The sequence below is a fragment of the Cygnus olor genome, chromosome 1 (assembly GCF_009769625.2).
Source record: "Cygnus olor isolate bCygOlo1 chromosome 1, bCygOlo1.pri.v2, whole genome shotgun sequence".
Lineage (NCBI taxonomy): Eukaryota > Metazoa > Chordata > Aves > Anseriformes > Anatidae > Cygnus > Cygnus olor.
The window spans coordinates 50,431,029-50,719,386 of NC_049169.1; the positions used below are offsets into that span (position 1 = coordinate 50,431,029).

Sequence of the window (288,358 nt, forward strand, 5' to 3'; positions counted from 1 at the left end):
ACAACCATCTGAGAAAGCTCTGAATCTAACTTACAGCAAATGTTTCTGAAATGCAAGCTGAATGTTTTTCTACTGCACAAGAAAAAAACATGTAGGAACAATATGCAGAACATTTACAGAAAAAATGTGTCTCTAAGTGACACATCTCTATATAAACTATTTACTGAAAAGAATTCCAAGTTAGAAGAACAAATAGTAGTTAAGTAGTGTGAAAGACAGATATGCTATGCAATGAAAAATTCTAGGAGAAAAAGCTTAGAGGAAATTTACTCTAAACTGTTTGCTCATAAAAATAAATAAATAAAGGAAATCAACTTCTGCATAAAGCCTTTTGGATACAAACAACTGAGATCATACATTTTGAGTTCAGTGTTATCCAGCCAAAACACAAAGCCATTTAAAATAAATAAGTTATGGGTTAATGCTTATATGTTTATCCTGGACTTTGGGGGGGGGGGGGGGGGGGGGGGCGCGCAGATTTTTTCTCTTGTTATCATTGCTAAAAGTTACTGGCTTTTAAATATAAAAAATGAAGCAGATATCTTTGAACTGTAGGCTTCTGCTTTAAATATAAGTATTTGACAGCTATAGACAATAATTAATAGTTAATTCCAATATGGATTTAAATAACAGACAACATAGAGAATACAGGTAATTCAAAGAGTAAGATCCACTTGTTACTTGTTGGGAGCCTTTAATTTTTATTTATTTAGTAGTCATGGTAGCAACAGTAGTAGTAGTAAATTCTCTCATTATTATAGAAATGAGGCACTGAAGTAGGAGACAAGAATTCATAAACTGAGCTCTGCTCCAGTGGGTAAATTAATGGCCTAGAAAGCCTTATTCCTTTCTGATTTAATATGTATACATCGGTGCTCCCACCACCACAAGAGATAACCAGCTCTGTACATGACCCATTCTGCAGGACTCCCAAATCCTTCTCTGTGACTCCTTATGTTTTGAATTACCACATACTATCACTGGTGAAACACATGCAGTTAGGCTGGTTGCACTATGAATGCTAGTGTGTTACAATTATCTCTATTGTCTGATGTGCAAAGCTCAGTAAAATCTTCCTTGGCTTTCCTTAAAGAAAAAAAAATACCTAAAAAGGAAGGAAAAAGAAATTTTTCATCTTCCTAACTTTATTTTTTTTTTTACAAAGCTTATAGGATCCTTTTGATACCTCTGTGCTTTGGTAAATTTGGTTGCAATTAGACACTAAGCTCAAGAACAATTGAGACAGTATTAGTAAGATCATGCCAGCCTTATCATTTTTAGCCAAATGTTCTGAGGGCACTTTTTGGCTCCTTTAAATTTCTTTAATTTTACAAATATTAATTAAAATTATATTGGCCTAACTTGAATGTATTTGGGAAAATAGGCTGTGTGTGGAGGGGGGATTTGCAATAAGTCATTTTTCAGCTTGTAAATATTTGTACCAGGAAACCAGGAAACATTTGTACCACAGAATAAGTAACAGGCAGCACACCTTTTTACTATTTACAACTTACTACAACCTACTATTGGAATTGTTTGTAAAAAGCATATAACTGTTTTTATAATAATATTAACTTAGGGGAATGTGTTTTTTTTTTTTTTCCTCTCATTTATTTATTTATTTCCTCCCCCACACAAAATAGAAGATTTATCTGTTACAGAAAGACCTAACACAATTCCCTTTTTCTACATAATGCTGCTGAGCAAAATGGGTTTGGTAAGGTAGAGACAAATAAAAATTCAGTTTGAGAGCCAATCTCTGGCAACATTGGCACAGTGCTACAGCAGATGTTCCTAACTTTCAGACAGCTGAAAGGGCTGTTAACTGTGTCTTAGAACTGAAGTGCACAAGGACAGAACTTGGCAAGAACATGTTATTGTGATTCATAAAAATTGGGCTTCTTCAAAACACTCCTGAGGAAATGGCATTCTCTCCTTAGCCCAGGGAAGTATATTATCAAGGACTCACTTTGTTCTCTTATTCCCATATTAAAAATAATTTTAGTGGGATTTATGGTATTTTTTTTCCTGCATCATCTTTTAAATATTTAATCATAATATTATTTCATAAACCAAGAATCTCTACTTCATGTTCTGCTGTAACAGCTGTACAACTTGATATCAGTTTTGACCCTGAAACTTGCTTCAAAAATGTGATGTAACATTCACAGCTATAGATCAAGATTCAGATTTTTCCCCAAGTATCCATGCTGTCCATAGATGCAGCTCTTGATCTTGAGCTAGTAGTTTTGCCTAGCGCCTCCCTTTATCAGGAGGACATACTCTCCAGCCTGGAGCAAGCTCTAAGGTCTGATCTAGTGCCCTGCACAGCTTTAGCTGTCCCCACTGAATTCCCATTGTTGAGGAACTGCTGGTGTCCCTGTTGGGGCAGATGATGTCAGTTACTCCATTTCTATACTGCTTAGCACAATGGAGCTCTGTTCTTGGATGTCCCCAGGATAACACCCTAGTACAAACAATAGCATGTTTTCTGCTATCTGACCATCTGATTTCTCTCAGAAATACAGCAGAGCTCGATACTGATGACATTACAGACAACAAAGTCAATTTTATTTTTTTTTTACTTTTTTCCATCTTTCTCAAATTTAAATGTTATAGGGCATAGGACAAACCTTAAAAGTCATAGGACATGTCTACAAGTTATGCATCATACTATTTTTTTTAAATTATTTTTAATTTTTTTAAGATTCACCATGAAGGGAAATACAGATGATTCATTATAACTTGCACTTTTTGTTTCTTTTTTTGGCAAAGGGAGAAGCAGTCATATGAGTAACTACTGGCAAATAGCTTACCTTTCTCCCATTAAAATACCTTTCACCTACCACTTGGTATGTCAGATTACTGCATGGTAAACAAACAATTTTCACTTCACTCAGAGTGATGCTTCCTCTGTTAGTCATTTATTTCCTTCATAAAATGAATAATTAATTAATTGCTCACAATGACATGCAGAGGCTGTTACAAATTCTAATCTTTATATGAATTTTGTGTCCTCAAAACCCAGTAGAATATATTCCTTTTGTTCTTAATCTTCCTAAACCAAAATGAAAACATTTATAACATTAAATAGTCATTAACAACAGGCTTACTCTTTGACTTGCAGGTGCCAGATGTCAATCTCTTGAAATCAATGGGTTTGTATATGGGTTGCAGTCCTTAAGAGACCTGACTACAAATGTGAGCCCCAACCTGAAATTTAAAGCACATTATAAAAGGTAATTCTTCCTATGTTGGGTAAATACAACAGGAAAAATAGAAGCATTCAAGTATTTTGTTGTGGTCTTTGAATATAATGTAGATGACTATTTCTAACTTAAGAACAAATTCCTACCACATGTTCTTTCAAAAAAGGAACCACAGAATCAAAGGAAGGTTACTGCTACGAACATAAGGTATTGCTGGATATGACCGTATCAGGGAAAGAACCAAGAAACAGCCACAAAAAACAGGTTGGCAAAGAAAAATCATGAATTAGATGTAACTGTTTCCTGCGTTCACAGCAGATTTCATAGCTCTACTTTTCCCCATAAACCAAAATCTTTATGCAGTGTTCCAACATCTGCTTATTAGGATCCATAATGTCCATTGCTCTGGGAGGACTTGGCCATCTCCAATTGCAAAAGTCCCTGACTAGTAGAATTGCACTGGCAGAAATAAAGTTCAGCAGAATTCAGACAGACAGTAAATTGTATGCATGACACTTGTTCACGAGCTCATCTGAGTCCTGACACAACTCCTTTTGGTACTCTCTGAGCTCTAGGACAAATAGGTCCTATAGGCACTTCAGGCAGTATATCCCAGAGTAGTAGCCAATCTTCCAGTCTCTCTGAGGTCATGAAGAATGTTTTCTTGGAGCTGAAGAGCTGCAGAAATGCATTGCATGCTATGCAGAACTCAGACTGGTCAGGAGCTTCCTGAGCTGGACAGACTTGGTGGGAGGAACAAAGAGAGAGGTAGAGCTCTTTTAGTCCAGTAAGCATGGTATTTTTGCATTACAAGTAGAAGGTCACAGGCTTGGTGCTAACCTGACATTGTAGGAGCTCCAGATTTGTCTGGGTTTGCCTATGTCCTAAGCTGATTTTAGCTTTTTTTTTTTTTTTTTTTTTTGCTATGATAGCAATTACCTAGCTGTTAGGTTTGGCTTAGGTTAGCTTTAGTTTATAGTGAGAACAAGCAACTATTCTTTGTAGATTGGATTATCTACACTCATGAAATAAAATATGGCTTGCAAAAGTGTAAATACAAAATGGTACCAGACAACTTAAACAGAAATCAAAATGGTCAGTCAGCAATCACTGTAGGAAGACAATTATGTTAAACCATTTTGAAGGTACAAAGAGAAGAGAAAACTAAGTGAAATCAAATGAAAATAACAGAACACAAATAAAGAGAATGCTCACATACACATTAAGAAAAGGGATAAAAATAAACAGAAGTGGATCCCAAGACCAAGGAGAAAGAGTCCCATTTCCTTTTCCCCAGAAACATCAAACCCCTGCTGGTATAAAAGCAGGGACATAGACAACTTGCTGACACCCTTTCCTGCCTCCTCTGTTTGAGAAAAACTATTCAGCTACCTTAGGACCTGGAGAGTTGCTGAAAAGTGATTATAACACCAGAGAAAAGGAGTAGAGACTAGGAAAGATTTTCTTTTTAAGTAGCTGTATTAAAGAGACTTTCCCATATTACTTAGGAATGTGAATAGCAGTGTCATTATTAAATGGAAGTATTGTGTTACTATTATTAAAACCTTTTGTTGTATTTTGATTAGACTATCAAGTTAGACTAACAATAAATTAATGACTATACATATATATAAAACGTATTCCCTTTTGGCAATAATAAGTTTTGGATTATAACACTGTGCATACAGTCTGTTTCCAGGTTCAAGCATTAGTAATAGCTATACCCTTTCTGTTCACTCAGAGTTTAAAAAACCTCCACACCAGCAGAGCCCCACCGTCAGTCACCAAGAAAGAGGAACACCAAGTGGCTCTATAGCAGCCTTAGCCAACACAAGGAGAGAATAGGGAACGTGCAGCCAAGGGCAAAGAGAGGGGTGTTTGGCCACAGCTGGATTGGCTTATGCTGAGTTGTAAAATGACAGAACAAAGTGACTGTTAACATCCATATTCAAAATACGAATTATTGTTAATATTATGGTAATATCACTTGTAATATTGGATCATATTTTCATGAAGAACTTGATTTTTCTTTGTCTCTAATGAAGCAAATTATTCATTCACATTTTTTTGCATAATTCATGTAGTGCAGAGACTCTGTTCTTTTTTATCCTTTTGATCAATTTTCTGCAGCATGGCTACCAGAAATATCAACAATAGCATTCTTAGAAACCTTTGTTATTTTCCAGTACCTTATCATCGTATTCCCTCACTGAAATCTTCCTTTCTTAAAGTTTTGTACAAATGTATGCATTCAAGTCATTGTATGCAATTGTGAACATTTACATCTGCCATGCACATATTTTTTATCATTTAACAAATATTGTAGGCTTGTGATTATTATATTTAAAATTCATATCTCCTGCCATAGTTTACCTGACTCATTAGATAGACAACCCAGAAAAATACAAAAATTCATTGAAAGCCTGACTTGACCTAATATCAAACAGATCATAAAACTGTAATGATTAGTTGCCATGTGTTCTGTTGGAATCAGACCTTTTTTATGCTCACTTGAATGTAGCTTGATATGTCTGTGTCTTGAACCTGAATGCAATGTATCAATCACATCATCAGAAGGCAAATCTTGTTTCTCAAATAACAACACCAAAGTGCTAAAAAGATGAACTCCAAGTTCTGTCTCTCAGTTCCTCTCCCCTAACATCTATTAGTGGCTCCAAAGCTACTAATGTTTAGCTTCAAGCACATCTCTCCATGGCCTGCTCTAAAGCTCCACCCACCCTTCCACTTCAAGTGCTCTACCCCAGCTTTCCTCCTTATTGATCAAATTGCCAGCACAGCATCTGTGGCATTTAGTGGGATCACAGCCATTGTACCTGCCTAATGAGGATTCCACCACGCTGGCAAACTTTAGAGCTCTGATGAAATGAAACAACAAAATTCTATAAGTGAATTGATTATTCAATTCTCCAATTAGTTAGAATTCAATTATTCTAACTAATTACATACACACTTAAAAATAATTAAACCTTATGAACCAGTTCCTCACTTTTTTTATTGTTTTGGAGTCTCCAGGGGGCCTGACTTCTTCCTTTCTGGTTCTGTCACAGTTATATGGTTTGACTTATCTAAAACAGTATTTAAGCTTCACCTGGCCTTGTTAAGGAAGTAGTAACATTAGCATGTCTTTAACTGTGAGAACAAGCTCTATAGTTTCCTAGCTACTCAGACATGCTCTTGCCTCAAAAGAGAGATTAGTTATTTATCCCTTTGCATTAGAAGATAACTTTGGGAATTTGTTTTGTCTTGTTTTCGTAATAAACAAAGAAAAATGGCAGTTACAGATGTTTATATAAGACCCATATGAATATGAGAAGTAACGTCATATTCAACCTGCTTACATAAAAACAACTTTTTGTAGTTTATTTTCCTTCTTTTAAACACAGCTGGCTGTGTATTTAACTGAATCATCTCTCAGATACTATCCAGCAACATTTTTTTCTCTAGTAAACCATGGTAGCTTTCTAGGAATAATCTTATTTCCCCCTAGTGATCCCACTCACATTTAATTCATTCTCCCAAAAGGTAATCAACATAAACCTTTTTTTTTTTTTTTTTTTTTTTTCCTGGAGGTCAGCTGGTGGCCATCTTTCCACTAAACAAGGAACAATATCACCTGTGTGAACACTCCAGTGTCTGCACTGGACTTGCTTATTCACAGTTCCTAGAGTCAGAACTAAAACTTCTCTCTCTAGTTTACAGCCATTTACAATTCAGTATGAAATGCCCCCATCCATTGAAACATATTACTTATTTCAACATCGAAAACAAGGAATACCCTTCACATAAATATGTGATTAGTGTTAAGCCATGCATCTCTGTACTGGCTCTTGGTGGAGAATAGAGGTGATGACAATCATCTACTCTGTGTCAGGTTTAACTGGCTCGGATCTCCTGAACTATGATTGAAACATTTTTAACAAAACCAAAATTTCTGGAAAATGTAATAATCAAGGAGGTAAAGCAGTAAGAAGCAAGACTGTATCAGGGAAAATACATATTGAAGTAAAATTGATCTTATTCTTCTGCCAATTTATTCCATCCTAACAGAGACAGAACAGTTATAATTGCACAAAATAAAAGTTTGCTTCACTCCATTGGCTATAAGAGGGAACTGTGTTAACTATCACGGTTGCAGAAATCAGCTGTGTAGAAGTCTAACAAGGTAAGATGTATTGACTGGATATTTCACAAGAAGCTTGTCATGTAAGCACTTACATTTAAAACAAAACAGTTTTATCTCTCTATTATGCTATTGATAGCATTTTAGGGAAGAGTAAATAAGATAAAATTTAAAAAGGTAAACCAAATAAGAGTCTTATTTTATATTTAGAGAAACAGATTTTAAGATCAAATCAGAAAGATACACTCAAGCATAGGCCTCTTACCAATATGTAAATAGAGAAAACTACATGAGAATGAAACAAAACCTGTTCTGATTAGTGTTCTTCTATACTGGGTGTAGCTTTTGATGCCTGCCCTTTGCGGTTTGTAAATTGACCAGACACAATAATATATGTAAAAATAGAATATGAACTCTTTTTTTTTTTTTTTTTCATATTAGCCGGAAAAGATATTTTAGGAAAAACAAAAAGGAAACTTCCGTGAATACCTTTTTAGAAAGCATTATCTTTGTGACGGCATTTTTATAAAAGTAGAACAAATGATCCAGGAAGGATCATTTAAGGATATGATGGTACTTTGAAGAGAACAGCAAAATAAAAAGCAGCTCTGAAAAATTTAGCAGCTCTCCATAGTGAAGATGTTTAAGATAATGGGATTTGTCATGACATGCAGTCCATATGTTGATCCACCACCAGAACAGGCTCTACTTTTTAATTTGAATATCTGTCATGTTAGAAAAAAATCTCAGAAATATTACTACTTAAAGAATTATGTCAAAGACAGGACAGGAAATATTGGTGGAAAAACTGTTTCTTGGTATGCAGTGAAGATGCAGTTAGGACTAGTGAGTATATTTTGAGGTTTCAAATCAATGGATTTGACTAACTCCTAGCAAATTGTAGACTAAACCAAACGACGTTTAACAATGTGCAGTACAAACACACAGATCTATACGCTGATGAAATATATATGTATATAGATCTCTTTTAAATTGCAGGTTTATCATCAAGTGTGGCTGAGAAGGACAGCAACTGTCTGTATGGTTCAAACATGAGCCAAAGAATGACACAGCTGAGAAGTGAAAATCACAAGCATGCTAAAGGGGTTGAGATGCTCAGTTCCTGAAGCCTGCCCCCTTAGGCTGTAAAGGTGCAACAAACTGGAGGAAAATTACAACACTTATTTTTGAATGCTTTCCATCCCCTCTCTTTTTTCGAACTTTTTTTTTCTATGCAAACAGAGAAATATATTTTTCCTAGTGTAAAGTAACCATTGAGTATAAGAATTTCTTTTGATTCAGAATCCAGAACTGAATAGAATTGCTATAGTCATTTGGTATTAACTACAACAGCTCTCAGACACAAACAGCTGTTGTTGCAAATGTAGTCTGTGAATTGTCCATTTTTTTAGGCAAAGTTTAAATGCCCATGTAGTTAAATGCCAACAGCTCACATTGTTTCTGTAAACCCTGTAGTAAACACAGTTTGTCAGTCTGTTTTCTCTATTAGCTATTAGCTATATCTATTAGCTATTTTTTCTATTAGCTAAGCTAATAGACTTGAATGCACAGTTGAAAATACCCTCTAAATATGTTCTCCTTCCTTTCTATTACGTGCTCTCTGGAGTAAAGAAGCATTCAGTATGTTGGGCATAGTTGGACATGCCTAGGTTACCACTTTCTCAAGATAAAAACACCAAATATTGACAGGGGATGAAAGATTTTCAGAAAATACATAATTAAATTAAAAAAAAAAAAAAAAAAGGCAGAGTACAGGTGAAGTTCTGATGCCGAACAGAGCCAGTCACAGTACCACAGGCTTCAAAAGCCACTGTGCTCTAATTATTTATACTTGGGGAGATATGCTAAAATGCAAGATACTAAAGTGCAGACTGTAAGTGATATTCCTTTGAATATCCATGGACTTTTCCATGAGTCCAAAACATGGCCAATAGCTGTGTTTTCCTTAGTTTTTATTCTTGCTTGTTGGTCAGACATTTATGGTGATATGAAACTCTGAAATTTCTGGAGACAGCACATCTCCCTGACACTTACAGAAAGACAGTCAGGTGTAAGTAGCACAGTGGTACTCATGATTTACCTCATTTCTCGGACAATGGCTTTGCCTCTGTTAAGTAAAAAGTAGGTGGCAGAGGAATTGAACTGTGACACAGGAGAAGAACTAAATGACCTGAGACAGTGAAAGGAAGGAGCTCCTTAACCCAGCATTGCTGTTGGAACTAGGAAAGGACACCATGGCTTTCATTTTCCCTGCCTTCCACACCTCCCACGTGAACTACGACTTACTGAGTTTCTATGGCTCTGCACACACCTATCAGTTTTCAATATAACATCTTCATTTTTAGCCAGAAGCAGAAAACAGCAAGTTTAATTAAAGCAAGCTTGCATCTCATGTTTTGTATTCATCAATTTTAAAATAATCTATTGAATGTATGTATAATGTATATGCATATGTATGTATATGTATATATATTTATTTATACAGTCCCATACATTATGGATGTTGAATATATATATGGGGGGGGAGGGGGGGGAGGGGGAGGGGGAGGAGGGGAGGGGGAATACTATCTAGTTACAAATATACATGACATATGCACTTACATAAATTTTATATTTTATTTTTATCTATGTAGAGTCCCTAGTCCATTGAATTTTCCCTTTTGCACTTACATGGGAATCTTGCAAATAAAATAATCTAAACTTTCTGCAATGGATTTTCCTTGATTTATGAAAAATTACTAGAATTTCAAGCTGAAGGACTAGCTAGTCTGCAGACTTTAAAGCTAAATAAAATAAAATAAAATGAAAAACACTAGCAGGACTTATTTAGCTCTGACTTGTTTTCATCATAGCTTTCAGATGTATTATTTTAATTCCAAGACAACTCTAAGTGGGGCAGAAGGGCAGTAAAGCCCTTTCATATGCTAGAATTGATTTGTAAAAGTTCATTATTGCTAAGATTTTCTGAAGCTACTTTGAGATCTAAAACTTGACAAGAAGGTGCTTAGGTACAGTTCAGACCATCTAGGCTGACTGAAAACTGTGTTGTCATTGTAACATGTACACTTACAAACCTTAACATGAGTATTTTATCAAACACGATTTGCAAACACATCAAAGAAATTCAAATGAATTCAAAGGAAATACCAGAAATACAAATTTAAGGTAGAAGCAATGAAATATTGTTTCAGCTACCTTAAGTAATATGTCCTCTATCTTTGGAATATTTTTTTCCAGTTAACTACTTAAACACATTTGCCTCCAAGTTTTACTTACTAAATTTCAGCATCCATTGCTTCAAAGTATCTACTCGGTCATTTTCACATTTCAGATTCCCAATCTAGAAATTACCTGTATGATCTCTAACAGCAAGAGATGAGTTTATGTGGACAGAAAATACTATTACAGGCAATGAAATTAGATAGTTCTGCATTAAAAGTAGGCCAAAGTGAGTAGTCAATCTGACAGATGATCCCTGAGGACATACATTGAAAGAAAAATATTATTCAGTTAGAAATATTTTCTGGGGTGTCATATACATGAATGTTACTGTTATGGCTGACTTTTCTGAGCTAAAATAAAACTCTGTTAATGAACTTTTTTTTTTTTTCCATTATTTGCTCATGAGAATACACTAGAAAATACATATTTTCCTGCTTCTGTGTAAGTGAAGAGAGAAGAACAGCATCATACTAAAACAGGTTGCAACAAACATTTATAAAATCATTCTTCCTTGTTCTCCTTTGCAAAATTACATAACTACAGTCTTTCAGTCTTTCACCTATACAGTGTTTTTGGTTGGTTGATCATTTTTATTTTGTTTGTTTTTTTGTTTCCTACATATTAATAACAGACAAATTCAGGTGACTATGTAAGTATTTTTCTGTGGGAGCATGTCATTTCTAATGTGTAAGCTCCAGAGATGTGTCTGAGATGTTCAAGAATTTAAAATGTTTCTGGCTTATGCATGATATACATATATATAATTTAAGCCAAAGGAGAAAATAATATTGTATAAAGATCTAACACGGTATAAATGTTGGCCTCTTCCTTCAAGTAATCATGCAAAATGCAAGTAATAAGCAATATATGACCAAAAATCAACATACGACCATGAAACCAAACGTTTGCTCAGATTGTGCAGCCATTATATTCTTATGACATTTTCTTTACATTATGGATTACCTACTTAAAAAGAAACAATTGCCAGGCAAATCTTTTTCCTAATGAATAATACAACATATGCCATTAATTTTTCATAGCAGGAATTCACTTTTAGTAAAGACAATATGGAAGTACATATTTATCCACAAAAACACATTTCTGAGAAGCTCACACAGCACTTGGACCAACTGGTGTGTGAATGGGAGGGCTGGCACACTGTAAAACACCTGCAATCAAACTCCAAGATCGATTGCATGGGAAGGAGGAGCTGCCTTGCTTAGCTGCATTTGGCAAAGTTCTGCTTCATTTACCCCTTCTCTGACAATTGCAACTTTTTAAGAAAACACCAGTCTGCAACCCTGTCCCAGACATCCCATCTCCAAAGCTAAGCCGCTTGAAGATAATTTCCAATAGCATATCTTTGCTCGACAGGCTAGCATAGCACTAACAACAATGAGCACTTGATACAGAGATTTAAGTACTTCTATAATTGTTCAATTAGCCTCTGAGATACCTTATTCTGCCATTTGGACTTGAAAAACTCCCTTGGTGGGGTCATTTATTCTGACACTGTCATGTCCTAGTGCTCACATATCTTAAATTAATGTTTCTTCCCAGGAAAAAAAAAGTACAGAATAAATGTTCTTTATCCTCAACAAATGAACATATAAAACATTTCAATGATTTATTTCCATTATGTGTCCAACTGGGATGTGTAACAATTCTCCTCCATAATGTCTGGCAACTGTTGACTCCTACCATATGTGTAACCTGCATTATTCTTCTGGAAGATTAAGCAATGCTTATGTGGGGGTTTAAAAGTCTTATCTGTCCATTTATATTTTTTGAATTCCCAGTTCTTCTTGAATAACATGTCAACAGTTGGTAGCATGTTAATCTGTGCTATTGCATAGCAATTGTGATAAATATGGATCAGTGTCTGACTCCATTCTTTTTCATTACACATTTTATTACTTTTTTTTTTTTTTCCACCACCTATGTCAATGGGTAATAAGGAGTAACAGTTACATATCTAAATTCATATTGCACATTAAACTGCCTAAATCAAGCCCACATCCACGGATCATTGTCAAACAGGACACTGAATATACTGTGTTGGGAAAAAAAAAAAAAAAAAAAAGAATTCATACATGTTATCTAGTGAAGGAAAATAATTTAATATAAATGAATAATTTTTCCAGTAAATGCAAATGTATTTATACATATTTGCTTAATTTAATCACAGTTTGGGGTAACTATCATGCATGAAGTTTCCCCAATATTGCTTAGGGATTAATATAGTGCTGGGGGTGGTGGGATAGAAATAGTAACATGGTATGCAGAGTTTATACAAAACTGCAACCTCTCTCCACCAAACAATGAAGAATGCTCATTTCTGTATGGTATTCACTGGGGTGCAGGCAAGGATTATTTTCTTCTGAAATAACTTAGGAATTCATATCCAGAGGCTGTCAAGCAAATCACTGTGGAGAATTTTACATTGTTATGACCTGCCCAAGCATCTGCTTGGAAGATTCCTATGGGATATGGTCCTGCAGAGAAGACTGTTTCAGTAGAGCCAGGTAATTTCCAAGGATCACCTCCTACAAGCTCAAGAATGGTGTATCTTGATAAGCAGGAAATCAAGCAAGTGGCAGGAGACCTGCATGGAAAAGCAACAAGCTCCTGGTAAAGCCCACATATAAAAAGGAAACATACAAGAAGGGGAAATAGGGTGAGGCCTCACAGAAGGAATATAAAGACATAGTCCCACCATGCAGGGATGGTGAGAACTGCCCACCAAGATTTGAATGTGACAAGGGATATGAACAGCAACAAGAATGGGTTCTACAGGCATATAAGCAGCAAAAGGAAAAAGTGGGCCAGCTCCTGAAAGGGGTGGGAGACCCAGTGACGAGGGATTTGGAAAAGGCTTAGGTATGCAATGTGTTCTTCACCTTGGTTTGCACTTGTTAGTCCAGCCTTTAGCAAACCCAACTCCCTAAGACAAGTGAGAAAATCAGGATCAAAGCTGTACTGAAGAAGGCAGAGGAAGAACAGTTTAGGGAGCACTTAAACAAACTGCACATACATAAGTCTATGGGGCCTGATAGATTTACATGAGTCCCAATGAGGGAGCTGGTAAATTTCATTGTGAGGCCACTCTTGTTTATCTTTGGAATGTCATGGCAATTGAAAGAGGTTTGGGAACTGAAAGATTGGAAGAAATCAAATGTCACTTCAGGAAGGGAAAGAAGGAGGACTCAGGCTAGTCAGCCTCGCCTCAATCCCTGCCTAGGTGTGTGATGAAGAAAATTCCTTCTGGACAACCTTTCTAGGCACATGAAGGACAAGAAGATGATGGGGATGTATTTAGCACAGATTTATGAAGGGGAAACTATGCCTTACTTGCCTGATAGCCATCCACAATGAAATGACAGGCTTGGTGAATGAGAGGAGAGCAGTGGATGTTGTTCAACTTGACTTCAGTAAGACTTTCTATACTCCCATAATATTGTTCAATGATAAACAGAGGAAGTATGGGCTAAGCTAATTTACAGTGTGCTGGACTGAAAGCCAGCTGAACTGCTAGTCTCAAAGGTTTAGGATCAGCAGCATGAAGTCCAATTTGAGGCAAGTCACTAATAGTGTATCCCAGGGGCCAACCCTGGGATAAACTCTGTTTAGCGTCTTTACTAATGATCTGGACAATAGGACAGAGACTGCCCTCAGCAGTTTTGCAGATGGCACAAAACTGGGAGCAGTGGCTGATACACCAGAGGGTTATGCTGCCATCCAGAGGGGACTGGAAAGTCTGGAGAAATAGGCCAATGGGAACCTCATGGAGTTCAACAAAGACAAATGCCAAACCTTGCACCTTAGGAGGAATAATCATAGGCACTGATACAAGCTGAGGGCCAACTAGATGGAAAACAACTCTGCAAAGAAGGTTGTGTGAGTCCTGATGGACAAGAAGTTAAAGATGAGCTAGCAATGCGCCCTTGTAGGAAAGAATGTCAAAGGCCTCCTGGGCTGCATTAGGAAGAATGTTGCCAGCAGGTTGAAAAGGGTGATCCTTCTCCTTTTCTTACAACTGGAGTTTGGAGATCTTCAAAAGCTGCCTGAACAGGGTCCTGAGCAACCTGCTCTAGGTGTCCCTGCTTGGGAAGGGTGTTGGACCAGATGACCTCTGGAGGCTCCTTCCAACCTTGACCATCTGTGATTCTGTGATTCTCTGAAGGCCACATGTGGAACTCTGGGTCCAGTGCTGGCTTTCCAAGCGTAAGGCAGATATGGACTTACTGGAATGAGTCCAGTGTAGGGTCATGGAGGTGATTAAGGGACTGGAGTATGTGACATAAGAGGACAATCTGAGAGATCTGGACCTGTTCAGCCTGGAGATGAGAAGACTCAAGGAATCTTACCAATGCATAAAAATATCTGCTGGTGGGGGGAAGGAGAGGAAGAAGATGATGAAATCATACTTTTCTCACTGGTTCTCAATCAAAGCACACAAAGTGAAATACAGAAACGTCCACTTCAACAGAAGGAGAAATTTTTCCACTGTGAGGGCGGTCAAACACTGGCTTAGGTTGCCCAGCCAGGATGTAGCATCTCCATACTTGGAGATATTTGAACACCAGCTGGACAAAGCCAGGAACAACCTGTTCTTGCTGTTCCTGCTTTGAACTGGGTGGGTGGACTAGACGATCTCCAGGGGTCCCTTCCATTCTGTTATTCTGTGATTTCTTCAACCATTCTGTTATTCTGTGATTCAATGATTATTTGGTGCTAGGGGCTGTAAGCATGCTATCCTATTCAACATGTTCTGATAGTTTCAGTCTTTCTCTGGAGTACCTTAATTTCAGCAGTAGACTAATGTCCTATTTCATCTGATATCGTCTACATTTTTTGTTTGTCTGGGGTTAAAACATACCACTGCAAAAATTAACTTTGTACATTGCTTAATTGCACCTTTTATATGTTTTCTAAAGATTTTGTCTGCAAAGTATGCATCTTACCCTAGTGTAATGAATTCAAAAAAAGGAAACATCCATAACTGATGAAGAAAAACATCTCTCAAAGTAAGTGAAGGGGTTTCTAACACACTTTAAATAACAGAAGCAAGTGATTTATGATCAGTTTCATCCAATCTTAATTAAAGACATGAAACTTTCTTCTATGCATCAAATTATCTGTTCAAACTGATTATATACATCTTGATGTGTTTGGAGATACTGAAACAGAGTAATACGACCGATTCATATAGACACATCCTAACAAAAAATAAAAGCAAGGCAGGTGAATCAGTCTTGTTATTCTGCATTTTGTCTTAGTGAAGGTTGGCTAACATAGAAGCAAGCATCTTCAGTGCAAGTGTCTCAGTACAATAATAAATATATTGGGATGAACTATACTTTCAATTTTTGTTAATGCTCAAAGTACCTAAATCTCTACATTTGATCAGATTTCTTTAGAAAAGAACTCTATCCTTCCCTGGAAATACCTGCGGAGAACTAAATTTTGCATATCAGCCTGACTGAGAAATTGTGCTTTTGTAAGTTTTCATTTTGTCAGAGCCTTTGTCTGCATCACACGTCCACGGGAAAACACAACTCAGCAGCATTTGCAAGATGCTGGGTTAATCAATAATACTGCATAAAAATTCCCAGGTATAATCTGTCATTCCCATGGGCATTCTGTCTCTCTCTCACTTAGGACAGACACTTTGGTGGTGATCTCAGCTTTGTTACACCCTGGGTTAACATCTTCTGGCTCCTTTTTGTTCTCTATTAAACGTTTCTCTGTTCTCTGGGAGACATTTTTAAATTACTCCATTGTTCTGGACCTCTGAACCCCTCAATGAGGATATCTTCCTGACAATAACACAAACTTTGGTGCATGTCAAGTCCAGTAACAGCAGCTCTTTTCCTTTGCATTACAATACATAACTTTGAATTTGTTATTAAACAATATGAATAATTGCATGCTTCCTTAGGAGGAATGTGCATCTTTGAGCTTATTTTGTTTTAATTTGTGAATTTATCAATAGATCAACCTGCTATCTCTCTTGTATTCATTCAGTATGATTTCCATGGTTTGACAACTTTTAATTTTTTGTTTGCTTGTGTTTAGGGATTAATTCCACATCTTTTGGTACTCCCTCCCTAAATTTGTCTACAGTGCCAGGTGTCAAGAGTAACAAATTCAGAGAAAAGGAAGACTCTCAGAGAGAGACTGTATATAGACTTGGGCACAGTTCCGTGCCTACATGTCACTTCAGCTAGTGTATGCCCTTAATTCACAAATAGAGGGTTCTACCTTGGTAAAGTGTGTACTTGGTCAGATGCAAGTCATAATTTTGTCTCCTGCAAGCCTTGGTTAGTACCATCATGTTTGCCAAATCTGTCCCATTCTAACACATTGTGTTTGCCATTCTATCACATTCTTTTAGTATCCTTCTGTTAAGAACATCTTTTTCACATTTTGCTTTTATGCAGGCTGTAGTACCCCTTCAAAATTTTAGTACAGTGGTGTCTCTTCTGCCTGAGTTAACTGAAAGCTTGTGAACTCTGTGTTTCAAGATATATGACAGTCAAAAATAAGGCTGGCCTTTTCCTTTCAATTAGCCATCAGTTGGCCAGTTCATACAACTTACAGTAAAATCAGTGCCAACATTTAATTTAGGCCATAGTGTGCCATGATTCATATAAACTAATTCTCTCTTCATTTGCTCCTGAGAAGTTTCTATGCCTATTTTTGCAGTTCACATAAATGCACACATAAACACACACACATACATATATTTTATATATAACTGAATTAAGCTTCATTAGGAAAAAAGTTTCTATTCAAGAGTATTATATACATGCTAAGGATTTCTTTCTTGAATTAGCCCTTGTTTAGCCTCAAGCTCTTTAGAAATGGAATATTGTTTTAGAGGAATACATTTTCCCCTGCATAAAGTATAAAATAAGTTGGTGAGTTAACTTGAATATCCCAGACAAACTATAGCCCAGACAATTACACCTTCTGTTACACCTTCTATTTTAGCTCCATCTTTTTATGCCTGAGTGAATAATTATGAGAAGCGTGAATAAATATTTATAAAGATAATTGCAAGCACATTTTCGTATTAAAGGTTTAAAGATATAATTAAAAACTGAAAAGGACACAAGGGGACCAATGTAACATTGCAAGGGAGTTTCATTTCTAATATTTCCTAAATTTTAAGAGTATCCCTATGCAACTAATAATGATATATGAATAGAGTTGCTTATAGGTGGATAAAATACAAGCTAAAGATGATAGCTTTCAATGTAGTCAGCCATGAAAGTTCTATTTGTCCTAGCATTCAAAATGCTTTAATTCAGACTGGCTAAAACTGCACTTGTAACTGACAATAGGGACATGCTTTGTGTTTAAACAACAAAGGCAATGTTAACTTTTAGAACATAGAACAAGGTACTGACTAAACTAAAAGCATCTTTAAAGATGCCAGACACAATTCTAGGGACTTTATCAAAATTCTAGGGAGTTTATCAAAAGTATCCATTTTTAAAAAACAATTATGTATGGAACATCAAAGAAGAAAATCTTGCCAAGATTTTAATTAACATCTGCAAATAATGAAACCTGTATTTCATTTAGGTGTTTCTAATTTGCATGTTGCCATGCTATTACACTTAACAAATATATTCACATACATACACTTGCATATGTAATCTGCTTTGTGCATGAGTGCTGTAGCTGTGCCATGTCTGTATGTATTTTCAAAATATAAGTCATACTGTCCAAATGATTTGGATTAATTTCCACATGAAAGCTATGGTATGTGTGTCTCCATGTTTGTTCTTTAACCATTAGATGATCTTCAATTTCTGCAAAGACTCTATTCTCTAAAAATATTTGTTCTCTCCCATTGACAGTAATGGGACCATGCAAGCAACTTCAAGACAACTTCCTGAAAAAAAAAAAAAATACAGTTATAGTTGAAATATAAGTACTACTACTACCTACTAATATTATTATAATCAAAAATGTCTGTGCAGTTAATTTTATGATTTTTTTCTGAGTGAAACAGAGCTTTAGTTTCATCTACAGTCAGACCCAATAACGAACTTATAAACCAGTATAACAACTAACTACAGGTTAATAAAAATATTAAAACATTTGATATTTAATTAAATATCAGTTTAATTAAATTAAATTGATTACATTTCAAAATCAAAGGCCAATTATAACAGGATTTGTAAGAAGAAGTTCAAATTGAAATGCTTAATAATGGTTATTAAAAAAAATAAATATTTTGGGGGTTTAAAAAATAAGGTATTCATTAGCAAAGAAAAAGACAGGGTTTGCAATCTGCCTTTGACTCTCAGCATTGTCTAGGTGGCTTCATCCATCTATTCTTCTGTTTAACCTCTTGTAGCAACACCTAAATGAAATAAACAAAGAATTATTTAGCTTAGAAATTCTTCATTTCCTATAATCATATTGCCTTTGGTCTTCACTAATCTCTAAGTGCTTTAAAAAAAAAAATCAATCAATTTTTATTTAATCTTCTCTTGAAGAAAAGAACTGTAATATTTGTTCTTCATTTTAAAATTTAAGAAACATTCACTAGTCTAAAGGAAATGCCATGTTTTGCCAAAATAAGTAAGCACAGTAAAGACCAGTGGGTTCATGAGATAGGAATTTAGCAATTTTAACAATAATTAATTATCTGCCTTACAAAATGAAGAAATAATAAGTAAAATGCATTTTTACATTATTTTAAATGATTTCAATTTGGTACTAATTAGTCAAAACCATGGAAATAAATTTTCTTCATAACTCTTCCATCCCACCTCTTTTTATTCTGTTCTCATAATATTCAGTATTCCAGCAACTCAATGTGAAAAGATTAGTTAAAGTCTTTCTTTTCTCCTCATCTACACTTCCATTTATGATTCCTTTTCTGACATAGAATCGCAGAATCACAGAATCATCTAGGTTGGAAGAGACCTCCAAGATCACTGAGTCCAACCTCTGACCTAACACTAACAAGTCCTCCACTAAACCATATCACTAAGCTCTACATCTAAACATCTTTTAAAGACCACCAGGGATGGTGACTCAACCACATTTTGCTAGCTAAAAACAATTATGTCAGTGTAGCTCCTCTGATAAACATTGTATATTTTTATATGTCCAAGAGAATGGAGCTCTTGCAATAAATAGTTCTAGCATTTTAAACTAGATTAAGATACTGTTCAGAAAAACATATATTCTCAGCTTTAAAACAAACAAACAAAAAATTAACTTACAGCATAGGATCTTCTTTCTAGAACAAAAGACTCAGATAAAATTCCGATGAAATCTCTCCTATTTAATGTGATTAGTTCTTTCCCCAGCACATCCAGTCATCAACACTTACAAAGAAGAGCAGCAGGTAGGAAGGTGGTGAAATACACAGACAATAAAAAGAGTAATAAAATCCCAGGACACCCAAAATAAGATTTTTTGTAGATGTATTTAGTACAGTACAGTTTTTGAGAAATGTTTTTGAAACCTAGTTCTATTTCAAAACTTGAAGAAGTAAAAATTATCTTTCATTCCTTAAAAATAAGAAGAAGCCACCATGTACCATGTTAATGTAGTGCAAAGAACAGTTTCAGTTCTGTTATCAATCTGTTCATGTCTGGAAGGTTCATATGCAAGCACAATACAGTCTTTCATAGGAATTTAGAGAATCGATGTATGAGAAGCACTGAAGTCCCCAAATTTTCTTAATAAAGAATTTTATTAGTCTGAAGAACCAGTTCATAGCCAAAGTGCCAGTCACTGGACTTGCACTGCCATGCTGGCTTGTGGTTGCACTCCTGAAGGAGACGAGGTCCATGTGCACTGACAGCTCCAGAAGCCATTTAAAACCAGGCTGGGCTCAGTGTTCAGCTGCATGGTGTATCCAGGCCCCTCCTCACTTCCAGCCTCCCACGGGTGCACTTGGGACCCCTTTCCATCTGTAAGCAACTTCCCCTTTCCTTTAGACACCACAGAAGTGGAGGTCTCTGCATCCATGACAAATTACTCCAAGGTGGAGCAATAAGCTAAACTGCTGCCAGAGAGACAGAAAACTTTCTTTATGATTGACCAGTCTGTAAAGGCAATTAAGCACTACCATAGACAACCAAAGTAGGTTGTATAACCCATTCACTGAAAGATTTTACACAGAGATTGGACAAACCACTGTTAATAGTTTAGATATTACTGTACTGCTTTAGGAAAAGAACTACATTAGTTAATGTCTTGGCAGTCCTTAGAGAATATTTTCTGTGACTTTCTGTAACCCACATATTGATTGAAAACATGGCCATTTAAATATTCTTGAAAAACTTAATTTGAGGTCACATCAAAAGAAGAATTCCAACTAAATTTCCTTCCTTCCTTCCTTCCTTCCTTCCTTGCTTCCTTCCTTCCTTCCTTCCTTCCTTCCTTCCCTTCTCTCTCTCTCTCTCTCTTTCTTTCTTTCTCTCTTTCTCTCTTTCAATTACTGGAATCATTGAAACATAGACATAACTAGATATGCAAAAGGACATAATAAAAAACAAAAATCCAAAACAAAATCCATGAAAATAGATGTGGACATCTGTTTTTCAACAATTTTAATAATTAAATACATAGACATGATCAGCTGTGTTCAGAAAAAAAACAACAGGTAGTGCTGATGTAATGATGTTATAGGAATTGACATTCTTTTTGGTGGCAAACTAAAGATTTTGTTTGTAGAGTAATAGGCATTATTTAGAGACAAAAAAAAAAATGCTTTTCACAAAAGAAAACAAAATTAATTGAATCAAAAATGTCAAACTTCAGTGAGCATCATCCGAAACTTCCTTCTACAGTTCTAGTAAAAATTTTGGAATTTCAGAGAGTTTTGCTTAAAATTTCAATGAAAATTTGGAAAGCAAATTGGAATCTTAGAAACAAGGACTTGGAATTATAATTTTCTGCCTGCCTGCAAATTTCTATCTTATTTTTGGATGTCCCGAGCTCAGTATGTTCCCACTACAATTGTAAACTTCCTGAAGTTAGTAGGACTGTTTACATACTTAGTTAATGAGAGTTCCTACATACCTTTTTAAACTGTGACCTACAAGTAGTTGATATTGGAACTATTTGCAGATTCCCGTTCTTGTGTTTACTGCAGGCCTAATTAATCATTCACTAAAATACACATTCCCCAATGACCCTTCTAAGAATCAGATAAAGTCCTGAGTCCTTTAGAATATAAAGTTTAGAGATTCAAGTAGTATTTGCAATACCATTTTCCCTTGAAGTTCTTAGAAGCCAATTTATTCTGTTAACACAAATTGGTATTCATGCAATGCAATGTTGGATTCCTCATTGAAAGCTATGAGTCAAATGTGATTTCTATTCCCTTCTGTAATGATGACTTAGTATGAAGTACTGATGCATGCCCTGGTAGTAAACATCAGTCTACTTTGTGGTGAGTGAATGTACTAACCAACTGATTCACTGTGATTCAGCTAATATTTTCTCACAGGAGAAGTAGAACAATACTAGCAAGAAAGGCCAACATTTGGTCCCGTCCCGGTCCGTCCTGTCCCGTCCCGTCCCGTCCCTTCCGTCCCTTCCCTTCCTTCCCTTCCCTTCCCTTCCCTTCCCTTCCCTTCCCTTCCCTTCCCTTCCCTTCCCTTCCCTTCCCTTCCCTTCCCTTCCCTTCCCTTCCCTTCCCTTCCCTTCCCTTCCCTTCCCTCTCGTCCCCTCCCCTCCCCTCCCCTCCCCTCACAGTTCCTAATGTTTTTAATCCAGAGGGGCTGAAATTCCTGTTTGTTGTTGAAAGGTAAAAGGCCATGACAGATTAAAGACTGGCTAGAGTGAGGATGTCCACCTGTTCACCATGACAACAGAGGAAAGCAAGTCAACAAAAGAGCCTGGCTCTATATCTAGATGAGATGAGGGAAATTAGAAGTTTGCTCCTTTTTATATTTTCTAGACAGATACTATCCCTGGAACAAGAATCAAAATTAGTGTCCCAAACTAGTGTCTGAGAAATATTTAACATTATTTAGTACTTGATTAAGGATTTTTGTTTGTATGCTTTTCATCAGATGAATGAAGAACTCCAAATCCATCAACTCATTTCAATGTTTTTGTTTTGATCAGTATCTTCTGATATCAGAAAATTATATTTTCCTAATTAAGATTTTACAAAGGAAATATTTCATTTCCGTAAGAAAAAAATATTACTTTGTTTAGAATACTTGTCACAGTTAAAAGCACCACAGAACAATGCCAGGAAATATCAGGTTATTTAGATTTCTAGTAAAACTAAGTAGGCAATGGATGGCATCAAGATGGCATTTTTTTTAAAACAGACTTGACATACATAAATACAACAAAAACTAAACAGATGAAATGCATGGTTACTGCTACTGATATTAATTTCAGGGTTAAATCTTTTGTTTGATATTACAGTTAATGCACAGGTTTTGTTTGCAGAACATTCAAGGAAATGGTTCATAATAAATGCAAATAACAAGCTCTGATTCCACTGAATACTGATAACAAGTACTTTGTTAATTTAATGATCTGTGAAGGAGTTTCACCTTACCTCAAAAGCCTGCTAAATTTACTGTCGACTTGAACTGGAAATTATTAGCTTCAGTCAACAATAATCAATAGGCTTTAGAGCTGATGTAAAAAAATTAAGAGAACAGAGAAAAGAGCAGAAATACAGCTTGATGATTTTTGATGTTTGATATACTTAATTTTCTCAGTGTCCAACAACCTACATTATAAAGAACTTGAAAATTTTGAAAAGTACTACTGGAAGAAAAAAATCAAACCAAAACATTTAAGACAGAGGCGAAACCAAAGTAAGACACCAAATGCAGTATCTATAGAAATAATAACATCTGAAAACAAAGTGATGTATTTGCTTAAGTGAGATTTGGATCCACTTACAAAAAAAAAAAAAAAGTAATGAAATTATACTTAGCTATCCAAAAGCTGAAATAGGATAAGAACATCCAAATAAATGGATATTTTCCAAATTTATATAGCAAACCCTTTTGAAGAATGAAACTAACATTCTATCACTTCTGAATTTCTACTTAAAGAGAGCAGATATATGTGGCTATAGTGACATAGAAGATAAATATTTATCAAAAAAAAGAGCCTCATCTGTAAAACTTGGAAATTCACATCTGTTGGGAACTGAATCAAAACAAACCCTGTCACGCAATGAGTGATTCCTGTAAAAGCGCACTATGAGCTAGGTTTTCTCTTACAAATGTCATCTATATGCACCATGTATGGGTAGACCCTGCTCTCAGGGTCTGCTATCAGTTATCAGACTGTGGCATAGAAAGAGACATTTAGATGGTAAGTACCAGGTAATATTGTCCCTCAAAATACTACAAATTCACAGCACCTCTCCCCTTCTCACAAAAAAAAAAAAAAAAAAGAAAATAAAAAAAAAGCATAGGCCAGGCCAAAAACACACACACACACACAAAACAAACAAACAAACAAACAAACAAAACTAAAACCACCACCACCACAACAACAACAAAAAAAAACATTGCAAGATGGTCTGCCAAACAAATTCCTGAAACCAGTTTTGTTTGGGGGTTGGGACTATTGGTAGTAGGGAAGGGAATATTCACTCCTAACCTCCACAACTTTGAAGGATGCCATATGAAGAAACGCAAGATACGCACACTTCTTAGGAATAGTCAAAAAAAATCCAAATAAATTTGAACTCTCTCTCTCTCTCATACACACACACACACAGTCTTAGTTATTACTTCTATGACATTTTATATATGTTTAATTCATTGAAATATTCCAGCAAAAGATTAGTCTTTATGACTGTCAGAATAAGAATTAACCCCTTCTCCTGCAAATAAGAGAAGACCAAAGTTTGTTTCTCCATAACCTATAGCAGATCTTTTCTCAGTGTGGTAATTTAAAAGTATGTAGAGATAAAAGCAAACTTCACTTTTATTTAAAAATTAATAATTGTAAAATTTAAGCTATATACCCTGAACTGTTCTTAGTCAACCTCTGTATTACTGAGTAATACTGAGTAAAATAAGTATGTTCCAGATGCTCCATTAAACTAAAGATTGCTTTTTGATACTCTATCATGGCTTCTTTTTTCCCTTGCATTGTTTTGCTACTACTTACAGCTTGCTAATGAAGACTGATCTCAGTGCTGGGAGTGCAAGAGCTAAGATTGTGCAGTACAGTAAATTAGAAATCAGAAAACAAAAACAGACATTGTGGTCTCATCAAAGATGGAAGGTCTTCCTAGGGATTAGTAATATTCAGATAATAGCCTCCTATATTTTTCATTTTTTGACATAAAATTCCCTAGTACAGAAAATATTGGTTGCTTGTTTTCTTCAGCAGAAACATCAAACAAATGTTGATGTTAATGTTAATGTTTTAGCTATTTCTTTTGTTTCATTCGGCTATTTTCTGGGGTATTTTAACTTTGTTATGATGTAATAGTAATTAAAACTTTGTTTGAACCAAATCATAAACATATTTTAATATAAACAGTCATTTTTTGTTGTTGTTGTTAGTGCTAATCAATTATAGTACCTTAGTACCATCCTATGTTTACATATAAAACACTAATTTCTGCTAATTGTATCAGGCTTATATTAGCCAAAGACTCATATTTAAATATTTGTAAATAAACATAGAAATAACAGCAATATTCAAAGAAAGCAGAAAGGGGTAATTAAATACTAGTGAATGCAACTACCTTTCTCAGTGTTTTGAGAATATTGTGGAATATCATGGATTTACCTCAGAAGAAACTATGCTTAAGTAAAAGTACCTTTAGAATTTGGATTTATGATTATAGGCTATCTTTTAGTGAAGGTACAAGTTATTCATGTTATTTCTAACAAAGATATAAAAATACATCTGACTGAAAATCAGCATTCTGATTTGACAGCCTTTGTTTACTTTTTGAAAGTACTTTCCAGAAAATTGGAAGATTTTGACCCTGACTATCCTTGAATGTTCTTGACACCTTCACTGCTAAGAGAATTAGCAAATCTCCTAAAAAGATCACATTTACAAGGTCTTTTACAAGGTTATTCACGAGGTCAATTACCAGATCATTACAAGATTGGTGGCCACACTGCTTCCAAAAATGCAACTTTTCTATACTTATCCACCAGTATAATAAGTATAATAAGTCCAATAAGTATAATAAGTCCAATAAGTGTACTTATACTTTTCTATACATATCCACCAAAATTCCTGGCAGATTTTCCCTATCCCAGTGAGATTCCCGTGTTGACATCTCCAAAAATTAATTGAACCATCAAAAGTTCATTTGAACAAAACACAATAAATCTCTATAAATTGGCTTTTCCAACTTAAAATTATTTATTATCCATTCTACTCTCAAATCCCTCCAAATATGACTGTAAGGAGTATCATAAATAATTTTCCTACGTCCTTTGGTATAATTAACTCTCTTTCTAAATATAAATTTTCTGAAGCAGGGGAGCTTTTTTAAACAATCTATATACAGCTTTGTCTGGTACAAGAGAAATATTTATTACCATTGAGAAGGCTTATTCACTGATTTATTTCCCAACTGTTGTATGACAGCATTTGTCCAGTAAGAACAGCAGTGGCCTGGGTTCCAAATAGAATATTCTACTATTTGCCTTTAGAGGACATGTTTAACTTATGTTCTTTGTGATATACATCTACATCACTACCACCAAGAAAGACTATACACTGAACCCTGATAATGTCAGTGAAGAATGTTGGTCTAAAATTGAACTCAACAGTAAAGAGGCACCATAATTAGCAAAGGAAATAATTTTGAAAAGTTCCCAATGCCATTTTAATATGCTTCAGTAAACAGTGTAGCCCCATCCTTACAAATCAGATAAGTCCATAAAGACAGCAAAATGCATGTGCAAGTTCAGACTTGAGCATGTCTGTGGATGCAGGAAGAGACTTATGTACCTCAGCATGTCCACCTGTTCAGTATCTCAGCATATGACTGGATGGGTTACAATCATAGTAACAGTGTATGTAGGTATATGTCATAGAATCATTAAGGTTAGAAAAGACCTCCAAGATGATCTGGTCCAACCATCCCCCTACCATTAATACCACCCACTAAATCATGTTCCTAAGCACCACATCCAACCTTTCCTTAAACACTCCCAGGGACGGTGACTCCACCACCTCCCTGGGCAACCTATTCCAGTGTCTGTGTACTCTTTCCGAGCAGAAATTTCTCCTAACTTCCAACCTGAACTTCCCCTGGCATACTAGATGAATATAGATGGAATAGAAGGAGATGAGGTTGGTCAGGCCTTTCACGAACCCATACTGACTGGGCCTGATCCCCTGGTTGTCCCGCATATGCTGCATGATTGCATTCAAGATGACCTGTTCCATCACCTTTCCTGGCACAGAGGTCAGACTGACAGGCCTGTAATTCCCCAGGTCCTCCTTACCATCTTTCTTATAGATGGGCGTTACATTAGCAAGTCTTCAGTCATCCAGGATCTCTCTGGATGACCATGACTGATGATAGATGATGGAAAGAGGCCCAGCAATCACACCCACCAACTCCCTCAGCACTCTCGAGTGGATCCCATCTGGCCCCATGGACTTGCAACAGTCCAGGTGGAGCAGCAGGTCTCTGTTTCCACCTGAACTGTGGGGGTTTCTTCTGCTCCTCATCCCACCAGCTCGTGAGGCCAAGTACCCCAAAGATAAGTGGTTTGACTAGTAAAGACAGATGTAAAGGAGGCATTAAGAACCTCAGCCTTCTCCTTATCCTCAGTAGTCATGTCCCCCCCCCTCCGCATCTAGTAAAGGATGGAGATTCTCTTTGGCCCAAATTGCTTGTTCCTTCTTCCACCAGACATAGCCTCTCTTTTTCTCCTGGACACTCAGCAAAAGTTCCCTGTTCAGCCACTCTGGTCTTCATCCCCGCCAGCTCATCTTATGGCACACAGGGACAGCCTGCTCCTTTCTTTCTATGGAAGGCTGAGGAAAAAGACCTCTCTTGCAGAGTAGTTTAGACAATTGAAAACACTAAATCTGAAACAGAGTTACTGGCAATAATGCTTAGCCACCAAAAAATAAATTATTTACTAGGGTGCTGAGGCACTGGAACAGGCTGCACAGAGAAGATGTAGATGCACTGTCTTTTGAAGTGTTCAAGGCCATGCTGAATGGGGTTTGAGCAATATGATTTAGTGGAAGGTGTCCCTGCCCATGGCTAATGAGGTCAGAACACTAGATGACCTTTAAGGTCCCTTCCAACCCAAACCATTCTGTGAAATTCTGCCTCATTCAGATGGACTCCAGGCTTCAATTACTTCTCAAATGACACCGGTTTCATAAAGTTAAACTAGAAAATTTAACTGCATAGACACCTCTCACCAGCATATTGCTTCACAGCATAAACACAGCAGATCTACCTTCCCTACCAGCTTTCTATTAAAAAACAAGGTCGGCAACATTCAGTTATTCATAATTCCTTTTTTCCATAGGCAGAGATACTTAAAGACCACCTAATATTCAGGACAAGTAATTTTGCTCTTGTGGATGAAGGAAATTGTCATAAGGCAAGATGGGTTCTCAATCTACACAAATAAGGGAATATACTTTTGGTTGGCCTAAAATCTTGGGGTAAATTCTTCTAGGAGGTAGGAATTGATCTGAAGGCAGGAGTAACTTACACAATCACAAATCTGTTGTTTGCCATTAAAAATGAGGAGCAGTAATTCCATAGCAAACTTCTGGACTGAGATGCTTGCCTGAAAAGGAAAGGGTAAATGACATGAACATTTTTTGTCAGATTGTTTAAAGCAGTACTGGCAGGTACTAGGTAACTATAACTGAACACTTGTTTATGAGCAGACAATATATATATACCCTTCTCCAAACTTAACGTAAAACAAATATGGAGTATGGTGAAATAACTGAAACCAAACAAAAAACAACAAATGCAGATGTAGCCAAAATATTTAAAGGCTTAGAAGTTTCACAAGCTATAATTTGACCCATGGTTACTGACACCGGTATACAGCAGAGATTTCTTTGGCATTTCATGAAGTCCTACTTAAGTCCACTGTGAGAAGAAAAATTACATCTCCTAAAATTCATCAAAGGCAAAAGTCATATTATAATAACTTCATATTATAATAACTTCATTTATGGTATAAGTATTAAAGTCTGCAATGAAAGTGATGCACACAATGTGTATGTGGAATCCAGTTTTGCTTGGTATAAAGAGATCATTTGGGCTTCATTCAGTTCACTAGGCAGCATGTAAAGGATAAGAATGTCTACCAGTAAAGATTCCACAAGAATTGTCATTAAGCATTTCAAACTAACTTTTTAATGTATTTGACCTTAAAAGTTAGAGAATTTTTATTTTGGTCAAGTAAAAGTGCAATGAGGAAAAACAAAGACTGCATCTTCACTGGCTGCTTTTGATCATCTAAAAAAATATATTTTTTTTTATTTTAATGACATGAAATTTTACAGACCTACTATAAAATGGTCTTACCAGAAGTCCTAACCACTACAAATACAGAATAAAAATTGAATCTGAAATAAGGTCAAATAAACATAGGGATTAAAAAGACAGTCTGAAGAGTTTAACTTTTTGTATACTCTTCTGAAATATTTAGTATTAGCAGCATTAATTATTAACATGCTAACTAACAAATTATTAATAAATACATTTTCACAAGTTTGCATTAGATCTCTTTGGAAAGCATTTCTCAGATTCTCGGTCAGTTAGAAGAATTTGTTTCTGAGCTGTATCTCTGCATGTAAAGAAATTTACATATAGTAGTATCAAAGGTTTTACAGAAATTCTCCTTTTAATACATTGCTGTCGTCAAAGATCCCACCTTCTGAAATGTAGGTCTACAGAATTTGTCAAAAAGGCTTGTCGAAATTATGTTCTCTCTATTACCTTATGATCCTTAAAAGAATATGCTGTCTTCCATATATATTAAAAATACAAATATTTTTAAAATCTCATGCCAAATTTAATCTCTGAGCAGGATTTTATTTCAAAGTAAATGAATTCATTGCTGACTCTAACTTACAAGTGTTTGCATAGTCAGATTGTTATAAATCCACATAAGCTTCCCTGAGAATAAAGTGTTTTCATGTGTTTAGCTCATTATTAAAGAACAAAAAATCCAAACAAATATCGTGATTTGACAGCAGAACAGTTTATATGCATGTGAGAGTTATGAAAGATGAGACTTAATACCCAGACCTCCCCTATTTTCAAGTTCTCTTGCTCCAGATCCCACAGTTTGCTTCCTGCATCTGATTACACTTATCTTTCTGTGTGATATGCATGGTCATATGTTTATATGTTACCTGGAAATGTATTTGAAAATACATGTCATTAAAATAGTGCTTTTATTTGGATAACATTATTTCCAACTGCAATTACTCAAGAGAAAGAAAAAAGCAATCAAAGTGTAAGTAGAAACATAATTTCCATTTGGAATGTTTTCGATTTGTTTATGTAGTCAAAAATTAGATATCTGTGAGAATAGCTATGATTACAGCTTAAGAAATGTGGTTTTGGAAATGTTATTTCAATAGGGAATACAGAAAAAGAAGTGTAAACTTACATTAGCTGTACAACATTCCACTTAATCAGTCATCTCTTGCACAATATCTACTCCACTAAATATCATGACAATTTTTGCAGTTTATTACTAATTTAAGTTACATTGAAGGTTAAGAAATATTGTAACAAAAACGAGGACAGGTTATGTGGCTCTCATTGTGACAACAAGGCAGGTTATGAGTCTGTATTTTACTATTTGATTGGAAATTGCCAACTGGACACCTTCAACTCGACACTTCAGTCCAGCGTGAGGAACCTTTTCTGTAGCCCCTGCCGGGCTGAGACCAAAACCCAGACAGCGTGGCCGCAACACCCCTAGCAGACACCTTTACCCAGACAGACCTCCCAAGGGTTGAAAGAGCTGAAAGAGCTACCCAGACCCTCAGCTGCAGGGAAATCCACTAAATGGAGGTCCCTCTACAGCCTGAAGGCAGAGCTGGGTGTTGTGGGTGCAAGTGTGACCAGATAGATGATCTCTTTGAGCAAGCTGTCAGGTTGGGAGAGGAGCTCAGCAGGCTGTGATGCATCCAGCAGTCTGAGCAAGAGATGGATGCGTGGTGTTATGTGCTGGCACAGACTGAGCAACAACCTTGCCTTAAGTCCACCCAATGGGATGGTAAAGTGGCTTCCAACCCCAAACCAGCAAAAATGCTAGACTCACAAGACAAGGGAGGCTGGACCCTCATCTCTGCTCAGAGCAGAGTGAGGAATCTCCCCCCTGCCCCTGAATTGCCCTTACGCAACAGATATGATGCTCTGGAGCTCAAAAAAGAAGAGGGTGTCAATAACAACGTTAATGGTCAAGACCCAGGAAAGGGCAACTGCAAAAAGGTAGACCAGAAAACGACTTGTATAGGAACCAGTGCCACAAAAAAAAAAAAAAAGAAAAAAAAAAAAAAGGACGGAGAGTGTTGGTAATTGGACTATCATCTCTGAGAGGCACTGAGGCACCCATTTGCCTCCCAGACAATCTCTCAAGAGAGGTTTGCTGCCTGCCTGGGGCCCATATTCGTGACATCACAAAGAGGCTCTGAAACATAAAAAGAGACTTTATGTCCCTTGGAAAGATGCTGAAGGGAGCACAAGTAGTGTTATCCCCAGTCCTCCCAGTTGGAGACTGGGGCGCAGGGAGGAGGCAACATATGGATCCGGTGAATGATTGGCTGCGTAGCTGGTGCCATGTTCAGGGTTTTGGGTTCTGTGATCTCAGGCGTGCTTTTGAGAGATTGGACATGCTGACACTGGATGGGGAGCACCCAACCAAGAGGGACATATGAATGTGTGTGTGTATATATACTGTAGGTTTGTATTTTTTCTCCAACCCTTAATTCCCCTTCTTCCAGGAATTTGCCCATCATATTAAGTTTGAATTTTACTCTAGTGATATTTGGGGAGTGAAAACAACTCAACAGATTTATTAGAGTGGATTTTGCCTGTTATCTATTTGCCCTATTATCATCACCATTCAGGATTGTATTACGTTTACATCACTACAGTAATTTAAGGATTGTTGCTAAGATCTTAATAAAATATTTTCCATGACTATAGCTGTATGCATCTAACCTATTTCATACTTTTTTTTTCCCTATTATTATAGAAGAATGTGTTTTATTTTTATTTTTTAATTTTATTTTTCATAAATCTGAGAAATCTTTTCCTGGATTAATTGTGTGTGCTTGTCTTCTACATGAAGAAATAACTTATAAGCATTTATTTTTATAGACATTTTTCTCTAAAAGAAAATTATAACAAAACAGCTTTCTTTACCAGATCCATGTTACAGAACATAGAAACATAAAATCTGGAATCTTAGTGATGATGAAGAAAACATTTTTTTTCCACATGTATCCTCACCTATCTCACACTTGGGATGAATCTAATCAAGATCCTTTCCTCATATGAGAAATATCTAGGGTGTGAATTCAAACGGAGTAATTAAGTATTTAACTGTTATAGACCAGAATTCTTTGAGTTACTTAAAAAGCAAAATCCTTTCAGTAATCTGTTAGATCATTTAAAAATGTTTTTATCTTCACCAAATAAATTCATCCAGCCACCAAAAAATAAAAATAAAAAAGAACATTCCACACAGACAAGCTCATCTCTGTATATATATAGGAGAGAATTAGAAAAAAAAACAAAATTGTCATTTTCAATAAAGATGAGATAAAGCACTGTGAAAGACTATTAAAGTTCTCATATGTGAATATGATGTGAATATGTAATGTGAATATGTCCAGTGTCAGGAGAATTCCCTTGATTCCTAATGAAGATTTAAACTAAATTGCTCTTATGCTCAACAAAATATTCTCAAGAGAAGAATACAATAAACGTGCCCTTAAAATATAGCCTCTGTGCAGTCTCAGGGCAGTCTCAAATCAAGAGATTAGCTTCAAACTTGAAATTTCTGCATACAAAGCAATTCCAGAATAACAGGTTGTTAGATACACACAAAACAAAACAAAAACAGCAATCACAAAAAACCACCACCGACAACAACACACTGCATGTTGTGTTGTTGAAATCAAGAAGATAAACCTCTTTTTCTTGATTTACGCTTTGTGCAAGGATGAACCCTGCCAATGCATTCTAAAAAACATTTTAAAATGCAAGTATAATTGTGGAGCTGAGTCCTGTGCACTTGAGGAGACCCTCAGCATGAAATGACAGCAGAGCAGGGTTACTGAGGACTTGCTAGTCTCACGCGACAGACAGACATTTAAAGACCTTGCATGTCTAGCACGCACTGTTCAGAAGCAGGCAAAATCCTGTGTCTTATAGGAGGTAAAAATTTTGAAGGCAGTCCAGGCTTTCTGGGAATATGACAGGTTAAAGAACAAATTTATTTAAGGGTAGAGGTGAAGGGAGAAAATGGGAAAAGCTATAATATCATTTGTAATATCATTGCAAATTGATAAAGCTTCTAACAATTTGTTGAATAGGGAAGGAAGGCAAACTGCCCCTATCCTCTCTTTTGAAAAATGAAGTGTGAGTTGGACCACCAGCCCAGCAGGTAAAGGAACAGGACGTCTACCTGGGGCCAGTGGGAAATGAGCTCTAGAAAAGAGATGTTTTCAGCACTGAGAAAATGCTGAGGGATGAAGATTTGCACACTCTCCTGACAGGTTTGGATTAAACCTCTGCTGCTCAGAAAGAATTATGTCTTAGATCAGGCACAATCCTGCAGTGATTTATCCTGCTTTGGGATCCAAGTTTGCTAGTTCAGCCATCTTGGAGCATTGGCAGAGGAAGTCAGTGCTATCTGCACGTATCTTCTTGCCCAAGACATGCTTGTGAATGAAGTACTTAGTACTGAGTGTCAAACTGCTTCTACTGCAGTGTAAACAGGAAACAATTTAATATACAAATTTTCATAGCCAGAATTTTAATAGATATGATATAGAATTTATTTAGTATAAATACAAACGTGTTTATGTCTTGGTTATTGAAACTTTTTAGATAGATCCTCACTGAGCATGTCAAATATATGACTTCTACTTAGATAAACCTGTTAGCTGATGGGAAACAAAATGATAGTTTATGATAACTGCATTTACATTTGAATCTTTTCTGAATCACTATATTAAAATGAATAATAATTGTGTATGTTCCTTAGATCTTCATGCGCTCAGAAACAAGAAAAGAAATGGGAGAGAGACAAAACATTTGGATGAGGATCAGACCACATTTTCAAAAAATGTGTTCAATAGTTTTAAAAAGCAATCCTGGAAACTCTTTCCAGGACCTCATTTTACTTTTAAACATACTCTACATTCTTTGGTATTGTTATTGCTTAACTGCAATCTTAGAATTACTTTCACCCTTTTTCCCTCTTAGTCTCTAAAAGAAGAATCTGAAAAAAAAAAAAAATCTCTTTCTTTAAATGTAACAAATTATTTCAACAACGAGATTTTCTATATTTCCTGAATAACAGAACAAAGTATATACTTCATTTTCCATACCTTCTTGATTCACACCTACTTTCTTATTTTAAGTATTATTATAACATATAAGAAATATATTTTATTATAGATATGGTTGTAGCAAACTGCACCGTATTGGCCCACAAGCTAGAGGGCATGGAAACTAGGAAAAGAAAGGGAAAGATCTAAATATCCTTCTCTAAATTCACATTACCTACAACAGTGATTCAGTCCAAAGTTTTGCAAGGCTTTCACTATCTCCAATAAATATAAAAAGGCATTACTTGCACCTTCATAAAAACTGAATTCTACTGCAAACTTTCATTTACTTCAAGTACTCTCCCATGAACTGAAGCAGTAACTCTGCACATATGACTATAATAGTTTGTACATCTGTCATAAATATCACTGAGCTGGCTCTTTAAAAGTTCACTATTCCTTTATTTAATCTGCAGTGGGAATTTCTCAATGCAAAGAAAGTGTCAAAATAATTCAGTAAGAAAATAAATATACAACTTCAGAAAACTTATTTTCACTCTTGCATTTTCAGTAAGATTATAACCTCCAAAACCAGGCAATTTTAATATCTTAGTTTGCATTGTTCTGTGCAGAATAATTTCACAAGCAAAATATGTCAGTTTGCAATAGGCGTAATTACTTTCACAAGAGCATCTCCAATTTAAACGTATGCAAATTCCTTTTTTTTTTTTTTTTAGCTCAGGGTGCTTTAAGGAAGTATGAAATTAGAATGAACCTCCTAGGTCAGAAAATTTTATTCTTTATTATCACAGGTAGTATCTAATGCACTCACTTTCAAATTGTTCATGGCCTTAGTGTGGGGGGTTTGTTGTTGTGATTTTTTTGTTTTCTGAAAGATAGTCACAAATATATTGTTCTGAGAGTCTGCCTTTTGCCTCATTTCCAGACTGAGTTTGTTTATAGTTTTCTCTTTTTTGTTCTCGTACAAACATTGGCTTTTAGCCTAAACGGTAGTTTTCCATTTTTTTCTTCCAATCTTTAACCTCCTACTTAGTATGTTGATAACCACATTCCCTTTTGACTTGTTTAGCCTCAGATAACATGTTCTAGCTCTTATCTAGAAGATAAGAATCCTGCTTTCCCTATTCACCCAGCAGAGATCTTCCATATTTGTTTTGGTTTATATTTATCAACCTTGGACATAGGTAATGAAAAGTAAGTTAGTATTCCAGATGAGCATCACCAATATCTTGTAGTAGAAACAACTCTATTTCTACTGGAGATAGCTTCATCACATTCACCTTATTTTCTGGCTAAATTACTGAAGTCATTTATGCTGCTGTGTAGGACATTTCCAGAGTAGTTTTTTGTTTGTTTGTTTGTTTCTTTTTAAGAACAAACCTCCAGCTTTCGACAGAATTTTGATACCAGTACCAGAGCACGTCATTATCTATTATTGAATTGTATCCCATTTCTACTAATCCAGACCTAATAAGTGATTTTATACAGCATCCTATCCTGTATTGACAGCACATACAAATTTATATTGTCAACTGGTACAATCAGCATTTTCACTGTATTTCTACCAGGACCATTAATGACAAGACTGAGTAAGTTGAGTAGCAAGTTCTTATTAACCTTTTTGCTAACTACTGTGCTGCTGTATATTCCAGGGCTGCCTGTGGCTGTTTTCCCTTCGGATGGCTTTTATTGGCTCTCCAATAACTCTATTACTTCTTAACTGTACTTTAGCTAATATTTTCTCCAGAGATTAACTGCAGAAAGACAGTATCAAGTATTTTCTTCACCTGCTAAATCAACTATTAAATAGTGTCTTAATCTACAAAGATCTTTGTTATGTTTTACAAACACAATATATTTAATATACACTCCATATACTTAATTTATCCTTTTGTCTTAGTGCAACTGTACATTCAAGAAAAATCTGTCCTTTGCAAACCAGACTTCAGAAATGGGCCTACTTCATATTTCCATTTAATTGAACATATATCAGTTTGTACTTTTTTTTTTTTCTGCAAAGTTTATTTTTTCAGCCAGATCCTTTAAAGTACTTTTTTTTTTTTTTTTTTAAATTAATTAATCTCACCTTTTGCAGGTTCACAGCCTATTTAACCAACAAATTTCCAGCCATATGTATACAGATATGCAGGTATATGCAGATATACATTATTAGTATTTGATCTCTAGTCTGCATCTGTGAAGTTTAAGATCCATAATATTTATCTGTCCAAAAGCATTATAGACAAGATCTTCATCTGTATTTATATCCACAACTGGGATTAGGATGGATTTTTTTTTAAATTTATGTTGCTCCAGTCATTTTTTTTCTCCTTTTTTTCTCTGGTGATTTTGAAGTAAATAGTAACGTTTCTTATGGCATGAGTCAGAACAACAGTTCATTTAACTTCCTGGGCAGTCTCTGACTGTATCTACTGCCAAATGTTTCGGCAAAAAGTTTAGGAAGAAGTTCAGGAATATGGCAAGTACACATTTTTTCTCTAGGTATATCCTACCAGGTTTTGGGAGTAGGATCTTCCTAAAACAGAAATGGAACATATTTCTTTGTGTTTAACGGCATTTCAAAGATCTTTGCTCTCATCAATACCTCTGCTTTGCTCCAAAAAATGATTTGCTCCAGCTCTGCTGAAGCAGGTGGCCAGTACAGTCCTGGTTGTGCAAGGATGCGACAGCTGAAGAGCCTGTGACCTAGCAAGGGGTGATGTGCCTCTGAATGGCATGACTATCCACAAATAGGAATGCTGAGAAGAAGAATCGGGTACGGAAGCATGCAAGAAAAGTGCACACTTCCATAAACCAAGAAGTTTACAGAAGGCAATGTATGAAATAACAGTAAGGTGCATGTTTGTGCACACAATAATGCAAATAAAACCACAGAACAGAATGAGAGTAACCGGAGTTGGAGGCCCAACTCCCTCCTCAAAGCACGGATAACTTCAAAGTATGACCTGGCTGGTCAAATCTAACTCCTGGCAAGTTTTGAAATCTCCAAAACATGGAGATCTCACAACTCTGCTTTAGTGATTGTTCTTGAAGAACATTTTTTTTCTTACATTTAATTAGAATTTTCCTTGTTGCCGCTTGTGCCCATTACATTTGCTCTGCAGCACTGATGAGAATCTGGCTACAGCTTCAGTGCAACTACCTACAGAGAGTTGAACATTGCAATAAAAAGTCCCTGTAGTCTTGTCTTCTTTATGAAAACCAAACCCAGCTTCTTCAGCCTCTGTTCACGTCATATGTTACAGCCCCCAGCCACACTGGATACACAGCAGAATTCCTTCTAAGAGCAGCCACCCCAAAGTAGACTGTAGCATATGTAACCCACTTTCAGACTCCAAAAGTGAATGCTTAGAGAAAGAGGAAAAGTGAAAAGCAAGTTGGAAGTGGTATTTCTGTGATACATATTCAAGTTCCTAGAAATCTGTGGAGTAAACAGCTCTTGACACAGTAGTTGTAACTTTGAGTTAAAAAGTTTTAGATGATTATTTTTGCTCTTAAACCTTTCCTGTCACGTTATTATCAGTGATATTCTGAAAGTGGCCTTCACAGCAATTTCACTCTTTGATGCAATTATACATATAGGCTTTTCAGGATATAAGTAAAACAATCCTAAATTACATTAAAAAACAAAACCGAAACTGTGAGTATGGGATTTGACATTTAAAAAAAAAAAATCCTCTGATTATGCAGTTGCAGAAAAGCAACAGATTCTTATCAAGAAAACTAGAGGCAGGGAGGGATGTTAAACCATATTGTGAAAATCTTCACATTTCAAAAGAATTAAGAAGCTTTGTATGATCCTAGATGCTTTATTGCCAGTTGCCAATATATAATGGAAACAATGGTTTTATTTACTTTATAATTTAGATCATTACATACTTTTATGATGATGATGATCTCAGGTCAGAGGCTGTATCTGCTAGCGATGTTACTAAGAGCATTGCAATTTATCCTGTCACATGGAGAACATGGATTAGACTTAAGATTTATATTCTTACTTGGCTGAACTGTAGCAAAGTTGTTACTACGACTTCAAGGAAAACTAACTGTAAAGAACTAAACACAGGACGGAAATATGGAATGATGCCTCCTAATTTTATCCTTATCCATACATCAGCTATTATTGATATAATCATGACCTTCTTGCAACCTTGTTCTAGTTTAGCTTGTTGACTCTACCTCTGCTCCTCCATTTAACAAGATGGACCAAGTAAAAAGAAAACAAGTACAAAGGTAACAGCTTTCACCTCTGAAGTGGTAACAGGGTTGCAGATGAACAATAGCACGAACAGTTGCTGCCCCTGGAAGCAAAGCGGTAACTGCTACCTCCTCAAAATACTGCCAGACCTTGGCCAGTAAACAAACCAAACCACAAGATGTAACATAGCACTTAGCTGACCCTTTGCATGATTTATGTGACTGCTCCATAATAGGTAATAACCTGAAACAGTAATTTGGTCATCACTGCCTGAAGATGTTTTTCTACATTGCTGTTCCAAAAAGCAGTGATAATAGCTTTCAATAATACAGAGAAATGACCACTCCTCCTGGCAAAAATTGAAATGACCATGTTCCAGTTCTTTAGCAAAGACTTACATATGTGATTTTATAAATATATATATTTAAAACAACAACAACAAAAGCAGAACACTGAAGATGTTTATCAGTAATACATACATAAAGTCTTAAAAACCTTCAGTTAGCTCCTCTCTTTTTTTCTTTTTCCACTTTACAGCCTCTGTCCTGAAGCACTGGCAGTGTGAGAAAGTACCAGTGCCAGAGAAAAGAAAGAATATGAGAACAAAAATAGAACGATAGAATGTAAAGTATTCAAGAAATAGTCTATGTTAACCCAATTCAACCTAACATTCGGTCCCTTTACAGCATTTCATTTTGAACTGAAGAAGCAACAGCATATAGTGAAAACAACTATATGACAGGTTTTTTAAACTTTGAAGTTGAGATGGTTTCTAGTTAGGGTAGAGAATCCCTAGGTATTAGGTATCCTCTACACATACAGATTTGTATACACATATGTGTTTGTAAACTGAATGATCATCTGACAGTTTTTGTACTCATGGTTCAACAAACAAAAAAACAAAAGCTGCTGAAAAAAAAGAGGAAAAGGTCCTGCAGACAGGGCAAGAACAAAACAAAGGTAAAGAAGAAAGATGATCAAAAGGAAGTCAATGAAATCTTGTGAATTTAAACTAATGCAAATAAATGAAACATCCTTGGAAAACCTTAAAGAATCATTTAAATTTCTCAATTGAAATTAAAATCTTTGTAATTTCCTTGTTGCTTTTATCTTTGTACAATACATTACATCATATTTTAATCAGAATGAAATTACTCCAAAAACTTTTTTTAAAATGTTTTCACAAATATTTTTGTAAATTAGTTCTCTTGCAATATCTGTAGAAACAGATGAATGAATTTCCTGAGTATTAAGCTCTCAAATATCTCCTATTGCCTGTTTTATTTGCTTGTAAAGTTTTGCAGAATAATAGTTAAGTGCTTATGTACAGAACTGAAGAAAAACCAGCATTGCAGGCATGAAATTATTCAACTGTTTGAAAATTGTTCAAGAAGGTAAAAAACTTCTTGACAATTTTTTTTTTTTTTAAACCAAGACCATAGTTTTGCATAATTTCTGAGCACAGCAATTATAACATGCCTTTTATAATACTTACTGGATGTCAATTACACTTAACACTTCTTATAAATTGGCTTCCTCACTTCTACCCGCTACAGCTTTCAGGTGTGCTGAACAACATAAATCATGCTGTCTTTATCTGCTAATGAGAAGGCACATGTTTAGCACAGAATCATAGAACAGCTTGGGTTGGAAGGGACCTCCAAGATCATCATCCCCCTGCTGTGCGCATCACACATCTACATAGAAACTGCCATGCCTTGGAAACTGAGATGCATGATTTCTGGTAGCCTGTAGGTGAAACATGCAGTGTGCCCAAACAAACAAGCAAGCCTCTGTTATTCAACTGAAGGCTTAGGAAAGGTAAAAACTGATCCCCTTGTGAAAGCATCAGCTGTCATGAACTTGTTTAAGTTTTTAGTACTGGTGAGTTAGTACTACAGCATCCTGCTTTAATGATGATCATGTACAACAAAAATATAGGACTGGGCTAACAATTGCAAACCAAATAAAGGTAAGAATATGTTCAAGATGGTATTTTAAAAATAAAAAATTATTACTTCTACATTTGGTAAGACATCCTGCAATTGTTGTATTTTCCTCCTCCACCTACTCCCATTGTGTGTGGATGAATACACATAAATTAAAAATACCTTGCTACGTGTATTTAAGAAGACAATATGCTGGTAACTACACACAAGGAACAAACGTATATGCTGAACAGGTGTAGGAAATCTGAACAAGTTGCTTTATTTTAATGCTTACTTATATTCTATGCAGAATCCTTCACGCTTCACATTTTTGAAAGCTTCAGCTCACAAAAGACACAAAATTAATGACCTCATATAAAGCTTATTTTATCCCCCCCTCCCCCAAAGAATATAAAATATACCAATTTGTCTGTACTGTCAACCTACCAATTACTACAGTTCCTGCCAGCACAGCCCCTTTCACTCATTAGCATATGTAGATTTTCCCACATCGAGATGTAGTCTCACACAAAGCCCCACAGACCCACACATTTAATTTCTTTCTCTTTCTGCTCACATCTGAAAAAGACAGCTCACCCAAACAAGCATGTAACCTCCAAACTCGCTGTAAAACTTGTTAGTGCCTCTCTATGGACATTTTATCAAAGCCATAACTCTTTCCTAACTCAAGAAAGTTAGAGTTTATAACAGTCTTCCCATCCCAGAATAATTATGTAGAAGGTTCTTTTGTTGTTGTTGTTGTTGTTGTTTTGTTTTTCTCTCTCTTCTTACTTTTATTTATTTTGTTTTGACAGAGACAGGTGTATGGTTTTTTTTTTTTTTTTTTTCCCCCATCTGTTTGCAAAAGACACATATATCCTGCGTGCAAACCACTGGTTTGTAGAAGGGGACTATCAGACCACAGAAAGCAGTTTGCAAGTTTTTGAAATAATACTGGCTTTGCTACCACTCACTGAATACTATAAAAATAACGTGGTATTTATCTTTTTTTTTTTAATTTAATGTAGCATATGAATACATGTAAACTAGCAAGCTATGCTATTTTGATCACAAATAGGAATGGTTTACTTACCTTTTTGTAAGCTAAGTTGGAGGTTTGGGGGGACAGGCTCTTCTTGCTCAGCTGAAACACTACATGAAGCATGCCAAAGCTTTGTACGTAGAGGAAGTGAGGTGAAGGATGGGTGGATGGAGAGGTATCTTCCAGCCTTTCCATTTTCAGGCTTTTTTCCTAAGCAAAGCAGGATTCCTAGACTGAAAGTCAAAGAGGCACAATTTTGGTTACATTGCATAGGCTGAAGCAGGTCCTTCGAGGACAAGCAGGTTCTGCTGCAGCAGCTCCATGCATTTGGCTAGGTAGAGGTGGATGATCACAGAAACTCTGCACAAAAAAGCCCCTGCCACATACACTTGCCCAATATGGGACCCTTCCTTGTGCCTTTGTGGGATGCAAACTATGCAAGAGCCCGGGGCGGGCTGCTAACTTCCCGGAATTGTTTTGATCTCCATTGGGCCCTTACAAATGAAATTTCAGGAAGAAACAAATGCCACAGGCCTGCATGCTCAGCCTTTAGCTCTGTACCCTGGAAGCAGGCATGTGGGCAGCTTTACATTTATGTAGAAGGTACTGTTTGATATTGCAAAAGCCTCACCTGACACTGAGGCAGCAGAAGACTGAACTGTTGCATACGAAAAGCTGCTCTCAGTGTTTCTTAGTCTTGTAATACCATAGAGATGTGAAGAAGCGGAATCTGCTCGGATGCTGGGCTGGACAGCCTATATGCACAGTGCCAAAATGTTTCAGCAGCTTTTGAAATAGTTAACTTCTGCAACTGACAACACCCACTGAGAAAGCAGGTCCATGCTTTGTTCTGAAGTCCCATTAAATGGGAGGCTGTGTCAGTATCCCACAGGCCCTATTCAGTCCAGCTATTTTTGGTAAACGAAGAAAGGCAGAGTAATTGCATACTTTTGTCAGTGTTTTATGTTCATTTAGGAGCAACATGGTGACAACAGTCCTGTAGCTCCAGGAAAACAAAGAATGTGCATCTCTTGCATCCTATTGGCAAAGCGAACCTTGTCTCTTCAGAGCACGAGGATCTTGAGTCTGTCTGCTTCATACCAGAAGGCCCGTGGGGAACGAGGATCTGGATGAGAAGTTGCTACAAGCTATATAGGCATTTTTTCACAGATTGAAACCAAGACTCACCTAAGATTTCAGCGCATCATCTTCCTTTTACATGTATTGAAATTACATTGTTTCAAAATAAGGTACAATTCAGTAAGTCTCTGCAACTGAGCAGAAAACAAAATCTTCCCATTTCATTCAAAGTCTATGGCAACACACACGTACCACATTTTCTTGCTTTCTTTATATGTATGCTCCATCTACAGCAATCTTCCTGCCTTTACTCCTGTCTTGACTTTTTCTCTTCCAGTATTGCCTAACCAAGGGGCAAACAGCAGTGCACATTGAAAGGAATTTATCTCCCACTTCATTCTTTGTGACTCCAATCTGTGACACTTTGCACATGCCTGTTTGTAGGAAAATGTTCCTATTATTAATAATACCCAACTACTTCCCTGCAGAGCTGATAAAACTCAATGCATTAAAAAGAAACCAGATTTGAATGAACATAAAATTTGACTTTTTGTTGTTGTTGTTTGTTTTTATCAGCTACACTGCTTCAATTTACTGTAACATTCTTCCTATCCGTTTCAAATGGTTGACACCCTAAAACAGGCTAAATACAACTTGGCATATTGACAGTAGTCAAAATACTAATTTTTACTACAGTTTTTAGAAGAAACAAAGGGCACATATTACCTGATAAGAGACTGAAAGACCTACCACCGGCATACTCTAGTTTATGCCGGTCTGATGACTTTATTTAGTTAAAACTGATGGCACCTCTGAGTGTCAGTAAATCTAACAATTCTTGCAGGTCTCTGAAGAGCAGCTACTTGTATGATATTGTCAATATTAGAGCAGAGAGGCAGCAGCTGAACTGCTGAACCTGAGAACGTGCCTCTTCTCTCGAATTTACAGACTGAATGATAACAGTGTGGCAACTGGATTCTAGACTCTTAATAGTAAAAACAAAACAAAAACAGAATTTTGGCCTGCATAGCCAGACAGAAAGTACCTTTTCTTACTACGTACTTCCTTCCACTTCCAAATGAATGTTCCTTTGTATCACCCAGAACAATGACCAATTCATTTGTAAAACAAAGGTCAGGAGGGAAGACTTAATATGCAATTTAGTGTTTCTGTACAGCTCCACATAACTATTTTAGCTACAAGTATCCAAGTTATTCACAGATTAAGATAAAGCAGCAATTTTCAAGGTGTGGTCAATTGATTCCTGGTGCTGCAGTGAACACTTAAAAGCTGTGTATGAGGAATGGCTGCACACCAGGTACCTAGTTATGTCCACAGATTTTAGATCATGTTTTTAAAAACCCATACAGTCTTTTCCTAGTTATTACCATACAAGCAATTGTTGTGGTAACATTACAAATGATACATAATAATGAAAAGGTCCCTGCAAGGCCTTCAGACATTTAAGAACCCTCCCACTAAGATAAACATTACGTCTTACAGCTGGATTATTGCCAGAGGCAGAAAGCTGAGCAGTTACAGAAAGGACTATGGTTAAACAGGGTTGCTAAGGAATACTTCTACACTGTGAAATAAGACAAAACATGGAGAGTAAGAGTTAGATTTAATGATTAAGTTGTTAAGGAACCCATCTCTTATACTTCTTTCTCCACCCAGCTCTTCTCTTCTTTTTCATAATTAAGGGAGGCATCATACTTCAGTAATAGGTAATATATTCAAACAAAAATATATGCATTGCACAAGGCTAAAAGCAACACTGAAATTACAAAAAAAAAAAAATTTCATGTAGGAAATAAAAATTCTGCATTAGTGGAAAAGTGTAAATGGGAATATTTTAGTAGTCAAAATAAATATTTAATAAAAACCACACACCCATGACAAAGTATCGAAACAAAAGAACTTAGTCTTTGGAAGCACACTATCCACATTTCCTTGTGTTAAACATTGCTAAATTCAGTGGCTTAATTATTATCACATTGTTCTAAGCAATCATTGCTTAAATCAATGTTGTGAAAAGTCATGAGACTTAAAATAGTGTTCCAACAATAAAGTCGATTTACTATAAACAAAGAAGAATTTCCCACACAACAGAGTCAATCCACAGTCATCCATACAAAGTTGACAAGGACTACTGCATAGCATATTGGTTGCTGTACCAAAAGTGCATTTGTCAGCATTCAATGAACTGGGGAAAGAGTGAAAAAAGGTGTTTTTTGTTTTCTGTTTCTTTCCGCCATATATACTTTTAAAAACAACCAGATGTTTGATAGTTGAAGAAAAAAAAAACACGTTTTCTTTAAAAGTAAAGCATAGACTAAAGATCTTACGAGCACCATAAGATTTCTATTCAGTAAAACAGTACAAACCATTAGCACTGTAAGTAAAGAACAATTAAAAGGTTATTATATCATTCCTTATTTAGAACACAATTGAAAGTTTTAGTGCTGCTGCATCATCCTATGGTCTAACACATACATAGTACAACCAGTGGCATTTTACTGACTTTGATAAGCTCTCTAAACAAATAACACAAAGAAAAATGCTTTTCCACGTAGAGCAAACAAAGGTCTAGAAAGATTTAAACTGTTGATGTGTAAAATGGAAATGTAGAAAATGTTAACCCAAACAGATTTTTATGTGGAAAAGCAGCAGTGTCCGGCTTATCCTATCAGTTCACCACTATTTTTTTTCACGGATTCCTTGAAAGTAGCCTTCCTGAATATCCCTGACTTACAATGATTTTTGGGTACTATTTTCTCAATTAAGATTCTGCATTTAAGATTATTCTCAACCCATTACCCTTCAATCCCCATCCATACCCCACATCATATTTAAATTTGTAGTTCGCACAAAAAGCATTGTAATGACTTTCACTGCTTGCCAAATGATATGCAGTCAACATTTTTTCTATTTCCAAAAGCACTGAAACCATCTTCCAGTTGGATCACATTAAACAACTAAAAATAGTACTCCTCCCTTACTCTTTTGTGACATAATAAAGACTATTCACCATTTAATATACGTTCAATCTCTTCTAGTCTTTTCAAAGCAGCAACTCTCTTTTTCTCAATATCTTTGATTTCTTTTGAAGATTTTTTGGGAGTCTCTTTTTCCATACTGTTTTTCTCTGTTCGTTTCTTATTTTTTGATTGCCCTTTATTGTTATCAGCTGTTGTTTGGGAGGTTTTCTGCTCATTTTTTACTTCTTTCAAATTCTGAAATGATTTTTTTTTTCTTCTGCAGCAGTAGTTGCAGTCCCATCTGCCAGAAGCGATGACTGTTCTGTAATACTAAGTGATGCAATTTTACTTCTAACTATGTTCAGATGACGTTGAATATACTCCTCATGAGGTGCCAGAGCTAGAGTTTCAACCAAACATTTTTCTGCTTTTATTAAGTCTCGTTCTTCAAAGTAAACTACACAAAGATTATGTTTTCCTTGTACATTGTTGGGATCCAGTTCCAAAATTTTTTCAAAGCACTTTTTTGCTCCAACTATATCCTTCTTTTGGTTCATAAGGATATCTCCTTTCAAAATGAGACCTTTGGTATGATCAGGATAGTATTTCAGTAGGTCTTCCAGAACAGGCAAAGCCATCAATTCTTTTGATGTCTGAGAATAAAGCAACGCCAAATTGAACAAAGCACTTCGGAAGTTTGGCTGTAACCTTATGGCTTTCTTCATCCATGCCTCTGCCTCCACATCTTTTTGTCATCCATTGCCAGCATACCCAAATTGAAGTAGCCATTTGCGTCCTGTGGTTCTTCTTTCACATAATTTAACAGTCTTTGTTTAGCTTCAGGTCTAAGCCGAGCATCACCTAAATGACAGAAAATGCATTTAATTCTAGATTTATACTGAAGTATTTTTAGGTCAGGCCAGTAAAATGCTAGTTCTTATACAAATTAAAATGTAACTTCTGTGAAAGTTAAAGGGTTTAAAATATTACTTTTTATTTGTGCCATGTAGCAGAAAAAATAAATGACATTTACATCCTTTACAGGACAAAACTGACAGCTGACTTGTAGCCAAAGTCAGCATCATTATCCTATTATCTGTTAAATTATATTTAGATTCGGTACAACAGATACAAAAGGTGTCTCTACAAGTTTAACAGGGTTATTTTCATGTATGAGTGAGCAACTGGAATGCAGAGAAGTTGTCAGTTCTGACAAATCACCTCTCATAGAAGTAAACTTAGGAGACCTCATTTTGTTAAAGACATATTGAAAAGAATACTGATAGAGATTACATAGGGTGATGTCTGATTTAGCCAGGCTATACCACCTTATCATGTCAAAACAAAATCTGTAACTCATTTTGTTTTGCATCAAATTGTTTAAAAAATAAAGTATAAAAATAATCTTGTCTGATAATAGCAGGAATCCTAGCTTGTAGTCTGTGCTACTTTAAATAATATTTCAGTGAATATATTTTAATAAGGAATTCCGGGCATAGACTTACTGAAGGAAGGGGGATTAGGGAGCTGATTTTAACCTCCTTCTTCCACCTCCTGAAAGAGTGCCTGTACCTTCTTCCAGTATGGGTTACCCAAAACTAGACAACTAACACTTCTGCTCATTTGAAGCCCTTCATGCTACTTCAGACAAGAAACAAGGCGTTTCTTGTACTACCTAACTTACAACGTGGAAAGAGATGAAGAACAAGAACAATCCATTTGGATCAGCTCCAATCAACTCTATTATCTCTTGTTGGGATGGTAAATTACCCCTAAGAAAAAGGGAAACAAACCTTACTTGTCACTTCCTAATTATGTTTTGCGACAGCTTTTGTATGGCAACAGCCATATTTACCCATACAGACAGAAGCTAAACATACAAAATCAAGCTCATGAAAATCCCACTTGATTCATACTAATCAGAAATATTTCAGGGGAAACTGAAAACATTCACATTTCCCAGGACTAGATTTAAAACCCACAGAAGTCAATGATTTTTAATCGATGAGGAAAGGACGAAATCAATATACATGCAAAACGTTAGTATTATACATACTTCACTGTTTTATTATATAGATACAGTTACAATAGGTACAATTTTGAAAAAGTTTTGTGTAACACTATTTTTTATATGTATAAGATGTTCTATTGAAAAATAGTTTTAAAGGTGCTAATCAGCTAAGGTATATGTACACTTTGCATAAATTCCAAACACTACCAATAAATGACAAAGATGACTATTACAATAAACAGTTTATTTGATGATGCTACAAACTTCCACTTTTCAAAAATAAATCAGTTAAATAAAAAAAGGTGATATGCATCTTATAAATACATAATATTTATTTAAGGTAACTAACATACCAGATTCCTGCATTAGCAGGGCTGAGTTGAACAATGCCAGTTTATGTGTTGGGTTGAGTTCTAGTGCTCGGTTAAAATTCTTCAGGGCTTCTGTTGGATCTTTCAGTTCAATGTAAACAATTGCCAAGTTGTACCATAGGTCTGCATTGGTTCTGTCTAGTTCTAGAGCTCTAAGGTATGCTTCCTTAGCTTTCAGAGGCTTGTTCATTTTTAAAAGTAATTCTCCCCTGTTGAAGAATAAATTTAATCTTCAGCAATTTTTGTTCATATACGTACAAAAATAATTGACATTTTTTCTGCCTTTTTTTTAAAAGAAATTAATCTTCCTACAGAAAGCACATGTGAAATACTAGTAATACTATTTTTTTTTGTTTTAAACACAAGAAAGCACAGGAATTGATTATATACTATTCCCCAAAGCTTTCAGCTCTGAGAAGTTTACATACAGGAGATGTATAAGCAGAACAAAAGAACCCACATACAGGAGTTATCAAGGACTCCTGATATTGGCTGTGTGACACTACAGAAGAGTCTACACACCTCTGCACCTCCCTAAATCCCAGGAAGAATCACAACTAACAAAACAGTGGACAGAAGCCTCAAAACCCAGTCATTTAGCCTCCCATTTATGTGCTTCCCATTTCTTGCTTTTTCTGAACCATTTTCAACAAAAGAGTAAAGAAAAACTTCATGATTCAGAGTAATCAGAAGTTTTTTAGTTCAAAACTAAACAAGGAGATTAGAAATCCGAGTTTGTTATTCATAAAGATGTCAAATGGAAGCATCTTCCTATATAATGTTCAAATACACAGCATATGTGGAAACACACTGTTTGAAGTAGGAATGTATAAGAACAAGATTTGTCATAAATAATTTATTATTGCCCCAAATTTTCATCATCTTATTTGAAAATAAATCAATTCCAGAAGCTAATGCAATTGTATGAACTAAACAATGTTCACAGCACTGCAAATACACAAATGTACATTCAAGAATATGTATCTCTAAAATTAGAAAATACCTGCTGATGTAAGCCTGCTTGAAATCTGGCCTCATACTAATTGCTTGTCGATATAATTGATCTGCTTCTTCAAGGCGAGATTCATTTGCTCTAATTAAGTTTGCAAGATTAATATAAACATTCAGGTGGTTAGGAGCAACTCTTGCTGCATACTTTTTACCTGGAATAATCTGCCAGAAAGAATATATGTACCGAAAAAAAAAAAAGAGTAAAAATATGAAAGACAATCAGTACAGAACTACTCTTCAGCCTGCTGCATTTGTTTTAGGGTACTACTGGACAGTCTACAGCCACTTAACAATTACAAATAGCAGCTCTTCCTCCAAGAAAAAAATCATAAAAACATAACAAAATATTTTGTCTTCTTACTTCTATGAATACGTGGAACATTACCTTAAATGGGATACAAAAGTTATCAGTTAAGCTCTGTTACTACTTAACTTGGCTCTTGCAAATGGCCATTAACAACCATCCAGATCTTGTAAAACTTTCCCCATTCATACAAAGAGTATTTCTTAAAGCCTAAAATGACATTCTATCAGACAAGCCTTTTTTTTTTTAAACCCTTCAGCTCAGTGTAAGTACAATTTTACCATCCACTTACACAGCAGATGAAAAATTTACATGAAAGATGAAAATGCTATGGCATTAATACCAACGTACTGTCTACTAGAATCTTCATACTGTTTAATGGTGCAAGCTTTTTAATGTTATACTCAAGGGACTACTGATTTTTCTTGTCAGTCCCATTTTGCCCTTAACATTTGTTACCTTGCCCCAAAAATATTCCTCTTCTTTTAAACAGCTAAAGTAATACTTACTAGGTATAAATACAACTTTACAAATGGAAAAGGTAACAGAGGACAGGTTTTTAAAAGTATTTTCAAAGATTTTTTTTTTGTCGCAGCTGCAACTGCCTTCTCCCACCTCCAACACTGCATTTAAGACTTCTCCTGCGGGCTCAGAAACTAATCAACATCAATTAGCTGGACATTAAAGTAAACCCACTGTGATTAGAAACTGTAAGTGCACATTTGTAACTTGCTTATTTTGTATCCTCAATTTGAGCCATAAAAAAATCTAAAACAATATAAAAAGTAACTTAAAATATTTTTTAACAAAGAAGGTCCAAGTTAGCATTTTTTAAAGTGCTATGATTGTGTATCACCTTTCCTTTTAAGAGATAGCTTTGGGGGGAGGGAGGGGAGAGAGCTATAGCAACATGCAGCTTCAACAAAAAAATAAGAAAGTTTTATCACGAATATAAGGTCTGAAAGAGTTCCCTCCTATGGTGGTAGTTTCTACCTGTGGCATCAATGATTTAGCAATCATATTGATTCTTCGGCTTCTTTAGTTTTGTTTAAGTTTTTGTAAGTTCTTCCTACATTCATGTGGGCACCAATATCATCTTAACAAAGAAAAGAATGAAACTTCAAATACTTCATGCACTGAGTATCAAAAAATACCTATGCTTGAGAGCAGCATTAAATACAGGTACTGCATAAAGACTAGCAAAAAAAACAGTTTAAATTATTTTTCATCTGAATTATGAAGCTAATAATTTAACTGTAAACCAAAAGATAGTTATAAAGTTACTTGGGAAAAGGTCAAAATTATAGGTAAATTTTCCATGTATATGTCTTTAATCTCTTGCTATAGTAGAGGCACATAAATTGAAAATTATTTACTAGATTTCTAAAAAAAAAAGGAAAGGTTGTCCAGTACTACCTAGAAATTCTTTTGCAACAGTATGCAAAAGAGAATAAATGTGCTCTTGGATACATCCTAGATATCTTTTTCATATTCTTCCTTAGTATTAAGTAAGAAAATTAAATAATAATAATAATAATAATACTTCAAAACGAATTACAGGTTGGATGATGTTATTTTTGAATGAACTGAAATAATGGCTTTAAATGAAAAGTATATGCATCTTTCTATAGATAGAAACTTTCACTGAGGACTTTTTTGGAGAGGAGCTTATTAACTTGTAATACTAACTCATCAATATATTATCATACTGAAAAACTATATATCATTTAACTGGCCTTGTTTGCTGTTCAGTTGGTGAAAAACAGGTAATTCAGAACATTTTGTTAAGTAAGCTAAGCATCCTGACATATTAGGAGCAGGGAGAAGCCATTCAGTAGCAGCTAGTCAAAGGTTTTACCTGGTTGCACTTGGGTGGCTTGTATGAAGAATTGCAAAGCTCTTTCAAAATTCTTCTCATTTTCTAAGGCATGCCCCACATTGTTCCATAGTTTTGCATTGTTCTTATTCACCTAAAAACAACAACAAAAAGATATCAATATATAACGTATTAAGCTGCATTTGATTTTCTTGCAACTAAACCTTGAAGTTGGAAAAACACAAATATATGAAAGATCAAGCTGCTATGTGTAAAGAACAACAAAACAGTGCACACAGAACAATTACATTGAACTTCCTGCTCAACATCCATTTATTTTAGCCATTAGTACCTAAAAATTCCAGGGATTTTAAAATGTAATTATCGGAAAATGAATAGATGGTTGTTCAAACTATCATATCATGCCATATTTAAAGAAACTATTTTATGCAAACCTTTTGTAGATTTTGTATTCAAACATATTGTGTTTACCTCCAGTTAAGAGAATACATTCAACTGTTTTAACACATTAAGAAAAAATTCTCGTTTCTTGTGCATGAATTCCCATGTGTGCATCACACTGTTTTTAAAGCATTCCCAAAAACTACTAATTAGATACTGTCAACATAGAAATAAAAGTGGCAAAACAAGCATAATTTCTCTCCATTCTTATCATGCTCTAATGCAGTCAACTTTTTTTAGAACAGCAACACAATTTTCCATTATCCCTTTCAAATAAGATACAGTACCTTTAAAGCTGACATAAACAATGTGTATTCTGATTCCCAGTCCCAGTTTCTGTGCAGTGTTTTTAAGGCGTGCGTGAATAGTACCACAGCCAAACAAACCCAAGAAATTTTTCTTAGTACACTATTAAATTAAAAATAATAAAAAAAAAAAACAATAAAATAAAGATTTGTTAAAAGCACACAAACAATTCTTATTTATACTAAATAAAATATTTCCTATCCTAGGAGGCAAAAAAAATGCAGAACATATTTGTGAATGGTATATTCCAACTTGCCTGAACATTAACTGTAGCAGTCCAAAATTTAAAAGGAATCTAATGTCTAATTTCAAGTTATTCACCTGTTTTTTTTTTTTTTTTCCATCACTATGCAATCTGCTTAATAAAAACAAATGCAATCCACATAATATAATGTGAAACAAAAATGTAGGAAAACTGTACTTTTGCTTTTCAGACCTTATCTCTAATCTTAGACAATGAACATGATCATGACGTCCAACAGTGAGGTTCTTCAAAAACACTATAAAATGTAATAGCTTACAAAAATGAAACAAGAAAAACTAACATGTCATCCTATCCTTTTATTTAATTTAAATTTAAATTTAATTAAAAAAAAATAAAAATAAATTTATTTATATAATCAGGTGATTCCGCACAAGTTCTTTACTGAACGCATAACCAACCTTTCCCACACTGTAGCATACCTCTTATCAGAGAGGTCTGCTGTGGAGGCCACCCAATGCTTGTAAGTAAACACAACGCAATGGTTGTACCTTAGTAGGAGAAAGGTTCAGTGCCTCTTGAACAGCTTATATTTTATTTTAAAAGCTACAAATCAGGAGCACAAATCACACTCTATGACCAGCTTGTCAGCAACAATCTTCTAGATTTTTTGCAGTTTATTTTCTGCAGTTTGAACATCGCTTGGTTTAACTACACCAGATATAAAACAAACTTTAAAAGACTGACCATTTGGTCTCTGAATTCAGATCTATACGTGAAAAAACACACTAAAGACCTAGTAGTCTTCCTCCAATTATGAACATGACTTTGTTAAAAAGCTTTAAAAATATCATTCTGAAGCAGACATAGCTATCCACCTTTGCCAGCTATTTCTTGGTTTAGTTGTTCACACTCCTGTGTACTCCACAGGGGTTTAACAGAAAAACAGAAGCTTTTCCCCTCATATACAAAACGCTGCACACGCAAGACTGTGCTTGTTTTTGTTGGTGGTGGTTCTTGTGTTTTGCTTTAAAATAAATTAAATTTAATTTAAAATAAATTAAAAGTAAAAATTAAAGAGCAGCAGAACTGAGAGGAATTCCAACACCACAAAGCAGCTGGTGAGAACTGAGACATGCAATAATCCATACCCTCACCAGGCTAATAAAACAGCCCCTCCCTTCCCCCCTCATATTTCTAAAGCAAGGAGCCTATTCCACATTGTGAGACTTTTTAGAGCACTGACTTGCAATATTTTTGTAGTAAGCCACACTGCTGCCTGATTTTCCTCCCTATCTGTCCTCTCCTGGATCCTTGCTTTCTGTCACAACACTTCTATTTTTGCCACTTTGTAGTGGGATTTGTGATAATACTTTCTCCTCACTCCCACAGGGTATCACCGATTTCTCCTTATCCAGTGCTGTCAGCTTTGGCAGCACCAGTTAGCACAAGTTATCCTGCAAGGATAACTCACTTCTAATGACACTTCTAACCTCACTTCTAACAACAGCAGACAACATAGACTGGGATCGGCTGCCTTTCAGTTTGTCCAGATGAGCAGAAGTATGGCACTAGGGTAAAAAGGATAGAGCATCCAGCTCAGGGGGAAGCATTTACAATGTACAAGACACTAGAAAACCTAAGGTCCATGCAAAATATGCATTCAGAGCAGAAATTTCAAAGGAGAAATTCTTATCTAAATCATTCTTTGGTTAAACAAATACTGAGCAGTTCTGATGTACATTCTTAGCACTTAAACACTGAAAATTTTATCAGTAATGAAGATATTTTCACATGCTGCAGACTGATAATACATGCATTACATAAACTTTAGTCAGTAGTCACCTTTGGATGAAGTACAAATCATATCTAAACAAGAAATTTTTTTGCCTAATCCTTAAAAATGATTTAAAACAGAAAATACCATGTTATTTACACAAAAGAGATATCTAGGCAGTCCATTTTGTAGCGATGTGTAATGTAAGCTACCTTGCGTTCTAAAGTGTTTGGTGTCAAAGGTATTGAAAAATATGTTTTGCGGTTTTTGTGTTTTTAAATGAACCTCCGAATACCCTCAGAATAACAACAACAACAATGGGAGGTATAGGGGAAGAATCTCAGTATTTAGTATCATAAGGACTATTTTTCTTAAGAGGCAAAGGATCAATGCACTAAAGTATCTCCCCTCTCCAACAGATTTAAAACTTCTCCTTTACTCCTATTCAGTCAGTTTCTATAATAAAAGTCGAAATACAAAAATTTGCAATTTGTGAAACAAAGGTTCTGTAATGTTTACCCTTTTCTTACAATTTGGTTCTCTCTCCAAATATAAGCTCAACCAACTTTTAAACTGATTGCTCCGAAATAACTCCAAAAAAATATTTCTATTTGGTAAAATGGTTTGACCTAAGATGGCAAACTGCTATCAGCTAAAAAAGCATAAGGGCCACAAACTCATAAAATCTGATTAATGATGTCACAAAAATTTCAAAGAAATCAGTGATCTTCAGCAAAATATTTTAACCTAAAATACTAGGTTGTATAAATGAATTAAATATATTATCCTTTCACCTCACAAGGTGAAAGGTGAAATATTTTATCATTTAGGTGAAATATATTATCCTTTCACCTCACATCACTGACGCTTCAAAAAACTGTGGCACAGACTGAAAAGACTGAAGTTATCTGTTACAATACTATGGAATTCACTTCACACACAGCACAGCTAAAAGTAATTTCTAGTCTACCTTGTTTGTAGCATTAAGCTAAATCACAATTAATTTTTAAATAATTAAGAGTACTTAATCAGAAGACTAACTCACGATGATGACCTTCTGACTGCACCCAACATGCATATGGGTAAATTTAATTCAAAGTATTTGCTGACACAAAAGTGTTTTTTCCTAATAAACTGCTTAGTAAATGTCTATCCCCTAAACCACTAAATTCCTCTACAGGAAGAGCAGCCAGTGTACTACATTTTCAAAGCAACACTGCTGATGGTGCATGTCTGTTTATAAATTAAAAAATATCCACTGGTCTTCTAAGTTCCTTGCTGTCATTTGCTCACACTACGGGACTGCCAAACAGTTACTCTTGGTCAGTACTCTGCATTCAGTAAGAACTTGATGCAGAACAGGACCTGTAACATCATAAATTCACACTGGTTAAAGCTCTATTGGGAAATCTCGCAGTTATAAATATCCTTGCCTTTTATTGAATTAGGAGAAGTGAGTTAAACCAGTTAAACTTACTGTACCTTTTATTTGATAATTTCTTCCATCCGTGTGCTACTAAAATGCAGAATCCCATGCTAGGAACATATAACACACGTTCTGCTACTACAAATCCAACAGGAAAAAAGAGGTTTGATGCAGGAATGAAGGGTAGCACTATTAAGCAGAGTGCCTAGAAGAGAAATGCAAATTAATTAGTAAGCAAGATTAGGCAGTGACAGACTGTACTCAACACACAAATTATGAAGCAATTACAAAAGCAAAAAAACAAAGTCTGACATATATGGAAGATCTCTTTTTTTTTTTTTTCTTTTATGTATTAAGATCTGTTTTACATTGAGACCACTCTGAGCATGGCAAGTTAGACCCTACAAATGACACTTTCTTATGCAGCCTAGTGTAATTGGTTTTCTGTACTACAGAAAAGAGCAGCTGTATGACAGAATGCTAGGATCAAAGGTCATATTCAAACCAGTATTTTAATAAGAGCTCCACATACAAAAACATGGCAGACCTAAAACCTTGGAGATTGTCTTTCATAATAATTAACAATTATATGATGTAAACAAATTCATTCTACAATTGATTCTATTTTTAATTTCCATTACAAATCTGAATAACAAAAATCAGAAGCAACCACTGAATTAACATCCATGTTTAGATACTATACCACAGGCACCCCAAAATATCGAAAATGACAATGAACTTATCAATAATCAGAGCCTTAATTGGAGCTCTTAGGTTTCTGACAGACATCTTAACAAAAAGGTGCATGCCTGGGGGAAGACATTAAAAGACAGAGAAACCCATCTGCTACAAAGGAATTGGACATGACCCATAAATAAATAAACTAGTTCAATTATTAAATAATTAATTCTAAATATATGGTCTCCAAGTTACAAAACAAAAACAAAACAACCCCCCTACAAAATATAATATTTATTTGAATATAGTAAAAAGGATTTTTTTTAGAAATTTGCTATACAACAGGTTGTCATCTTCTGTCTAGGTAAGCAGAACTGTCTTTTGTATGTTAAAACAATCAACACATCCAGTATGAAAGAATCTAGGATTTCACATATAAAAATGCCACACTGATTAAAGGTTATCTCATTTTTCATGGAGCCAAGAGTATGCACTTGGGGTATGGATCATTAACATGGATCAAGTGGTCTACAGCAATTGATTAAGCTACAGGAATAATAAATAATTGAGTCTTAAGGAAATTACAAGCGTAACACGTAGAGAATATGTTGATTACTTGAGGAGAAAATTGTATTTAATTTCATGCACTTCACTCTACCATAGTACATGCTCCTTACAGAGCGCCTCCCAACCTATCTCATCAAGAAGTAAAAATTCCAACATGGAATTTAAGATAGATTTTTGTAATTCACTCTGAAATGCAGGAATCATCAGCTATCCCCAAGCCAGTCTTCTGTATCATTCTTTCACCCAGTTACAGGAAATGTTTCATAATTTTTTGGGGGAAGTGAGGGTTAGTGTCATTCTATATTTCATTGTTTCTAGTAGCTGAACACAAGCAATACTACAAAGGGAATCAAATCAGTTCCAAGTGTGCTTTACCCACAAAAAGTGCTGTTTTGCAGATCTTTTTTAAAGTTATTCACCCATGAAGTAAACTTTAAAAGTATAAGGTTTGTACATATGTTTAAATGACACCTAATAAAAAGGACTGTCCATGAATCTAAAGTTTTTGGCATGGTTTATTTAGCTCTCTGCAATTTTTCTGATGGCAAATGTTACACGAGATTTTGCTCAACTTCTTTCAGTCTCTTTGCCTCTCCTCAGTCTATTGTCCTTCAAATATAATTTCTTAAGTGACAGACTCAAAGCGCCAATGCAGATAAAAATTTGTTCTCTTCTGTTCATTTGCTCTCTTTATCACGGTCTTTCAGCAGGTGCAAAGCTCAGTTGAAAAATATCCCAGTCAAGGCAACTGAAAAACATAAAAGAGACAGAAACATTCACAGTATGCAGGAAGCAAAAAGCACATGACAGAACTCTAAAATATGACCATAAACTATAAAGAGTGAACTGCTAGATGACCATTCAAAAAGTTCAAAAGGAGACATTTCAAAGCCTGAGATACAAGTACGGGGCCTACAGAAATAAATACTGAAAAGTTCAGAAGTACTGAGGTCTTGGTAGATACATCACTTAAAAACGCAAAAACTTTCTCCAAGAAGCTTAAGGATACCTGTCTGCTCCTGACATCTGCACAGTAAAAAGCCACCAAGGTTTGTGGCTGAGTAGCATGGAGTGCTGTCTCATCATAAGTGAGGGCTGAGAAAGGATGATAAAGCACTTGTTTGGGACACTTAGCAAGTATCAACAGAGATAAAAAGCTTGTATTAAAATTTTGCCAGCCAACAAAGAAGTGTCTAACCCAAAAGATTTAATTTAGAAAACAAAAGCCATGATCACAGCCTGATTCGGAAACAGGGAAAAGCCAATGTAATTCTAAATCTGTACTATTCATTGTACTAAACATTTTCAATAATTATATTGTAAATTATTTAAAAAGGTCACTTAGCCTGATAGTCAAGTTTTCTGACTGCTCAAAGGGATAAAGTAAACACAAAATACAAGAGAATTTAATTCCTCATACATTGTTTCTAGGGCATGTCCTTCATTAACGTCAAAATAATTGATTATTTCAAGCAGCATAATGACATCAACCTGCCAAAGCATGTTCTGGATTTATAATACACAATCCCATTTTCTGTTAGTTTAATATTGTCAGTTGGTAAAATAAATTGGCTACTTTGAAGAAGTAATTAATCTGTTTTGTCCTCTCCCAATTCTGTTATTTCAAAAAGACAATTTTAGAACCTAAAGCAAAACTAAAATATGACGAAGTAGAACACAGTGCACCCACTTACCTGAGTTATACTTTGTGGAGACGATTTGTATCAAACAGATGCTGGCTGAAAATGGGTCCTTCAACTTTTCTGTCTCTCATTAATGAGTTCACCCTGTGAGATGTCTTGTGGAGAACTGTGGAATGTCCACTGTCACTTGTGGAAGTGGGAGAAGGAACCTATTTTTCTGTCTTGTCCCTCAAGAAGTACAGCACCCACATCCAAATCCACATCAGCAAATACAGAAAGACATGTTAAGACAAACTTGCGGCCTCCCTTCTCTTTTGCAATTTGGATCCATCTCCTTCGCATTTGATTTGCAAATATCAAGTCCATATCAAGTCCAAATAAAAATCTTTATTTCTGCAGCAGGTTTGAAGTTGTACTGTTTATGATATAACGAACAAAATAACTTGAGACTTTTCCCTTAGTTCAGGCTTCAGCATGAGACCTGAGGGTCTCATGGGGCTAATGCAAGAGCCAAAACATGCTAGAGATTTGTAAAGGCAGAAGCTCTTTACAATGCCCTTTAGTACTCCTTCACAGTGACGCTCATTAAGAGTTCAAAACCAGTGTGAACAGTCATGCTTTCAACAATGCTGTGCTGAAAACACAGGTGACATCTAGGTTTACTACGCATCTAGGCATACTAGGTGGCATCCATACAGACAACTAAAATTTGCACCTGCCAAGGAACTAATTTATTTTGACTAGCACAAATTCAGGCTTTTATTGGAAGAACCGAGAACCAAGTGTGGAAAAAAAAGTTTAAAAAACAGTATTTCAACAGTTATCTGGAAAACTGCCATAAACTGTATAAGTGGGTTTCACTAAACAGAGATTCAATTTCTTCATTTTAAAGATTGTACTATGATCTCTCTAATAAGAGAAACTAAGAAGCCACAGTGAAGAAACTGCTCTCTCCCTCTCTCCCATGACACAATATCCTGTCTACATCAAGACATTAATGGTTTACTGGTAGGCAGAAACGGCTTTTGGCCTACAGTGCTGTTGCAAGTTATAACAATTCATTTTCAATATTTTATATTGCATTCTCATCTAAGAAATTAGCTTTCAGGCATTTAGATACATGTGGAAAAAATCCGCATCATACAGAAGGTTATATACACAATAAAGGTATATATGAAACAAAAATACTTTCTTTCAACAGTGATTATGGTGTGTTTAAGCTACACTGTAGATCACAGGTTCAGCTGAATGAACTCAGAAGACCCTTGCTATAAAAACCATTTGGAATAATAAGAAAAAAATGCCCTTGAACAAAAACTAATGTTGAAAACAATAACGCTTTTCTCTTCTGAACTTTACAAGTTAGGAAGTAAAGGAAAGTGTTGGGAAATAAAGTTCAAGAGCAGTCTTGTGAAAAGGGTGTACTGCTCCCCGTACACATTTCCACTACTTTCAGTGCACTGGATAAAAAAATGTTTCAGCTTCTACAAAAAGGAAGATTAAACTACTTATTCACATTTAAGAACTACAGAACTATTTTTTTTTTTTAACACAATGTTTAGTTTTGAAATACATATTGTCCAATAGCATTAAACTGATTTTCTGGGTATGTCATCTTGTGCATTTATTATACAAATAAGCTAAGTTTCTTTTGTTCATATGCTGTTTCCAAATTCGGAACTAGAAGCTTCACCAGCTATAATACAGATCATTTATTTTCACGAATTTTCTAGTGAAACAATCTGCCTTGCTCCATGACAAGACCAAAAAAAAGTATTAGTCAGAGCTGTAATGTTAGGTCTCTTTGAAATGTATCCAAGTTGGTCTGCTGATTAGCAAAGAAATTCATAGCTTTAAATTGTGCATAAATATTCCCACTCATCTGAAACTTCCGTTGGCTAGAGTTACATATTTAAAAAAAAGCACCATATTTCTGAAGCAAGCTCAGATTTATACTTGCAGATTTGTTGCAGGCATAACTGCACCACTGACTTAATGAGAAACATAGTATCAGTTAATCATTCACCTTGTGAATTTTTTGCAATAGCCACAATCAAAAAGTTGGCTTTTTGGGTGAAAAACACTAGCTCCTTTCCATTTCCTCCAAAATATTCTTTCATGTGAATCCATTTCAATTTTAAGGTTGTATACTAGTGAAAAACAGGAAGTGATTTGATAGCTGACAAAACTTAGTTTTGCCTTAGAATATGGAAGAGTCTACAGACAAGTGCCTTCATTATAAAAGGGGAAAAAAGGGGGAAAACTTATATACCTAAATGCCAAAATATGTCCTTTTATATCAGAAAAAAATCAATTTACTTGCTAAATATGTAGAATAATTACTGACGTTTAAGTAGAGTTTGAAAGATGGAAATGCATTCTGATCCTCAAATTTAAGTTCTACTTAAAACCCCGGTTTGCTGTCCAAGTTCTGAAAACTTGAGAATGGCCACAATACAGCTGGCAAATAAATAACAATAGCCATACTTATTCTCATCTCATCTTTTTTTCTACATCTCATCCCTGACAGAGTAAACATACTTAACTGCAGTTTAACAGGTTTATGGCTACAACGATTTTTCTCTTTTCTTACGTATTCATTTTAGCCCAAGAGAAGATGCATGACTGGGTCACCACAGACTAGGCATGTGATCAAACATCCTGAGACAGTTACATTCTTGGGGAGAGCGGAACAAAAACGAATGTGAAACATGCATCATTCATACCATCAGTACGGTCTTGGAGGAATCCCCAGGATATCGGAGACTGAAGACAACCAAAGATCCCAGAAAGCAAAAGAATGTAAGGGTGGCAACATTTCTAACATCTAACAAAGATTCCACGAGTGGAATAGTTCCCATTGTCCAGTCACAGCATAACTCTGAGGGGTTGAGAAGAAGCCAAGCATTTACAGGGAGGAGGTAGTTGAAAGTCAGCTGCCTTGCTGGAGATGGACTTACAGCAGCTGGGTTATCAAACCTAAAGCAAAATAAAGGAGAAAAAGGAGCTTTTAAAGAAAACAAGTTATGGTCTTCATCGACTGTATGACCAGATGCAAGTAGTCTTTAGATTCATAGCTAGAACTGCCAAATACAGCCATGTACAATATCCTAATCTTCCTGCATTTGTCAGGAACCACACAATTTGGGAACCACACATTATGATGCATTTTAGCACAGGACGGAATCTCCTCCAAGATTCTTTAAGAAACTTGTTTGGGATATAATCAGCATGTTTTAACAATGACTTACACTACTCTTCCTGAAGTTGGGTTCAATGGTCCTTGTTATGTTTTTAAAAATTTGCCTGATCTTTCAGGGAAAAACATTTGATTGTTGTATTTTTATATTACTTTACATTTTAGAATGTTAAATTGCAGTTTTTCAGTTCTACCAGTACTCATACATTTATCCTCAGGCACCGTATCTGAAGTTAAGCATGCTTTCTGCATAATGCATGTCTAAAACCAAAGAAATTATTCATATGTAGACACGGAAAAACTTGTTAAAAGTTCTGAAGTACTCAGCCAAGGTTCAAACACACAGCCAATAAAAAAAATACTTCCGTAGTAAAACTTAATTTTGGATTATTAGAGCCAATTAACAACCAAAAGTTTTTTAAAAATTAGCGCATACTCAGATACCTTAGTACGTTGGATATTTGTGTCAACACGTACTCAAATATACTAGTTAACAATTCGACAAAAATTGTAGAATTGTACAGCAATTCTACAATAGGAAGAGCAATTCTACAACAGGGAAATAAGTTAGACTCTTCAGGTAACATATCTTTGGCCATTTTATTCAGACTTCGTTAAGCCACATCTTATGTATCAGTATCTGTAAATAAGAGACATTTTCCTATTACCTTGTAAACACTGGAAGTTGAGACTGGATAACCTGGACTCTGACAACAACAAGAAGCAGTGTACTGAACATTAGTACTATGAGCTTCAACAGTGTTTGGAGCATGGAAAAAGGAATACTGCCCTTCCCTCGAAGAATCTGCACAGCTGTGTCCAACAGCACTGGCAAGGTATACTGCAAAGGAAAAGGTGTTTTTAATGAGTGTATTCATTAACTGAGGTAAATATAAGGTAATGTTTTTTAATCTTGTTTTTCTGTAAATGCATGCTCCAAATAGTTTCTTAATTCAGTTTTGTAGAGGTTTCATATGCCCGTCCCTAAAGTCCACCATTCTAATAAAAATAATTCTATTTAAGTATTATTGCTAACACTATCATAGTGTAGTGCCATATTTTCAGACAGATGAAAAAACATGTACCATCTTCAAACAGAGTTCAAATAAATTTTTTTTTTAGAATTATTAGTCGCTTTGAAAACCTGTCCCATGAACAAAATATCAAGGTACAGTAGAAATACAATTTATTTCTTGATTAGCCCAGGGTTTCTATTTTATGTCTCTACTGCAGTAACCCATCTGTCCTTGCCGCATGAACATTATGATCTTGTACATTATGTACCCTAATTTCTTCCCTGTGTGTCGACTTCTTTTCTTATGTCTTTATGTCTTGTGTTAGGGATGACTTACTGCTTCACATATACCGTCTGACTAAAATACAGGGATTGATAGGGTTTTGAGAAACAGTCAAACTCAGTCCAAGTCCCAATCTGGATTTTATCTTTCCAACTCAACTGACTTACATGAACTTCTTAAAACTTTAATGAAATTGAGGATCATATTAAAAGCTACTGTAAGAGAAGTAGAGGTTTGAAGTTCTTCCTTAGAAATCTAGTTTGAAAATTACATGTTTATTGACTAGGCATACAAGGCCAATAATTACAAACATATTCCTTCAAGCACAGAAATGTGATTTTGACATTTTAGCCTTGAAGTCTGCCTCGGCATATATGTCAGCTTTTACTGTTGTAGCTTTTACAAAATATTCCCTCAAATAATTAAGGAGTGGTAAATTAGAAAGATGATCTTAGTACATGCAACTATACCTCTTTAAATTGCATATGGTTTGACTATTAAAAAGACAAAAATTATTTCACTGCAGGAAATTTTTTTCTCTAAACAAGTTAATAGGAACTTCTCAATGCTCAAGATGAATCCTATCAGATTAGAAATTAAAAGTATTCTTAGAGAAACAAGTTTCATCAAAGTATTACTTAAATATGCCTACTCCAAAACATCTGGTTATTCATAAGCAAATGATGAAATGTGATTGTAGATTGTATGGTCTCTATTTTTCCTGAAGGATTTAAAAACAACCAACACTCCCTCTTTATGCACCTCAGACTTTAGCCAAGACTGTTACATGCTTGTCTTTGCAAACCTCAACCAACTAAAACCTTTGGTTTTCATTAAGACATGTTGACTCTTCATCAAGTAGATTTGGCAGTATCTCTGCACGGTGTGTAAAAGACAACTTAGAAGCCATTTGCTTCCCTCCCCATGATCCATGTATTTTAAACATCAATTGAGTCAAAAGAACACCTCAAAACATTAATAGAACTATAGAATTAGCCTGAATTGACAAAATCAGTGTTGAAATATCATGCTTCCAAGTATTTGATAGCTCTTTAGAGAAAAGTCAAGAAGAAATCAAATTTAAATTTCAATGACATCTTACCCCTTGCGCAATAAATACTTCATACACACAGCATATCCCCACCACTGTTATTCCTTGCTCTTTACACAGTGTTGCAACAGCTACTAGAAACACAGTCACTGCAATTGGAGTCCACACTGCAAATCAAGAAGACACTATTGAAAATGTTTCCTCTTACAACACAAAAGCTTAATAAAGGAATTTTACCTAAGAGGTGAAAATTGACTCTATGTCTGAACACGATCTAGAAATGTGCCATTTGGACACACCCTATAAGCTTACTCAATGTGCCATTTGTTACTACAGGATTCTCAGTCTTACTCTACAAACATTAATTCACCAGTTAGCAGTTTTAAAACTGCCTCCTCCTCTTAGGAAAGCAAAACCCAATCTTTCCTAACTCATCAGGACACCTTTTCAAATGTATCTTTTAAAGGCAGTCAAAAGTCAAACTGCTTTTGAAAAAGAGGCCACTTCCTACATCTCTACTGAAATTCTGCAGCTTACTGAGGCATCTTGGCATGTTTCCACTTACTTGCATCAATGAGAGTTACTGCAAGAATCCCCTTGTCATTAGCAAACTTTAGGTTTAACAAAACTGAAAACCTGCTCAAGCGTTGAAGAGAACAAAAGGCAATTTATGATTGAAAAGTGCAACTATAGGGGCATCTTGGGGCTGGATTTTTTTTTGTACACACTTGTTGAATAACTAGTATATCCACATTACCATTTTAGAGCTCTGTTATCCTTGATACAGAAATTAAATTACGTATTTTTGTCAGTCATTTACCTATGGTATTATCTGGCCCTTTAGATTTAGTATATGATAAAAAGGCAGCTAGAAAAAAGATGGATGATAGAAGTTCTGCTCTGCCCACAACTCCAGTTACCTAAAAGAAAAAAAAAAACACAATATTATTCCTTTAGTGATTATTCTAGCACTAAACTAGTGCATGACCAATATACTAACAGGATATGCATAAACACAGTCTGTAAACTAGCAAAAAAGTCTAACGAGTAAGACTGCTTTCAGTTCAATCAGTGCTGAAAACAAGACTATGATATCCATAGCACCACTATTAATGAGACAACTCAGAAAAGCTGTACTGTCTTATCTCCAGTAACAGCCACAATTAGCACTTAAGACAGAATTTGGGCGGAAAAATAACTTTATTAATAATACTTCAAAGAAACTAGTTTTCATCAATAAATGCTGTAAGTGAATGTGACAAGGTCTGTCTTACATAAAGATCTTGAAGACAGTGGCATACAGAAACTATAGTGGTTATTTTTGTTCACACCTTTTACGACTGACTGAATGAAGCTGAAAGTGCTCACTTGACTGCTGCTATGGCAGGTCTGATCTGGGCAATCAAAAGTTATCAATACATCGATGGCAAGCTCTGAGCAACAGAGTTAAAGAATGACTCAGGCTTATTGCAGGTTTAGCAATTTTGAATGATAACTTGGTTGGCAATATGAACATTTCAGGTACTGCCCCCTCTTGGTAGTCACAGAGGAATGGATTTTATGAAAATTTGGAGGAATGATAAAATGCAGAAGGTTGTTTCAGAATCCCCAGTGAAACACAGACTAATTTCCATGTTTCCATTGTAGAACTTGCATGTTTTCCTCATTGTCCCCCGCTTCCTTTTAAATCTATGGTGCAACCAACAGCCGTGGATGAAAGACAGGTCACTGTGTTAATACCTACTGCAGTAGTCACTGTTCCTACCTGACCATAGCACCATTTAGGACTGCCTTTCCTCCTAATTTTCCCTCTTCTGTAATGTCTCTAATTGCATCCAGTTTTCTTTTTTTTTTTCCTTTTTTTTTTTTTTGAGTAAATTGGTTGAAAGTGGCATATTAAACCAAGGTAGACAACCATATTTAGCTAAGAAAACCTCACAGCTCACCATGTAATTGTGATGATGCTGAAGTCTGACTCTCAGCCATCCAGACTGTGCTTAAAATTTTTAGTACTAGGTACATTCTTAGACAAGCATGATTGATCAAGCACAGCATAAAGAGAAAGTAATTCAATATCCAAGGTCACAGTGTTGGAAAAAACTATTCAACTCCGATTTTGAAATCATTCTCTGGTGCTTCTGTTGGGATTAGCTTACGTTTACCAAAGGACTCACTGAAACATGCACAGATACAAATCACATTCCACAACTGATATGGCATCAGTGATTGTGTTAGTATTTTGGGTAGCATAGAGGTGTTTATTTCAAAAACATCTTAAGATTTCTCAAATGTTTCAAGTATTCCTGCTCTGTATCACAAAATTATCCAGCATTAAAGCAGATATTAAGGAGAACTTAGATCTGTTGAAAGAGATCACAAGTAAAGCAAGTGTGCTGGTACGCTTCCACAGTCCCCAGCCAACAGAAGAGAGGCAACTTCTGGATACAAATATGACTTACAAAGAAGAAAATTCTAGCATTTACAAGGTTGGTTGACATCCCACAAGCAGTCTATTTGGTCAGCATGCCTCTGGCCAGAACAGTAGCAAACTAGGATAGACTGAGTGGAACTAGAATGACTGAACTGGAATTCCAGAGACAAGGACAAATGAGACTATGATGCTGTTGTTCAACCACTTTCTTCAATTTTTTTCCCTCAGAAAATGATATATTACCTTCTCAAGAGCCCAGTTTCTCTCTGAAGTCGAGCAGAAAATTTGTCCTCTATTTATCCTGCTCTGTTAGCTTTTCCAGAAGAAATCAATTTATCACCAGACAGGTAAAAGTTTGAAATTTGTATGTATTGTATCTACTATCTCAAACTCTTTTACAAGGGAGTAATAATAAGTAGGACACTAAACTGAAGGTATTCAATTCAGATACATTTCAAATATCAAAAGAAACAAGTGGTATCATCAAATGCTATGAAAACTAGGAACTGTTCTGGAGTTCTTTTTGAAGTCTGAATAAGTTTGTTGGCACCCAAGTCCAAGCTTCTAAAATACAGCTTTTTATTACCTCGCCTCTTTATGAACATGCATAAATCAGAACTTTCAACTATAAGAAACCTTTCTTGGTTGCATGTTACATGGAATTCTCCATGCAAACACTTGAAAGGATAGTATGTCTCAAAATCAGAAGGCTTATATTGAAATATATGGGGAGAAGGAAGAAACGTATTTTTGAATATCTAAGTAAAACAGCAGGGGAATTCAGTTACAATTGCATTTAAATCTCAGAGTTTTAAGTACAGAATCAAGTTCTAGTAATTGCATAGGCTTAAAGTGCCCTCTTGTGGCTAATATCAAGGATTGCATACACTACCAAATGTTTTTGCTTCATAACTGTTCTTCATAACTTTCTAATACAATGCCTTACAGAATAAGATTTCATTTAACAATGTTTTACAGGATTTGTACAAATTCTTGATAACTATTGCACAGTACTAGAAGCAGCTGTGCTACTGTTATCTCATATGGAATCTGACAGTTTAAGCAAGATAAAGAATACTGAAATTCATAGAATCATAGAATGAAAGAAGTGATAATCACTAAGCCACGAACCAGTAATGTAAGACACTTGTAACTTGTAACTACTCCTGCAAAGATGCTATCACATTTGCTGCAAACAGATAAAGCCAAACTTTGAAACTTAAAGCACATTTTTTTTTAAAGAAACAGAAAAATGAGTGAAATTAAGAAATTAAACCCATACTTCCCCCAAGAATTTAATTTTTCTGTTTTTGAGCAGAAAAGCAAGCAAAAATTCTTAGGCATTTAACTTTTGTAATTTTAAACATGATACTACCTTCTTACAGAAAAGAAATTAGTAGCTCAGACAGCAGCCAATTACAAGCCTTATGAACTTACTACCTGTAAAGATTTGCTCAAACAGGCTTCTAAATTGCTACTGAGAGGGATTTCTATCTTCAGAGAACAAGAAACAGAGATTAGAACTCTGGGAGTGTTTCATAGTTGTGAAACACCCCTTTAGAATCAATGTAAAGCTAACTATGAGAGGCATATGTATTTCTTTTTTCTTATGTCAGATACTTTCAATTACAGGTTCAAACAAAGACACCAAGTCACTAAGTTGAATGTAGGATAGCAGTAACAATCCTAGAAAGAGTCCTACTGGGATAGATATAATGACAAAAAAGTAGGACAAAACAGACTGTGATTAGCTAGAAGAAAGTGTTTAGGAAATAAACTGAATTCATGAAAATAAATTAAGAGGTGTTGATAGTACTTATACAATGCTAGATGGAGCATCCGTGCAAGATAAAATAGTCATCATAGAAGTGAAATGTCTGTGACAGAGACTAAAGTTATCGAACAAGTAAATGAACATTTCCTTACTTTTCAGTAGCTGTATGGAACAACAAACAACTCAACATTAAAGTCAGTCACCTCCACCACTCCTTGCAAATGGCAGAGTAAACAGTACACATAAGAAAAAAAAAATCACACACATTTGGAGTTCGAATATAGAAAGAGACACACAAAATATGAAATCTAAGGTTACAAAAAAAAAAACAACTTGAACAAGTTAAACACAACAACTTTACCTACCGCTTCAGTATGTATTGGGTGCACTGCAAAGAGCAAGGATGCAACAACGCTACTCCTGTTGTCCAGAAAAAGCTTACAGACCTTGAGGAAGACTACACAAACCACCCCATGAAAGATGAGATTTAGGAAGTGGTAAGAAACTGCATTCAACTCGCTGAACAGGTAGTTTAAACGAAACGTGAGAACTGTGAGTGGCCGGTAAGATTTATGACTCCTTTCCTAAAAGGAAATAAATAAATAAATCAGTCACTACTGTATTATAAAGGTACTTTTACTCCAAAATATCATTCTAAAAATCTGTGCCTTCAAGATTTCCCTCCACTGTTCTCAGATATATACCTTCAAAATAAAAACCTGAAAATCAGTAATACTAACAAAGTCTAGTGAATTAAATGAAAACTCAATTTCAAGTTAAGTTGTTGAAACAAAGAAGTTACTTCTGACTTTTTCCAACTTACGTGTAGTATTGATATATTACTCAAGTGTTTTGATCAATTTGACATTTCATGTTTTAGATTAATATTTTCAGAAAAACTTTGTGCACTCAGATAAATGTATTATCTATACATTTGCAACATGTCTACCAGTCAATGTGTCTATGTTGCCAGTTACTCCCTTCATAAGCCTTTTTAAAACCTTAACACTTGGGGTTTCTGATGGACAAAAAGGTTGACATGAGCCAGCAGTGCGTGCTTGCAGCCCTAAAGGCCAACTGCAGCCTTGGCTGCATCAACAGAGTAGTGGCCAGCAGGGGAGCGAGGTGATTGACCCCCTCTGCTCTGCCTTGTGAGGCCCCCATTGGAGTGCTGTGTCCAGGTCTGGGGTCCCCAGCACAAGAAAAATGAGAGCTTGTTAGAGCAGATCCAGAGGAGGGCCACAAAGATGATCAGAGGACTGGAGCACCTCTCCCGTGAAGAAAGGCTGAGAGAGCTGAGGTTGTTCAGCCTGGAGAAGAGAAGGCTCTGGGGTGACCTTATTGCAGCCGTTCAATACTTAAAAGGGGCTTATAAGAAAGATGAAGAGCTACTTTTTGTTCAGGCAGATAACGGCAGGCCAAGGGGGAAATGGTTTTAAACTAAAAGAGGGGAGATTAGAGGTTAGGAGGAAATTCTTCCTTCAGAGGGTGGTGAGGCACTGGCACAGGTTGCCCAGAGAAGCTGTGAATGCCCCATCCCTGGAGGTGTTTGAGGCCAGGTTGGATGGGGCTTTGGGCAACCTGGTCTAGTGGGTGGCATCCCTGCTTATGGCAGGGGCGTTGGAACTAGATGATCTTTGAGGTCCCTTCCAATCCGAGCCGTTCTATGATTTTGTGAGTTTAGGAACCCATATACTCTGGATGAGTACTGAACTAGATGGCATCTGAAAGAATCTGGAAGCTTTTCTTATATGGTTATATGAAAATTATGTATCAAAGTCTATTTATTTGTAGAGCTAGCAACCCACAACGAACTAACTTTGTATATTACGGACATGAAAAAAATAAAGATTACAAGGTGGTATGCTTTGATAAGCAAAACACCTATGACATTTTTTTCACTTGTTCATCAATGGCACCATGTGTGACTTTATAAAAATTTTTTAGCCACATTGCTGTTGTATGACATTAATCAACAACTTTAATGCCAATGCAGCTTTTCAGATAAAAATGTAGTGACTCAACATAAACCAAAAGCTCTGAATTCACATAAAGATACTTATTCAAATAAATTAAATGGATTCAATCCCTATTCTCCAACTCTTAGATTTGTTGTTTAAGTGAATTATCTTTCCTTCTGGACTGAAATTAGAAATAAATACTATTGTATGTCAATGTCTAGCTTTTCAGGAGGAGAAGGGAAAAAAAGTAGATTTTTCCAATTTCTGTATTGGAACTAGATAACACACAGAGTCTCGAAGCATGATACATGATTTTCTTACAAGTTCTTTTACTGAACAAAAGAATACGTCTGTTCCTGATCTGACAGTATAAAATACTAACATCACCAAATTTCATCAGAAACAAACTATGCTATTAAAACCACAGTAGGGGAAAAAATGTAAAAGCTGACTGTAATTTTTTCCCCATTTCCTCAAAGTGTTCTACAGACAGTTTACCTCAGACATTGGAGTCCCCCAGAAGTCATTCTGAAACAGATTTTTTAATGGAGTAGAAGGATGTAAATCTTTGTTGTCCAAAATTGCTGAAACATCATCAAAAACAAAGCCGCAGAATAGACTGTTCCAGTAGCAGGCTGCCACCACACCAACTATTAGTGCCACTTCCTTCAGGCTTACATCAGCCATCTTCCCTAAGAGCTTTCATGGACAACAGCTGAAATAAATAGAAAGAAACTTGAGTGGTTTTATTGACTAAAAACTAAACTTGATAAATAAAATCAAATTAAGACTTTTGATATAAGTTAATGGCACTATATATCAGTAACAGAGAAAGTTTTCCTCACATCTCATTCATTCTTTAGACAATTAAGTGGTTAAAAAAAGTACTTTCATTAAAGAGTTTCACGCCATAAAAAGCCCTCAAAAAGTGGATACTGTCTCTATTGCATTTCACATTTTACTAATAAAGAACTGAAATTGAAGATGACTTGTGATGTGATTTGTAGCAGGTAGTTGTGCAGTTCAAGTGAATGCTACAAATTGGAGAACTGTGAAAATTAAGAGCTCTAGAATCCTGAGTAAATTAACATGCTGACAACTCAGAGAATGAGGTTTTAAAAAGGACAGAAATGTGTTAATTATTTTAAGTTGAAAGGTGTTTCTCACAAAACCTTTCAAAATTCATTAACAAAAACAATTTTCAAAACATTCTGAAGAACAAACAGGAAACTTGTAGAGCAAGAACAGGTAAAAAAGGACATTACTGATAATAAAAAGTTAAACTTACCATTGAAGCTCACACTTTGCTCTTTCGCATTCTTTTTAAAAGTTCACAAAAAGGTCATTTTTTCCTCAACTCTGCCCATTGCACTGATGTCAACAAATGTTCATGAGAGTCCTGTCTCAAGAAAAATAGCATGTGAGGAAAACAGCACAAATAAACCTTGTATTATTTTATCCTATCTTTCATGAACTTCCTAATCTATAGAAATTATTAAATAGCAATTTTATGACTATTTCATAAATAATACATAGGTGGCCAGGTCAAAAGTTCAAGTTACTATGTATCAGATTGCTTGGAAACAGTTTTGCCCTGGAAGAATAAGCAAAAAGGCAACTACAGTACAAAGGCATTCTTTCTGACCACTGGTTGACACAACATGGCTTAGTGCCAATTGTTTGGACTAAAGATATTGAAAGACTACAGACAGTTGAACAGTGATTTAGTTTTGAGAAAAAGGAGAGATGACTGAACAAATTATATAGCATTTCCCCCAAAACTAGAAAGGGGGGAAACATCTGTAAGGGCACAGAATAGGTAGGATTAGTCAGATAATGTGGATCAATAATATGTAAAAACACCAGCCTTGTATCTAGAAGGGTTCACACATTATAGATCTCAAATAACTAACCAGCTTTAAAGTGTTTGATTCTCCTAAGTCCTGAAATGCTTTTTTGTTTGTTTTTGTTTAACGTTATGTACTTTTTAATAACAGCATTCAAATTAAACTATAATATCCCGCAAAAAGAGGTGAGCAAAGCTATCTTTCCCAGACAGGTAATCTCAGTTGTGGTCTGCAGCCCTGGCCTGAGAGCACGACAATCACCTATCAGAATACTGGTAAAGGTAAAGGAGCAGTGGCACTGCAAGGGACAAGTGCAACAAGATGCGGGTGCAGTTATACTAACACCATGACAAGGATCACTTAAAAGAAATCAGAACCAACTCAGTCACTGTTACTCACATAATAGCAAAGGTTTTCTCTTCTACAGTACTCGGAGCTCTGGCTATTGCTGTTATTTCAACCAAGAAAGAGCCTTTTTTTACTCGTCACCACCTTTGTAATAAAGAAGATAAAAAGCTATGTTAAATATCAAAGGATGCTTTTACATCTTTATACTAGCCTGGATCAGAGTACTTTAGCCAAGATTGTCTGAACATATATTGGCAGACATAGAAGTCTTATGAAAAACAAACAAACAAAAACACAAAGCATACTACAGGAATACATGGAAAGACATCCCCTTTTAGAACTTCAACCCACCAGAGGTTTATGTACTTTTTTTTTTTACCCCCCTCCCCCAAGAACGTAGACAAGAAGAATCTGCTATTTCTTAGCCTGTGAGAAACAGTTTGAATTTCCTTGTTTGAATCAGCTTCTAAACAGTGTACTTCCTACTTTTTTAAGTTCACTAGCTCTGCTGAAAAGCAGTGATATTTGAAAAAGACCTACAAGTAGCGTGTAACGATTTTTCAACATAGAAACCTATATTTCTGAAATATCATGTTCTAAAAAGTAAGGGATGAGGTAACATTGCCATGCAGAACCAACCTGAAGATTTAAATTCCCCCTTTAAGAAAACTCATAATTAGGTGAAAAGGTTTTTGGTGAGTTGAGACATCTTCTGTAAGTTTACTGTTCGCTTGGAGCAGCAAACCCTTGAAGATACTGCTTTGAGCTTCAGAGTCTAATTCTGAGGTAATTCTTAAATGTTCCTATTTCAGAAATAGCTACTGCCAAACAGCTGGGAAGAAAACAAGATAGATTCCTAAGCGGAGACTCCTATCCAAAGGAATGAGTTTATCCAACCTCAATTGCTAACTCAACTACTTTTTGTAGGTTTGTACCTTTCCCTATGCAGAATATGTTAACACAGCTACTTTACTTACCTTTTAATCCTAGGCAATTCTGATGCTCTTACAAGCCTTTATTTTTGTTCCCAACTTCTAGCATTTCTTCAATCCAGAACTCTAATTTTACACGACTGCTAACCACGCTGTTCCCTGACAATGCTACATTTACCTGCATGCCACCTGTAGGGAAAGTACTACTGTTTTCTTTTTAATCAAAGGGAACTCTAAAGCACATAAAGATTTTAGCCACATCCAAAGTCTGGTTTAAGCGGCTATCCCACCATCAGAAAAGTCTCTTTTAGAACTCTGGAAAAACTTTAACATCAAAATTTTCTTATTTGCTGCTTGCCCTCCCCTACACCTGTACATTTCAAATGTCACTAATGCAAATACATGGCTATAAGTTTTCCTCTTCAGACAAGTATTTGAGCCACAGACATTCGCAAACAATTCTTAACAACTTACTAAATTTAATGTAAGGGCAAACACGTTCAACAAAACGCTTTGTTCTGGTTTTAGCAACAAGTCACGCAACACAGTGCTTGAACTGCTGCAAGCTTGGTAATCTCAAATGCATCCCAGCAGATCGCCCTCACTTTTGCAGTGTGCAAAAGCTCACTTGGCAACAGAAGGGCATAACAAATCCGGAAGGGCCCGCATTTTCCAGCGACCTGCTTCTGCAAGCAAGAGAAAAATGGGAAATTCAAGGTCACATACAATCTGTAGACTGCACAAAACTGCAGCGTGGATAATTGACTACTGCTCACTTGCACTCTGGCCTTCTGAGATCTTATTTTTCTCGAAAAAGCTAAAGTCAGGAAAATCACTTTTTCCATCTGGTCTGACTACAGAGTAGTTTAACGTTCTTGCTGAATTAAAGCATAAATATTGGAAAGGTGTCTTTGCTGCCCTTTATGATAGATAGCATGACAAGGAAAGGAGGACTCATCATCAAAACCAGAACCTCCTATCTGTTGCTACAACGGAGTCCACCAAACTCCATACTCAGAATGGTCAACAATGAGGGAGGCTTGTAAAAGCTAATCTGTACTTGGTACGTCAGGCAGCAGTATGTCTGCCATTAATCTCAGAGGAAAACAGCAATTGTTATCTGGCAGCCAACACTCTTCATATCAACTGATTTGTTCTCATTTTGGCATTGGAAAGCAAGAAGCCATCTAAGGAGTATACAAGACAAAGAAACTCATAGATCACAGATGTGTAAGAGGTTGCTAAAGCTTTGGCATGACTGGGCTCCTCAAACGAGTCACAGTGAGTGGATACACTCACTCCCTTTCTCACTCAACAGGCATATGGAAATTTGGTAGCAACACAAGCATGGGCTTGCAAGTGCTAGTATTTCACCATTTCGAGCGATGGATGTATTGATAGGTATCTGTAAAACATGCTACTCAACAATTTCTTATTTTTTTTTTTAAACACAGGCTTGCTGTGATGGAGAACCACATAACTGGCTGGTCCAACTCACGTAAACAGGTTGATTGTCCCTCAATATTTAAAATTTTTTTTTTTTAAACTCACCAACCTTTTACTTTCATAACTCCTAAAATTGTACCTTTGATACTTTAATCAGCCCTTGGGCTGTATGACTGCCAATTCATGATCTACAAACAACCACCAAGCCCTAATTTGACTGTATGAAATCAGGACTGACAAGTACTTCATTTCCAAGATTTCTGCCAAACGTTTTAATTTACAACAATACTTGAAACTGTCAGGAAGAATATACAGTTGAATATACAAATACTACAGTTTGCCACAAACAATAAGTGGCAAGATACGCCTTGAAAGACAGATGCTACATGACTGTGAGAGCTGATTGTGGAAAAATAGCATGCCGAAGCCGCATACAATACCTGCTTGTAAGGCTAGTTTTCTCAAGCTGTTCGACACAGAAATCTGCATTCTGCACTGCACCATTTCCATGCATGTTCATAGACAGATACAAAGTGAAAAGGATGGAAAAGAAACAGAGCTCTCCAGCAGGTTTGGTTTGTAAGGCATGCAACCTTCCTCCCCCAACACGTTGAGAATCCTTTACTGGTTCATGCAGTCTTTTTCAAGATTTACAGGCAGTAGGAATATATGAGAAAAAACAAAACACTTTTGGAGAAGTAGGAGAACAAGAAAATGTTTCTCCACAATTACAACCAAATCCATGACAATACAAACAGATGAGAGCAGCATGCCTCAAAATATAGAAGTCTGCACAAAAAAATGAACACAAATATGCACAAAAATGCTCTGCATCCTCACTTGGGAAATTTGGAAGTATGGATGTCCCCTTTTGCCCATATGAATTTAGGCGAAATTAGGTTGTATTTAGGCAGGAGTACAGTTGCAGTCCCTAAAAAAGCAACAGCTATCTACCACTATACCATTAGCTATCAGCTAATAAACATGTTATCTGCCACCTTACATCAACATTTAAGGAGACAATCAATTTATGTTCAGATAAACCTTATGACCTAATTTTAGGAACTTAAATACATTTTAAATTTCTCTTCTTCTGGGTAATGGCACTTGCTTCTTTTACTCCTCTGAAGGGTATTAATAACTATTTCTGTTTTGATAAGGTCTACTTGAAAGAAAACGCTCCAAGTAATATATATATTATATGTTTCTTCTTTAGAAAAAAAAAATAGTGGCAGTGATAGAATTATTGAAAACCATAGCATTTCTGTATGGGAAAACACCTGTACAATCCACCTACCCCTCCTCAGCATTCCCAGCAAAGCTGAGTGGAACAAACATATTCATTAAAGTTCATCTCAAACAGTTGCCACAACTGCAAAGTTTTCATCTCTTCCAATTTTTGTATGAGAGCTCCTATTATTTCTGAAAAAAATCAGCAAAATTTACATATTAATATTTGCAGCTTTTGACAGTATTTTAAAATTTAGTTCAAGCTCTCAGAAAACTAAAAAAAATCAATTTACTGTCCATAAAACAGAATTGTTAATATATTCTAAAGACTCCTGTTTATTATTCTAAGAATATTTTCATTGATGCTTCATTAAAGACTAAATATTAAAAATACACCTGACACTTTAGTCATACGAAGACGTCAGCAACTATTCTGTGGAATTGTCAATACAAGTATCAATAAGGAAATAGTCTGTAACTCCACAGAGTCATTTTACACGCATAAAGCATTGTCTGTTAATGTGAAACATAATTATTATGTAAATCTCAAGGAACTTAATTTTGTGTAGATTAATTAGGCAGCTGAAAACAGAAACAAAGCAATTTACAAAGGGATCAGGAAGTTTCTTGAAAAGCTTTGCAAACAAACTAACGATCATTTATGCACATACCTAATCATAAAACGTGGTTCTCCGCTCTCTCACTTGGAATTCTAAACACCAGCAAAGAGATACCCATACATGGAGGAGCTGCCAAAAAACAGCTGGGCATCTTATTTGCTTTGGATAAATGGACTTTGATAATAATCGACACCCCAAACTATTTAAAACATATTTAAAGTGCACACAATTGACTTAAATTATCAATAGTGTAATAAAACAAAGAACTGTTAAACCCACAATTTTTTATTTTTACAGATGAGCAACAAGTTAATCTGATACTGAAATGAGGAACATCAGCACTGATATATACAACAGACTGCCAAAGCCAGTAGCTTTGTCACTTTAAAATGGTGTTTTAATTCAGTACCTCAGGCTCCACTACTATCCCCACTGGTCTTGCCTACTTACCTACATTTTCTGTGTTTTGTTTTGTTTTGGTTTTCCTGCTAAACCTAATACTCCTTCTAACTTGTTATCAATGTTTAATAACGGAAAGATATCACTATTTCCTTTCTGTTGTCCCTTTCCAACAAAGCCTTTAAATTTATCGTCTCTTTAAAATGTCACTCCAAGGTACAACTCCAGTATGAATCAACTTAGATGCACAGCTGACATTTTAATGATTGGGCTTGGATCATATATGAGAGAAGGCAAGCTGTATTCGGGAAGACAGGAAGAAGAATGCAAAACATGCCTGGACTCCTTTTCTTCTTGCTGAGACCCAGAACAGAACAAATATAACAAGATAAGTTTTAATGCAGAAACCTTCTTCTGCAAACATGAAGCAATTTTCATTCCCCAGGAAGGGAATAGATCCCTGTCTTCTGAAGAAGCACAGTTCTGAAGAATTGACTAGATGAAAAATGGCAGCTCTGACTTGAGTAAGAACCTGTGCTGAACGCCAGAGGAAAGATTTCCCAGGGCGAAGACTGATAGGAGTTTGCTAGCAACCAAGTAGTTTAACATTCAGACATTTTAGGGTATCCTGGTACAAAAAAGGATCAAAGCTTAAACATGGCTAAGAGGAAGATACTGGCTTAGCTGGTGGTTTAGCAGCTTCAGTTTGTTTCAACAGTCAGTTGAAATACAAATACCTGAAATACACAAATACACATGTAAGGTAATATACACCTTAAAATCATTAAGAGGACTTCAGTACCACTTTTTTTTTCTTCCTACCAAGCCATATATTCAAACAAAAAACAAAATAATACCTTGTATATTTACACTGAACAACATGATTTGTTTCCTTAACAGGACACTGATGCAAAAACTGTCCCTAAAATAACGTTCAAACAGATTGACACTCTCAGTGTTCCAGAAAACACAAACAGTAGAAACTGCGTGTTCATTAACTCCAAAGAGCAGATGAACAAAAACTACATGGGTGGCATAAGCTGAAAAGACTTTGCTATGCATGTCCTTATTTAGCAAGTTTGGTCTGTATATGATGAATTCTGTTTGTTTTCTTGTTTTGAAATGACATTCCATTTGATCTCTCATAATGCAGTTTCTGAATTAGCTCTTCGAAATAGCATGGTGTTATCAAAACTGTGGCTTAACATGGATGCCTTCTCTTCTACCAGGGAGCTCTGCTATGGAGCTAAAATGTTTTCCGGCTCCAGAACTACAAACATGTATGTATTCTCACCGAACGAAGATCAACTTACATAAATGTTATATGGAGAGGGATGTCAAGGCAGAAAAAAACAAAATATTAACTCACTTGCTCTAAGCCACTCTGCATTTTAAACGTTTTGTCACTTTATGTGGGATATACATTTCCATTCTTTTCGCTCGTTTCGTTTTCAGTTTTCACACCTCCCTCAATATCTGCTTTAGTTCTGCATCAATCTTCTTTATTAGCTGCACTATGGAATTATAACTGAGATGTAGTTACACTACCAGTATATGTAATAAGTATTTTATCTTGATTCCGTAACAGAAGACCACAAAAAAAAGCTGAAACACATTAAACAGATATATTAGCCTCTACAGCTTATTAAGCTATAGAAGAGGATAAAAAAAAGATGTTTCTATTCAGAGGCATCATAACATAGAACGGTTTGGGTTGGAAGGGACCTTAAACACCATCTAGTTCCAAGGACACCTCCCACCAGACCAGGTTGCCCAAAGCCCCACCCAGCCTGGCCTTGAACACCTCCAAGGATGGGGCATCCACAGCTTCTCTGGGCAGCCTGTGCCAGTGTCTCACCATCCTCTGAGTGAAAAATTTCTTCCGAATACCTAATCTAAACCTACTCTCGTTTAGTTTAAAGCCATTACCCCTTGTCTTGTCGCTCTACTCCCTGACAAAGAGTCCTTCCCCAGCTTTACTATAGGCCCCCTTTGGGTACCAGAAGGCTTCAATGAGGTCTCCAGGGAACCTTCTCTTCTCCAGGCTGAACAACCCCAACTGCCTCAGCCTGTCTTCATAGGAGAGGTGCTCCAGCCCTCTGATCAGCCTCTTAGATCTCCTCTGGAACTGCTCTAACAGGCTGCTACAAGGTCTTCCCAGAGCCTTCTCTTCTTCAGGCTGAACAACCCCAGCTCCCTCAGCCTGTCTTCACAGGAAGATGCTCCAGCCCTCTGATCATCCTTGTGGCCCTCTTCTATGTCTTTGTCCTTGTGCTGGGGGCCCCAGAGCTGAATACAGGGCTCCAAGTGGGGTCTCACAAGAGCAGAGCAGAGCAGAGGGGGACAATCACCTCCCTCGCCCTGCTGGCCACACTGCTTTTGATGCAGCCCAGGATACAGTTGGCTTTCTGGGCTGCAAGCGCACACTGCCAGCTCATGTTGAGCTTTTAATCCATCAACACCCCCAGGTCCTTCTCCTCAGTGCTGCTCTCAATCCATTCTCTGCTCAGCTTGTGCTTGGGACTGCTCTGACCTAGCTGCAAGACTTTGCACTAGGCTTTGTTTAACTTCATGAACGTAATGAATGGATTATTTTATTTTCTAAATCACAGGGGAATCAAAATCCATTTTCTGAAAGCTCACTTTGCAGCAAGGCAGCATTATTCTCTGTGGGTCACCTGCTTCACCTATGAAGTCACTTCTGTTAGGGATTCATTGTTTTACACTCAATCATGATCAATTTTATTTTTTGCAACATTTTCCATTTTAGAAATACAATCCAGTCTCTCTTCCTTTTCCTTTTTCTTTCTTTACCAAAAGGGTTTTTAGACATTGGAATGGGCTGCTCAGGAAGTGGTTGAGTCACCGTCCCTGGAGGTCTTTAAAAGACGTTTAGATGTAGAGCTTAGCGATATGGTTTAGTGGAGGACTTATTAGTGTTAGGTCAGAGGTTGGACTAGGTGATCTCGGAGGTCTCTTCCAACACAGAGGATTCTGTGATTCCTCTCCCCTAACCATGAAGTTTACTCTTTTTACATAGAGAGATATAACTAACCAACCTCTGGGTGACATGTAAGCCTTTACCTTCAATCAAGAGTTAAGGCTTACAACATGACTAGAACAAGTTACGTAACTAGTAGGTGTGTCGAGCATCTTGCATCTTGTCAGCCGTCATTAAATAGCAATGCTGATTAAGCAACAGCAAAGAAAAAGAAAAGGATGAATAATCCAGAAGAAGGTAAAACTCAAAAGATTACCACCTTTGTCTTTTGATTAAGAAAAAGAATCATCTTCTGCTTTTAACACATCTGTTGAACGAACACATAACGTATAAAGTCACTTCACGTGGTTACTGGTTTTCCTTTTTTATTTAGGATGCATTCACGCCTAGTTAGCTATAGCAGTGGACCCCGAACCTTTTGGGCCGTCGGACCACTACCAACGCTCAGCCACCCTCGCCGACTGGCAGCGCTCACGGGACCCCGGCATTTTATGGATGCAGCGCTCCGGGGCCCGACCAGCGGCTACCTGCAGGCCGGGGACACGCAGAGAAGCGCACACACACCCGCAGGGGCCGGGAGAGGGCACGCTGCCTCTGGGGCATCCCCCGTTAGGGAACCCGAGGAAAGGAGTGGAGCGGGCCGGGGAAGCTCGGGGACCGAGGCCGCACCGGAGCCCGACCCGAAGCAGCGAGAAGCACCACCGCGGGCAGCGGCGGCTCCGCCGAGCCCTCCCCCGGGACCCCGTGAGCAGAGGGCAGCCCCGGCCAACCGCCGCCACGGCCCGCCCTACCTGACTGAGGCCGCCGCAGATCCGCCGCCACCGCCCCCAGCTGTCGCTGCCCAAGCAAAGGATGTCGGGACAGCGCTCCCCTCGGGGAGCCGGGGAGTGCCGGGAGCCGCGCGCCATGCTGGGACTCGTAGTCCGCCGCGAGGGCCCCAGGCCCGCCTGGGCGGCACCGCGTCTCGTTGCCTCTCCCCGCCCCTGCGCGTCTCCCGGTTCCAGATACCGGAGTCGCCGGGCGAGGCTGTGGGCGTCGCCTGGCAGCGGCCTCCGTTGTCGCCGCCGCCGCCCTGGCGGAGCGGTGAGGCCAAGGGGCGGCCCGAGGGGCTGCGGCCGGGGCCGTCGGGGGCTGCGCTGCTGCCGGCCGGGGGGAGGCGGGTGGAAGGCGGCCGGGGCCGGGGGACCAGTAGGGGGCCTCTGCCCCTGCCCCTGCCCCTGCTGAGGCGTCCGGGGGTGCCGGGTCGGGCAGTCTGCGAGTTCAGCAGGGTCTAAAACGGGGGCATGGCTGGGACACCCTGCAGGGACGGCGGTCTGTCTGTCCCTGCGGCATCTCGGGAGGGGGTGTGTCAGTTGGAGGGAAATGGGAGCCCTGCACAAGGTGCTTTGTGGCTGGGGTGTAGTGCTCTGTAGAGCTAGTGTATCGGAGCTAGTCTGGGTGACCTAGTTTGGAAATCCTAAGTAGCTTAATCTGGGTTAATTCCACTAAACTAACAGAAAGTTAGCGCATGTCTCACCTGTCTTTGCTGCTTCTCGGGATTCAGTCTCGCTCAAGTATCTATGACTGTGATACGCATTGTATGTATGTTATGGTAGAGGAGCAGCTGTTTGTACTGGTGCCCAATGTCCCTGTGATGATGAGGAATCTGCGTGGTGCTTGGGCTGCTTCTGCTTTGCGCGGTCTCTGGTAGGCCGTCCTGGATGTCCTACCAAGTTCTGATAGTACGTGAGCATGCCCAGCACTCCTATTTTATCAGTCCTTACTGAATTTTATAGCATCAGGCTATTTTATGTATGTTTGGTGCCTAAAGTAAGTCAAGAAAATCTTGTGATGGCTACCATCAAATGCATGTATATTTCACATTTTTTAGAGCCCTGATCTCCTTGTCTCACCACGCAGACCTTCTGTCAAATAAAAGCACACATTCTACCAAGTGGAAGGGATCAGCTAAATTTTATGAAGAATTAACTTCTCTTTTATCGTCCTTAAATACGTATATACTGTAAAACATACTTCACGCTTAGGTTGTGCCCCCCTATATCTTACTGTAGATGGTCTCACAACAATTTGGATTATTTTGTTTATATCTCTCTTCCTTTTGATACCATTTCAAGACTGATACTTTCTTAAAGACATTTTATAAGTTAAGGAAAAGGATTTTTAAACAAGAAAGGTAGGGAAAGATCAACAGTAGTAAGGTTGTGCATTTACTCTCAGAATAGATTTGATAGTCATATATATATTTTCTACATCTCATTAAATGTTAAAAACTGTATTAGTGTTAAAAAATATATTAGTTAATCCAAGTAACACTGGATGAACTGAAAAACTGAGAATGCCAAGACCAGTTATGTACCTGCATGTAATTTTCTTGTATTTTCCTTTGTCATCTACAACAAAGCAGAAAAGTAAGATTTATATATATATAATCAAAGAATGGTTTGGGTTGGAAGGAACTTTAAAGAACACCCAGTTCCAACCCCCCTGCCATGTGCAGGTACACCACCCACCAGACCAGGTTGCTCAAAGCCCCATCCAGCCTGGCCTTGAACACTTCCATGGATGGGGCACCCACAGCTTCTCAACCTGTGCCAGTGCTTCACCACATTCTGAATAAAGAATTTCCTTCTTATATCTAATCTAAACCTACCTTCTTTTAATTTAAAGCTATATCATCCTTACCAAGTCATGTTTTTTATGGAATGTGAGGTTTCTAAAACATTTAATAAACACTGAAGAAATGATAAATACAGGGAGCTGTTAAGTAATTCACATATTCAAAGAAGATGAGGAAAGGGTGATTTTTATCTTCCCTTAGGGGTAAAGCTAGATTTCAGAGTTTTACAGCTCTTCTCTCAGATTGCTCAGGAATATATTCTGCAAAAGTAATACCTGTTCAGACTTTCATTAAAGATGGAAGTTTGAGTTGTTGAATGTTTAAATGATGAACAGTGAATGAGGTAACAGATCTTGAGATACGCTTAGCATACACCTTTGTTATGGTTATTGATTCAGCTTGATTTTTTCCAGTAAAATATATATCCTTTTTGCATCATCAAGTTTATTGAATATTAATGAATTAAACATCCTAGTTGGTTTTATTATTTTTTACTTAATTTTCCTAACCATTTATACTATATAATTTAAGGGCAATATGTAAATAAATTTTCAAAAGTTTTTTTTTTTTTTTTTTTTTTTTTGAAACTTGGCAGAATCTGCTTTTTAAGGTTTGGCAATATAGGTCAGAGACAGCTCTGAAAAACATAATAATCCAAGTCTTCCAATCTCTTTTGTCTTTTTCAGGTATTGCATTGACTTCCAGGTACATGACAAGTCACCGTCACCTATAGCATCTGGCTGGTAAGCAGTAGAACAAAACTGTGCATTACTTCCAATTTATATATTTGTCAGTTTGCAGATTGTCTACTGTCCTGTCTCAATTCAAGTATTCTAATCAAAAGGAAAGGATGCTTAATACAAGAGTTTGGTATCTTAAAAATGAGTATCAAGAAATGGACGCTTGTGGCATCAAACTGAAGCAGGTGTTGGTTGTGTTTTAAATACATAGGAAATAATGACTTTGTCAATATAAGGAGATTTTTATCATGCAAGTGCAGATTCAAGAGAAATTGGAAAGAACTGAATGACATTTAGAAGTGAAAAATGAGGTTTCACATGCATCTTGATGTTCAGTGTTTGAACCACAAATTCTTTGATTTTGCATGATCTAATTTGTAACTTAAAAAATGGTTTTACTATAGTCTACTTAGACTACAGTCTACTTATTTACAACGGAGCAAAATGTGAACTGAATGTTAATCAGTACATTTATTAAAAAATCCATACGGTTATTAATATCATCTTGTGTTGTTCACTAGCTGGCCTCCTTTAAGTCATATGATAAATAACTGATGGGCAGTGCTAATGTCTCATAACTGTTATTTCTATATTTCTTTTCCAAGAAAATACTATAAAATCAATATGGCACCCATTTTAGATTGGAAGAAGCTTATGAGAGTTGATCCAGATGCTTTGCCTTGTCAAGAGGAACTAGCAGACAGATTGCTAGAGACTGTGTCCAAGGTACTCAAGGGGAAAACAGAATGTACTGGTTTTGCTATGCATTCTCCTCTGAACTGTCTCTGGTCTGTCACGTGCATAAATGCTTTATTTTGTGAATTTCATCGATATTTGTGTAAAAACACTGTTGTCTCTTTAGGTTGATGGGAAAATCTTGAAAAATGAAACTCCTGAACAGTTGATACATCTTTTTAAAATTACTCAGTCACTAATGAAGGTTTGTATTAATCCTCACTTACTACAGTTCTGTAGGTACATCTGCTTATTTTTTATTTCAATGAAAACATGATTACTTTTTTTTTTTTTTTCTCTTTATCTACATTGAGCGTACTGGTTACTCTTACAAGGATTTGTGTACTAAATGTGTGCGTGCAACAGAGTAACTGTTTGCAGCACTTAGGGTTATGGCAGGTACCAGTGGGAAATGAAGTGAACAAGTGAACGTAGTTATGTAGTTAGGGAATCTTAGTTTTACAGGTAATGCAAAGATATTTCACAAAGAAGTTAGATGTAGTAAGTAATTGATTATGATTTTAACTTTAATCAAAGTTTTTATGGTAGGTTGATGTTTTGGAGTAACTTTAAAACTGTCACTGTAGATGGAAGAAACTTGGCTATCCTGAAACTGATCCTATAAGTCTATTACATTTTGTATTTACTCATAAACATACCAAAATCAAGAAATAAAAGCTGCACACGTTGGTCTTAAGATTATTTTTATTTTTATTTTTATTACTATTCTCAGCTACATGCTTTTGAATGTTCAGACAGCTTCTTAGAATAAATTACTAAAGAAAATATTTCAATGGTCTGAAGTTCTTAATTGTAGGGAAAATGAGTGGTTTCCTTTGTTTGAAGAGAAAAATGTTATTTTGTAAATGTTTTCATACTTCTAAATGCATGGTCCATGGAATACTCTTTTAGTTTATGTTAGTAAATCTTTTTTCTTTGCTTACTATGCTTTTTTTGCCAGATGAAAGCTCAAGAGGTGGAGCTGGCACTAGAGGAAGTTGAAAAAGCTGGGGAAGAACAAGCCAAATGTGGTAAGCAAACCTTAAGCTATTCATAAATGATTTGTTAAATATAATATATTTGTTTCTTTTTAATTTAACAAAGTGAATAAAATACTGACTGATATGAAGTCAGTTGCCTCAGTGGGGCCAAATATTTAAAGGCTGTGAAGTTAGCCATTGTTGCTTTATGTACCTTGCTGGTTAATTCTCTGTGCCTATTCTATTTTAACAGAAAATCTATTTAAAACAAAAGTGATGAAGCTGGAAAATGAATTAGAGGTATGTTTTAAAATTTTGTTTATAGAATGCTGCTTTTTTTTTTTTTACACTACTGTTTTAAATAGCTAAGGAAATATAATAGCCCTAAGCTTTAGTTAATCCTTTTTACTAGCTTTTGAATATTCATCAGCCTCATTTTTAAAAAGACTTCTATCTACAATAAAATTGTCTTTATTTGAATAAATCTCTTTTTTTTAATTAATTCTTTTTTTTTTTTCAAAGAAGCTAGTGAGGCCTTCCTGTTGCTTTTCCGGAACATTAGGCTTAGTATCGGTCTTCTCTCTTCTCTCTTCTCTCTTCTCTCTTCTCTCTTCTCTCTTCTCTCTTCTCTCTTCTCTCTTCTCTCTTCTCTCTTCTCTCTTCTCATTTATTGCTATTTTGAAGAACAGTACTATATTTATTACATCGTTTTAATGCTCTTAAGATGGCACAAAGATCTGCTGGTGGTCGTGATACTCGTTTTTTGCGTGATGAGATCCGCCAACTGGAGAAACAAGTAGAACAAAAAGAGAGACAGTTAATGGAAATAGAAAAGGAATTGGAAAAAGAGAAGAAAGTGAATGAACAGGTAAGAATGGCTTGACATCTCTAAACCAGTTCTGGAACTGTGTTTGAAAGTTTCATGTTTTGAAAAGAGCCTCTGAAATTTAAAAAAAAAAAAAAAAAAAAAAAAAAAAAAAGAAATAGGACTACTGTGCATTCATTTTCTGTTTTGTTTCTGGAGTTCGTTGCTTTCATAGTTTATGTTAGCAATATACATATGTATATATATACATGCACACACACAATAAGGATTTTATCATCTTATTCTAGCTTGCTCTTCGAAATGAAGATACAGAAAATGAAAACATCAAATTAAGGAGAGAGGTTAGTAAAGAATTAATACTGATAAACAATATATATTATTAGTTTTCTACATATTTTTGGGGAGTGATATGGTATTTAATTCTGTTCTGGAATATCTCCTAGGTACTGGAGATATTGATTATGACATTTTAATCAGGTTTCACAAAATTTATCATAGATCTCTTCAAGGGAAACTTAGCTAATTGAGGTCAGGAACTGTCTATGCTTGAATTTACACAGCCCTAAGATAATTTGGCTTTGGACTTTGTCTTCTTGAGCAGTTAGTATTTTTCTTAAATACTATTCACAAAGAGATTTGATGGATAGTGGACAGGATTTGGTTTAAGCTTGCTGCTTTTGCTAAGATAAAATTTTTACAAAAATCAGTTAATATAAGAACAAATGAAAAGATAGAGTTAACATTATTTAATACTTTTTTTTTCTTAAATCAGTCTCGTAAAACATTTTTGCTGGTTGTTTTTATACCTTTATTACCTCTAATCTTGGTCTGTGGCAGAATAAAATGGACAGCAACAATTACAATTAATGTTCTGGTGGAAACTTGAGAATTCCTCAAATGTGCCCTTTTACCTACGTGCATGTATGTGTGTATGTACACACATGCACAGGTATATGGAAAATTTTACTTTGGACTTTATGTTGATTCCTATTTAGTCTTTCTAAAGCAAAGATAATCTAATATTTTTCTTGCTTTGTTCTCTTGGTCTTGTTCTCTCCTTTTTAATCTGAAGAAAAAACAAATAAAGAGAAAGGTGAGGCTTGTAAGTTTTTAAAAGCAGACAGTAGGAATTTGGATGGTGTTTGTCTTAGCTCTTTGTGTTAGCTTATTAGAAAAGCAACAACTTTGTCTTCAGCTCTTCAAAATAGATTTATTTTTGGATTGCTTTCTGTGCAGAATGAACAATTACGTCAGGATGTAATTGACTACCAGAGGCAAATAGATTCTCAAAAAGAAACAGTTCTGTCACGAAGAGGAGATTATTCTGATTACAGATCTCAGTTGTCCAAAAAGAACTTGGAGCTTGTCCAGTATTTGGATGAAATTCAGGTAAAATGGATGCTGTTGAGTATTTATTAGACTCTTCTGACAATAGTATTTTTCACAAAGCTATGCCAATTTACAGACTAAGTGACATGGGGCAAGGGAATATGTAATGCAGTTGGGTTCTGTGATTCATAAACTCTCCATCTGTGAATGTCTGAGGTATTGAAGTTACTGACACGGGTCTTTTAGAGTAATTTTTTAGTGCTTAGTCATTAGGATTTGTTGAAATCGAGGATCCAGAGGTCAAATACTCTCTTCTGTGCTAATTTATACTTTCAAGTATTACATTTAAGGTAGCTTTCAGTTACTGGTTATTCAGGTATTAAGATGCATACTTTTTAAAAGCAGTTGCTTTAATTCTGCAGAGTTTGACTGAAACTAATGAGAAGTTAGACATTCAAAACCAAGAAATGAGAAAGAATCTTGAGGAATCAGTGCAAGAAATGGAGAAGATGACAGATGAATATAATAAAATGAAACTAATTGTGCAACAATCTGATATTGTTATGGATCAGTTAAGAAAGGAGAAAGAACAGTACAAATTTCAAGTAAGAACTAACTTATATTATTGAACGTATTTTTTTTGCTTTTATATTGTATCATCATATTTTTCCTTAAATTCAAAAATGTTCAACAACTCCAGTTAAAGCACACTGCTGAAATAATTACTAAAAATAATGTGATCTTTAAGCTTGATGCAAATTTTAAAACTTGATTGCAGATCACAAAATACTTTCATAAAGAGTGTTAGACTTCACATGTTCTAGGAGCCAGAACTATACCTTGCTGCCATAATGCTTTTCTGCTAAGTTGTATGTCTGCGTTTGTTGTTGCATGTTGTTTAAGCAAAACAGTTTTGTGATACCATATTGATCCAAATTGCATCTCTAGGTTCAGGAGCTTTCAGACCAGCTGAAAGCAAAGAATGAGGAAGATGATCCACTCATGGCAGCTGTAAATGAAAAAGTTGAAGAATGGAAGGTACTTCTAATACTTTTTGGCTATTTTTTAGGAATTGCTTCAAGAATTCTGATGGTATTTTATCTTCCTTTTCAGAAAATCTTAGCTTCAAAAGATGATGAACTCATAGAGTATCAGCAAATGTTGTTTAACATGAAAGAGGAAATAAAAATGGCCCGACTTGATGTAGACAGAAATAGTATACTGGCCCTTCAGCAGGTACAGTCCGTCTGATAAATTACACACACAGAAATTACCATTCTGTAGGTAAGCTAGTGACCAAATAATTTAGTCTTTCATAGTTTGCAAAGACCAGAATCTGTGTCATTCACATTTGAGAATTACGAGGCAGGTTGATTTATTCCACAACAAGGTTAGCTTAATATTGCACAAATGAATGTTCCTTTTCTGTATGAATTGAGCTTTTGGTAGTTGGTTCTGTTACTTTCATATTTATCTTTTCTAACTGTAACTAGAATGATTGTTTTAACACCTAAGCATCCAGAATTCAATGCTGTTAAATTACAGTAAATCGGTTAGTCAAGGAAAAGTCTTACCTAGAGGTTTTAACTTGTGTGTCCTCTTGTCTTGCTTGGTGCTATACTGTTCAAGTCTGTGGTTCAGCATGTTACAGAGCTAGCCGAATTAGGTGCATTTTTTATTAATCTCAAATTAGATAATTCTTCATGATCTTGTATTTCCCCACTTTCTTGAAAAACTATAAAACATTCAAAAAATCTCACAGCCCTTTAGGAGCCCCAATATCAAACAATATGCTTTCCATAATGTATATGTATCAGGAGGATTTCCTGCCTTGTTCAGGTGGTTTTTTGAATAAATGTATCATTACGTGTAATCTTACAGAAAAAAAAAGGATTAAAAACAAACAAAAAAAAACTTATGTTCCAGTTAGCCTCTGATGATCAGAAGACAAAAGTATCTGAAAAGATCTTTGATAAGCAGTCACGCAGTGTGTTTTTAGCTGACTAGATTGCTGTAAAAGTTGCTTTTTTGGATGACAGTCATGAGCATGTCATTCTGAAGAGTTTTATGGAAATGAGCGTATTTTAAAATAAGGCATTTAAAAATTAAATCAAGCTACAGCATTGTGTTGTAACACAAAATGGACCAAGCTTGTTACGGTTCGATGTATGTTCACATTTGAAAGGGTTATAGTTAGCTCTTTACAGCTTTGCTAAGCGGTGTATCTTTAGATTTAAAATGTGGTGATATTTTTCCTCTAAGAAAGACTGAGCTTTTGTTTTTCATAACTTTGGTATAAAGTAAGGTCAGCAACTCTTGAGATTTCTATATTGTAATTATTTTCTGTAACTTTTTTCCAAGTCTATTTTTTCTTTTTTTTATTTATATTCATCACACAAAAAATACTACTGCGTTCTATGATAAAGTTCATGTATAAGCCTAGAGTCTGTGTGTACCTATGGATGTATATGCATACAAAGCAAGATTTGGTATGAATTTTTAAAAGTTGGATGACTTGTTGAAAGGCAAAATAGGTGTCATGTATGATGGATTGTTAGTCTTCCCAATCTTTAACATATATATATCTCAGTTCCTACTACCTGCTTAGGAGGAGGTAGTAAGAAATCTGTTTGGTCTAAAACTTCTTATCATGCACTGACTTAACTCTAAGAGAACTGTTCCATTTAAAATTGATCATTAAGCACTGCTTTAGTGTCAGTGTGATAGTGTTGTGTGAATGCTTTATTTTTACTCTCTTATATTTTTCCTGCTTTGCCTTTATCTATCCAACTTCTAGATAATATCTGAACTCTATGTTGTAAGTACAGTATGTTTGCTTGTTCTATAATTTTATTGTGTCTTTGTATTAACTGCTTTTCATTTCTCCATTTTGATTTTGAAGAAATGTGGTGTTCTGTATTGGTAGTTTCCCTGTCAGTAAAGAATTTCTTTAATGGAGTTTTTTGCGTGTGTGTGTGTGTGTAATGTGCAAGAGTGAGATGGTCAGTGAAGAAGAATTTCTTTTTTTTAATTTTTTTTTTAGGGTGTGCAAGAGCGAGATGCTCAGATAAGACTTCTTACTGAGCAAGTCGAACAGTATACCAAAGAAATGGAACAAAATGCATTTCTTATCGAGGAATTAAAAAATGATCTCCAAAAAGATAAAGGTAAGTTGACCATTTTATTTTAAGGTATATTAAAAAGAAAATAAAAAGCAACAAATTTGCTGTATATTCTTTATTCTTTAGAAATACAGAAAAATGTTTGCCATATTTGAGTAATACTAATCTAAAATTTTTGTTCCTTTCCATTTATCAAGCATGCAAAACGGTTTAAATTTATTTACAGTGCTCCAGTGGGTTTTAGAGGTAATATAGTGCCTAATAAAACTATACCTGTATAGTTAATTAATGTTACATATATTAAATATGTAATAATGTTACATATTACATACGTTATAGGTTAGAGTATAAGATACGTCTCAGCTCAGCTTTGTAAAGAGTTGCAGATGATTAGTAACATATAATTAAAAACAAATTCCCTTTTGTGCATACTTGAGGGTTGTTTGAATGAATGATTAAAAAAAAGCAATAACATAATCTTTTTTAATTACTTAATTGAGAGCAGATAATGAAGATCTCCTTTATAACATCATCTGAAGTGTTTCTTGCAGAGATAGCAAGAATTCCTAGTTGAATTGTTGATCAAGGTTTTTCTTTCCAGGTCTCTCAACTCTTGTTCAGCAGAATCGTTTAGGAGAAATGCAGGAAAAGTTAAACTTGCTAGAGGAGAGAACAAAGGAGGCTGAGAAGTCTGCAGAACTAGCCGAAGCAGATGCTAAAGAAAAGGACAAAGAACTTGTTGAGGCTCTGAAACGAATGAAAGACTATGAACTGGTAAACAATTTGTCAGAGTGGACAGGGTATTTCATCGTATTTTTAGCAGATCATTTTCTGCTTGCATGTTTATTGACAGTGTTCTAAATTAGAACTTAAATGTATGACTTCCGATGCTATTTCATTTTCTTTTTCTTTCATAATACCTCTAGAGGTTACTGATTGCATGTTTGTTAACCATACTTAACTTTTGCAAGTTGACAATTTTAGCATATGAGTAGGGGCTTCTGAAACACGTTGAACATTAATTGAATTATCAAGATAGGATTCTTCAAAGAATCCCGTAATAAGAGGGTTCAATAAGAGGGTTTCTGGAGAGTGTGGAAGATAGCTTCCTGACGCAGCTGGTTAGAGAGCCTACCAGGGCAGGTGCCCCGCTAGACCTTCTGTTCACAACCAGTGACGGACTGGTGGGAGATGTGGTGGTCGAGAGCTGTCTGGGGCAGAGTGACCACGAAATGGTTCAGTTCTCTATTCTTGGCGAAGTCAGGAAGGGGACCATTAAAACCGCTGTCTTGGACTTCCGGAGGGCTGACTTTGAGCTGTTCAGGACACTGGTTGGCAGAGTCCCTTGGGAGGAGGTTCTGAAGGGCAGAGGAGTCCAGGAAGGCTGGGCACTCTTCAAGAAGGAAATCTTAATGGCTCAGGAGCGGTCTGTCCCCACGTGCCCAAAGATGAGCCGGCACGGAACTAGACCCAGCCTGGCTGAGCAGAGAGTTGTGGCTCGAGCTTAGGAGAAAAAGGAGGGTTTATAATCTTTGGAAAAGAGGGCGGGCTACTCAAGAGGACTATAAGGATGTTGCGAGGCTGTGCAGGGATAAAATTAGAAAGGCCAAAGCTCATCTGGAGCTCAATCTGGCTACTGCTGTTAAAGATAACAAAAAAAGTTTCTACAAATACATCAACACAAAAAGGAGGACTGAGGAGAATCTCCATCCTTTACTGGATGCGGGGGGAAACTTAGTTACAAAAGATGAGGAAAAGGCTGAGGTACTCAATGCCTTCTTTGCCTCAGTCTTTAGCGGCAAGACCAGTTGTTCTCTGGATACCCGGTACCCTGAGCTGGTGGAAGGGGATGGGGAGCAGGATGTGGCCCTCACTATCCACGAGGAAATGGTTGGCGACGTGCTACAGCACTTGGATGTACGCAAGTCAATGGGGCCGGATGGGATCCACCCGAGGGTACTGAGCGAACTGGCGGAGGAGCTGGCCAAGCCGCTTTCCATCATTTATTGGCAGTCCTGGCTATCAGGAGAGGTCCCAGTCGACTGGCGGCTAGCAAGTGTGACGCCCATCTACAAGAAGGGCCGGAGGGTAGACCTGGGGAACTGTAGGCCTATATAGTTTGGCCTATAGAACTATAGTTTGACCTCAGTGCCAGGGAAGCTCATGGAGCAGATTACCTTGAATGTCATCACGCGGCACTTGCAGGGCAACCAGGCGATCAGGCCCAGTCAGCATGGGTTTATGAAAGGCAGGTCCTGCTTGACGAACCTGATCTCCTTCTATGACCAAGTGACGTGCCTGGTGGATGAGGGGAAGGCTGTGGATGTGATCTACCTTGACTTCAGTAAGGCTTTTGACACCGTTTCCCACAACATTCTCCTCAAGAAACTCGCTGCTCGTGGCTTGGACTGGCGTACGCTTCGTTGGGTTAAAAACTGGCTGGATGGCCAGGCCCAAAGAGTTGTGGTGAATGGAGTCAAATCCAGTTGGAGGCCGGTTACTAGTGGAGTCCCCCAGGGCTCAGTGCTGGGGCCAGTCCTCTTTAATATCTTTATCGATGACCTGGATGAGGGGATCGAGTGCACCCTCAGTAAGTTTGCAGATGACACCAAGTTAGGTGCGTGTGTCGATCTGCTCGAGGGAAGGAAGGCTCTGCAGGAGGATCTGGATAGGCTGGACCGATGGGCTGAGGTCAACTGTATGAAGTTCAACAAGGCTAAGTGCCGGGTCCTGCACCTGGGGCACAACAACCCCAAGCAGAGCTACAGGCTGGGAGATGAGTGGTTGGAAAGCTGCCTGGCTGAGAAGGACCTGGGAATACCGGTTGATAGGCAGCTGAATATGAGCCAGCAGTGTGCGCAGGTGGCCAAGAAGGCCAACAGCATCCTGGCTTGTATAAGAAGCAGCGTGGCCAGCAGGTCTAGGGAGGTGATTGTCCCCCTGTACTCGGCTCTGGTGAGGCCGCACCTCGAGTACTGTGTTCAGTTTTGGGCCCCTCGCTACAAGAAGGACATGGAGGTGCTCGAGAGAGTCCAGAGAAGGGCAACGAGGCTGGTGTGGGGTCTGGAGAACAAGTCTTACGAGGAGCGGCTGAGGGAGCTGGGGTTGTTTAGCCTGGAGAAGAGGAGGCTCAGGGGAGACCTCATCGCTCTCTATAGGTACCTTAAAGGAGGCTGTAGAGAGGTGGGGGTTGGTCTATTCTCCCATGTGCCTGGTGACAGGACGAGGGGGAATGGGCTAAAGTTGCGCCAGGGGAGGTTTAGGTTGGATATTAGGAGGAACTTCTTTACTGAAAGGGTTGTTAAGCATTAGAATGGGCTGCCCAGGGAAGTGGTGGAGTCGCCATCCCTGGAGGTCTTTAAGAGACATTTAGATGTAGTCCTTAGTGATATGGTTTAGTGGAGGTCTTGTTAGTGTTAGGACAGAGGTTGGACTAGATGATCTTGGAGGTCTCTTCCAACCTAGACGATTCTGTGATTCTGTGAATATTGAAATATGCGGAGGGTACTGTGTAGTCAGAAGATAGATTTGTAGGAACTGATTTTATTCAGCAACTCTGTTTGCAATAAGCACAGTGCTTACAGACTGGAAAACATTTTTTTTTCTTATTAAGTAAGGTTTTAATGATTTTTTTGATTTAAATATTCAGATACCTCAGAAATTGTGTGGACAGCATAAAAAAGATAACATAAAAAAGATTAGCACTCTTTTGGTGAAATCTGTATTTGTGATAAGTGGATTTCAAAGGTATTTTGGAGCTAAGCAAGACTGAAAGTCTTGGTGTCCTGCAATGCAATCATGAGAAATCACAGATAGTATGGTACGTTTCCTAGAAAATGTTGTCTGTGTGAAAAAATAGGCATTGCAATTAGGAATTACTGAATGCCATGGTCAGAAAAATGAATATGCTTTGCTTTAGCGGACATTGAGTCAGCCCCTTGAGAGCGTGAACTCCTTTGAATCCCTGTAGTCTTCAGGAAGAATTTTTTCACTTGACTATTGTCTTTCCATAACTTATCAATGGTCTCCTATGTTTGTTAGTATAAGTTTTCAATCATAGTATTTTTTTCTTGTTTTGTTTCCAAATAGTGTCATCAACTTTGTAAGGATGAAACACAGATTCATAATTTATTTTTCCATGTGATCTGTTTATAATTCCCATTTGGATTTTTACAGGGAATATATGGTTTGGAAGAGGCTGTTGCTGAAATAAAGGATTTAAAAAAGCAAATCAAAATAAGAGATCACGAGATTGAAACCTTAATTAAGGAAGTCAATAAACTTGAACTGAAAATAAATGATTTTCTTGATGAAAATGAAGAGCTTAGAGAGCGCTTAGGTATGGTGTATATGTTCATTTTTTTATTGTGTAGGAATTGAAATAACATTGTGTCATGGACATTTTTACTATACCAGGTAACTACTTGGAAATACTTATGTATAGTCTGCTAATATTTGCAAGTAGTTTCACTTAGGATAAAAAGAGTGTATGTACATGTCTAAACTTTAGCTACAGGTTGCTTTGAGTGGAAAAAGCAGGAAAATAGGTTTCATATTGCTTTTTTGTTGTTGTTGTTTTTGATTCCTCCTTGATTGTAGACTACTTACTTAGCTTCATAATACAGTATTTGGAAATCATACATAACTTATTGAAATTGTAATGCTAGATTGAAAAGCACAGAGAAGAATTCAGAAAGGCTTATTTTTGCATAAAGAAATCTAAACATAAATACAGTTAATTTTAGGCGGTATTTTATTGTGCTTTGTTTTTTTTAGTAACTAATGTAAAATGGTGCTTTCTTCTGATGTTATTATGCAGAGCATGATGTGTAGAAATATGTGTATATTTAGCCATCAACACGTTAGTTTTTTTGTTCTACTTGACTGATTGTGTTGTTACTTAAATGGGCTACCTACTAATGACCATTAACATTAGTGTTCCTCCCAAATGAGCGATTATGCATCATATACTGTGTTTCAGGTCTTGAGCCAAAGGCAATGATTGATTTAAATGAAATCAGAAACAGCAAAGTACTAAAACAGCAGCAATATAGAGCTGAAAACCATATTCTTTTGAAAGAGGTAAGTGATAAATCGTATTTTTGTGTAAGACCTACATAATAAAACTGCATTTGAATGGAGTGAAATACTTGTCTGTTAAATAATATGCAGATTGAAAGACTAGAAGAAGAAAGAATTGAATTGAAAAAACAGGTTCGTAAGTTGGCTCAGGAGAAAGGAAGAAGAGTTGCAACAAATGGTAAGGTATTCTGTGTTATAAAATATCCTGCAAGAAGATTCTGTCTTTAGTTACTAATATAGCTCTGTTATGTCTATTAATTCGCTTAAATTATAAGGCAAAATAATTATCATTGAATCTGTAGGAAGAGGTGAGTGGTTTCGTATTTCTGTAGTCTTACAGCTCAGGATTACTAGCTTGGCTAGTAATCCATCACTTGAGAATCATGCCATTGTCTTATAGTTCTTAGATACAGAATAATCTCACCATAATTTCCAGTAAATCTTTGTAATGGATTTGTTTCAGAAAACTTAAAAACTTAAATTCTGTGCCACCTAGGCAAACATAATCTGCTCCAATGGAAAGGTTTACAGCTTCTTACCCTGCAGGTAGTAGAAAACTAGAACTCATATATAGTAGCTTGAATATATTCCCTTGTTTGAAGTCCAAAAAAAAAAATATCATAATAATTTATTGTACATTTACTTGCAATTAGCATTGGATGCTGGTGATGTGCAGATAACAGATAGCTTTACTGAAGAGAAGTGGATGAATAAGAGGAAGTTTGATTTCTTGGACACCCATGATATTGCTGAAGTAAAGGCAAAGGTAGGTTCGTAAACCAAGTTCATAAGCATTTATTGTATTTCGGTTTCAAATAAATATAATATTGGTTTGTAAATACGTTTTCAAATATTTTTATAAGTTTTTATTAACTGCTTTTAAAAAATCCCAAATTAATCTTTTTTTTTTTTTTTTTTTTTGGAATACTAATGAACATTCTTTATTTCTTGTGAGTACGGGCTAGGAACTCATGTAACACGGAAAGGAGAAACACGCTTGCAGATAGAGAAGCATGAGTTAGCCTTTTGAAGTCAGAGAAAGATAGAGCTGAAAAGAGTAAGGCTGTGGGAAATCTACGTAGAAGAACTTGTGGCATACTTGGGAATTTAAATCACTTGGAAAAAAATAGAAATGCTTCTTTGCTTCATTTAGGTTCAAAACATGTGACAGAGTTGCAAGCAGTTAATGACAACTGTAATTCAGAAACTCTTACGATAAAAGAACTTTTCATATCACCAGAACTACAATTTACAGTGGCATCAGGGATAATAGATAATGCAGACATTAGAGAGGTGTCAAAAGACTCAAAATCAGACTGCACAGATTCATTTTCTGTGTATCAGAGAATGTGGCAGGCTTCAGAAGTAAATGACCAAAGTTACAGAAACAAAGTGTCTTTTCTGAATCAAGTGTCTGTAACTTCTAATTCAGATCAAAGAAGTGAGGAAAATTTTTGTGCACGTCTATCTCTTGGCCAGAGCTCTCCGATTTCTTGTGCATCTGTTCTTGGAAAGCCAGTAACTCTCAAAACACAAAGAATGACATTGAAGGATAAGCAGGATTATTTGCAAATAAAGTTTTCTGATTTAAATACCTTTCAAGAAGATGGAGAAGGAAAGACCTGTATAAAAGAATTGCTGCAGGTGAAAACTTTGGAAAGTGAATTTGAAAATGGACATTCAGAATGCTCAGGTCAAGTAGATCCTGTAGAATATCTCATACAGTAGTTGAGAAGGGAATTAGCCTTTCTTAGATCACAGGTGAGGCTCCTTTATAATGTGTGTGCTTATCTGTTGCAGTTATTAAGGAGATAAATTCAAATAATGAAGATATGTTAGTTTAATTTCATCTTTATTTAAATCTATGCAATGATTCAAATAGAATTGGCACATTCTTTAAATTAGAACAAACAAATGCCCAAGTCATTAGTTTGCAGTTGATTTGTTGACTTAGTGTCAAAAAATATAGTGATACATTTTCTTCCTGTCGGTGGAAAAAATTTGCAAAACACACATGCACATCAATATAGATGGGTATGAAGAGGGAATAGTTTTTATTCTATGATCTTATGTGCATTAGTGAAAACAAAATACTTATTTTCCTGCACACCACTTGTATTATTAATGCATACATCTTTACATCGCAAATGAATCGATGGTTGCAACAGTGTATTGAGTGACACAATTTGAGGATAATCATCTTAAAATGTTTTTAAGTACACAGACAAATATCACAGTGCTATTTTGCAAGTATTAGTTGAATAAAGTAGGGACTGATTCAGTCCTTCGACGTGAAAGAAGAGATTTCTGTTAAAAGATACAGATGTTATGTGACTAGAGCATGTCTCCTACATCTAAAGAAAACAGTTGGTGTAAAGTTAGACTTCTGGAATAAGAAAGGCCTTTCCTTCTGGGAAACTTCTAAAAAATTCCCGAGTTTGTTCTTCTATCTTTTTATCTTGGTCAACTGGCAGAGAAATGGATAATATCTATCTGTTCTCAGAAAAACTGAAAAGATTTTCAATTAAAAATTTCATTTATTAAAAAGATCCATAACGACAAAATATTTTAGGTTCTTAGTAGGGTTTTTGAAAACTTGCTAGAATTGTTACAAAAAAAGATTGATTTCAGGATGCTTGCTGTGTTTTATTTATGTGATAAATGATATTAAAAAAAATATTCTCTGGTAGCTTCCAAAATAGTTACTGTAAGATGCTGTGTTAGTTTTTGTATAGCGCAGGTCTTTGTTTTTGGTACTAGAGAGATATTTGGGGCATGAATCAAGTCAGTTCCTGCAGTCTCACGGTCCTACCTGTGTTATATACTTGTAGACTGCTGTTTCAACTGCTGCATGACCAAGAATTTGTGTTTCCCTGGACAGTATTGTATGGGATATACCTTGTGTAATTCTTCTAGTAAATCTGTCTCTGTTGCACTTGCATTTCAGTCAGGAGATTCATATATGGGCTAGGAAGTTTTCATGAAGGCGTAGTCCCAGTTTGAGAAAAAGCTGGGAATAGAACACTAGATGACAAAAATTATATTTTGAATGGATCTAGAAAACATGTTTATTATTTGTCTCGGTTTTGATGAGGAAACATAATGGTTACAATAGATGAGATCAGGAAATAGGTTTTTCCTATCTTTAACTGAAATATTTTGTAACTGAATTTCCGTTGAGCCCTGCTGAGCTATGGTCAGCATATAAGTAACTGATTGAACAATAAATCTGTGTATGTCATACATTTTTCTACTTTACATCATTTTTTCCATGCTATGGGAGTATGCTTTTCTACTTTGGTTTCTCTTAAAATACTCTTAACCAAGCTACAGCATGAATAATGCCTGCTAATTGCATTTTTAGTAGAAAAGAATAAGTGGTTTTTTGATCATTTAGAAGGTAAGTCTTGGAAATATAAACATTTATATAAAAATGGAGACAGAATCATATACTAATAACTTTTTTATTTTAAGAATGAGCAGATATACAGAGATTTGTTGATCAAGAATATACTGAATAGTTATCCAGAATTACAGCTTGAAAAATGGAGAAGCCAGGCAGTGCAGGTAGTACAAGGTGTTTTTTTTTTTTAAAAAAAAAAAAAAAAAAGGATATTTATATAAAGCTTATCTATGCTTTAAATACTTTTTTCCTGATGATTTTGTTGCTATAAATAATGATTTTGTTTCTACAAATTTCCTTGATTGTTGCCATCATAGTAACACATTAGTTTGGCTTGTATACTGCATCAGTGACTATGTCGCTACCAAATATAATTAATTAGCAATATTTTTAAGTGTTAATTTTCATTTAACATTTCTTAACCATACAGTCTTAACGAGAATTCTAATATTCCTAAATTACAATTCTTACTTTTTTTTTTCTTTTCTTTAGAATGAGTATCTTGCAAAAGAACTAAGTGAAAGAGAGAGAGATTTGGAAAAGAACAGGACTGTAATAGTCACATTTCAATCTAAATGTAAGTTGGAACATGTTTTAAAGCCGGGGAATGTTATCAGGTACCTGCAGATTGTTCGTTTATTTGTACTTTTTTTTTTGTGACTGTGACCACAAATATCCATCTGTACAGTTTCTTTTAAAAGCAGGTTGCTTTGGTATCTTTCACAATGATTGAATTTGCCATGTACATGGAATGTTTTTATACAATTATTCTGATAACCTCATGAATTGTGGAATTTTTGGTTGTGAATTGGTTTAAATTGGTAACACAAAGATTACAAAATAATATAAACAACATTTGCAAACTGGAATTTCCTTGAATTCTCTTTAATGACATTTTGTAAAAAGATGTGTTTATATTTCTGTGTGTGAATAAATACGTGTATAGTTTTGCTAATTTTAAACTTAAATTAATGGTAGTAGTACAAGAAACATAGTTTATTCATACTAAATACATTAAACTAGGATCTCTCCTAGTTTTCCTATATACTTCATTTTTACACAGAAGCATTTCAAAGATCACCATGTTTCTGGATCTGTGAAAGTTGATCAGACAGGCTACTAAAAAAGTGAAAACAGTGACAGGAAACATTGAAGAATGGAAGGTTCAGTAAAGTCAAATGTTCCCATGAAGGATTTATCTATTATTTTACTGATATTTCTCCAGCAAAATACATTGTTGGGAAGTACCTAGCAGATCTACTTTAAAATTCATAGTTAATTATGTCTGTATATAATATGAACAATGTTCTTATATATCAAATCAAGAGGTATTATGATGAAATGTCCTAGTAAAAGCTAACTCATTTTTTACTGCTTTTAGACACATTAACAATATTTATTACAGTAAAAGCATTATCAGAAGAGAATAAACAACTTGAACAAGGAATGAAAGAAATACTGCAAGCTGTCAAGGAAATGCAGAATGATCCTAGTGTGAAGGGAGGAGAAACAGCCTTAACAATCCCTAGTTTGGACCGTTTAGTCAATGTAAGCTTACTCGCTTATTTGACCTTATAGGATTTTTAGGTTATATGGATACATATTTTTTAAATTATTGGGTTATTGTATAATTAAATAGTAGCTGGTATATACTTCCTTACTTACAAGTGGGAGTACATAATGTGATTCCTCTGTAAAAAAGCAAATGAAAAATATACAACAAGAAGAGATTTCCAACAGAAATTAAAAACAAACAAACAAACAAAAAACCCTTCAGCTGGCTGGTATAAAACTGTCTTGGTCAAGTTTGTTGTCTTATACATAAAGTTTAAGTTAATGTTCATTTGCATGCCTTGTTGTTGTCTATGTTCTTTGCATATCTGTACAGGATCTGCAGGAAATGTTGAAGAAAAATTACTTATTCAAACATCTTCCTGAAAAATTAGTATTTTCACAGGCAAATGCAATTATTTATATTATGGTATATGATTTAAATTATGTATCATCAGCAAACAGATTAGTAGATTAAAAAAACTTAAAATGTCTCACTTTTTTTCTAAGTTTATGTAGCTTAAAACCAGTTCCAGTTTATTATGGAAAAACAAAGTTTTTCTCTGCTTTTTCTCTGTTTTGTTAATTTAATGTTTACTGTGTTAGGCAATTGAGTCAAAAAACACAGAGGGAATCTTTGATGCTAGTGTGCACTTGAAAGCTCAGGTTGACCAACTTACAGGACGAAATGAAGAATTAAGACAGGAACTGAAACAGAGTCAGAAGGAGGCAACAAGTTTCTCTAATCAGCTGGCAAATGCAAATGAAAAGGTATACAATTTATCTTCCATTATTTAATTTTTACTTAAAAGTTTCTGCTATGATAATTTAGAACAAAAACACACAACGCATAAGATACTGGATTTAGCTTAAGTGAGCAGTGTAATTATAAATATAAATATATATATATATATAGGATTTACCAGTTTGTCCTTTTAAAGTTCAAATCTTACTCTTCTTAATGTTACTTCATCCTGGGAGTATCATATGATGATGTACACCAAGCCTGGCTGTCTTCTGGGGAGAGCTGTACCAAAAAAAGGTTACAGATTTCTTTCTTCAGAAAGCCAGTAGTCTTGTATTTGTTATTTATTTAAATAAATAACAGATTAAGTGTTCTAAAAATGATGAATGATTCTGTAAAATCCTGTATCTTTTTTAGAATTGTATACCGGATTATTTTGAATGCTCCTTCCAAGGCAGGAATGAGGAGTGGAATTTTATTTTACAACAAGCAAAATTTAAGTTTTCCCTTTAGAACATCTTTGGTAATACAAAAAAGATTTGCCAGTAACTAATACTCTTGTAGACTCATAGAAAGGGACCTTAAAGATCATCTAGTTCCAACCCCCTGCCGTGGGCAGGGATGTCACCCACTAGATCAGGTTGCCCAGGGTCCTGTCCAGCCTGGCCTTGAACACCTTCAGGGATGGGACATCCACAGCTTCTCTGGGCAGCCTGTGCCAGTGCCACACTACCCTCTGAGTAAGGAATTTCTTCCTCCTATCTAATATAACACTACCTTTTTTAGTTTAAAATGTTTTCCCCTTGTTCTATCACTACACTGCCTGATAAAGAGCTCCCCCCACACCCATCTTTTCTGTAGGCTGCCTTTAGACATTAGAAGGCTACTACAAAGAATCTCCAGAGCATTCTCTTCTCCAGGCTGAACAATCCCAGCTCTCTCAGCCTGTGTTCATAGGAGGTGCTCCAGCCCTCTGATCATCCTTGTGGTCCTCCTCTGGACTTGCTCTAACAGGTTCATGTCTCGGAGACCCTAGAGCTGAATGCAATTCTGTAGAATACGTTCTCTATAATATTCTGGAATAGTGTTTTTTGAACTGTTAGACTAGAGGACTAGAAAGCTTTTAACAAGTTAAAGGGCAAAGATTTCTTTAGAATAAACCATCAAATGACCACTGCAATAGTTCTATCCAAACTTTATCTTTTAAAAGTTATATAAGTGCACTGTATAAACAGTTCAGAATAAAACTAACAGGTATGTGAATCTGCCCTGATTGCTGGAGTGGTTTGATCAATTTGGCTCAAGCTACTACACATTTAATTATTCACGTAATCACAGTTTTTTTAAAAGGTTACTTTCTAAGAGTGTTTGAATTCTTTAGAATACAAGTGGAACTGAATTAGATTGTTAATAGCAACTGATTTAACTTAGGAAAACTAATAGATTTTCTATCAGGTGCATTTTAATTAAATAACAAGAGTTACTTTGTTTTGTTTATTTTCTTTAGATTACACAACTGAAAAATGAAATTTGCTTATTACGTCAATCAGAAGGTGCCAATATTGTCTTCAAAACAGTGAATCTTCCAGAAGGGATGGCTCTTTCAAGTGTTAATATGATTAATTCTCTGAATGAATACTTAATACGTCTTATACAGGTAAATTGCTTACTCCTTTTTATCAAGATTATTTGTAACATAGAACTCCTTCCTCCAAAATCTACTGTCATGCCATGTATGGACATGGGAGGGCTTTCCAAAATAATTTTGAAGTTTAAACATCTGTAAATTCGTGGGGCTATTCTGTTGTGTTTTGTTTGTTTAAAGCTGTAAATGTTTTGCAGCACTGTAAAACTGGAAACTAAAAATTGTGTATTTGACAACAATTTGGTTTTGTCTGTTTAAAATGGGAATTTTGATCTAAAAATCTTCTTTAAATTTCTCCAGTTTTACGCTTTTTACAAGAAATTCTGGCACTACTGTCTGAATTTCACACCTGGGTCTGAATGTGCAAATCCTACTTTGATCTGTTTTTCTCTGTAAAACAAAGGTCTTTATTTACTGTATGAATTTTCATTCCATTATGTCAAAAATATGTCAACGTTTGTAAAAGTGTGAATAAGTACATTGAAACCGAAGCTTGTGTTTCCCATGGGAAGCATAGAGACCAAGCATATAATAAGAACAAATATTTATTTGAGAAATACAGTAGAAATAAATTGTGTTGTTATTATATTATTTTTTCTGTCTTTGATTACTTTTGTTTATTAGGTAATACTTTTAGTTGCATATGATGATAAAATAGAAAGTCACTTAGGAATGTGAAAAGAAAGCATGACTTTCCAGGTAGATGTTCAATTAGTATTCTTTGTAGACTAAGTATGTGGGCTAACAACATGCCTTGGTATTGTAAATTTTTGGGGCTATAATCTATTGAGCATTTTTGCACTATTTCACACCTAGTAATATGAATGCCAGTGCTTACTGGACTTTTTTTTTTCCATTTGTTGCTTCTACAGAAAAAGAAATTTCATACCTTCAGTTCACAAAATTGATACAGATGAATTGACAGAAGTATCTATCATGAAAAACAAAAGGGAAAACTGTAATTTTAACTAATGCTTTCATGCTTAAAACCTATATTAATGACTTCAATATTTTTATTTGGAAAATTAGGAACTGGAAAATAAAGAACGGTTACTTAAACAATTAGAAGACTCCGTAAAGGACTATAAGCAAAAATTTGCAGTAATTCGTCATCAACAAGGCTTGCTTTATAAAGAGTATCAAAGGTATTGTTCTCTGAATTCTGAAAATTCAGGTATCTAAATGTATAGTATTTTTGAGTACAAGATTCATTACTATGTTGAAGTGTTCTTTGGTTAGTGTCATAAATGCTGCTACTCTTGGATAGGGACTTAATGCACTTCTTTAGTCCTGTAAAGACTCAGAAAACTTAAAAACTACGTTTTCTACCAGATCTTTTTCATAGTGCATACTTTATAACGAGGACTGCAAGATTTCATATCTTCAGTCTCTCATGCTTGTTTCTCTTTCAGACTCTCAGTTCCTTGTATGTTTCATTGAATCTAATTTCTATAAAGTTCTTCTTATGGTCAAAGGATCTTTATTTGGTAAAAGCATAGAGGTCAATCTGTTGATTTGAGTTCTTAACTGACTATTAGTTATCCTTTCTATGTTTGGGCTGAAAATAGCAGTCACTGGATGGCTTTTTGAATAAGGGTGTTTCATCTTGTAGGAACTTCCGTGTGTTCTTTGAATCAGTTAAGACTTCCCAGACATTAATCAAAGACATTATTTTTGTTTGACACATGGAAGTTACAGCTTTTTGAAAATATTAAAGACTATGATATACTGCCTCATTAACAACTAGATTAGGTACATCAGTCAGAGGGATAAGACGATAACTCAAGGCTTCAGCAATTCCTTGAAAATCTTCAAAGGGGTTACAGGTTGAAGTAAGGGGAGGAGATTCTTTGATGTGACGTCCCATAAAGACTCACTTTCAGAGCACCTTCTTCCTTTTCCTCCATTTTCGTCCATTATAGAGGAGATCTTCTTTGAAGAGAAAATATTACTTGGAGATCAGGGACTGAGAAAGGGAAACTCTTTAAGATGTCCTATTCTCTAAGCTGTTCTGAAACACCCTTGATTATTTGTTTAGACTAACCTAAACTATCTTATACGGTCTACAGAAACTTCCTCGTTAGATGTGTAGAGACAGTTCACAATCTTTTGTTTCCAAATAAATAAATAAAAATGGATAGAGGAGAGTAGTTTGGGCCACAACAAGGCTTAATGGTTTTATGGTTTTATCTTTTTTACTAAAATAGAAAAAAATAGAGTGGAAAATGAGGTTGTTTGTGCACTTGAAATAAAATGAATGCAATGGAAAGAAAGACTTGCAAGATGATTGAAACTTTGAGTTAATATTACAGCCATTGCCTGCCATTATATTTAGAAGGCTGACCTCTAATGTTGATTTTGAATATGAGGAACCTAAGTTTTATTTAGAGGGAAAATCATTAATCTAGCAGCAACCTAAACAGAGGAGATAAGTTTTCAATTATCCACCTACAATTTATAATGTCTTTTCCAAATTCCATTTTGAAACTCACCAAGCACTTCATGATTGTAAATGAAAATATGTAATTGCTGTTTTAGTGAAAAGAAAAGCTGGCAGAAAGAATCAGAAGAAATGAAAGAGGAAAAGAAAAAGCTAGAAGAGCAAAAAGAACAGGATGCTACAAAAATAAAGGAATATTTTGTAAGTAATTTTGTCGCTTCCAAAGTAGAAGTGGAAAAACATATTAAGAAGGAGAAGAAAGGTTTTAAAACAGTACTATAATTTGTTAGAAGGTGAAAATGTTGCAGAGAAAAACTGCTCAATTAAAACCAAGTCAGTCGGTGAACTGTACATTCAAAATCAGTATCAACAATACAAAAGGTATATCACGTTATTAAGACACCTACAAAATCTTACCGTAAGCCTAAAAAGTGGAATCCCTGCCAGCTGTCATGGCATTTTTTGATGGCTTCAGGCTTCCAGGGTTCTGGTGTTTTTTTTCTAGCCACATGCATACTCTTCATAAAATCATAGAATGGCTTGCACTGGAAGGGACCTTAAAGATCATCCCGTGCCAACCCCCCACCATGGGCAGAGATACTGCCCACTAGATGAGGTTGCCCAGGGTCCCATCCAGCCTGGCCTTGAACACCTCCAGGGATGGGGCATCCACAGCTTCTCTGGGCATCCTGTTTCAGTGCTTCACCACCCTCTGAGTAAAGAATTTCCATCTAATACCTGATCTAAATCTCCTCTCTTTTAGTTTAAAACCATTCCCCCTTGTACTATTACTATCTGCCTGAGCAAAAAGTCACTCTCTGTCTTTTTTAAAGTATTGCAAGGCTGCAGTGAGGTCTCCCTGGAGCCTTCTCTTCTCCAGGCTGAATATCCCCAGCTCTCTTCATAGGATAGGTGCGGCAGCCCTCTGATCATCTTCATGGCCATTCTCTGGACTTCCTCTAACAGGTGTTCATTGTGCTCTAACATTGGGGCCTCAGACCTGGATACAGCACTCCAAGTGGAGCCTCACAAAGGCAGAGTAGAGGTGGACAATCACCTCCCTTGGCCATCACACTTCTGTTGATGCAGGCCGGAATACACTGGGCTGCCTGGTCTGCAAACGCACACTGCTGGCTGTTGTCATGTTTTTTGTTGACCAGAACCCCAAAGTTCTTCTCCACAAGGCTGCTCTTAATGCGTTCTTCTCCCAGTCTGTTCTCATGTCTGGGATTGCCTTGACCCAGGTTCAGCACCTTGCACTTGCCCTTGTTAAACCTCATTAGGTTCACATGGGCTCACTTATCTAGTTTGTGCAGGTCCCTTTGGATGGCATCCCTTCCTTCTGTTGTGTCAGCTGCACCACTCAGCTTGGTGATGTCTACAAACTTGCTCAGGGTACACTTGTCCACCCTTCAAATCTGTCTCTCTCCAATTTAGAGATAAAGATGTCCTGTGGGACATTAGGCTCATTGAAAACTGGAGGTTTACAGCTCGAATTCTTGCTCCCTGCCTCCTTGCTGAGTTGATGGCAAAGCTAAAGCTCACGTGCCTTCTGTTATCTGAGTCACTATGGTTTCCTCTTCCAGTGCCCCCCAGATTTTGCATTTGCATCCATAGGATCATAGAAGTCATGTGATTACTTCACAAATATTAGCTTGAGCCTCAAAGTGGGAAATTATTAGTGTTTGTTAGGTACTACAGTAATTCTGTTTGGTTTAGAAAATGATTCAAATACATTTGTTTTAATTCTATTTGGTTTAGAAAATGATTCAAATACATTTGTTTTGATTCTAAATGCTATATTAGACTAGTAAAAGGGAAAAAATGAAGATTATGTAGAGAATTACTTTGTTTCTAAGTTAAAAATGTCAGCATTAGCTAAAATTCCTACTAGCCAGATGTATTTAGCTTCTATTCCTCAGAAACAAGTAACTTTGAAGATTAAAAATTTTTAAATTAAATATTAATATTTTAAAATGTTAAGATTAAAATGTGTGTGTTGACTGCGTATGTGTTTTAATAGAAGAAATAAATTATTTTAGATTAATAGAACTTTTACAGTGAGCTTAGAAAATGTATTTCAACAAGGCAAGCTTGTCCATATAGTTGAGTTTTACCATATTTCTGTACGAGGTTCTTGTTAAAATGTTTTTACAGAATTTACTCAGTGCACTTCAGCTGGATCCTGATGAAACAAAAAAATTACTTGCAGAAAATAATAGAAAAATAACTGTATTACAAGTTAATGAAAGGTCATTAACAAGGCAGTATACCACTTTACTTGAAATGGAACGGCATCTTAGAAAAGAAAATGAGAAACTGAAGAGTGAAATGACACATATGGAGACTGCAGTTATAGGGAAAATTGGACACTTGCAGCGATTCAAGGTATAGTTCATAGTAGTAATAGTCCACATTTTTATTTTTACAGTTTGGCAATAAATATACTTACTTTTTTTTTTTTTTTTTAATGGGACAGTTCTAGTTTGTTAAATGCCTTACACAGGTGCTTGCTAAATGCTGTGTTGTCAAAACATTTTTTGTATTTAAATGAGCGTCATAGTACAAAATCTGTCAGTTTTCTGCTTCTGAGGTTGTTAACACAAGTCCTTTTTATTGAAAGTGTCATATGAAAACAAATCTCACGTTTTGGCCTGTCAGTTTGATAGGGCCTGTATTAACTCATCTTTATAAAATATAGTTTTGACAGTGCATTGTGCTGTAGAGGCTACTAATGATAAAATTGCCTAGACAGTTCAATACCAGTGAAATCTTGACAATGTTTATTGCAAGCAATGCATAAAGTTGTATATTAATTTAGTAAAGTAAACCAGTATCATATGCTAAAACGTGTTATTAACTGGTATTCTTTTTTTCTGTATAGTAAATTTTATTTTTCTATTTAAAAATTTAGGAAACTTTAGTAACTCGTATTTATTATTTTCATAGGAAATGGCTAGCTTTAAGATTGCAGCTCTGCAAAAAGTGTTGGATGGTAGTGTGCTGTTGTCTGAGTTAGAACTGGCTAATAAGCAGTATAATACATTAACTGCTAAATACAGAGATATGTTACAAAAAGATAACTTGCTCGTCCAACGGACAACAAACATGGAGCACATGGAGGTAATGTCTGTGTTACATTTAAGCCTTAAGGGAATTAAAAAACAGACCTCATTATACATTCATTCTGCGTTGGTTTTTCCTCTCACTTAATAGAAAGATGGAATAGAAGTTCCAATACTAGTTGGGACAGTTATAACTAGTTGCTAGTCATAACAGTTCCATAGCAGGTATGAGCTGTTGGAGCAAGTCTTGATGTTGCTATCAAATTTTAATTTGCTTACCTGGTACTTCGTCAGTGTACTAAGAAACTTATGAAAGGTCCCAGATTTCATTTCAGTGGGCATACATAAAGGATTTTTTTTGGTGTGTTTTTTTTGCTTGTTTGCATTAAGTTAAGCTGTAGGTATGTTTCTTCACAAAATATTTTTAGTGCTTTGATTACCAAAACCAGGCTGGCAGAGAGAATACTTGTTCTAATCTTAGGTGTTAGAGGTCATAAGGAAAGTAGAATGAGTGTAGATGCTTTCAAAGCTTTCTGCCAAAGTAAGCACTTTTACTCATTCCTGAGTTACAAGAACGAAATGTTCACTTCCAAAAGGCACTAAGTGTGAAATGAACAACTAAATCACCAAATGTTCATGATGTGTTTGCTGTATGTCATAGGAGCTGAAAATCTGTGAACTTCTATATTTGAGTAGAATGGATTTTCATAGAGGTCTGTGAAGCTGGTTTGAAAGATGTGTTGCTATCTTCCACCTTATATTCATGTCAGAAGTAATAGTCCAAGAAGGCATGAATTGTTAGTTCATGTAACATTCTTGTCTATTGGGTTGTCTGTGGTTGACAAGGGCTAAATACATGTGATAGGTAAACTCACTGTACTTTGTCTCTTTGGAATCAGATAGGTGCATTTCACCTAAACAAGGAATGATTCCTTCTCTATTGTATATATTTTTTGTGTGTATGAAAACTTGCAATCCCCATTTCAGTAATTTCACAGAGCTAAATAATCATTCATCAACAGCAAACTAAAAATGTGCTTCAAAAATTCAAAATTGAAAATTTATATTAAGAATTCCATTTGTTTTTTTGGTTAATGTGGAAATCTGTGTTTCTATCTAAAGGAGAGGGGGAACATTTACAAAACTAATGTTTGGCATCGTATTAGATGCCTACAAGAAGCATGTGATCCATCTCAAACACGTACATATGAGCAAAATGAAATATCCTTCCTCCCTTCCGACTGGTAATCATAGGCTTAGTATGACAACCTTAGAGTATAAATTAGATTAAGAAATCTAGGAACCATAGTCAACTGTGACAATAAATATTCACGGTAATAGTAGTTGACAGTAAGATAACAGCAAAAAGAATTTACAGCATCATAAAATCATTCAGAATGTATTATGAGGCAGATTAAGCTATTCTGTTCCAATGCATATTAATTAATGGGTGTGCATAGGTAAAATCTGTTTATTTAAAAGTCTTTATGGATACTAAACATCAAGCTTGCTAGAGTTAAATACTTTGCAGTTACATTCCAACTTTTTTGTCATACAGCGTGAAAATGAATCCTTGAAAGCACAGATAAATTTATTGAATAAGGAACTGGAAATCACAAAAGAGAAACTTCATACTATAGAACAGGCTTGGGAACAAATGACTAAACTGGGTAAGTATGAAAGTTGTATTGCAACACTAAAAAACAAACAGTATGTCCTGTGTAAAAGTAATATTTTACAACATTTTAAAATTCATGTGTCTGTTTAAAATAAAAATGAAAAATTCAAAATTATTTTGTATCTTTCATTAACAGTCTTAGTTTTTTTCAAATAATTTGCTGTGTGTGATTTTTTTTTCCTTTGTATTGTTTCATTTTACTCATCTATTCTACCAAAACGATGTTTGGTATTTTTCTCCCTAATGTAAATATTTTTGAATATAGGGGATGACAATGCCATGGACAAGGCCTCAAAAGTGATAACCAACAGTGAAATTTTGTCCATTTCTAAGAAAATTGCAATGCTGGAAATGAAGGAACTAAATGAAAGACAGAGAGCAGAACATTCACAACAAATGTATGAACATTTAAGGAATACACTAAAGCAAGTAGAAGAACGCAATTTTGAATTGGAAACAAAGTTTGCTGAGGTAAATCTGCTTTGGCACGTCTTAGAAGCATATTTTTGAGTTTTTTAAAAAGAATTAGTTATATATCATTATGGCTCTGACAAATTTATGATGCAAAATATAGTTGCCTTTAAGAGCTGCAATTTTGCATGGACTGGACATCTGTTTTTAAAAAAAGTTTATTTCAAGCAATAGTTGTTCTCTGTAAAATGCGTGATGAGCGACTTGACAGATAGTTTCTTAGTTCTTCAGCAGACTCCTAGAAAAGAGCTGGTTTGTGACCTATTTCTTGTCTAATTCATATGATCCCTGTTGTGCAAATTTTCCCATAATTATCAATTATTCCAAACATGCTAGAACTTTGCAGCCCTTTTGCCAGTGACAGCGTCAAGATTCTTTTGCAGACTGTGTTCTTCTGTCACGTGTCAAGCATTTTCTATAATACAGGAATGTAAGTCATGTGCTGTTGCAGGTGATGATCCTTATGTGTGCAAGTCTGTGGGGCCAGATGGGACTAGGGAAATGATTGTCTCCCCTGTACTCGGCTCTGGTGAAGCCATACCTCTAGTACTGTGTTCAGTTTTGGGCCCCTCACTACAAGAAGGACATCAAGGTGCTGGACTGTGTCCGAAGAAGAGCAAGGAAGCTGGTGAAGGGTCTAGAAAACAAGTCTTACAAGGAGCAGCTGAGGGAGCTGGGTTTGCTTAGCTTGGTGAAGAGGAGGCTCAAGGGAGACCTTATTGTACTTCACAATTATATTAAAGGAGGTTGTAGTGAGGTGGGGATTGGTCCCTTCTCCCACACACCAAGTGATAAAACGAGGAAATGGCCTCAAGCTGTGACAGGGGAGGTTTAGCTTGAATATTAGGAGAAATTTCTTTACTGAATGGGTTGTGTGGCATTGGAACCACATTGAGTCACCATCCCTGGAGGTCTTCAAGAAACGTGTAGATGTAGAACTTAGTAGCATGGTTTACTGGTGGACTTGTCAGTACTAGGTTAAAGGTTGGACTAGATGATCTTAGAGGTCTTTTCCAACCTGTATGATTCCATGATTATAATTCCTGTTATATCCGTCTTAATCTTGCTAGATTTTTTCCCCTCAATATTCCTATTTGAAAGTTGTTCCATAAATAAATTATGTAGTAGGAGGAGACTTCATTCTAATTTCCAGTCTAAATTTATTTTTAATCAGTCGTACACATTTGTTCTTCTGCCAGTATTGGCCTATAACTTAAACAAAAGGGAAGAATAGTTCTGTTGATAGGTATCGATAGACTGTATTCATTCCCCCTTCTCATGCTTTACCAGACTACAGTCTAGTTTATTTTGATCTGCTGTGAAGTGGATTCTCCATTTCTCTGTCATTTTAGTAGTGTTTGTTACACTGTTCTGATTTGAATTAATTGGGGAGATGGAGTATCTGAAAGAGTATAAAGCTTTTCAGCAGCAGTATTGTTAAAGCTCATTATGATAGAATGACTTATTTCATTAAGAAATACCTCAGGTGCTGCACACAAAGATAATATCTCCCTTTTTCTATTTTGAATATGTTATATGTCTTGTGATATACTTAGGTATGCTGGTCTTCCTTCATTTTTATTTGATGAACTCCTAATACCACAATTTTTTCTTACTGGTTCCTCTGCATACTCCTTTTTAACCTAATTTCTGTAGTTCTAAAGCATCCATTTTCTGTTTCATATATTCTTGTTGCCAAGAACTCCTAACTGAGCATGATTCCTTTCTTTTTTTCCCATGTAACAAGATTGTGTTAAGGTTAGTTAATGAAAATTGTGAGATCACTTTCACTTTAAGAGTTGAAAGGAAATCCTCGCCTTTTGAGCTCATAAATCTATTTCAACATGACTCTGTTTTCATACCCTTTTTACAGTTCCCACAATAACCTCTATTTGAATAGTTTATTATTTTTCCAGATTAAAAAAAAAAAAAAGCCTGGAATACGTGAACTCCAGACAATAAGATATACCACACATTTTTGTTTGTTTAGTAAATCAGTTATTTATGAGTGGTATCAGATCAATCTGCTACAACTATATTTGGTAAATTAATTGCTGAGGATTCTCTGTGTCACCTAACGCTTTTCAGTTATTCATCTTTTCCTAATTGTCTTTGAAGTGAAACACTGGTTGCTCAGTATTTGATAATCAACTTGAAAAATCAGGCTGCTTGATTGATAAAGTTCTTTTTAAAAGGAACAAAAGAACTATGGTGTTAGGGTCTGGGCAGTTATTGCCAGTATTTGTATTACCAATCCCAATATGCTGGACAGTATATTAAATGGTTAAGTTAAAATTAATTTCCTAAAGAGTAAAGTCTTACTACTTTTTTCTTTTTCTTTTTCTTTTTCTTTTTCTTTTTCTTTTTCTTTTTCTTTTTCTTTTTCTTTTTCTTTTTCTTTTTCTTTTTCTTTTTCTTTTTCTTTTTCTTTTTCTTTTTCTTTTTCTTTTTCTTTTTTTCTTTTTCTTTTTCTTTTTCTTTTTCTTTTTTTCTTTTTCTTTTTCATATTTAGTATAAAATGAAGTACTTTGCTGTAATGGTTTTAAGAAAATTTACCAGTTGAAGTAGGGTTTAATTTAGAATCCTGTTCCTGTGCTGATCTGCGTATCTATGTGTAGGTAATGCTGCGAACAAAAAGATGTTTAAAGAGAGGAAGGGAAACTACTTTTCAAACACAGATGAACAATGTTTTGTAATGACCTAAAAAAAATACTTTGGGCACTTCTTTTTCTTTGCAGATTTGGGAGCAGTTGTGTTCTTATGATACCATTTTTTTTTATTTTTTTATTTTTTAAGCTCACCAAAATCAACCTTGAGGCACAGAAAGTAGAACAGGAATTAAGAGATGAACTCTCAAATAGTGTAAGTAAGGCAGTAAGTGATGCAGACAGACGACAAATCATGGACTTAGAGAAGCGTGAGATGGAGCTCAAGATTGAAGTATCAAAGTAAGTGCTGAAGTAACGAATTCAGAATGCAGTATGTTTGGAAGCATGTAATAATTAAAACTATACAGGCTTATATAGGATACCGCTTGTATATAACAATTTTCAGTGCCTGATTTTTTTTTTTTTCTTTGACATTTATAAATGCCAAATTTGGAGTTGAAATTTAGCATTTTATTCAGGCACTACAAAGTAAGTCATTTGCTTCATTGCGATTTGAACAAAGAATTAAGTGCTGACCTGGATAGACAAAGGTAAGTGTATCCTTAAATATTCACTACTAGTGTGTTTAAACTAATTAATTAAGGTTTGTTTTGTTTCTTTGCCACAACCTCCCTTAAATGTATAAAAAATTAATGAAAGGTGTTGGAAAGTAATTCTTACTTTCAAAGAGTCATAGATGTCTTGAAGATGAATCTGTGGTAGTTTTTTTCTTTGTTTTTTTGTGGTGTTTTTTTTTTGCCATTTATTTAAGAGATTAACTTTGTATGCATACATTTTTAAAAAAGAAAAAACTTTCCAGATTTTGATGAGATTGTTGTAATGGATATTGGTCTTTGAGTAAATTATGTAATGCTGTTACATTCCTAAATCAGCAAAGTCTGTGGGGATATTTGCAGTGATTTTGATGCTGAAAATGAGGGATTAGACTTGGGGAAACAGAGAATGGAATAGAAAAATTAATCTTGGTGCATATATGATTTATGTTCTGAAATGGGAGAGAAATAGAGAAGGAGGGAAGTGCATAGTTCAGATAAAAAAACATTGGCAACATTTTCCTTGAGAAGATTACTGCTAGCAAATTTACAGGAAAATAACCAACAATAAAGGTGAAATACTATACAGAAGAATTTTTATAACAAGGATGCTGAGTAGTAGCATTTTTATGCTAAAAAGCAAAAAGTCATAAAATGTTTTGATACAAGGAAACATATATCTTTTCTTAGCATGTTCTGTGTAGAAAAACTTAAGTTATTCATGGGTTTCAAGTGACACAATGCTGTTGTTTCCCCTGCAAGGTTAAGAGAACTGTCTGATGTTGCAAACATGCAAGTTGAAGCTTTAGAGGCTCGCCAACAATGTAGAGAGAAGGAAGTAGAATCTCTTAGAATGCAAGTTTTAGACTGTCAGGTATGGTAAAATTCAACCTTGATTATGCAGTTTGGATTTTTTTTTAACATATATTTTTCCCCAGGGAAGGGAACAGGGAAGAAATGAAATAATTGTACAATGAATTAGGAAACTGCAAAAGTATTTCAGAAGGATCTTACCAAGCCAATCCATTGTCCATACCTTTTCAAGAGATCTACATTACTTTAACAGTTGCTTTTTCTTCTTTCATTTCTAGTTGCATAGCTATTAAAAAAAAAAAAAAAAAAGATCCTGGGCTTTTCTCCATGTTATCTAGGTATATTTCTATATAATTAATTACCTTTGGTCCTGCAGTGAGTTTTTACATATAAAACCAGGAAAGTTTGATAATGGTGTTTTGTTTGTTTGTTTGTTCTTTACAAGACAGGCAGTGACTTGTGAATCTCAAAGATCAGGCTATATTAACAAAACATAATTTTGTTTTGTTGTTAGGTAAAACAATTTCTTGGGATTGTTTCCATGTTCTGGAATGGTTTTAGTCCCTAAACACAACACTTCTACCAGCTTTTATGGTATTATATTTCCTAAGTTTGAGTATGCTTTTCTTTCCCGTTTCCTGGTATTGTGGAAAGAGATGATTTTTACAATCAGTATTTGAAAATCTCTGTTTATAATGTGGATGTAGAAACGAGAGTGGAAAAATAAAAAGCTGTGTTTAAAGGCTAATTCTTGCTCTTATCTGTGGGGAGAAAAATATATGCGATATTTAAAATACAGAAAAAGTAATAGCTTTTTTATAAGTACACTGCATTCACATATTTAAAATGAAAAATAATTTTGCTCTATATTTTGATTCTTAGGCACAGTCAGATGAAAAAGCAGTTATTGCAAAACTGCATCAGCATATCATAGCCCTTCAAGGCAGTGAATCCATTGCTGTAGGCAAGCTAGAGACACTAAAATTGAAACTACAGAAGATGGAGATCCATAATCTACGTTTAGAGCAGAAACTTGATGAGAGAGAGCAAGCCCTGTATTTTGCCCGACTGGAAGGAAGGAATAGAGCCAAACACCTACGACAGACAGTTCAGTCTTTGCGGCGACAGTTCAGCGGTGCTCTGCCTTTAGTACAACAAGAAAAATTCTCTAAAACAATGATTCAGCTACAGAATGACAAACTAAAGATCCTGGAAGAAGTTCGGCATGCCCAGCAGGAGCGTCGAAATGCAGAAAACAGAGCACTGGAGGTGGAGTTAAAGCTGAAAAGTTTAGAAGAATTATTAATTACATTGAAGGATACAAGAGGAGCTCAAAAGGTTCTCTGTCTTAAAACTTTGAATAGCTTTGTTAATCTGATGTGCATTTAAACTAAATTTCATTTCAGTGTGTTTTCTAAACCTCTGTTTTAATGGAGAAATTAATGATTTCAGAATATATGGTGACAGCTATCATTTTTTGGCTTTCCTATTTTAAAAAAGTAATAACATCTTTAGTTATTTGCCATGTAAAAGTCAGTACAGTCAGATTTACTAATTTTCTTCTGTGCCTATGTAAGTGGCATAGGAAGTAGGGACTTACTGTGAATTAAATAAAATGGAATTAAATTATGAATTAAATTAAATTATGCACTGAATGAAATTAAACACAGAGTAATACTCTGAAGTTCTGTTCCAAGAGCTTGCATTGAAATCTTTACAAATCCATGTTTTTTAAATAAATCCCAGGGCAGCATGGTCAGAAAGGGTGTTATACCCATGTAATTTGCGTAATTTTATTTTGCTGTTGTAGACAATGTTGCCTTGCAATTTGAATAAGGCTTTCTCACTTCTCTTCCAGATCCCTGTGTAGTATATGTGTTTTTTTTTTTTGTCACAATTAAAGATGTCTGCATTTAAGCAATAGTTTTAGTGGCATCTTTTACTTTTAAGACAGTCTTCAAAGTTATTTTGGGTGCAGTCTGGCATAAATATGTCTGTTATTCTTAGTACATGTGTTTTTGAATACTTTCTTCTTTTCTACAGTTTTGTAATGGTTTTGAAAAACTTTTGGTGTTTTAGAAAAGATATACAGACTTCTTGCTTTTTTTTGTTGTTGTTGTTTTTATTGTTCAGTCTGGACAGATGCATAGACTGTAACTTGGTTAGGTCATATGAAAATTATTTGCAATGAGAGAGAGTTCTTCTGACAGTGTAGGGGAAATATTTTGCCTCTTCAACTGTCTACTACGCTTTCCAGTCATTCCTCTTGCAGTTTCATAGACCTGCCATGCCTCCTCACTCAAGGGAAGTGAAGAAGCTTAAAAAGGAAGAACCTCTTTCTTTCTCTTGGTTGGATAGGTGCTGTCCTGCCTCAAAATCAGAGTGTAGCTGCATTTAGACAGCCTGTGAGCTTGGTAAATTACAATACTACGTATGTATCATTTGTTATTAGGTAATAGAATGGCATTTGAAGATGGAGGAACTCCATCTGCTGGAACTTAAACTCAATCGAGAGTTACTCAAGCAAAAGGAAGAGATAAAGTATTTGCGTAATATAATTTCAGAATATGAATGTACAATCAATAATCTGGAAGAAGAAATTGTGCAGCAGAACAAGGTATGTATTTCTGCATGCTATTACAAAAACAACATATTCCTTACTTCGTTAAGTGATTTTAAAAAAGATTCTCTGTAGTAAGATTTGTAATATAGATGTTTCTTTCTTGGTTCATTAATTCTTTCTAATAGCACGTTGGAGTATTTTACACTTTGATATCTCTTCTTTCTGTTCAAGTTGGTTGTAAAATACCCATTGACTTCAATAAATAAAATGTCATTATCAAACATTTGTTACAGCTTCATGAAGAAAGGCAAATGGCTTGGGACCAGAGGGAGGTAGAATTGCAGCGCCAATTAGATGTATATGATCATCAGCAAAATGAAATACTTAGTACAGCTCTAAAGGTACACAAACACTGAGTTAACTAAAAATAAACTGGGAAGCACATTTTTCAGAGCTGTCGGGTAACAGGAATATGAATCTTTCTGTACAGTTAGAAGAAGCCACAGGATCAGTTCCAGACCCTAATTTGCCTCTCCCACAACAACTTGAGCTGGCTTTGAGAAAGATTCGGGAGCATATTCGAATAATCGTGGAAACAAGGGCAACCTGCAAATCACTAGAGGAGGTAATTAAATGTTTAAATTATCATATAAAGGATAAAGGTTGTATTTTTAAATATTTTTTTTTATGTAACAAATATCCTTTTATAAATGTCCATCAAATATGTCAATTCCCTTAGAAGTACTTTAACTCAGAGAGAATGTAGATAATAGATTTATTTTTAGTCCTGTGTTATTTTTTCCATTGGAGCAAATTACTGGGGAAAATTTAGATCAGTCCTGTAGTAAGGTAGGATGCTCTTGCTGTACAAAATTCAGTTGACTGTATCTAGTTAAATTTATTTTAGATACTTCGTGGTTCTTAAGCAGTCTTAAAAACACCGCCTTCTTAATTTTGATTGCACAAACTGGGGTTGCATAAGTGTATAAGCAAAAGACACCATGGGACTTTTTTGATGTAGTAGTAATTCCAAACAGCCAAAACTGAATGCAAAAAGCGCTTTAATGAAGACCATTTAAACAAATTTTTCTGCTACGTTTTTTAAAAAGATTTTTTTCAGCATTTTAATTCTGTAAATGCAATAATCGCCTTTTGTTCTAGAAATTAAAAGAAAAGGAAACTGCTCTGTGGAAAGCCGAACAAAATGTCTTATCAAGAGACAAAGTTATAAATGAACTAAGACTTCATTTACCTGCAACATCAGAAAGAGAGAAAATAATAGCTGAATTAAGCAAAAAAGAAGATGATCCAGAGTACCATCATGCAATAAAAATTGCTCATCAAACCATTGCAAATATGCAAGCAAGATTAAATCAGAAGGAGGAAGTGCTAAAAAAATACCAACATTTGCTGGCTAAAGCGAGAGAGGTAGTTATGTTTTGCATAAATTTATTTCATTTTTAAGGCTTTAATGATTCTTTGTTAATCTCATTGCTAGTTACCTCAGAGAGAATAGAACTTTTTTTTTTTCTGTAGAAAGTTAATGTAGAATATTTTAACTTCCTTAAAGTAGGAGACTTGCTCAGTCAAAAGGTTTATGTATGTGGTATTGGTCTAGGAATTAAATTAGCGTGACAGGAAGAATATTAAAAATTTGCTATGAAAACTGCACTCCATATAGTGTACATCCATAGAATTTTCAAGTATTTACAATGGTGATCTGTGGACTGCATCTTGTTGTGAATTTGAAAAATATACGAAAGATATGCATTTATGGAAAATATACTTCTTAAATATACTGTAATTTAAAATATGTTTTTAAAATATAAACCTTGTGTTAGAGCACATTCTTTATATTCTTACTATGTATAGTGAGTCATAGTTGGTGAGGAGCATCACCAAATATTTTGCTTTTCAGCTTTTATCCTGTTGCACCACACTGCCTGCGATATAGCTTAAAACTGCAGTGGTGGATTTTTTTTTCCAAGAGTAAGTATTAAAAAGAGAAAGGAAAAAAAAAAAAAAGGTATAATCATTGAGTATAGGAAGAAGAAAATAATTTTAAAAACCAGAAGAGTTAGAGGAAAATCTGGGGAGTAAGGCTGATCAATAATTGAGCAATTGATGCGAAGGGTACTGCAGTTTCATGAATTTCTGGATTAATGTGCATCAGTAGAGTTGCATTTTTATTTTGAACTAACAGGAACAAGAGGAAATAGCAAAGAAACATGAAGAAGACCTTAGAGTTCTACACCAGAAGTTAGACTTATGTACAGACAATTCCCTTAATAAATTCAAACAGACTGCTTTGGTGAGTTATGTGTATTTATGGCATTAGTGAAATTGTTTCCAAATTTTGAAAATTGTTGCTCAAAAGAACAGTTTTGTAGTCACACGTAAATAATGACAAGAATAATAAATGGATGGTTGATATAGAAAGAACTCAGAAATTGATGAAAGAATTCAAGACAGTTGGATTAGAGGACAAGTATAAAAAACAAAGTTACCGCCTTAGTATAGAGTATCATTCTTTATATTGTAATGTATAGGCTTCTAGGGGAGGGAGGGAGGTGTACTTTTTCTATATCCTTTTTATTCAGTCTTTGGTTGCAATAATCCCATTTTTAATACAGGTTTTCTCTTGACACTTTATGATAAGGTGACACCTACATTTATTCTGTAGATTGTTCCATGTACGACGTTCATTTCCAAGTAGCATTACTGTTTTTTTCTGTGAACTAAGAATTGCATCTCAGTAGATAAACATGATAAATATTAATACTTGTTTATGTTTAGGATTGAGTTTATAATGTATCACTAACACTTACCTTTGATTTAAAGCTTAAAATGTTTATCATACACATTTGTTCTGTTTTACAGGAGTTAATGGAAAAGCCTTCATCACTTCCCAGCAGCAAACATTTCCTCCGTTTAGCTGAAATGGAACAAACTGTAGTAGAACAGGACAATTCTCTTGCTTCACTTGTTGGCAAATTGAAGAAAACATCATCTGATTTAGAGAAGCAAAAACAAATTACTTTAATGAAAATCAAAGAATTTCAGACTATCAGAGCCCAGTAAGTTTTTAGGCTGCTAACATAAGTCACAGTTGGTCAGCTATGCCTTGCTGGTACTGACGTGTTCTGTTGAAGTGAGCATGTTTTTGCTGAATTTTAGGTTTGGCTGAAAAAACTAACTCAAGAGAGTTACCATGGTTGGTAAATATAAATATGATCTATTTTGGTTTTGTGGCCCTGTATCAGAGCTAATGTTGAAAATATTGAAAAATCACGGCTGCAGAAATGCATTTCTGTTATTAACAGTGTGCCATCCAGTGAAAGTGAGTGAGTCTTGGTATGTCTTGTGAGTGAATCTTGGTATGCGAGTTGTCTTTAAGCTGTCAGATACTCCCCCGATCCTGCCCCCATCCACTTGAGCTTGCTGCCTTTAGCGTTTAAACTCATTAAATTTTAAACCCCTGTTTAAAAGGGAAAAAAAAGGACGATTCTTTCCTTTGCAGTTAGGGATAGAAATTAGAATGAAAATGTTCTAGTCTCATTATGTTGATACTCTTGTATAATTTCCTTATTAAGTGGAGGCATTCTTTGTAGAGGCAAGGAGTTTTTTGTTTATTATTTGCTTTAACAGTAAAAAATAAAACACTGTTCCTTCTGTTATTCATTTGGAGTTTGCTGGCTTAATTATTGCAGTGTACCCTATTAATTCTTATTTTATATTAGGCTTCAGGAAAAGCACACAGTTGATGTGGAACAATTGAAAGATGAAGCAAATGGATTGAAGAACTTGTTATCTCAGATGGAGAAAGAATTAACCAATGTAAAAGCTGAACTAGAAGCTCAAAAAGAAGCAAATAAAAGAGCGCCCACAGCAACACTGAAAAACCTGGTGGAACAGCTGAAGAGCCAGTTAGCCATAAAAGAGAAGCAGCAGAAAGTTAGTCAGCAAAAAATGCATACTTACGTCACTAATGAACATAAATGTTTAATGTGGCTTAATACTTAAGAATTCTATGTATAAGTACAGCAGGAGGTAGAATATAGTTTCATAATTTAACATAGTAAAATACAATCGCATTTTGTTGTTTTTTAATGTTCATATTTGCAGCTTCTTTGCTTATAAGAACTTGTATTGGTTATTTTTAGGCTCTGAGCAAAGCACTTTTGGAACTCCGAGCAGAAATGACCGCTAATGCTGAACAGCAGATTATTTCTGCAGCATCACAAAAAGAGGCATATATGAATGTCCAGGAGATTGTTGACAGGGAAACAAAGGGGCTCATGGTTAGTACTAGGTAATGTCTTTCTATTCCATCATTATATTGCTGTTAATCCTGATTTTTTTTATTATTATTTTTTCCCCTTTAGACACAGATAGAGGAATTAAATAATCAGATTTCAAAACTTACAGATAACCTTAAAATAAGTAAAAACAGGGAGAGTGCTTTGTTAGATGAAAAGGAAGAGTTGAACCAAGAACTTCAGAAGAAACAAAAAACATTCACTAAAATAATGAGAGAAAAAAATGAAATCGAAAAGGAGAATGAAGAACTGAAGAAACGGATTAGGAGACTTACCAGTAGCATTCAGGTAGAAGTGATTTTTAAAAAAGTTTGATCTTGGTCAAGTTTCTGCATTAGATGGGCTGGTTTGGGGGGGGGAAGAGTAAGTACCTTTGACAGGCATTGAAACTGATACTTGATCTAAAAATCGTTGTTTGCTCATCAACTGGGTTACATGTGAGCTATTACCTTTTGCTGTTGGAAGTATGTCTCAAATAGAATGAAGAGGCTGAAAAATATTTTTTTCCTTGAAATAATGTGAAAGTCTGAAGAGTTGAATATCTACCTTTAAAGTTTCTTTGAAAAATGGTTGGTTTGAATTTTGTGATCTTCCTGGCTGCCCTTATTTCTCCATTCAGAAGAGAAGGGAAGGATGTACAGTATAATTGTCTAAACTTTATTTTTTAATTTAACTACTTGCTGATTAATTAGTTTAGAATGCAAAGTTAAATTCTTGAAGTATTGTAACGTAAAGATAATTTTAAAAAGGTCATTTATGTTGTAAGCTAATTCCACCAACTGGAATTGAAGTCCTTATTTTTCGAGAGGAGGAAAAATACTTAAGTAGTAGTCATTAAACTTTAAGTTGGTGAAAGTTTGTAATTTTTCAGAACAAAGCTGATGAGCAAAATCTGACAGATGTACTTCAGAAAAAAGTTAAAAAGTTGGAAAATGAACTTCAGAAGAAATATGAAGAAACGGAAAGAAAAAGCGTAAGAGAAGACAAGGTATGTGATAAATACTGAGATTGTGGCTTTGAAAGACATCGTCAGCTTAAGTACAGGCAGTTCAGTTCTCCCCACTGCTTCTGAAAACAACAGATCACCAGCCAAACTTTATCAGGTCAGAAGCAGTTTCAAGACACTTTTTCAAGTTCCCAGTGGTCTTTGTTGCAGCTCTTGCTGCAACAGTAGTCTAAGTGCTGGTATATTCATGTTTTCCTGCCCTTTTTGTAGAATTAAAGATCCATTATAGATTATAGAAAACTAAGATTTTATAGGTATGTAAGAGATGTCAAATGCACATTTGTGAAACCAGTACAATGATGAAAATATGAAGTACCTGGGAGCAAGAGCTGTGAAGGGATGATGTCTGCATAAGTTACTGTTCTTCACGGTAACAGTCTCCACTTATAGGCGGTTCTGACCTGATGGAGACGAGTTCATTTTACCACTTGTGTTTTTTTTTTTTTTTTCTTTTGCTATTTCAGTAACAAATTACTGGCTTGTCATGGTAATCATAAGGTATACTAGAACATTATAGCGTGCTTGCATGACATTCAGACTCTTTATAATATTAAATATGATTTTAAGACTGAACTTATACTTCCAGTTAGTTTGAGAATTTTTATATACTTATTGCTCAGTGTCTAAAGATACTTTTCATAAACTTTTTTTTTTTCTTTTTTGCAATAATTTACTTTCTGGCCATTTTTTAGTAGCAGTAGCTGTTTAGAGTGAAGACAGAAAAGATAGTACAGGGACTAACTGAGGGAAGAGGAAAGTTCAGCAAAACAAACAAAAAAAATTGTTTACAGGTGATTTTTCAGTAGTCATTTGTGATCACAGGTACAGGTTTTAACTGATATATCATTTTATAGCTACATGATTGTAATTGTATGCAGAGATTCTATTTCTCATAGAAGAAAACAAATGAACAGTGGTACAGCTTTGCAGCAAGGGCATATAAACTCCAGTTGAGCTGCAAGAAAAAAGATAGATCCTGCTGTAAAGTGGCATAGGAAAGCACTTCTTTTTCTTCAATTTGTCTTTTTTACTCACCTGTAATTCAAACTAAAAGGATGTGTTTCACAAGCAATCCTAATTTCCAAAAATGTATCACTCCTTTTCTGTAAAATGAATATTAAAGGGTGAGGATGAATTCGGTAATAACATTAAACTTCATCAGCTTTATATGCCAGTCACTACAGCAAGTTTAAAGTATCCAAGTTGGACTGCTCTTTACCTAACTACGGCTTAATGTTTTAAATTTAGAAATGAAAAATAACCATGTGTGGTTTTCTAATGTGTTTGTTCGCTTAAAAAAAATCAAAAAAGTACATAATTTGTTTATATGCTTCACAGACCTCCAAGGAGGAAATAATTAGATGGGAAGAAAGCAAAAAATGGCAAATCAGAACGGAAGGGATGCGGAACAAACTAAAAGAAAAGGAAAAAGAAATGGATACTTTGGTCAAACAGTTCAGTACACTGAAGGAACTTTATAATAAGTAAGTTGTGTTTAATGCATTCAACTACAAACTGATGGCATAAGAGAAATACAGATGTTTGCCACACAATTATAACAGCTTGTTGTGTTTATAAGATTGATGCCTAGATTTGACCTTGCTATTGAGATTAAAAGAATAAATTATTTTTCAAGTAGCAGGTTACTCCTTTAGTATATACTTGTAGAAGCTTACAAGTGTATTTAGAAGAAGCTGTCTCTGAATAAAACTAATTTAAGGTCTTTATTATGCTTCTCATATATAGTGTTCTGTTATTTCCGTGAAAAAAGTAACAGTTTCATGAAGATAGGCTGTTTCTTACCTGGTGTTATTTCATCAGACTGCTAGGACTGGATGCGCTGCTACTGTCATCTGCTGTGCTACTGCAGTACTAACAGTTCTAGCATTATGAGATAGAAACCTTTAAAACAACAACAAAAATAAAAAATAAAACCAACCACCACATATATGCATGGCCTCCATGAAAGTTAAGTTTACTTCAGTACAGTAATGGCAGGGTTTTACAAATAAAATATGTAGTAATGGTGGTTGGTGATCACGACCAAATGATGATGGTAGTTGTAGCCGTTGATAGATTGTGGTTTGAAACAGCTTCAAATTGGCATTCTTACCAAATCTTTCAGGAATTTCACATACAACACAGGTGACACCAAGTGATTTATAATATGCATGCTGCTAACTTTATGTTTGCTATTTTTCCTAATATTTGTGATTTCTTTATTTATATTTATTTATTTATTTATTTGTAAAGCTGTCTGTCTATATGGTAACCACAATAAACAAGAAAAGGGGGTGTGGTACACTGAGCAAATAAATAGCAGGTGTGGATTCTTTAAGATAGAAAATATTTTCTTCTAAAGAAAGCAAGTCAGCAAATAAAGTTTTAGATGCAAATTTACTGAATGTTGCAGGGCTGAAAAAGAGAAAATTACTCTACAGAAGAAACTGAAAACTACTGGTGTCACTGTTGACCGTGTTGTTGGAGTAAGAGCCTCAGAGACTGAAAAAGAGCTGGAAGAACTAAGAAAACGGAATCTAGATTTAGAAAATGAAGTTGCTCATATGAGGTGAGAGGCATTTCAAAAGAATCTATAAAAAAATAAGTAATCTAAATGAGAAAAAAATCTGTGGGAGGAAATCAACTGATACAACTAGAAAAAACAGACCAAGTTGCAAAAGCCCTTCTTTGAGTCTGTGATGAGCAAACTTAAAGCTGCTAGGGATCAATTGTGCATATTCAGAGAATATGCAGCAATGGTTTGTTATTCCAAACGTTAAAAAATATGAAAAACATAGCTCTTTTTATGTAAAATTGTAGTTCTAATTTCAAGTTGGGGAAAGATACTGGAGCTGAGAAATTGCAATTATGGAGTGTATTCATAATCACTGTATCTGTTATAACAGTGGATGGAGTGCCACGGTAATAGAAGCTGTTCACATCTCAAGAGAGCAGATTCCTTTTCCCAAAATAGATACTCTCGATTCATGGGGATTAGTTGAAATTGTGTATATGGCTGATTTAGTATAACCAGTCCATTAATACTAGAAAGTTCTGTCCAGTAATCGAGAAGTTTATGTTTGTTTTACATAAAGGAATGCTTTTCTGCATTAATAGCCATGTGTTTATTCTGGCTTGATTAATTTTTGTATGTAGAACACAGCAAGCAATCCCACGAGATTCTGTTGTAGAAGAGTTACATTTAAAAAATCAATACCTCCAGGAAAAGCTTCATGCATTGCAGAGACAGTATTCAAGAGAGACATATTCTAGGCCCTCGGTAAGTAAAATCATATACAATCATATTACCTAGAAATATTACACCTATTTAACCAAAATAATTGTTACCCATTTACTATTCTGTATCACTTGGCAGATTTTATTTCAGATTATAGCATTCTAGAACAGGATATGAAATACTCCATTTATGGTGTTAAAAAAAAATTATCTAGATTCTGTGTTCTGCAGGTAGAAGATGAAATACTCAACTTCCTAATGTGAAGAAATAAAGGATAGATATTGTCATATACACAAGTCTGCAACTGAGAAACTACTTTTATATGCCCTATTAATTGAAAATTCAGCATACGTGGTTTGGGAAAATTCTAAGCTGCATTTTAGTTACATTATTTACATTAGATGTTTTTGTTTGGTTGGTTGTTGTTTTGCTTTACAAAGTTCACTGTATTATGAATATTGAATTACTAGGTTATCTTAATCCTTCAAGACACAGATTTAAAAATTCAGCCTACGTTTCTTTATTTCCTGTTTTGTTTTACTGTCTTCTGCTTTTCTTTCATGCTTCATTCTATCTTCAACTTGAATCAGAGTACATGTTACCAAATTGAACTGACTAACTCTGTTCCTGTCAGTATCAGTAAACAGGAGTATTTGAATTACCTTCAAAAGAAACCTATTTCAAATAGGGATGAAATCAAACATCAGACTAATCTTAGAATTACTGGTGGCAATGAAATAGATGAGGAAGCAGGCATACAAACATTCATCGTGCATAATGAAGGTTGTGAGGCTACGAAAGATGCAAGTGCTGAAGTGTCTTCTGAACAGCACCCTGAAGATAATGAACAATGCAAGGACACAGATATTTCTTGGGAAGGATTGAAAAACACCAATAAAGCTGAAGATGTTGGAGAGAATCAGAGTGATAAAAAAGAAAATATAACCCAACCTGAAAATGGAAAAAATAATGAGGAATTTGAAGAGCAGGAGAGGAAGCAAGAAATATGCAAACAATCAAATGTTGATGGAAAAAAAAGTGTAGAAGAGCCTTACATTGACAGAATGAGCTGCAATCAGTCTGATTCAGGAGAGCCTTCTAATCAAGCTAACAACTATGAAGCAGAAAAAATAAATGTCAATAATGAAATGAATCAACACACTCCAGAGAATAAATGTGAAACTTACCGAAGTGGTACAGAGGGAGTTGTAATAACCCCAGAACTCTGTGAAATGCCTGAGGTTTGATACTATGGTGGTCCTCTAGCATTTCTTCTGTAGAAATGACATAGAATTAGAATAGTTTGATCTTGGTAATTCAGTGGTCTTGAAAGCTCTGCAGGGATATTAAAGTGGTCCATAAAAGCAAATCCTAGACTTTCACAATTTACATGTATGTCAGCTCACAAGTAGATCAAAATTATATAATTAACAGAAGCTTAGAAAATTTACAAATGATCACAATGATACATGCAGCTAGTTGATGACCTTCATTCTTTGAAACTTACAATGTGTTATACTTAGAAGAAGTGCTATATTGAAGCAAGTACTTTATTTCTGTCATTGTTAGTGTAGAGTAATGGCTTATATGGTTAATTACATAATTACATAAACAAAAACTGATTATTATCAAAAGATTTTACTAGTGTTGGGTAATAATTTTCTGTATACCTACAATTGCAATTGGCAATATAAGGTATATAAAGTACTCAAACGTAGGAACTAAGTTGCTCTATGATCTGTTTGACTTCAGTGAAATTCTTACGCCATATGTAGTATTTAATAAACAGAATGCGCCCTTAAAATCAGATTCTGTTTCTAGGTACAGTGTCACAGCTTACCACACTCAGTAGCTTTTTTGTCTGTAGACTTTAAGCTTTACTTCTAGGCAATAGATTGAGACTTAATTCTAGTTTGACACTTTTTTTATGGGTTTATACTAATTTGTAAGCTTTCTATAGGGTTTAAGCAAGTAGATCTCTTTAGTTGGTGATACAACTATGATCAGTTATGTTTCACAAAATTTCAGTGGGGAAGAAATTCCAGAAAGATAGTATCCTGTTCTTTGAGTATTTTTATCTTTTTTTTTTCTGTGAAAAATAGTAATTTTCTCTTGCTCTTTATGAGCTACAAACAGGTACAATGAATATATAGTCTTATTGTTTAATAATAATTTACTTTTCTCTCTGTTTTCTGAAGACGTCAGGAGTAGGATCAGATGATCAATATCGAAGAGAACAAGAAGTTCTAAAGGAAAATTTAAGATTATCATCTGAAAATGTTGAGCTAAGATTCCAGCTAGAGCAGGCCAATAGAGATTTGCCAAGACTAAAGGTAACGTCTCTTTACCTTTTGTCCACTTTAACCTGAAACAGGTTAGTGGATCTCTTAAAAATGATTTTTTTTCTTTTGTACATACTATTAGTGTTTTTATTCAAGATGAGAAAGCTTGGTAGAAATGATGAAAAATGTCATTGCAATGTGAAATTCATTTATTTTTATTTTTTTCGAAGTAAACCAATGGTAACTTTGCTACTATTCATCTCAGTTTGAAATCTAAATATATAAGCTGCTTATTAATTTGTTTTTTGAGGACCAAGTGGGTGACTTAAAAGAAATGTGTGAACTTCTCAAAAAGGAGAAAGCAGATCTTGAACGAAAACTGGGCAATGTTAGAGGGGTAAGTATCGTAACAGCATTTTTCATCACTATTATATGAAACGAAAATATGAAAAATAGAAACGTTTTATTAAAGCTAAATTACCTGGAATCATCTGAAAGAAAACAGGCATTGTTCTTACTTGTATTGTTAAAGTGTTAAAATAAATTAATGAAAATCAGTCAATAGGACTATTAGAGGGAACAGAGCTACAATATTTGAACTGTTGTGGCCTAGTTTTGTCATTTGCATTAAAGCTATCTTCAGAAATGTATTTGTACCAAAAATAGGAGTTTACAGCCCTGGTAATAAAAATTATATTCATGTATTTATGTAAATGTGTAATACAGCTTTATGATTTAAAAAGGTAGGAGTTTGATTTGATGCAGCTGTTAGAAAGTGTAAGTTATTGTTAGTGAAGTTGGTTCTTTTACTATACAAGATGACACTTCAAATTTACTCAGCTATTTTAATAGAGCAAATATTTCAAAAGTTAATGGAAAAATGATTCAGGTATGCTGAGTGTCTCTCCTGTCACTGACTTGTCAAAATATTTGTGTGGCCTGTGCTTCCTAAAGAAAGCAGACTTAAGGAAGAGTCTTTGTAGCTTTTGAGGTGTACAAGGAGAATGATTTCTGCTTCTGGGTACCTGGAAAAAACGATTTATTTCCCATTCTTTTTCTTGTACGTTGCAGGGGCTGCTTGTGTATTTGGCTCTCTATTATGAAGTGGTAATTTTTGGATAAGGCAATCCAGTTTATAAAACTGCTTCATTCAAAGGTTCTGAGGAGGCAGCAAACTTTAAATCTTCCTTCCTTTCCAGACATAAACTGGTAGAGATTTTTCTTTATTTCTGCCATGTACCAGCAAAAACCTCCAAATTTCTTAAGTGCTTTTAGAGAAGCAAGAATAGGTAATTCTCACTTTCAAAACTCACTCACTATATAGGTTTATGCAGAGTTCCTAATACTAAATTCATCCCCGTTTTCTGCTATACTGTGGTTCTTACCTCTGTGGAAAGAAAAGGGGGTACTTCATGGCCCCAGAACTGGAAACAGTAGCATTGTTAAATCATTATTGCTGAGGAAGTCCATTGCCACAAAGAATGTAAGAAAATAAAAGCCTTTGAACACCCTTTAACAGTTTATCTGCATTATAAATGAATGCAGTGGAAAAAGAAAAATAGAGAATTTTATTGTCATTATTAATTATTTTATTATTATTATTATTTATTTACTTGTGCTTTAAGCTGTAGTTCTGTCACTCTAATCCAGTAGAAATATGGTTGCTAAAAAAAGGGCCACCTTACTCTGTCAAGCTCCCATACAGTCATTATTTTTTCTTTATCCTTTAGACAGTGTTAGCATTCAAGCATGGTCAGTTGGATCAGGAAACTGCTCTACAAGAAAAACTTGAGTACTTTGATTTATTTTCATAATGTTTCACTTTATTTCATAAAATACAGCAAATTTTTAGACTTAACTGCAGCTTTTTTAGGTAACAGGAAATGAGGGAGCTGATACGTTTACCTTGGGGGTAAATATATCACTAGACTTTTCGGGGAACTAAGTATGCAAGAATCTTTATGATTCAAGACACAAACTATGACAACTTTTCAACAAATAGAAAGCAGTGAAAAAACATGCTATAAAGTATGATTTGGAGCATCTCAGAATGTTAGTTAACTTGAAGTATTTACCTCACTATGTTTTTTCCCCTCTGCACAGGCTGGTAGAAGTGGAAAGACAGTCCCAGAACTGGAAAAAACAATTGGTTTGATGAAAAAGGTTGTAGAGAGAGTCCAAAGGGAAAATGAAGATCTGAAAAAAGCTCCAGCTGTGGTTTCTAATGTGAAATTACTTGGTCTTGAACAGGAAAATGAGAAGTTAAAGGTACCGATTTATATTAAATAACTATATTTAGATAGCAGCTTATATACAAGTTAGTAGGAAACTTTAACACTAAGCCCATTGTTGACATTGATTAGTACAGAAGTGTTACCAAAATATTAAATATGAAACTTGTAGAACACAAAATCAAAACTTCATTTTAGAATAATAAACTAGATGATTTATGTAATGGTACTTTTTATGTTAAGAATATATTTAAACATTATGAAATATAGTGTGCTAGATAGCTGTAACTCTGATGTGGTTTAAAAATAGAAATTGGAAATTTTCTACTAAGTAATGTATATGTATTTTAATAAACTGTTTACTATTTAGTCTGAAGTGGAAAAAATGAAACTTCATCGGGGGGGGCAGCTGAGTATGCATTATGAATCTAAAACCAAAGGAATGGAAAAAGTCATTGCTGAAAATGAGAGGCTACGAAAAGAGCTGAAGAAGGTACGATCATTGTAATGTATCCCTTTATTTCCAGTAGTTACTGGATGTATCTTACTTTTTAAAAAATGGTTGAAATGAAATAGATGCTTTTCTTAGTATTAGTATTGCCATGACCAAATTCTTAATTATATGTGGAGAGGAGACATTCAAGAAACAGGACAGGAGAGAATGTGGAAGTTTTAGTGCTGGTGATCTGAGATACCATGTATATAGGATACACCGTCAGCACTTAATCTCTCTCACCATCTTTTTAGATAACCCAGTGCTTCATAGGAGGTTATCTATTTCATAAAACTTTGTTTTTATTGAACAATAGGAAGCTGACAGTGGAGAGAAGCTACGAATAGCAAAGAATAACTTGGAGATATTAAATGAGAAGTTAACCATACAGCTGGAGGAAGCCATTAAGAGGCTAAATTTGGCTGAGAACACAGGCCCTCAGCTCGATGAAGCTGACAGGAAAAGCTGGAAATCAGTTGTTGCAACAAGGTAGGAATGGCAAATGAAGTTCCTTTTCATTCCTCTTTAAGTATTAGCAAAAAAAATACAGACCTTCATTTTCGTAATTTTTCTTTCCTCTTTTGAAGATACTTTTAATATAATTTTCTGGTTTTATACTAGTATGTACAATCAGTATATGGATCTCTGATATGAATCCAGCAGAGTTCTACCATCCTTAAGTACTGGCCTTCTTCTTTCTTCAGATCAGCTGTAGACTCCTGGATAGTTTTGTGTTCCTTGCTACTCAAATGCACTGTCTTTGTGCTTTGTAGAGTAATGTCAGCATTTTTGCTGAATATAAAAAGCATGTATTTCAGTACGTTACCACAAAGACTGCAACCTGGGGAATGGGAAAAAAAAAAAAAAAGGAGTCCCACAAACTGCATTTTCCAGCATGGCTGCATTTATTTATCTACATTTAACCGTGTAAACATGCAAAAGTTGTTAGGAAGCCACTGGGATTTCCATGCTCCTGGGGACCTGTGCTAATGATCCCTCTTATGTGTTCTGGAGGGCCTGAAGGCAAGTTGCAGTCAGCCAGGTGGTCCTGCTAATTGTAGTAGAAGGGAGAAAAATTCAGAGACTCGCATTGGATCATCTTTTACAGTATTTGTAAAAAGAATTGTGGGAATCGCCAACTCCTAGATTTGTAGTTAGAATTCAGACTTTGAAATCAGAATCAAAAGTCACTTTTGCTTTGATAATAATAGCAAATGTTTACAACTCTTTACCAGTCAGTTACCTGAAAGTTACCTATCAGTTGTTCTAAAATTCAGGTACCACTTGCATCACTGAGGGTAGAACACACTAAAGAAAATAGTTTTATGACACCAGTTTTTACATTGCAACTTAGGCACGCTGTATTATTTTGTCAGTACTTCTGCAGTACTTCTGCACTTAGTTCAGATGCTTTTTCTATGACAACCTACTTTTAAAGGCCGGACATCTTAACTCGACAGCCTGAACTACTTTAATTGCATTTTTTTTATTTCATAGAAGCAAACTGTTCAGTACTGTTTTGTGGTTTGTTTACAGAAAGTGTTTTGGGGAACAGTCAGCCCAAAACCATTGCCAGTCCAAAAAGCATTACTGTTTACACCTGCTTTCAGAAATGAGCTACAGCCAAGGAGGCTAGTCAGGTCTCTCACTGGCATGTTTAACGATGAACACATTGATACAAAATATGAAGTTTGATATAATATACATTCACGTGAAAACAAAGAATGAAGGAGAATTTTATCCCTCCTTGAGGCAAGAGTTTTTAATTGGGTATCATCTCTTGTACTGTCATGTCTAAAACGACAAGAAACTGAAACACTGCTTATGCTATTAAGAGAGATAAACACCCTCTATCCTGCATAGGAATGGAAGAGAGCAAGTTTTTGCAGAAAAATACTTCTATCCGGGGATGACCTCAGGGCAAAGTAAGCTCACATGTTGCAAAACAGAAAGAAACTCGTCTGATTGCGGACCAGGTCAGATAGCTGTCGAGCCTCAGTCTCTCTGCTGCCGTCCATGATTTTACCCGCTTAGTTTTGCACTGCCACAGAATCTGTTGGCAGAGTTTTGGTGCTTCTCTGAGATGTTGGCTGAGGTATTTCACTTCACTGAGACTTTAGAAAGCTGTTCCTTTTTTCCCCTTTCCTCCTAACTCTGCAGTGATGTAGAATGTCTTCATGCAAGGTCAGATGACAGCCATGTTACTGGGGAAAACTGGCTGCCAGCCACAGGAGGAAGAAAAGGATCATGCAGTAAAGATGGTAGGCCCTTAACAGCTTGCATTAGCATTATGTGAGAAACAATCTGCAGCCAATAACAGGCTCAGGCAAGGATCTCAATGAACTAACATTTTTATTCACAATTGCAAGGGCGGGCGTCCTGCAAGCAGGAGCGTGCAGCGGAAGTGTATCATAACCTTCTATGCCCTGTTACCCAATGCTTGATTTTTCCTCTTTGGCTCCGTACTACAGGTTCACAACCTGCTTGACGCTTGTTACTATACCATATGTTCATTTTTATTTGACCAAGTTTACCTTGTTAATTTCTCCTCTTCCTCCCCCTCCCTTTTTTTTTCTTGTGACTGGAGGACCCCATGATTTTTTGATTTTGCTGATTCTGCAACTGCTTGTTTTTCTTAGCCATCCTCCTTATTTTGGGACAGTGGTACCTTCCATTGTCCCCTTATCTGCTTAACATACCCCCCAGTGTTATGCCTGCGCAATCACTTTTGAATATGCAAGGTTAGTGGAATTTTCCACTGCAAAAACACAACTTTAATTCTTACAATTACCAACCCAATAGTTTGAATATAGTTTTTCTTTTAGTTCACCTCTTTGAAAAACATTTGTACCTCATTTTTTTTAGTTGATATAGGTAGGTGTGTGTGTATAGTGACTAATTAATTGTACTTGACTATTTCAAGTGGTGTGAGTAAAAATTTTTATTTGCTTTAACATGGTTTGACATTAACATGATTTTAAAGTAAATGAGTAACATCAACCTAGAAAAGCTAACCTAGAGAATCTCATTGGTGCATTTCATCATGCAGTCCACCTCACGCACATTTTCCAAAGCACGTACATGGTAATAAAAAGTCCTTGACAGGGCATCATCCAAAAGTTTCATCCAGGTGATCCTTGGGATTCTACTGTTTAGCAGATAGCAAGGTATTGGAGACTATCACTACCTGAAAAGCCACTTCAGAGGGGAAGCTGGATTAGGTAACCTCCAGAGGTGCTTACCAATTGACATTTCAGTGATTCTACAAAACCATTTTTGTAGCCTTGTATGTCTCAAAGAAAACTGAATCCTTCTCAGACTACAGTTACTCCAGGGCAAAACATCATTTACCGTAGAACTTTTTTTCTGTTGGAGTCTTCATTTCCTGTATCTGTCTTAAACTTTTTCTCAGTACATTAATTTTCCATAAATTTTTAAATTATAATACTATAAAAGTATGACACTGAAGTGAGACGTGACCCATGCACACCACTGCATCAGCTGAGTGCAGTAAAAGACATGCATGTTTTTAGTAGGAGGTAGGCTGGGATATATGTGCAGTACAATAGAAAGATTCCAGGCCCTTATTGGTAAAGAAACAAAGTAAGGTCAGCAACAGTGGAACATTTGGAAGGGCCTTTTTATTCAAAAATCACAGAAAAGCATTTCTTGTTATGCTTCATTCAGCTTGCTTATAAACAGGATCAGTAATTATTTTGAGGCCTCTGCTCCAAACATATTTTAGAATGCATTTTACGGCATTTCATCTGTGTGAGAATATTTTCATCTCTATTTCTGTAAATGCATTAGCTTTTGCTCTTATCTTTCTCTTAATATTATTATTATTTTTTACCAGGATGCATGAAACAAAGTTGAAGGAACTGGAAATGGATATTGCTAAAAAAAACCAAAGCATTACTAACCTTAAACAGCTGCTTCAGGAGGCAACAGAACGTGAACATAATGCTGATAAAAACTTAAAAGATCTGAAAGAACAAGTGAGTAAAATCTAGCCAGATGACTCTGAGAATAGATTAATATTAATTTCATTCTAATGTCTATATTGGCAGAGTATATTATTTATTCTCTAACCCACAAGGTTTTTTTTTTTTTTAGTCCGAATTGCCATAATTGTACATTTAGATACTTCAGGATTAATAAGGTTTTCTACATATTACCAGTATATATTCATGACTTGCACATACTGGGGAAATAATATTTCTCTGTAGTTTTATTTTAGTTGCACTGATCATTTGAAGCCTGTAAGTATAGACGGTTCATGTTGTCTTAAAATCATTCTAGCTTGGTCATCACATTGAATATGCCACAGGAACATTCCTCTTTCTTCCAGGTCATTTTGGGGGGACTGAGTCCCTAAAAAGGATTTTCATATCTCTTTCCAATATGGCATCTTACACACAGTCCTTAGCAAATATATTTTGCATATGGAAGAATTCTTGAATTTTAAACTAAGGTATCTTTGAAAAGATATCTAAGATTTTGAACTTCAAGTATGCCAGAGATTTAGTCCTAGCACTATCTACCTAGATTAGCTTCTATCTTGCACTGGCCATTCTCAGAGTAAAGTATTGAATACAAGGGATTTTCAATATAAAAGTCATATATATTCCCTAAGCAGTTGAACTTGTTCAATAAGCAGAACTTAGAATGGAGTTCTGTAAAACAATTATTTTGTAAAGCTTTGCTTGGTTTCACTTTTCAGTTTAAAGTCAGAATTATTAACATAAAGCATATAGCAACAGCAAAAAAAAAAAGACTAAATTATTTTATTATGTGGTATGACTCTGGGGCATCGCATTTCAAGGTTTGTTTTGTGTCTCAAATGTACATGATGGCATGTGGTCAAGGTTAACTCCGTTTCAAAGAAATGGAGACTGACTGTCAAAGAATTTTAGGTAGTAGAATAAAGTCTGTTGCTAACGGTAGCCTTATGGGAGTTCATAAATTGTCATTGTATTAAAAAACAAAAACAAAAAACAAACATACAGTTTCACATTTGAAAGATTTTAACTTTTTCCTCCTGCAACTTCTACTGAAAGGCACTTCCACAGGCTAACTCCCTCTCTGTTTAGAAACCTATTTCTAATTTATGACTGCAGGTCATTTCTAGTCAGCATCATATACATTTGCTTTTTAATTTAAAAATCACAGGCTTTTCATATCACACTTAAAAAGGAACTTAGACACTTAATACACTCCAATAAGCATGTTGGTAGTATTTCTATGCACCTTTATGTGTATCACTTTCGTAAGCATATCTATAAATTATCCTAATATCTCAATCCATGTGTCTAACTTTTTTTTTTTTTTGTAAATCTGGCTTGTGAATACTTACTTCTTTCTTTACCCTTCATAAAATATACAGCACTAACCTGTACTAGCTTTAAAAGTACTGTAAACAACTAGAAGGCTTTGCAGAAAATGGTAGTGGGTAAACACTTTTTTTCCCCCCTTTGTACTCAACTAGTACTAAGGGGAAAAATTATTTATAATAGACGTGTATATAATAATATGTTTATATAATAGACCATTGTTAAATTATATTTTATATAATAATCTATTTATAATATATATAAAATTCACTGTTAGTAGTATTTTCATTTATTTTATTAGGTTATGCCAAAGAGAAGTAATTCCATGATTCCCTGTGAACTGCAGTATCTGTGGATACTGTTTTCAATATTAAGACTTTTTTTTTTTCTACCTTGTCTTAAGGTTGAGCTTCTCAAACACTTTTCTGAAGACGCAAGGACAGAACAAGGCCTCATCAGGGAGCTTCAGCTTTTAAGGTACTGTATTCCTTGGCCAATACACATGAAATAAGAATGATCAAGGAACAGACATTGCTATTTTTATTTATATTATTAGATATTCTGAAACATTATGATGATTTTTAAAAAATCTAAAATTATTTTATATTCCAGATCAACTAATAATCAATTAGAGAAAGAAAAAGCAGAACTAGCTCACCAGGTGGAAAACTATAAGCACCACATACATACGTATACAAGTGAAGGTCCTGCAGCTGGTAATCCCTTTCAGTACCTATAATAAAGATTTTCATGTATTTTGGGCCTAAAACTATTTTTACTTAATGTGTGCAAGATGGTAATAAATCCACAGAATTATTTGGATTATATTAATGCTGAAGTACCATAAACTGGAGCAGATTAAGGTCTTTGAGTACTTACACAGCCTTTCTACAGGAAGTATTAGTAAAAATTTTCTACAATGAAAGATCCAGCCTAATAAGAGGCTGGAATCTTTGCAAGATTTCCTATCCCAAGAAAGTGGGTATTTCATGCTACCATTTACTTCATAAACTTCAGAAGACTGTTTCTAGGGTTTGTCATTCATTGAAACCTAGGGCTTCAAGCTGCCAGGGAAGTGTCTATTTCCAGATACCAGCTCTGTGAATGATTTAAGAGTTAGCAGGCCTCAGTCCCATAGGGAAAACAAAGGAGGCCATGCAGAGCACTCCAGAGCAGTGCACTGCCGTAAGACTGGGGAAAAAAAAAAAACAAAAAAAAAACACTCTTATAATCATGAATACAGTTTAAGATCCATAAACTACGTACTTTCCAAAACTCCTGCATTTAATTCAGATAAACTGTACATATTGTATTTCTCAGAAGTGTGCCACTAGACTGGCCATGGGAGTACAGCATTTAGTCACAAGAATTATATACCACCACCTAATTTGTGCAAGAACTAAAGAAAAGCCCAGATGACTTGAAATTTTGGTGGTTGTTGATCACAGTTGCGTTTACACACTTCTACTGTTTCAACTTTCAAGAGAAGCAAACCTACTGTAACAAAATTGTTCATGTGATTGATTATCATTACCTTAAATTTCCTATCAAGTTGACATTTTTTGCAGGACCTAACGAAATTGTAGAGAAGGATAAAAAAGACAAGGGAATGACGGATGTAGCTGACCTCCAGGCACAGTTAAAAGCCTCAGAATTAGAAAAACAGCAATTAAAGGTGAGTTGCAAAGATTATCCTTGGCAAGAGCATCCTTTGCAAAATTATGGTCGGCTAGAAAGAGCTATTTGATATCCAAACTAACACTAAAACAACACCTCAATTTCTAAGCATTACATTTATAAAGCAGATTGTGTTGTTCATTAATTTGCTGTTTCTGGGTAGATTTTTGTGTCTCTGTAGTCAAGCAAGAACTCTGAAGAAAAAGGCAAAAAAGCTGTTGACATGTATTTCCTAAGTTCTGTATATTGACGGTACTCGTTTGTTCTTTTTAATAGGAAGAAACAAAAAAGCTGAGAAAAGAACTGGAAAACTTCAACCCTTCCTTTTTTGAAGAAATTGAGGATCTGAAATATAACTATAATGAAGAAGTAAAAAAAAATATTATTTTAGAAGAAAGATTAAAGCAGCTTTCTGAAGAGTTTGGTATTCAAGTGGATAGTCCAGCCAATGTTTCCATTGATTAGGCTAATGTTTAGTATCCTCAATATTGATATAGAAAATAAATTCTGGGGCAGTTACATAATACTGATTTGTCTATTTTCTTTCTGGAATGATACAAATTATTAAAGTTACAATGGCTTGGCATACCACAGCATGCAGAATTGGATTAGGCGGTGGATTGTGGCACACACCAGTCAAAATGAAAAACAGCTTTACCTCCCCCAGACACATAGCAATATTAATTCAGAACAGTAATTGGGGTTATATGTATTTTTCAGAAGTCCAAGCTTTCAACTCCACTTAGAAGTTCAGAAAATCTGCATGCATACTGTGTATGCTGAATTCCAGATCAATAGTACTATATAATTTATTCTTGCTGTCTTGTGCTGTAATACGTCTTGACTATGGTTGTCTCTTATAATATCACTATTTACATTTACTGAAATTTTACAAAATTCAAGAATGAACAACTGAAAATAAACAGTATTCTTCTATATAAAGAAATGTGCAGCTATGTGAAATTTTACATTTTATATACTTTATACAGATGTGTACTTTATAGTGCAAATAAACAAAGCCCACTCAAAACATCACGCATTCTCACTTTTATTTATGCCATCTTTTTTCAAATACTTAATATATCCTTGATAAATTTAGATGCAGTCTCAAAATGCCTATTACTAAACCAAGTCACATCTTTTTCTAGTTACTACGGATCTTCAAAATAGAATGAGTATAATTCCTATTACTTACTTTGATCTTTGTCCCAAATTATGAAATAACTTAATTAGGTTTTCAGGCACTAGCATAATGCTGAAACTTATCAGTTAAATAATACAGTGAATGCCTTCCCCAAGAAGAACTCGAACCTTTAAAAAATTATCACATTTCAGGCCTAATTCTAGTCCCACCAGAAATCTGTCTTGCGCTGGTAAGAAAAAACAATCTGAATTCTACATGTTACAGTAATTATATTTAGAAAAGGGCAGTCTATGGAACTTTTACAGTTGTTGGCATTCATTAACTAAACTACTCGGATCAGCCAGTATTGGACAACACACTATTTGACCATAACGGTTCCAAGAATGGGTACACAAATTAAGGATTTTTTCAGAAGTGATTAAAAAACATGCTGAAAGCTAGATCTCTGTTCTGAATGTCACATTTCCTATTACATACAATTAGTCATTTAGGAAGAACTTCAAACTGCAGAGTATTGTGCCCACTGCCTAACCAGCAAGATTCCTTTTTGTAAGGAGTTCTGTGATAGACAGAAACAAGAGGAATGCAGGACATACAGCAATTAACTTAGAATAAAAAAAAAAAAACTTCAACCATCAAACTTGATATCTTTGAGTCTGTCGAATCTTTGACCATCTAGGTTTGAAAAATGGTGAAACAAACTCTTTGGTCCAAAGTCACAGTCATAATCATTTCTATTAAAAGAAACGACAACAGGCTGAGAATTCAGGTATGTCTCTGCAAGTGGCCAGCATAAACCAAGATGATGGCGATGGAGCTAAAATAAGAAAAAATAGATCCATTTAGAGATTTGGATATGGTAGCCCAGCGGTGCCCATCTTGAAACAGAGAGGGAGGTCTTAATTCTAGGATCCCCTGCAGTAGATCTTTTCTTACAAACATTCATCAGTTACCTGTTATTTGAATAACACAACTAAGTAACTCCCAAAAGGCAAACCAGCACCACAGCTTCAGAAATAAAAATTAACTTGCTAATTAAACAGAGAACACATTCTTATGAACAATCCTTGTTCTACATGACATTACACGAAATGAATTTTTAAAATAAACTTTAAAATACTGAGCGATTCCTATACAGATAGGAAAACCATTATTTTATGTTCTCAATTACTATTATCATAGCATAGGTAATGAAAAAGTTTAATAAGCTGTCATTTGTAGTGATTACTTGTTCAGTGGCTTGACTAATTCTACTGTAACCTAATTTGCTAGAATGTTTACTATTAAAGAATTTGGAAAAGGCAAAGAGTGAACAGTAAATCACAATACCTCAGATAGTACAAATTATTACAGCGATTTCCACATGTCTATCGATATATTTACCTTGATTAAACACCCATCACGGCAGTGCCACACAATTCCTTCAACTTTACCCTCACTGCAGCCTTCAAACCAAGACAGTATGTCATTTTGATTCAAAGTAGGTGGATTCTTTATTTCAAATGCTCCATGTGGTACAAGAAGATGTACAGGTTGCTTTCTGCTTCCCAATCCTATGGTAAAAGGAACAAAAATCATCCTGCTAGTTATGTGTTTAAATTTAACCTTTTCCCCACTTTCGTTATTACAGCTATCTTAAAAGCACCCTATAAAGGCAGATTTCTGTTAGATACTACAAAAATGTCCTGCCTTTAGAAGACCAGTTAAATATATATAAGTATCAAATGTAGCCATCTCTTCCTCATGTAACATTTATATAAAATAAATCAACATGATATACAGGTTATACTATCTTCTGTTCAGTCCTCATGCTCACCTCCTCAGTAACCATAAAAATCACTGATGAAATTCTTCATGCTTTGAATCACAATCCATATCGCAAACAAGCATCTTTCTGAAAGTCTGGCCTATTTTCTTACACATGGGGATTGATACTTAGGCCAGGCTGTTAAAAAATGCACTGCCTCTTCACTGACTGAAGATTTATATTGAACAACTAAGAAAAGAGCTGTTAAAGGAACTGTAAAAAAAAATAAATAAAAAAATCTAAATTCTAACAAAGCGCTTAGACTATGTACTACTATTTTTCCTATCCATCCTTACAAATTACTATAGCAACCAAGCTAAGAAATTAAGACGTACTTGTGCTCATACATAATTGTGTTTTTTGTTTACAGACTTTTAAGGGGAGAGGTCACAGCCAAAGTTTAGCTGAAATTACACTTCTTTAAAGAGATACTCATAATATTTCATAATTTTAGAAGATTACAACTGGCTAATTATAAGCACTAAAAATTATGGTTGAATAGTGTTCTATTTTAATGGACTAAATAGTATCAAGAAAGCAAGTAAAAAAAGACAAGAAAAGGCACCATCAAACAATCTTAAAATATTTTGAAGACTAACATTTAAAACATTTTTTCCAATCAGAGTATTTATTCCTGAGGGGAAAAAAAAAAAAAAGTTACTGATTAACTGGTCTGGAAACTACAATAAGCATTAGATAAAATCTACTTCTCAACTGCTGAGAAAGCAGAGTTCTTCAACAGAATAGCCGTTTTTCCCTGTCAGGTGTCAGACACAGCTCAGCATCAATATAGCTGAAACCTCAATTTTAGGTTTGGTGTAAATGGTTTCCCCTACATAGGTATATGCAAAGCCAAGGTATACCCAGTTTTTGTTTTGTTTTAAATCACAGTTATCTTAATGCAGAAGCTTATTAATTCACGCTTCTTTACTTGAACAAAACTGCTGCTCTTTTTTGAAAGGCAATAGCAAAGCATTCTGATGTTAAATCCTGAAGAACATGAAGGCAGAAAGAGCTTCAATAGACAAGCAGACTCAGGACAACTCAGCTTTCTGAGGTGATCAGTTTTTGGTGCCAACCTGCGAGTGTTCATTGAGCTAGCCCTTTCTTTCCTTTCTAGAAGATCACAGAATCACAGAATGGGCGGGGTTGGAAGGGACCTCTGAAGATCGTCTAGTCCAAACCCCTGCCAAGCAGGATCACCTAAAGCACATTGCACAGGATGTCATCCAGGCAGGTTTTGAAAATTTCCAGAAAAGGAGACTCCAACACCTCTCTGGGTAGCCTGTTCCAGTGCTCTGTGACCCTCACAGTAAAGAAGTGCCCCCTCATATTCAGATGGAATTTCCTGTGCTTCAGTTTGTGCACATTACCTCTTGTGCTGTCACTGGGCACAACTGAAAAGAGACTAGCTCCATCCTCTCGACACCCTCCCCTCAGGTATTTATACACATTGATGAGGTCTCCCCTCAGTCTTCCCTTTTCCAGGCTAAACAGGCCCAGTTCTTTCAGCCTGTCCTCGTACAGCACGTGCTCCAGCCCTCTAATCATCTTCGTAGCCCTCCTCTGAACTCCCTCCAGTAGTTCTATGCCCCTCTTGTACTGGGGAGCCCAGAACTGGACACAATACTCCAGGTGAGGCCTCACCAGGGCTGAGTAGAGGGGGAGGATCACCTCCCTTGACCTGCTGGCAACACTCTTCTGAATGCAGCCCAGGATACTGTTGGCCTACTTGGCCCCAAGGGCACATTGCTGGCTCATGGTCAGCCTGCTGTCCATCAGGACTCCCAGGTCCCTCTCCGCAGAGCTGCTCTCCAGCAGGTCAGCCCACAGCCTGTACTGGGCTTGGGGTTATTCCTCCCTAGGTGCAGGACCCTGCACTTGCCATCGCTGAACTAAGATGTTACATTTCTAGTTTAGAACACATTTTATTATTATCATTACAGGAAAAAACATTTTACAAAGAAAATTACTATTTTCCACCTAAAATATCACTCAATAAAAAAGTATTTAAGAATTGAACATACAAACTTACCGTATGGATTTGCATTAATATTCGTCCCAATAAGCTCCAATGTTTGTTCTAGAAGTTCTGACAGTGGCACTGGACTGATTTCCAGAAGCCCAGGGTCAGCATGGTGTTTCAATACCAGTGCTATTTCGGCCTCATAATTTACAACAGATGAGTGCCAGCAATACTGCTTACTATTTTTCTCCACAGGCACCCAACCTATGAGAAAACACTGTGTTTTACCAAAGTATCTAAATTTATCAAATACACATTAGAACTGTAGATGCATTGAAAAAAAAAAAAACCACCTACCTTAGCTACAAACAGAATTACTAGAAAAGCTGTCACATCTCAAAGAAATGTCAGAGGAACACGAACTTGTCAATTTTGCTGTACAGAGCTTCAGCTGAAGACAAACTAATTATTTTCATTACATCAGAACAAAGCCTTTCTGGATAATGAATGAACAACATTCCAATTGTTTTCCAAATGTCAGCTACTATTTATAACCCTGGAACTAATTCTAATTCACATCAAAAATGATTTTTTCCCACATTTTGCCATATTTACCTGGCATATGTCCATTTTCATCAGGCAAAGGATTGCCATTAGAGAACTCTACTTCCTTTGCTGGAATCCAGGCATCAGGAACAGGCTTGAAATCTTCTTCAAAGTTCCAAATAAATTCTAGACATATAAATGTGGCATTTAGTTTTGCATAAACTGTTAGCCAATTCTACATTTTGATCTTCTATCAACGCAAGTATAAAACCTTGTTTTAAAGACAGTAGTCTGCATTACTTTGTACAAACACCAACACTTGTCATACTCATACAGTCTAGAGTTAGGAGGGTTTAAAGCCTTCAAGTAGTTTAAAATTTCAAACTAACTACAATTAAGAAATAGCTAATAACCAAGAAATAGCCAACATTATATTTAAACTAGAGCAAGAGAAATAAAGTTGAGTGACATGAAAAAAAAAAAAAAAGTAGGATCACTGACATTTCCTGTGTTAGACTAGAGGTGTTCTTCCAGTGGATAACTTACATTAACAAAGCAGGAAAAAATTGTCACTAACCTTTGCAATCTTCCAATGAATATAAGAATTGTTTAAACCTTTTTTCAGCTTGTTTGTTGGGTCTTCTGTCCAGCCTTGCACACAGATATGGTCGCCCTAGAGATGCCGGAGGTATAAAACCAGCAGTTTACTTCAGTAACCATACCCCGCAGAGTACTAAAATCAACTGCATAAAAGGTAAAATATGAATTCTCACTTGTCACTACAGAAATTTCACATCCAAAAGAATATTTAAATTAATAAATTAACTATTGTATATAAATCTAAAAATCTACTTGTAGAACCTTGCCTAGTTTAATAGAAAGTTTTCTTACAATTTCAGGTAAAGGTAAGAATCCTAGTGATGCAATGAAGCACAATCTTCTCATTTCCCCCCAACCTCCATACTCCTTTTAGTCCTTCTCAAGGAAATTAAACATCCTCTATATAAATTCTAGTGTGCAAGAAGATTTACTAATAAGAAGTTTTAAAATTGGAATAGTTCCTGGACTGGCACATTAACTTAAACTATACTTCATGTACATTGGAGAGTAAAATCTCTAACAACTTTATAGACATCTACCATATTTATTACTTTGTGGTCAAGTAAAACAAACTGCTAGTCAACATTAAAAATTTACATACGGATCTTCCTTATTACCTTTATAAGTAGTTACATAACAGCAGGTTCCATCCACCTTTTCAGTAGGAATTGCATTGTATATATCTGCCTCTAACGCCTTTTCATTTAGAGTTTCAGTTGCCAAAACTTTAAATGGCTGAAAAGAAGACAGGTACTTTAAATTCTAATCACTGCTACGTTACGGCCTTGTTTTCATATGGATTCTTGCTTCACATGGCTGGGCTCAACAAATCCAGTATTATACATTTTATTGCTGATTTCTAATACTATCAAAGTACACCAGTGTTTCTTCAAGACAAGTTTGGAGAATACCGTAAGGCAAAAGAACAAAGGCAATCTATTTGCAGTCTCTGTCCCTCTTTTCCATTTTTGATTTAGAGACTGTTCTGCCTTCCACTTTAAATGGTGCATATAATTCAGATGGGTTTCAGTCCAACATTACAAAATTTTGAAATATACCTTCCTGTATTCCTACGGCAATAAAAGCTCATCATGACTACCTGGCCCTACCTTTTTGTTTGGAACTGAACAGCAATGGCACCATGATCAATACAATGCAGAGACCACTGGAACGCAAGGTAGCAAAGCATTCTATTGTAAAATACTCAATGTAAGCGTTAACTAAACATTTTTGTCTCAAAAAGAATACAGAAATAAGTGATCCAGGGATCTGAAACAAATATCCAAGCACAACTAGTCCAAGTTTCCAAGGTTTTCCTTAGTAGAACTTCTGTAACGGTTTCTGTGAAAACATGTTAATGTTTATGTTTGGATTAAGATATCTTCCTGTATAACCATCCATCCCTCCTCGCTCCCTCGTCAGCTCTGAATTGTAAACTGGTCACCATCTCCTGCTATCAAAACACAAAGAAGTCCTTGACTTGAAAAACACAATACGTAGAATTCATAAAATGAGAAGCTCCTACATACTTCCTTTACATTGCATGACTTTATATAAGTATGTATTCAGTGATTGTATCTGTAACCATAACAAAGTATTTATGAAGACAACGTTTTTAGGATAGTGAGAAAATATCAGTTGGTTTTCCTATCACCACCGCTGCCTTTCTTTCCTAGTGGCCAAATCCCATGTAATATACTTGCCTGCACTTGGAACAAGAAAACAGAGCATACCAGTTCGAGATCTAATCCTATCTATTTTTTGTATATGCATGAACACCCATTTAGGGAAGGAGCCTGACATGACCACTATCAATACGGTGCTGGTACTGACAGTTTAACAACAGCTATTGATGCACTGGCGTTATTTTATTTCTTCCACCCAAAAACCAACCATCACTAAGAGGATGTCATGCAGATGGATTCCTGTTCACCGTGCAGTCGACAGGCAGCGGGAGGTGCTCTTACTAAAACTGGAAACCTAACGCTGGAGCTCTACAGGTGAAAGGCACCTATATCTGTCCACAGCTGCCTTTTACATCTCAGTGGAGACATTGGTCTCCATTGCTTTCACCTTGGTAAATAATACGCAACTTAAGAGCCTCATACACCTTCGATCACAGAAAACAGTGATAATAATGATTAAAAATGCGTGTTTTTCCCCAAGAGGCAGGGGCTGCAGGCCTGCTTGCGGCCTGCTTTACACACACCCGAGCGCTCCCGCTGGAGCAGCCTGGCTCCTTGCCATGTTGCCTACACTTGGAAAAAGCAGAGAGGGAGTCAGGGCGGACCCCGGACACCCCCGTCAGGAGGAGCGGAGCTGAGGGGCCCCCATGCGGGCCGGGCAACCCTCGGGGCGGTCCCGCAGGGCGAGAGGCCTCCTGCCAGCTGGGCCGGGCGGCTCCCCCTCGGTGTGCTGGTGCTGGTGCTGCTGCGCGCCCCCCCGCGCCGCCCCGGGCACCTGCCGCTGCCGCTTGGCCGAGGGCTCCTCCTTCACCTCGGTGACGAACAGGCACGGCACCTTACGCTGCACCGCGCCCCGCCGCCGCATCGCCCCGCCGCGCCGACGGCCACTGCCAGACCGATCGGCGGCCGCGAACTGCGCCCGCGCAGCCCTCCCGCTCCCTCCCTCCCTCCGCACGCTGCACCACGGGAAATGTAGTCCGAGGTGCCGTCGCCTCTCCCCGTCAGTTGTGGGGGGCGCTGAGGCGGGGTCCGGTCGGGCGCTCGCGCTGCGGCGGCAGTTGGTGGAGCTACTGCTGCCGCCCGGCCCGGCGCCGGGAGGTGGCTGCGGACACTTCCTGCCTGCCCTCACCGCCCCCGGAGGGTTTTTTTTGTTGCTGTTGTTTTGGTTTTTCTCCCGAAAGAACACCAAATTGCATGTACTTCTGGTGTTGCTAGTGCTCTTGCTTAAATTCCATCTTATATCTACCTCGTTTTTCTTCAACTTTGTATCCTTCCTGCTCTGTAAGCTTTGGCATTGTTCGCCTTTGAGGTTGACTTCCTTTTCCTTTCTGCTCTTCCTTTTATGTTTTACTTCTAAAGTGCCACCTTTTGATCTAGCAGTGCTCTACAGTGTTCATCTTGAAATCAGAGATGCCACTCAGTGTTGTAAGTTTGATCCCATGTAGTCGGAATAAATGTATCCCTTACCATTTTCCAGGATTAAAACTTTATTTTCATCGCTAAATGTATTACTATTATTTTTTCAGAGGCAGCCCAGGACCTGAACAGGAGTAGAGGTGTTAATTAGTAACAAAAGTGTATGCTGTTCTTTCTTTCCGCTTTATCTGTGGTGGTGGACATCATGGGAGCAAGAAAAAGCAATTAGCGGCAACAAGATAAGCAGTTCACACCTAACAGTGTACTCGCAGGAAGCACCAAGTGTCTCAATCCAAAGGAGGATACGGTAAGAAAAACATTGGGTGCAAGAATTTTGGTTAAAAATTACTCAAAGGATAAATGTTGTATTTGTTATATCAAAGTTTTGTTTTGAAGACCACAGCTTCTGCAGCTAGAAGTTGGGTATCATTTAAACTGTGCAAAATGGGTTTGTTCCATTTTGTGTGGAAATCTTTGAAAGAAGAAACTTTGAAAGACGAATACAAGAAACTCTTGGAAATGGTCCAATTTTCCATACTTTATTCTGAAGCAATGGAACTAAGGAAGATGTTCAAGCCCAAAAGGTCACATGATGTCATCATGATGATGTCACAAGATCTGGAGGAACAATGGGTGACCGTGGATGTGTAACATTCTGTCCTGGCTAGCAACCATCTTCAACAGATAACAAACCTGGAGAAGGTACCACCTCTGTAGTTCAAGTGTACTTAGTTTTAGCTACGCTGTCAGTTGGAGTTTTGTTTCAAAAAAGAAGCAGAGTTGAAGTTCCGAAGCCCCCTTTTTTAAAAGAAAACGACTATTTTCAAGATAAAATTAAGATTTGCTTATGCGTTGATAGCTTTTATGTTTTCATGTATGCTCTGCCTGCATAAAGAGAGTGGAGTAGACGCATAAGAGGTGAAAATGGCTGAAGCTGGGAATGACAACTATTTCTATTTTTATTCTCCCTACGCACAGGTAAATGCTGTAGATTTTAGAGTAGTCAGCATCCTTGAATTTCTTGATATATACATATTTAGAGGGAGGTTTATTATCTCGATTTAGAAGTTGGTATGCCTTGATCATGGCAGCATATGTAAATCAAATGTCTCATTTTCAGAATGAGAAGAGCTAATTGTCCTAAGTACTCAATGTGAATTGGGCTCAGATACTTAGGGAACACATAAGTTAGAACCCCACATAAAAATCACTGATCGCTCATCTTTCTTTATTGAATCAAAATTATATTAATTCTGAATAAACAAACCAAGTATATTTTCTGCTTATAGTGACAATGTGAATTTCTTTACATCCTGTTATATGCAACGAAGGCATTCAAAATGGGGTTCTTCAAAGAAATGTTTCTATTCCAACTGGTAAAAATTTTCAAGAGTGATTTTTTTTTTTCCTTTAAAAATTAGGCAGAAACTCAATAAAAAATAGCTGGTAGCCTGGCATTTGCAAATCCCAGCTGGCATGTATTCCATATCCCAGATATGAACCTGAGTTTCCCATATTCAGGGTAACGGTCATGAGCATGTGCCTTTTTGGAATTAGGAGTTTCCTTATCACATGCTTGTGGAAGATACCTCAGGTTATAGGGATAAGTGAATTGTATAATCATAGATGGTGCTAGAATCTAAAAACTGTTAGTAAGGAAGAGAGAGAAAAATAATTTTGTTTGACTAATGAAAGGGATTTGCATCGGAAGAGAGCTAATCATGCAGTATCATGCAGACTTTTAAACCGGAAGAATATTAGTATAGGGAGAACTGAAGTGTGATTATATGTAGGAGTAAAGCAGCAAAAATTCAAAAAAAAAAAAGCTGTCCATACTTTTTTTTTTTTCAATTAGGCTTTTGTTTGTCATGTGTAAAAACAGATGGGAGATGGTGTGAGCAGTGAAATGACAGTAGTCTCAGAACATCATATCCTGAATATTTTTGTAAACTTGTAAGCATTTGTCACCGTAATATGTTTATTCTTGGCTGCTATGTTGCCTCCCACATTAATTAAATATAGTTTTATAGGAGGAGACTGACATTTAAGGCAGGAACTAATACATGGGAATCTAATATGTCTTAGCCTCAAAGTCATTCTCCTCATTAGGGTTTCAAGTGCAGATTCTGTCACTATGAAAAACCTCTTAGCTGTGATACTGTGTGCTCATTATGAAGGCAAGGAGAATGTTCACATCTGTTTTGCAGATTTAGACATATGGAAATAAGGTACAAAAGAGCAAGTTCCTTCAAGCACATTTTTTTAGTCTGAAATCAAAAGTGACTTTCTCCTTCCAAAGTGATGTTGTGAATGTGAAATGAAACAAAAGACTTTTTTTTCTCTTGTTTTGTAATCCAAGTCTGACAAGTCTGTACAAGGATTACAAGTTCCCAAATTTTTACTTTTTCAGTTTTTGTTAGGCATCTTTGTGGGTTTTGTTTTATTTTCGCATGGGCCTGTATCTTTTAATATTAAGAGGGTACAGTATTGCACTTGTGCAGCAGATTTCATTTGAGATAGGTCTGATTATCCCATTAAGTAGAAAAGGAAACTCAAACAAATAAATTAAATAAAAATGTTGTATATTAAAAATAATAGATTTTTTCTTCCCAACATCTCATAAAAAGTCTGCAGTACAGTGTGCATAGACAGCTTTACTCTGATTCTTGTCTGGTAACAGTTCTACATCATTAAAACTCCTTTGACTTAACTGTAGATAATGTTCTAACATACCAGAATATGGTCTTCCAAAGTGTTATGTATCTATTCACAGCAGTATACTGTGTAATAGTCAATGTAGTCTATTTTTATTGTTATATTTACAATATCTGAAAACTACTTTGTCCTGCAGCAGAAGTACAGCAGCATCTCATGTTTCTGGGAAACACAGCCATTAGGCTGTGTGAGGATCAGTTGTGTCTTCCATCACAGCAAACCTCGTAATATAAATGGACTTTTTCTGCCTCCTAGTAACAGTGAGTAAAAATATTTTCTCAACAATTTGTTTGTTAAAGTAAGTAAATATACAAAAGCATCCTTAAACTTCCACTGCTTACATAATATGTATTAAGATCAAGAAATGTACTCTTGAAGATCAAGAAATATACTATTTAGACCTGTGACTAGCGGCGTTCCCCAGGGGTCGGTTCTGGGTTCGGTCTTGTTCAATATCTTCATCGACAACCTTGATGAGGGAATAGTGTCTGTCCTCAGCAAGTACGCTGATGACACAAAGCTGGGAGGAGTGGCTGACATGCCAGAAGGCTGTGCTGCCATTCAGCAAGACCTGGACCAGCTGGAGAGATGGGCAGGAAGAAACCAAATGAGGTTTAATAAGAGCAAGTGTAGAGTCCTGCACCTGGGAAGGAAAAACTGGATGTATCAGTACAGGCTGGGGGATGACCTGCTGGAGAGGAGCTCTGGGGAGAAGGACCTGGGGGTCCTGGTGGATGACAGGTTGACCATGAGCCAGCAGTGTGCCCTTGGGGCCAATGAGATCCTGGCATGCATTAAAAGGAGCGTGGCCAGCAGGTCAAGGGAGGTGATCCTCCCCCTCTACTCTGCCCTGGTCAAGCCTCAGCTGGAGTACTGTGTCCAGTTCTGGGCTCCCCGGCACAAAAAAGACAGGGATCTCCTGGAAAGAGTCCAGCGGAGGGCCACAAAGATGATATGGGGCCTGGAGCATCTTCCCTATGGGGAAAGGCTGAGAGACCTGGGTCTGTTCAGCCTGGAGAAAAGACGACTGAGAGGGGATCTCATCAATGTGTATAAATACCTGAAGTGTGGGAGACAGAGGGATTTGGCCAACCTCTTCTCAGTGGTTTGTGGGGATAGAACAAGGGGCAATGGCCACAAGATAGAGCACAGGAAGTTCTGCACTGTTGTGGTTTAGCCCGGCTGGCAGTCAAACACCACACAGCCGTTCGCTCACCCTCCCCCCTCCCTCTCCGGGATGGGGGAGAGAAACGGGAAAGTGAAGCCTGTGAGTTGAGATAAAGACAGTTTATTAAGACAGGGAAAAGAATAACAACAATAATAATAATAATAATAGTATTAATAGTAATAATGTGTACGAAATAAGTGATGCACAATGCAATTGCTCACCACCCGTTGACCGATGCCCAGCCTATCCCCGAGCAGCCGGCCACCCCCCCACCCCGGCTAGCCACCCCTATATATTGTTCAGCATGACGTCAGATGGTATGGAATACCCCTTTGGCCAGTTTGGGTCAGCTGTCCTGGGTCTGTCCCCTCCCAGCTTCTGCTGCATCCCTAGCCTGCTCGCTAGCAGGACAGAGAGAGGCTGAAAAGTCCTTGGCTTGGTGTAAGCACTGCTCTACAACAATTAAAACATCAGCATGTTATCAGCGCTCTTCTCATCCTAATCCAAAACATAGCACCCTGCCAGCTACTAGGAGGAAAATTAACTCTGTCCTAACTGAAACCAGGACAGATATCCACCCCTTATTCCATACCATTTATGTCATGCTCAGGTTACACTCTTTCCAATACTTTCTAATTAATCACCATTTTCATCTATGATATATAGCAACCATGGTAGCGATGACATACAGTGTTATATGATAATTAACATATTATAATTCAACTCATGGGCTATTCTCACCCAGTATTAGGTCCCCTTGAGGTACACACCGGACCTCCCCATTCTCTTGCATTACCCACCAAGTGCATCCAGGTCCCCGAGCAAAAGCAATCCCACGAATGGGCTTGCCTTTTCCTGAGGCGGGAGTAGCCCAGACTGTCTTACCCAGCATGTTTCTTACGTGCACTACAGGAACTTTATCCCCTTCTACAGTGCGTAACAGGTTTGATTGGGCAGGTCCAGCTCGGTTGGCAGATCCTCTAGTATTGACTAACCAGGTGGCCTTTGCCAGATGTGTTTCCCAATTTTTGAATGTCCCAGCACCCATTGCTTTCAGTGTAGTCTTTAACAGTCCATTGTATCGTTCAACTTTCCCGGAGGCTGGTGCATGATAAGGGATGTGATACACCCACTCAATACCATGTTCTTTGGCCCAAGTGTCTATAAGGTTGTTTCGGAAATGAGTCCCATTGTCTGACTCAATTCTTTCTGGGGTGCCATGTCGCCATAGGACTTGCTTTTCAAGGCCCAGGATAGTGTTCCGGGCGGTGGCATGGGGCACAGGATATGTTTCCAGCCATCCGGTGGTTGCTTCCACCATTGTAAGTACGTGGCGCTTGCCGTTGCGGGTTTGGGGGAGTGTGATGTAATCAATCTGCCAGGCCTCTCCATATTTGTATTTCAGCCATCGTCCTCCATACCAGAGAGGCTTTGACCGTTTGGCTTGTTTAATTGCAGCACATGTTTCACAATCATGAATAACCTGTGCTATAGTGTCCATGGTCAGGTCCACCCCTCGGTCACGAGCCCATCTGTATGTTGCATCTCTACCTTGATGGCCTGAGGTGTCATGGGCCCATCGGGCTATAAATAATTCACCTTTATGTTGCCAGTCCAGGTCCACCTGAGCCACTTCAATCTTAGCAGCCTGATCCACCTGCTGGTTGTTTTGATGTTCTTCAGTAGCCCGATTCTTGGGCACATGAGCATCTACATGGCGTACCTTTACAACCAGGTTCTCTACCCGGGCAGCAATATCTTGCCACAATGCAGCAGCCCAGATGGGTTTGCCCCGGCGTTCCCAGTTGTTCTGCTTCCATTGTTGTAGCCACCCCCACAGGGCATTTGCTACCATCCATGAATCAGTATAGAGATAGAGAACTGGCCACTTTTCTCGTTCAGCAATATCTAAGGCCAGCTGAACGGCTTTCACTTCTGCAAACTGACTCGATTCACCTTCTCCCTCAGCAGCTTCTGCAACTCGTCGTGTAGGACTCCATACAGCAGCTTTCCATCTCCGATGCTTTCCCACAATACGACAGGACCCATCAGTGAACAGGGCATATTTCTTCTCATTTTCTGGTAGCTTGTTGTACAGTGGGGCTTCTTCAGCACGGACTACCTCCTCCTCTGACGATATCCCAAAGTACTTGCCTTCTGGCCAGTCCATAATCACTTCCAGGATTCCTGGGCGACTGGGGTTTCCTATTCGAGCCCGCTGAGTAATCAGTGCAACCCACTTGCTCCATGTAGCATCAGTTGCATGATGTGTAGAGGGGACCCTTCCTCTGAACATCCAACCCAGTACCGGCAGTCGGGGTGCCAGGAGGAGCTGCGCTTCAGTACCGACCACTTCCGAAGCAGATCGAACTCCCTCATATGCTGCCAATATCTCCTTTTCGGTTGGAGTATAGCGGGCCTCAGATCCTCTGTATCCCCGACTCCAAAACCCCAGGGGTCGACCTCGAGTTTCCCCAGGTTCTTTCTGCCAGAGGCTCCAGGTGGGGCCATTCTCCCCGGCTGCGGTGTAGAGCACATTCTTTACATCTGGTCCTGTTCGGACTGGCCCAAGGGCTACTGCATGAACTATTTCTTGTTTAATTTGTTCAAAGGCTTGTCGTTGCTCAGGGCCCCATTCAAAAGCATTCTTCTTACGAGTTACTTGGTAGAGCGGGTTTACAATCAGACTGTAATTTGGAATATGCATTCTCCAAAACCCCACGACACCTAGGAAAGTTTGTGTTTCCTTCTTGCTAGTTGGTGGAGACATAGCTGTTATTTTGTTGATCACATCCATTGGAATTTGACGACGTCCATCTTGCCATTTTATTCCTAAAAACTGGATCTCTCGTGCAGGTCCTTTAACTTTATTTTGTTTTATGGCAAAACCGGCCTTCAGAAGGATTTGGACTATTTTCTTCCCTTTCTCGAAAACTTCCTCTGCAGTGTCACCCCACACAATGATGTCATCGATGTACTGCAGGTGTTCAGGAGCCTCCCCCTGCTCCAGCGCAGACTGGATCAGACCATGGCAAATGGTAGGGCTATGTTTCCACCCCTGGGGCAGCCGATTCCAAGTATATTGGACTCCCCTCCAAGTGAAAGCAAACTGTGGCCTGCACTCTGCTGCTAGAGGGATGGAGAAAAATGCATTAGCAATATCAATTGTGGCATACCACTTGGCTGCCTTTGATTCCAGTTCGTACTGGAGTTCTAGCATGTCCGGCACTGCAGCACTCAGTGGTGGCGTGACTTCGTTCAGGCCACGATAGTCCACTGTTAGTCTCCACTCACCATTAGACTTTCGCACTGGCCATATGGGACTATTAAAAGGTGAATGGGTCTTGCTGATCACTCCTTGGCTCTCCAGTTGACGAATTAGCTCGTGGATGGGAATCAGGGAGTCTCGGTTGGTGCGATATTGCCGCCGGTGCACAGTTGTGGTAGCGATTGGCACTTGCTGTTCTTCAACCCTCAGCAACCCCACAACAGAAGGGTCCTCTGAGAGACCGGGCAAGGTAGACAACTGTTTAATGTCCTCTGTCTCTAAGGCAGCTATGCCAAAAGCCCAGCGGAACCCTTTTGGGTCCTTGAAATATCCTCTTCTAAGATAGTCTATGCCAAGGATGCACGGAGCATCTGGGCCAGTCACAATACGGTGCTTTTGCCACTCATTTCCGGTTAGACTCACTTCAGCTTCCAATACAGTTAACTGCTGGGATCCCCCTGTCACGCCATAAATACAGATGGGCTCTGGCCCTTTACAGCTGGATGGCATTAGAGTACATTGTGCACCGGTGTCTACTAGAGCCTTATACTTCTGTGCGTCAGACGTGCCAGGCCATCGAATCCACACAGTCCAATAAACTCGGTTGTCCCTTTCCTCCCCCTGGCTGGAGGCAGGGCCCCTCTAGTCCTGGTCAGAATCTTCATTTCTGTGTTTAAAAGACTGCCTGCTAGAAGTTGGAGCAGCAAACTTTTCAGAGAACCCCTTTCTCCCGATTGTTTTCTTTTGCAACTCACGTACCCGTGCCTCTAGGGTCTCAGTAGATTTTCCATCCCATTTTCTCATGTCCTCTCCATGGTCACGTAGGTAAAACCACAGGGTGGTGCGGGGTGTGTACCCACCATATTGTCTTCTTTGCATGGATGCACGTTTACCCCTAATAGCTGAGACGCTGGTTTGTACAGGTGGGGAAGAAAATACACTCTCTTTAAGTTGCTGGACCTCTTCAAAAAGTTTCTCCAAAGTATTCTCTTTTAGTTGGTGGCCACTGGTTTGTTCAGGTGGGGGGGAAGATAAATTCTCTTTAAGTTGGTGGAACTCTTCAGAGAGTTTCTCCACAGCCGAGACGCAGGCCTGTAGGGAAGAGGAGAGATTTCCTTCGTACTCCCGGAGTTGTTTAGCCATGTCACCCACTGTGGGATCTTCACCGTTTTTCCAGGTTATTATTGCCAATGTGCTGGCCCATGTTGATGGTGCATTCCGTACAAACTTCCGCCATATGGGTCGAGTACACTGGACTTCATCTGGATCTGTGGATGTTTGTGCATCGTTTAAGTCCTTATAAATTACTTCCCGTACGGCTAATTCCCTCAGGTACTGAATTCCCTTCTCCATGGTGGTCCACTTGACTGGTACACATACAAGTTCTTCCTTGTAGGGATACCTTCCCTTCACAGCTAACAGGAGACGCCTCCAGAGGCTGTGAGATCGTGCTCCATCTCCAATTGCTTTGTCAATGCTTGCGTCTCTAGCAAGGGATCCCAACCGCTTGGCTTCCCTGCCCTCTAATTTCACACCATTGGCTCCAGTGTCCCAGCACCGGAGCAGCCAGGTGACAAGCTGTTCACCTATACAGCGACCAAAATCTTTTCGCACATCTCGTAGCTCACGCTGGTATAGGGTTCGGGTAGTTACTGTTGACTTACTGACATCCTCATCCTCATCTTCATCCTCCTGCACACTTGATGGCCCAGCCTCGTCTTCTCCAGACCCAGACTTAGCAGAAGACTTTCTGCGTTCTAAACGACCTGCGTCTCTATACCACTTTTTCACCTTTTCTACAGGGGCAACTTGCACTGCTACAGCTCGCCTCTCCGACCCAGCCACAGGGTCTGCCACAGGGATTGGAATACCCTCTGCAGGGTCAACTTGCACTGCTACAGTTCGTTTCTCCGACCCAGCCACAGGGTCTGCCACAGGGGTTGGAGTACCCTCTGCAGGGGCAACTTGCACTGCTACAGTTCGTTTCTCTGACCCAGCCACAGGGTCTGCCACAGGGGTTGGAGTACCCTCTGCAGGGGCAACTTGCACTGCTACAGTTCGTTTCTCTGACCCAGCCACAGGAGTGGGAATGGCTGCGGGAGCTGGAGCCGGAATGGCTGCGGGAGCTGGAGCCGGGACGGCTGCGGGAGCTGGAACGGCTGCGGGAGCTGGAGCCGGGACAGCTGCGGGAGCTGGAACGGCTGCAGGAGCTGGAATGGCTGCGGGAGCTGGAGCCGGGACAGCTGCGGGAGCTGGAGCTGGGACGGCTGCGGGAGCTGGAGCTGGAGTGGCTGCAGGAGCCGGGACTGGAACGGCCGCAGGGTCTGTCACTAGGTTGATAGTAGCATCAATTGCAGCTCTATAGGCACAAGCCAGACCCCAGCACGCCACAGTGATTTGTGTCACTTTGGAACTGCCAGAGTCATGACACCTTTTTTTCAAGCATTCTACCAGTTTTTTAGGATTTTGCAGTTGTTCAGGGGTGAATGTCCAAAACACTGGAGGTGCCCACTGCCCTAGAAACCTGCCCATATCCTCCCACACTCCCTGCCACTCGCAAATATCCCGCCTCAAGACAGATCTCCGGATGAGATTCCTAAGTAGTTGTTTAACCTTAAACAAAACCTGAAGCGCATTCAGGAGACATAACAACAAGAACATGCTGGTCTGAGTATCCCAAGGATATTCAACATCTTGGAGAGCTACCGTAACTAGCTCGGGGGATAAGAGGGTGGTGAAGGAGGAAGGGAGAGTGAACAGGTAGGAAAAAATATCTTCCCCTGTCCCCTCCAGAGACTGACTCCCTGATGAAAAAAGGCAATAGGTGTAATTGCTAATAGTTTCTGAGATATGGTTTCCGAAGTATAGAGTCGACGACAGTGCTGAGTACAAATACCAGGTTAGAGTCATGACCAGATACTTCATCATTTCATAAGCCATCGTTACACCACACAGTACCATAACAATCTTAAACCAGGGCCCGGAAAGGGTAAACAGCACGACAGGGAGCACATACAGAAAGTAACTTGCTATAAAACTCAATTTGGGAAACAGGCACAGCAGACTTGAGATTAAGGCAATCAACATTGTGACTAGCAACTATTAAGCAGGTCGAATACTTATACCAATTTTAGTTTAACACACTCTGGTCAAATCTGTCGATATCTCAACCCTTCGAGCCCCACGTTGGGCGCCAAATGGGCTGTTGTGGTTTAGCCCGGCTGGCAGTCAAACACCACACAGCCGTTCGCTCACCCTCCCCCCTCCCTCTCCGGGATGGGGGAGAGAAACGGGAAAGTGAAGCCTGTGAGTTGAGATAAAGACAGTTTATTAAGACAGGGAAAAGAATAACAACAATAATAATAATAATAATAGTATTAATAGTAATAAGGTGTACGAAATAAGTGATGCACAATGCAATTGCTCACCACCCGTTGACCGATGCCCAGCCTATCCCCGAGCAGCCGGCCACCCCCCCACCCCGGCTAGCCACCCCTATATATTGTTCAGCATGACGTCAGATGGTATGGAATACCCCTTTGGCCAGTTTGGGTCAGCTGTCCTGGGTCTGTCCCCTCCCAGCTTCTGCTGCATCCCTAGCCTGCTCGCTAGCAGGACAGAGAGAGGCTGAAAAGTCCTTGGCTTGGTGTAAGCACTGCTCTACAACAATTAAAACATCAGCATGTTATCAGCGCTCTTCTCATCCTAATCCAAAACATAGCACCCTGCCAGCTACTAGGAGGAAAATTAACTCTGTCCTAACTGAAACCAGGACAGTTCTGGGTTCGGTCTTGTTCAATATCTTCATCGACAACCTTGATGAGGGAATAGTGTCTGTCCTCAGCAAGTACGCTGATGACACAAAGCTGGGAGGAGTGGCTGACATGCCAGAAGGCTGTGCTGCCATTCAGCGAGACCTGGACCAGCTGGAGAGATGGGCAGGAAGAAACCAAATGAGGTTTAATAAGAGCAAGTGTAGAGTCCTGCACCTGGGAAGGAAAAACTGGATGTATCAGTACAGGCTGGGGGATGACCTGCTGGAGAGGAGCTCTGGGGAGAAGGACCTGGGGGTCCTGGTGGATGACAGGTTGACCATGAGCCAGCAGTGTGCCCTTGGGGCCAATGAGATCCTGGCATGCATTAAAAGGAGCGTGGCCAGCAGGTCAAGGGAGGTGATCCTCCCCCTCTACTCTGCCCTGGTCAAGCCTCAGCTGGAGTACTGTGTCCAGTTCTGGGCTCCCCGGCACAAAAAAGACAGGGATCTCCTGGAAAGAGTCCAGCGGAGGGCCACAAAGATGATATGGGGCCTGGAGCATCTTCCCTATGGGGAAAGGCTGAGAGACCTGGGTCTGTTCAGCCTGGAGAAAAGACGACTGAGAGGGGATCTCATCAATGTGTATAAATACCTGAAGTGTGGGAGACAGAGGGATTTGGCCAACCTCTTCTCAGTGGTTTGTGGGGATAGAACAAGGGGCAATGGCCACAAGATAGAGCACAGGAAGTTCTGCACTAACATGCAAAAGAACTTCTTCACAGTGAGGAGCACTGGAACAGGCTGCGCAGGGAGGTTGTGGAGTCTCCTTCTCTGGAGATATTCAAGGCCTGTCTGGATGCCTACCTGGGCAGCCTGCTCTAAGGAACCTGCTTTGGCAGAGGGGTTGGACACGATGATCTTTCGAGGTCCCTTCCAACCCCTTTGATTCTGTGATTCTATTGCAAATAAATCAGGTATGACCTGATCCAAGTCAAGTTCAAGGCAGATAAAGGAATTGTGTTGGTATTTGAATGGGTTGCTCTATTAATTTATTTAAGTGTCATGTTACAAATCTGTGTAATCACCAGTTACATGCAAGAAGAATTAATAAATGACAGTTTAGGTTACTAAGATCCATCGAGTAAAAATTTTACATTAACTCACCATTTACCCTCACAGGCAAAACAGACTCAGCATACGGAGATTAATATGATTTATTGTGAACACAGACTAGTGCAGTGAGAAAAAAAAGACAAACGGGAACAGGGAACGGGGGCTGCGGTCAGTCCCTAATGCTTCGTCTCTGCTGCTCCTTCACGGTCACTCTCTGCCCCTGCTCCACGTGGGGTCCCTCCCACGGGATACCATCCTTCCTGAACTGAGCCTGCGGGGACTTCCCACAGGCAGTAGCTCTTCAAGAACAGCTCCAACATAGCTCCATACCACGGGGTCCACCCGTCAGGAGCAAACTGCTCCAGCACAGGTCCCCCATGGGTGGCAGCTCCCCCCAGGCCCCCTGCTCCTGTGTGGGCTCTCCATGGGCTGCAGCTTCCTCCAGACCATATCCACCTGCTCCACCGGGGGCTCCTCCACGGGCTGCAGCGTGGAGATCTGCTCCATGTGGGACCCATGGGCTGCAGGGGGACAGCCTGCTCCACCAGGGGCCTCTCCACATGCTGCAGGGGAACTTCTGCATGCCTGGAGCACCTCCTGCCTTCCTCCTGCACCGACCTGTGGGTCTGCAAGGCTGTTTCTCATTCCTCTCTCCCAGCTGATGTTCCACAGGAGTTTTTTTACTATTCTTAAGTCTGCTCTCCCAGAGGCCCAACCAGCGTTGCTCCCTGGCTCGGCTCTGGCCAGTGGCAGGTCCCTTTAGGAGCCAACTGGAGCTGGCTCTGATCTGACATGGGGCAGCTGCTGGGCTCTGCTCACAGAGGCCACCCCTGCAGCCCCCTGCCACATAAACCCAATACAATTATGGTCAGATCAGTAGTGAGAGACTACTTTTAAAATATTCACAGCAATTAACACCTTCAGAAATTTGCTTTTTCACATTCTTCTGTACTTAGATATTTACCAGATTATACAAAGTAATGAAAATGGTCAGTAGGAATGTAATAAATTAAGAGTAGCGTCTGTGTTGGAGGGGAGAGGTTGTTAGGATCACTATTAGCATTATGTGTTTAGTAGCATCATCTGTTGATAAAGCACAACATGTTATAAGAATGAGACGCCGCATTGGAAGGCAGCATAAGATTCCAGTGCTGTGTGTGTAAATACATTTACCGGCCAGCATTTAGAATAAATTTTTCAGGCTTGGCATTGGATGCATGTTATTTAAGGACAATAATATTTTGTAAGGCAGTTACTTTCTCTTTTAACTTCTGAAAATCAGATTATTAAAAACAAAAAAAAAACAAACCAAAACAAAACAAAAAAAAAAACCAACAAACAAACAAAAAACATTACAGGCTTTTTTGTTGTTGTTTTCCTTTGCTTCCCCCCTCGGTTCTTTCTAAGTGGAGCTCTTATCTACCAGCAGTTCTGGTAGGCAGCGGGACTAGGGTAAAAGCCCAGAGCAGGGAACCAAAACAAATGTCAGAAATCAGGCAGAAGCAGGAGTGAGAAGTTGGCAGACTTGTCATAGCCAAGTGAACAGGTGAACTGAAATACAGTTGTTCACTGGCCTTATCTGCAAAGCTGTAGACAGATGTCGTAAGAAATGTCTATAATGACCTCTATTAAGAAACAAGCACCTCGTGTTCCTGAAATTCTTTCAGGAAAGGGTAGGCTGTTGTATCTGGTAAGGTAGAGCTTAACTAATCACACAGGACCAAGGCAAGTGATGTTTCTATTAGTGTCCATACTGTACAGTTCCTACATCCACAACATCAGCCTCTGCCAGCTAGCTCTTATAAACTTAGGCATGCTTTTGTGCTTTTCTTTTTACTGGAATATGTGTAACTTCAAAGTCTGTGTGTTCCACAACAACATTGCAAATACTAAAGCTGCATTTATTTATATCAAGACTTAAAGTTCTTGTTAAACTAAGTTTGATTTGGCTTACACTGTCCAAAGGTAATAATACTCTGTTTGGGACTGAAAAAAGCTCCACCAGGCTAAAGGGTTGTATCTTACTTGCTCTTGCATGTGATACATGCAATAAATCTGATCTGCAATAGTGTTTTTTAAATTGATGTAAAATATACATATGCTGCTCTTTTGCAAGCACAAAATGCACAAGGCTAACAACAAGTGGAATAAAAGAAAATGCCCATGCTTCGTGTTATTTCTATTTTTCATCATTTTTATTTTCAGGCAGTTGCATTTCCTTGGTCTCAGAAACTGCTGTCCTAGTACTGAAATAATTTTGCTGCAAAACTTCATGAGTAGACATAGATTTATAGGGAAAATCATAGCTTTTATGATTTTCTTCTAATTTAGTGTAAACTATTTTTATGAACTTCATATTCTTTCACAAAATCTGTGATTTGTACATAGTGTTTGTACATAGCATTTATACAAACGCTATGTACATTTGTATAATCTTATACATTTGTACAAGAGAGTTGTGATTTAGAAAATTCTGATGGAAAAAAGTCTACAAGCTAAAAATGGGTAATCTAGTGCTTAGCACTGCTACATTCTTCAAAATTGATGCCATGAAGACCAATGCAGGCCTGCCTTCAGCAGATTTAATACATTTCCACAGGTGTGATCCTAGACTCATTTACTCACTTCAGCCAACGTATTACTAATCACACGTTTCCCTATGTTATAAACAAAGGGATTGAAAGAAAGAAAGAAACTTACTCAGGTTGATCTGTCCACTAGTAGGAAGAGATATGCAACCTTTTTTGGACAGCATAGGATGATCAAAATGTTTCACTTTTCAAAAGACTATATTCAGCTGTGCTTTATCTCTCCATTCAAAGGAGCTAGTGCACATTCACTTTCGTACTTTCTGTGGTTGGAAGATGCTCTTTTGCCTGCCTCTGCACAATTAATCTTTTTGCTGATTCTTTAAATATAATGATTTCAAAAGTTTACGTGTTGGTCCAAACCTAGTTCCTTCTTAAAAAAAAACAACAACAAAAAAAAACACGTTATTTTTTGCAGATGTCGCATTGCAGGAGGAGGTCCAAGAAGGGATTCTGAATCCAGCCTGTGGTCAAGAATTATTCAGAAGTCAGGAGAATATTTTAAGACCAATTCATCCTCCACTGATTATAAACATCAACCACCAAGAGGATGAAGAGGAGGATGAAGAGGATGTTGAAGACAAAGAGAACAGTAAACAAGTTTTGTTTTTTTGTTTTACAAGGAAGTACAGTGGATGTTTTTCAGCTCTTAAAATATAGTTCATGAATGATTTATTCTAATAACCATTACATTTTTAGGAAAGAGTTATTGACAAGTTTTTGAAATTGTTTCTGTATAATTCCCAAAGTATTCCCAGTTGGTAGTCACCAGATGCATAAGTAAGCCACCATTTTCTAACTTCTGTAAAATGTCCGGCTTTATATTTCAGTACTGGTATAATTTACATTCCCCTTTTTTATCAAATAGAGTTTAAAATATTCTGATGACCATCAAATATTATTCAAATTTCTCAGTTCAGGGATGATCTAAGCTATTGGCACTTTCATTTAAAAAGACATTTTTAATGTCTTCCTCTTCTCATCAAGATTTTTAATAGTTAATACTATATGTTGACTGAGGACTTACAGTGTGCCTTAGCTTTAGCCATCTCTGTAACAGTTACTACTGGGGAATGTTTAACAGGGGATTTACAGTAGCAGTGCAGGAACCATTTTGTTTTTGTGCCAAACAAAAATGTTTCTGATCTATACAGCTGCAAATATTTTCTGTTCTTTGGCACTGTCTAATGTTGTGGGTAAAATGCTATAAAAATTGCAAGTTTAGGAAGCACATCTTTTAATGGAAACAATTTTTTGAAAAGAGGTTGGGGCTGTGCATGCTTATCAATGAAGGTGAAGCCATAGGTTTCTGTTATTAAACCCTCTTTAGGCAGTCACATTTTATTACAAAAAGTTATTCTTAAATCTAGTAAAAAGAGTCCATGCAAAACTGAATATATATATATATATATATATAAACAAAACAAACAAAACCACAAAAACTGTAATTAAACATTTGGATGTATCTCACTTAGAGATTAGAGACTCATAAGGAGTGAATGAATTGTGTGTCCCCAGAGAGTGAAAGTGAGAAAACACTCTCACATAGGCATTCTGCAAACTACTTTGGTAGTAGTTCTCAGGGAGCCCCATGCTGCTTTTCACTTTCCCACTGCCTTTCAGATTGGAAGGGCTGCTTATTGTTAGTGCTTCCTAACTCTGTTTCAGTCTGAATAAACTAAACTAACTTTCAGTATCAAAAAAAAAGAGACAGTATCAAAAGTGGGTCATTGCTAGTCTTACTAACCTTAACTGAGACAGATAAGGAACACTCACTTCACCAGCTCTGCCAGCAGACATTACAGGATAGTAACTTTGAGCAGAGGTTTAGTGACAAGAAGTTCTTGGTGATATGTTTAATCAGATTTCCTTGTGAATGTAAATAAATGGTCATTTTGTGAGTGAGTACTGAAAATGGTTTTAAGTCATTTTAAATCAACAGGCATTAGCTTTTTAATAGGTGTAGCTGAAATTCCATTGCACTTGGAAATACCTAACATTCAAGAGTCGTTGTATTGCCCAGAGAGGTTGCAGTCAGAAAAAAAGTCATGACCAAAATGAAATTCATTATGGTATTTGATCATTAAGAAACATTGAAGGTCTTTGTATAGATATCTAGTAATCTTTTAAAAAATATTTCCTACAGATGATTTTAATTTGTTGGCTAAGACTGCTTCAGACCTTGAAGAGGAAAGAGCAATAAAGGAAATGTGCTATAAATCTGGTAAATACAAAATTAGCCACTCTTTCATAAACAGCAATGCTGCCAATATAATAAAAGTATTTTTTCCCGTTTTGGGTTGTGTTTAGGAGAGTATTATAGGATTCAGTACCCTCAGGAACACCAATCAACAAAAATCGTATCTTCGTCTCTAGAAAATGAGTTATTGCCCTTGGAAGCTATCAAGCAGGATTTGCAGAAAGGCAAGTATTTTCGTCTTGCTGTACAATGATTACTGCTTTTTGTAATACTGTTCCAGGGAGAAACTATTGCACAGTTTGCACCTCCTCCCCCCCCCCTTCTTAATTTAGTGAAAATAAAATACAGCACATAAAAAGAACATAAAAATACATCATTATTTTTTCCCCATGTATATGTTTAGTCATATGCATGACGACTACCAGTATTGATTGTAGGTGGAAAAGATAGAAACTGGCTAACATTAAACCTGCATGTAATTTCCAGAGATACACAACATAGGCCTTTCATATTTTTCTTTAAGATCAAGATTTATGTAGTCTAATTTTAAACATCCCAAGCTTAGTTTATATTTCTCATATAGGCTGTCTGTTCTAAATGGACTAAGATAGGCACTCTTAATGGGCTGTTTATTCCTGATAAGGTCTGCCAAAGATTAAATGAATCACTTTCTCAGAGGTGCTCTGCTCTTTCTGCTGACTATATTGGATGTTGAGATGACAATTTGGCTATACACCAAACTTTCACCTAACTCAATTTTAATGAAAAATATAACAAAAAACTTTAAGTTGTTATGAAAGATAGTTACAAAATAGCTACATTTTGTTTTGAACGTTTCACCTTTTCTAACATAAGTATGGTCAAAGAAATATGAATTAATAAATCTTTATTTCCCTTGTTATTCTTCTCTTTCATTCTTGAGCAAGTGGTGTGACTGAAAAAATCTGTATTAGTTTTGGCTTTATTGAATAAGTAATAAAATGTTCCATTTTAGGAGAGAGAATTATGTTATTAATAAGACACTAGAGTATTTAGTAGGTCAGCCATTAAAAATTGCTAGGCAGAAAAATGACCTGTTACTTTAATTTAAAATATGTTTATTTTTACAGTAGTATAAATTTTAGGGATTAAATCTTGATAATACTGCTTTATGTAAAATAAATATGAGTAAGATGTGCCAATGAAAAAATTAGAGTGGAAAAATGTTCTCCATTTTGAGTTATACTGCATTTGAAGTCATGATTTTTTGACTGATGGTTTTTGCCAGCCTAAATTGTTTGACAGAATTGGGTAAAAATATTTTCTTGTTATTTCTACATTTAAAATGTTTGTTATTCAAATAGTTTTGATAAACTTTTTCTGGCAAGTATTTAGATATATTTAGACTGTACACAAAGAATTAAGTGAGAAATATATGAGTATTTATAACTTTTAATATATATATTTATAATTACATACATTCAGAAGAAATCAGATAGATGCGTTTTCCCAAAGCATTTCTTCAATTGAGTTTCTGAGGTTTTATATATTATGATGACATGTATCTTAAAAATACCACATATTCATTCAGATAGGATTCATAAGTATCATTCATGAAAAGTGAGAAGCTAAAGAACTAGCAGATAATTTGTAGCTGGTTCTTTACTTTTCAGTTGTAGTCTTCTGTAACCTGAGTATTGTGTCATTTTCTTAAAAAACTTAAAAGTTGTACCTCAGTGTTTGAGTTACATTACACACTACCCAAATGACTAATAAAAGAGAAAGAATAATATAAAACAAGAGGTTAAAGGAAATTGCTCCGAGCTAATTACTAACTCACAGAGATGGGAGGAAAAAAATGAGAGTTTGATTTAATGTGCTTACACACAAGCAGCTAAAATATCCTTTCTGTTGCCTTTGCAGGTGATGGTAATACAAATCCTACAAACTTTAATAATATGAAAAGAAAGGGAGAGACTTCAGGAAGGAGAGTGTCAGTAGAGGGTATTAACAGAACAGATCATAGATCCTTTGAAAATGGAGGTAATGTACTTTAACATTGTCTTCTCATTGCTGAACATTGTGTGGTAAATACATTTGCCATAGATGAATATGTGTATATGAAACTTCACGATTTAAATATAAAAGAATAAGTCAGATACTGAGTTTTTATCTGTTACTCATGTTATATGCACTTCTTATCATAACGCACCGTTAATTGTAACAATTTAAAAGTATCATTTATGATTCCACTTGCTTTAAGTCTCTAGTAAAAAAAAAATCCTCTATGCTGATTACAACTGACTTTTTCCTGCTTAATTTTGGAAAATAAATGTCTCTCTGAAGTTATAAAAAATGTGTAGGAATGACAAGTTAGTATGCTTTAAAAACCTGTTATGTGAGACTATCCCTAGTTAAGATGAATAGGCTTTGTATTTTTCAGTTATCGTACGGTGAAGTACTAAGCTCCAGTCCTGCATCTTTTCTGATGGGAGCTGATTTCTCTGAACAGAGTTGAACTTAATGAAGATGTAGTGTCTTGCCACGTTCAGTTTAGTATAGAATCATGTAATTAAGGTTAAAGAATGCACTATTATCCTTGAATTTGTGTTTACTTAACAGTATTTACTCATTTTTCTTCTTAAATACTTATTAGTAGTAAAAATAATAATAATTACTGTATTATTCTTTTTTTTTTTCTCCCTTAGTTTGTCAGTGCAAAATAATGCAGTACCATGCTAGGGATGCTTGGTCTAGCTTTGAGCAAACTGGTATGCATCTTCTAGCTCCAGAACTGTATGGAACAGTACTAATGTATCTTAAATATTAATTCTTTTACTACAACTTTTATGTACAGTATGTGTCTCTCTTTTAGGTGTTCTTCACTGTCATTACTAAAAAGTTACCACTGAGAAGCAATCCTATAATTAAATGTCTGCTCATACCCATGTTGATTTAAAGCTTTTAAATGTTAGATGTTTATCTTTTTTATTTTTCTTTTGGTGGGCCTTAATGAATCATCTGTTTGGTTTCTTTTTTTTCACATTTTGTTTTGCATTTCTAAATTCATTTCAGTGAAAATGTAATTCTAAAAGTAGCAAATTATGTGTGTTGTCCACATTTGATTTTTCATTGTGTTCTTTGGTGTAGATGATTTTTTGATGCTCATTTTCTGTAGGAGGTGATTGTTTTGTGGCACAGAGAAACATATTTGTTGAAGGGAAAAGAAATGAGGCACTACCTTTAGAAAAAGCACCAATTGCATCAGAGTATTCAAATGTAAAAGGTATTTAATTATTATATATTTTCTGATTTTTAGATGAGATTTCTTTTACAGTACTAATGAAGATTTTCTTATTCTTAATGGGAAGTTTTCTGAGCCAGAACCAATCAAAGTAATTGTACTAGTTCAAAGTACTGTGTTTTTAGCCAAATTCTGAGTTTTCTGACAAGATTTCGAGACCCTGAAGTCTGCTAGAGGAAATGTAGCAGTTTTTACTTTTGTGGGATGATACTTTAAAAATAATTACGGTGAGAAAGAACATTCCTCAACCAAGGAGACCTGTGTATGAAGTGGGAGATGAGCTTTTCAGAACACTGTAGCATTTCTTGATAAGAAAATGTTGTGTGCTTTTTGAAAAAGTAAATCTGTGCTATTTTAACTCCTTAGCAACAAGCCGCTCTGAATTGGTAAAGAAGCATCATTTTAAGGGAGTAAAGAAAAAGAAATGGATTTCTGAGGAGCCGAGAAACTTATCTAATCCAGTAACAGGCAAAGGTATTTTTAGAAAATGGTTGGCTTGTTCATTTTTATTTACTAAATTATTAGATGATTTAGTACTGCCTAGTTCTGTTCCTAGTGTTAGATACAGACAATTTGTATTTTGATTGGACTATCTATAAGGAACATTTTTTTAGTCTTGTCTTCCAGGTTCCAGTCTTCTCTAATATGTCAAATTTTGAATAATGTCGTAACATTTCTTTATAAATTTGTTCTTTCACTTTTAGAAAATCACACTTCAAACCCAAAAGTTAAACCAAGTTACCAACAAAGTGATAAAAGAAAGGATGATGAAACTGCGTCTTCTATTATTTCTGCGAGACAAGCTGGAAGAAACACTTATTTCAATTCTTCAGAACCTCGAAGATCAGCATATGTGTTCTACCGTAATGTTACAGATGTCCAAGAACCAAAGTTTAATGGATCTATGGGTGAGTTCCTGCTTACACAGAATTCTTAAAATGTTGCTAAATATCTGTTTAGGTACTTATTCCTAAATATGGGCAAGACTAAATTTAATCCAGCATAATTTTCATAATTAGATTGCAGTAGTATCCATAAACAGAAATGTAACTACTTTTATGCTGTTTAAACATTTAAAATTAATCAGAATATTTATAAAAAATAATTCAGTCACCTTCACAGAAGGGATTCATTTCCCTGCCTACCAAAGAGGGATGAATCCATTGATATGCTGATGTGCTCAAATATACTGATTCCCACTTTTCACAGCTTCTTTTATGTGATTTATTCTTTTTAGATAAATAAACCTTGTAATAGTCCCCTTTAACTTCTCATACTACTCCAAGCATTGAAAGCAAAAGTAGTAGAAGTAGTTTTGTAGTAGAATTTCAGTTTCCTTTCAAGAAATACTCATTGTTCAACTTTTTGCTACCATCAGGGGATGAAGGAATGTCCTTTGTGTATTTTTTTCACAACTAGTGTTTCACTGTGGTTTCGCCTATGATTTATGATTATTTTCATTATTTACAATTATTTTTCTTCTTGCATAAACAAGGGCCTTAGTCAAACTTCATTATCAATTTAAATACATTCCAAACTTCAGTGATATACACTCTTCATGATATATTATGTTCTCACATTATTTATACTGGAGAGAGGATCAAATTAATTATTCCTGCCATTCTTTCAGGATGATGTTTTCCTTCATCGTTTTGCCATCTTTGACATACTCTACTATCTTCTTGGTAGTACATAATATGTCATAATTTAACAAGAAGTTTACAGTGGAATTCTGAGTCTTATATCTTTCTTTTTGGCAATCTATTTCAGATATAACGATAATTTTACATCTTTCACTTTATTTTTAACTTGCTAATACGGCTTTACACAATATGGTATCATAGTTTGTGTTTTATTTGTCTTTCTATTTCCAGTCTCCATGGTTAATTTGGATAATTGTTTTTTTTATCTGTCACTTCAGCAACAAATTAAGTGGTAAATAATTTAAATAATCATAAGACAAGAAAATGATTCATCTCGCCAGTTTTATTCATCTGTCTTAAACTGAAATGAGTCCTAGTCTTGATATATCTCCCTGGTCTTCATTTCCAATAAAAGAAACCTCCTTTAGACAAAGTCTTGGTTTTAGATGAACAAAGTTAAATGAAATGAAACTTGACATCAGTGTTTAGTCTGCAGGACTAATATATATATATTTTTTTCTTTTAATATTTGTTTTGATTAAATCTGGACAGGTTGTATAGAAATAACAGAGAGAATGTTCTTACTGCAAAGGATACTTCTTATAAAATTCCAGGCTAAAAAAAGCATTTCAAAGAAAATATGACCAGAATTTTTGTCATAAGAAGAACCGTTACCATTTTTGATACTTTTCTTTTCAAGGGCACCTGGGCCATTTGGTCTGAAATGCTCCAAACCAAAAATTCTGCTTGACACAAATGAAAGATTTTAGACCCAAACTGAAAACTGTGATACTTAGATGTTGCATATAAACTGAAAGCTTAGAATTATTATGTAATTATTCACTGGAATTAATGGATTTAATCTGGAGTTAAGAGAAAATAAGAATATTGATAATAATCATTTCAGCCAAATTTTATACAAAATGATTATTCATTAGGCAACATACCTTGATGCAAAACCAACCGTCTTGCACAAGAATGTAGTATTGCCTTGCATCTAATGCTTTCACAAGCAGAGATAAAAGAGTATGTTGGATTTTTTTTTGTTTTCTTTTGTTTTGTTTTAAACTAAAAGCAATTGGTCCCATCAGGAAGATTTTCAACACTGGACATTCATTCTGTTTACCTCAAGGATGTCCTTGGAAGAATCACGTCACTTGGAAGATCTTGTGAGCCTCGTAGAAATTCTGCAAGATTATAAGTGTTTTTTAATGTACTAGGCATAAAGTCTATATTTAATAATACCTTGCATTTTAGGGGTGATTGAAGTGATCCATCAACTGATATTTCAGCAAATGTTTCTTTTAAATCACATATCAGGCTAAGATAGTCTCTCCTGAAATTATAGCTGAAAATTAGAAACAATTTATATATTTCTTCTATAGACAAATATACTTCAGGATCTTGTAATGCACCAACTTGGAGGAAAAGAAATCCACATGCAAAGACATTCTCTAAGTTTAAAACAACCATTCAGGTACCTGTTTTATAGAAATATTTATAATTAAGTCTTTTTAATAAAGGTGACATGTCTCTCCTCACCAAGAAAACGTATAATTGCTCTTCAAACTAGCCCAACCAAAGACTGCAAGATTCTAAGCAATGCTGAGTAGTCTGAATGAGTAGTTAGTTTTGTTTGTAGACATACAATTTTGCCTATATAGCTAACCTATGATTTCTAATTTTCTATAATATCACTGATATGAATACAAAACATGTACCTGCTTTTAAAGTGAATAAATAAATGAAGTGGGTTTTGTCTTGTAGCACTGGACAAAGCAGAAGAAACTCTAGATATGTGCAATCTATTTGTCTCTGTTTGTTTGCTCATGAAGTATCTGTAATAGCTGAACTATGATCAGTCTAGGTCCAAATTCATAAAAGGACTCAGGCTACCAAAAGCCTCAGAATACACCCTAAGAACCATTAATACATTTTGCAGCTGTCTTGAAAGCAGAGATTAGAACCTGTATCTCCTTTCCCATGGATGAGTAGCCAAACCATTAGTCTTCAGTCTGTGTTTCATTCAAGGAAGACATTTCCTTCTTATCTCCTATCTCCTTATCTGTCCTCCACTGATATTTCACTCTGCAGTTGCATAGTTCAAAAGGTGGAAGAGCAGAGCATCCTCCCAGTTCTTGCAAGCTTAACCTTCTAGCTTGCTGTGAAAGTGCATCCCTGAAAGTAGGAAGAAATAAGTTGAAACCCTGCTGCAGTGCCCTTTCTTGGGTGAATCCTTTTACCACAACTTTATTTTATAGAAGATGGTCATTAACATGTGTTTTTGTTTGTTTCTTTTATTTATTATTATTATTATTGTTTTCTGAGCAGCTTCTTTGGTTTTTGGAAACCAAAGAAAAAGAACTCTAGCAGATTAGTGCAAAGTGGATTGGTCACAAATGTGCAACTTTGTGACCCTGTGTTTCAGAGCCCTCTTGTGCTCTGTGGCCCAGTTATCGGTATTCAGATGAGTTCACACAGGGGAGCACTATGCCATTTTGATTCCAGTCTGAGATGCAAAATTCTGTTGAGGCACCGGATAGATGCAAAGCACCTAAAACCACCTACTGGAATCCATCACTACCCTTACTGCATGTCTGATCACTTTGTGCAAGTACCACATGGTTCTCAAACATCTGCTTGGAAAGGTTTTGGAGGGAAAATACTTTAATGAAACATTTTGAAAATAGATTAATTATATTAGTATGAAATATTTTTTATTTCTATTGCTTCTGTAAGTGTTGAAGGTTTAATTCTTAAAACATCTCTGAAAGAGCATACAGTTTTACTCAGATTATGCACAAAATATTCAGTATATCTATTTTGACCACAGAGCCAAGAAGAAATGGAAATGAATATAAAAGGAGAAAGATTTGTAAACAGGAGAAAGATATGAAGCCAATACTTCAACTTACAAGAAAAATTTAAATTAAAAGAAGGAAATTAACAAGTACTGCCCAACTGGACATCAAAAGATGATAAAATTGCAAATCTCAAAAATAATCTGCAGGAAGTACACTTTAACATTTTATCAAAAGTGATAAAAATGCTAATTAAAAATGTATGTTCTGTATGTGCATTATATAGGTCTTCAATCTATTCATGAAGTTTAATCTGTTGCTAAAATTTAACGGTTGAAATGATTTATTACAGGCTATGGCTGTACACTTCAAGACTGATAGCAAAAGATGTCTGTAGAGGGGGAAAATCCTTAAACAGAGTATTCCCCCATTTTGTTTGACAGATACTTTAATGAAAAATTACTAATACGAATTAATATTATTAGTTGCACTTGGCAGATTCAGAAGACTTTGAATTTAAACAGTAATATTAATGCATTCTATAAAATGGCTGTTTTGGTGTGAAAGACAGATTTGTAGACGATGTAATTGTTTTCCAGATGTTTGAGGTCTCAGTCTGAGTTTGATCTTGATATTTTGACATTTTAGTAGGGCAACAGAACTGTTATAAACTAAATGAACTTCACAACAAAACAAGAATTAACAGAAATATGTTTTTCCACACATTTTAAACAAAAGTATAAGACTGGATAAAGACAGAGAGGAAGACTGACAAGAAGACTACAACATCACTTCCTGAAAAAATAAACTATATAAATGCTTTTAAAGTGAACAGTGACAACGTACGAATATTTCTCTAGAGAGCACAGATTTGTTTTTAAATCTTTTCTGCATTTCCATAATCTTTATTTTTTATTTCTTCTGTGAGACAGATCGATTTGGTTTCTTTCCTGTAATTGGAGAGAATGGGTTTTGATCACCTTTATTCTAGGATTGGATCAATATATCAAACAGTAAACAGCACTGTGTAAAAATAGAATAACTGACACACCAGAAGGCAGGTGTAAGCAGGAAATGGAGCCAGAAGGAGGAACTTCAGAAGATGAAAAGGTAAAAAATGCACTCAAAAGTTCGAAATAGCTTTCTGGAAAACTGAAAATTATGTAATTGTGGACCATGTAACTGAAAGAAACATGTTTCAAAGATTCCCTCCGGAGAGTTAAGAAAAAGAGGGGCAAGGCAAAGGATTCTGTCTTCCATGAAATACTGGTCAGTAGCCAATGTGTGCAACTATTGTACCTAATGCTAAATTACTACATATATGTGAATTTATATCTTTGTCTCAAACTTTTTTCCATTTTTTTTGCATTTACTTAACCTTTGGTCATTCTTAAAACATACTCAGTTTTGGAGGAGAGCCCTTCGAACATTTTTTTGGAGCACTGTGATCCAGTAATTACCTCAGTGGCACCCATGGCTATGAATATAAAAGCACTTTGCTTCTTTGTGACTGTTTAGAACATAAAATTGTATCAGATGCTTTCCAGGGTGCCTTCTAGCTGAAACTGTTCTATCATTCTATGAGAAATATCATCATACATTTCTCAGTCCTACTTTACTGAGAATATCTTGCAAAAAAATAGGCTGGTAATGCTTTAAATATTATTACTTTTCATTTTAGAAATTTAATTTTTAATAATTTAAATTTTAAAAATGCTGTAATGATTATAACTGTGTAGGCAGTTGGGCATTCCTTTCTTAGCTGAGAAAAGAATAGATTATCTGCTTTAGCTGAGAGGTAGAAAATGTTAAAAAACAAAACAAAAAAACAGGTAACATCTTTTTAAAATCAGTGATAAAGTGTACTGAAAATGTCTTTCTCCCTCTAATTAAACATTGGATTCTTAACTTGTATCACACAATGCCTTGCAGCAACATTTTGTATCTTGTCTGCCTGAGGCAGCTTAAAATCTTGATTTGGAGGGTTATTCTACCCAGTTATTTTTTAACATCTAGAAAAATACTTTTACTCTCATTTTCAAATAAACATAAATTTTACATTTACTGATTGTTCAATCTCTCTCATTTAGAGGATTGAATTTGGCAGGACCATAAATCGAGCAGGGCCAAACATTATTATTATGGTCTGTTTTTTAGTATTTAATTAAAAAGGGTTTCAGTATTTAAATTTTGCAATTTATTTGGTTTGAGAGTAGCAGTGCAAAGATCCCACTATGCCTTAGTAATTTTATTTCAGAGTACAGCTGATACTCTTTGCTTGCTTGGGTATTAACCTATTGGTTTTACTTATCAATGTACTGTACAAAGAAGTGGAAGTTTGAGAGTTCATTACAATTACTAACAGTGTGTTTGCCAGAAACTTACTTAAAATTACTAAAAAAATTACTAAAAAGATGGGCAAAAAATTTGAATGTTACTGAGCGTTCCAGCATCAGATAATGACAGAGTAGGTGGTGCCACAGTTTTAGACTTTCCTGGTGAATCCATATTTGATCAAATATGTTCTGAGCACTGAATGGTGTGAAAAACAAACAAACAAAAAAAAACCATAAATGGCTGACATGGTTTGGATTTGAAACAGTAACAAAGTGAACTTCTAGCCTCCAAATTTATGAACTTAACGGTGAACTAGAAATAAGCTGAAGTTCATTACTGTATGTATTTTCTAAGTATATATTGTGAAATCTGAGAAAGCATTATGACATCTGAAAATATAAATATTACATTTGATTCTTTCCCTTAACTGTATTTAAACTCAAAGAGCTTTGTTAATCTATGTATTTATTATAGTTCTGAGCTAATATAAAAAGGAAGTAAGTCTTAGCACTGTACTGGATAGATAAAAAATAAGTGACCTAAAGGTGAACAAATAAGAGGAGTCTAATGTGAGCCACCTGAAGCAGAGACTGTGCTTTACTGTATGGTATTGTTACTATACTGTGTTTAAAAAATGGTGTTTGTATATTCATAAACAATAAATGCACCTAGTAAAAGTAAATAATGTATGGAATTTTATTTGCATTATTTACCTTGCTTATAACAGGACTGTAATTAATTAGATTAAAATAATTTCCACTGAGCTTTGACTACAGTGAACTGACAAGCATAAAATTATGCCTTCGTGAACTCATCTTTCAACTTTAAAGTTATTTGCAGCAATCTCTGCACCTGAAATCAATAAAGCATCTTCATCTCTCCAATTGCTACCTCACACTCCATAACATGCAGTCCCTTGTACATCAAGGGTTGAGTGATCTACAGTGCAGCAAACCTGAGTGGGCACAGGTCTGTGCTACTCTGTGGTGTGTTACCCTTAAGAGTGTGGCCTTTGTGCCTGTGCTGTGCCGCACAAATGCCTTTGCTCAAAAGAAATTGAGGGCATTCAGTACTTCACATTGTGAGGCTTGAGTAGTGGATTTCTGTGTCTTCACCTACTCGCTGCGTGACAAAACCCCCACACTGGTTTAAACTAACAGTACTTGAAAATCAGTGCTTAGATAATGTGCCAAAGACCAGAGGCAAAGGGCTTCTGAAGCATAGTTGAACTTGGTGTATCATGTATGCATATACACAATCCACTGCTGAGTTGAAAAGCCCAGGGGAAAGGAATGATCTGTTGTTTTCACCTTATACATGTAAAAATATGATAATGTTTTTCCAGATGGTACGTCTAAAAGCACATCAGATATCTAGTGTAGGTGAAGCATATTAGATAGTAAACAGATTAACAGTGGTACCATCTGTATTTTATTAAAAGTTGCAGAGCTTCCAGCTTGAAAGCCTGCATTCCTGAACAAACTTTTACAGCTAAATTAAAAACACCACCTCCCAGGATCTTAGCAGCACTGATGTTTTAAATAAGCTGTTTATATATAAATATATCATAGTATATCTCAAGTTGACACACAAATGAGGAAAAAAAAAGATTGTAAAATAAAAACAACAAAACAAAAACAGAACAAAAATTTCCTGGAAATTGTAAAGATTGCTTTAAAAGGAGGATGTTAACAATTTCACCCTAATGGAGATATTTGTTGATAAACTGTGCCTTGTATAGCAATACTTTATGTAAATAAATAAATATATAAATAGTCTATAAATTACTGAACTAGAGCTGCAGTCACTAGGGGTCAGTACAGTCCCAGGAATAAGCTCCTAGAAGGCACACGAGTGAACCTTCGTTACAGTGAGTTTGATTCCAGCTCTCCAGAGCTCCAGCCTATTTGCAGTGTTCTCCAACAGCTTTAAATTAACAGAAAAGGAAGGTCCCAGAAGGCTTGTTATGCTTCCTAACAGCCAACTCAGGGAGAGCTGCAGTAACCTATATTCAAAATTACTAAATAGCTATTTTATTTATTTAATTAATTTAAAGCAATGATGTTACTGTACTTTTGCCCTATCCTACACACTTTCCAAAAGGCATTTCTGTTACCTCCCAAACTAGACAGCTCTCACTACCCTTCTCAGAGAAACAGTTTTTCTAGAAGCTGTTCCCTAACTCAGAGTCTACTTTAACTTTTCTAGCCTGGAAACGTTTTAGATCTTTGTGTAGGACATTGATTCCCACCTTGATTCATTCTCCCATTGATTCATATGACATTATTCTGTCTTTAAAAGATACATACCACCTGTTACGGGCCATCTGAGAGCATAATGAGAAAACTGAGTGTCCACCAGTGAAACCTCTAACTATTCAGACCTATCCCAATTAACAAGTTATACTCAATCAGGTTTGAATAGGTAGCAAAGCTTGCCTCGATTTTGTCTACAGAAACAAAACACATACATAGATGTACAAAAAGTAGGAGAAGGAGACCATTTCATTGTTAACAACTGCCTCAAAACTGCCCAGCACACTTCTGAAAGCCTATCCATCCCATGGTGCACAACTTCAATCTGCAGTTAAGCATCTAAAAGCCTCTGCTGATTCTTCATAGGCCTCTGCTTTCTCCCAGCACTCTTGGAAGTCCCAATGACCTCTTAGCATTCCCTCCCAAGCATGGTCTCACAGCAACCCCACTAAACTTTCACAGTGTTACTTCTTTATCTGAACCTGAACACTGAAGTTGCTTCAGCACAAAGTAGTTTTGTTTGTTTGCTTGTTTTTGGTTGCTAAACCTAAGAGAAAATCCTTGGAGGGAGAAGAATGTTGTCTGACTAGTAAAAAGCCTTGAGCCAACTCTGATGTGGACCACACCTCCATGCAAGTGAAGGAGTCTATGGAAAATGAAATTTAAATTATAACATCTCCAAGAAATGGAGCTTGGTAAAGGTCTAGATGAACTTGGGGAAACTGGTAGCAAGAGCTATTCCTTCCTTCTCTCTTGAATGAATATGGGATAGTGGAACCTCAGAAAGAGATGTTAAATGCCTTTTCATATCCCGTTTTTCTTTACAGGTGAAAATGACAGAAACATACTACAGTGGTATTGTGCTAGTGAGAGTAAAACTACTGTGCTTAAAATACAAGGGAAGTCCTGCTGCTTCTTCCCTCTCTGGTTTTCTAAGAAAAGGGCAGTTAGGCAGAAGTAAATATTAAAATTAGCAGGGCCTTTTGAAATGGTAAGGTTCCTGTAAACATGGATCCTTTTTTTTTAGATGTACCTCTTTTCCTGTCATGCTTACATGGGCAGAAATAAAGTAAAACAAACAAACAAACAAAAAAGAAATAAAATGTCCACATGCAGGTAGCATACATGCAGGTAAGACTAGCAAAGTTATTCTGCTCCTGTAGTTGCCAGTGGGCAGATGTTCTGAGCACCAGAGAACTTCAGTTATTTAGAAAGTTAATTCCCAATAATTTTGGCTCATCTTATTTTAAGAACACATATACATTTTTTTTTTATGACACATTTTATGACATGACAAAAACAGTATCTCCAAAGGTTGTTATCCTCACCATTGCTGCTCATGCATCATGAAGATTAATGCATTTCCACTGCAAGAAACTAATGTGCTTCTTTCATCTTCACAACTCCTCCTGAACTGCAGGAGAAACCTCAAGAGCAGATTTTGAAGATAATACTTCTTTACAGGAATTTGCACCAAGCAAAGCATACTCTAACATACCCCATATAGTAATTCTATTGACTTCAGCACAATTATTCATATTTTAAAATTCAAGGGTGTTTTGACTAAGCACAGCAGAAAACTCAGTGGCTTCCAAGGTTTTCATTACAGTGTTTACTCCGGCCTGCCAAATTGTTATTACTCTTGGAGATGAACGAGGATATAAAATCCAGCAAGACTTTTAACTTTTGAAGTGAAATTTGCAAACTGGGCAAATATGATACAGAATTATAGGAGCAACAATAAGTCATGGAAATATGACAGTCATTGGTAAGTTAGATAAAAAGTGCCTTGTAGTAGCAATTTCAGTTGGCTAGTGCCAATGAAAGCCTTTGTTCTCTTGGCATAGGGAGCACCTGCTGGTTAAGGCAAGTCAGGAGTCTTGAATAGCATGTGCTGGTAAGTAGCACATCATTAACATTCAGAAATGTTTATCTGGGGGGATGTCATGGTTTTGGCTGGTATAGAGTTAATTTTCTTCATAGAGGCTTGTATGATGCTGTTGCAGAGCAGTGCTCGCACAGAGCCAAGGCCGTTTCTGCTCCTTGCACTGCCCTGCCAGCGAGGGGCTGGGGGTGCACCAGGAACTGGGAGGGGACACAGCCAGGACAGCTGGCCCAGGCTGACCAGGGGGATGTCCCACACCGTGTGGCATCAGGCTCAGCAATAAAGCTGGGGTAAAGAAGGAGGAAGGCGGGGAGTGATGACATTTGTCTTCCCAAGGAGCTGCTCTGCGTGACGAGCCTTGCTTTCCTGGAAGTGGCTGAGCACCTGCCTGCCGATGGGAAGCAGTGAATGGATTCCTTGGTTTGCTTTGCTTGTGCATGGCTTCTGCTTTACCCACTGAACTGTCCTTATCTCAGTCCCTGAGTTGTTGGACTTTTACCTTTCCGATTCTCTCCCCCATCTCACTTGGGGATAGTGAGTGAGCAGCTGTGTGGGGCTGAGCTGCCTGCCAGAGCTAAACCACTGCAGGCAATTATTCAATTTATTCCAGTTTATGCTTATATCTGTAATTCTTTTTCATTGGCCAAAGAACATGTAGGCAGGACAGGTGGCCTGCTGAAGTAAACAGCGATACAACTTCTTATGTCATGGCCAGATGTCAAGAGTAGTCTTTAGATTGTTAAAAAAATGAAATGGAAGAGTTTGTGGCTGCACTTTTGTGGCCAGTATAAGGAATTGAAAATATAATAACCACGATATTTTGCAAATTACTTAAAATTGGATCTTTGGGAGATGAAGTTGTTAAACATTTGGGAGAAGAAGTTGTTAAACATTTTGTGAAGTGCCAATCACATGTTCCTTAGTGAAAATGGCACATGATAGTAGCACTGAGGTTCCTGGTAAACTGATGGTAATATTTCTTTCAGGTAGGGCAGCTGCAATGTTTCAAGTCTGGAAACTGGCAGATATTTAGCATTTCTTACCTTGAGGCCACAGATACCTGCTGATTGATTTTAAGCATTAGAAAAACTATCAGCATGGCTTGGACTGAAGTTGCTATAGAATAAATAGCCACAGTAGCTGAACTCTCCTGATTTCCCATTGTTTTATTTGCCCTAGAGTGCGCAGCACTGTTTTGAACTGACACACCTCAGGGACTCACAGCAGGATTTCATCCCCTTATTGCAGTGCGAATGATGCAACATTTGGTGTGCTGGAAAAAGCTGTTTTAAAAGCCATTATTTTCAAATCCCTAGGATAGTACACACTAATGTTTATTTAAAAGCCAAGCAACAGCAGTGCATAAGATCTAGTCTAATAGACTAGCAACCACTTCTTATTAGGGTGTATAATGGAAATAGGTTTTAGCATACCAGATCATATCATTCATCTCTCAAAGATTTGATATATGACTCTCATCAGAGCTGCTGTAAAGAAAACCATCCTCCTTATTCCAGTGTAAACTCCAGGCGGTAAAGAGCTTATGTCCTGAATAGAAGGTTTCCCGCTCTTTTGTATATATACATACATATATATATGCATATATATATATGTATATATATGTATTTAAATGTAAATTATTTTGCTGTTGCTAAAAGTATTGTTTTTCCACATTGTTTTTTGTCACAACTTGATATGTTGATATCATACTATAAATTCATAATCTGTACCTTCTTTCCTTAGATGTCACAAGTGGCAATGCCTGCAATTTGCAGTCCCTGAATGCACAGGATATCTGTGCTGACTTGTATTGGGTTTATGTGGCAAGGGTTTGGTAGCGGGGGGGGGCACAGGGGTGGCTTCTGCAAGAAGAATCCAGAAACTGCCCTGTGTTAGCTAAGGGCCCGGCCGCTGGCCAGAGCCAAGCCAATAAGCGATGTTCTTTGTGCCTCTGTGAGAGCATCTTTAAGATAGGAAAAAAAACAAAACAAAACAAAACAACAAAAAAAAAAAACCACCACCACCACCAACAACAAAAAAACACACTGGGGAACAGCAGCTGGGGAAGAAAGAGAGGAGTGAGAAACAGCCTTGCAGACACCAAGGTCAGTGCAGAAGGAGGGCAGGAGGTGCTCCAGGCATGAAGCAGAAGCTCCCCTGCAGCCTGTGGAGAGGCCCCTGGTGGAGCAGGCTGTCCCCCTGCAGCCCATGGGTCCCACATGGAGCAGATCTCCATGCTGCAGCCTGTGGAGGAGGCCCTGGTGGAGCAGGTGGATGTGGCCTGGAGGAGACTGCAGCCCATGGAGAGCCCCTGCAGGAGCAGGCCCCAGGCCTGGACTGCAGGACATGGAGAGGAGCCCACGCAGGAGCAGGGGGCCTGGGGGGAGCTGCCGCCTGTGGGGGACCTGTGCTGGAGCAGTTTGCTCCTGGGGGATGGACCTCATGGTGTGGAGCCATGTTGGAGCAGTTCTTGAAGAGCTGTTGCCTGTGGGAAGCAGGATCAGTTCAGGAAGGACGGCATCCTAGGGGAGGGACCCCACGTGGAGCAGGGGCAGAGAGTGACCGTCAAGGAGCAGCAGAGATGAAGCATTAGGGACTGACCACAGCCCCCATTCCCTGTTCCCCTGCTTTTAGTTGTTAGTTTCTCATTGCAGTAGTCTGCTAATGATAGGCAATAAATTACATTTATCTCCCTATGCTGAGTCTATTTTGCCTATGACAATAATTGGTGAGTGATCTCCTCTCCCTGTCCATATAATACCTGAGCCTATTCCATCGTATTTTCTCTCCTCTTCCAGTGAGGAGAGGGAGTGAGAGAGCAGATGTGGTGAAGTTCAGTTGCCCAGCAGGGCAAAACCACCACATGACTGAAGCTTTATGGAATCATAAACCATGCTTTCTTCATGAAGATTACCAATCCAGATACCCCAATAACCAGTTTACAAGAGTGAACAGAGGGGATATCCTTAGGGGAACTGCAGACATTTCCAAAGCAAAGAAATAAAGAGTAAATTGCATTGGAAAGTTTCTTTGTTTAATGGTGATCTCATGGCTTGAAGTGATTGATTTTTATTTTCTTTCCAAATATATTTTACTCCAGCCTAGTATAATTGGAACTGTGAGTTCCATTTTTTTTCCTTTTTTTTCTTTTTTCTTTTTTTTAAATGTATTAAGTGTATTCTTTTTTGAAATCATTTCGACTTCTTGACTTTCAATTCCACTAAATGATGTGCCCTTTTTCTATAAACAAGTAACTACACTGAAGACAGACAATTGGTATTTTTATTCTGTTAAAAATTCTGACATTTCAAAAAGGTTATATTCCAATATTTCACTTAGTAAAAGTCCGCCTCTCCCTCCCTCCCTCCTTCCCCCAAGTCTGCTTGTCATTTTTGTGAAGTCAGAGCACTTTGCTGTCTTCGTTCTTAGGAATCTTACAAGGCCACTGTTCCTGTGTCCTGTGTTTCCCTGAATTCTGTGAGGGCAGCTTTCTACAGATGGCTATCAGAGAATAGGAGAATTCTACAGTTTTCTTCGATTTAAGGTAAAAATAGGGAGTTCTTAAAATTAGCAGGTAGAAAGTCATAATTGTACATATTAGAATGCTCTGGGGAAAAGATGCATTACCAATAACCCCCAAAGGAAATTTGTCTCACAAATCATTGTTATCAGGACAGTGGGTCACATGAACTACTGTGTCCTTTCACCTGCCCCACATAGACAGTGATTGCACACCACTGCCCCCACAACCATCACTCTTAATGTAAATTTCATTCCTGCTCATCCATTTCCAACTTTTTAGCACGGTGGTATTGGAGCCAAAGCTCCTAGAGCTCTAGAAACTTTGAGTTTCAAAATCTTGGTCATCCCTAGGGCATCTTTGCCCTGGAGTTTTGATCTTAAATGATTGCCCCCTAAGTCTGAGGGGGTCCATGACACAGATCTGAAAGTTAGGATACTAGATAGCCTACTTGGAGAAAGTCAGGCATGTTTCTTGTGGGAGAAAAGTCCTTGACAGGCAGAAACCTTGTCTGTATTTCCTTTGAAATCCTTTTCTGAAACAATACATTTCTGCAAAATACTTCTGTTTTGACAAATTGACTTTTTCTACTAAAACTGGGTGGTTGGAAAATTCCCAGCTACCCATAAGTTGAATTTAGTGAACAAATTATTCATGGAACCCTAAACAGTATCTCTCAAAGCTGAACTGTCCCAATGATTTCATTCTCCACATAATCGATGTTTTCCCAAGCCTTTCTTCATTTTTGCTTTCTCTCTGTAAACCCTATGGCACATCCTTTTTTGATGAAGTGATCAGCTCAGAACAGTGGTTCAGAGGAAGCTCTCTCATTGATTTATATGATGGTGTCTTCTTTCAATATCGTTTTCAACATCACTCTGTTTGCATCCCAACGTTCTGTTTGCCCTTTTGATCGATGCCGATATTGAGCAGAGACTGTTATTGAGTTGTTCAGAGAAGCATCCAAGTCCTTTTTTCCCTCTGTGGTTGCAGGTAATTTAGAGACCTGTAAGGTGCATTAGTAGGTCAGATTATTCTTCCCAATGCCTATCATTATCTCTTTTTTTCTGAGCCCTATGAGGCAGGCAGGTAGTGGTACTGCAATCAGGCTTCCTCCGAAGGAGCACAGCTTGAAATTTGGTCTGGGACTCTGTGAGCACACTGCATCAGCAGCCGCTGGGGAGAGGTGTGGAGGTAATGTCTTACCCACAGAGACCTGTCCTCTTCTTCATCAGTGTGATCCTCCTTGGCTCTTGCAATTACACCATCACCAGAGGAGCAAAAAATAAGCAGAAGGGGATGTGCCCCTTAGTTTCACAAAGAACTGTGTCTCAGAAGCTGAGGTTTTAGTGCAGACTGTATGAGGTATGAAGAAATTATTTCTGGTGCATAACCGGTCAGCACTGTGGCTTAGGATAAGACTTGGTAACATAACTTTCTTCATTTAAATTGCTAATTCCAGTTCTATAAACATGCCTGTGGCATTTGCTTAAATGTTCCATTTTTAAGGGTCCTGAAGGTTTCCTGAAAAACTAAGCACACAGCCACTGTGGAAATGCTGAATGTTTGTGGGGTTTTGTTATTTTTCTTTTGTTATTTACTTTTAATCAGCCTTTATTCTGGCTCTCTGCAAGCTGTGCTGCAAGTTCAACGCTGAAAAAACAATGCAAGCTGTTTCCTGGAGGCAAATACAAAGCCCATATACCCTACAGGGCGGGGAAAAAAAACAACAAATAACTCATTGTAACATGGAATAATATTTTTTAAAGCTTTTTGTCATAGAAGCAAAAAAAAAAAAAAAGTTTGAAATGAGTATATTACAGTGGTCAACGCTGAAAGACATTTAAATGGATAGACAATCTAGATTTCATAGATGAATATTTTCTACAGAAGGCAAATGCTGAGAGATCAGTTTAGCCTCTCAGGTTTTGCAGCATTGCTGTTTGCTGCTTGTAAAACAAATAGCCTGGATTAAACCAGATTCATTTTTCTGGCAGATTAAGCAGCTGTCTTCTGTCAAGTTCCCTGCTTGATCCATCTTGCCAGTACATGCTCATAAAAAAATTGCTTGCTACTAAAGCATTAAAGTAGGACTGATTCTTTTGCATGTATTTATAGCTTGATAGCAACAGAAGTTGTATTTCCAATTTACCTTTCAACCACTTCCTGGAGGAGTACCATCCAGGAGAGAGCCTGCCTGTTATAGCCTGCTCAGTCGTGTCTCCAAGGTATAATTAAAAGCAAGTGTCAGAGGAAGCTCTTTCTTCTGAGGGAGAGGCATTGCATATCCTGTTGAATGCTGTTCTGGAAAGGGATGTCAATGTGGTGAAGCTGAGAGTCACCTCTGAAAAAAAAACTAATATAAAACCCACTAAATAAAATAACAGTCCTATGAGCTGCTAACACTAAACTCAACCAGGTCTCCAGAAACAGTATTGTATTTCTGATTTTATTTTTCTTTCCCAAGAAACGATCAGTATTGAAAATGAGGAGGAGTCAAATTAACTTCTCTGTGACTCCTGTGCAGACTTCACTCTTTTTGATTAATTTATTAACAACACCTTGGCGAACACAGGGCCTGCAATCAGGGTTGTACAGTTTAGCAAATTACCTTGTTAATGAAGCATGAGAAGCTGCAGAATCCTGTTCAGCTTCTCTGTTGTCTTTGTAGTGGTGGTGTGTGTGGGAGGAAGTAGTGCATATACATTGCTAAAAACTATTTTGTGTTATTTTATTTTATTCTATTTTATTTTACTTTCATCCAGCTGAATAATGTTTAATTGCTGAAGTATGAGAGTGATTGGGTAAATAGCATCTTCCTTGTAAAACCACAGTTCTGTTATGGGTAGGTAAGGCAGTGTTTTCCGCTCTCTGGTTCCTCCTCTCTCACCTGTCCCCAGGATTTTCATTTATAAGCAAATGTAGAAGAGCTAAACCTTTCCACAGGGGCATCAGGGAAGACAGTTATTTTGGTTCAGATATCAAGAGGAGAATTTTCTCTGGACTGTGAGCTGTAAATTACACAGAGAGAAAGCTCCAGATAGGATACAAAGCTGCAGCAGTTTCCAGTCACCTGTGCAGGCACAGTCTGGGGAGTGGTGTGGAGGTATTATAGAATCATAGAATCGTAGAATATCCTGAGTTGGAAGGGACCCATAAGGATCATCAAGTCCGACTCCTGGCACCACACAGGTCTGCCTAAAAGTTTAGACCATGTGACTAAGTGCACAGTCCAATCTCTTCTTAAATTCAGACAGGCTTGGTGCAGTGACTACTTCACTGGGGAGCCTGTTCCACTGTGCGACCACCCTCTCGGTGAAGAACCTCTCCCTGATGTCCAGCCTAAACTTCCCCTGCCTCAGCTTGACACCGTTCCCACGGGTCCTGTCACTGGTGATAACAGAGAATAGGTCATCTGCCTCTCCACTCCCTCTCGCGAGGAAGTTGTAGACTGCGATGAGGTCCCCCCCTCAGCCTCCTCTTCTCCAGGCTGAACAGGCCCAGTGACCTCAGCCGCTCCTCATACATCTTCCCCTCTAGGCCCTTCACCATCTTTGTTGCCCTCCTCTGGACACTCTCCAACAGTTTAATGTCCTTTTTGTACTGTGGTGCCCAGAACTGCACACAGTACTCGAGGTGAGGCCGCACCAGCGCAGAGTAGAGCGGGACAATCACTTCCCTCGGCCGACTAGCAATGCCATGCTTGATACACCACAGGATACGGTTGGCCCTCCTGGCTGCCAGGGCACACTGCTGGCTCATATTCAACTTGCTGTCAACCACAACCCCCAGATCCCTGTCTGCAGGGCTGCTCTCCAGCGTCTCATCGCCCAGTCTGTAGGTATAGCCAGGGTTTCCCCGTCCCAGGTGCAGGACCCGGCACTTGCTTTTGTTAAACTTTATGTGGTTGGTGATTGCCCAGCTCTCCAAACTGTCCAGATCTCTCTGCAAGGCCTTTCCACCCTCATCTGAGTCCACAACTTCTCCAAGTTTGGTGTCGTCGGCAAATTTGCTCAGAACACCTTCTAGTCCTACATCCAAATCATTTATAAAAACATTGAAGAGGACTGGCCCTAAAATGGAGCCTTGAGGGACCCCACTAGTGACCATCCGCCAGCCAGATGTGGCCCCATTTACCACAACCCTTTGAGCCCTGCCTGTCAGCCAATTGCTCACCCATTGTATGATGTTTTTGTTTAGCTGTATGCTGGACATTTTGTCCAGGAGGATCCTATGGGAAACCGTGTCAAAAGCTTTGCTGAAGTCCAGAAAGATCACATCAGCTGGTTTCCCTTGATCGACTAGATGGGTGATCTTATCATAAAAGGAAATCAAATTTGTTAGGCAGGACCTACCCCTCATGAACCCATGTTGGCTGGGACCAATGACTGCATTGTCCCCCAGGTGCGCTTCAATAACTTCAAGGATCATCCTCTCCATAATTTTACCAGGCACTGACGTGAGACTGACAGGCCTGTAATTGCTAGGGTCTTCTTTCTTACCCTTCTTGAAAATTGGCGCAACATTTGCCAGCTTCCAGTCCAATGGGACCTCACCAGATTCCCAAGACCGTTGAAAAATAATTGAGAGAGGTCCCACGATGATGTCTGCCAGCTCTTTAAGCACCCTGGGATGAATCCCATCCGGACCCATGGACTTGTATGGATCCAGGTGGAGCAGCAAATCCCACACATGTTCAGGGTCGGTTGGGAGTTTGTCATTCCCACCGTCATGGTCCTCCAGCTCAGGGTACCCTGGGTCCCGAAGCCCATCATCAGTGTTGAGGACAGAGGTGAAGAAGGCATTAAACGTCTCTGCTTTGCCTATGTCATTGTCTGTGAGGAGACCCTCCCCATCTAGTAGCAGACCTATGTTTTCTTTGGTTCTCCTTTTTCTGTTCACATATCTAAAAAAAACTTTTTTATTGTCTCCCACAGACATGGCCAGCTTCAACTCTAGTTGGGCTTCGGCCACACAAATTTTCTCCCTACAAACACGAACAGCATCCCTATATTCCTTCATCGTCGCCTGACCCTCCTTCCAGCAGCCGTACACTTTCTTTTTTCGCCTTAGCTCCAGTAGAAGATCCCTGGTCAGCCAGGCCGGCCTTCTGCCCCGCTTGCCTGACTTCCGATATTTTGGAATCACCTGATCTTGAGCTTTTAGGAGGCAGTGCTTAAAGATGGACCAGCACTGATGGATGCCAATGCCTTCAAAAGCAGTTTCCCAGGGGACCTTGCTAACTAGTTCCCTGAGCAGCCTGAAGTCTGCTTTCCCCACATCCAGGGCTGAAGTTTTGGTGGCAGTTTTCCTTCTGTCACCATAAATTCTAAACTCAACCACTTCATGGTCACTATGACCGAGACGGCCGCCAATTGCCACGTCTCCCACAAGACCCTCTCTGTTCTCCAGCAACAGATCTAGGAGGGTGCCTTTCCTAGTTGGCTCTCTTAGCACCTGCACCAAGACATTATCATCTACATGCTTTATGAACCTCCTGGACTTGCTCGTGTCAGCCGTGTGGTGATCCCAGTTGACGTCTGGCAAGTTAAAATCCCTCATTAGGACGAGGGGAGTCGATCTCGAGGCATCTCTTAGTTCTGCAAAGAATAATTCATTGGCGTTGTCGTCCTGGCCAGGTGGTCTGTAATAGACTCCCACAACGACATCCCCTTTATTTGTTCGTCCCTTAATCCTTACCCAGAGGCTCTCAACTTTGCCATTGCCAACTTGAAGTTCCACACAGTCCAGCCCATGCTTCACATACATTGCCACCCCACCACCTCGCCTACCCTGCTTGTCCCTCCTGAAGAGCCTGTAACCATCTTCTGCAACACACCAGCCACAGGACTCATCCCACCAGGTTTTGCTTATGCTGATGAAGTCATAGCTGTGGGACTGGGCCAAGACTTCCAGCTCATCCATTTTATTCCTCATACAGCATGCGTTTGTGTAGAAGCACTTCAAATGCGCCTCCCTACACACAGCACCTTGTGTATCCGACCGAAGGGCCTCACTAGGACACAGTCCCTCTGATTCTAGAACACCATCCCTTAGCTCGTCACCGGCGTGCCTGGTTCTATCCCCTTCCCCCTTCGACTCTAGTTTAAAGCCCTATCTATCAGCCCAGCCAACTCCTGAGCAAAAATCCTCACCCCTCTCTGAGAGAGGCGCATCCCATCTGGTGCCAGCAGGCCCGGGGTCGCGTAGACCTTCCCGTGATCAAAAAACCAAAAATTCTGCCAGTTGCACCAGTCCCGAAGCCACGTGTTAATGTGACGAGTCTGCTTGTCAGCTTCGATCCCTCCTATCGGAAGGACAGAGGCAAACACAACCTGTGCCCCTGATCCTTTAAGTAGTCGCCCCAAAGCCCTAAAGTCCCTTTTGATCGCTCTCGGACTTCTCGTTGCTGCCTCGTCATTACCAGCCTGAAAGACCAGTAGCGGGTAGTAGTCGGTGGGCCATACCAGGCGCTTGACTTTCCTAACGAAGTCTCTCACCCGAGCCCCAGGGAGGCAACAGACTTCCATGTGGGTAGGGTCCAGTCGGCATATTGGGCCCTCTGTCCCTTTCAAAAGGGAGTCCCCCATGACAATAACCCTTCTTTCTATTTTGAGAGCTGATGTAGCAATGTGGGGGGTAGGGGACCTTGCCTTAGGCATCCTCACCAACCGGGACAGGCTTTCGCCTGCTTCGTTGTTCTGGTTGTCATGTTCTAGAGCTTTGTACCTGTTATATAAGGGTAGATGGGAAAGTGCGGTGGGCAGGGACAGGGCTCGCCTACCCCCCCAAAGAGGAACCTGCCTCCATTCCCCACCTTGGCTTAGGTCCCCTCCTGCTGCCTGGCGGGATGAGGGAACTTTTGTCTTCTGCGTAGCAGGAGGCATTTGTGCTATGGCAGGCTCGTGAGTCTGTCTCAGAGAGGGCAGAGTACACCTCCACCAGTCAATTTCCCTCTCTGACTCCCTGATGCTTCTGAGTCTGCTCACCTCCTCCCGAAGCTCCGCTACCTGGCTGAGCAGCTCTTCAACCTGGGCACACCTCCCACAGGCATACACCTTGCTGCTGCTGTCGGATACCGACAGAAGACTCGGGCACACCCTGCAGCCCAAGACCTGGACGGCGGTGTGTTTCCCCGAGCCCTCGGGGTATTGCGCGGTATTGTTTAGGCTGGCTGGGAAGAAGCAAGGTCTCAGTGTAATCTTCTACAAAATTTGAGGACCAAGTTGCGATAAAGGTTTAGGCTCAAGACTGGAACAAAAAAAAATAACGTAGTCACCTTATTCTAAGTGTAACCAAGATAACTAAATTGTTAGGTATGGGAGAGCATGAATCACAGAAGTTACTTGAGAGAGGTTTGAAGCAAAATAGCTGTAGAAATCTTGTCCTGGGGAAAAAAAAAAACACTGGGTAGCTCAGGTGATATACTGCCTGGACCCCTTGACAACTTCTGCTTTACACAGCCCCCAGACATGAAGATACACTTGGGTTCCTGGTAGGTGCAGTGAAAATGCAATGGGGAAAATCCTCAGAATGAGCTGAATTGAAAGATGTCTAGACATGAAATGCTAGGAAAAGCAGCAGAGCTTCTGTGTACAGAAGCTGGAGGTACCTCCATTTTCTTAGTAGTGCAAACTGTGAATTACCTCTTGTATTTAGCTTTCTGCCTGTAAAGAGTAGGAACATCCTTCCCTCTGCATCCTCATTGCATAGCACATTTCAAGTGTTTGGTCTAATGGTGACTGTTGTGATCACCCACCCCATTCCAGTACTGTCCACCTGCGTCTGCTGTTTGCATACAGGGGTTTATCACAGTCATAGAATGGTTTGGGTTGGAAGGGACCTTAAAGACCATCTAATTCCACCATGGCAGGGATGCCTCCCACTAGACCTGGTTGCTCACAGCCCCATCCAACCTGGCCTTGAATACTTGCAGGGATGGGGCATCCACAGCTTCTCTGGGCAACCTGTTCCAGTGCCTCACCACCCTCTGAGTAAAGAACTTTTTCCAAATATCTGATCTAAATCTCCCCTCTTTTAGTTTAAGCCCATTACTCTGTGTTCTATCCCTACACTTCTTGACAAAGTGTTCCTCCTCAGCTTTCCTGTAGGCCCCCTTTAGGTACTGGAAGGCTGCTATAAGGCGTCCCTGGAGCCTTCTCTTCTCCAGGCTGAACATCCCCAACTCTCTCAGCCTATCTTCATAGGAAGTGCTCTAGCCCTCTTGATCATCCTCGTACCCCTCCTCTGGACTCACTCTAATATGTCCATGATGTATTGTCAATCCATTTAGATTGTGTTCCTCTCATCAGAAGAATATTTGATACGTGCTGCTCTGACAGCTAAAGGGAGTTATGATGCTAGAAGTGTGCGGTCAAGTAGGGAGGGATAAAAAGCTGGAAAGTGGGAGGAGGAAGATATGTAAAAGAAGATCAAGAAATGGATAAAATTTTGAGATGTACAAGTTGAGTACTAACAGTGAAGGAACTGTAGGAGAACAAGAAGAGGGGAGTTGGAAAAACAATATTGAGAAATTGATGCAAACGTGTTATTTTATGGCTACAGAATTTGGACTAGAGGCCTACAGTGACAGTTTCTAGCCTAAAAGTGGATTTTATATGTTTGGAATTTAAAAGCTGGCACAAGAACAACTTGAGGTTTTTAATGAGATTTTTCTGGAAATGTGTCCTGAGATAGAGGAACTCTGTGGGTTCTCTGATGCCTCACGATAACTGAGTACCTACTGCAATGTGGAAAGAGGGGCGAGAATAAGGTAAAAGGAGGTTTTATTGTGGTTTTCCTTTTGTAGTTGCCAGCCATTTTTTTTCATAAGATTTATGGAAACTTTGATATTTTGTTTTACTCTTGTTCTACTTTTGTTCTTCAAGTTTCTTGGCAGCTAGAAACATTATTTTGCACAAGACAAAAGCAAAAATACAAAATATGAGGCTTATGTGGCCATTTCTTTTGGGAGCTGGTTTCTTCCTGAAAGAAGATTATAAACTAGAACAAATCATAGAGTGTAGCTGCAAAATAGAACAGAAGGTAGCTTTACACTTCTGGGTCTTTGAATTAAAATAAATCCTGCTATTATAATCATTTCACTTGAGTTACTAAGTAGTGATCAAAGTCTTATTCTTTCTCACTATCCTCTGCCCTTGGTACTCCATACTCAAGTAGAGAAAGAAGTGCTATTGCACTTTTCCCAACCTTTCATAAATAGCTGCAGTCATCATTGTGTCAGTACTTAATAAATAACAAATCATTTTCATTTTGCCAAAGGAAAGCAGTTCAACAGCAATCAAGATGTTTCTTCTGTGGCCAGTCTGCCCTGGCTTTGCCTGATCTTTTCCTGTGAGACTCTTCTATATCTTTTATGAGGTTTAATTCTCAGGCCTTGCAAGGTTCTACCTCTTGAGGTCTCATAAGCAATCTTCATAATTATATTACTTTTGTTTCCATACTTGCTCTCAGAATGAATCGCTCATGAGCTGAATGCCATTATTAAACTTCAGAGCTTAAGAAGATTATGACTTTAATTTTCATTGCATGATATCCACTGTGGACAAAAAGATGCAGTGGGAATGGAAATGTTACCATTGGCAAATTATGGGGAAAGTTTAAAATATATATATATTTTTTTTTAAAAGGATACTTCTGTTTAAGCCTTTGTAAAATACAGATTGAAAGAAATGAGAAATCTAAATCTGTCAGAGTGAAGAAAACAGGCAGTAGTTAGTAAAGAAGTAATCAATGCAGTACAGCTGCTTTGGTGCAATACAGGCAGATACAGCATAGGATGTAAGTCACATTATACCAGGTGGGTACTGTCTACATATTCCTGTAAAATAGGAGGTAAATACGACAGAGTGAGCTTTCTTCACCAAGAAATAGTAGCTATGTGGGGGATCCACTAGGAAGTCTGCTGGCAAATGCTGCTTGTTAAATGTGTTGATGCAGGGAGTTTCTTTGTTCTTTTCTCCTTCGTTAGTGTCAGTTATGGTCTAGGATGGGCCATAGGCTGTGGTTCTCCTGAGGAATCAAAGTTAGAGCCATCCTGCATGACTGCTTACAGCGATGTCCAGGATTGATTTTTCTACCCAGCTGTTTTTGCCTAGTTCTCTTTTTTTTCTTCTTCCTAAGAAACACCCAGACCAAATCTATGCCAGATACCGCAACTAATTGTATTCGCTTCTTAACTAAAGAGGGTGGACTAAGGCATAAAATCTAATTTATGCATAACTATTTATTAACACCTTGCGTTTTTTGCATGAAAGAGTGTAGATAAAAGCCAAGTATTAGGTACAAATTCAAACTCCTCACGTGTAATGGAAGAGAGGAGAGAGAAATGCTTTGCTTCTCTTGCAAGAAAAGAAATAACATATAATTGGATACCTTTGTAATGAGGTATGTTTTGACAGTAAAAATATTTTTTGATAAAGTGGCAAATACTCAAATGTTGAGGCTAAAATAAATCCCCAGACTTCTGCATTTCAGTATCTTAACACAGGATTAGGCATTTGCTACCAGTCCTTTTTTCTTTCCCCGGCTATTTCATTCCTCTTGGATATTCCGACTGTGGCACTGATGGGAGGTGTTCACAGGCTAGGATAGCTAAACTTCAGAATTTCTAAGAGAGTCATTATTGCATGCTGAGTAGGTCTAATGTGTCAGATTTGCTAAGTAAGTGCACATCAAAGGTAAACTTAACACTGAACTTACAGCTATTTATGATTTATCTGAGGAATATCTGCCTTTTCAGAAGTCTGCTCATGCTGTTGGGTGTCAGAAAAAAAAAAAAAAAAAAAAGCTAGTATCACAAGAACACAAGGAAATTTATGGAACACAGGCCAGAGCACCGGATTTTAATGTCTTCCATGGTATAGAGATAACCTTGGGGGATGTTGACAGGCTTGAGAGGTGGGCCTGAGCAAACCCCACGAGGTTCAACAAGACCAAGTACAAGGTCCTGCATCTGGGACAGGGCAATCCCAAACTCACATAATACTTGTGAGCAGAATGTGCAATATTCGCAAGTGGTAGTTAATGGTATATATAATATTAACATAATAACATTATGGTTATATATGGCTATATATAACATTAATCATATTATTATACCATATAATATGAAATTGTATATATATTAATATAATTAATATATTAATATTAATTAATTAATACTATTAATTAATTAATATTAATATATTCCAGTTATATCAACACACCAAAAATATCTACTTGAATTCCAAAAGTACTTTTTTTTTCTCCAGTAGAAGTATAATTAAAAATGAAAATAAAAATGAAAAATACTTAATACAAACAATCTTGTTGATGTGAAAGAAGACAAGCATATAACTAAATGGGGTTAAATGAAAGATGAAGGTGAATACTGAATATAGTATTGCCAGTGAGGATGTATTAATTGGTGAATAAACTATTAGTTTCTGGGGGGATTAACATCTGAGATGAACTGAAGAGATACTTCCTTAAATAATTATAAGGATGCTGGGAGTGATGCAGGATTTATGATGTTACACAGCATCGATATGGTGAAGTGGATAAGGTATTTATTCTGGAAGGCAAATACTCAAAAGTATTTTTTTTTTCTCCCTCAAATGCTCTTCAGAACTCCCTGCTCTCTCCTCACCTTTAAACAGTCATAGCCTGCCAGACTTACTAAAACACTTCTATTCTTAAAATCTTATTTTTAATTAAATTTTAAATTATTTTTAGTTGTTAATAACATCTGTTGCCCATGAAACACAAGTACTTTTAGTGGAATCTCTTCTGTCATAGGAAATCTCTGTTTTAAACTCTTTCATTGGTAAGAATATAAATGGTGTCAAGTGTCTTTTCAGTTCAAGTCTGGGTTTACCAGGTAAACGTTATGGACCTCTGTATTCATGCTTGGGGGCCAAGAGTCATTAAAATGTAATGAAATGAGCTGTGTTCATGTTATTGACAAGTAACAGTGTTTATTTATTTATTTATTTCCTAATGCTTATTGTACTGATACTATATTTGTAGAATGACATAGGGGGATGCTAGACTTGTCATTAGTATCTTCTTCAAGGAATCCTTCACACTCTCTCAGTAGCTCATTCTTTTAGTTTTTTAGCATCTGTTTGTCCTTGGTGCAAATCAATGTATATTATAGATTACTGCCTTTACTGCTTCTCAGGATTATTATTTTTTTTCTTTTTTAAATTGTTGTATTGTATGTATCAGGATTAGCATGCTTGACAATAAACCGTTTAGTTATTTGCAGTTTGTTCCCTGTCTTCGGCCAATGGGACAATAGTGGGACTTATACTTGCTTATGTATAATGAAAACATGTAAGCTTGGATAAGATTTTCTACTCAAATGTTTTTTATGTTGTGATTCTTCATGTAAATATGTTTCATAAAGTGTAACATAGGATTTCACAACATTTATATAGCAACCTAATGAATTAAGAGTAAAACTCCTGCTTTTTTCATAAAGTTAAAAACATTCTTGTATGCCCTTGCAGACAGTAGTCAGACCGAGGGTTTAAGTAATGCCATCTAATTTAAATGCCTTCCTTATACATTTTTTCATAATCATAAATGGTTAGCATTGACATTTCCATTGAAACAATTCGCTTTTCTTTAAGAATACATGCTGAGAGCTTTATTGCATTTTTTTTTTTCAGGCCATTGTGAAGAAAAATACATATATACTTTTTTTTTTTTTTTTTTGAACAATTGCCCTTGGTTCTCTAGATTTTTACTCATTTGCTTACATAAAATGGTACTTCAAAAACCTTTAATGTATTTTATATAAGATTCAAAAGTAAGCTTACTTTCTGATGTCAGCTGCTAGCTCACTTGCTTTGAAGCACTGTTAATGATACCTGAACTGTAGACCATCAATAGTGTAAACTTTCTATAGATCTGGCTCTGGATCATTAAAGCTGTGAGAAACTTTGCTGTTATCTCCAGTGAGCATCAGATGATTGACGCTACATGACATTTATAATATTACTCTCCTTCATAACAAGAACTATAAGACCAAAATGTATTTGAATTAATTTTTATAAATTCTATAATTCTCAAGTTCTTAGCTTGGTTCCACCTCCCACAATGTTTAAAGCCTTCATGACTTGTGCTGATCTGGATTTGTAAAGTAATTATTAAAAACCTTTGATATTTAAAAGAGATCAGAAGCATTTCTGCTAATTAATTATTGATTTCCCAAGTGATTCAGTCCTACCAATTTGTAATAAATATTTAAGATTTCCATGGAATAAAGAGGTGGTATTTTTATTTTTTAAATTTATTTTTTTAATTTTGCCTTCATGGTTTTGAAGTTTGAAACAAGAGAACTTAATTAGGTTCAACACGTTTTTATCTATATGGATTTTAACGTCTGCCGTGTATATTTGTCCTAGAGTTGATGGCTTGTCCTTGAAATAAATCAGTTGTTCTACCTCAGAAAATATGTTAGGTTAGGCTTCAGTCCTGCAACAGCTTGCGTTTGTCAATAATTTCACTAAAAATCCTAAACTCAGTGGCCTTCAGAGAAGATTATGGAGGCTGATTAGAGCCTTTATGTATTGGGAGAACTAGAACTTGAGAAAATGAATCCAAAACAATCACAAGATCATCTGGAATCTACCAGCTGATCTGTTTCTGGTCAGAAGCAGTAAATACAACATCTAATCTCTGTTTCCTCCATGAAGTTTTGGGACTGCACAGACTTTCACAGAAGATGTGGTTCTGTCTGCTTGAAATTCAAAAAGCAGAATCTTATCCTGAGAATAGTCACCTGACTCTTCTCAGCAGTCTTTGAAAGGACAAATAAGGGCTGACCACTCAATTTTCAAAGTATGACTGTTGAAGGAGAAAGTATCATAACATAGAATCATAGAATAGATCGGGTTGGAAGGGACCTCAAAGATCATCTAGTTCCAACCCCCCTGCCATGGGCAGGAACACCACCCACTAGGCCAGGTTGCTCAGTGCCTCATCTAACCTGGTCTTAAACGCCTCCAGGGATGGGGCATCCACAACCTCTGGGCAACTGGTTTCAGTGCCTCACCACCCTCTGAGGGAAGAATGTCCTCCTAACCTATAATCTAAATCTCCCCTCTTTTAGTTTAAAACCATCCCCCTTCATCATGTCATTATCTGACTGAGGAAAGAGTTGCTCCCCATCTTTTCTATAAGCCCCCTTCAAGCACTGAAAGGTTTCAGTGAGGTCACCCCGGAGCCTTCTCTTCTTTAGGCTGAACATCCCCAGCTCTCTTAGCCTTTCCTCATAGGAGAGGTGCTCCAACCCTCTGATCAACTTTGTGGCCCTCCTCTGGACCTGCTTAAGATCCACATCTTTCTTGTGCTGGAGGCCCCAGACCTGGACGCAGTACTCCAAGTGAGGCCTCTGAAGGGGACAGTAGAGGGGCACAATCACCTCCCTCAGCCTGCTTCTTACCCACTTGGAGCCCCTTTGGGATCTTTCACCAGTCACAGAAAGTCTTTGAAACCAGAAAATATGCAGTTTGTAGAATGCATCAATTGTTTATTGGTGACTGCACACAACAGCTAGCTACGATAAATGAGCTAGAATGCTAAGCACGAATATACTCACAACATCCAATTAGGGGAGTGTCTGCCAGTCCAGCGGCTGCCCATCAAGTAGGAAGGTATAGGTTACCAGCTAATCCTTCCCAATGGCATCTTATTCTCGGATTTCTTTCCTGCTTTGAATCTTTTTACACTCATGTTAATACTTTTACTCTTAAATCACTGAACTTATTACTGTCCTATTTCAACAATTCTGAAAATGCTTTCATATAAAACTTTGTCTAGCTCACTTCTAAGTCACTTTCTGAATTCAGACGAATTTGAAATTTGCAATTTGTAGATGGTTAATTTGTACTTTCAAAGCTCCTTCTTGATGAAATTAAATTCCTCACCAAGGAAGATTTTTTTTTTTTTTTTTTTCAAAAATATGAAATATCACAACATAAGCCTTGGCTAGGCTGTATTTTTGTGGGCTGAATCTGGCACACTCCTTCTGCTTTTAGAAATTAATATCCAAGTACATTTTAAGGATGGTTAAAAAATCTTCTTTGCTTCAGACAGTCAAGGCACTCAGCAGTATAGTGTTCTTTCAGACCTCTGTCAAGCACAGTCCTGTATTGATATGTCAGGTATTCATAAAGCTATTCTGGGCCCTCATCCTTGCTAGCCTGGGCAAGATGCTGCTGTTCATATTGAGGCATTCTAATGATATTACTGCCTGTCTTTAAAATCAAAGCTATCCTTTTCTTGGGAGAGTCTTATATTCATGAAGCTCAGAAGGGATGTCTAAATCATGTAGTCCTACCTCCTCAGTATGACAGGCTATCAAATTTTACACTGCTGACTTACATCAAACCCAAAGACTTGTTAAGCCTTGAAGTCCTACGCTGTGTGCAGTAGGATGCTGTCTATAACCCAGCTCACTAGGTCACTTTTGTCTGAGGTCTTTTACCATGCACAGGGAAAGAGGATATACACAGCTTAAGAGCTTTATAGCTTTATACCTTTTGATGTGAGCATTTTTTCTCCTGAATCTTTGGGGCACTCACTATTTCAACAGCTACACTTTGTTTTTATTTTTATTATCTGGACTGGCTTTAGCTTACAAAGTTACTTTCAGCTTAGCAACAATATTCTTAGTAAATCCGAGCCTTGGCCTCGCAGCTGTGCTGTATCTGCTGAACGTGTGTGCAGAGAGTTGCAATATTGGTGTCCACACATAGGAAACTTATTATATTAGACGTGATAGACAATCCAAGCATTTGCACAGTTTCTGGTGCTGCAGAGACATGACTTAATTTCCCACATAATATTCTCTTTTTTACATCTTTTAATGGTCTCTTTTAGAAGATTATTTGAAGAGCATTGTGAGACAAGTACAGGACTGTTGAAAACCTTCTGTGTCAATTCTTTTAAATAGACTTGTATGCTAAGGATGTAACCTGTATTTGAGTTCTTGCACAAAGGTCTCTGGTATTTGACTATTTTGTAATAAACATTTTAGCACTATGATCATTTATTCAATGATTTATGTAACTCTCTAAGAGTAACCTTCTAATTATTTACTGCTTTTTGTGATGTTATAATGTGATTTACATCTGTTTCTGGGACAGTACTGAATACATTTGCTGTATAATTATTTGTGAATAAACTGTTTTGATCCATACTTTCCATAAAGACACATCCATAATTAATGTCACAGGTCTGTATTTATTTCCAGAGATAAAGAAAGTATTAATTCCCACAGCTCATTTGGACCTGCAGGGGAATAGCAGTTCTTAGACCTAAATAAGCTATTCAGTATTCCCCTTTGGTATTAAATCTTCTTCATTTTTTTTTTCCCTTCCACAAGCAACTACTTGAATAAGTACCAAAAGAACATATCTAGCACTAAAAATAACTACATCCAGATAACTTATCTGTTTAGAAAAACAAAACAAAACAACAACAAAAAAAACAACACACATGCATAGATCTTTGCAACTCTGAATGTAAGCAAACCCAAGGAAAATACAATCACTGAATTTATTGTAATCAAAACATATAAACATTATTGTAAATACTTTAATACATTAATACATTATTGTAAATACATATTGTAAATACATGTAAACATTATTGTAAATGTATGTAATGTATGTTATATAAGCATATAAACATTATTGTAACATCAAAACATATAAAAACTTCAGTCACCAAGATATTGGCTTCATATAGACTCATAATTAATTCATAGTCTGCCTCAACTGTGGCTCAGGGAAAGGACATAAACAAGGAATGTGGGTTTGTTGTTTTCCCCTCTGTGACTTCTTTTCTGCCAGATTCCAAATGAAATGAAGCCAAAGCTGGCACTATACAAAATTTGATTCAGACTAAACTTCAGACAGTAAAGCCATTAAGCATACATTTCTTAAATAAAAAATGAGTTGTCTGCAAGTTACCTTGACATGGTCTGCAAAGTCTAGTGCATAAGAAAAAAAAAAAAAAAAACACAACAAAAACAACAAAACAACAGCTCAGTGAATTGTCAAATGGTACTGAAATAAATAAAAAGAAAAACCTTCTCTGCCCCTTCCTCTTTCCCCCCTTACAATTTCTGTGTGGATATAATACTCTAGATAAAATAGACAATTTTAAGCCTGAATGAATAAGCAGAACATTTTTTTATTATTATTTCTATCCCCAAGTCACTGTAATACATTTTGAAAAAAATAACATGCATTCCTTGACTATTTTGAAAAGTGCTTACCCTGTTTCAACTTTGCATCCAGCAAATGAAGAACTAGGACACTTGCTTCTTCCCTGTGGGTGTTTGCTGTAATCATACCAGCTTGGAGGTTAAATCTCTTTAGCATATCCCAGCTATACTAGCTACAGTGCTGAGGAAGTATCCATGGGTTTTCCAGACAGCTTTTTTTTTTTTTTTTTTTTTGCAGGTACCAGTGCTTACTAATTAGCATAGCAGACCAGGCTTAAAGCATACAGCAGGCAACTTACAGAGCAAGGCAACTGCCTGTTGGTTTCAACTTACTGTACTGGAGCCTGCACCTCCACTGAAAAAGGTTAGGCACCTATAGATCAAAGCTTCTGAGGATAGGACTGCTACTAGGACTCTGTTCATCTCCATGGAGTAAACCAGTGGATTTAATCTGGTCTCAGTCAACTATAGTTTTATGCTCAGGTTCCAAAGTGTATATGTGGATCCACTGATTAAAATAAACATCTAATTATTATCATTTTGTAACCTGAGCTCAACTGACTTTCTACAGCTGTACAAGTTCCTATTTTTTTTTTTAACCAATGCTCTCATGAGATCCATTGACAATATTTGCAGTAAGGTTCATGATCCTACCTGACAACTTCCTGTCCCATAAAAAATCCATGAAGAGCTTTAATAAAATAAATGGGTAGTGCTCAGACATTCCTTTCTGAAAAAGCATTCACTGGCACAGGTGAGACAGTTATGATATCCCTTCTGTCTCAAAACAAGACATGCACCACAAATCATTCAGGTTAAAAGAAATAGAATAAAATATAAAAATAAAAAATAAATCAGTCTTTACCCAAGAAGATAAATCCAACCATTTCTGTGAATCTCTAGAGAAGTGCTATTATTGTTACACAGAAGTCATTTGGATACTGAGAAGATAAGCAGCGAACTGATAACTTGAGTAGCAAAGAATACAGACTATGGTGTATACAGAATACTCTCATAGCTATTTTTTCCCAACTACTTTTGCACTGACCAATTAAAAAACTTTTCAAAGGACAGGCTTCTCAATGCTGAAGTAGTGAACAGTCTTTAAATGGAATGTTAGTAAGGAAGAGTCTTTAAAAAGAGTTAATGTTCTTACTGTTAAACCTTTATAATTTTGATCTTGTATATTTAAACTGAGAATCTTTGGTCCCTATCTGTAAGGAATTTGCATGTCATACCAAGAATAAAAAAGAAATAGAATTGTATCAAATATTAAAATGTCAGTTTAGTTCCTCTCATGTTTTTAGCTTCAGCTTGAAGCTTTTTTCCAAAGATTTGCAAGTTCTTTTGTTAACTTTTATGTTCTATGGTGTTTCTCATCTCAGAACAAACTGTAAAACTGGAATTGAGAACAGCAATGGCTATAGAGGAAAACTAATACCAAACTATGAAAAAAATTGATATAACAAAACTTTGTCAATTCTTGCTTTAGTAACTATGTTAATAAAGACTAAACTGAAATACAGTGTTTGTAATTCTGTATTATGAACCCTACTGTATGTGTGCTCTTTCTTTGTTGGTTAATAAAAGAATCTTGACAAAGTTGAGTTTAAGTGGGCAGTTGGGATATTATTGTCATTATTATTTTCTGGAAATCAGCATACTAGTTGTTTTGTTATAATTTTCATGTGAGACACATGAAATATGCTGTCTGATATATATATTTGTTTTCTTAAAAATGTTAAAGGCATGTACTAATTTTCTTAACTCTATAGATTACTGTAAAAGTGGGAACAAAAAACTTTCTTTTTGGTTTTGCATTTATTTTAGAAACAACTAAGGAGGCTGTAGCTTTAGACCAGAGACAGAATGATCAGACAGCTGAATTTATTTACAAGCACATTTTTCAATCCTGCTGGTATTGCTGATAGCAGCAGTCTTAGATTATCATCAATACTGGAGAAATTATCTTTTGTTTGCCAGCTACTTCTCTGATTTACTTTTTTTTTTTTTTTTTTTTTTTTTTTTGAAACGGGGGAGGAGCAAAGTGAAACAAACAGCTTCAGAATTAGAAAGATCAACATGGGACAGAGGCAGCAAATTTAAAAATGTGAGAAGAGGCAGTTTAAATACACACACTGAAATATGTACTTTGCATAGACAGAAAATCTTGGATATTGAAAAGGTTTATCAAAGTCAACAAGAATAGCCAAATGCTGTAACTGTAAGCATGTACATAAATATTTGCACGATCCAGGGCTTTGGCTGTTACAGACTTTAAGACTTCTTACAATTTTGTTTGATGGTGAAACAATATTTTTCAAAAAAAAACAAGCGTGTAACTTTGAGGTTTTCTTTATTTCAAAATGATTTGAAAATGAACAAACAAAAATGTATATAAATACTCATTTTTAAAAACTGAAAACTGGTTTGTTTACTTTTCCTTGAAAATGTAATATTTACTGTAAAAAATCACTTATTTTTTCTCACATTGGCTTTCCAACTAAATTTTTCCAACTATTTTTTTTTCCAACTAAATTTTTCCAACTAAACTTTTCCATCTAAATTGGTGAAAAATGTATCCTTAATAAAGTATTTTTTTTCTTTCTAGGATACTTTTAAGTTAAAGCTATGTGTTGCTCTTGTAGCATCTATGAACACTGTAATTCCATTTACACTTTATAGCTTTCACACAGTAGCATAAGTTCTAACACTGCAAGGACATATACAAGTTTAATGCTTTTTAAGTAGTTTCCTTTATTATAGTTAGGAAAACATGTAGGGATGTAGTTAAATGTTAGCAAATTAAAGACCTGGAGGTTAACATGTTAATTTCACTCTCTTTGGGCAGATTCTTTCCCAACCTGTGACCTTCAAGGGGAGAAAGCTTAGCAGCAGATTTAGTCAAGAGAAATTCTGACATTAATTTAAAAACAAAACAAAACAAACAAACAACAAACACAACAAAATAAATGAAATCAAACAAAAACAAAAACAGTAAAAAAAAGAAAAAAATACAAAAAAATTGTCCTGGGAACATCTTAAGTGGTTTCAAATTTAGGCAGCTCCTGTTATGTTGTCCTCGTTTACAATCCAGTAACAATCGTTCTGGGAGTCTAAGTTTTAAATAGATTATAACAATACATATATATTTTTGGAAAAAAAAAAAAAGAAATCTAAAGGAAATTCTTCTTCAGTCAAACACATACACACCCTTTTCATGACTGACTGTGGACTTTTCTTCTCTAGATATGAGTATACCCTTTAGCCACCCTGATATTTCTAATCCTCTTTCAATAAAATAGGTCCGTGTCAGTTTAGTAATCCTTCATTAGTCTGCCTTTACTGAAAACTCACTTGGGACAGCATCTTTAATTAGGAATTTTCCACGCCTAGGTGGAACTGTTGACTGTATGTTTTTCTTCTTCTCTTCCCACAACATGCTTAAACCAATGGGATCTTAGTTCATATTTCCTACTTCTTCTCTGAAAAAATACTTTTCAATCTTTGCAAGTTTGTTCTCTGTATTCAGATCCAGACTTTTTCTGAATCCACACTTTTTCTATGCATGCACAGCACCAGAAGGAAATGGTGCAGTAAGGAGAAGACAGGCAGACAGGTTTATAAGCTAAAGGACTTTGCATATTTTCTGAATAGAAAAGGTCTGTGTTGGTGGGAAAAGGGAAGCAAAAGAGAGACTGGAGACTGGGCCCTTGTAGAACACTGAGGAAACTGTCAAGACTTATTTTAAGATCATGTAGACAACCCTTGTTGAGTGGACTGTGTTATTCTGAAACACATTTTGGCATGGGACAGGCTTTTTGTGGGCAATGCTTAGCTCAGCCCGGAAAGGAAAGTATGAAAGCTGAAATGTCATTTCTTCTTCTGGCTATAGATTGCTTCTATTGCTGTTAATTAGGCTAACGGTTAAACGATAATTAATTTAAATGGCAAAAGCTTGATGATTCTTTTGGCAGAAGTTTAAGTAAGATGAGTGATAGCTGGAATTAGGTTCCCCTGCCTCTGAGTTAATGAACCCTCTAAGGGGAAATACAAGACTTGCTCTGGCAATGATAAAAAGCAGTAGCTGAGTGATGGTGCGAACATAGCTAACATGGCAGTCTGCACAACGGCTTTGCTCATGAAGGGCAGAAGGAGAAGATCCTTGTTTTGGAGGAAAGGTCAAGGAGTATTTTGTTCCTGGAAATAGAGGACATCTCTTAGCAGTCTTACACTTTTAAAGAATGGTTGGGAAGTTTGCTAGAGGCAAACAGCTTAAGGCTTACTTTGTGCCTGCCTCTCAGGTCTGTGTGAAAGTGATGGGAATAGGCTTAGGAAGACCCTTGTAAAAGGATAAAGCCTCACTATGCCCACTTTGACAAACTGATACTATTATCTGTTCAGTACTACAATAGTGGTACAATAAAGAGTTTAATTGCCACAGGTGAGGCAACAGGATGTCTTTATATGTAGAAACTGAACTGAAATGTTCACACAAATATTTGTATTTTGTATGTTTATGGATGTCCCCCTCTGCCTGAGCATATCTTAGTTCTTTCATCCACGCATGGAAAATACTGCCTTACAGCTGTATAAGCAATGAAAATCAGGTTGAGTAATTGACCAACCTCTTCCTGTATTTGTTATGTTAATAGATTTCCTCAATTATGCTATCCTAATGTAGACTGTAAAAGACTGACTATCATTTTAAGCAGTCTTGAGTGTAGTTGGTTTTTCTAGAAAGGTCCTAGATGAAGATGCAAGATCACATGAGAGCTTCAAAGGGCAATTCAGTCCTTATGGTTTTACAGCCATTACATAATGCTTCATTAGAATGGTGAGAGAGAGTTTTGATAGAATAATCTGAACAAAAGAAACTATGATTCCTATGCATAGATAAATGCTGCTAGCTTTTTGATGAAAAGACTTATACAGGCTTAAGGGAGGTGTGAAAATGTGCAGTTTCACATAGAGAGAAATTTATGAAGGAGTACCATAGTTGCACAGAATTTCTGTATCATGTCATGTAGATAAGCAAGTGATTCCTATCTGCTCTCTGTAATGAGTTCAGTGAACTTTCTATATAACTAATGATGAGATCCAGCTGATAGGAGTTGTTAGGCAAAATGATGTTGGTGACTGAGTTACATGAAGTAAATGAAGATAGTAGGATTAGTCTGTTGAGAATAGGGCCCCTGCTAGATGCTTCTTCCTGCTTGTGAGGAGCAGGTTGAGTTATCAGAGCTCTATGGCTGCTGGGAGTTAGTTACTGTGTCCTAGGGAAGCCTCTGGCTTTAGAGGTGGACCCTGGACATGCTAATACAGGATCACATGATAGAGGTCTATCTGGATTTAAACTGTGAGTTTATCTTGTCTTTAATGGTCTTAAATACAGTAATACTGTGTTGTATTTCTATAGAAAAGAACCTACATTTCTTGTTTCTCTGATTCTTTAGAGAGCAAATGAAGTGCATATTACCTGCTTTCAAGATTACATTCAGGATCTACACAATGCAGTATAGCTGAAGTGGACACACTGCTTGCTGCTGGATATATCTAAGTAAATTAAAACAAACAAATAAAAACAGGAAACAAACAAAACAGCAACAGCAGCAAAAACAAACAAACAAACAAAAACCAGATTAGTCAAGCTGATATGATGAATTAGTGCTGTAATGGTATGGGTAGAATATGAGGTATATGTGCAGCTGGAGACCTGTTGGTAAAATGTTAATAATTGAAGTGTGAGTGTGTTTGGAACCCAGAATGTACCACCAAATAATCTGCAGGCCAGAACTTTGAGCCAGGGACTCTGTGAGGAGCAAGTAAATAATCCATATGCAATACCTCTACAGGAAACCTTGGAATTTTGCTCTGTAGAATGAAAGCCTAGCAAGACTGCTTGCCTGAAAAAGACCTGGGTGTTTTCTTCTTATGGGTCTTGGGCAGAAATAAGGAAAGGGGAAAACTGGCAGAAAGATCTGGGCAACTGATCAGTTAGAAAGCCTTAAAGAAGATGGCTTAGGAGGCTTATTGGAAATCTGCAGGTAGAGTTTGAACAGAAGAAACAAACCCTAAAACCTGTGGTATTCTCTGTTCATAAGAAATGATTACTTGTTAAAATAAGGGAATAGTTTATAAGATCTAAATACAGAACTGTGGAATGGTTCAAGTTGGAAGGGACCTTAAAGATGATCTAATTCCAAACTCCCTGCCATGGGCAGGTACACCTCCCACCAGACCAGGTTGCTCAAAGTCCCATCCAGCCTGGCTTTGAACACTTGCAGGGACGGGGCAGCCACAGCTTCTCTGGGTAACCTGTGCCAGTGCCTCACCACCCTCATAGCAAAGAATTTATTTCTAATGTCTAATCTAAACCTACCTTTTTAGTTTATAATCGTTACCCCTTTTCCTACTGCTACACTCTCTGATAAAGAGTCCCTCCTTATCTTTCCTTTAGGCCCCCTTCAGGTACTGGAAGGCCACAATGAGGTTTCCCTGGAGTCTTTTTTTTTCTCCAAACACCCTATCAGCCTGTCTTCATAGCAGAGGTGCTCCAGCCCTTTGATCATCCTTGTGGCCTTCCTCTGGACTCACTCCAACTGATCCATGTCCTTCTTGTGCTGGGTGCCCCAGAGCTGAATGCAGGGCTCCAGGTGGGGTCTCACAAGAGCAGAGCAGAGGGGGAGACTCTCCTCCCTCATCCTGCTGGCCATGCTGCTTTGCTGCAGTCCAGGATATGGTTGGCTTTCTGGGCTGCAAGTGCACATGGCTGACTCTTTTAGAGCTTCTCATCAACTAATACCCCAAAGCCCTTCTCTGCAGGGCTGCTCTCAATCCTCTCATTGCCCGGTGTCTATTTGTTTGGGATTGTCTTGGCCCAGGTGCAGGACCTTGCACTTGGCCTCACTGAACTTCATGTTGTTTTCACAGGCCCACCTCTTCAGTCTGTCAAGGGCCCTCTGGATGGCATCCCTTCCCTCTAGCATGGTGACCACACAACTCAGCTTGGTGTCATCAAAATGTCATAAATATGTGAACAGTTTCTGTGGAAATCTGGTGGTCATTGACCAGAAGAAAATAATTTCTGTGAATTGCAATAAGAGAAAAATAAACAATGCTGCCTCATTGACAGAGTTCCTTTGTACTGTTTAAGATACTAAAAGGACTCTTATCTATAATAGTATTCCTAGAATATTCCTACATCAGAAGAATATTCCTACATCACAGGGATACACCAAAGTCAAGCAATTGCTGCTGAAAATCTCTTTCTTTGGCTGCATGGCCAAGGTACTATGTTTTAGGAGACTTTTGTAAATGAAAAGCTCTTCTTCTCCCGACCTTTGCACAGCTTGGGATGAAGGAGATAAAACTGTTTTCCAGATGGCCTTCTCTTCACTGTACCTGAGCACAGCTTTGAGATAATTGGCAATATGTCCCTGCTTGCTCCTTCTCTGGTGGAGGCATGGAAAAAAAGTGCGTGTGTTATATATTCCCGACTGGTGATTGGGGATGCCCAGCACCATGGCAGTGAGCATACAGAGACCAGAAATAAAAACCATGTTTGTATTGTGATCCTGCTGTATGTTGCAATTGCTATGTTGTGCTTGTATTGCATTTTCACTACATTGTATCACTCCAAGTCAAAATCCAATATAGCATTAAATATCTTCAAGTAAGTACATTTGATATTAAACATTAAGCCCTCATGTGGAATGTCTAAAAGAACCCGCTGAGAGAGCATTGGGCTGTGACAGGGTATACAGGATAAAAAAGTTTTATTTTCAAAGTCTACTTCTCAGCTCATGTAAACAAATGTCAGCTTGGAGGGAGGGGGTGTCAGTGGAATTGCCAGTGTATTATATTCAATTGTTATTTCTTGATGTTGCTTTGTTTTAGACTTCATTTTACACAGCTGAGTGTTTGTTATGTAAGTAAGAGTATAGAGTTCACTGCATGAAAAAAATAGAGATTTCTGATAACTGATGATCAGTTATTTTATACATAAAAGTGCAGCTTGCCACTAGGTGCCTCCATAACCACAGAAATTTTAATTTTAAATGACTGATACAATCAAATACTTTGAAAAAAAAGTGTAGGCAGTCAGAAATCTTTCTAACAAGCATCATTTATTCTATAGTCCATATTGAAGACCCAATAATGCTGTAAAATTGTTGGATTTTGCAAGTTACATAGCTTTAAAGTGCTTTCTAAATGCAGTTAAACAGTGTGTTCTTTTTTTCCCTTCTGCATTTTCAAATAATCCACTACCACCATTTCAAACAGACTGCAGTTTGAAGATTAATTTAAGATCATATATGTAATTTTTGTGGCTGGGACAGGATAGCTGAAGACTGGGGATTCAGAAAGCTTTGGTTTCTATGCAACCAGCTGCAATTGCAGCAGTTTAGAATGGTTCAGGTCATTACTGATTTTATGCTTAGAAGCCTAAGTAAAAAGACATGTGGACTCATTAGAAATATATGTTACGTATTGTATTTTGCTGAGTACTGGGCTATGTTAGAGCATAACAGAAAAAGGCTTAAGACCAGAAAAAAAAATGTGGATTTGTCCTTTTGTTTACCATTTAAAATACCTCTTACTAATGGGATATGACCTGAAGCTTCATTAATGTGTTTACAGGGTTGCTTTTGTTTTACTTATGTGTCTGTACTTTCTGCCAGTTCTAATCATTATGTTTGATGGTTTATTGTTTTTAGTGTCACTATCAGAAAGAGCCCTATATGAAATTTCTAAAGCCATGATAAACAATGCACACTTACATTTGAACAGATAAACCCATTTGGGAGTGAACTCTGTTATTTATCTTGCATATTGCTAATTCATTTTATTAGTATTTTTCTGTGATCTTTCCATAACGTGGAAGGGAATATTAAGGTTCTGCAGAGCCATAGAATGAGAAACTTGAGAGAGGGAGAGAAACTGATGCATTTTACTTGGAGCAAACATCACTAAGTTTTCAGCTGTGAGTGCGAGGATCCACAGTCACTGCAAAACCGACTTCTCTATTTCTAGAGACAGAGAACAGATTGCTAATTCCTGTAGTCCGTTAATCAAGACCACAACCCAAGAAAACCGGTACTGAACTATTCTTTGTATTTGAAAATGGTTAATATTGTAGTTGCACTTTGAGTTGTATGAACGCCTTTCAACTCGTGATGGGGATGAAAAAGTGATTTCTCACTTGGTGCTCTGTACAAAGAGTGTATTTCAATTAAAGTGCTAATCTGACAACAGGACACCTGAATTAAGACCTCCTTTAATACCTTATTGTGTGATTAATATATCTCTCTCCAGAATGATGTGGTTCCCTGACGCAATTGTACTTTGATATTTTGTTCTCCTTCATTCTCTCTAACACAATACAGCCATGGGTTGGGAAGTTCTGTCAGATATAACCTGGCTGGACTATATGGGATAGGCGGAGTGGGATAGGCATGGCATAATTCCACTGCCTTTGTGCACCCTAAGTGGAATCTTAGGGTGGTGTCTGTCTTAAAATGGGAGAAGTGGGGAAGCAGTGAGTGGAGCTGCCAGAACTGAGCTGCATCTCCTCACTAATGTAGTATTTGAAACTGGGAAGGAAATACACACTTGCATTTGAAACCAGTCACTTTACTTCACTTTTCAGCTTCTTTCTCCATTCTATTAAAAACAAGAAATTAGAAAGAGGAAAATTAAAAATAGTTAACTCAGTTCCAAGGAAGCTGGATGCTCTTTGCTCTTTTCCTACATCAAGAAACATTCCTTTAGCTCTTATTTTGATGTGTCAAAACACACTTTTTCCACAATTTTCCACTGGAAATTTGAACTATTAAGAAATAAACTTTAAAATAATAGTTGTTTAGTTTGAAAGTTGTTCTCACAGAATATGAATATTTATGTATTTGTGACTAAGAGTGAAAACTAATTTAATTTCCCAAAACCTGCCCATGCATTCTTTAAAAATGTTATTTTCATTTAATGGGGAAAAAAAAAAGAAAAAAAAAAAAAGCTTGCTTTTGCGTTAGGACTGTGACAGAGCTTAGAAATTATCTTTCAGAAAATTAGTTCTCCCTTAAAAGATTCAGAAATGCAGGATATCTTAATATATCAAAGTACTGGCTTTATCCTCTAACTTAAAATGTATGAAAGAAGTGAAAATGTAAGTAGGAGAAATGCAAATCATGCCTTGTCACATGTGTATGTAGCCTTGATATGGGGTAAAGAGGCAGAAGTTATCTATTGTTGACTTTGTATTTCCTTCCCAATTGCATGGAAGTCCCCCAAGCTAAATATTTAATAGCAAGGTAGTTCACAAAATAATAATGAGCACTACAAACTATTAGCTAAGTTTCAAACATTTATACAAACTAACTGATATTAGCAGTTCTTAGAGGAGAAAACAAAACAAAACAGACAATTGCATAACTGGAACAGACGGATGATCATCTGCAGTACCATTACAGTGAATGTTACATGTAATATGCAACTATGTAGCTTGTGGTTGTTTTCTATGACATATTTTCTTGCTGTGAGGCTTATAGAAGATTTTGATGAGAAGATTGATGAGATTGATCATGTTTTTGTGAATTTTTTCATTCATATCCTAAAATCACATCTGTTATGTATTTGTAAAGAATTAATGAACTAAGCATTACCATTTCAATTTTTCATGCTGTTTGGAAATGGATTGAGTGCATTCAGACATGGCTTGAAATATTTAATCCAGCTGCAGTGCGACTACAGTCTAATGTGGTGAAGTCTCTGGAACAGTTTTTTATTCTTATCTCAAGGGCAAAGATTGCTTGTTTACTTTCTGTGACTTCTAAAATTACCCCCTTTAAACTGACTGGTGAGAGGCTTTGTAGGGCAAGAATAAGTAATTCCAAAACTTTAAAAAATGTGGCTATTGCATGTACTTTATGTCCCACCTCTCCCACACCTAGCTTTGTAAGAAGAAAGGCACTGACTCCTGCATCTTTACTTGTGTCTTTTTCCCATTGTGTGTTTGCTTAAACTGCAAATCACTAAAAGCATGGAACATACCTTTTTAAATGTTTGTACTGGAAGAATAATAAAGGAATCTGTTCTTTAAGGCTGTACTGAAATTATAATTTCTAGATAAGTAATATATGTCTGTGGCCAGTAGAGAGAGGAAAGCAAAAATGGAATAAGAATGAAAACAAATAACAGATCAACTGCTCTGCTGCTTACTATTGCATTTTACATTTCTTGTAAAGTGTTCTATATTTTACCCAAAAGAATTATTGGCCACTTCTATGAGGGTATTAAAATTCAAGGTTGAATATCTATAGGTGTATCAATCTTGAATCTAATAATATCTAAACAGGTTGATATTGCATATCATGATATTTTGTATGACAGAAATGGCAGCATGTAGTAAGCAGAACAAAATCATGTTTGCAGTAAGATCAAAGTATTTACTTATATAAAAGCCATTCGGTTTCTCCAAATTATACAGATAATTTCAAAAGAGAAAATTTTAAAATCTTCATTCTACAAGAGCTCTTTGTAGACAAGTATCCTCTACTGAAGAGTTTCTGTTAGGTTTCAGGCCTTAGTTCCATAACTTATCTCCTTGACAATATTTTGTATTTGAATATTTTAGAAGTGAAAATCTTTCTTTATTCCTTTTGTTTACTTTATTTCAATTTTTGTGGTCTTTGTTCTTTGAATGACCACTGACTTGTGTACTAGGGCTTTAAAGAAAACTGCATCTTATCTTGGGAATATAAGTGTGTACTGGGTCTGGCTGGGATGTTAACTTTCCCTGCAGCAGCCCATACAGTGCTGTGCTCTGCTCTTGTAGCTAGAACAGCAGTGGTATCACACCAGTGTTTTGTCTATTGCTGAGCAGTGCTGGCACAGCATCAGGACTCTCTCTAACCTTCCTGGGAGGTGGGCAAAAAGTGAGAAAGGAACATCACTAGGGCAGCTGACCTAAACCAACCAAAGGGATATTCCATACCATATGATGTCACACTCAGCAATAAAAGGTGGAAAAAGGAAGAAGAGGGGAGGGGTGGGTTCTCGTTGCGAAAACATCTGTCCTCCCAAACACCGGCTACGTGCGTTGAGGCCCTGCTTCAAGGAGGTGTTCAAGCATCTCTTGTTTGTGGGATGTAGAGAGTATTTTTTTTTCCTCTGCACTTCCACACAGCCTTTACTTTTTTTTTCCTTTTGCCCTCCCTTTTCCCCTTTCCCTTTTTCCCTTTAGTTAAATTGTTTAATTAATAATAATCTTTCCTTCATAATTATTTTTTCCCTTTAATTAAATTATCCTTATCTCAGCCCGTGAGTTGTTCTTTCCTTTACTTCTTCCCCTCGTCTTCTAAGGAGGGGGGAGTGAGAGAGTGATTGTGGTGGAGTTCAGCTGCCTAGCACAGTAAAACCACCACAAAGTGTGATAATTTTCCACCTAATGCTGACGTATTACCTTTATTATTATTTTACTATATTTACCAGTATTCCTTGTTGCTTTGATTTCCTTAAAGCGTAATGGGAAAATCATAAATGCAATTTATTGTGTCATGAATCTAACTGATACCCTTGATCAGTAGAGTTAACAGATGAAAACAGAGTTTTCAGATGAGTTAACAGAAAGCAGGAGTCAGAGTCCATCAAAGCGCATTGAGGTAAATATTGCTATAGAGCGTATGGATGTTGAGAGCCTGACTCTCGTGAGCTGTTTATTCTCTGCCCAGCATTCTGTAGTTTGGACCTGAAGAGCTAAACATAACTTCTCTTACAGAAGGTCTGCTGGTTGTAAAAAACAGAAACTTGAGTACAAAGGGAATTTTCTCCACTCTCATCAAACTAGCAATGGTCTGTAGTACTACAGGATCTTTCATGTTTAAGATGAGGAAAGGAAGGGAGGAGCGGCTCTTTCAGCTGACTCAGAACCTGGAAGTGAGGGGAGCCTAGGGGAGCAGTGCTCATCCAGCCCTTCCAGAACAACTTCTCTGGCTACCATGGGACCTTGTAAACAGGCACTTTTCCTTACTCTGCCTTGTTGCTGTCTCATACAATGAGTACCTTCAGATCTCAGTAATTGCTCTGAGTCAATTCTTCCAACAGGGAAAAGTAGATAAATTCATAAGCAGTGCAGAAACAATCCATTAGTGAAATAAGTATTTAGCATCCTTGTAAGGGTGTAATATGTCTTCTGTGTGTGTGCATGTGTGTTGAAGAAATCATTGCTTTCTATTCAGTTCTTGACTATCTCCATTCTTATTTCAATTTAGAGTTCACTCTGTTAGTATCTCATATTACCTTTGTCTGACTTCTGAGTGTTCCTGTCAGCCTGATTTGAATTCCATGTGGGGGCTGTTTTATTGGATCATGCATTAAGTGCAGATAAACCAGTAACTCTGGTTTCTGTGGAGATGGAACCTGAAGGGAAAAGAAATCTAACTTTGATATCTGAACAAAAATATCTCAGTTTTAAAAGCTGGCCAGTCTTTTTAATGTTTGCTTGACCTTAGGATATATTATTGCTCAGAAGGGATAGTAAATGCTAAAACCTAAACGTACGTTGCTTTCTTTTCTTTTCAGTGTATGACAGGCATATTGCTTCAGTAACTAATAAATCTCTCCTTGTCCTGATACGTTTACAATTTCCCAAAGGATTTAGGAAAATGAGCAGTTGGAATCATTCAATGAAGGATAAACAGAAATATTGTAAATGTCAAGTTTACAGGAAATTCCCTGGATTTCCATTTTTTTTTCTGTAAATTATTTGTATTTCATTCAGAACTGGTCTTAATCAATATGCCATCATATTTCATCATATATATATATATATATATATTAATAAGAAGTTAAAGCACCTTCAATCAACAAACAAATTCCTCTTCATTCTGTGCATTATTTGTTTTTTGTTTGTTCTTGTCTGTCTAATGATAATGAAAACAGTTAACAAAATGCTGGATCAAAGTATTACTTTTTTCTAGGTGCAAAACTTTATTTTTGCACCTAGAGAAGAGGAGGCTCAGGGGCGACCTTATTGCTCTCTATAGGTACCTTAAAGGAGGCTGTAGCGAGGTAGGGGTTGGTCTATTCTCCCATGTGCCTGGTGACAGGACGAGGGGGAATGGGCTAAAGTTGCGCCAGGGGAGGTTTAGGTTGGATATTAGGAGGAACTTCTTTACTGAAAGGGTTGTTAGGCATTGGAATGGGCTGCCCAGGGAAGTGGTTAAGTCACCATCCCTGGAGGTCTTTAAGAGATGTTTGGATGTAGAGCTTAGTGATATGGTTTAGTGGAGGACTTGTTAGTGTTAGGTCAGAGGTTGGACTAGGTGATCTTGGAGGTCTCTTCCAACCTAGACGATTCTGTGATTTGTTGTAGTGTCTTTAATACTTCATAGGAAAGCAATAATTACCTTCATAGTAAATAAGTAATAATTACTTTCATAGGAGAGTAATAATTACCACTAGCCTAGTGGTAGGTGTCCTGGTTTAGTGGTAGGTGTTCCTGCCCATGGCGGGGGGATTGGAATTAGATGATTTTAAGGTGCCTTCCAATCCAAACCATTCCTCTGTCTCTATGACAGAATACTTCTAGAACATATTTGAGAAAGGACACTTCTAATGTCTTGTCTGAGCTTTCTCAAACTGAAACTCACATGCAAAGACAAGGTCAAAGAGTAAACAAAGTTCTCAAGTCCTGTTATAGACACAGTGTATTAGAATTACATTCACTTGCATATCATAATTTTGATTATATTTTTTATTTTTTAACATCTCTTATTATGCTTTTCTATGCTGTATTATTTTACCATTTTGATTCACTCTGAAAGCAAATATGTCGCAACATGACATTTGCTATATAAAAGATTTGTAATTGTTTATAAGCCAGTCATAAGCATGTCACTAGCAACTCACTAACACTGTCATGTCACTAAATGTGTCCAGATGGATTTTTAAGGAAGCTACAAGAAGAGGTATGCAAAGGAAATCTACCAAAGACCTTAGACTATATCTGTCATGGTGCACTATAACTGTGCAAAATAGCTTGATGAAAGAAACATTTAAGGGGCTGCCACCTCTCATTTCATTATATAGGCTTTTAAAAATTCTTGACAGTGCCCTTCAGACTACTAGAATTTGTTTTCATTTTCTGGAGGAAATTTCAAGTTTGTTTAATTTGTTTAATACTTATTTGCCACAGTGCTTAATGTTCATTTAGAATGATATTCTGTGAACTGGAAAGTTGCTCACAGGATTTTTTTATTTTTTTTTCAGCCCTTTCAGATTTAGCGTATTTTATGAGGGAGTAGAATTTGCTGCTTCATGTTGAGCATGAATCTGTGGTTTAGTTATATTTTTTGATACCTTCTAGTTCAATATGATTCCTAAGGACTACTCCGAGTAAGCATGCAAAAATTCTGAGATGGTGTAATGCAATTATATTTTTCATAATGTGCAGGAAAAAAAGAATCATATAAATGTATCTGAAGCTGTATGTACATGGGTTTTTCTCAATTTCTCTGAATCTCTATTTTCTTTCCTGCATGGCCTTCATTTGCAATAACTGATAAAAGAGAATACTCTCTAAAACCTGCTTTTACTTACTAGAACTACTTATTCCTTCCATGTCTTGCATTGGATAGATCTAGTAGTTGTGAAAGAGTGAGCAGATCCATCCTGCAGTTGACTGAGAAATTTTGCCAGTCCTGAAATCCTATAATGGTGAACGGAATTCGGAATTAAGTCTCACAGAAGCTGGAATTGATTGAACTCTTTACAGACAGTTTGAGAGTCAATAAAATTTTTGTTTGATTGTTTGTTATTTAGGATTAACATTTAATGATTGCTCCTTTTGGGGCAGTTTAGCCTATAAAAATATATTTCTGGTTTAAGTACAGCTTTCTAGAAACTATCACTTCTGTAGAAGCTATGGAAACACAAGATGTGGAGTAAGGGCAAAATGACCTGGAAAAGAGACATTCATTTAGAAAGGGAGAGATAAAATTAATCCAAAACCAGGTTCTACTTTCTGAAAATCAATAAATGGAGGTTAATAAAGGACTTGGTCTCTGAGTTGTTTGAAAACATCTGGAAAAAATGTAGAGCTTTATTACATAGTATCATACAATTATAGAATGTCCTAAGTTGGAAGGGATCCACAAGATCATTGTGGATCATTGAGTCCAAATCCTGACTCCACACAGGACCATCCCAAAATAAAACCATATGTCTGACAGCATTGTCCAAACACTTCAAGTCATGACTGTTTTACCCATGATGGTAACTGGCAAGTGATTTCCCTGTTTTTATCTTGATACATGAGCTTTCTCATTCCTGGTTTCTCCTATTTTCAACCCTGCCTCCTTGGGTAGCAAGGGATGGGTGAACGAGCAGCTGGGTGGGTGAACGAGCAGCTGGGTGGGATTTTGTCTGTCAACCCACCGTAGCTGGTGGGTCAAAGCTGCTTCAAAGAATATTCAGTAAAACAATGACTTTGGCAAGTGTGAACTCTAAGGGTAATCTCAAATACCAATCTACAGAGAGTGATAATTCCTTCAGTTGGCATATCTAAACTAGAGAACTCTATCTACAGAAATATAATGGTTTATACTGATGAGTCACCCTTGTTCCATTTCTGAAAGGGGAGGAACTAATGAAGATGGAGCCAGACTCTAGCTTACTCCATTTTTCCTTGTGATGCTCCAATCCCTTATAACTACTTACAGGCAGTTAAGCATTTCAGGGAAGAAGTAATGTTGGATCTAAACCATCCGGAAAGCTCTGAGAGAGAGGCTCATAAATCAGCTTGGCTGTGGAGCCAGTTGGACTGGATGAACGGGCTCTCAGAATCACCTTAAGAGACAGCATTGAAGGAATGTGGGACCTGGCTATGGACAGACCGGAAAATCTCTGGCATTTATGGTTTCAATGGGATTACTTAACACTTTCTGCTTTTGGACTTTAGAATGACTGGGAAAAATTTTAAATACTTTGACAATTATGTGAGTTTCCTGACTGTCTGGTAGGCTAAAAACACAGTCCCTCTTAAGTGAAGAGGGAGACTAAAATCTTGAAAGTGGATCTGAAGTAACATTGTCAGTGTTTTGCCTCTTCTATAGCATTCTGATTGCCTTATATTTTACATCATACTGTATAGATCAATCATTTTCAGATGAAAAATGAAAATGATTGATCTATACAGTATGATATAAAATATATATAACTCACTTTCCATTTATATACCAATTCCCAAATGATACAGCACTGAGGAAGGACTGAAAGTAAATGGGAATCTATAGAAAAATATGGGATGTGACTGTTTTATAGAGATGCTTTACTAAAAATATATTGCTTCATCCAGTAACAGGGCTTTAGTTTGCTTTTCAGTAGACCTTTTAACACTTAGAAAAAGCCTGATTATAGTTTTTCACATATAATTACAGCTTTAATTATTATGTTGACCTTTTACAGGATAATTCAAAATTCCAGAAGTTACAAACACAGACCATGCATCAAATTATTATTTTTTTTAGCTAGAATGTCTTACGAGTTCTAAGTACTGAACAAAACAACCTACTTATGGTTTGTGTATGTGTGTATTATGTATATTTAGACGATCATTTAAAAAAGCTGTTCCACAGTATTTCATAATACAAAAGCAATCTTGTCTGTAAGTGTCAGTTAATTGCAGAGCTCAGTTCTCTGAAAGCAGAGCTCAATTCTCTGAAAGCTTTCAAAAGCCAGATTGCAACTTTCACATGTGTGTGTGTGGTGAATTCAGGCAGTCCTGACTTGAATACTTGGCACATGCCATTGTCTCTGACCAAAAGCTGACTATATGCCTTCAGAAGCAAGTTCTGTTTTCTAGGATTTACATCAGTTTTAAGACAATGACTAGTTAGTCACAGCTAGTTTCAAGATGCAGTTCGCAATGCATATAATGGTGGCAATAATTGCCAATTTGCATGTTGATAACCTGTAAATCTCTCTCTGCTTGAAGAGCAACCCTCTGACTCAAGCAGAAATAGCTTAACGGTGCTGGGGATGCAAATGAGGTCCTAAGTTCCTTGGAAATGGGATCAGTGGTGACTGTAACATCGGTCAGAAAACTCCCTGAACAGCTCTAAAATTTGTAAGCTGGGCACAGTCCCTTGCCAGTGAAGGATTTCAGAGGTATGGGCTGTAGACTGGAAGACCACCGTACCTCAAAGAATGTGTGACCCACAGCGCAGCTAACCCGAGTGGGTGCAGGCCTGTGCTGTGCCACGCTGTGCTGCAGCTACACTGTGGTCTTCAGGCCTGCACTGTGCTGTGTTCACCCCATGGGCACAGGGCAAGCCCAGCCATCTCCTTGTTATGGAGGGCCTGCAGGCAGCTCCCACTCGGTCCTGGTGAGTACACCACCAGCATGGCCTTGCTTTTATCTAACAGTGCTATATAAATCCTTATAGTGACAGTGCTTATAAATCCTATAAGATCATGAATGACTATAAAAGGTAACTGTCCCATGGATGGGACCCGTGTGGCACAATGCGCTCTGATCAGAGACCTGTTCGATACTGCACAACTCTGGGTTACCAGCATTTGGCAGGACGTTAGGAATATCTGTATTATCTACTCTCTCTCTCAATCTGTTTTTTTTTTTTTTTTTTTTTTTTTTTTAATAATGTTAACTCTAATGAATAGAATTTTAAATGGTAATTCACAGGGTCTGAGTGCCTTTCTTATGGGGTTCATAAATCAGCATCTTATCCTGTACTGAGATTGATTCAGTTTTTGACAGACAGTGCTGTCAGAAGTTCATTATATGTTGCCTAGAGATTGCCCCACTTAACTGATAGGAAAGGCCAGTTAGAATTTGATCGCCCCTCAGCTGGGCAGAAATCTAGGACAGAAATTCCCAGCTTTCATTTTCCCTAACACAGCAGGGCAACCTATTATTGCTGTGTGCAGCAAAACAGTTTAGAAAAGGCTAGATTTATGTTCCCCTTCTGATCATCTGAGAAGAGACAAGCTTTCCGTGTTGTCACAGACTTTTACAAATTAAAAGATTTGACAGCTGGAGTCATAATTAACTGGATGTGAACAATTAAAGACAAAGATCAATCCAGTTACCTGAATATTGTTTATGCATTTTTTTTAATCTTGCATAAATTAAATTTTACTGGCAGTAGTGTTTTATCATTAAAAAAAAGTGTTCTATCATAAAAAAAAATCAACAAATCAAAACAACAAAAAAAAGCACTGTACTTGAAAATCTTGTGCAAGTAAAAATACTTATCTGCTCAGGAAAAAGGAACAATGAAATGTATGTCTGACCAAATATAGCCTAGTCAAAAAAGTTCAAATTTATTGTTCATAAAGAATCTGACCTTAAGTAGTTGAACAAAGTATCAACTTACTCATTTAAGGACACCTCTGTTTTCTTTTAGATTACTTTCATTGTTCTATGCGTATTTTAGAAGTAATTTTATCTATATTTGACTTTTACATTTTAATTATTTGTTTGTTTATTTTTACAAATGAGAACTGTATAAGTCATAGACTTTAAAAACAAGGAACTATCTTTTGAAAGATTACATCTTTAAGAAGTAATTTACTTCTTTAAATAGTAATTAAATAAAAATAAAAAACAAATGTTTTATTTAAATAAATTAAAATAAATGTAATTACATTTAAATAAATAAATTTCCATTAAAATTATTTAAATAAATTTCCATCTTTTATTTTAACACCCTAGTTAGGAATACTTGAGAATCGTGGTTTTCTGATAGAAATGGCTATGATAAAAAGCATCTTGGAGATTTCCATACTTGCCTCATTATAAACTGAATGTCAAGATATTCGTAGAATGTGCCATACGTTATTTTTAATTTAAAGTGTGTGAAAAATGAAATATGAGAGAAGAAATTCTTTTACTTTTGCCAGTGGGCAGAGAAGATATTTTAATAGAATCTGTGGAACCTACTAATTTCATCATTTCACAGTCACTCAAATTCCTGTGAAATAAGATCAAAGTATATACTAATTGTGAAATCCAGTGCTTTATATCCATTTAGGGTTGCTGATATGTATTCCATACATAACTAGTGTGAAAAAACTATTGTTTCTTGTCAGGAACTTGGAGATTAGAAGAATGCTGCTTATGTCAGCATTGTGTTCTTTTAAAAAGAAATAATGACACCGAAAACATTTTTATAAATTGTGAGTCCCGTGGGAAGTTAAGTCAGAAAGGGCAGGCTTGTTTCTGAATGTGAGACTTTTGCTTCACTTCTAACATTTCTGTGATACTGTAAAAAAGTGTCACGGTCTTTTTCAGTCTGGGAGAGGCCATTGCTTGTGATATGTGTTGTTACGTCACATTAAGTACAATGGATCCAGTTTTGACCCTCCCAACACAGGGAAAATATTGATAAATTTGGGAAAGTTCTATCTGAGTTTGAAGTAGATGGATTTGAATGTTTGAATACAGTTTTCTTGGACTGACTCCTTCTTGATTCCTTCCCCTACTTGTATGGCCAGATATACTTTCATCTCAAATTTATGTACGTTATTTTAGTCTGGTAGCAGGTTTTACTTGAGTAACATGACAGATGTGCAGCAGGAGTATAAGTTTCTTTGAATAGACCTTAGTCGTCAGGCATTAAAAACTACATTTACAGAGAAGTGATAATCAGTGTTATTAGAACAGTGGAGACATAGTAGCTAATCCTGAGCTGCTAACAATTTACAAGTCATCAGTAGTTAGAAATCTTTTAATATATGATCTTCCTTTATATCAATTGAATGGTTGGCTGACCTATTTATTATTTTTTATGTAAAGGCTATTTTTTGAGGTTATTGAGGCAAGAGAAAAAGAATGACTCATGCTATAAAAACAGCAAATGTAACTTGTCTATTGCAAAGGAGAGACTCAACATGACTGTATAACATACTTCAAAATAGTACTGAATTTTTTCCCCTCAGCAAATGTTATTTTACTTTTTGATTGTTGTTTTTTTTTTCTTTGAGAATTACTGTTTTTCACATAGCCCAGATGCCCATTTGTTTTTCTTTTACCCCCCTTGATGTTTTTACCTTCTATTTAAATTGCAATAAATCAAGTAAGACAATGTGACTTCTACTGTTGGATGAGATGAGCAAGCCTCCATAGGGACTACAAGAAGGTGTTGTGGGGGTGTGCTTTAACAGATATGTGGACAGCTTTCCCTTTCCCTTTCCCTTTCCCTTTCCCTTTCCCTTTCCCTTTCCCTTTCCCTTTCCCTTTCCCTTTCCCTTTCCCTTTCCCTTTCCCTTTCCCTTTCCCTTTCCCTTTCCCTTTCCCTTTCCCTTTCCCTTTCCCTTTCCCTTTCCCTTTCCCTTTCCCTTTCCCTTTCCCTTTCCCTTTCCCTTTCTTTTTCTCTTTTTCTCTTTTTCCTTTTTCCTTTTTCCTTTTTCCTTTTTCCTTTTTCCTTTTTCTTCTTTTTTTTCATCTTCAGCCGCTTACCTGTTTACCTATCTCTACATATTATGAAACTATTTTTATTTGTTTCCACACTTTCCATCCATTCAGTTAGATATTTAAACTTTTCATCACAAATATGGTCAGGCTATTTCTGTTATTTTTAGGCTGTGTATAACAGGAAAAAAAAGGCAATAGGACAACTTATTCTGTAACAACTCATTAGAGAGTTAAGATTGGAGGCAGTCTGGGCTGCAGTGACCATGCCCTGGTTGAGTATGTGATCTCAAGGAATATGGGCCTGATGAAGAACAAAGTCAGGACCCTGAGTTTCCAAAAAGTGAACTTTAAGCTATTTAAAGATGTAGTAGATGAGATCCCCTGGAACACTGTCCTCAAAGACAAGGGAACTGAACAGAGCTGGCAGCTCTTTGAGGTTGTTTTCCTTAGAATACAAGAACTCTCCATCTCCCTGGGTATGAAAGCAGGCAGGGAGGGCAGGAAACTGGGATGACTGAGCAAGGACCTGTTGGTCAAACTGAGGTGCAAGAAAGAAATGCACAGGCAGTGGAAGCAGGGACGTGTGGCCTGGGAATAGTACAGGGATGCTGTCCAGATGTGTAGGGATGGGATCAGGAAAGCCAAGGCACAGATAGAACTGAGCTTGGAAAAGGATGCAAAGAATCCTTTGGATTCTACAGGAGGGATTCTATAGATACAGAATATAGAAGGGATTATATAGATACATTCCTCAGAAAAGAAAGGCCAAGGAGAGTGTACCCCCTCTGATGGATGAGGAGGGAGAACTGGTAGTGGCAGACACAGAGAAGGCTGAGATACTCATCAGCTTCTTTGCCTCAGTCTTCACTGCCTGACAGGCTTCCCATGTCTCTCACTTACCTGAACCTCTAGGCAAGAGCTGAGGGAGCAAAGTCCTTCCCACTGTAAGTGAAGAGTAGGTTCGAGACCACCTGATGAAACTGAACAGGAACAGATCTTTGGGGCCTGATGACAGGCATCCCAGGGTCCTGAGGGAACTGGCTGATGTAGTTGCCACTCCACTCTCCACCATATCTGAAAGGTTCTGTCAGGTGAAGTCCCTGGTGATTAGAAAACGGGAATTGCTCCCATTTTTAAAAAAGATAGAAAGGAGAACCTGAGGAACTACAGACCAGAAAACCTCACCTCTGTGCCTGGCAAGATCATGGAAAAGATCCTCCTGGAAACAATGTCAAGGCACATGCAAGACAAGGAGGTGATCCGAAACAGCCAGCACGGCTTCACCAAAGGCACATCATGCCTGACCAATCTAGTGGCCTTCTATGATGGAGTGACTGCATCAGTTGACAAGGGAAGACCAATCGATGTCATCTACCTGGAGTTCTGTAAGGCCTTTTACACGGTCCCACATGACATCCCAGTCTCCAAATTGGAGAGAGATGGATTTGAAAGGTGGACCATTCAGTGGATAAGGAATTGGCTGGAAGGTCACACCCAGAGAGTGGTAGTCAATGTCTCTTTGTCCAGGTGGAGGCCGGTAATGAGTGGTGTCCCTCAGGAGTCTGACTCAGGAACAGTACTGTTTAATATTTTTATCAGTGGCATAGACAGTGGGATCAAATACATCTTCAGCAAGTTTGCAGATGACATCAAACTAAGAGGTGCAGTTGATAAAACGGAAGGAAGGGATGCCATCCAAAGGGACCTGGACAAGCTTGAGAAGTGGGCTGACATGAACCTAATGAGGTTCAACAAGTCCAGTGCAAGGTGCTGCACCTGGGCCAGGGCAATCCCAGACATGAGTACAGAATGGGAGAAGAACACATTGAGATTAGCCCAGCTGAGAAAGACTTGGGGGTTCTGGTGGATGAAACATTTGACATGAGCCAGAAGAGCACTTTTGTGTCCAGAAGGCCAACTGCATCCTTGGCTACATCAACAGAGGAGTGGCCAGCAGGTCAAGGGAGGTGATTGCCCCCTCTGCTTTGCCTTTGTGAAGCCACACTTGGAGTAGTGAGTCCAGGTCTTAAACCCTCAGCACAAGAAGAATGTTGATCCTTCTTGATCAAGAGTGGGTCCTGAGGAGGGCCACAAAGATGGGGCTAGAGCACCTCTCCTATGCCCCATCTGTGTTCAAGGCTAGGCTGGATGGGTCTTTGAGCAACCTGATCTAGTGGGTGGCATCCCTGCCCATGGCAGGGGGATTGGAATTAGATGATCTTTAAGTTCCCTTCCAACACAAGCCATTCTATGATTCTATGAACTTCATGAAAAATACACCTGTAAAATGACCAGATTTTAGAAATTATATAAAACAGCTAGATATACTTAATAGATTGACAATAGTAATGTAATGTAGCATTGTAGTCATATGAAGTAATTTCCACAAACAAGGAAAAGTTATAAGACGGTGTTGTGGTTTAACCCGGCTGGCAGCTAAACACCACACAGCCGTTCACTCACCCTCCCCCCTCCCCCTCTGGGATGAGGGAGAGAAACGGGAAAGTGAAGCCTGTGAGTTGAGATAAAGACAGTGTGTTAAGACAGGAAAATAATAATAACAATAATAATAATGATAATAGTATTACTAATAATAATGTGTAGGAAACAAGTGATGCACAATGCAATTGCTCACCACCCGCTGACCGATGCCCAGCCTATCCCCGAGCAGCCGGCCCCCCCACCCCAGCTAGCCACCCCTATATATGGTTTAGCATGATGTCAGGTGGTATGGAATACCCCTTTGGCCAGTTTGGGTCAGCTGTCCTGAGTCTGTCCCCTCCCAGCTCCTGCTGCACCCCTAGCCCGCTCGCTGGCAGGACAGAGCGAGAAGCTGAAAAGTCCTTGGCTTGGTGTAAGCACTGCTCTGCAACAATTAAAACATCAGCATGTTATCAACGCTCTTCTCATCCTAATCCAAAACATAGCACCCTACCAGCTACTAGGAGGAAAATTAACTCTGTCCTAGCTGAAACCAGGACAGATGGAATAGGCCAGGATGGATTTACCAAGGATAAATCAAGCCTGACCAGCCTGTTTGTTTTTTGTGAAGAGACGCCCAGGTGTGCGGACCAAGGGAAAGCAGTGAATGCATGACAGCATCTATTATTTAAAAGATATGCAAAAGTCAGTATTTCATATGTCTCTATATGACTTTCCGAATCCCAGTTCTCCTTAATCTCTCTCCTCCCCTACAGGATGGTTAATCATAAGATTTGTACTTTTCAAAGATTTCACACTACCATCACTACCAATAACCATGTACATATGAGTATAAATTCACATGACAGTGACTAATGGATGATTGTATTTTTTGTGCAGTTTATTGTGCTGTCTGTAATGTCAGCCATTATTCTATCTGACATGGATAGCATTTTCAGATTGATGTGTTTAAAATTAATGAGGCATTTCTTCTCTCTGTGAAGAAGCTAATAAAGAAAATTTTCCCCTATGAATTATGTAAATTAATTTATAAACATTAACTTAATTTTTAGAGTTTTGTGTTTTTCTTTTTTCCTAGCAATTCATCCTAACATTTAGAGGTTGAAAGAGCTTCAGTGAGTGGAATACTAAACTTCAAAAAAAGATTTTTACAAAAGTAAATGAAATGGTGTCAATCTTCAAGGAAGAAAAATGAAGAGTTTAATGGTATGCACCAGCTTTTCAAAGTAGAAAAACAAATTTAAGGTTACAGAAATTTATTAAATGGAAAAATTTACTCATTCAATTATGTGCATAACTGAGTGTGGTTTTGAAAGCTTTATTTATTTATTTATTTATTTCTTGAGAAGATTACTGGTATATTGAGAAACAATTGCAGTTCTTGGGTAACAATCCCATATGTTAGAACTGTGATGCATGTAGTCATATATTTTTCTCATCATATATGTGTGTTGATAAAGAGGCATGTGTGTGACCATTATTGAGTTCGGAGAATCACATACAAGATGAATACAACAAAGATAACCAACAGATTTCCAAGTACTGTAAGCTGAAACAGTATTCACCTCGAATTGCAATTGCTTCAATTGCAGCTTTAGTTAAACAGCTCACAAGAGAAGAGAAGAACTGGAGACAGAAAAACCTTGAATACAAAAGGTACAGAGTAGCGTGTATCTTTTCATTATTTGCAATTAATTTTACCAATCTGCTGCTTATTATGGTAACATTTTGGCATAAAAAGGGGAAAGGCTCTTCAAATCCTGCCTCTAAATATCAACACTGGAAGTAAAATTCACCCTACTATCTTCTAATCAGGTGTGTGTATGTAAGAGAAGTAGTAGAATATTGTAACTTCATGAAGCCTTTATGTATAAACATGTTTTAAGGCAATGAAATATCTCAGTTTTACTCATTTTTGATCATTTATTTTTTTCCAACAAAATTATTTTCTGTACTGATAACTGACATATTCCACTATACTTGCCCTTGTGAAAATATATTATTTTCCATCTTTTCTTGTTTTCATATGGTAACCCTTTTAATTGAGAATCTCTGACACTGTCCCAGATTCTTGATTTCAGTGCAGCATGGCACACCAGATTAACCCGTTGGTATTCTTTGGTATTTCGTGGAAATTCAGTTCAATTATATGCCAGTACCTTGCACCGGTTTTGAGCACAGCATCTTCACTCTTAAAGAATAGCTACAAAATTATTTCCAGGAAATAATACAAGCTCAGCCATGCTGCAAGCTAGCCTGGTCTTAACTATATGCACTTAGTGGGCTTATTAGCTTGGATGTAGTACTACGTTTGATACAACTTGAGGTCTCTGGCTAGGAGCTGGCTTGGGGCAATAGTACGCCTGACAAGTATGTCTGCATTTAATCATGTACATATTCTTATGCTTGTAGTTTTCACAAAAATAGTTGGCTAAGAATAGTTCCATTCTTGTAAAATATTTCATTCACCATATACTTGCATATGTATATCTACACAAACTTGAAAGTGTGTATTTGATTGATCTGACCTGGATGATAAGGTTTTCTATTTAATGATTTATGCAACAGCATCATTGATCTGAGTTGAAAGGGTGAGTTATTTAGTCATTACTTCATTTGCATATGAAATTATTTGCACTTGTAATGCCATAGTACAGACTGGAGCATATACTAACCTTATGAAAAGGCAAGTAAATAATCTGAATTTTAACAAGCAGAAATTCCAGCAGGGATGTGTAGGATGACTGACACTTGGATGAATGTTTTATGCGTGGGTAACTCAGTCTTACTAGTGATAAAGCAATCTTAATTACTTCAGTTCTCATCTTCTTCCATCACCTTCTGAAGTGTCCAGAAATACCGACAAGTTATTTCACAGTTTATTGGGAAGGAACTGGAATAATTCATGTCAAAAGAATTGCAGAATATGTTTCTAGAAGACTCTGCATCGGTGGAGTGCAGTGTCTGTGAGAAAATTGTTGCTCTCAGATATGGCTTTTCATTTTGGTGGCCGACAATAAGTAACCTTGAGCACTCTAATCCTCTGAGATGACTTTGTAATGAATTAGCATCCAAAAAGGATTACATACTTAACTCCCATCAGGTGTCTGACTGGAGTTTTTTTTCAAACTTCAAGGAGAGTAAAATTATAAAAGTCCTATAGGCTTTTAGCTTATTTTAAATTTTTCCCAAAAGTACTTGGGGATTTTGAACCCCTACACCGCCTAGAACGTACATACAATCTTCTTTTTCCTCATCTTTACTTTTCTGTAAAGCCTGTCATTCCTTTCTAAATGTCATTTTGTACAGCTGCCAGCTATACAAGCATAAATGCAAAATAACTCCTCTAACTGATACCTATTACATTTACACTGAATTTAGATGATCCTGTTATTGAAACAACATCTGGGCTACTACACTCCTATTTAGTTGTGCCAAACAGTTTAGAGCAATGATGTGTATAGAGAGGATTTTTCTGCTAGACATTTTCTAATTTATCTTTGTTGCTCTATATGTGTAATTATGCAAATACCACTTTTGGAAACTTATTACATTGATTATAGACGAGAATAAAGGTGATACAATGCTCTGACTAACTTAAATATACAAAAGGCAATAGAGTTTCAATGGTGGAAGTAAGAGTAGAATTTATGATGGTAATATTTCTAATCTTCCTATGAATACACCAAATAAGCAAAACATAACAAAATGAGCTAGAAGCATCTTCTACCTGTATTATGGGCTTCATCATTTCCTCCCGCCTCACTTCTGTCTTTTAGTATTCTCCTTTTGCCATGTTGAGTTCAATTTATAAACTATTTAAGAGAGAGGACTGTCTATTCCAGATTGGAAAATCTTCCTGTTTGCAGTCTTCTAAAGATTCTTAGTAAGAAATATAATTTAATACACTGCATTAAAAAATCAACTCCAGTAAATTAATGAATCTTTTGTAGAAATTAGAATATTTAGGAACATTGCTTTCACTTTAGAGGGTATCAGACAAGTAAATTCCAGAAATCTAGATCAATATTAAGATACTCATATCTTACATTTAAATTTGCAAAAGAATTAGTGCCAATAAGAATTTGTCCTCTTGTGCAAAAGGATACAGCAAGCTGGATTACACTTCCAATGAAGTTGATCTCAGCTGCAACGCTGGCGTAAATTTTTAGTGATTGCAGTACTTAATGAAAGATAACTTAAAAGACACTATTATCTAAAATGTAGACTCTTAGAGAACTAAGGGGAAACTTAGATAAATTTAGTTTTGGAAATGGAATTTTATTGGCTCTGCTCTGTATATGTAAAAATCATAGAATTGTAATTTGGTTTGGGAGGGATGGTCAGAGGTCCTCCAGTGCATATCTTTGGATGAAAGAGGTCTATTTAGATCAGGTTGCTCAAGGCCATGTCCGCTGCTTCTCTATTGCTATGCACTCCTAAGAAGAGTCTGGCAATATCTGTATCCTTTAGTTAGGTAGCTGTAGACAGGATTGAGCTCATCGCCTGAGACTTCTCTTCTCCAGGCTGAAAAAGCAGAGCCCTCTCAACCTCTCTTCGTAAGTCACGTTCTCCAGCCCTTGACCATCCCAGTATGGTGACCCTCTACTGCATCTGTTCCTGTATGTCACCATCATACTTGCACTGGAGAGCCAGAGTATGCATGCTTTTGGCCTTCTTTGCTTCAAAGTCACAGTGATGCCTCATGTTCAAATTATCTTCAACTAGGACTTCCAGATCCTTTCCTGCAGAACTTTTGCCCACACAGTCAGCCCCCAGACAATAGTGTTGCAAAGGGTAACTCCTGCCATTTACTGAACATTGCCCTTGATATAATTGAATGTTTGAGGTTCTGATCAGCCTGTTTCTCCAGCCTGTCCAAGTCTGAAGAGCAACTCTGCCCTACAGCATATTGATGCCACCCCCCCACCCCCCCATTTTAAACTGCAAACTGCCTAAAAGTGATATCACTGTCCTATCATCCAATTTGTTAATGAACACATTAAACAGTAATGGTCCCAGTACTGGTTCCTGAGGGACCCAGTAGTTATCGGCTTTGTGCTGACTTTGCACCACTGTTTACAGCACTCTTGAATTTGGCAGTCCAAAAAGTTTTGGAATTTTTCTATACACTTCATGGTCTCCTTATTCAGCCCATATTTCACTAATTTGGTGATAAAGAGACTATAGGAGACTCTCAAAGGCCTTTCTAAAATCAAGGTATACACAACCACTGCCCTGCTCTTATTCACTATGCCCTTTATCACAGAAAGCAAGTTGATCAGGCATGACGTCCCCATGATACACCTATACCAGCTGCTTTCAATTACCTTCTTGTCTTTCATGTGCAAAAAGTGTCTTTTAGGAGGATTTGTTCCGTAGACTTCCCAGAGACTTAGGTAAGGCTGACCAGCCTGTAGTAATCTGGATTGACATTTGTTTTCCTTGGAGATGGGTGTGGCCTTTACCTCTTTCCAATATCAGGAACTGTTCCTTGATGTCACCTTTCAAAGACAGTAGAGAGTTGACTTGCATTGACATTGGCCAGCTCCTCCAACACCCTTGGATGTATATCACATTTGGTACCTGGGACTTGTGCATGTCCAGATAGGTTAAGTTGTATTGAACTGTTTTCTATCACATTGTTCTTTTCTTTTGCTACTGATGTATACACATTTGGTTTTGCTTTTCTAGTTGTCTTGTTACTTTCAGTTCCAGGTGAGCTTTGTCTTCCCTGACTCCATTCCTACATGTGCAGGCAATGTCTTTGTACTCCTGCGTCCACTTTCTGTGTACCTCCTCTCTCCATCTAAGCTCATACAGGAGCTCGATGTTCATCCATGCTGGCTTTTTGCCATGCTTCCTTGCCTTCCTGCACACTGAAAAGGGCCATTCCTGTGGTCACAAAAGACTGTCCTTGAAAATCAGCCAGCTCTCCCATGCCACTTTTCTTTCTGAGACATTTTCCTATGGGATGCTGCTAAGCAGGTCCTTAGAGGAGGCTAAAACTTGCTTTTCTGAAGTCCAGGATTGTAATTCTGTCAGTCTTACTCACTTCCCTTAAAGTTCACAGTCTCAGGGTCACTGCAGATCATTTTCTAAGGAGACTGTGATTTGAAATACCCATAATAAGATTAGCTGTTCCTAAGAGCTACAGTGAAACTGATACTGTGAAAGTATTAGAGATAATTAAAATTAGTTTACTAGAGAAATATTTCTTACAAAAATATTGAGAAAGATGACCTCCAGATGGCACAAGAAGGAAAGCTGTAATAATTGTCCCAGTCTACATATTATAGCAGTTTAGTACATAATGCTAATTTTACTCTTGTGAAATGTCATGAGCAAGACAAAAAACTAGAAATTGTGTTTAATTAATGGCAAAATGGTCTCTGCATCCAGAAGGGAGAAGGCAAATACTACTCAGGTTGATTTTTATTTTTTTTTTCTTTCAAAGGAAGACTTAGATCACAGACTAGGCACTTACAAGGACCACTAAGGATACTACAAAGATACTAGAAGATTAATTTTAGTTTTGAGGTATTAAAATGAATGCCTAGGTTGGTGTAGGTATAGCTGATCCTGGCTTGGGCTATGGGGATGAAATATTCCCATGTAGACCTGTTTTTCTAAAATTTTATGTATTTATTTATTTATGTTCTTATGATTGATGACTTTGCTTTTCCCTCCTACCTTTTTTCCAGCATACGGTAGAAATGATCAGTGTTTCTTGGTTTTAGCTGCTCTTTCTGTTGAGGAATATATTAATGTATTTATCAGGATTACTATTATTTTTAATATATATTCAAAACACCCTCCTCATATTACTTTGTGGTTTCTGCTATGTTTTTCTTATGTCCCTCTGCTCACCCTACTGATTTTCTTCAATTTGTAGCTCCTAATTTGCATTCAGTAGCATTGCTATCCTTTTTTTCCATTCCTTGTATGCTTTTAATTTGTTTTTGCTTTTAACCTAGACTGATTTTTCAATCCAGTCTGATCTCTTCTTTGCACACTTTTAAAAAAATCTTATGTGATTTCTATGTATCGGAGAATTTGTTTCTCTCTCTCTCTCTCTCTCTCTCTCTCTCTCTCTCTCTTTCCTTCCTTCCTTTCTTTTTTTCTTTCTTTCTTTCTTTCAGATGATGCTTGCTGAATTTGTGAAAGTTCTAGTTCTTAAAGCACCATGTCTTTGAATTTCAGCAAGACATTTTATTTTATTATTTCATTTTTTATTTTTTATTTTTGGACTGAGATTAAATGACAATCACTTGTTTCTGAAATCTCACAAATTTTCCTAAGGGAGGGAGTTTCTTCAAACCCTCTAAAAATAGAGAAGAGATATCTCAGTGTTTTACTTCTTACTGAGTATCAGATATGAGGTACTGTGAACATTTCAGCTATGAAAAAGTTGGATCATCTTGTACACTAGAGGAATCACTGTGAGACATAAATCTATAGAAAACCACTATTTAGGGTCTGTCACTCCCAGAATCACTTGTCAGCACAGTGATGAATTCCTGTTCTCAGGAAAGAAAGGTGTGGGATGTAGAACAAGTCCAGCAGATAGGAAGTTTGAGATCAGAGGGTCTGTCTAGGTCAAAGAGTTCTTAGAATTTTATTCTGTAACTTATGGTAACGTTGAATAAAAAAAAAGTTAATGAACCAATACTGACCATGTTGAAATCACTTCCAATAATATAAGCATTTTTTACATATTACAGATATATGTTAAAGCATTTTGCATTTCCTGAATTCCATCTGCCCTGACAGCTATAAAGGACAACAGCAACTCTGAATTGCACTAACCTCATAAGAGCACTGAAAGGTAAAATGGGGTATGTGGTGAGGGAATCAGCTGGCCAAACAGCTGATACCTGCTGAGTTGATGAGGCAGGTCAAGTGAAGTTTAAATTGACTCTAAATGTTAGGGCAGGCTGAGGTTTTTTGTTTGTTTGGTTGGTTTTTTTTCCTGCCATATTTCGGATGCTGACTGCTCAGGCATGAAGTTTTGATTCAAGCACAGGTGTGGGTTAACAATTACTGTCTGCAGGAGACCTGTCAGCAAGAGGAGGAGTATTATGTCTTCAGTGGGTACTGGTTATTCTCTGGATAAATTGTCAGTATTGCATTCAAATGCCTAGTCGAGGTTTAAACTCCTTCTGGAATTTCCAAAGAACATTCATGTTTTTAAGGAAACCAAGGTATTTTTCAGCTATATTTTGTCCCAGATACACACACCTTCATTCTTAAACTGAGACAAAATGTACAGTTTGTCATTATGATATATATAGTATATTATGAGAAAGTCTATGTAATTTTTACTAAATGTAGAAACTGAATTTTATGAAATGCAAGGCATATTTGAATGTACATTATCTCTTTCCTACCTTTGGAACTTCTAATATATTTCATTTTGATCTCAAACTTCAAGGTTAAAGCTTCAAAATCCTTTCTCATAAGCCAAAGAATTACTGTGGTTTATGTATTCGCTCAATGCCATATCTTAAATGTAAGGAAAAACTTATCTATTTCTTTTTGATGTTTATGATGTTGATGATGGCTTTACCATTCAGTGGGACAACCCCAAATTTAGCTAAAATTATGCTAAATAAACCCACCTGCTACAAAAAGCAGTACAAAATAAAAATAGTTAAATATGAACTTTGGATGGTAAAATGTTAGTGTAAATTAGCTTAAGAAAAATAGAAAACAGCTCAAAGCTACTTTTTTTTGTTTGTTTTTCCCACCATTATAGAATGAGATATAACTGATTCTATGCTATTTATGTCTTAAATTTGATCTGTTTCATAGCATATTTTCTTTTTGTGTCCAGTTAGTAAGTTTAGTACCATATTAAATATTACATAAACAATAACTTTTTTTTAAACTCTTATATTTTATCATGTTCTTTCCCACTTTTTGTCATCTCCTTTTTACAGAGATTAACACAGATTCAAACTAGATTATTATTATTATTATTATTATTTTGATTATTCTACAAGACAGAAGAATGCATGATAGAGAACGTACTGGTTTTCTCCATTGAAGAACATATGGGGTTTTCTATTGACTTGCACTACTGTAATTATTTAGAAAGAAATGTGTTTAACCACTACCAAGTAGCCTAAGGATAGCACTTGTGGTACAGGAAGGGATGGAGCTTAGTTTCTTTTTCAGTTGGTTATAGAATTGTTTTGGTTCTTTTCAAAATTGATTTTGAAAATAGTTATGAAGTAGAAATCCACAATGTATTTAAAGTACATGTTCTGTTCTACTAAAAACACAACATATTTTAATATATTGTCATTGATTCTTGATGCAAATATGCCTTAGGAATAAAATGTGAAACTTTTATTTGGTGTTGTTAATACTTTGAAGAAGTTTTCGTAAATGATTGTGTTGTTTTATCATTTTATAGACAGATGTTGTGGTTTAGCCCGGCTGGCAGTCAAACACCACACAGCCGTTCGCTCACCCTCCCCCCTCCCTCTCCGGGATGGGGGAGAGAAACGGGAAAGTGAAGTCTGTGAGTTGAGATAAAGACAGTTTATTAAGACAGGGAAAAGAATAACAACAATAATAATAATAGTATTAATAGTAATAATGTGTACGAAATAAGTGATGCACAATGCAATTGCTCACCACCCGTTGACCGATGCCCAGCCTATCCCTGAGCATCCGGCCCCCCCCTCCACCCCGGCTAGCCACCCCTATATATTGTTCAGCATGACGTCAGATGGTATGGAATACCCCTTTGGCCAGTTTGGGTCAGCTGTCCTGGGTCTGTCCCCTCCCAGCTCCTGCTGCATCCCTAGCCTGCTCGCTAGCAGGACAGAGAGAGGCTGAAAAGTCCTTGGCTTGGTGTAAGCACTGCTCTACAACAATTAAAACATCAGCATGTTATCAGCGCTCTTCTCATTCTAATCCAAGACATAGCACCCTGCCAGCTACTAGGAGGAAAATTAACTCTGTCCTAACTGAAACCAGGACAGATATCCACCCCTTATTCCATACCATTTATGTCATGCTCAGGTTACACTCTTTCCAATACCTTCTAATTAATCACCATTTTCATCTATGATATATAGCAACCATGGTAGTGATGACATACAGTGTTATATGATAATTAACATACTATAATTCAACTCATGGGCTACTCTCACCCAGTATTAGGTCCCCTTGAGGTACACACCAGACCTCCCCATTCTCTTGCATTACCCACCAGGTGCATCCAGGTCCCTGGGCAAAAGCAATCCCACGAATGGCAGGAGTAGCCCAGACTGTCTTACCCAGCATGTTTCTTACGTGCACTACAGGAACTTTATCCCCTTCTACAGTGCGTAACAGGTTTGATTGGGCAGGTCCAGCTCGGTTGGCAGATCCTCTAGTATTGACTTACCAGGTGGCCTTTGCCAAATGTGTTTCCCAATTTTTGAATGTCCCAGCACCCATTGCTTTCAGTGTAGTCTTTAACAGTCCATTGTATCGTTCAACTTTCCCGGAGGCTGGTGCATGATAAGGGATGTGATACACCCACTCAATACCATGTTCTTTGGCCCAAGTGTCTATAAGGTTGTTTCGGAAATGAGTCCCATTGTCTGACTCAATTCTTTCTGGGGTGCCATGTCGCCATAGGACTTGCTTTTCAAGGCCCAGGATAGTGTTCCGGGCGGTGGCATGGGGCACAGGATATGTTTCCAGCCATCCGGTGGTTGCTTCCACCATTGTAAGTACGTGGCGCTTGCCGTTGCGGGTTGGGGGAGTGTGATGTAATCAATCTGCCAGGCCTCTCCATATTTGTATTTCAGCCATCGTCCTCCATACCAGAGAGGCTTTGACCGTTTGGCTTGTTTAATTGCAGCACATGTTTCACAATCATGAATAACCTGTGCTATAGTGTCCATGGTCAGGTCCACCCCTCGGTCACGAGCCCATCTGTATGTTGCATCTCTACCTTGATGGCCTGAGGTGTCATGGGCCCATCGGGCTATAAATAATTCACCTTTATGTTGCCAGTGCAGGTCCACCTGAGCCACTTCAATCTTAGCAGCCTGATCCACCTGCTGGTTGTTTTGATGTTCTTCAGTAGCCCGATTCTTGGGCACATGAGCATCTACATGGCGTACCTTTACAACCAGGTTCTCTACCCGGGCAGCAATATCTTGCCACAATGCAGCAGCCCAGATGGGTTTGCCCCGGCGTTCCCAGTTGTTCTGCTTCCATTGCTGTAGCCACCCCCACAGGGCATTTGCTACCATCCATGAGTCAGTATAGAGATAGAGAACTGGCCACTTTTCTCGTTCAGCAATATCTAAGGCCAGCTGAACGGCTTTCACTTCTGCAAACTGACTCGATTCACCTTCTCCCTCAGCAGCTTCTGCAACTCGTCGTGTAGGACTCCATACAGCAGCTTTCCATCTCCGATGCTTTCCCACAATACGACAGGACCCATCAGTGAACAGGGCATATTTCTTCTCATTTTCTGGTAGCTTGTTGTACAGTGGGGCTTCTTCAGCACGGACCACCTCCTCCTCTGATGATATCCCAAAGTACTTGCCTTCTGGCCAGTCCATAATCACTTCCAGGATTCCTGGGCGACTTGGGGTTTCCTATTCGAGCCCGCTGAGTAATCAGTGCAACCCACTTGCTCCATGTAGCATCAGTTGCATGATGTGTAGAGGGGACCCTTCCTTTGAACATCCAACCCAGTACCGGCAGTCGGGGTGCCAGGAGGAGCTGCACTTCAGTACCGACCACTTCCGAAGCAGATCGAACTCCCTCATATGCTGCCAATATCTCCTTTTCGGTTGGAGTATAGCGGGCCTCAGATCCTCTGTATCCCCGACTCCAAAACCCCAGGGGTCGACCTCGAGTTTCCCCAGGTTCTTTCTGCCAGAGGCTCCAGGTGGGACCATTCTCCCCGGCTGCGGTGTAGAGCACATTCTTTACATCTGGTCCTGTTCGGACTGGCCCAAGGGCTACTGCATGAACTATTTCCTGTTTAATTTGTTCAAAGGCTTGTCGTTGCTCAGGGCCCCATTCAAAAGCATTCTTCTTACGAGTTACTTGGTAGAGCGGGTTTGCAATCAGACTGTAATTTGGAATATGCATTCTCCAAAACCCCACGACACCTAGGAAAGTTTGTGTTTCCTTCTTGCTAGTTGGTGGAGACATAGCTGTTATTTCGTTGATCACATCCATTGGGATTTGATGACGTCCATCTTGCCATTTTATTCCTAAAAACTGGATCTCTCGTGCAGGTCCTTTAACTTTGTTTTGTTTTATGGCAAAACCGGCCTTCAGAAGGATTTGGACTATTTTCTTCCCTTTCTCGAAAACTTCCTCTGCAGTGTCACCCCACACAATGATGTCATCGATGTACTGCAGGTGTTCAGGAGCCTCCCCCTGCTCCAGCGCAGACTGGATCAGTCCATGGCAAATGGTAGGGCTATGTTTCCACCCCTGGGGCAGCCGATTCCAAGTATATTGGACTCCCCTCCAAGTGAAAGCAAACTGTGGCCTGCACTCTGCTGCTAGAGGGATGGAGAAAAATGCATTAGCAATATCAATTGTGGCATACCACTTGGCTGCCTTTGATTCCAGTTCGTACTGGAGTTCTAGCATGTCCGGCACTGCAGCACTCAGTGGTGGCGTGACTTCGTTCAGGCCACGATAGTCCACTGTTAGTCTCCACTCACCATTAGACTTTCTCACTGGCCATATGGGACTATTAAAAGGTGAATGGGTCTTGCTGATCACTCCTTGGCTCTCCAGTTGACGAATTAGCTCGTGGATGGGAATCAGGGAGTCTCGGTTGGTGCGATATTGCCGCTGGTGCACAGTTGTGGTAGCGATTGGCACTTGCTGTTCTTCAACCCTCAGCAACCCCACAACAGAAGGGTCCTCTGAGAGACCGGGCAAGGTAGACAACTGTTTAATGTCCTCTGTCTCTAAGGCAGCTATGCCAAAAGCCCAGCGGAACCCTTTTGGGTCCTTGAAATATCCTCTTCTAAGATAGTCTATGCCAAGGATGCACGGAGCATCCGGGCCAGTCACAATACGGTGCTTTTGCCACTCATTTCCGGTTAGACTCACTTCAGCTTCCAATACAGTTAACTGCTGGGATCCCCCTGTCACGCCATAAATACAGATGGGCTCTGGCCCTTTACAGCTTGATGGCATTAGAGTACATTGTGCACCGGTGTCTACTAGAGCCTTATACTTCTGTGCGTCAGACGTGCCAGGCCATCGAATCCACACAGTCCAATAAACTCGGTTGTCCCTTTCCTCCCCCTGGCTGGAGGCAGGGCCCCTCTAGTCCTGGTCAGAATCTTCATTTCTGTGTTTAAAAGACTGCCTGCTAGAAGTTGGAGCAGCAAACTTTTCAGAGAACCCCTTTCTCCCAATTGTTTTCTTTTGCAACTCACGTACCTGTGCCTCTAGGGTCTCAGTAGATTTTCCATCCCATTTTCTCATGTCCTCTCCATGGTCACGTAGGTAAAACCACAGGGTGGTGCGGGGTGTGTACCCACCATATTGTCTTCTTTGCACGGATGCACGTTTACCCCTAATAGCCGAGACGCTGGTTTGTACAGGTGGGGAAGAAAATACACTCTCTTTAAGTTGCTGGACCTCTTCAAAAAGTTTCTCCAAAGTATTCTCTTTTAGTTGGTGGCCACTGGTTCGTTCAGGTGGGGGGGAACATAAATTCTCTTTAAGTTGGTGGACCTCTTCAAAAAGGTTCTCCAAAGTATTCTCTTTTAGTTAGTGGCCACTGGTTTGTTCAGGTGGGGGGGAAGATAAATTCTCTTTAAGTTGGTGGAACTCTTCAGAGAGTTTCTCCACAGCCGAGACGCAGGCCTGTAGGGAAGAGGAGAGATTTCCTTCGTACTCCCGGAGTTGTTTAGCCATGTCACCCACTGTGGGATCTTCACCGTTTTTCCAGGTTATTATTGCTAATGTGCTGGCCCATGTTGATGGTGCATTCCGTACAAACTTCCGCCATATGGGTCGAGTACACTGGACTTCATCTGGATCTGTGGATGTTTGTGCATCGTTTAAGTCCTTATAAATTACTTCCCGTACGGCTAATTCCCTCAGGTACTGAATTCCCTTCTCCATGGTGGTCCACTTGACTGGTAGACATACAAGTTCTTCCTTGTAGGGATACCTTCCCTTCACAGCTAACAGGAGACGCCTCCAGAGGCTGTGAGATCGTGCTCCATCTCCAATTGCTTTGTCAATGCTTGCATCTCTAGCAAGGGATCCCAACCGCTTGGCTTCCCTGCCCTCTAATTTCACACCATTGGCTCCAGTGTCCCAGCACCGGAGCAGCCAGGTGACAAGCTGTTCACCTATACAGCGACCAAAATCTTTTCGCACATCTCGTAGCTCACGCTGGTATAGGGTTCGGGTAGTTACTGTTGACTCACTGACATCCTCATCCTCATCTTCATCCTCCTGCACACTTGATGGCCCAGCCTCGTCTTCTCCACACCCAGACTTAGCAGAAGACTTTCTGCGTTCTAAACGACCTGAGTCTCTATACCATTTTTTCACCTTTTCTACAGGGGCAACTTGCACTGCTACAGCTCGCCTCTCCGACCCAGCCACAGGGTCTGCCACAGGGGTTGGAATACCCTCTGCAGGGGCAACTTGCACTGCTACAGTTCGTTTCTCCGACCCAGCCACAGGGTCTGCCACAGGGGTCGGAGTACCCTCTGCAGGGGCAACTTGCACTGCTACAGTTCGTTTCTCTGACCCAGCCACAGGAGTGGGAACGGCTGCGGGAGCTGGAACGGCTGCGGGAGCTGGAACGGCTGTGGGAGCCGGAACGGCTGCGGGAGCTGGAGCTGGGATGGCTGCGGGAGCTGGAACGGCTGCGGGAGCTGGAGCCGGGACGACTGCAGGAGCTGGAGCTGGAATGGCTGCAGGAGCCGGGACTGGAACGGCCGCAGGGTCTGTCACTAGGTTGATAGTAGCATCAATTGCAGCTCGATAGGCACAAGCCAGACCCCAGCACCCACAGTGATTTGTGTCACTTTGGAACTGCCAGAGTCATGACACCCTTTTTTCAAGCATTCTACCAGTTTTTTAGGATTTTGCAGTTGTTCAGGGGTGAATGTCCAAAACACTGGAGGTGCCCACTGCCCTAGAAACCTGCCCGTATCCTCCCACACTCCCTGCCACTCGCAAATATCCCGCCTCAAGACAGATCTCCGGATGAGATTCCTAAGTAGTTGTTTAACCTTAAACAAAACCTGAAGCGCATTCAGGAGACATACCAACAAGAACATGCTGGTCTGAGTATCCGAAGGATATTCAACATCTTGGAGAGCTACCGTAACTAGCTCGGGGGATAAGAGGGTGGTGAAGGAGGAAGGGAGAGTGAACAGGTAGGAAAAAATATCTTCCCCTGTCCCCTCCAGAGACTGACTCCCTGATGAAAAAAGGCAATAGGTGTAATTGCTAATAGTTTCTGAGTTATGGTTTCCGAAGTATAGAGTCGACGACAGTGCTGAGTACAAATACCAGGTTAGAGTCATGACCAGATACCTCATCATTTCATAAGCCATCGTTACACCACACAGTACCATAACAATCTTAAACCAGGGCCCGGAAAGGATAAACAGCACGACAGGGAGCACATACAGAAAGTAACTTGCTATAAAACTCAATTTGGGAAACAGGCACAGCAGACTTGAGATTAAGGCAATCAACATTGTGACTAGCAACTATTAAGCAGGTCGAATACTTATACCAATTTTAGTTTAACACACTCTGGTCAAATCTGTCGATATCTCAACCCTTCGAGCCCCACGTTGGGCGCCAAATGGACTGTTGTGGTTTAGCCTGGCTGGCAGTCAAACACCACACAGCCGTTCGCTCACCCTCCCCCCTCCCTCTCCGGGATGGGGGAGAGAAACGGGAAAGTGAAGTCTGTGAGTTGAGATAAAGACAGTTTATTAAGACAGGGAAAAGAATAACAATAATAATAATAATAATAATAGTATTAATAGTAATAATGTGTACGAAATAAGTGATGCACAATGCAATTGCTCACCACCCGTTGACCGATGCCCAGCCTATCCCCGAGCATCCGGCCCCCCCCTCCACCCCGGCTAGCCACCCCTATATATTGTTCAGCATGACGTCAGATGGTATGGAATACCCCTTTGGCCAGTTTGGGTCAGCTGTCCTGGGTCTGTCCCCTCCCAGCTCCTGCTGCATCCCTAGCCTGCTCGCTAGCAGGACAGAGAGAGGCTGAAAAGTCCTTGGCTTGGTGTAAGCACTGCTCTACAACAATTAAAACATCAGCATGTTATCAGCGCTCTTCTCATTCTAATCCAAGACATAGCACCCTGCCAGCTACTAGGAGGAAAATTAACTCTGTCCTAACTGAAACCAGGACAACAGATTAATACAGTAAATCCTCCCCCCGCCCCCCTTATTTTCTAGAAAACAATGGAAATCATAAAAAAAAAAAAAGTGCACTTTTTGCTACGTAGGGCAAAATTTTCACATGGAGGCTTCTTACTGTTGGTTGCCACTTGCTGCTAATGACTGATACCATGATCTTGGTATCCTTTAGAAAATAAATTTTTCACATGCATAGAACTGAGAAAGCTAATCTGGGAAGACTTTTGATTATTATAAAAATTGAAATAAACCCTATAAGGAAAAAAAGAAAAAAAAATCATAAATCTTTGATTTTCTACCTATCTATTTAATGACAATACCAAACATTTCCAGAATGAATATTCCATTTGAAATAATAAAGACAAAAAAGTCCAAAAGATCAGCTGAACTAATTCTCAGTGAGTTTAGACCTGATGATATGCTTCATAAAACAGAAGTTGTTATTAGCATAATTTTCAACAGAAAGTGTTGTCTTTCTTAGATAACACTTCAAACCTTGAACCAGAAAACATTAAAGGACTAAATAGGGATTTGTTGTCCTGGATGCGATGAAAGAATGATAAATGTCTTAAAGATCCAGATAAATTATGATTTCTCCTTGAAAAGATCTCTTGGGGTGCTTGCAATAACACATTCTCTGGTAAACTATATTATTGCAATGATTACTCAACACTGTTATTCATGGGTAAGAAGCCAGTGAAGTAGCTTCATTGTTTAATGAAGTAAAGAAAGATTTCTCTCCTAAGCTTAAAGCTGTGCATCTGATGCAAGCTAAACCTATCATGTCAAACTGATAGACCTCTGGGTGAGAGGATTAGACTGACCCATTACTATAGAGATGAATTAAGCATATGTATCTATGTATTGTATTGTATGCATTCTCCATTTGCTTTGATTTTTATGTGGTAGAAGTACAGGCAAAGACTCAAATCCATATTTTCACCAGATCTCACAAACACCTCTGTGGATTTTGAGCAGAAATGTCATTAAGAACATTGCCTACCATTTTAAATGGTAATTTGAAGGGAAAAATAGAGGGCTCAGAAAACAAGCATTTTGTATTGTGATTTAAGTAGTAGAATAACCCATGTATTAAGAAATACAGAGAAACAATGTACTTAATTTTCAATCTTATAAAAATGCTCAAATAACAAATTTACAGCAGGATGCACTTGACATATAAAAATAATTACCTGAAGAAGAGAAAATCTGCCCCACATCCCTGCTTTCAATATGTCTGCCACACTGGCAGTAACATGGAACAGTATAACTTTTGTGTTCAACTTCAGCAAATATCAAGACGTAATGTGTAACAGAGTTTATACTGTAGTGCCAGTTTTATGAAACAAAGAGGCAATCTCAGATTTTATGCATCAGTAGGACATTGATTGATGGTTGCAGGTCTCCAAAAATAAATTTGCCTTAACTTTATTACTGTTTATATGCATGTCATGAACAGTAGTGTAGGACTGCAGCCAAAAAAAAAAAAAAAGAAAAAAGAAAAAAAGAAGGAAAAAAAGACACCCTCCCCCAGCCCCCAAGATTTTTATTTCCCCATCTTATTTTCTGTAATTTTAAAGACTTTAAAAGGGTGAAATAAACTCTTGGCAGTTCTACTACCTCAGCGCTAGCTTTTATGTTAACTTCCAATGTTATAAATCATGGCAACTGCATAGCTAGGTATTACTACTGCATAGTGAAGGAAAGTTAAAACAGAATTCATTGATGAACTTTCCTAAATGATTTGTAAGAGTGCAAAAAGCCTCAGGTGAGTTTCTTACTCAACAGCGCATAAGTAGTGTTCTAAATTAAATTGAAAGGGGATAATTTTGGGGCTATTTACTATCTTATGACACCTCTGTCAGAAGGAATTTGTGAAGCAGGATATGCTTCACCACCCAAAATGGACTGTTACCTCCATGTCTTACAAAAATTTGCAAAAGTGAATGCCTGTGCTCTATAATTCTGCTTCCTTTATTTTGGATGCTTTCATATCTGGGGGATGTTCTTCTCTGTTGCTAAACATCATGAAATCTTTGCAAGCAAAATATTTGAGAAATGGCAAAATGTCTTTCTGTGCCTTGCCATAATTCAAAGACATATAATTCAATAAACACTAAGTAAAAAAACATATTTTTTAGCTTTTTTTTTTTTGCTTGTTTTTTTTTTTTTTTTGGTGCTAATGGTGGTAATTTTTGTATTCTTCAGGGAAAAATATTTATTTTGTGATAGCTTGGGGTTTGTGGTTTGGTTGTCTTTATTTTTCTTTTTAGATCTGTTAGACAGGAATTCTATCTTTTTTTTCCAGCTGGTTGCTGAACAGGTTTAACAGTAGTTTAGTGGATACTGGGAAGCCCAGATGTTTCTAGGAGGTCTCTGTACTATAGGATTTATGAAGTAGATCTAAGGTGATTTATTACCTGGTGTGATGTACCTATGTTTTGGAGCTCTGTAGGGGCATCTTTGTTAGTAGGTCTTAAAATTTCTGGGTATTAGCTCACATAACTAATCTATAGACCATAAATGCGAGCAATCTTTACAATATCTTTTGCATCTTGTGTATTTCCAAATCACTTTGGTAGGTGAAAAATTAAATCTCCACAAATCCTTCTAAATGTTTTTTTTTTAATTATTATTATTATTTTCTCCTCACCTTTCTAGAGTTATGTTACCTCATAAGAGATAGCAGGATAAAGAATAAAAGCACACATACACACACAAAAAGCAGTGTCTTTTCTATCAAATGTCGAATAGCTATAACAGCAATTTGGTTTTGATTCACAGGAAAAATATAGAACCAGTGTTTTAATTTACAAGCAAAGATGCCCGAAGAGGACTTCTGAAAACAAATGAATTTAGTAGTCCTAATAGCTAAGTGAAATTAGTCTTCATCAAATTAGTATTAAAAAATCCAGTCTTTCATTCTTTGTTTCTTCTTTATGTCCTAATTTCACAAAATAAAGGATTAAATAACTGAATTTAGGTTACAATATTTTAGTGGTATTTTCCTACTCTATGGTTTTTTTTTGATATTTCTTACTCTGTTGCCATTATAGGCAAGGTAATGGAGGAAAGTCAGAGGAAACAGTGCCATTTCTATACAAGTGGAGTGTGACAATTTTTACGGTGTTTTTAAAATCCTACTGTACCAATCAACTTTGCTGAATATCTTCTGAATGTAGATGTACTATACTAGATTTATAGCTGTCATTTTCAGAGGATTTTTTGATTACTGATTTGTGTACTTTTCTCATTTCTGTCTTTTTTAACTTGTAATTTAGGTTATTAATTGCATCTTCTACTCTTTGTCTTCTTAACTGACACTGAAGGTCTTCTTAATTCCCACTGAAATTTGTAGCAACTGGGAGAATTGTTCATCCCTAGACAAATAGGAAATTTACTGTGTTAGTTTGCTGGTCTTGTTTTCTGTGTTTTTCCTTCTTATGAATTACTACTAATCCTTCCCTAGTAACTTCTTTTTGTTTAAATATAATCTAGGCTAAAAATCATAAATGCTGCTCTGCATATCTGTTTTGCTCCCACAAATGGTAGTTGGGTAAAATCCTATATGTTTTGACTTAGAAACTTGAAAAATTAGAAATAAAGTGCAAAAGATGATATAAAATATCGTGTCTCTTCTGGTTCCTTTGGTCCAAATCTGATAGATTTTGGATACTTCTAAGAACCCCTCATTCTGTAGGATTCTTTACCAGATATATGATTATTTGCTGCTATGACAGCTCTTCCATAGGTACCTAAAGCAAAAATACATATTACTTGGCCATCTGAATACACAGGCCAGAGAACCATCTGGCAGCTGGTGTTTGAAAGAGGTAAATTAACATCATCTTGAAGCCACATGAGCATGTGAGAATTTTGGCTGATGACTCTCAATGGTATGTACCATTGCACCATTTCTACAAAAAGCAGGAGAAAAAGAAGTACAAATATCAAAACACCGGGGAAGAAAAATCATATTTAGAAGTGGCTAATAGGGTGTGTAGAGGAAAAGCATGTGTTTTCAGTCATTCTGTTTTTTGGGGGTTGGGTGCTTTACTGTTCACAGCCCAGAGTATTTCTCTGATAGTAGTTGTCAATGCCAGTATTTCAAATAAATGACTATAACTCACTCTACTTTTAACAATGTGGTAACAGAGAATACATGGATTGTATTCTGTTTTCATGAAAAGTGTTCTTCTGTTCAGAGTGCTTTCCAGAAAAATGGGAAATATGGTTTCAGTCACCTTCTCTGCTGAATGCACTCAAAGACCAATTTCTTCCTTTCCAAGACTACATGAAGCAAGAAGCTAAGCAACAAGTATGCATCCCACTGTTTCTACTGATAGTATGGGACTGGGCAGAAAGAATTCTGTAAAGGTATGAAAGAGATTCCAGATCAGCTCTTAGAGTATTCAGTATGGAGAGGGGACTTGGTTCCCCCAAGTGCAGAGCCAAAAGGCAAGAGCTGACAGTTTTGCTATTCTGGGTTTAAACTTGGAACTATTAGAGCTATTTGTTTTTTGAGCTTCAGGTTCTGATACAGTCTCTGGTGGTGGTGGTGAATGTACCTTTCTGATACTGCATATATCTGTAACTGCTGCAGACAGTCTGACGTCTGTGGTACGGAGAGAAAGAGACCTCCCTCTTATGTAGCTGCTGTTTGTTGTCTGAGCTCTACTTGAATTTGAGCGGAGAGAATTTGCATGAGCCCAACTTGCCATAAAATGACTGACCCAGATATTTATTTTATGGATGAAAAATTAGTCTCTGGATTTTCAAGTGGAACTATCCTCATATTTGTGTTTGTTCCTGCTATAATAACATGGAAAGAGACAGTTGATCTTTGTTTCATATCGTCAAGTTAACAAATGCAAACATTGACTCCATGTTTTTAGGGTAGTAATATGTTTGTTAGCACACTATGAACAATATGCTACAAATATAACCTAGTTAGTAGAACTACATCTGTTAATGGTATTAATTAAAGGTATAAAGTTAATCATAATTTTAAATGCTAGGTCACTTTTCACTGCTGGGAAGAACACTGGCAGTTTTCCCATGGCGGACAGTTCTGAAAAAGTGACAATTATGTGATCGTTCCTTTTTCCCAATATTGAAGACAACTGTAACTGTTCCAAAAATATACTAGGAAAACTACCTCAGGTAATATTTCTTGTTCTACATTTAAAAGTCATTACAACAGTGGAAGTTCATTATATATCTTAATAGACACGTTTCTGTTATGACAGACAGGTAAGTGATCTTGAAATTTAGTCTGTTGTTAACATTGAAATGGAAGTATATGCTGGACAATGTTGTCATGCCTGATATTTCAGAACACTAAACTGACAGCAATTGTCAGGAAAGACTGAATAGCTGTCACAAGATGCACACAATACCTGATAGTCCAGTTCAGCTGTATACCTGAACTGGAACTCCAGATCAGCAGTGTACTTAAAACATATGCTGAATTTTAAATCTCTCTGAAATTAATAAGCTTTAAAAAAGAACTTAAGCTGAAGGAAATAGTTAATTGCTATATTGAATCATTATTTATGGGGGTGTTACTTCATAGAGCAGAAAAATAAGCTTGGGAGACTGATTCTGTAAGTATTCCTGTAAACTCTAAAAATGAACATTTCTGGGTGGGAGATAAGGTGGATATCAATTATTTTTATTTCTGTTTTTCTCCTTCCTGTTGACTGTAGTAAATGATAATAAACATTTGAAAAATGTTTATAAATAGAGGGGAAAAATAGAAATCTCCCCATAGAAATTTGAAGGGAAAACAGTGAGAATGGTGTTATGATCTCTGAAGCAGGAATTTGTAGTCCAGCCTTTTATGTCTGTTTATTTTTAGATAGCAGGAAAAACAAATCTTTGAAATTTGAAGGAAATAATTTCCAGTCAATGTCATGGTTTGGCTGCACATGAGAGAACCTGTGTTGCAATCATATCAATGCTTTCTGGTTTTGCTGATTTGACTCAGTAGCTCTTGTTACTGCTTCATGCTACTACCTTATTATTTATTGCTGTACGCTACCCAGAACAAACATTTCTTTGTGTGTGCTTAGATTTTGATTTTGCTAAAGAAATGCTCAACAAATTTTTATCTAAAATAAATCAAGTTTCATGTGTAGGTTTTCAGTCTTTCTGAGGACTAGCTTCTTTTTACAAAAATCATGTGCAACTCCAGAACAGATGTATGTGTTTACTAAGATATAAATTGTTTCGCAAATATTTAAGATGACAGTCACATGGACACCACTGTTTATATGATATCTCAATATATGTCCAAATTTGGAAATAGAATGATTTCAAAAAAATTGTGAATTTTTTGTTACCACAGAACATGGCTAATGAAGTGTACAAACAACTCTAAGCAACTTCATCATAGTAATTTTTGCTAGATTTTGGGAATGTTACTTGCATTAATTCATATACAAAAGAAATACATATTAAGTGTAAGAAGATTGCTCTTTTTTCTTTATTATAAACATTAAAACACATGAAGTTACACAGTTGTTCTGTCTTTGGTCTTAAAGATGATTACTTGATCATTCTTTCATTTTGTTGCAGCTTGCTGTTGCTAGTGATTCATCTTCAAATCATCTCAGTCAGTTCTTAGCTGAAAAGCTAATTCTACTTACATACAAATACAATTTCATTTTATACCCATTGACATTTGAAACTTTGTGCATCCATTAAGCCCTGCAAATTGTTTGAACAATGTGATCTGAATATTAATAAAAGAAGCTTTCAGAGTTCATTATCTCCATTTGTACTCATATTTTTTTGTGGTGCTTGTTTGTGATATACTTTATGTTTCAGGAGTCAAAAAAAAGTGAGGTTACTAGTATTCCTGTGCAAGTGCCTAATTTATGGGAAGAAAAAAAAAAAAGGTAAATGGATTGATGGGGAATACACAGATATAAAAGGCAGAAATTGAAATGGTTATGAGGATAAGTAGTTATGTCTTTGATTTTCAGATTATCTGGTACTGGCATGTAGTTCTAGTCTATGCAGATAAAGTCTGCATGTATTTGATAGTAATAATCTTCCACTTAATTTATTTGTTCCTGAACCACTGAAGGTAAAATAAGAGACAATGATGCAGCTGGCCAGACTTGCCAAATGTGACTGAGAATGTTAGCGCAAAATTTTGAGAAGAAAATGCTGTTTATTTTTTAGACTAGTTGAGGAGAACAAGCTGGGGAAGGAATTAACATAGTAAATGCTTTTAAAGCATCATATAAATGTCTATCTAGAATTAAGCCAATCTTTACTGGTAGATCTTCACTTATCTCCTCAACCCTGCTGAAACCTTTCAAATTCAAACCTTTTTAAAACACATTTTGAGTTTTCAGTGCTATGACTAGGCTGGGCTTTATTTGGTAATTATTTTATGAGGGTCTTGCTGACAGAAAAAAAATCCTGATGGAAATTAGTTTACTCAGCCCATGATTCATGTACATTCAAAAACCTGAAATGCATACTGAGGTTTTGGCATTAGATGCAAAGCTAGCACTCTTGAAAATAAATTCTAATCTGTGTGAAATATAAGCGTCCCCTGTGGTTGCACATAACTAATGGTGCAATCTTCGTTCCTATTTAGTGTAACATTTGGTAATATTGGATTAATACTGAAAGTTATGAAGACACTTAGGCCAGGATAATTGTCTTGTTATGCATTCTTATTTTGGCATTCAGCCTTACCTAATATACCAGTGTAACAGGGCATGACATGCTGTCAAGGTGATTTGACAAGCCTGGGAAATTTCAAACACAGTATCTTATTGCGTAAGATTTTTTATTTATTAATACCATTTTAAACAATTGCTTAAATATGCTTGCTAACCTGTTTGCATAGTTGATTGGAGACAGTGAGCACAGTGCATCTCAACATTTATGTCCAGCAACTTAGAGTTGGCAGCCTATAAGGAACAACTGGGAACAAATAGCACAGGGGTTCTGATTTTCCTTTACTTCCTCAACTCTGTATGTTTAGTTTGCATAACAAAGCCTCATGGCCTTGATCTTAATTAGATCTTCTGGCTTTTATGAAAATATAAATACTAATTGCTTTTTTTTTTTTTTAAGTTTTAAATTTGCATTATTTTTTTTCAAATACTGGGAAAGATCTCCTATGTTTTCTTCAAGATAATGTCCAGACTTAGTAGCCAAATATTAAGGTTGTAAGGCCAAATACCTTTTCTGCCAAATGCCCTTCCCACAATATTAAATGACAATAGGGACTACAAGCAAACCTATTCCTCTTAATTTGACAGACAAAAAAAAAAAATAAATTAAAAAAAATCCACCAATCTAGCCTAATAGTATATAATGGTAGATCATGATGGAAGAGTAGTGCAAGTTCACATATTTTTACCCAAATTCAAACGAATTATACAGTTCCTACAATTGGCACCAAAGAAATATGTATGTTAGCCTAATGAGGAATTATTATGAATAGGAAATTTTAGGAACATAACTATATCTAATCTCAGGCCTTCCAAATCAGTTGATGCAAGAGTAGGGCTGCCATATATTGATTGAGGATCTCCTAGATGACCATAACATGTTGTTTATCATGTGTGAAGAGGTTTGATCCTTTCTTGAAACAACAGACCCACTCTGTATACATATAGACTGTATAGCACAGATTATGGCCATTACATTCAGCATTTTTAGAAAATGTCAAACATACCTTTGATGTCCTAAAACTGCTTGTGTAGATCAGATGAATGGCAACCACTGGTGAAAAGTGTGATGCTATTAATGATGAAATAAGTACTGTAATGGGTAACCCACACACCTGGAAATCCAGGATAAACATACCAGTCCCTCCAAATTTATTCAGACAGGATTTCCAGATGGAAAACAAGTGCAAGTGATGTTAAGCAAAGATGTGCAAGTGAAGAAAAAGCTAGGCACACAGTGCATTACAAGTATGAAAAGGCTTACTTTGTTCGCCTGCAGAGCCAATCAGTTAAGGATGTACTAGTGGTTAAGGTTTTCTGAATATAAAGATACAAGAAGTAAATGATGAACATCTTTGGGGAGAATAGCACTGTCTTGATACAGAAAGCCAAACCCTCCTTCCCCTTCTACTCTACATGCCTTTTATTCTTAACAATAAATTATCAGTTTATAAGCTATTTTGGAAAGCTAGCAAGAACATTTTGATTGATGTCATATTTACACTTTGGTTGGCAAAAGTACATTGCATTTGCCTGTACTCCAAACTGCATTTGGAATACAATATTTGCCTTTTTTTTTTTTTTTTTTTTAATAGCCAGTGAAATTCAGATAAAAACGAAAAGAGTGGCTGTAGCCAGTCCTCTGTAATAGTTCTGTGGATGCAATGTAGGAACAGAACTCTCTGGAGGATGCTCCTTTGTTACATCTCACCAATACTGGACTTGTCCTCACCAGAAATTAGGTAGAGCTGCAACAGCATAAACTTCACCTACAGCAAACCTGCCTTGATACTGTGGCTATATATATATGTATGTTGTGTTTTTTAAACTTGTCTCTTACCTTGGATAATTGAATAGTCACAGGGTTTGAGTTCTAGCAAACAGAAAAGTGCAAGATACTGAGGCAACTTTTCCTCAGATAAGCTTGCAAATTGAGAGAGATCATTTTGTGTAGGAGAGATGAAGGCTCTTTATAAGATGGCATTTACAGGGTATGTTTTTAGTGTTGCATTCATGCAACACTAAGTTACACTCTCAAGAATGAGGTTATTCATGTTGTGTTTGTGGGTAATTATTTATTCTGCATCTTTAACTATTTGCTTTGATACTGCTATTATTCTGCCTTTCCAGAAGTATCTTAATGGCCCCTAGCTGTTTCAGACAGTAAAAATTCATAAATAAAACAAAACAAAAAAAACTAACAAAAGACAATAAGACAACAAGACTTGTTTTGTGATCCTGCAGGATTTATAGCAGGATCTCCTTCTTCTAGATTTCTTATGGGATCTAAAAGTTCTTTGAATCTTATGTTCCCAGGAAAGATGCTCATTGTTTTTGATATCTGACTGTAGTGTCTCTGGAAAAACTGTCAGGTAGCATTGAAATACATGACATTGTGCATATATGGTTGCAATAGGCAGACATGATTAGTTTGATGCTGATTCAGTAGCAGATCTGTGTGGGCATAAGTAGACTTAATAAGTTGTATTTCAGTATGTATTTGTGTTATGTTGTTATACAGGTTGTCTAACAACTCCCAAGTTGGCTGTTTGGTCTTGGAGGCTGGTGCTAGGTCACAAAGAGCCATGTCTCATATCCATTTAGCTTCAGTGACTAAGTTCTGGCAAGTAAGAAAGTGCACAGACTTTTTTTTTTTTTTTTTTTTTTAACATATATTGTTTGGGTACAAGCTGAAATGAGTTGGTGTCTTTCCAAGACAGTATTGCACTTATAACAGCACTGCTCAGAGGGTAGCTTTGTCAGAAGTCCTGCCGTCCTCCACAGATTGAAAAATTTTCGTTAGATAAGTAGGCATCTAGAGCTGCGCATATGTCAGAAGGTGATTGTCCAAGACCCCTGAGTTATAACTAAAAAATGAATTCTCATCCCTAAATGTCTCTAAACTTTGCAGATAGAGTACTGACAGATTGTGTTTGGTGGGGAAGGATTACAACTTTGTATTTTACTGGTTCTGGATAATTATGTGCTCCATTTTGATCTCCCTTTAAATTCAGTTCATGCAAGCATAAGCATGTAAAATGCAATAGAGTGGAACCAATCTGTCCTAGCTAATACCAGATCTCTAGATGGGTATCCATGTTTTTAGGCTTGTTCTAGGATTGCATTAACAGTTACTATCTTTTTGTGTACCAATCTAATAATTGATATAGTTTTTTGTAATCTGTTGCTCTTGATTCCATAACAGTCTACAGTAGGAGAGATAAGTACTGGATAATATCAAAAAGCTTCCTATTAACATAAAAAAAAAAAAAAGATATTTAAAAATTCAGAAAATGAGTCATTATCCTGGTGGCTTTGTTGCTCACTTGGCAAAACTTTGGCAGTCTGAAGAACATTGTTTTCCCAGAATTTTTTTTTATTTCTAGTACAATATAGAACCTGTCAATACAGAATTACTCAGCTTCCTATGTTTCTTAGCAAATGATGGTAAAAAAATCAGCAAGCAACCTAAAATGTTTCTCTTTGTTAGATATTTTCCTGTCTCATTAATATCAAATCCGTTTCATATCTTTTGTAAATGTACGTCTGTCTTTACTAACACTTGATATCAGCTCTTTCTGATATTAAAAGTGTCCACAGTAAATGGTGATATTCACAGTCATAGTAATTCTTAAATATGTTGGACATATTAGTTTTGATTATGACCATAGTCCTCTGGAATTGTTGCAAGTCTGTTTGCTTGTTTGCGGTTTTTTTCTTTTTTTTCTTTTTTTTTCTTTTTTTTTTCTTTTCCTTTTGTTTGTTTTGTTTTGTTTTTCCGTTGGTTTCAATAGAGTTTGGGTTTGAGCCTCATGCTCTGAACTGCTTATATGACTTAACCTGTATTGCAAGGATCATGAAAAATTATAAACCTTGTTCCTCATTTTTAATTCCCTTTGGGATTTTTTTATGTCAGTCTTTTCTAAAACTTCACAGTGATAATGACTGAAAATTGGAAGGGATAACAAAAATTCCTGATCAGTTTACTTTATTTACCAAAAATAAACCAAAAGCCACAGAATCCTAGTGCTGATATGTATCCTTGAGATTAGTAGTACTGTAAGCTAATTAGGAAATTATTTTTCCAGAAAAGTCAGTTTCCTTTCTTCCATTCAATTATTCTGGTTTTATGCTGGAAAAAGCATATTACACTATCAAAGTTTGAATTTGGCCCTTTTGCTCTAGCTGATACTGTATCTATCATGTCATTACTTTTATTGTAAATTTCATTAATGAGGTCAAGGAAGAGCCTTGCATTATTGTTTGAGTGTCTTTCTTTATGAATTAATTTTGGTAGGAATCAGTTCTAATCATTTTTGCTACTACTTGTGTGAGTATTTTGCAGACTGCATTAATTAAGAAAATTGGCCTATAATTACTGCAGTTACCCATATCCTACCAGGTTTCAAAATTACAGAAATAATTATGATCCTAAGAGAGTCAGGCAACTTTTCAAATGCTGCATTATAGATGCTACACTAAATGCCATGAAAGACTTGACTAAAATATTAATGCATCTCAGCTAAAAAAAAACCTAATGTCTTTCTGCAAAAAGCTTTGGTTAAAGACGGAATTATTTCAGCTGAATTTGCAAAAAAGTCTTCAGTTTTGAAGGTCGGTGTGTTCTGTTTTTCCGCTACTAAACTGAATCTTCTGATACCCTCAGAATACTGTTTTTCATAGTAAATACCCAATATTATCTTAATTTGTGGTTGCTTCTTTATAAACTTTAAATGGTGGATGGAAATATCTATAGAGACATTGAGTCAGGGAGAAGAGGACAAAAGGACTTAGAAAATGATGTTTCTCAGAACAGTAATTTCTTCAACAATGGTAAAAAACATGGGTGATTTTCATATTCTGTATTTTACAGTATGTACTATTTTAATATTTTTTTCTCTTTCAGTATAATGTACATATATATATAAATAAAACAGATAACATAATGAAATTATAAAGACTCATCAAGGTCCTCTGTATTTGCTGTTAATGTTCTTGAGCTTATGGATGCAGTGATGGCTTGCGTGATGCAGTCAACTTGTACAGCACTGTTGGTTCAGTCTTAGATTGTGCAGACCAAAGTAGCTGAAGGAATGGGACACATGGAGCAGGACTGAAATGTGAGGCTGTCTTCTCTCCTACTTCTACTGGAAGTAAAGATGAGAGAGAGAGGGAAAAGGAAAGCAGCTACAGAAAACACATACTCAACACCAAGGTAGTATGGTGATTCAGGCTGTCAGCGTTGGCCTTTTCTGTGGTCGCTAAAGACATTATATAGGCTAACTTATGTCACATTGTATAGAAGCCTATAGGTTCCTCTACTGCAATGATTTTTTTTTTTTTCTGTGAAACAAAAAGATGATCCTGCAACTTGATTCCTAATTAAACCTTATACCTGAGTGTTCAAAAGGGTTACTAATAGGGCCATGACCTCTTTTCTGTTCTGTCTGTATTTCTTGCATCTTATGGAAAGTCTATTAATGTTATTTTTTCTCCCCGTTTCTTCCAATACCAGTTAAACTTTATCTATTTACAGAAAGATCTGTTTATTCCAGGCTCTATTATTTCAGGGATGGCATAAACCCTCTATCCTTATCTAACCTTCTTAATCGATGCCTCAGTACTAAGGAATATCATTTTTTATTGCTATGACTATGTTATTTTTGTGTTCACATGCTATTTTATGTTTGTGCTTCAACTTTACTTGTTCCATTTTCTAAGAGTTGTTAATATATTCTGTTTTCCATCTGTATCTTGATGAAGGCAGTCACAGACACCCATAGACCCTGTGACAGCCTGCTGTCTCAATGCAATTCAGGGTTAAAAAAGGAAAGGAAAGGAAAGGAAAGGAAAGGAAAGGAAAGGAAAGGAAGGAAAGGAAAGGAAAGGAAAGGAAAGGAAAGGAAAGGAAAGGAAAGGAAAGGAAAGGAAAGGAAAGGAAAGGAAAGGAAAGGAAAGGAAAGGAAAGGAAAGGAAAGGAAAGGAAAGGAAAGGAAAGGAAAGGAAAGGAAAGGGTACAGGCTGAAAGTAGTTTTATCCTATTACCTTTTGGCAACATTGTAGGTGAAGAGTTCAAAAAGGAAGTGATGGAGGATTTAGTGCCAGTTGCAGGTAAGCAAGGGTTAAGCTCTTTTCTCTTAAAGCAACCTGAACCTTCCTTGTATCTGTCTGTGACAGGGCCCTATCTCATGAATAACTGGGGTCACATCACTGCTGAACACGATGATGTGTATTAACTGGTCAGAATCTCCTTTTTGCGTGTGACCACCTACTTTTGGAATGTCTGGAGGTGACGATCAGGTATGTCTACAGATAATCGATGTAAACAAAAAAAGAAACATGAAGCAGCTGTCTAAAAGGCTTAATAGTGAGAAATGTGAAAGGGGAGAGAGAGATCTCATCTTCAGAAAATCTGCTCCGTAACTTACTAGATATTGCAAAGAAAAAGAATGAATGTAGAATTTGTCCCTTAAGCTCTTGCACAGGTTTACAGGAAGAATGGCTCTCATGACTAAGTCATTTTGCATTAGTCTACTTGAGGTGCCAAAATCATATTCTCCTCTAAGAACCACTGAGATAACACAATGAACTTTCTTTTTTTTAGTTTTTTTATTTTTTTCTATTTTCACGTCTCCTAGAATTATGACTAATCACTTTTCCTTCTGACAATAAAAAGTATACATATTTGATATAAACCTATTTCTAGACATTATATAGTTATGTATATGTCTTTCACTCCAAGAATTTGTCATTTTTCTGTTATAATCTTAGCAAGATTAGGTGGGTTGTATTATAACTTGAATTGATATTTTAGAGGATATGAGAAATTTGGGTTAAACCTCCTTATTGGTGAGAACCCAAGGCTCCATATTTGAAATATTCTAAAACTTTTAGAATACTAGAAGCATTGCCAGCAACACCATTACTTATGATTTAACAGAGAGTGGCTGGATCTGTTTCTTATCAGGACCCTCTGTGGGTTTCTATTAGGAATATTTGTAGTGAGTCTACTCCATTGGTCTTAAGCTCTTTTTAAGTATTTTTCCACGTAGTTTTGAGTCCCGTTTAGGTTTAGGCATGAAGGTTATCAATTTTAGACAATTCTAAAATAAAATAAAATAAAATTGTACCATTCTGTAGTTGCATATCTATTCTCATCCTTTTTTATTATTATTTTTTAGCTTTTCACATTTTTACTGTTTTTGTGGTCAAGGACTGTTTGCTTATTTCTTCATCAGTGCCTATTGATGTTTATTTATTTCTTTTTTTTTTCCCAAGCATTTGAAAATTTTTAACTAAATGGAAAAGGAAAGGGGGTGATGGGGTGGTGGTGGGGATGGGGACATAAGTAAAGGCTGTGTGGAAGCACAGAGAGAGAAGAGAGAAATTATTCTCTACACCCCACCAAGGAGCAATTCTTGACTCCACATCCCTGAAGCAGGGCCTCGATACACATAACTGTTGTTGGAGAGGACAGACGTTTTCATAATGAGAGCCCATCCCTCCCCTCTCCTTCCCCTTTTCCACATTTTATTGCTGAGTGTGACACCACATGGCATGGAATATCCCTTTGGTTGGCTTAGGCCAGCTGCCCTGGTGATGTCCCCTCTCCACCTCTTATCTACCCCCAGTCTGCTGGCTCCTGGGATGTGGGGCAGAGGGAGTCCTGATGCTGTGCCAGCACTGCTCAGCAGTAGACAAACACTGGTGTGATACCAGTGCTGTTCTAGCTACAAGTGCAGAGCACAACTCTATATGGGCTGCTGCAGGGAAAGTTAACTCCATCCCAGCCAAACCCAGCACGGATCTCTTAAACCTCAGAGATTAAGTACTAAGAAAATTAATCAGAGTGGGGAAATAAATAAATAAATCACAACACATGTTTTTACCACTTCTGTTTTTTGTAGGTAATAACTTGAGTAACCTAAATAGAGCTGGCATTATCAAGTTGGATTAGCAAATACGTATTATAGTCTGACAGTTTGGCATTCCTACACTGATGAATATAAACCTCTTGAAGGAGGAGGCCGAATTTGCAAAGGATTCAACCCGTAGTGTATAACGCGACATAACTTTTTAATATTTCTGATCACCTAAGATGAATTTTAATGAACACATTCTTATAAGCTAGATCATTTAATGAACATAAATTGTTCCTCTGGTAACTGTTTGTGAAAAGGATTCTTAATAAATGAATCACTAAACCTTTGAAAGCTTCCTCATGCATTCATTTGCATGCACTTATAACAAAGCAAGCACGATTTGTTGGATTATTAACAAGAAACTCAGAATCCAAACAAATTAAGGAATATTTTTTGCCTTTCCTTGTTATTTGAGTAAAGCACCAATTGGATCACCTTTCCAAGGCATGAAAAGACTGTCTCTGGAACAGACCAGAGGAAAAAAAATGAGGAGTCGTCGTATCTTTCATATGTCTGCTTGCTAGAGAATTATTACTGAGGTGATATTTCTGGAGTTAGATGAGAATAAACTGTAGCCTATTCTATGCGGCACTCACCTAAGAGTTGGAAAGCTGAATGATCAAACCCACACGTGCACTCACTTCATAGCAGGAGTAGGAGCAAAATTCTTCACAATCTGAAGTAAATGCCTTGTATAACAGGATAAGGAATTAATATCTGTTCAGCTAGAAGAGAGTAGATTATTTATGTCAGCTAGAGCCACTACAAAAACAGATTACTATGAAGCATATTCATTAGGGCACCCTGAACAAATAGATTTGAGTCCTTATCTTCAACAAAGTATTTATCTGAATATGTCTCATAGTATCTGGATGTGAGGTAACTGAGAGAGTGGAGGTTTCTATATCCAAAATTCAAAGCAACTGAAAACAGCCAATAAAATATTAACGCTATTTGAAATTTTCAAGAAACTGTTTTGGGAACAAATTCACTTAGCTTTCTTGTTAGCTCAAAGTAGTTTATGGGTGACGAGAAAAGTCTGCAAGAAAGTAAAAAAAAAAAAAAAGTATTAGTTAATTGCTAGATTACTATGGAATAGGAATTTTCCTTTGGACTGGAATGTTATGCTAAATTTATATTCTACAATATTAAAGAATTTACATCAGTCATGACTCAGTTTTTATTATTTACCTTGGAATATCATGATATAAATGCATATTACTGACAGCACAGAAAAAAATTCATAAGAAAAATTGAGTGTCTTTACCGTTCAAAAAAGAACTCAAAAAATCATTCTTGACCATTCAAAATGAACAAAACCAAGCATTAATGACCCTTTCAATACCAACTACAAAAGATGATAATTACAAATTTTTTAACTTATATGAAGGTAGCTATATGTTTGGAAAGGACGGTGCAAGACCTGAATGAAGAGCAGTTTCCTGTGTTCTCTCATCATGATTTTTAGACAGCAGTACACTTCTGTACTGAAGATATTTTCAATAATTCATATTAATCAAATTATTTGCTTATATATGTTCTTTCCTGAATCACCTATTGAACTACATTCATTGTCTATCAGAAATGTCCTGACAATATAATTAAGCACAGAGCTATTTAGACATTCCTCTAAATTGTTTGCAAAGAATGAAAACTGATGAAGTTTCTATTGAAAACTCTCAAAATCGACCTTGGAAGCCTTCATATTTTACTATGTACTATCTTGCACTTGAAAACTAATTCTCACTCAATTCACAATCTGCTCACAGATTTGCAAAGCATTATAAGTTAGTGAAACCATCAAGCTTGTTCTGTTTGATAAGGCAGTGCTTCCACATACAGCACAATAGGTCTGTACAACATTGAAATATTTTTCTTCCCTATTTCTATCTATATTTTTAGAGATAATAGAGACCATGATGACTGTGTGCTTTGTATTACACCTTCCAGTTTCTTTATTCTCTGCTTTGGATTCCAGTGCAACTGGACAAATGAATAAACTGATATCTGTTCTGTGCTTCTGTTTGCTCCCGTATTATGTGAATAAATTATATAGAATGATCTAAACCAGGCAGTTGAGACAAGGATCAACAGCTAGGGCTGGCTGATAACAGAAATCATTTGCTGCTTAAGGTAAGGCAGAGTTGAGACAAGGATCAACAGCTAGGGCTGGCTGATAACAGAAATCATTTGCTGCTTAAGGTAAGGCAGACTGAAACTGGGAAACAGAGAAGATACCAAAATGAAGTTCTTGAAAAGAAATGTATTAAAATTCTGAGCCAAATGGCTCGGTAGAGAGGTTGGCCAAAAACTAGCCTAGAGATCAACATCTGTACTGCAGGGTGGGGAAAGGAACAAACGTAAACTGCGGATAAAAGATCAATCTGAAAATCTCAAATACACCCAGCAAGTAACATTTCTCTGATCTTAAAGACATGTGAGTGAACTCTGCAATACAATGATGTCCAATGCAGATCTACGCTTCTCTTAGAATAAAATTATTGAACATTGCATTTTTCATTCCATTGTTATCATCACTAGGATCTTTTCCCCACTGTTTGAAATTAATGCATTTTTATTTTATTTATTTATTTTTAAATCCATCCCCAGTCTCATCATTATAACACTTTGTTTAGACTGTGCCTTTGATTTCTGTCCAAGATGCACTGGAATCAGGATACATTCAAATTATTTCAGCTGAAACTAGAGGTACTAAGCTGCATTTTTTATTTATTTGTTCATTCATTCATTTAAGGCAGTATGCTAATATTAATCTAATATTTTTACTTGTGTTGGACTGGAGGTAAGCTGTTGTGACAGTTTTTCTTCTTCTATAAAATAAATGGCCTTACTGTGGCTGCTTGAGAAGAGGATCACATTCTAAGCCTCAGAAAGCATTTTGTTGTATCTGCATTGATTTTTTTTTGTAATCTATGGGGAGGTTATTTGCTTTAAAAATAAGCAAGACAATATATAATAATTGACTTGCAGAAGTAAGATAAAGGTTCTTTTTCAGCCACCCGTTTCTTACTCTCTCCTATTTCCAAATTGCACATTCCTTTGACATGATGAGTACTGAAGAGTTCCAGTAAAATAAAGGACTTCAACGCTGTCAAATCTCGTCAGCCTTGTGAAAAGAAGCTTGATAGTTCTTTTTGCTATGTTGTTTATGCAGAACATTATGCCAGATACTGATTATTCAGCTGCCAATAATTCAAGTATGACACCTTTCTTTCTCTATTCTCTATCATATTGCTCAGCAGTCGGTAAATAAAGTGAGGGCTGTATGTCCTTGTCAGCCTGTCAGGCCTATAATGCACTCAGTATGTGGTACTCATCAAGTCACCCTCTGCCTCCAATATGAATGAAAGTTCTTGCTAACTGTGGCATTGTCTGAAAAGTAATGTCTCAAATGCTTTGTGATGCTTTGTACTTTTTTTTCCCCAGCAAACTTATTCAAAGCATCTTTCCAATGCGTGTAGTTAAAAAACTCTATATAGATTGTCGTGGTCAGACATGTTACTGAGGTCTCTTATTTGATTAAAATAGTAGCTGCCTGGTTAGTTTTTTCACTCCTATGCTTTATATGAATCTGAATAGTATTTTGATACTGTTTTGGTAGTATTAACATTAACCATATATTGAATATGGGAGGGTTAGACTCACATCTATGTAAGAGCAGAAGTGAGGTCTAAATATGCTTTATAATATCCTCTTATGTGAATATTTATAAAATAACTATAAACTAAGATAATGCCCTTTCTCAGTGCTCCATGGGTGAATTTTGTTTTGAATGCGTCTGTTTTTTTTTTTTCTTAATGACCAATGATATTGGGATGCATAGTCTTAAAAATAATTGTTAAGCTTAGATGGTGTTAATCACTGATACAGAATGACTTTAAATGCTTCTTCGTTTAAACAATAGGATAAAAATAATTTAATATAGAACATAGATGCTATTTGAGGTATTTTTTCTTTGCAAACATTAACCACAGTTCCAGAACCTTTTTTTTTTTTTTTCTTTTTTAGCATTTTTATTGTAGCACTCTGAGATTTTTAGATGTGTCAACATTTTATCACTTCCCTCAATTTTGTCATGATGCCACCATGGAAAAAAATTTTTATGAGTCCTTACCTACTGAAAAAAAAAAAAAATGTTTAGTAGTGTGAACCTGGAAAAGGATGAACTGTGCAGAATGATTATGCATTTCTTTTTCAAAACTCACCTGAAATCTTCATCTATTTCAATCCTTATTTTCTTTTTGTGGTTGGGTGGAGGAACAAAAAGGAAAAAATTACAGAAGAAAGAGAAGAAATAAGTTACTTTTCACTTGCAGACACACTTGTAGGGAAACCTGGGGACTAAGAAAAATCCATTCTAATGAAAACTGTAGTAACAGCAGGTGATGACAGCATGACTCCATTTTTCCCCTTTAATGAATAAGATCCTTAGTAAATTTTGCTGGAAGGTATTAATAAATCTATTCTATGAAAAACCTGTCATGATAAAATACCTTACCTTATCAAGACAAAGTTTTTATTTTTTCCTTTCCTCATTCATTACTTATGTAGGCTTTAACCTTTCCAACATCCCCTGAGTTAACTGGCAATACTGGCTTTTCTACAATGATTTATGTATCACATTATAAAATATTAATAATAAAGTACACTTTTACTCAAGTAACCCCTTAAGTCATTTTAATTTGCCCTTTTGTACTTTTTTTGGGGGGGGGAGTAGTTGATACCATTTATTCACTGATGAAACAAAAAACGCTACCAAACTGCATTATTTGTTAGTCTCTTTTTATAAGTAAATTGCTGAACTTGTCTGACATCTACACATACGTAAAAAGTTGCTAAGCTTAGAAATAAGGTGTTAATTATTGATAATATAGTATTTGTCCATCACCACACAGATGAATATTAATAGTTTTAATAGTAGCCTAGATGGGTAGTCTGTGCCTCATAGCTGGGAGGTTTTAGTGGGTATGAGAGTTCAGTGTGGAGAGCAAGCAGGCAGCTTAATTCAGTAGGAAATGTAAAGGCCACTGAAACTAGAGCTGCTAACATTTCCCTTTCAAATTAAAAACAAATGTGACACTCAGTGCGATGCGGCGTGACTTGAGAAACCTGGATAAAGAGACCATGATGGGCACTGTGTTGGGGACTGGGAGATCCAGGTCTCCTATCTGCCAGCAAGCATATAATCTCATCGCTGCTTCTGCCTCCTTTCATACTGCAAGCTCTTCCTTTATTTTGCCAGACTGCCCTATATCCAAACTGTAGCAAGTTCTAAATGCAAAACAGCTCTCTAGTTTACTTTCAGGAACCTGCTGGTGTTGTAGTATCATTGATCAGGAAAGTTCTCTTCGTATGTTTTGCCAGAGTCAGATTCTTGGCAGAAAATAAAATTGATTGTTGGTGATGTCACTGATAAAAATGAAATAAAAAACAGAACACAAAGAATTGATAACACTTTTTCATTTATTTTTACACTATCTTAGTATGTCAGTAACAATATAAATATGAAACGAGAGTTTCATTTGAAAAGATGTTTTGCTTTCATGTCACCCATTTACAAAATGCTTCTGTAATGTGCTCCACAGAAGACATTGAAAAATTTTGTAATGATTTGTAATGTTGAAATTTCACATGATTGATATTTTCAGCTTTTCGACATGATCTGAAAAAAAAAAAAAAAAGAAAAAAGTTTATTTCTAATGGTTTGAGTTTCTAATTTTGAAATCAATAGTCATTATCTCTTCACTGAAACCAAATGTTTATCCAATAATGGGTGCAGTTTATTGTCTTAAGTCCTCAGAAGAAACTTGCATAAATAAAATGAGATAAAAGCTCACCGAGAGAGAAAATTCACTAGAAAAATGTGAAAATGAAACCATAACAGTACAGCTTTCCTATTGTTTAGTTTGCTATAGAGATTGCTATAAACCTGAAACAAAACATTTGAGTGTATTTAAATATTCATCTTTAACTGGAAAAATAGTTAAATGAGACAAATAGACATATCCAAACTATATTTTAACTAAAACTTTATTTTTAATACATGAAGTCAATATTGTCTTGATTAAAGGGGAAAAAATGTCTAAGCATAGCAAACAATCTTGGAGGCAGGAATTCCAGTGTTTTTTTAATATAATCTTCAGACTACTGACGATAATCAGAAGCTTGACAATCAGCTAAAGAACTGAAGCAGTCTTATCTTACTGATAGAAGTCTGTTATTCTTACAGCAAATGTAATCTGACTAGTAGTCAGAATTCTTATAGTTCTAGAGATAGAGTAGGTCTCTCTTTTTCTTTTACCTTTTCATCGGTAAAGAAACTAATGTGGTATTGGCACTTAGAATAAAATAGTAGCTTTCACAAGAAACTAAAATGTTAAGGAATTGGGTGTAACTCCTCAGTGGTGTAAAGCATATTAATTTTAACTTATTTACAGTTACGAGCTTAGGACACCTATGTTAGCTTACTGCAGTTAGGGGTCTAAAGTAAATTATGTTCTGTCTAAATTTTTTAAACCTGCAGTCTACTGTTTTATTAGCCATAGCAGAAGAACAGCAGGACATTAGCTTGCACATTATATATACATATATATATATATATATATATATATATATATATACTTGTGGTTTAACCCGGCTGGCAGCTAAACACCACACAGCCGTTCGCTCACCCTCCCACCTCCCCCTCTGGGATGGGGGAAAGAAACAGGAAAGTGAAGCCTGTGAGTTGAGATAAAGACAGTTTATTAAGACAGGAAAATAATAATAACAATAATAATAATGATAATAGTATTACTAATAATAATGTGTGCGAAATAAGTGATGCACAATGCAATTGCTCACCACCCGTTGACAGATGCCCAGCCTGTCCCGGAGCAGCTGGCCCCCCACCCCGGCTAGCCACCCTATATATGGTTTAGCATGATGTCAGGTGGTATGGAATACCCCTTTGGCCAGTTTGGGTCAGCTGTCCTGGGTCTGTCCCCTCCCAGCTCCTGCTGCACCCCTAGCCTGCCTGCTGGCAGGACAGAGCAAGAAGCTGAAAAGTCCTTGGCTTGGTGTAAGCACTGCTCTGCAACAATTAAAACAGCAGCATGTTATCAGCGCTCTTCTCATCCTAATCCAAAACATAGCACCCTACCAGCTACTAGGAGGAAAATTAACTCTGTCCTAACTGAAAGCAGGACAATACATATATATATATATATATATATATATTTGTATGTATGTATGTATTTATATGTATATTTTCCATCTAAAATATTTTGACTGATGAATGAGAGAGATTTGATACTCCTAGTCCCTGTATGCTGTAATAATTCCTCCAACATTTAATCCTACTTATACCTTTTAAAATGCTTTTAGAAGGCTTTGACACCTTCTCTCAGTGACACAGGAAAATCAGAATTTGAACAGTTATTAAAAAAAATAAAAATCACCATCGAACAAGGCAACTCAATGAAATATACACTTCTTAAAACATAATGCTTCTGTAAAAGATTAAAACATTTAATTTTTAACATACAGAGTGATACAATGCTTGTCATTTTTATGTTGTCACTGAGATGTATGCATTCAGACAAGTGAGGGTGAAAGTGTCTGACTGTATCTTTAGATCTGTGGATGGTTTGCTGATAATTAATGTAAAAAAAAACACAACATGATATGATATGTCTTGTTGAGTATCTCTTCAGGAAATTTCTTTTTTTTTTTTTTTTTTAACATTTTGTTGATCTGCTACCACTTGACACGGAGTCTAAGCTGCTTCCCCAGAAGGCATAAAAAGGATCGTGCTAAGTCATATATTTTATGGAGGGTATATTTCTAGGTAATTTAAATAGTAATAGTGTAATGAGCTTTAAGGTGGGATTCATATTTAGCTTGGTTTCTGGTCCAATGCAGTCGCATAGGTTCTTCCTATGTGGAATAAAAAGATAGATGATCTCTAGAGGAGATCCTTCTTTGGAAGGCAGGAGGGAGGAATCCAAGATCCAGTTCCTGTTCTGTAATCACCACCCTTTCCCCCTTCTTAAGTTTTTGATTTTGGGGAGAAGAGGAAGAAGGAATGTGTATATGTGCTTACTCCCTCTAACCGGTATGTGTAAATTTGTGTTAGACGCTAATGCTTAATTTAATTTTATTTATTTTCTGTGATACCTTTGGAAATATATCCAAATAAATACAAATTTGAGCTCTTTAAAGGTGTTGAAAGCTTACACCTTTCAGATGTACATATACTATACTTTTCCTAAGAAAACAGCATGCAAGGTACTAGTACTTGTCAGGGCAAATCTGTCATCAACAGTCGGTGCCTCTACAGCTAAGAACCAGACCATAAACGCAAATTCAACACATTTTATTATGTATCATTACATTTCCTCAAAGTGAAGGAAAAGCATTTTTAAAAGTCCGATTCTGCATCACATTAACACACAGAATCAGACAAGGGTATCAACTTCATATTCTGGTTATGTGTTTTCTTTGAAGCATGCTGTTCTCTGTTTCTCTTTTATTATGTATAAAATATCATCTGATTTTTCTTCTCCCCTTTTATTTTTAACCTTTGTATTTGAATTAGCCTTCAGAAACTACCTCATAATTTGTAAGATTTGGTTCCTGTCTTGTTTCCAACTGGTCTTCAGAGAGAAGGAACATTTCAAATAGTGTTTCTGGAAATGTACTTATTTCTGAAGTACCAATGAAAGTGCTACAATTATATTTATTATGCCCTTAAACATAGATTCCAAAATATCACAGTTCTTGTGGAAAGCTCTATTAAGCCTGTACAACTAAATAAGTAGATGGATGAATGCATCACTGCACAAGGCAAACGAGTCATTGAGTCCCTCACTACCAGAGCAGTTCTGATCCTCCTCCTGTTTGAGCCAGGAAAATGATGCTGATGGATAATAACGGTAGTAATCATATAGCATATTGTACAGATTTGGGACTGTTCTGAACTGACTGCAGAATCTTAAAAAGACTTTAAATATTTTCTATAATGTGCCTACACGTTCAATGTAATTATTACTCATCCCTACCCTGATTTCTATAGCACATTTTTTTCTCCAGTGGGTAATTTTATATCAAAGATTTGTTCAGTAGAAGATTTTCATATTGAGGAATGTTTAAATCCAATAAATGGATATTTCTTCAGTGTTTGTTTTGGAATTTATTTGGATGTTTCTCTTGAAAATACCTTAGGTGTGGCTTTAACTCCTATGCCAGATCACTTAAAATGTGGTCTGTAGAAATACATCTGAAAATTAAGGTATTTCATTAAGGTTCTTATACATTACATCGTACATTCTTGTACATTTTTATGCTTCTTCAGAAGAAGAGGTGTCAATCATGTTTTAAAAAGAATTATTACCTCCTAAATAAAAGCATAGTTTTGGGTAGGAATAAGAGAGATTTTGGAAGAGATTAATGAATCTACTAATAACAGAAGTTCCAGGTGAGAACAAAATCTTTTTTTAAAGCAAATGTTAATCTCCTTAATTAAATTCTTTTCAAGAATAAGATATCTACACTTAGATGTCCAAATATGATCTGTAGATGTCTAAAGATTTATTCAGTTTACACTGTTGGGCATTCATTCAGAGCAGGATTCAGTTGTTTTAACATTAGTACCCAATGCTGTTTTAAATGTCTTTGAGTAATACCTCCCATATCCAGCAGCGTTTAAGAAGTATGTAGTCTCTTGAAGATCACGTGCCATGACAGTTGTACCTAGAAGCAGTTTTCAGAAAGCTGTTTTGCTGACTAGTCAGTAGAGGTAGCATTTAGTTGACTAAACCTTCAGTCTGTGATCATCTAGTCCAACTGCCTAACCACTTCAGGCCTAATAAAAACTTAACACATTATTATAAAGAGCATTATCCAAATGAACACTGACAGGCATGGGACATCAACTGCCTCCTTAGGAAGCCTTTTGACCTGCCTCACAATGAAGAAATTTTTCGTGATGTCCAGTCTGAATTTCACCTGGTACAGCTTCGTGCTATTCCTGCATGTTCTACCAATGGAGAGAGAGGCACATCCCTCTCCATTTCTCCTCCTCAGGAAGTTGTAGAGAGCAATGAGGCCACCACTGTGTCTTCTGTTCTCCAGACTAGACTACCCAATTGTCTCAGCCTTTCCCCATAGGACATGCCTTCCAGCCCTTTTCCCAGCTGTGTTGCCCTCTTCTGGATGCATTCAAGTACATTATCATCCTTTTGGCATGCAATATTCAAGGTGAGGCTGCACTAACGATAAATATAACTATAGAATCACCACTTTTCACCAGCTGGCTATGTGTTTTGCCCCCTTGGCTGACATGGCACACTATTGACTCATACTGACCCTACTGTCAACCAGTACTCCCAGATCAATTTCTGCTGAACTTCTCTCCAACCACTCATCTCCTAGTCTGTACCTGTGTCTGGCATTACTCCATCCTATGTGCAACACCTGGCATTTACCTTTGTTGAATTTCATGCCGTTGATGATTGCCCAATGCTGCAATCTACCTAGATCTCTTTGCAAGGTCTCTCGTCCCTCCAGTGAATCAACAACACTTCCAGTTTAGTGTCATTAGCAAACTTGCTGAGGATGCATTTCATTTCTGCATCTGGATCACTGATAAAAATGTTGAACAAGACTGGCCCTAGATCTGAGCCCTGGGGAACGCTGCTGGTGACCATCTGCCAGCCACTACAAAGCCACTACAAAGATTCACTACAAATCTTTGAGCTCTACCGTTGAGCCAGTTTATCACCAAGTGTAGCATGCACCTGCTCATCTCACAGTTGGACAATTTGTCCAGAAGGGTACTGTGAGGGACAGTATCCCAGACCTTACCGAAATCTAAAAATATTATATCCACTGCCTTCCCTTTATCCACTAAGTGGGTAACTTTATTGTACAAGGATATCAGATTGCTAAGTCAGGACTTTCCCTTGATGAACCCATGTTGACTGTGCCTGATAAAAGCTTTGTTCTTTAAATGTCTTTCAATAGCACCCCTGATAATCTTCTCCGTAACTTTTCCAGTTACAGAGGTTAGACTAACAGGTCTAGTTAGGTTAGTCTCTTATCATCCCATTCCTGGAACCTCTGTACCACATCCTGTGTCTCAACTTATCAAGATCTCAGCTGCGATACCAGATCTATATTTCCCTATACAGCATCATTATGTTGAAGTCATAAAACCATTGTGGCGCCATCACATAAACAAACAAAAATAAAACAGATTAGAAACAGTCACTTGGCCAATTAGAAAAAAATGGCTGGTGTTGCCAAATAAGGCAGTACAACAAAAGTTTTGACAGAGCAAGCCTGTCAAACCTCAGTCCCGAGGCACTGTAAATTAAAAATAAAGCTTGCAACCTTTTGTTAACAGTGTCAATACTTTATTATGGTATTACAGTAGGGTTACAGCTGGAGAGAGGCTTGAGTACCCAGAAGCTCATCTTTTACACAGAAAAATATTTATCAATTATACTGATGAAAGATATTCCTTCTTCTTACAAACCTTGCCCTCCTACATATTCTGCAGGCAAATGCAATAGAGGCAGTGTCTAGGCTGACTGACGTCACTGCTTAGTACGTTGAATCACACAGGAGGTTAAGAACACTATACAATATTTACTAACAAAGAATGACGCATTTGTGCCGCGAAGACAACATCCTCTCCTTTAAGCTTGTTCAAAAAATTCTCAGGCAATATTTCCTGTTCTGAAAGTATAGAGATGAATATGAGAAAGGTTTCAGTGCATCTATAAGTAGCAGAGTGGTTTATAGAGGAAATATTTCTTACATATAAGTAGACCTTCAACTTCTGTTTCAATGCTCTGTATTCCTGTTTCTCTCTGAGCAGCCTGAATTAACTGCTTTTCAGGAATAATTCAGCAGTTAATTTTTCTTTGCCTTATACATTTTCCTTTTAGGAAACAGCTGTGATTTTTGTTGTGTGATTGAAGAGCTGTGAAAGAGACTATTTTAAATTGCAGAAAAAGTACTCTCTTATTCCTTATTAATTAACAACATCCAGGTCTTGTCTCAATCAGGTGATAACTGTATCGAGGCCGGTTCTCTTTAATACTTTTATTGGTGATACGGATGAGGGGATCGAGTACACCCTCAGTAAGTTTGCAGACAACACCAAGTTAGGCAGGAGTGTAGATCTGCTCAAGGGTGGGAAGGCTCTGCAGAGAGATCTGAATAGGCTAGATTGATGGCCTGAATCCAGTCACATGACTTCCAACAAGGCTAAGTGTCGGGTGCTGCACTTGGGGCATGACAACCCCATGCAATGCTACAAGCTGGGGGAAGAGTGTCTGGAAAGCTGCCTGGGGGAAAAGGACCTAGGGGGTATTGGTCAATAGCTATCTGAACAAGATCCAGCAGTGCGCTCAGGTGGCCAAAAGGCCAACAGCATCCTGGCTTGTATTGAACATAATGTGGCCAGCAGGACCAGGGAGGTGATCATCTGCCTGTACTCATCTCTGGTGAGGCTGCACCTCAAATACCATGTTTGGTTTTGGGCCCATCGGTACAAGAAAGACATCTAGGTGCTGGAGCGTGTCCAAAGAAAGGCAATAAAGCTGATGAAGGGACTAGAGAGCAAGTCTTATGAGGAGTGGCTGAGGGAACTGGGGTTGTTTAGCCTAGAGATTAGCTGTTGTTGTTAATCATTTCACCAGGGAGACCTTATCGCTCTCTACAACTACCTCAAAGGTGGCTATAGCAAGGTGGGGATTGGTCTCTTCTCTCAAGCACCAAGAGATAAGATGAAGGGAAATGGCCTCAAGGTGTGACAGGGGAGGTTTAGGTTGGATATTAGGAGAAATTTCTTTACTGGAAGGGTTGTGCGGTGTTGGAATAGTCTGCCCAGGGTGAGTCACCACCCCTGGAGGTCTTTAAGAAATGTGCAGATGTAGAACTTAGTAGCATGGTTTAATGGTGGGCTTTAGTATTAGGTTAAAGGTTGGACTAGATGATCTTAGAGTTTTTTACAACCTAAGTGATTCTATGATGCTATGATTTACTTGTAGGTTTGTGTTTGAGTGACTACTAGTTGCTTATGTGGCCCTGAAGGAGTCTTGTTCCATTGCAGCTACTTTGTTGACTTCCAGAATCATCCTTGACAAGTATATTGACATGTTCTGAGAAACAGCATGATCAGTTGTCATTAGTGTCTTTCCTATCTCAAGTAGACTTTGGTCTTTCATCTGGGTTGATCCCTAGTGAATGCTAGAAAGAGACTACATATTCAAGGAAGAAAAAGAATTACTTTTATTATAATTGATTTTCTTGAAGATGTACCTACATTTCTAGCTCTCCATCTGTCTGTTCTCTGTACACTCTTGTGCACACACGCACACATTTTTGAACTTTCATGATCCTGGTACAAAGGAACTGAAAGGGATCTGAACCAGCCTTCCCCTTCAATTTCTTACTGGAACTAGGTGCTCACACTGCTGCTCAAAGACTGAATACTCTGGATATGCATAAAAACCACCAAAGTACAAATATAGACATCTACCTTGACACACCTCAAAGAAAAGAAAACATGTTTCCAACAAGAAAGTAATTCCTAGGAAACAAATTAGAAAACATGCTGAAAACATATATTACTGAATCCTTCCCAGATAAAGGATTATCTCCAGGGTTCTTGTAGTGTGAAGACTTTAGGAAGGACAGCTGAAGCTGAAATATAAATTTTTGCCATGATAACTTCTTGTAAAATGTTATCAATCATTCCATAGGCTTTTCTTTCATGAGAAATATCATTCAGCAATCTAGACTAAAATGCTTCTGAAGCTTTTGGATCCAAGTGAAATAGATAATCTGGGAATCTGAACAGTAATTTTGTGGTACCTTTTCCATTGACATGGTAAAGAATAAGGCTCTGTCGGTTGTTTAAACATTGTAAACAAAATACTGTACAGATGATATTAAGAAGCACTTGATGTTTTTGTGAAGCTATATACTTCACATATATAACCATGATGGATATCTTGTGACTATTATTACCAGGCGATTTTAGTTCTGTCACTTTAAATGACTGCAGCTTTTGCTGAGATGCCACTACTTTTTATTTAATTAATACCTTGGTTTTAAAGATTAGGATCATTTGGAAGCCACATTATTATTCTTAGCAGCAGCTTACTTCAAGCTCATTAATTTTCATCCTGTATTCTATAGGAATGTCAGTTTTGTTTATTCAAAGTAGATAAATCTGCCATGTGGTAAATGATAAAAGGGAGATGGTCAAGTATGTTATGTTTCTAACCCTCTGTGCCCTGTCAAAATTATTGCAATAATGTGTGAAATATTTCGAAGGAAAAAGAATAATGTGTTGTTTTATTCTGTGGAACACTTACGGATTCCATACAGAATACTATTAGTCTAGAATTAGATGTCAGTGTACTATAAAGAAATTAGTTTTTGAATATAATGTTCTGCATTAAGTGAAGAATGCTATGTATCATAATATTTGGCATTTAAATAGAAATTTTCTGAGTCTCTACGCATTTTATTAACATTTATTAAGTAAAGCACATGACACATTCTTAGAGGTAAGCAATCCTACTTCTGTTAAATTAAGAAAAAAAGATGACAACATAAGCAGTTGGTAGTTAGTCAGAACCCTCATCACCTGCCTTTTCTAGGCTTCCTGCTTTGGTTTTGAGACCACAGTCCTTCATATCTTGAAAATACACAGCACATGCTAACATTCTAAAACAAAGTTAAGATTATTTTCAGCCACTTGAACAAGTAAAAAATTAGGGAACACATTTCTTAGTTTATGTTCTTTTCTGTTCTATTATATGAACTAAAATTTTCTATTAGCTCTTGACAATCTGCAGGATGATGATCTTTTAAAATTCTCTTAGCTGAGGAAAACATTTCTTAGCATAAATAATATGGGGTGCCTTAATATATAAACATACTTTCATTCAAAATACTGCATACTCAAAGTTAAGTGTATTTTTTACTGAACATATCTAATGACTCCTAGTTATTCCAGACACAGAATTTCATAAGGTAGTGGCAATTATCCCACTAATTCATTGGATGTAACTGATTTGCTATGATGACACTGTAAAATAGGAAGGAGACTGCTTGTTGTGACGTCTTTGTCTCCCGAGAATTTATCTTTGAACTCTTAAATACCTCTGATTGGCCAAGATGCTAGCATGCTTATATTATTTAAAAAAAAATGCATATTTTCCTAAGAGAAATTTGAATTAATTAGCTTCTGAGGTAATTTATTTCATACCCCAAACAGTTTGAGAACTACAGGTATGTCTCCAAGAATAGTAAATATCTGTAGTTCCATAGTTTGCTCTAAAAGTCTACTTGCTAATGTGGGTTTAAGAGCCCTCAAGTCCTTGAAGGAGAGAATGAAGTTTACGCTGGTGTGAGGAACAAACCCAGATGAATTAGTACAAGTGTCTCATAAAATTGGTGCTTGCCCAGAAAACAAATTTCTTAATGGACTGACTAAAAATAAAAAAGCCTTATTATATTCAAAAGATATGATAAAAATAATCAGCAACGGATTTCTTATGCTAATAAAACTATTAATTCCTACTAAGCCTTCTGATTACATGCATAGGATTACAGAGTAGAGCTTCAAAAATAAATTGAACAATGTGCTTCTCGTTTTCAAAAGTATTGCAGAGTCCTATAAATTATGGAATCTTTCTACATAGAAAAGTTGTCTCAGCGTAAGATACGTATTGTGTATTTCCATAAGAAAGAGATTCCTATGCTGAAAGAGATTTTTCATAGGAACAGTTTAATTATCTGCCTTGCTCCTTTTCATTCACAGTCCAAGTTAAGGCTGAATATTCTGTGCAATGAATTTTGCATTTTAAGTATTAAGATTTGACAGTCTTTGGAGACAGAATAATCTAAAATATTGGAATAGGGTCCCCTCGCCTCCTTCTAGGAGAACTATGCTTCAGGCTATTGTTCTCAAAGTAAATATGCATAGTTCAGCTAATCTTGTAAAACTTGTTCTGAGTAGATGGTATTCCATGCAAGTCCTCTTCTGTTTTACATACCTCTCCTGTTTTTGATTAGTGTGCATGTGTGTTTGTGGAGGGACCTTAAAAATCCTCCCATATATTTCTTATAACAGGCCATTATGCCAAAGACTTGAAGGAGTCTCCTTCCCTTCCCTTCCCTTCCCTTCCCTCCCTTCCCTTCCCTTCCCTTCCCTTCCCTTCCCTTCCCTTCCCTTCCCTTCCCTTCCCTTCCCTTCCCTTCCCTTCCCTTCCCTTCCCTTCCCTTCCCTTCCCTTCCCTTCCCTTCCCTTCCCTTCCCTTCCCTTCCCTTCCCTTCCCTTCCCTTCCCGTTGGATTCTGGAAGAGATTTCTTCACCATTAGTTTCATACAGAGCCAAAATACTATAAATTTTACAAATCCCTATAAAGGGGTGCTGTTTGGATGTGAAGGGATGGGATCAGGAAAGCCAAGGCACAGATAGAACTGAGCTTGGAAAAGGATGCAAAGAATAACAGGAATGGATTCTAGAGGTACATTGCTCAGAAAAGAAAGGCCAAGGAGAGTGTACCCCCTCTGATGGATGAGGAGGGAGAACTGGTAGTGGCAGACACAGAGAAGGCTGAGATACTCATCAGCTTCTTTGCCTCAGTCTTCACTGCCTGACAGGCTTCCCATGTCTCTCACTTACCTGAACCTCTAGGCAAGAGCTGAGGGAGCAAAGTCCTTCCCACTGTAAGTGAAGAGTAGGTTCGAGACCACCTGATGAAACTGAACAGGAACGGATCTATGGGGCCTGATGACAGGCATCCCAGGGTCCTGAGGGAACTGGCTGATGTAGTTGCCAAGCCTCTCTCCATCATATCTGAAAAGTCCTGTCAGGTGAAGTCCCTGGTGACTGGAAGAAGGGAAGCATCTCTCCCATTTTTAAAAAAGATAGAAAGGAGAACCTGAGGAACTACAGACCAGAAAACCTCACCTCTGTGCCTGGCAAGATCATGGAAAAGATCCTCCTGGAAACAATGTCAAGGCACATGCAAGACAAGGAGGTGATCCGAAACAGCCAGCACGGCTTCACCAAAGGCACATCATGCCTGACCAATCTAGTGGCCTTCTATGATGGAGTGACTGCATCAGTTGACAAGGGAAGACCAATCGATGTCATCTACCTGGAGTTCTGTAAGGCCTTTTACACGGTCCCACATGACATCCCAGTCTCCAAATTGGAGAGAGATGGATTTGAAAGGTGGACCATTCAGTGGATAAGGAATTGGCTGGAAGGTCACACCCAGAGAGTGGTAGTCAATGTCTCTTTGTCCAGGTGGAGGCCGGTAATGAGTGGTGTCCCTCAGGAGTCTGCCTCAGGAACAGTACTGTTTAATATTTTTATCAGTGGCATAGACAGTGGGATCAAATGCATCTTCAGCAAGTTTGCAGATGACATCAAACTAAGAGGTGCAGTTGATAAAACGGAAGGAAGGGATGCCATCCAAAGGGACCTGGACAAGCTTGAGAAGTGGGCCGACATGAACCTAATGAGGTTCAACAAGTGCAAGGTGCTGCACCTGGGCTGGGGTAATCCCAGACATGAGTACAGAATGGGAGAAGAACACATTGAGATTAGCCCTGCTGAGAAAGACTTGGGGGTTCTGGTGGATGAAACGTGTGACATGAGCCAGAAGTGTGTGCTTGCAGCCCAGAAGGCCAACTGCATCCTTGTCTGCATCAACAGAGGAGTGGCCAGCAGGCTGAGGGAGGTGACTGTGCCCCTGTGCTCTGCCCTTGTGAGGCCTCACTTGGAGTGCTACTTTCAGATCTGGGGAACCCAGCAAGAAGTTTGTGGACCAGTTAGAATGGGTCCAGAGGAAGGCCACAAAGTTGATCAGAGGGCTGGAGAACCTCTCCTATGAAGAAACGCTGATAGGGCTGGGAACGTTCAGTCTAAAGAAGAGAAGGCTCCAGGGTGACCTCATTGCAGCCTTTCAATACTTAAAGGTGGTTTATAAAAAAGATGGAGAGCAACCTTTTGCTCAGTCAGATATTGACAGGATGAGGGGGGATGGTTTTAAACTGAAAGAAGGGAAATTTAGATTAGATGCTAGGAGGAAATTCTTTACTCAGAGGGTGGTGAGGCACTGGAACAGGTTGCCCAGAGAAGTTGTGGATGCCCCATCCCTGGTAGTGTTCAAGGTCAGATTGGATGAGCCCTGGGCAACGTGATCTCGTGGGTGGCATTCCTGCCCATGGCAGGGGGGTTGAAACTAGATGATCTTTAAGGTCCCTTCCAACCCAAGCCATTCTATGGTTCTATGATAAATTAAAATTAATTAAATAAATAAAAGCTTGGTGCACAGTCAACTAGACTATGCGAGATGACATGCATTGTATTAAAAAAAATAATTAAAAAACAGTGAATGTAATCCACAGAAACCATAGTTTGACCACTGCTTATTCTGTTTCTTCATCCACTCCCATATTGTAGTTGTATTCTAAAAATGAAAATAACATGAAAATAACAATCTGTATTGAGAATCACATTCATTTTTATGTGGCAAATAAGGATTTACCATGTTACTTCAGTATCACTGTAATCTTATTTCCTTAGTTATTATTTAAGTAAGAGTATTTTTATGGTTGTATTTCACACTATTCATAAAGTGGTTATTATCTTACTATCTATGTGTAGTCTTTCCACATAGCATTGTATTGTACAAATCTTACTGGGACTGTATTTGATGACTTTGCTGTGATTTTTCATGAACCAGAAATATAGTGGGCCTCCTGAAGTACACTCTTAGTCTTGGTCAGAAGAAATATGGGAAACACATTTTTAACCCAAATGAACATGATTCTGAAATAAATTACTTTAGCTAACACATATGAAACCTCACAATATGCCTTACAAAAGTCACTTCCCCACAATATGCCCTTTATAAAAGTCACTTTAAAATGTAAAAGGGCATTTTATTATTTTAAGGTGTTTTTTATTTCTAAATAATATAAAAAAAAAATCTACCTTTATGATTTGACTTTCCCTTGAGTTTATTTAAATGAATAGTGATGTGTATGCTTAGCATACCATCTACGAGATAGGTCTTTTAACACATTATGGACCATGAGGGACTAAAATGACTCTATCTTGAATCTCAAATGTTACAGCATTAACTACAGCATACATGAAAAGAGAAATAATAAATCCTATCCACTTAAAGACATTTTTGTTTGCTTTATAATGGTGATGAACAAGAATACTTTTTTTTTTTTAAAGTTTTGAAAAGATATATATATATATTTTCATTGTCATGTAAGGTTATATAGAACTACCCTGACAAAAAAAAAAGACAAATATTTTTTCCTCTTGACAATGTATTCTCAGTGATAGTTTTCTTTATTGTTTATATGATTTAATAACTAAATATTGTCAAAATTTATTTCTTTTGAATCATATTTTTGCATTTTAAATGCTAAGTATTTATAAATTAATTTTAATTAGCCCAAAATGTGAGGGAATTTTTGATAATACTTTGCCTTTCTGAAAACTGTAGAGTTCTTCTTGTTATAAAATAATATACCCTGGACAATCAGTATTTTTTATTTTGTAAACAACTTCTTTTCAATCTCCTTTAAGAGGATACTTCATTTTACATATTAGAGTTTTCAGAGGAAAACTCTCCTCTTGAGACCTAGGATGAGTCAACAGCATGCAAGTGACTAAAACCACTTTACTACTGACTGCATCACTTTACTGTGAGACTTTTACAAGTTTTGTTGCGCTTCCAAAGCACATTTACACCTTGATCCTGCAATCGTAAGCATTCAAGTTATTTCGCTTCCACTACAGATGTCATAACCCACTCTGTGTGGGTTCCCCCACTATATTTATTTCAATAGCTTAAATGGACTAGTTTTAGTTTGTAATTGACTGGCTATTCACTTGGGATCAGTAATATTGTCCCATTTGAAGGAAACCACACAACCGTAACTTTAGTCTTCCTGAGCGTTGCAACAGCTACACTGAACAAGGCTTTGGGAAGAAATATGTCTGACTGTGCTTTCTGTACAAAAGTCTTATTTTAACATGCCTAATGACTGCTGCTTTGGTAACTCACTGATGGTGGAGTAAATACTCTTCCTTTCTTGTTCAGTCTCCTGGGAGATCAGAGTCACAGAATGATTGCAGTTGGAAGGGACATCTGGAGGTCATATAATTGTTTTCTCTCTCTTCTCTTGTATTCTGTGAAAAAAAATCAGGAGCATTATGGCCTGAAAAAAATACAAAATGAAGTCATAAATACTATCAGAATGCAAAAAGATTGGAGCAAAAAATATTAGAAGCTAGAAAAGACAGGGAAAGAGAAAAAAAAAGGATTGGGCTGGGGAGTGTTCTTTGTCTCATTTTTATATGCACGAATAGTACCATAAAGATGGAAAAATATGTCAAAAATACTAAAAAATAAACCTAAAAAGAGAGGGTTTCTAATGATTTTATTTTATTTTTTAAAACATTTTCAGTTATTTCAGATAGCTTATTTTTTTATTTTTATTTTTATTTTTATTTTTATTTTTTTTTTCATCAGGCTGCCGAATGAAGTTTTATCTAAAATGATGAGCAGCTTGTTGTCATTTTTTTGTTCCCAACAATGTTGTGTCTATTGTGTGGTGGGCCAGAGATGTCCTTCAGACCAATTTTCTGCTGGTGGAGAGTGTGGTAGGCTGATGTTGGCCAGATGTCAGATACTCACTCAGCTACTCCTCTATCCCTTTGAAGTCAACAGAACAAGGGAGAAAATACAGTGAAAAACCTCATGTGTTGAGATAAAGATAGTGAAATCACTCACCAATTATTGTCACAGGCAAACCAGATATGACTGGTATGAAAACTGATTTAATTTATTGTAAATTAAAGTAAAGTAGGATGGTGACAAAAAAAAAATAAAAAAATCTTCCCTCATGCTTCCTTTCTTTTCACAGGCTCAACTTCACCCTGTCATTTCTGACTCCTCCACCTCCTCTGCCTTTGCCGCTCCTTCCTCCTTGTGCTTTTCTCCTGCTCCTGCAGGTCTCCAGTCCTTCATTAACTGCTCCTTTATGAGCTCCCCAAAGGCTGCTGTCCATCAGGATAAACCCAATCCCCTGTGGGCTCTCTATAGGCCACACTTTCTAAAGCACACACCCACTCATTATGGTATGGGGTCCTTCATGAGTCAGACAGCAGTACCTGCCTCTCTGTGGCCTCTTCCATGGCCAGCCACAGAATGTCTTCTCTGGAGCCTCGAGCACCTCCTCTCCCTACTTTTTCACTGAGCTTGGTGTCCATGGGGCTGTTTCTCTCACATTTTTTGTCACTCTGTGCTGCTGTGTGGTATTTTGCCCTTTCCTAAATCTGCTTCCCCCAAGCCACCCTCAGGGTGGCTGCTGGGCCCAGCCATGCCCTGCGCTGGGGCCGTTGGAGCCAGCTGGAACCAACGGTGTCCAGCATGGGGCAGCCCCAGCCTTTCCTCATAGAGGCCATCCTGTAGCCCCTTGACAATGCCGGGGCACCTGAACCCAGTACAATGTGCATCTCAAATAAGTTTTTAAAATATAATAATATCTTCAGAAATGTTATCTGCCAATACCTTTTGTCATATTACAGCAGTCAGGAAATTAAAGAGGAATAGATATGTATTTCCATTCTACCTCCTAGAGCTAATCCATCTGTTAGAATTAAAGTAAAATGCACGTGTAAGTTGTTGGCTTTATTTACTAAACTTTTTTTTTTTTTTTTTAATCAGTTTTTTATTGAATTAGATTAGCAATTCTCAAAGGCCCTATTAAATTCAGTGGTAATGTTTTAGAATTTATGCAGTTGGACTACTTCTATGCTTTTCTATTTAAAATTTATTTTTATTTTTTTTTCTTATGAGTGGTAAATTCAATATGTATAGTTTTTCCCAACTACAAAATAAAACACCGTGTCTGTCTGAGATAATAGGAAGGATTAACTTGTTCACTGGAGATTTTCCATGTGTTTACTTTCATAAAAGCAATTTTTTATTTTATTTATTTTTTATTTTTTCTGTGCCCCTGTTGGAAGAATCTCATCTGGAATCTCTAATTTTAGTACTGCAGGTTTGCTTGGCCTCTCAGCTGATGAAATGCCGCATAGATCATGGTTAATGTTTTACTTTAGTAAAGGTGGTTTTTGTCTATGTTGGAGAGTAATATCCACCATAAAGGTCATGACTTGTGAAGAGGCATGAAGTGAAGTGAGTGGCACAAAACAGTAGGTAGCAAAGCATTGCACAATTCAGTGAACAACAAGGTCAATTACTTCATATCTACTTGTAGTTCAGCACAGCTGGACTGAAAAAAATCGTAATGCCTGACTGGCATTCTGCAGAAGCTTAATGCAGAATAATAATGGAGTTTAAATCACCAGTTTACCAAAAAGTGTCATTCTGCCTGGGCAAACATAGAAATGAGAATCAAGCTGTCTATCAGAAAAGTATTAGGAAAAGAACTGAAAAGTATTAGTAGAACAGAAAAGAAAGAACACAGCAGGCAGCATGCTGCTTATTAAGCTATGGGACTGACATCGTAGTTTTTCCTGTAAATTTTTATCTTAAAACTAACTGGTCTTATTAAAGTAATTCTTTACTATTTGAACACTGCTAGTAGCTTTTTGTAGAGCCAAATTATTTCAGCAAAGAATTTGCAAATAATCAACATCTGAGTTCAAAAGTTCATCTCCACTAGTAAAATCCTTTAAAATAAATGAGTGTTGTGATTATGTACATTACTTCAAGTACTGTACTTCACTGGAAAATAATTAGAAACAGTAAAGGTTAACTTCCTAAATGCAGTAAAAAAAATCCCATGAGGCAGTAGTTCAATAAGTAGAAAGAACCAGAAATGAATAGAGGAAAGTCAAAGAGAAATTTGTCATATGTTGATAACTGCAGAGAAAAGCTAATTGTGTTTCTTTAAGATCATTATAATAATATGAACCTGTCAGGTAAGTCTATATCTATCCTTTAGCAAACTTTGCAATTTTAAAAATGTGACAAGAACTGTTACGGAAGTACAGTGCATTTGAGATGTTCTTCCAAAATTTTATATCACGTCCACTGCTACAGGAATTTTAAATTTTGTATGCAATTTCACAAAGAAAGTAATATTAGAACTTGGAATATATTTTAGAAGAATATTTTTGACATTACATAAAGTATATTAACTAAGGTAGGATATCAACATTAGTTTAAAGAAAGCTAAGTTATTTTAATGGTCATTCAGTAGGCATGCACATTTTAGGATAAATCTTCAGTTTTACTTTGGCCAGAAAAATAACTGCTAAGATTGTTAATGATTTACATGATACAATTTTTTATGTCTAACTGAGAAGATCAGATGTTTTATCTCACACATAAAATATGAAGGCTCTGTACTCAGAAAAATAAATTCTATTCACCTTAGGGAATTCTTTCTTACAACATTTTTTCAAATCTAACTGATATAATTTCACAAGCTTGCTTTTTCTTAGTTACAGGACACTAAAACCATGGTAGATGCCAGTTCATTCACCTCAGAAATGGGAGTAGTTGCTATGGATGTTTCTGCTATTAACAGAGCAATTACTTTCATACTTTCAAACAATTAAATTTATTTTAGTTAGTTATTAGGGCAAGCACTGAATTTAAGTTCATTTTCCTTGATGAAGAACTGTAGAGTTTGTGCCAAAGATATTAAAATCTTTTTCTTTTAGGCAGAGGGTATTCATTGAGCTGGTAATGGAAGAATTGTTTCTCATGTGAATGTAGTAATTTACACTTGGCTGTTTGCAGAATGAGATTATTGTTTTAAAAAAATAGATATTGTCCATTGCTACAAGCATGCAGCCAGATTAAATGGATAAATGGTCTAATCTAGTGTGGCAGTATTCCTAAATTGACTAAAACAAAATTAACTTTAGTACTGTTATTGGTGTACTTGTCTGTTGTGTCTATGACAATGCCCTGGAAGAATTATGACTCTCTTCTTTCAAGGCAGCAGTTCTAATACAAAGTTTAATGGACACGGGAAAATAAAATAAGAATGAACAAAGCTGTATTATTGCAGTTGCTGAAATGTTGATGTCAGCAAGTTCTGATATGCTCATTCTGTCTTGCAACATACAAAAGGTTTTTGACAAGCTGTCAACCTATAGCTTTGACTGACTACACAAAGGGCCACAAATGCTGCAGCACCTCTCCTACCAAGACAGGCTGAGAGAGCTGGGATTGTTCAGCCTGGAGAAGAGAAGGCTCCGGGGAGACCTTATAGCCTTTCAACACCTAAAGGAAAGCTGGGGAGGGACTTTTTGTTAGGGAGTATAGTGATAGGACAAGGAGTAATGGTTTTAAACTAAAAGAGGGTGGTCTTAGATCAGATGTTTGGAATAAATTCTTTACTCAGAGGGTGGTGGGGCACTGGCACAGGTTGCCCAGAGAAGTTGTGAATGCCCCATCCCTGGTAGTGTTTAAGGACAGGTTGGATGGGGCTTTGGGCAGCTTGGTCTAGTGGGAGGTGTCCCTGCCCATGTCGGGGCGGTTGGAATTAGATGGTCTTTAAGGTCCCTTCCAACCCGAGCCATTCTATGATTCTATGATTCTACGATTCTATGATTCTATGATTCTACAGCTATACCTTCCTTTTCTAGGTAACACACTTTTTTTCCTCTGTCATCAGAAAAACAAAGCACAATTTTCCAATCAAAATTTGTACATGTGGAAAAATGTACTCATAATTACATTCTTTTTGCTCGTACCAGGAGTTCTGTGAGAAAAGGTGACTTAAACATTTTCTCTCCACAGCGACAGAAACATTACAAGGTAATAACAGGCAACTAAAAGTGGGCTTTCTTCTGAGGTTCAAATCAGCAGATTTTAACTTGTTACCTGTGGCAGTGATTGTGAAGTACATAAACTTTTAATTCCATCGGTTCTGTTTTTTCATGGGTCAGTTATTAACAGACCATAAAAACCAGGAAGTATGAAATTAAATGTCATCAATTTTTTAAACTTTCTTTCAGACATAGGAGAATAATAATAAAAAAAAAGTGTAAAAAAAAAAGTGTAATTTAGCTCTCTTTATTATCCTTCAATTTCTTCAAAATGACTAGACAGTAACAGTGCACAGCCTGCTTTCCAGTAAGAAATTCTAAAGAGGGTTTGAAAAAGAGCATTGTCTAGATAATCCCATTAATTTACTTTTCAAAAACAGATCATCTAAGATCTCAAATACTAGAAAATTTTCTGTAAAAATAGAATTTTAGTTATCCTCCTCTGAAGTAAGGTCAAGAAACACTGTCGAGTAAACAGACTTATTAGTAATAGAAGAGAAACAAAACAAATTTTAAATGTTGCAAGTTGTCAGCCTATGCCCTGAAGGGCTGCAGGGTCTGTAAGCATCTCAGAGGTTTTTCAGTGCAATTGCAACTCTAAATGGTTCAGTCATTTATGCCATTTTGAGGATTCATAGAAATGCTTTTTTTTTTTTTTTTTTTCCCTATATACATGCATTTTTCTAAAACTAAGGCAAGTCATTTGCTTTAGAACATACTTATTAAATTATTTGACATAGGTCTTGGAAATTCTATCATATTACATTTCCATTATTTCCATTACATTTATTCTGAAAGCTTAAAAATAAGAAAAATAGCCCACACCATTCTCATATGTACTCTAAGAAGGAAATATGTATTGCAGATTATCTTTGGTAGACAACAAAGCACATCACACAGAACAATCTGCAGCCATTAAATAAGATAGTATATAATGAAACCTAATGAAGAATGATGTAGAAACTAAACACACTGAACCTGCATCTGCTGCCAATGGTACATCACTCTATATGTGGTCACACTGAAACCTATTATGAGCAGAATTATATTGTTAAATGTGGAAGAAATGTAACTAAAACATTTATTTTTAGGCAGCTATATTTATATTATGTTACATTTCAGTTCAGGACTGTTAAATGGCCATAATGATGTTGCAATGAGTTTTACCTGAGCAAAGTCTAGAGGTTTTGATCACCTAGATGCAAATTTTCAGTGACTATCTGAGAACTCAATTGAAATGAGTAGAGCAATATGAGGAAGAAAAAGTGACCATTATCTGTCTATCCCTCTGCAAGTAAGCAAATAGCTCCAGCAACCTGCTATTAAATTATTAGACAAATCCTCAGATTATACAACGAAGGTACAGCCATTCCACATTACTTCTTTGTGTCCTTTTTGTGAGGTTGAAATTCCACTAAGTTAGAGTGATGGATCCACTGGGAACCTTTCCAAAGCATATTTTCCTCTTGTGTATATAGTGCTGGTGCTTTGCAGATGTGTGGGAAATTATAGCATAGCAGCAGTAGCAAGTTTATAGGTAAGATCAAGGGACTGTGAATACCTCAGAACAGTGAAGGAACACCTGGGCTTTGTGGAAACCTAGCAGTTGGTGCTAGAAATTGTTAGCTGTAACCTCTCCACAAAGGAGTGGTCTCTGCAGTCTATTTAAGAGCTTTATTATAGTAAATATATGTAACTATGCTTCAAAGTGCTAGATGACACAGTTTTTAAACATTTTCAAAGAATCTGAGGATACATTATATAGTTTTGCTTTGAGCTCACTTTCTGAAATGTAATAGAACGGGAGAGAAATAACAATAAGAAGACCAGAGGATTTTGTAAAAAGGCTATATGAATCTTGATTTTAGATGCACATAAGAACCTCCAATATATTAACATAATTTTGTGAAAATACTGTCCTCTGGGGTCCTGGAGATCGTTGCAGGTTTGATGCCAGAGCCTTGTGGCTTAATGGTTGACTGAATGAAGGGCAAAACAAAGCTGTATTTTTTGGAAGAGAAGGAGAACCACTGTGGTAAAGGCATGATCCCTATCAGAGTGCAGGAAGGGTTGTTAGCACTATTACTCTTTCTAATGACTGCTACCTTTCCCGTAAGCCTCCTCTGGGGCACTGTAAACTACATCAGGCACATTGGCTGAGCAAGAGATTCCTTCCCCTTGCTAAGTACAAAGCCAAGACTGGACCTAAGGGTCTGCCTGAGGACCCTCAAGAAAATGGATTGCCATTATTTTTTTCTAGTTCATGCTTTACCATGAGTGATTGTTCAATGGTCATTGTAATGCTACAATTGCAGGTAATGCGGCAGTTGGTTTCACTTTAACCTGTATTCAAATATAAAATCTTGCATGTTATTGATTTCACACACAAGCATTTAAATCCATAAACTATGTGAATTGAATGAATATGCAGGATAAAATATAGCTTATGGATTTGTTTTCTTAAAAAAAAAAATCTTGTTTTTTTCTTCTTTCCATCACAACTTCAAAAAGCTTATTTTCTATGAAAATGAGGGGTAATTTTCAATGAAAATTAAAATTTAAACACGAGTTAGATGTGTTTTGTAGCTGACTTGCCTTATCATAAAATAAATACATGCATCTCTTCTAAAGTATGAATGCTGTTCTATACCTTTTACATGCAGCAATCATCTTCATTAACTTTTCAAATGATCTCCTGAACAGTGATTTATAAAATGTTAAATTTAATGCTGTAGCAAACTCAGATAATTTTGTCATAAATACGTAAATGCACCTGGCTACAAATTAACTGTTGGAGTTAAGGCAAGAAATCTTAAATTTTGTTTGAAGATGTAGCAGTTGCATGTTTGGAAAAAGTACGTGTTTAGAACAAACTGCAGTTAGCAGCCCAGGATGCATTGCAGCAGATGAAATAGTAGTTTAGTACACTATGCTATGTCAGTACCACATCATCAGAAAACAATAATAATTCTATTTTAGATATTTTCCTTAAAAATAAAACCAAAAAACCCTACACCTTTGCTCAAATAAAGGTGTCAGAATAAATCCATATATTTGTATATGTGCATATATATATGTTTAAATTAGTATAGAGTGATCTCTACCTACTTTGTTCTTAAAGCTGAAAGACTCTGTTTGATAGGTGGCATATTTCTATGCATTATGCTCACAATGTTTTTTCTAAGCATTGCCATATCAATAAAAGGTAATTTTTCCCCATGGTATAAAAAGTGTTTATGGAGTTATTGCACACAGTAACTGGTATCTCTGCCAAACAGGTATCCAATTGTTTTTATGCTTGGATAAGAAATAAGTGCAAGATCTGTCAAAATAACAAGTACATGCAGACTGTAGTAGATCCTTTATCTAATTCATCATAGAAGTTTAATTGTAAATGGAAAAACCTATTCTGAAATCTTACAGTGAAAGCAGTATTTATTGGGATGATAATATCCCGATATGGAAAAATGTTTTCTTGTCTATTTGCAGAGTTCGGCTATACCACACTGCAATGCAAGCACATAATCTCCTGTTAATACCTTAATTAAAATACCTCATATTTTTGGGCTTGTGACTTTAAGTATCTTTGCCACTCAATATAAAACCTTTTTTTCCTTTAATTTTCTTTCAAAAAGTTGATGGATAGATAACCTTATTTGAACAAACACCGCCACAAAATGTCTAGGAATATTTGCTCACCCTTTTTTATAGAAAAGCACAAACCCCAAAATTCCAAACTTCTCTGAAGCTAACACTAGACCAAGATCAAAACATCTCAATCTCCTTCCTGCCAGCTAAAGCCCCAATTTAGCCTAGGCTGCCTATTTGGGCGCTCTATCTGGGGGTGACATTTGGAGCTGGCAGTCTTCTTTGTGGAGGACTGCATGCATAAATATCTTGCGTCAAGGAGACATCCCCTGTCTAGCCAATAGCATCCACATCTGTTGGATATTTTTATACCAGAGCATAATCCAAATAGAGATCAAGTTGGTTATGTTATTTCACATTAAAAAGAAACAAACAACCGCCAGCAACAACAAAACTGTTTTCCCAAAGAAATGGAGAAATCTGCTCTGCACTATGAGTGTTTTTACAAAAATGATGTGGCTGCTGATATCGTCGGTTATGTATACATGGGAACAAAAGTATCCAAATCAGTGAAGAAAAGTATTAATGACATGATTATATGCTCTCTTTGTTTACTAGGAAAAAGTAGTATATTCCCTAAAACATAAGAAAATAATCTTGTGTATGTGACATCCAACATAAATTTAAAGGATTCAGTTTTGGTGCGTACTTATGGTTTACAGCCATTGAACTTCCTTAAGTAACATTTCAGCTCCTCTAATTTGCCCTAAAAAAAAAAAAAAGGCTTCATAATTCTGTGTACAGGTATCACTTTATACGTTTAGGTCAAAAGGTGATTTTCTTGAAGTCAGTACCCGTGTTAAAGTGTGCACTTCTATATGAGGTTTTGATCATACTCCTCTATGTCTACAACATTACAAGGGGAGAAATTACACCTGTATGTGCATTTGTTGTCATGAAGAACACATGAATCCTAAAATGGCTCTGGGAATCAGAAGATACCAGATTTTTTAAATTGTTTGACACTAATAATGCCAAGTTTCCTTTTTAATTAATATATCCTAGTTTCATTCAAGAGGATTGAAATTCAGTGAATCTCTTCTGGTAATTGAGGGTCCATCAAGCTAGCAAACAACATGTTATTAATTTAAAGACAGTCAAAATGATCACACATCTCAGGGATTATAATAGGCAGTAACTGACTTTGGTGACACAACACATTTCATTAATAAGTCTTCTGTCACATGTTGGTAGCTATACTGCCCTTAAAAAAACCCTCAGTAATGGAATTAGACTTATGTTGTCAGTCAGAAAAGCCAACAAATTAACTCTGTCTACAATCCTGACTCAGTTCTAATGTTATTGCCTGAAAATGCTGGCTACTTAAAAAACAAACCTATAAACAAATCCTTGTGGCCCAATTTTTAATTACAAGTCATCTATAAGGCTCTCTGTCTTCTGTTTTTCTTATGTATTTTAAAAAAAAATAATCACTGATTCGAAAGAACCAATATCTTTAAAATTTTGAAGGAGCAGATTAATAAAAATTTTAAAGTTAATTACTTCAAATGTAGTTGCTTTTCAATTGTTTACTCATTTGAAAGCAAATCCCAGCTGAGTAGTTCATTCATATCTTGATATCACACATCTCTGTATAAACTGAATTCCATATTCAGATGCTTTCATATTTGATTCAGATTCAAATCATCATGTATGATTTATATTATTTTTATACCTGAGATTCATTTGTTTCTTTTCTCTGACAAGATGAGAAAATATCTCATCTTGTCTCAACACATACAACTCAAGATACAGCTTACAAACAGGAGAAAAACACATCTTTTTTTTCATATGTACAATTCACCAACAATCAATTTAGAAATTTTTGGATGTGGTTATATTCACAGTGTTCACTGCACATTGGGCTTTGTATTTCACCTAAAGCCTTTAAAGCGGACAGTATAGGTGCTGAATTCAGTAGTTACTTTGGTTCCTCCAGACTTTATGATATTTTGGTTTTGGCAGTTCATATACAAATCGTGACAGTTCAACTGGGTACTACCACTAATGACTTCAGGCATCTTACATTCTTAGTGAACTAATGAGCAGCTTGACCACTCTTGTGAAGACCGTGTTTCATACGTCTCTATGCAACAGTAGAACAGATTCCATAACTGCCAATGAAATTTAGGTTAGACTGACACAGTTTAGCAGTACAATTCCTTTGAACACATCTCAGCACAGAGCAGAGAACAGAATGAGTTTAGATGTTAATTATGAGAAACAAGATTATGCACACAAAATGAATGCAACAATGCCAGAAATATACTCTTTCCTACATCCAAACATGATTCAGTAATTATTGTAAAAATCAGTGATTTTGAGGTCTGCATGGCATGCACAATACTTGGATAAAGATAAATTTGTATCTCTTCTGATGCAATAGTAACATTATGAGGAGCTGTTGTCCACTGTCAAAAGTCAGAATTGCTTCCTGTGGTGTTATGTGTCTCACCAAAAAAAAAAAGACAAAAGAGGACGCAATTAACTTATGTTATCTTTAGTCAGAGTGAGATGTCAATCAAGCAGAAATCAAGTAGCTTTCATGTAGAGCCTGGGTTTCTAAACTCAAAGCAGTTGTTCACCTTCTTCATCTTAGTGTGTCCTGTCAGAGTTAGAGTATTATGAGGAGCAGAAACAGTATTATTGGGAAAGACCTGAAATAATCATTCATTTAAATGTGTCTTTTACATTTTATTTTTATATTTTCAAAATCCCTCAGATGTATTAGCAAATATGTTAAGATGTTCATTGCTGATAAACTTAATATATGCTAACTATTATACTATTGTGTTTTAAATTAGAATTCCATTATTAATTGAATTAAGCTTTCTTCCATCACTGACCTGAAGACTTTCAGAAAAGTATGGTCACCATTCTCTGTCAGTGTTCCTTAAATAGCATTAATTTCTGTCAAACTCCTCATGTTAATAATTTATCAACTTCCATTTCTGTGAAGCTGTACTCCAGCAGAGGCCAAAACCAACTACCATTTTTCTGGTCAAGGTTCTGCTATGGTGGTCTAAGCTAACCTTTGTTTTATCTTTTCCCTTTAACCCAAAAGTCAATAGCTGAAGTAGACTGAAACTTTAGGAAGAGCTCTGGGCACGAGAACCATGAGAACGAGAAGAAAAATGAGGCCCAATTGCTCTAAATGAAAAGGGGAAAAGGTAGCTTTTTTTCTGACAGATTTTTGGGAGCAGAAGGAAGAACAATGGATGGACTCAATCTCCCCTACTGTCTCAATATGTATAATCTGTGAAGTAGTAATGATCTAACTAAAATCTGTTTGGAAAAAATGCCAAATGGACATAAGCTGTTAAAGTGAATAATTGGCAATGTCTTTGTGATTGATACAGTCTATTGCTGCAACTTGCACTTCAGGTCTTTTTATTGGTTTTCAGTCATTTTCACAGTCATCTAGTTTAGGTTACATTTTTAAATACTCCTACTTGAAATTAATCCAAGCAAGACAGTTTTCAGGTACACTGCACTGAAGAAGACAGAGACAAACAGTCTACATGGAAGCTAAAATGTAGTTGATATTCTACTTGCTTACACTTTAAATGCAATTGAAGGTTCATCTAATCTCAGAGTGGTTATGTTTAATTTTACCATATTATATCATGCTACATAGATTTATATGATAGCTTAGCATATGTTGGAACAAGGTTACCTTGAAATTCAATACTTTAAATCCTTTTAAAGCAATAAACTGATGCATAGCTTGAAAAATAATTTAATGTTGTTCTTGAACCCTGTATAGCTGCTGAATGACTATTGCTTACAACATTTACCCATGTGGATAAATGGAAGTTATGTTTGGAACACATCACAAAGCAAAATAGACTAGTAATAGATCCTATCTGTCTTTTGCCACGGAAAAACTTAAAAAGACATGACAAATTAATTTGGAAAAACAGATCTATGCAGACAGCAGTTTCTCAAAGCAGTTTTGCTTCTGTTACATATTTCTTATGTAAAGAATACTTTCTGCTACTGAAGTTCAGTGTAAAATAACAGAAAAAAGAAATCTGGATGGTCCAGATAGTGAATTTTGTTTATTAATATAGCTTTATACATTTAATTATAAGTTTACAAGTATTAGTTAGTATTTACTGAACTGTAAGTAACTGAGATAAAATATTACAGGCCAAGTATATAAATCTGGATGATTATTTTGATTATTTTAGCTGACTTATTTTTCAGGGTAATTTTAAGGATGTACACCACATTTTGGAGAAGAAACATGAGATAGAAATAAGACGTTGCTTTTACATCTAGAATTTTCTGTGGAAGCTGTAACAAAATGTATCAGTTTTACAAATTTGGGAAAAATGTGGTGGTAGACTTGATTATACCTGAGAAGCTACCTGTTCTGGGCAGATTGAGAGTATTCCATCCTTGCACAATAGAAACAAAACATAACTTTTGGTATGACTGCCCCTCAAAGATGTCAGGATTTGCTGTGAAAGTAAGATGAAAAATAGGAACTGAAAGCAGAATTATTTTAAAATTTATATAGAAAAAAAAAATAGAGTTGTTCCACAAATATGAATTGTGTCTTTTAAGAACAACTTTCTTGCTCCAATGAAATGTACTCTGCTTCCTTATAGAGCTGCAAAATATTGTGTTCATGGCTGTTACCAATGGAAAATTAATTCATGTAGCTTGAATATCCCCCAGGTAGATGATAGTAGCACACATGAGAACTAATGAGAAAAATCAAAGTAATTATGGAAAGTAAATTCCATTTTGAGGCAAAATTATGATTAACCCTCCCCTTTTTCAGACCTCTAAGTACAGATAGATATATTCTATCTAATTCAAATTTATCATGGCAGCATATCAGTAAATTTCTAAGAGTTATTCTATAATATTTGAATTGTGAATATATTTTTCTTTTAAAATTAAATTCTTAAAGATGTTTACAAAGAGCACCAATGTATAGCTTTGAATTGATGTAGAAGGTGCTACAAAACAATCCAGAAATATTTTACAAAGACACCTGTAATTACACAGTTAAGTGCAAATAACAGTAGAAATAACAAAGAAATAAATTTTAATTGTATCTCCAAAAATGAATGAACTCACAGAATGCTATCAAGAAATCCTTGTTTTCTAAGGAAAGAACAATTTGGATGTCTGACTAAAGTTTAGGTTAAATGTAGGATCTTTTAACTCCAAATTTCAATAATTGTTTACAGAATTGCCATTCTGTGTAACTCAGTATTCATCCAAAGACAAAAGTGACTTGTTTTCTGATGTCCCAATTGGAACATTTTTTTTTTTTCCAAACTGGTTGGTATGTGCTGCATATTGTCAGGCATATATAGAAAGATGAAGAAATTAAGGGAAGTCTCGCTAAAGGAGTAAATGAGAAGAACAGTAACTTATATCTACAAGGAATGTTTGGTGTCAGTATTCCCTGTTTTGAGTTGTAGAAAATAATAGATGATCCTTTATTTGTCTGGATTATAAAAATGTTTATACAAAACAATTCTTTCAAGTTTACAGAATGATGCCCTGAGCCAAGGAGATATTGTACCATTTGGGACATAAGATAGAGATTTGGTGCCCCTACTGTCCTCTTGTCACATTTCTGGTCCTGTGCAAAAGATTTTCTGCCCACTGGAAGCTTCATACCTCAAGGGGATGCACGAGGGAAACAGGCTTTGCATTGGCAATGTGGGCCTGGGACTGGTCTATCTAATAGGAACTATGGAAGGCTTAAAAAACAAACAAACAAACAAAAAACAGGACTTCAGTTACATGGAAAATTGGCAAGTGCCAAATCTAGTAGCAGGTGAAAGGAAAATGTGACCAAAAGAGATGAGCTGGATCAGGACTGTGGGAGTGGTTTCATTTTATTTTTATTTTTATTTTTA

General features: G+C 37.0%; 5 protein-coding genes and 1 long non-coding RNA gene across 17 annotated transcripts; 3 read left to right on the forward strand and 3 right to left on the reverse strand.

Annotated features, from left to right (window-relative positions):
• Window positions 1-44,010: 44,010 nt before the first annotated feature.
• Window positions 44,011-70,373, reverse strand: TMTC3 (transmembrane O-mannosyltransferase targeting cadherins 3). Its single transcript, XM_040558061.1, is given in 16 exon segments — window positions 44,011-45,647; window positions 45,650-46,135; window positions 46,138-46,245; window positions 47,749-47,975; window positions 48,770-48,939; window positions 50,075-50,103; window positions 50,106-50,177; window positions 50,940-51,051; window positions 51,647-51,767; window positions 55,127-55,275; window positions 60,685-60,937; window positions 61,826-61,998; window positions 63,558-63,673; window positions 64,327-64,426; window positions 68,077-68,295; window positions 70,171-70,373. Coding segments are annotated over 16 exon segments (2,745 nt in total). The 5' UTR covers window positions 70,360-70,373; the 3' UTR covers window positions 44,011-45,426.
• A 9,496-nt stretch (window positions 70,374-79,869) lies between these two features.
• LOC121063871 (atherin-like) lies at window positions 79,870-80,769 on the forward strand. The gene has a single exon (XM_040544779.1). It carries the CDS (start codon window positions 79,870-79,872, stop codon window positions 80,767-80,769), a length of 900 nt encoding a protein of 299 aa, XP_040400713.1.
• Window positions 80,292-138,644, forward strand: CEP290 (centrosomal protein 290). 5 transcript variants are annotated; one of them, XM_040558007.1, is made up of 57 exons: window positions 80,717-81,220; window positions 82,799-82,855; window positions 83,458-83,578; window positions 83,715-83,792; window positions 84,549-84,618; window positions 84,821-84,867; window positions 85,292-85,435; window positions 85,681-85,734; window positions 86,630-86,782; window positions 87,145-87,327; window positions 87,671-87,760; window positions 87,836-87,958; window positions 89,520-89,540; window positions 89,766-89,889; window positions 90,446-90,618; window positions 94,021-94,183; window positions 94,826-94,926; window positions 95,017-95,104; window positions 95,580-95,692; window positions 98,401-98,493; window positions 98,822-98,906; window positions 99,735-99,877; window positions 100,487-100,651; window positions 102,133-102,282; window positions 103,300-103,415; window positions 104,809-104,911; window positions 106,868-107,098; window positions 107,660-107,833; window positions 109,334-109,445; window positions 109,719-109,924; window positions 112,721-112,872; window positions 113,889-114,000; window positions 114,822-115,277; window positions 116,392-116,556; window positions 116,796-116,903; window positions 116,993-117,127; window positions 117,664-117,930; window positions 118,706-118,813; window positions 119,383-119,579; window positions 120,243-120,456; window positions 120,666-120,803; window positions 120,888-121,109; window positions 121,693-121,809; window positions 123,166-123,311; window positions 124,241-124,396; window positions 124,984-125,107; window positions 125,656-126,306; window positions 127,264-127,398; window positions 127,658-127,744; window positions 129,451-129,615; window positions 129,949-130,071; window positions 130,388-130,560; window positions 133,928-134,069; window positions 135,808-135,881; window positions 136,017-136,120; window positions 136,973-137,079; window positions 137,358-138,644. In XM_040558007.1, exons 3-57 carry the CDS (start codon window positions 83,477-83,479, stop codon window positions 137,544-137,546), a joined length of 8,172 nt encoding a protein of 2,723 aa, XP_040413941.1. In that variant the 5' UTR covers window positions 80,717-81,220; window positions 82,799-82,855; window positions 83,458-83,476; the 3' UTR covers window positions 137,547-138,644. The 5 variants fall into 5 exon arrangements, with proteins under 5 accessions (XP_040413962.1, XP_040413951.1, XP_040413972.1 ...); XM_040558028.1 differs by lacking the exons at window positions 80,717-81,220; window positions 125,656-126,306 and adding an exon at window positions 80,292-80,578; XM_040558017.1 differs by lacking the exons at window positions 80,717-81,220; window positions 89,520-89,540 and adding an exon at window positions 80,292-80,578.
• On the reverse strand, window positions 121,867-127,254 carry LOC121070665. The gene is made up of 4 exons (XR_005820165.1): window positions 126,253-127,254; window positions 123,631-123,729; window positions 122,863-122,930; window positions 121,867-122,228 (listed from the first exon to the last, which is right to left on the reverse strand). It is a non-coding gene; the product is annotated as an uncharacterized LOC121070665 (long non-coding RNA).
• On the reverse strand, window positions 138,114-145,771 carry C1H12orf29 (chromosome 1 C12orf29 homolog). Of its 5 annotated transcripts, none has more exons than XM_040558131.1 (8): window positions 145,605-145,762; window positions 144,526-144,594; window positions 143,762-143,879; window positions 143,122-143,217; window positions 142,614-142,730; window positions 142,068-142,262; window positions 139,609-139,778; window positions 138,114-139,042 (listed from the first exon to the last, which is right to left on the reverse strand). In XM_040558131.1, the coding sequence occupies exons 1-8, from the start codon at window positions 145,692-145,694 to the stop codon at window positions 138,854-138,856; spliced, it is 1,044 nt and encodes a 347-aa protein (XP_040414065.1). In that variant the 5' UTR covers window positions 145,695-145,762; the 3' UTR covers window positions 138,114-138,853. The 5 variants fall into 5 exon arrangements, 4 of the variants coding, with proteins under 4 accessions (XP_040414065.1, XP_040414058.1, XP_040414074.1 ...); XM_040558124.1 differs by having other exon boundaries at window positions 144,526-144,597; XR_005820163.1 differs by lacking the exon at window positions 138,114-139,042 and adding an exon at window positions 140,042-140,245 and having other exon boundaries at window positions 139,697-139,778; window positions 144,526-144,597; window positions 145,605-145,771.
• A 99-nt stretch (window positions 145,772-145,870) lies between these two features.
• On the forward strand, window positions 145,871-172,429 carry C1H12orf50 (chromosome 1 C12orf50 homolog). 4 transcript variants are annotated; one of them, XM_040558099.1, is made up of 14 exons: window positions 145,871-146,138; window positions 146,356-146,552; window positions 147,141-147,223; window positions 149,097-149,220; window positions 161,270-161,443; window positions 162,998-163,075; window positions 163,162-163,275; window positions 164,954-165,073; window positions 165,739-165,801; window positions 166,209-166,316; window positions 166,701-166,808; window positions 167,039-167,242; window positions 169,363-169,454; window positions 170,811-172,429. In XM_040558099.1, exons 3-14 carry the CDS (start codon window positions 147,170-147,172, stop codon window positions 170,871-170,873), a joined length of 1,302 nt encoding a protein of 433 aa, XP_040414033.1. In that variant the 5' UTR covers window positions 145,871-146,138; window positions 146,356-146,552; window positions 147,141-147,169; the 3' UTR covers window positions 170,874-172,429. The 4 variants fall into 4 exon arrangements, with proteins under 4 accessions (XP_040414033.1, XP_040414022.1, XP_040414011.1 ...); XM_040558088.1 differs by having other exon boundaries at window positions 145,871-146,110; XM_040558077.1 differs by having other exon boundaries at window positions 145,871-146,025.
• The last annotated feature ends 115,929 nt before the right edge of the window (window positions 172,430-288,358 follow it).

What these genes read in the sequence shown, in the direction of transcription:
- LOC121063871 (XM_040544779.1), top strand. Translation starts at nt 79,870, where the DNA reads ATGCATTCACGCCTAGTTAGCTATAGCAGTGGACCCCGAACCTTTTGG.
- CEP290 (XM_040558007.1), top strand. Translation starts at nt 83,477, where the DNA reads ATGGCACCCATTTTAGATTGGAAGAAGCTTATGAGAGTTGATCCAGAT. An exon ending in AGCTGGAAAATGAATTAGAG is followed by an intron (nt 84,868 to 85,291) that starts GTATGTTTTAAA and finishes AATGCTCTTAAG; the next exon opens with ATGGCACAAAGATCTGCTGG. An exon ending in ACTTAATACGTCTTATACAG is followed by an intron (nt 102,283 to 103,299) that starts GTAAATTGCTTA and finishes TTGGAAAATTAG; the next exon opens with GAACTGGAAAATAAAGAACG.
- C1H12orf29 (XM_040558124.1), bottom strand. Translation starts at nt 145,694, where the DNA reads ATGCGGCGGCGGGGCGCGGTGCAGCGTAAGGTGCCGTGCCTGTTCGTC. An exon ending in CGGCCAAGCGGCAGCGGCAG is followed by an intron (nt 144,598 to 145,604) that starts GTGCCCGGGGCG and finishes GTGTTTTGATAG; the next exon opens with CAGGAGATGGTGACCAGTTT. An exon ending in GTGATGGGTGTTTAATCAAG is followed by an intron (nt 139,043 to 139,608) that starts GTAAATATATCG and finishes TTCTTATTTTAG; the next exon opens with CTCCATCGCCATCATCTTGG.
- C1H12orf50 (XM_040558099.1), top strand. Translation starts at nt 147,170, where the DNA reads ATGGCTGAAGCTGGGAATGACAACTATTTCTATTTTTATTCTCCCTAC. An exon ending in GGAAATGTGCTATAAATCTG is followed by an intron (nt 163,076 to 163,161) that starts GTAAATACAAAA and finishes GGTTGTGTTTAG; the next exon opens with GAGAGTATTATAGGATTCAG. An exon ending in TAATCCAGTAACAGGCAAAG is followed by an intron (nt 166,809 to 167,038) that starts GTATTTTTAGAA and finishes TTTCACTTTTAG; the next exon opens with AAAATCACACTTCAAACCCA.